Here is a 266,886-nt window from a genome sequence, read left to right as displayed (position 1 = left end):
TCTCTCTCTCTCTCTCTCTCTCTCTCTCTCTCTCTCTCTCTCTCTCTGTGTGTGTGTGTGTGTGTGTGTGTGTTATGAAATCATTCTTAAATACTTGGGAAAGCCTGCATGATGATTGTCGGAGGCTGAAAACATTAACTGTATTATTTTATTATGGTGTTGCATTCATCATCCGAGGTGAGAAATAGAATATAGATTTTATTATAATCTCCCTGGCCTATTCCCTGGTATGCTAGTTCTTTGTGGAGAAGATGCCACTTTGCTGGGATATTATAATCTTACCTTCAAAATGATCTCCTGACACCTTCGGAAGACCTCTTCTTGCCCCATTACCTGCCTCATTGGAGATAACATCATATAGGATTTGTGTCAACCTCATTATAAATCTCAGGAGGCAGAGGGATGATCAGCAGAGGCCTGACTTGGAATGATTATGAGCATGCTAATAACTATGCTAATCCCACATTATGCCCCTGATTATTATGCAGATCACTCTCTCTGACTCCAGACCTGATTTATACTGAAAGGGTTTTGCAGGCTCAGCCCCACAGGATTTCGAAAGGATGAGAATAATTAGATCTTCTCTCACTTTCCTAAAATAGTCTCCAAATGTGAAGATGACTCCAATGATGTTGAGTGAAATACATTTAGAGCTGGGAGGGACCTCAGTCCAACCCATTCATTTTACAAAGGAGATACATGAAGCTCAGGGAGGTTAATTAACTTCTCCAAGATCACACAGGCAGTAAGCAGAAGAACTGAAATCTGAACCCACGTCTTTTGATTCTAAACGCAAGCACTCTTTACACCTCCCCTACAATTATTCAGTGATGAATCTTGTCATTGGTCATAGAAACTGCAGGCACCTCTCTGTGTTCTCACTCATTTCTTCCCCATCGATACTTGCAGAGATTTCTCCACTTCCTAATCACATGTTCTTTTGCCATCAGGCTAGCATGTTGATAGTTCTGAAAGTTTTTATTTACAGTATTTGTTGTTACTGTTCAGTTGAATCTGACTATTTGTGACCCCATTTGGGATTTTTTTACGGAGATACTAAAGTGGTTTGCCATTTCCTTCTCCTGCTCATTTTCCAAATAAGGACCTGAGGCAAAAGGGTGAATTGACTTACCCAGGGTCACACAACTAGTAAGTGTCTGAGGCCAGATTTGGATTCAGGTCTTCGAGACGCCAGGCCTGGGCACTCTATCCAAGCACCACCTAGCTGCCCTTACTTACACTATAATGGCACTTAGACTAATAGTAAGAGAGGTGATGAAATTAAAAGGCAAAATGACACAGACATTTTTTGACAGGGACAATGTAGGAATTTGTTTTGCTGAAAATGTATATTTGTGATGAGGTTTTGATTTTTTTATTGTTCAATCAGGAAGGAGTCAGAGGAGGAAGTAACAAATGTTTATAAAAATAATTTCTTTTAGAAGAGAAGCAGCAATTAGGGAAAAAAATGAATTAGTCATGTCACTAGCTCACAGTTAGACGGTGCTGCATAGAGTTACAAAGTGTTTTGTCCTCTCCTTGAGAGGTCAGTCATGCTCTTCTCATGATACTTTCTTCTGTCTGGGCTTCAGAACCCTCCTGGACCTCCTTACAGCTTTGGACTTTGTTCATCACCTCTTCCAAGCATCTCTCTTGGCTCTAAGGGTTCATGCCACTGCTTTTGTCTAGGTTTCCTCCTACATGTCCAATCACTGCTCCTCAGTTTCCCTTTGCTGGTAGAAGAAGACATCCATGCCACCCAACCTTGGCTGTGTCCCAAGGCTCTCTGTCCCCAGCCCTCTTCTCTCCTTCCTCTCTGCTATAGTACCTGGTGACCTCATCAGCATTCTCGGGTTCAATGAACATCTCTATGCAGATCACTACATATCTGGCCTTTGTTTCTCCACAAAGAACTAGCATACCAGGGAATAGGCCCAGGAGATTATAAGTGATCACATTTCTCCAATTTTAGACATCTCAAACTGGATGGCCCCAGGACAACTCAAGTTCAAGACATCCAAAACAGAGCTCATTGTCTTTTACTCAAAACCTGCTTTATTTGGCCTCACAAGTCAGGTCAAAGCAAAGGCCTGGGTTGGGGAATTTCTAAGAAATCAGTACTTGGGGAGCTGATAAAAACAGAAGCTTTATTTTCATGTGGTGCAACAAGCAGGTAAAACAAAAATATACATATACACTAGATGACAATATATTCTGATAGAGGTTTGTCTTCAGGGATACCAGAAATTCAACCAGTGCAAAGGGGAGCGAGAAGTGTCGGGAAGGAAACCCATTCAAAATATAGGTTCAGATGGCAAAATTATATTCCCTAAGAATGGTCTTGGTTGAGAAGAGGTAATTGGTGCCAGATGTAGGAGGGGGCATTCTTAATCAGATCCACATGTGGTATAGAAGTTCTCAAGGTCATTTATGTTAGGCTTGTAGGAGACCCAGATAGGGGAGTTTCTTTTTTTATTATTTAGAGTTTTATTTTTTCCCAATTACATGTAAAAATAATTTTTAACATTTGTTTCTAAAATTTTCAGTTCCAAATTCTCTCCCTTCCCTACCCCTCACAGAAAAGGCCAGTAATTTAATATAGGTTATATATGTGCAATCATGCAAAACATATCTCCATATTAGTCATGTCATAAAAGAAAACAGACAAAAAACTAAGAAAAATAAAGAAAGTTTAAAAAAGTATGCTTCAATCTATATTCAGACTCCATCAGTTCTTTCTCTGGAGGTGGATAACGTTTTTCATCATAAGTCCTTCAGAGTTGTCTTGGATCACTGTATTGCTGAGAATAGTCATTCATAGCTTATTATCTTACAATATTACTGTTACCGTATACTACAATGTTCTCCTGGTTCTTCTCACTTCACTTTCATCAGTTCATGCAAGTCTTTACAGGTTTTTCTGAAAGCTCTTCATTTCTTATGGCATAATAGTATTCCATCACAATCACATACCACAACTTGTTCAGCCATTTCCCCATTTGATGGGCATCTCCTTAATTGCCAATTCTTTGTCCCCAGAGATGAACTGCTATAAATATTTTTGTACAGATAAGTCCTTTTCCTTTTTTGTTTTTCTCTCTTTGGGGATACAGACCTAGCAGTGGTATTGCTAGATCAGAGGGTATGCATGGTTTTGTAGCCCTTTGGGCATAGTTCCAAATTGATCCACATAATGGTTGAATCAGTTCACAACTTGACAAATAGTACATTAACGTCTCAATTTTCCTCCTCCAACATTTGTCATTTTTAGGGGGAGTTTCCTTATCAAAATCACAAACTGGGGAGTGGATCTAATGTTAGCTATGAAAGGCAGCAGAAAAGATGACTGGCTTTCATCACTGAAGCTGATCAAGAGTTTAACCCAAACAAAAACTATAGACATTATCTGCCTAGCACCAAATTTATAGTGGAAAAGTACAAACTGTCTTTACCAGTGTGTTTTTATGGGCATTAGGACCACTTAGCCCAAATAACCTGGTCCTTTCCTACCTCTGCAGCCTTCTTTTATATCTTACTGTCCTCCAGGCACACAACAATCTGAGTACAACATTGTATTGTTCTCCTACCTCTGCGCCTTTCCGTGGGCTATCCCCCCATCCCTGGAATGCTTTGCCCCCTAACCTCTTCCTCCTATGTTCTCTGGGTTCCTTCAAGGCTCAGCTCAAATCTAACCTCCACTGGAAGCATCTCTGGGTCACCTCAGCTGCTGATGCCTTCTCTCTTCAGATTAACTTTATTTACTCATATAATTTCTATGTGCCTCATTATTTACATATTGTTTTCACCACTAGAATATATGTTCCTTGAGGACAGGGATTGCTTTTTTAGGAGGGGATGGGTGTACCTAGTGCTTGGCACCATACCTAGTACACAGTAAGAACCATATACTTGTTGATTAATTGACTCTTGGTTAGAAGACATTGGTTATAGAGTTAATAGACCTGGGTTCAAATCCACAAACATTCATTGAGTGCTTACCATATGCCAGTTAGTATGCTAAGTGCTAGGGATACAGAGAAAAGCAAAAACCATAGTCTTTGCCACCAAGGAGCTTCCATTCCAACAGACAAAACAAAATGTAAACAATGATGACGAGTGAGATATATACACTAAATGAAAGGCAAGCTCAGAGAGAAGGCACATAGCAGTTGTGGGGTAGGGGTGGGGGACTGGGAAAGGCCTCCTGCAGAAGGGGGGAAGGGACCAAAGAAGCCAAGAGGCAGTGGTGACAGGGACAGGGTATTCCAGTCATGAGAGCAGCCTGTAAAAAGAGACAAAATTGGAACATGGATTATCATGTGTGAGGAGCAGAAAGTGGCCAGTGTCACTGAACAGTAGAGTATATTGAAAAGGAAGAAGACCGGCATGGTAGGAAGCAGCCAGGTTATGAAGAACTTTAATACCAAACAGATAATTTTGTAGTAGATTCTGATTGATCCTGGAGGGAACTGTTGGAGCTCATTGATTATGGCACTTTTCTGGACTGTCCTTCCCACAGGGAGCTAGCTTGCCTTCAGTCCCCTCCAGGACTTGTTGCTGGCTGGACATCAAAAGCACACCTCTACTGACATCTCATATTGGAATGGTCCTCAGTGCCTGAGACCTCTTTGCACTAGAACAGCCTGCCTACCATCCTTTCAACCTGTTCACCCTGGAATAACCCTCCACAAGACCGTCCACCCCCTTTTCCTTTTAGTGAGTTCCTCCTGGAGGCACAGGTTGGCCTGCCTTCATTCCCCTGCAGGACCTATTCTTGACATTCTGGACTTCAGAATTCCCCTTTTACCTCCTATCCCCCACACAGTTTTTTGCTCCTTTTATGTGCTGTCTTCCCCAGTGGAATGTAAGCTTCTTGAGGGTAGAAACTCTCTGTCTCTCCCTCCCTTTTATTTGTTTGTTTGTTTGTTTTTAGTTTTCAATATTCACTTTTAAAGATTTTGAGTTCTAAATTTCCTCCTCTCTCCCCTCCCCCCTCCCTAAGATGGTGTGCAATCTGATATAAGCCATACATATATAGTCATATTAAACATATTTCCACATTAGTCATGTTGTGAAAGAAGAATCAGAGCAAAAGGGAAAAATCATGACAGAGAAAAATGAAGAGAGAAAATAATACACTTCAATCTGCATTCAGATTCCATAGTTCTTTCTCTGAATGTGGATAGCATTTTCCATCATGAGTCTTCAAATTGCCTTAGATCATTGCACGACTGAGAAGAGCTAAGTCTCTCAAAGTTGATCATTGTGCAATGTTGCTGTTACTGTGTGCAATGTTCTGGTTCTGCTCACTTCACTCAGCATCAGTTGATGCAAGTCTTTCCAGGTTTTTCTGAAGTCCTCCTGCTCATCATTTCTTATGGAGACTGTCTCTCTTTTTGCTCGTATTTGTATCCCCACTGTTAAGCACAGCGCCTGGCTCATAATAAGTAATTAATAAGCATTTCCTTCTTTCTTTCCCTTTCTCCCTTCCTTTCTTCTTTCCTTTCTACCTTCCTTCAGTTCTTCCATCTTTCCCTTGTCTTCCCCAAGTTAAGTAAGATTGCTGTCCATGGTTCTAAAGCCAATGCCTCCTACAAAAATGTAGTAGAATCTTCCAGGAGGAGCACACCTGAAATTTCTGGAAGTGCCTGTGAGGCCTGCATGAGGAGTAGTGAGAGTCCATAATTCAGTTATGTCCATGGATGAGATTCAGCCCAAGATCAATTAACTTCTAGGCAAACTCAACTTAGGAAAGAAAGATGAGTTATCATTCCCTCCTCTTCTTTCCTGACTTTCTCCTGGCTCCCACAATCCCAAAGGTGAAGAATCTGTTTACATTTTTTTCCTTACAGGTGCTTCCCAGGGAGAGATTCCCCGTTTTTTTCTCTTGCTCTTTAAACCTAGAGGGAAAAACCTGATCTTCCAGTGATGTATTTTCTAATCTGAATCTAAATGGCTACTAAGAACCTGAGTCCCATAAGAACTCATTGGTTTATAAGAACTTGTGGCTACTGTAACCAATAAGAACTTGGAACCAATAAGGACTCACTAGCCTATTAAAAACTTGTGGCCAATAAGAAATCTTCATCAAGTTATTAAGACTTGTGACGTGATGAGAAGAATGTTTTCAGAAAAAATGGAAAGACTTACATGAACTGATGGAAAGCGAAGTGAGCAGAACCAGGAGAACATTATACACAGTAACAGCAAAACTGTACAATGACCAACTGTGAATGACTTAGCTATTCTCAGCAACACAATGATCTAAGACAACTCTGAAGGACTTATGATGAAAAATGCTATTTATACCCAGAGCAAGAACTGATGCAGTCAATGCAGATCGAGGGTACTTTTTTTTTTTTACTTTATTCTTTACTTTTTCTGGGTGTTTTTTTGGTCTGTGTTTCACAACATAGCTAATATGGAAATATGTTTGGTATAGCATATACCAAATTACTTGCCTTCTCAAGGAAGAGGGAAAGAAGGGAGGAAGAGAAAAAATTTAGAACTCAATTTTTTAAAAGAATGTTAAAAATTGTTTTATGTGAAATTGGGAATACATATATGTATACACATATATATATATACATATTTAAAAGACTTTGTGACCAGTAAGAATTCAGCAGCAAGAAATGATTTATGATGAATAGCTTGGTAGCCAATAAAACTAATGGCCATTAGGAATATACTGACCAATAAGAATTTAGGACCAATAAGATCTCTTTGGGGCAGCTAGGTGACACAGTAGATAGAGTCCAGGCCTGGAATCAAGAAAACCTGAGTTCAAATCTGGCCTCAGACACTTACTAGCTGTGTGACCCTGGGCAAATCACCTAACCCTTTTTGCCTCAGTTTCTTCATCTGGAAAATGACCTAGAGAAGGAAAAGGCAAACCACTCCAGTATCTTTGCTAAGAAAGGGACCACAAAAAGTCACCCATGACCGAACAACAACAGTAGATCTCTTTGATCAATCAAAGTTCTGCAGTCAATAAGAAATCAATAGAAATTCACAGCCAGTGAGAACTAACCAGTTAGTCAGACTTCTCTGCTAATAAGAATCCACTTGGGCATGCCTACGTGGTCGGGGCTGGGAGTGCTGCAGGGGATTTGGGGAGAGAGTATAGAAGGAGCCAGTCCTTGTGAGAGAGGGAGAGAAAGGGAAGTGAGGTGAAGAACCCTGGCAGATATGAGGTATAGGCTCTATGGAATGACTCCCACTCCTAGAACGATCAACATGGGATTCAGGAAACCCAGCTGGTAGTCCCAGTTATGGGAAAGGACAACCTCCACCTTTGCTCTTGGGTAGGTTGTTTCCCTTCTCTGAGCCTCAGTTTCCCCATTCGTAAAATAGGGTCTGGGGCAGAGTTGACCTAGATGGTTTTTGATGTTGTTTCTAGCCCTGAGGATTTTCTGCAGCCCTTCTTGACAAAGCTTCCCCCAACAGCAGCTCCTGTGTGAACAGAAAGTTGGGGTACTGGTGGTGGGGGGAATCGTGGCTTTAAGATTAACCTTCCTAATCTTCCCCCTCTGGACCTAGCTGCCCATGGCTCCCCTTAAAGCAGGGCCCATGACAAATTTGAGAAGTAAAATAGGGATCATGTCTGTCTCCCTTGGGGTTCTGCCCAGTATGCCCCACCATATCACAGTATATTAGAGAGGGAGGTCCCCTGAAGACCATGCAGTTCAAGCCCCTCAGAATTCCAGCAGGATCTCAGAACTGGAGGAGACCTGTAGGGTGACAGGCCATTCAGAAGGATGGGTCTCACCTCCAAGAAAGGTACTGAGATACCAAAGAGAGAGGGGCAGTCCATGCCGGCATGCCAGCAAATAGGTTTTGCTGGGGGAGCTCACAAGGCCAGTCCTAAGCAGGGGCAAGACGTGATAGATCTCTGCATCATGCCTCGGTCTAGCCACATATTACACAGAAACAGAACAAAGGAGGCAGAGTGCCACAAGATGGTCCATGGTCTCATGCAAGTTTCCCTAGGAGAGCTGTTCTTTCACAACATGACAACAATAACCGTGAGGCCATAGGTGGTGTTCTCAGCTCTTGGTCCCACCACACATCCCCAATGATGTGGCCCCTTTGGGTTGCCAGTGATCTTTACCTACTTAATCTCACTGGATGTAGTCCAATCCACGCCTGAACAGGAATCCCCTCTTGACATCCCAACGAGTGGTCACCTTTCACTTTACAGAGGAGAAACTGGGGCACAGAGAGAGGTGATTACTTGACCAGGGTCACATGGCAGATCAATGGCAGAGCCAAAACCAGAGCCAACTCTTCTCCCTCCCTGCTCAGGGCACCTGCCCCTGACCTGCTCCTTGCCTGATCCTGTTCTCCCTCACCAGCCTTTCACTAGCTAAATTCCTGAGAAAATGAGTTGGCCCATCACCCTTTCAGTAGTTCCTTTCTGGCTACCTGGCAGAGGAGGAGGACATTAGAAACAGGGAAAGAAATTTGGGCCAGATCACCCAGTGAAGTGAGTCAGGGGCAGAGATCTCCTGTCTCCTATCATCCCACCTCCCTGACTCCTAGGAATAAGTTAAAGACTCCCAGCTCTTTACTCGAGGCCATGGCCACAATGACAGTGGCTGGAGCAGAGTTCAGGACCATCCTTGGCAACTGGAACTAAGATGGGCCTTCCTGCTTTATGGCAGGCCCCGGGGGCAGCTCTTCTTAGGGCTGATTTAACTTCAGAAATGACTCATCCATGTACGCAATCACGTCTATTTGCTGATAAAGGTAAATGGGGGAAAAAGGGGGGCCTCCCTTCTAGCTTAGGATCCAGGACCCCTCATAAGTCTTAGGATCAAATACCTGGATAGAAACCCTTCCTCTGACAGTACTTTTGTCCTTATAAGGACTGTAAAGTCTCTTGAGGTTCAGTATCCACATCCTGATAGAAGCACTTTTCTACCTAATGGGCTGCTTTGAGGCTTAAGCAAAGTAAGGTCCACAAATTCCAAGGCTCACGGTGCAAAATGCTATCCACCTCCAGGAAAAGAACCGATGGAGTCTGAAGGCAGATCGAAGCATGCTATTTTCAGTTGCTTTGTTTTGTGGCTTTCCCCTTTTGTTCTGTTTCTTCTTTCACAACATGACTAATAAGGAAATACGTTTCACATGATTGCACATGTATAACCTATATCAAATTGCTTAGGAAGGGGAAGGATGGGAGGGAGAAAATTTAGAACTCAAAATTTTATAAAAAATGAATGTTAAAAAATGTCTTTACATGTAATTGGAAAGAATAAAATACTATTTTTAAAAAGTAATGTCTACAAGGTGCTTTGCAAACTTTAAAATGATAGAGAAATGACAATTATTATCTTCAGTGAACCCAAGCAATGGCTGTAAACTGTGGGAGAGCAGATTTTGACTCAATATAAGAGAAAACTCGGTAATAATTCGAGTGAAATGTGCCGCCTGGAGAAGTTCTCCATTACCAGATGTCTTCCATCAGAGGCTGGGTGACCACTTGTTCAAGATGTCATGGAAGAGATTCTTGCCCAGGTGTACATGAGAATTGATGTCTCAAGAGATACCTTGCTACTTTAGGCTGTGATGATTCAGTGAGATACTGAAGAACTCGACTTCAATCTAAAACACTTCCTTCCACTTGATACCAAGTGTTACATGTCAGTATCTTAGATTAAATTTGGTAATGGTGCCTTGGAGAGAAGGTAAATTACATTGGACACAGGGGCCTAATCAATGAAGCAGGTTTCCAGGGGCTGCCAGAAGATGGCTCTCTTCATTTGCGATTTGGGTCCATTTCAGAGTTGACTTCTTTGTCTGATTAAGTGCCCCCCATCACAGAGGCCTGAATGATGGGACTAGAAAGGTTTTCCAGAACTCATGGGATCAGAGGTCCAGAGATGAAAGGGAACTTAGGGGCCACCTAGTCAAAACCCTTCATTTTACAGTTGAGGAAACTGAGGCCCAGAAAGGTTTAGGATGGTTTAGAATGTCTGGAGACCAGACATTCCCCTTAGATATGGTACTGCATTTCTGCTGGCCTTGAATCTGCCTTTTCCTCAGTGGATCTAATTTGTTCTCCCCTTCACCCAATACAGACACTAGCCATTACTGTCCCAGGGACATTGTTGGGATATCAATGAAAACTTCTAAATCTTCCAGTTCTCTGAAGTTTTCCTCTGGTAAAGGGGGAACACAGGTTAAGGCTTTCCCCCCAACCCCAATACCAGCTGCCGTCTATTCCTTCTCAAGGGTTTGGCTGGAATACTCTCTCTGGTACAACATGTAACTTTCACCACTGTCCTGCTTGTCTGTGAATAAATGGAGAAAAGCTTAGCACCTACGTGAGAGTAATTACGAGGACCAAATGAGTTAACAAGTGACTTGAAAACTTTCCGGGTTATTTCAATGTCCCCATTATTATCATCTCTCTGGGTTCTCCTCCCCTCTGTCCAGGACTCCTCCTGCTTCCTTTGCTGGTTATTCAGCCTAATCACCCCCACTCCCACTAGCTGTGATTATATCAGCCAGTTCTGTCCTTGGGACTTTCCTTTTCTCCCTCCATGTTCTCTTGCTGGTTGAGTTCATCAGCTTCCATGGATTCAATTATCATTTCTTTGCAGGAGATTGTCAGAAATACAGCCCTAGTTTCTCTGCTGAACTACTGTCAATTATCTCCAACTGTCTTGCAGAAGTTTAGAACTGAATGTCCTGTAGACTTCTTCAACTCAAAAACTGAGCTCATCATCCTCCCCCTCCTCCCAGGCCTTCCCCATTTCCAAGCTTCCATATTATTGTTGAGGACTCTACTCATCTTCCCAGACTCTGGTCTAAAAGCTCAGTATCCTGCTGAACTCTTCCCTGTCACTCACCTCACAAATCCAATTCATTGCCAGACTTAGTCTTTATTAATTTCACAACATCTCTCATTTATGTCTCTCCCCGTTTCTATGCCCATGCAGCCACCACCCTGGTTCAGGTCCCCCTTAGCATCTCCTTGGACTATTGCATTAGCCTTCTAAACTGTCCTTCCTGCCTAAAATCTCTCTCCACTTCAACCTATTCTCTAATGGGACACCAGGGTGATTTTTCTAAAGCATAGGTGTGACCGTGTCACTCTCTCTCCTCAATGAACTCCAGTGACTCCCTATTACCTCCAAGATCAAATATCAAGTCTTCTTTGTGGCATTTTATCCCATCTTCCATTCTACCCCCTTCTGCCCACTCCAGGAGCCATCCAGACACACAGACCTCTTTGTTGTTTCTCATACCTATATAGTTTGCATCTGCTTGCCCCTCTAGGCCTAGAATGCTATCCCTCCTCACCTCTACCTTTTGGATTCCCTAGCTTCCTGCAAGACTCATTGCAAATGCCTTCCTTCCTCCTAAAGGGAGGCCTTTCTCATCCTACCAGCAGTTATCCCATTCCATTCTGTGTATATCTGGTATGTCCTTAGTTTTGACATCTGGTCTCTCCCATTAAAAGGTGAGTCCCTGGATCAGTGCTTGACACAGAGTAAACGATTAATAAATATTAGTTGAATGGTTGGTTGGCTGCAAGGGGCTTCCCTCTTGACTTCTGCCTCTTAGTTTGCCGGGCTTCCTTCAAGATCCTACTCAAATGCCACCTTCTTCAGGAGGCTTTCCAGGTCCCCCAAACGTCCCCTCAAATGACCTGCCATCCACTCTGTACCCATCCTGTATGTGGCATATTCTTCACATGCTATCTCCCCCATTCGATTAGAACTACGAGCTCCTTGAGGGTACAAACTGGTTTTGGCTTTCTCTCTAGTCCTAGTTCTTTTTTTTATTAATTAATTAATTAATTTTTAGTTTTCAACATTCACTTCCACAAGATTTTGATTTCCCAATTTTCTTCCCATCTCACCCCTCCCCCACCCCAAGGTGGCATGCATTCTGAATACCCCTTCCCCTAATCTGCCCTCCCTTCTATGTCTCCCCCCCCTTCTCTTATCCCCTTCCCCTTCTATTTTCCTGTAGGACAGGATAGATTTCTATACCCCATTGCCTGTATATCTTATTTCCCAGTTAGCCCTAGTTCTTAGTACAATGATTGTGACCTAATAAGTAATTAGTAAACGCTTGTTTAATGATTGAATCAGAGACCTCATTCCTTCAATAATCCCAAATTTAAAGAGGACAAAGGACTTGGTTTTCCCTTCCACAATTATTCCAGTTCTTTCCCCAGAAGAGAAATCGGACCTATTGAAGGTGTGAATTCAGTGGATTCACAAGACCCAAGAGAGTATTTAAGACAAAGGGACTGGTGGGCATCATCGTCGGCCTGGACACGGACGCTTTCCAGGTCCTGAACATGCAGGACCAGGTGGTCACCATGTGCCGCCAAGCAGTCACCGCCAAGAGGGACAACCACCTGGCTTTGGCCCTGGACGGCCAACAGAACAGCATTCGCGTCGAGGATTCGGTCAGAGTGGTTGACGGCCCACGGTCTGGACTCGAGGCCAACGTCCTCTACCTCTTCAGAGGAATTGCCTTCCTCCACTCCAGGAGGCTCACGGACAACGGGGGCCTGTTCGCCTGCAAGTCCCGCCACCTCCTGGTCGTAGGGGCTTCCCGGTCTCCCCGGGGCAGAGACCTCTCGGTAAGGGGCGTGGATCCGGGCCCAAGCCCTCACCTCGCCAGTCCCAAGCGCCCTAGCCCCGGAGGGCACAGGGGGCCAGCATCTGAGAGTGCAGCTGGTGGGGAGCTGAGCCGGTACCGGGACCGGGGCCCGGGCTCCGACAGGGGCCACGGCTACGGCCACCGAGACAAGGGCCTCATCGGCCAGTCTGTGCGCATCCGCCAGGGGCCCTCCAAGGGCTACATTGGGCTGGTGAAGGACGTGATGGAGGACGTTGCCCGCGTGGAGCTCCACTCCACCTGCCAGACGATTTCCGTGCATCCTCAGAGACTCGTGCCCCTTGGCACCACACGCCCGGGACTCCTGACTCCCACCCCTGCCTCTACCCCCAGCTACGGCCCCCAGGAACCCTCATGGCTCAGTACCAAATAAATACCAGCCACATCAACCCTCACCAAGTTCTGCTCACCCCCGTTCCCCAGCCCGTTTCCTATCCACGCCCTCACCCATGGCTTATGGATTTTTTTTTCCATTTCATTTCCTTTTTATTCTGAACTGTTTGTTTTTGTTGTTCAGTTGTTTCAGTCATGTCCAATTCTTCATGGTCCCATTTGGGGCTTTCTCTAGATACTGGAGTGGTTTGCTATTTCCTTCTCCAGTTCATTTCACAGATGAGGAAACTGAGGCAAACAGGGTGAAGTGACTTGCCCAGGGTCACACAGCCAGTAAGTGTCTAAATCCAGATTTGAACTCAGGTTTTCCTGACTCTAGGCCAAACACTCCATCCACTGGACTACTTAGCTGCCCCAAATCAAACAAGCATTTCCATATACATCAGAGAAGAAGACATACATACTAATATGTGAACATGGCTTCCTCAATAGAATATGAGTTTCTCAAGGGGAGGCACTGTCTTTTTCTTTTTTGTGTCTCCAGCACTTAGCACTATGCCTGGCACATAGGGGGAGTTTAATAAATGTTTATCTTATGGTCTTGTAATTAATTGCATCTATTTCTTGTTTGGTTGAGACTACATTTCCTATCTGTCTATGATTTGTCTCTCTTCCAACTTTTTTAGAGTATGATCTTTCATATTAAGGGTCATGTGTCCATTTAAAATATAGTGTGGAATATAGTGTTTGGTGTTGCTCTAAGCCTAATTCCTAAGGGACATCATGATGGTAGAGAAGTGGAAACTGAGCAGAGCAGCTGGTGGCAAATGAGAAAACAGGGATTTTGAGCCCTCTAACAAGGGAGACTCTTGGAGAAGGCTTTTGCTCCATCAGTCAGAAAGGGAGAAGAAACTGAAAGTCCCATAAGGTCTGATAAAGATCAAGTAGGTAACTTTGATTGCATTAATTGAATTGAAAAGCTTCTGCACAAACAAAATTAATGCACCTAACATAAAAAGAGAAGTGGTTGAATGAGAAAAAAAATTGGATCAAATTTCTTTGATAAAGGCTTGGTATCTAAGATATAACATACATATGTACATACATATATATAATATATATCTCACTCATATACATATATATGTTTCTAAATATATATGACTAACGACCATTCCCCACTAGAAAAGTGGTCTAAAATATGAGCAAGAGTTCTCAAAAGAACAAAAAGTATTCACAACCACATAAAAGAATACTCCAAATCACTAGTAAAAAGAAAAATGTAGATCAAAATTTCATACCCTGAAGACTGGCAGAGATGACCCTGCCCCCAAATGGCAATGGTCAATTCCAGAGAAGTTGTGGAATGATAGGCATACTAATTACTGTGATGTAAGAAAAGATACATGTGAAGAATACAGAGAAACAAGGGAAGATACATGAACTGATTCAGAGAGAGGAAAGCAAAACCAGGAGAACAAAATACGCAGAACTATGACAATGTAAAAAGAAAGAATGATGCATAAAATCAAAAATGAATGTAACAAGATTAGGAAGATTAAGCAGGACTCGAATGGATTATTTCACTTTTAAAATTTCTATTCCTGGCACTCAACACATGTCTGACATTAGGCTTCTAATAAATTCATCATTTGATGGATTAATGAACAAACTGCCTCAGAGATTTTTTTTTTCTTTCTATCCACTAATCAATGAATAAAGTATTAAGTGCTTACTATGTCCAAAACCCTGAGGGATAAAAATAGAGAAATCAGACAGTCCCTGATCTTAAGGACCTCACATTTTAAGGACAGAAATTCAGTGATGATAAAGAAAATTCCTTTGATAAGTCATCCTTGATGAATTATTAGAATTGGAAGAAATCATTCTCTAGCAGTGACTGTGCTACAGAGGGAGCCATGCTGAATTTGGACTCAGGGTACTTAGGTTCCAATCCTGGTTCTGTCACTTCTTAGTTCTGGGACCTTGGCAGTAAGGAGAGGAGATGGCTGGGAGGTAAAGGCCTGATCCAGGCAAGATAAGGTAAATCTCACCTATCTGAGCCAGGGGAATGTGGATGAGGTAAAGGGGATGTATAGGCATAAGAGAATTTGTGAAGGCAAAAATAATGGGATTTAGCAAAAAAAAAAGGGGGGGGTATTGGAGGAGTGAGGGAGAGTGAGAGGAAAGGATAACAATAATAATGATCATAACTAACATTTATGTAGCGCCTACTACGTACCAGGCACTGTGCTAAGCACTTCACAAACATTATTTCAGTAGGCGCTATTATTATTCCCATTTTATAGATGAGGATACTGGGATGACCATCTAGGATGATACTTAGGTCGTGATTGTGGGTGACCTGGAGGATAATGGTCTCAATGGCGGTAGGAAAGTTTATAGTAGAGGAAGAGTTGGCGGGGGGGCGGGGGGGGGAAGATGAGCTCAGTTCTGGACATGTTGATGTCATCCCGTTCTAGTTGTCCAAGAGACAGTCAGTCCATAATAGTCTCTGAACATTTATTAAGCACCTACTACGTACCAGGTGCTGTGTTAAGCACATTGGAGGTATGTGGGGATACAAAAAGAGCAAAAGTCAGTCCTTGTTCTCAATTAGTCGAGAGTTGTGAGAGTAGTCACAGTCGAAGACAGCTGATGATTCAAGACTAGCATTTAGGAGTGGGGTTAGGGCTGAAGAGACAGATCTAGGTCTCATCTACACAGAGATGATTATTGAACTTATGAGATCACTAAGTGAGATAGTATGGAGGGAAATGAGAAGGGGGCCCAGGATTTAGCCTTGGGGCACACACTCAGTTGTTTTAGTGGGCATTGCATGTAGGAAGAACCAGCAAAGGAAACTCAAAAGGAACTGTCAGAAAGATAGGAAGAGCCTGAGCTGAAAACCCAGAGAGAAGAAAGTGTCCAGGAAGAGATATAGATACAGAAGACCTCAGGACGTGTGTACATGAAAATGGGGCCCAAGGAGCTTCTTAGTATATTATCCCCATACAGAAATGTTTTACATTACAAGCCTGATCTAATGAATTAGGAGTAGAATGAGAATTAGACTGAGCAACAGAAGACAAATATGTTATAGGTGGCCCTTCCTAGCAGCTCAGTCTTCTGGTACCCTTAAAGGGGATTGGGGGATGCTTAGTCTCTCTGTCATTCGCTCCAGCCCCCACCAATGATGTTCCCTCAATTTTAAGGGGGCCCCCTGTACCCCAGTTTCACTTAACCATATAAAAGTTTAGTTTTTACAAAGAAATATTTGCTTTAAAAGCATAGTAAGAATAAACATGCTCCCCCATAATATGTGGGGGCATAATCCCCTCACTCTCTGGGGAGGGGAGGAAGACTGTCATTCAGTTGTATTCAACTTTTCATGACCCCATGGACTACATACATGAGGTGGTTTGTCATTTCCATGGTGGAGTGGTTTGTCATTTCCTTTTCCAGAGTGTGCCCATTTTACAGATGAGGAATTGAGGCAAATAGGGTTAAGTGACTTGCCCAAAGTCACATAGCTAGTGTCTGAGATCAGGTGTGAACTCAGATATTCCTGATTCCAGGCTGCCCCTACGCTTTAGCTTTGCTGCTATAGATCATAGTCCCACCAAGTTCTGAGTCTAATGTCCCCCAGGCTTCAGTCCCAGCATCCTGGCTTCTCAGGGCTTCCCTACTGGGCTGGCAACAAGATCTGGCCTGAAATCCTGGGCTCCTGGGTCACCTTGCCTCAAGGTCCTAGACCACAGGGCTCTATCACCTGTGTGTAGAACTGAAGAGGATGAACAAACCACACAAAAATCTCAACCCTGCTTCTAGGGTTACATGGCCTCAAATGGGGAAAGCTCCATTCGTAGTGTCCATGCTGTGGGTGAACGGGACCTTCACTGACTGAGAGACAGAGACAGAGACAGAGACTGCGCTGGTCTGCTCTTTTAAAGACTCAGCCCATTCTGGTTAGGCAGCCAGCGGAAAGAGGCTCTCCCCACCCACATGGTAGGAGAATGTTCAATGTCTTTTTGCAGAAGCAAGATGCTTCCTTCTGAGGTGATCTGGCCACCTTACAAGACGAAATTGTGACAAGGCAAATTTAAGCTCCGTAGGAGGAAAAACTTCCTAACCCTTAGAACTACCCCTCAGAAAAGGCTATGTCTGAAGGGAGTGACTTCGCCTGAATTGAGGTTGTCAAGCAAATATTGGATGACCAATAGTCAATAAACATTAAGTGCCTACTATGTGCTAGGCACTGTGCTAAGTGCTGGGAATATATGAGCAAAAAAAAATAAAGATAGTCCCTATCCTCCAAGAGCTTACAGTCTAATGGGGGAAGAGATACACAAAAGGAAGCTGAAAGCAGGGCTGAGGAGAGGGAGAGGCACCCAACGTGAGGGCATGGTGGAGACGTTGGTCAGAGAAGTCCCAAGGTGAGACAAAAGAAGATGTCTGCTCTACCCCACCCACCCCCCGAAGTAGGGGCTAACTGACTTCACAAGGGTCATGCAGCTAGTATGTCTCTGAGGCAAGATTTGAACTCAGGTCCTCCTGACTCCAAGGCCAGAGGTCTATCTACTGCACCACCTATCTGCCCTAGGGCTCTCTTCTTAAATGGAGGTCTGGAGTTCATGGCGCCATCCTTCAGTCAGAGAGGATGCGGGTAGTGAAAAGGTCAGATCTTTGGGATGATGGGGTCATTGCAATAATGATCATTTGTAATGTATATTGTAGAAAGATTTCTTGGTCAGCTATGGGTCTATGTGATTTCTCAGCTCCGAAATTCTGTGACTTGTAATGTCTGGGCAAATCTCGAACCTGCCCCGTATCCTCGCTCAAGGGACGGCCACATTAGCGTTTGCTTGGGGTAATAGGATCAGGAACCACAGGGGATGCAGGAAGGCGCCACACATGGAGCAAACATGGAGGGTGGGATCTAGTTCTGGATCCCTCTTGCCTCTAACATCAAATACAAATTCCACTGGCACCTAAGTCCTTCACAACTGGGCTCCAGTCTCCCTTTCTAGCCTTCCAGCATGGCCCTCCTACCCTTTGTCTACTCTATATTCCTGCTAAACTGGTATTTTTGCTATTTCTCACACATATCATTTCCTGTCTCTTTGCCTTTGCATTGGCTGTACCTCACACCTGGAATGCACTCCCTCTTCACTTCAATCTCTTAGAATTTTTAGTTCTCTGAAATATCAGTTTTAGAATCCCTCCCTCCCTCCTGCAATCAATCAATCAACAAGCATTTATTAAGGGCTTACCATCCCAGGCACCATACGTAAGTATTCCTCCAACTGTCAGTGCCTTCCCCTGTCCCCCCCCCACTCCCACCATTTTATACATACTTATCTGTATACATATTGCTTCTCTCAATAGAATGTAAGCCACTTTATCAAGGAATGTCCTTCCTAAAACGTGGGACCCAGAAGAGAACACAGCAGATGTGGCCTGACCAAGAATTATCATCTGGCTGCACACACAGTTCTGGCTTGATAATGGCCATTAGCAAACAGAATTTGAAAAGAAACACATGAATAATTAAAACCTGAAAACATTTTTAGAGGCCTGCATTTGCCAGGGCTGGTTATCTGGGAGCACTGGTCTTTTCTTACCCCACCTGAGAGGCTGACCACTGCCAAGGCCTGAAACACACAAAGGCCTGCTTGGCCACTTTGACGATGCTTTTGTTGACCCCAAGTTTTTTTTTTTTTTTTTCTCTCTGGATCTTATCTATAAGCAGATAATCCAGTGAATAGAGCAGTGTGAGCCTGGCTAATTGTGACCTAATATCACTCAGTCAAAAATCTTTTGTCAAGAAACTTCCTCTAAATGTGGCATGGGCCATGTTAGTTTGAATTTCAAACAACTGTGCTCACGTCAGTGCAAAGGCTCACAGTTCTTACTTTTGTTTTAATGTTAAAGTTTGATTGATGCATTTTGTGTTGTTCCTCAGAACTTATCAGATCCACTCTTTCTCTGCCGGTGAGAAAAATAATTGAGTGGAACTAACCCATACAACATCCATGTCTAACAGTGTATGCAGCTTTCTATACCACTAGTCCCCCACCTCTCCATGGAAAAGGAAAGTAGCACATCTCCTCTTGTCTTCTTCAGGCCAGGCTTTGTTGGGGTTTGGTTTGCACAGATTTAGATCTGGAATGAACCCCAAGGGCCACCCAGTTCAATGCCTTCATCTTATAAATGATTCTCCCCAAGCCCATAAGGTAGTAAATATTGGAGGTGGGATTTGAACCCAGGCCCTCTGACTCCAGAGCACCCGTCTTTTATTTTTTAAATATTTTTATTTTTTTACAATCATATGAAATATATTTCCACATTAGTCATGTTATGAAGGATCAGAATGAAAGGGGAAAACCATGAGAAAGAAAAAAAGAGAGAGAGAAAATACTATACAGAGCATCCTTCTAATTGACTGTCACTGTGTAAACGATTTCCCGGTTCTGCTTGTTTTATTCTGCATCAGTTCATGCAATTGCAATATGGTACAGAGGAAAGAGAACTGCATTAGTTAGAGGGTCTGAGTTCAAATCCCCATCCAGCATCTTACTAGGTAATCTAAGGCCACTCACTGCATTTGTCTGGGTATGAACTACTCCATCTGTAAAAGGAATGGGTTAGACTTAGGTCCCATTGAGCTTTCCACAGAGGACAGTAAGTCTCTTTGAATACCTTAAGGAACCTTGATTCCAAGACCCCACTGCCTCCTCTATGGTTTTCCACTGCCCTTCAGGGGGACTGAGTCTAGGTTCCGTATCATTGACTCCAGCTCCCACCAAGGTGTTCCCTCAATCATGGGGTGCTGCTCCCCAGTTTCATTCATCACTACAGTCTAACTTTTACAAAGAAATATTTACTTCAAAAGCTATAATCACAAATATACAAACGTACTTCTCCAGTTGTTGTTCAGTTGTTTTTCATTCCTGTCCAACTCTCCATGACACCATTTGGGGTTTTCTTGGCAAAGATACTGCAATGGTTTGCCATTTCCTTCTCCAGCTCATTTTACAGATGAGGAACTGGGTGTCAATGGACACCCTCGCCTTTCATTTCTTCTTTAAATCTTTTCATGTGGTTGTAACAAGGGGGATGGGACTGAGCAGGTGGCGTGACCCCTCCCAGGAGTCCACATGCTCTGGTCCTTGCCTAAAGGATATGGGCATGTGGGACCAGCAATTCCAAGTTGGTCTTTTCAAATCCCTGTGGCAAGAGGAGGAGGAGGAGGAGAAGAAGAAGAACTTCCTTTGTGGGCTACAGGGAGCAGAGAGAGATGGTTTCCAGCCTCTCTCAAGATGTCTTCTATGTTGAGACGCGGGCAAAACCACCTCTCCCTTGGATTTCTAGAATCCAAGTACTTGCCTCAGTGAGCCTGAGCCTGGATCTTTGGTGGCCCTTTTTGGTTATGTTTCTTTCCCTGAGTTTTCCATTTAACTCTAGCACCTTCTTGGCTTGTTCTTCATAATTTGTCTTGACTAGAGTCACGTGGATGCCAGATAAGTCACGGATCCTGAGAAATGAAGATGCCCAACCTCCATCACCACAGAGGCTGAAAGTTTCTGAGTCGGGGTTGGTTGCCCGATGGAAGGTGCTTCCAGTGACGACATTCTTCTTGGAGGAAAAAGTGGGCACTTGTAGGATGCTGGTGTAGCTAGAAGGACTAAGAAAGACTGTGCTATAACTGGGAGGGCAGAAGAGAGAGACCTGGTGATGAGCTTAGACAGTACAAATCCAGGGTGAATGGAAAATTACTTTTTAGCTGGCTCGCAGGTCTCATGGGAGTTTTTGACTCTAAAGTGATAGAGGTGATGGGTTATTGTTTCATGTGTTAAATATTGCTAGTTTGCAATTACGAGGTCGGGGGTGTGTGTGTGTGTGTGTGTGTGTGTGTGTGTGTCTTAAGCATTTCTTTTCAGTGGTGAAGGAAAGAAATGGCTGCCTTGCCTAATACCCACTACTGGAGCCTTGTTAATCATTTTTGGAAATACCCTAAGGTCATCCACACTTAAGCTTTGTTATAGAGATTTTCCCCAGGTTTCCACTACAGGCTGGAGGCCAGAAAAGCCGGACCCCCAGTTTGGGGTTAGGTTCCCCCAACACTGAACCTGGAGCTGTTTGAGAGCAGAGTCAGAGACCCTTGAGAGAGAGGCATCTCCAGGACCACAGACCCACGATTGGTCAAGGCCTCTGCTTTCAGCAGTCTTCCCCTCCCTGATCTCATGGAAAGGCTGAGGATGTTAACACCCAGGTCACATGCTTATTCTCAGGGCCACAGTCTGTTAAGTCATTAGTCTGCAAGTCTGGGACCGGAAGCTCCGTCTCCTGACTTCTGGGATAGGGGCCCATTCATTCCCCCATGCTCCTCTCAAAAGGGCAGGCTCTGGTAGAGCAAGGAGCTAGTGACTTGTTGGCCAAGTACCAGAGCCAGATTTTGGACTCTGGTCCCATAATTCTCAACCTGCCCTTTCCCCCAGTCTCCCACCTCACCAAACTCCTTTTCCCTAAGATTTTTTATGTCTCGGGTATATCAAAGAGCCGGTGACTAGGTTGGTGGTATCCTCAAAAAAGTTTATTTCTTAAAAATGCCAATTAGGTTGAGATATTAATGCACTATTGGTGGAGCTGTGAACTGTTCCAGCCTTTCTGGAGAGCAATTTGAAACTTTGCCCGAAGGGCTATAAAACTGTGCACACCCTTTGATCTAGAAATATACTTCTAGGTCTATATCCCAAAGAGACCATAAAAAAGGGAAAAGGACCCACATGTACAAAAATATTTATAGTAGCTCTTTTTGTGGTGGCAAAGAATCAGAAATTGAGGGGATGCCCATCAATTAGAGAATGACTGAACAAGTTATGATATGTGATTATAATGGAATACTATTTATTGTGCTGTAAGAAATGATGAGTAGGACAATTTCAGAAAAAACCTGGAAAGACTTACTCGAACTGATGCAAAGTGAAGTGAGCAGAACGAGGAGAACATTGTACACAGTAACAGCAACATTGTACAATGATCAATTGTGAATGACAGTTCTTCTCAGCAATACAATGACCTAAGACAACTCTGAAGGACTTATGATGAAAAATGCTATCCACCTCCAGAGAAAGAACTAATGGAGTCTGAATGCAGATCAAAATATATGATTTTTCATTTTCTTTATTTTTTCATGGTTTTTTTTTTGGTCTGTCTTCTTTACAACATGATTAACATGGAAATATGTTTTGCATGATTGCACATGTATAACCTATATCAAGTTGCTCACCACTTCAGGCAGGGGGAGGAGAGGAAGGGAGGAAGAGAGTTTGGAAATCAATGTTTTTAAAAATCAATGTTAAAAATTGTTTTTACATGTAATTGGGAAAAATAAATTATTATTTAAAAAAAGACTAACAATTAGGAATTGGATTTAACGTGGCATTAGCAGGGGTCACGGTGTCAGTCTGTCGCTAGCCTCCATTCTGAAGGAAAACAGAAATCCTTCTATCCCACTGGGGAGAGAGACAGAAAGCCTCCCTTCTCCTTTCATTTCCAGTTGTTCAAAACCACTTGTAAGGAACACTGAAGTCTTCCAAGTAACCAACTTAGAACTGAATTTGGTGAAGCCGGCCCAAACACCATTAGTATTCTGCAAGGGCAGAATATCAGAAAAATCAAATGAAGTAAATGGAACGCCCTGCCCCCAGACAGTAAAAGCGTGTTTCAAAACTCTTCCTGGCATTCCTACTGCCACAGCTGAAGATGATTGGGTTCTTCCTGTTTGTCTCCAGAGGGGGATGGGAGAAGTTGGCTTGATATTCTTTCCTTGCTTTTGAGTGGGAGTAATGCAATAGCATCTCAAAAATAATGGCAAAAAAAGGGGGGTGGGGGTAGAGTGATATTCGGAACTGCTTTAAGCTGTACTCATTCCTCTGGCAAAAAAAGAACTTTGATTCAGTTGTTTGGTATGCTTCCTTAATCACACAAATGTAATCACGCCTTGATTGAATCAACAGTAATGATAATAGTAATAAAGATAAGAGCTAGTATTTCTATAGCTAACAAAGTACTTTACCACCTTGGATCCTCACAACAATTCTGGGAGGCAGGTGCTATTATTATCCCCATTTTACAAACAGGAAATTGAGTCTGGGAGAGGTTAAGTGACTTGCCTAGGGTGACAGAGCTAGGAATTGTCTGAGGCCAGATTCAAACTCAAACTCAAGACTTCCTGACTCCAAGTCTAGAACTCTATCTGAGCTGCCTCAAAAAATGTAAACTAGGAGTGAATCAGTCTTTAATAAATTTGAGAGGATCAAATGAGTTAACATAGGTAAAGGCTTCCAAACCCTTAGAGCTATATAAATGCTAGTTACTGTTTCAAAAGAAGAGGAAATAAATGAAAAGGCCACAAACGAGAGCAATATATTTTTCAACTGGTTTGTTAAATTAATCAAGCATTTATTAAGCACCTATTAGTGCTGAGCACTAGGCTAGGAGATGAGGATACTGAAGACAGAAATTAAACAGTCCCTGCCCTCAAGGAGCTTATGTTCTATTGAGGGTAGACAAGCACACACGTGAGCTGAAAGTGAAGAGGAATTAGGAAGCCTCTTGATGGGGGTGAAAGAGGAGAGTATAAAAGCTGGCTTGCAGCTTTGAATCAGAAAAACAAAGATCTTGGCAACTGGTCCCATCACTTCCTGGTAAACAGATGAAGAAGAGATGGAAACACCGTCAGATTTTACATTCTTGGGCTCAAAGCTCAGTGAAGACAGCAACTACAGTTATGAAATTACAAGACACTTGCTCCTTGGAAGGAAAGCTATGGCAAATCTGGACAGCAGACTAAAAACCAGAGACCTCCCCTTGCCAACAAAGGTCCACATAGTCAAAGCTATGGTTTTTCCAGTAGTAACGCATGGTTGTGAGAGTTGGACTATAAGGAAAGCTAAGCGCTGCAGAATTGATGCTTTTGAATTGTGGTGCTGGAAAAGATTTTTCAGAGTCCCTTGGACAGCAGGGAGATCAAATCAGTCAATACTTAAAAAAATTCATTCAGGTTACTCACTGGAAGGTCAAATACTGAAGCTGAAGCTTAAATACTTTGGCCACATAGTGGGAAGTTGGGACTCATTGGAAAAGACCCTGATGTTGGGAAAGATTGAAGGCAAAAGAAAAGGGGATGGATGGCAGAGGATGAGATGGATGGCTAGTATCGTAGAGACAATGAATGTGAACTTGGACAGACTTAGAGAGATAGTGAAGGATAGAAGGTCCTGGTGTGCTAAGGTCCATGGGGTCAGGAAGAGTCAGACATGACTGAATAACTGAACAGTTTTTGAAGAGCAGTACTAGCAACTAGAATAAATGTGAAGACTCTTAAATATGAATCTAAGCTCAGGTCCTTCAAGGTGGGGCCTTTTTTTTTCTTTCCTCTTTTCTATATAAATTAAAAAATGTTTACATTATACATGGAAGCATCTATTAGTACCTTCAGTGTCCAGAGCTCTGCTAGGCACCCAGGGACATGGTCCCTAATCCCATGAAACTTACAGTCTACTGAAAAGATAAGTTACCAATACCAATAACTAGAATGCATGATCTTTTGTAATTACAAAACAATAGAGAGGGTTATATGAAGTCTAGAGGTGAAAGGGATCATGAAGTAGGTACAATTTGAGTTGGACTAAAAAGAATGGTTTAGCAACTCAACAGGAAAATAAAAGGGTTGGCATTCCAAGTCTAAGGGGGAACGTGTACATTAATGTAGCCACATAAATACGACCACATCTTTATTGCATGAAAGTGTATAGCATAGGTGAATAAATTGATACTTTGAGAGAGAATGAAAGGGTTTTGGTTATTGAAAGATAAGCAGATGATGCCGCATAGGAAACATCTTGTAATTAATGAAAGAGACCAAATTACATCTCTTGGGCTATATTGTTGTTTGTCCTTCGTTCTCGAAGAGGACCATGACATCAGGAAGGTGATACCAGGACATGCAAGTGAATTGGATTTAAGTGAGGGAGGGCTGTGCAAAATCACCAGCCTCACTTTCTCTCTGGAGCCATCTAGGTCCAGTGGTCAGGTATGGATCAGGACAACTGGAGATGACCTAGGTTGCAGTGGGGAACCTTGGCCTTTTCAAGCTAAGGTTTTTCAAAGGTCTCAGGTTTGACTGAGGCAATGACCATTCTGTGATTAAGGCTAGGTAAGAAAGGTCTGTATAAAACAAACAAGCAAACCAGTTCAAAGTTTGTAAGTCAAGCAGTGGTCTTGTCTGGTGATGGAAGAGTTCTACAATTAAGTCAACTAGTGCAAATAATAAATCCCCTCATGTGGTCACACTGCCTATTTCCCATTGGGCTGGACCTAATGACCCTATTTTATATAGTTCTAACTTTGAATAAGGGACTGCTAGGGGGAGCCATAGTGCACACAGCATCAGGCCTGGAGTCAGAAGACTCATCTTCCCGAATTCAAATGTGGCCTCAGACATTTATTAGCTGTTCGACCCTGGGCAAGTCACTTAACCCTGTATGCCTCAGTTTCCCTATCTGTAAAATGGGCAAGAGAAGGAAATGGCAAACCACTCTAGTATCTCTGCCAAGAAAACCACAAATGGAGTCACAGAGAGTCAGACAGGACTGAAATGACTCAACCACAACATCCTTTGAATAGTGTGAATTTGATTACATGTGACCACTTCAGGGGAGTCATTATTCACATTAATTAGTACCTAGCTGTAGTGTTAAAGATTCCAGTGAGAGAGACAGAGCCAAGCCCCTGAAAGGGAATTGCTCTTGAGATAGTGAGGAGTGAGACAGAAGGGGAAGGAGACCTCCTCTCATCTTTGGCCATGTTACTGGAGGGACTGGACCAGTTGGATACAAGACATCTGGCTGAGCGTGATTATCCCCCAAGGAAAGGCAGCTTCAGGGAACATGGCTATTCATGGCAGAGAGAAATAAAGAGGCTAGCTTGGGTACTATGTTCTCTTATCCTGGCACGTAGAGCCTCAGAGGCTGGCAGAGGGCTATACCTCCAGGTAACTTCCTAAGGACTCTAAGAAGGGGAAAAGGGACTTCTAGGAACCGTTTGCCTCTTTGCCACATGGGTTTTCTACACATGCTCCTCACTATCTTTGCATTTTAATGTTTTGAACATTGAAAAAAGGTGAAAACAGGGAGCTCACAGTGTAATGAGGGAGGCAATATGCAAACAGCCTTGTACATATAAGATATACACAGAGTAATAGGAGGTAATTTCAGGTGAAAAGCACCAGCATTAAAATGAGAGAGGCTTATTGCAGAAAATAGAATTTTATATGTCTTTTTTTTTTTGAGGAATTGGGGTTAAGTGACTTGCCTGGGGTCACATAGCCAGTAAGTATTTGGGGCTAGATTTGAACTCATGTCCTCCTAACTCCAGGGCCTGTGCTCTACCCACTGCATCACCTAGCTGCCCCAATTTTACATAAGTCTTGAAGAGAGTTGAGGAAACCAGACAATGGAAGTGAGGAAGGAGATGCTCTCTTCTAGATGACACAGGACCCACTCCTCTGCCTCGAGGTGTGCGTTGAGTGGAGAGGAAGGTTGACCAAGGGACCACTCAGGAGTTACCCCTCCATATCAAAACAGCAAATCCTTTCATATGGCAGATGGCAGCCAGGAAGTTAGTCATTTCCAAAAGGCCCAAGCAATGAGTCACCATGTCCTCAGAGTCCCAGAAGTTTCCAAGGAAGCTCTGAATACTCCCTAGAATGCCCCCCCCCCAGGCAAATTCAGCCTCTGCAATGTAAGTATACACAAAATAAATGCAAGTTAATGTGGGGGGGGCACTAGCAGCCATGAGGTTCAGGAAAGACTGTGTAGAAGGTCACCCTTGAACTGAGTTTTGAAGGAAAGAAGGAATTAGAAGAGTCAGGAGCAAAGAGGGAGGACATTCTAGGCATGGGGAATAGCCAGTATATAGGACGAGAGACCAGAGAGGGAGAGTCATATATGAGAAACAGCCCACAAGGCCCTTGTGGCTGGGCAGAGGCTGGAGAGGTAAGGTGGGTCTAGGTTGTGAAGGGCTTTAAATGTCCAAAAGAGAAAATGATATTTGAAATGAAGGAGGATGAGCCGAGGAATGAATGAATGAATGAAAAAGTATTTATTAAGTACTTAGTATGTGCCAAGCACAGTACTGAGAGCTGGGGACACAAAAAGAGAAGTCAGGCAGTCCCTACCCTCGGGGAGTTCACATTTTAACAGGGGAGACTACACCAGGGGAAGGTTTCAGCTGCAAGTCAGATGGAGAAGTCCCATAGTCCTTTGGGGCAGCAGCAAAGCAGATGGTCAGGCTTCTTCTTTAAAGTGATTTCTACTGATAAAATCATCTGTTTCTGAGGCGGAACCATTGGATAGGGCCGAGGACTTTGGTGTCAAGAGCTTTCCTCTCTGGATTTCCAGTAGCTGTGGCTGCAGTCTCTGCAGGAGCAGTGACCAGGCAGCATCTCTGTGGGGACTGTTTCCCAGGATGAAGGCTGAGGTCACTGGGCTGGAAGCATCTCTTCTTTCCAAGGCTCTTGGGTTCAGGGTCCTGGGCTGTTTCCATCAGGGTCTGAGGAGAGATATGTAGACAGTGGTAGTAGTGGTCTGACTTGACTGGCCCATGCTGCCTCGGGTCTTCCCCTCAGGGTGCCTTGATGTTTCAGCTAGGTTAGCCTGCCTGCCCTGGGTGTGGCAGTTCCTGGGGTTCACTGGATCCTTCTTCACAGCAGGAGCTTCCCCAAATGATGGTTGTGAAGTCTGGGATTGAATTAAGACTGGTGGTGTGGGGGGCGGGCTGTCACTCCCAGGGCTCCTGTGCCCATCTGCCTGTTGATGGCACTTGGTCAGCAATTGTTGTTGGTGATGAGGAAGGTGGGCCCCCCTCCCACAATGACCTCCCCCCTCAGTGATGGCTACGGGGGCTGGACTGGGCTGAAAGTGGGTCTTATGGACTGGGGGGCACTGCTATTCCCAAAGCTCTTGGGTTCAGGGTCCTGGGCTGTCTGCACTGGGGTCTAAGGGGAGGTAGTGATCCAGGTGGCAATAGTGGTCTGACTTGCCTGGTACTTGCTGCCTCCTATCTCTTCCTCAGGGTGCCCTGCTGCTCCAGCCAAGCTAGCCTGCCTGCCCCATGATGAGTACTGAAAAAAATGACTGCACGGGCCACCTTAAAGAGAGTTTGGACACAGATATAAATATAAATATGATGGCTGATGTCTCACAGCTGATTCCATTTATTTGAAAGGATTCCAGGGTGACATTACAGCCAGTATCTCTGCCTGCAAAACATTTCCTCAATAGCCTGACATGAAACAAAGAAACTCGCTTGAACCGGAGTAGACATGTTCCACGGAAGTTAATTGTTTGGTGATTTCCCATACTTGAAGTGCAAATGTTTCCTTTTTAAACAATGGACTTGCTCACATCTCAGCCTGAGAAATGGTATTAGGAACTTGAATTCAGCCCTATCTGCAGATTTGTTAGAACAAAGATCAAAATTAGTACAGAGCTAGAAGAAAGCGTAGAAATGAGAAAAGCATGAAATTAAAATATTGTCAACCCGACCTACTGAAATTTCAATGAGTTACTGATGCCAAAAAATGGGATACAGATGGAAGAAAGGATGCAGATCAAGATTAGAAAATTTCACATGAAACTTTAACTCCTGTAAATCAAATGTCAGGATGAGAACAAAAAGAGCCTAAAATATCTTAATCAGCAAAGACTTCATTGACTTAGAAGCAAAAAAAAAAAAGCCAAGCAAGGTCAACATAGATTTAGAACATAAACTTGTTTCTAAAATTTTATAGAGAATGATAGTGGAAGATTATGAGTCATTTTACCTCATAAAACAGAAACAGGAAAGGGGGGAAACTAGTTCAGAGAAACTCAACTGAGTGTATTTAAAGATGAAATTGGGAAGAGGACATCTAAAAAGATGAAGATGGAAAGATCTGCAAAGATTTTTATAGTGAACTCTCTTCATCAACAAGGTTAGTGTCCCACATTTGGAATCTACTATGGCAGCCCTGGATGTGCTTATAGGAGTTAGAAATAGCATCAAAGAAAACAAAGATGGGGAAAGTTGCCATGTGGGACCATAATTATATAGAGGAGATCCATTCTGAAGGTAGCATAGTTGTGAGAGCACTGAGGCATTCATTCACAGTCTATCTAAAGGTACCAAAAATGTGGAGAGATGTCTCAGACTTTATGATTAAAAAAAAAGATGAGGGGGCAGCTAGGTGGCACAGTGGATAGAGCACCAGGCCCTGAAGTCAGGAGGACTTGAGTTCAAATCTGGCCTCAGACCAAATACTTGACACTTACTAGCTGTGAGACTCTGGGCAAGTCACATAACCCCAATTGCCTTAAAAAAAAAAAAGAAAGAAAGATGAGGATGGCCTCCAGTGTGGTGGGTGGACTCCTCTGTGGTCAGCCTATGGGACAGCAGTCTTCTAGTTAGCAAAGAACCCAAGTATTTGCTGCAAATAGGTTTCCTGCAGAGAATTAGAAAGACAGCACTTTATATGTTACATAGGGGAGATCATTGACTTTGGAGTCAAGAAGACCCCGGATCAAATCCCACCTCTGACACTGCCTATGTTAGAAGCCTGGCCTCAGTTTCTTTGGCTGTAAAATAAGGAGGTAGATCAGATGTCCTCTAAGGTCCCTTTCAGTGTAAGATCTATGATCCTATGATATGCTAATCAACCAGGACTTTCTAAAGGTTTATATTGAAATGTCTTCTTAGTGAGCTTCTTCAGTCAACAATTAGAACACTCACCTGGGAATCAGAAGGCCTAGGCTTGAACCCTGGTTCTGCCACTTGATTGGAGATTAGTTAATAAATAAATTTGTCATTTGAAATGATGTCATCTTCTTAAATTTGATGATACAAGAGTTTCTTTAAAATATAAGTGAGATGATAAGGCCTATTACAACTGATGCCATGTTTTCCCCAATGGAAAAAGGACCAGTCAGCAAACCCAGTCTTTCTGAGCATTCTCAGCATTCTCCCCACACGGACTTCAAAGCATGTTCAAGTACTGATTCTGATCTGGTTACCAAGACAAGAAAGGGAGCCTTTCAGTTGGCTGACTGTTCACAAAAGGCACTCCCCAGGCCATTTGGACCTTTTCCTTTCCTGACTGGTTCAAAGAGGACGACGCGCCATAACTCTCTGCATAGCAAATACCTGCATGTCGTGTGGTCTTTGAAGATGACTCTGTTCTTGGCTTCTTTACATTTTTCCTATCCTTCCCTTAGTTGGAGGAACCTCTGTCTAGGCTTTGACCTTGTGAGATCCGAATGATCCAGGGAGTGAGCCACCAAAGGTGCCAGAAAAGGTATTTATGCCAGATTTTTGCAAGTAGCAGAGCCTGGTGATTGACCCGGCATAGGGGTGGATGCAGGCAGCCCAAGAGAAAAGCCATCCCAAAGATGGCACGGAGAGAGTGTATCCCCAGATGTTGAGGGGGGAATGTTTGTACTTCTGATGTCACTGTATCTTCTTAGTAAATATCCATTTGTAAATGCAAATTGGTGTTAGTTGTTGAATGATACTAGAGTGCTAATCACTGGAAAATATCTCTGATATAAGATAGATACTAAGTGTAACTGGTGATTGATCTGGGGGAGAACACGCCAGAAGGGGGGCTTGAGCTGATGGCATTACAGAATCATCCCAAGCCTTCAAGGGTACCCCCTAGGATCCTGAGAGGGAGCTGTAGTTAACCCTGTTCTAGGAATGTGACCTGCCTGTGGGAGGAGGGGAGGGAGAGGTTGGATGAAGAAGTCTAGGATTTTGATACACTATTTATCTCCTTTGGTTCCTCCCAGAAAAAAAGACTTTGATAGGAATAAGAGCTTCCTTATTCTTTATTTCTTATTCTTCCTTATTCCTTATAGTTAGTCAGGACGGGAAGAGACCCAGGGAAAGACACAGACCCCATGCCTGCCCTTCCCTTGCGAGTCCTGAACATCTCCCGGGAGGTTTACTCAACGGACTAGAGGTCGTGATAATTTGAGGATACTAATGCAGGTTACCCATTGTTCTTCTTCCTTCTTCCTCTCTAAATATTCACATGCTCTCCTCCTTTTCCAACCCAAAGTCCTTGACAATGTCTTTTACACCCCTTTTTGCACTCTCTTTTTCCCTGATGATAGAATATGTACTCCTGGCTTCCTCTGGGTCAAGATAAGAAGCATTTATTAAATGCCTACTCTGTATAGGATAGACCCTGGGCTAGGCACTAGAGAAACAAAGACAAAAACAATCCCTTCTCTCCAGGAGCTCACCATCCAATCTCCCAGCAGGCTGCTCTCCTGGGCTTCATCAATGGCTCCAGAAACTCATCTTCCTGCAAAATCAAATCAATTCTGAAGGTGACTTCTCCTCAGCACCCCCTACCCCAGGTCCCTCCCTCCCTCAAACTGGAGAGCGCAGAGGTTGGACAAAGGCACTTCCTCCTGGATCCTGTGCTGAAGGAGAGACCCCAGGCACTACCTGCCCGAACAGTTTTAACATGTCCCTGTTCCAGGTACCTTTTCAATATCCTTTTATGTGTTGTTTCCTCCACTAGACTGTAAGCTCCCTGAGGGCAGGGACCATCTTTTGCCTTTGTTTGTATCCCCAGCCTTAGCTCAGTGCCTGGCACATAGAAGGTGCTTACTAAATGTCTATTGACTGACTGGTGAGGGTGACACATGCAAATTAGCCTTTTGGGTCATTTGCGATTTTGCTTTCTCAGGAATCATGGTGTTCCAAGATGTACAGCCAAAGAGCCTCTCTCGCTAGCCTGCTGTTGCCTTTATTCACCCTTCCATCAGTATCTCTCAGCCTTTGTTCAGCTGGTCCCCCATGCCCAGGCTGCTCTCCTTCCTCCCCTCTGTCTCGTAGGGACCCTAGCTTCTTTCCTGACCCATCTCAAGACTTTGCCACCTTTTCCACCGGGCCTTAACAACCAGTGTCGTCCACCTCAACAATCTAACTTTGTTTTCTGCTGTGCATGTATTCTGTATTGACTCATCTGTGTACATGTTTGTAGGATCATAGCTCTGGAGTTAGAAGGGGCCTTGGAGGCCCCATGATCCAAAGCCCTCATTTTACAGATGAAGAAACTGAGGCCCAGGCATGTGACGAGTGGGCGAGTGATTTGTGAAGTGCAGTGGTTTGTCCAAGACCGTTCAGTAAGTCCCAGAGAGGCCTCTCTCGACCCACCCTCTTCTTCTTTCCCATCACTAAACTCTTTTTCCCCGTGATTTTTTTCTGCATTGGGAGCTGGGAACAGTTCCTTTTTGTCTTTGCACCAGTAGCACCTAGCATTGGGCGTGTGTGCGCGCGGGCTCAAGTGCCTGAGTATGTATGTGGGTGCGTAGGTGTGAGTATAACAGAGTTCTGAAAACATGACTGACATATTTTTATTATTTTTCTTGTATTCCTTGCTAAGGCTCTTTGGGTTTAGAGATTCTCACATTTGGATCAAACAAATGAAAGGCACCTGAAGGTGATAGCCGGCGATCTATTACCCCAGAGAAAGGCGAGTTAATGGGTCTCATTTAGACCGTGCTATCGGTTACCCAGACACCCGTCAACTACCTTGGAAGTTTACATCCGGAAGCATCTATGTGAGCAGGCTCTTAGGATTAGGCAGAAAACCATCTTTCCTCCATTTTCCTCCATTTGCACATTCCCGGAATGCACTTCCTAAGCAACAACACCAATAAAAACGGCCTATAAACACCATAATAAACACTATAATAAACACCAATAAAAATTGGGCTAGAAAATCTTTGAGGTTCCTTCCAATTCTAAATGTATGGAACAAGAAATGTGTCAAGCACTGTGCCAAGTTCCTGCCCTCAAGAAACTTATATTCTGACAGAGCTCTGGCCTTGAAGTCAGGAGGACCTGAGTTCAAATTCAGACCCAGACACTTGTTAGCTGTGTGACTCTGGGCAAGTCATTTCACCCCAGTTGCCTCAAAAAAAAAAAAAAAAAGTAAGACACATCCTACCAGGGAGAAAACAGCAAGTTTACGTATAAGACTAATAAACAGAGTAAATTCAAGGACATGGTATGTATAACATGGGGGAATCAGGAAAGTCAAGTCAACAAGAATTTATTAAATGTTGACTATGTGCCAAGCACTGTGCTAAGTACAGGGGATACAGATACAAACAAACAAAGACAGTAGGTGCATTCAAGGACTTCTGATAGGGGAAAATGCATCTTAGCATGTGTGGGTCCAGGTATTCAGGTCAGAGTATTTGGAGGCATCTCTTTCCCTCTTCCTGTCTTCTGAATGCAGGCAGTATTCACAGCAGAAATTAAGAAAGGAAATTACACACAGTGGTAGGTATGATATTCTTACTTGGGCAAATATTTTGCCCACATCTGCCTCTTGGATTTTACTCAAACTAGTAGTCCTCAGATCAATAAAACTATGTGGCTATGAGATAGGAAACCCTAACAGTTGTATTAAAATATTATGGGATAGGACATTCCCTGTCCCTGGATAGCTGGGATTCTGTCTTTAAAAAAATCCATGTTTTGGAAGTCCTATTCCTATCTGCTTGGGGGAGGGGAGGGTGCGTGGTGCAACATGGTGATAGATTCATTAACACTAGAAGGTGCAGTCATGTCAACTGATGCAAAAAGTTTCATTATAATTTTACTTTGAATGAAAATTTTCATCCAATCTCTATTTTCCTTGCCTTGTGAATAACAAAAAATGTACTATGTCAATTTATTCAGCTTGATTCTTTGAAATATTCTTAAATTCTGGTCCTTTTTCATAGCTATCTAGCCTACCATCGATCTCTCATCTCTCCTTATGTATGGGGCCCTAATGAACCCATCACCTATGACCTGAGTCTTTTCAATCCCTTCCTGAGCCTTGACTAGAAAATAGGATGTTAAAATTAAATCCAGATTCCTGCCTGATAGTCAATGCCTGTGTGATCATGGGCAAATTGTTTAACCCTTTCTAAGCCTCATTTTCCTCATTTGTAAAATGGGAATAATACCTATAGTCCTTCCCTCATAGATTTGTGGTAAGACTACAGGGACAAAGTACCTGGAAATTGATCTGCAGGCATTAAAAAAAATTTAACTTTTAGAAACTCAGTTTTTATTATTGTTGTTTCTATTATCTTTTCCAGAGGGTGACTTCTTTTTCAGTAATATTTCAAAATATGCACTTCCCTCTCTTCCTTTCAGAGTTGAGGGGCCAGCAATATGAAATGGGATATGCTTGTTAGTTTTGCTGACTTCTTTTTCCTCATCTTTTTTATTATTATTATTTATTCTTTGTTACTATGGCTCTTTTGAGGCACAAGGAGGAAGGAAGTATCTGGAAATAAAGATGATGTTAAAAAAAAGACATCAATACATTTTTTTAAAAATCATTGCCTCAATTATAGGATGTTTCCTTCCTATATCCATATTCCCTTACCATATTGACCCCTCTCATTGATATCTAGACCCAAAATTTCCTTGCTGACCACCCTCTCCAATTTCATTCCTCTCTCTTTCTCTCTCTCTCTCTTTCTCCCTCCCCTATGTCTCTCTATCCATCCATCCATTCATGTCTGTCTGTCTATCTATCTATCTATCTATCTGTCTGTCTGTCTGTCTGTCTGTCTGTCTGTGTGTCTATCTATCTATCTATCCCTCTTCCCCCCCACCCAGAGAACCATCCCTTGTAGCTATCACTTGTTAGTTCAGCAAAATTAACCAACATATCAACAAAGTATGGTGGTGTATGCAATACCCCACATCCATAGTCCTGCACATATGCAAATAAAGAAGGGAGTTGTATTTTCCCATCTCTTTTGGGGAGTCAAACAGGGTCATCATAACAATCTAGCATTCAGTTGTTGTCTTTGTTTATTCTTTCTGTTTCCATCATTGTAGTCATTGGGTACAATGTTTTTTGTTGGTTTTCACTTCCCTCTGCATCAGCACATGAGTTTGTACATGTCTTCTAGCGCTTTTTGAAATTATTTAGGTTCATTGTTTCTTATGGCATTGTTTCCTATATTTGGTTATATTCATGTACCACTGTTTGTTTAGCCATTCCCCAGGGAATGAGAATCTACTCTATTTTCACTTCCTTGCTGGTATAAAAAGCATTCTGATAAATATGTTGGTGAATATGGAACATTTATTGAAGGATCATAGATTTTGAGTTGGAAGGGACCTGAAAAGTCATCAAATCCAACCTTCTGATTTTGTAGATGAGGAAAATGAGACCGTTGGGCTGAAAAGGCTCTCCTGTTATCACTCAGCTAGTAAGTTTCCGAGGCAGGATTTGAACTCAAGTGCTCATCGTTTCAAGGAGATCACTCTATCCATTATGCCAGTTGTCTCACATAAAGACACTGTCTTTGACTTTGTTGAGGTATATGTCCATTGTAGCAGTACTTTTGCCTTCAAGTCCAACTACTAATCACACAATCAATCAATTGACAAGTATTTAAGCACCTACTATGTGCCAGTCACTAGGGATATAAGTACAAAGAATGAAACAATCGCTACTCTATAAGTTTACATTCTCATAGAGGAGAAAAGTAGCAGATATCTAAGTATATATAACACAAGTATAAAATCAATAAACACATATACAAAGTAGTTAAACATAAAGTAGTTTGGGAGGGAGGGCACTAGTGTTTCCATGCAATTATTTGAATGCTGCATAATAAAATCAGCTTGAGTCAAAAAGCATTTGTGCTTTGACAAGAACTTTCCGGGGGTAATAGTCATAATTCTGGGGAGCTGTTCTCATAGGCAGAACATCAGGGTTTCATCAGCAATGGCACCAAGGGGAGCAGGAGCTCAGAGAGAATAATCCCAGCTCTCATATTTGATGAAGCAAATGGAGTGAACATATTTACAAAGGTGGCATTTAGTAAGTACCCACAATAAAAGAGCAGAAGCACCGCTAAACACTAATGCTAATTAACGTCTTCTCCCCCAAGGTCACGCAGCTAGTTTGAGAGGAAGTGCTGGAGGGTGGGAAAAGCCTGGGATGTGGAGTCCGGAGGCTTGAGCTGGACACTTGCCTGGCCACCAGACAGAACCACAGCTGTGAGAGGAAGTTGGAATCGATGACTCGACTAGCATTGTTGGGAGAATCAAATGAGCTCACATATACCCTAAAGCTCCCTAAACCTTAGCTATAATAGTAGTTATGATTATTGCTGTGTGACAGGCACTGTGCTAAGCTCTGAAGATAAAAAGAAAGGGAAAGACAGCCCCTGCTCTCAAGTAGCTCCCATTTTAATAGGGGAGGCAACATGACAGTAACTATATGCATTTGACATACATACAAGGTAAACTGGCAGTGATCTCAGAGGGGAGGTGTAAGCTTTAAGGGGCATTGGGAAAGTCTTCTCATAGAAGGGGAGGCTTTAACTGAAACCTGAAGGAAGGCAGGGAAGCCAGGGAAGCCAAGAGGCAGAGATGGGGAAGGAGAGCCTTCCAGGCATGAAGGACAGCCAGTAAAAATGAACAGAGTCGGAGGTTGAGTGTCTGGTTTAAGAAAAAGCCAAAAGCCTGGATCACAAAGTATTTAAATGGAGGGGAGGAAATGTAAGAAGACTGAAAAGGCAGCAGCGAGGGCAGGTTATAAAGGACTTTCGAAGCCAAACAAAGGATTTTCTATTTGATCCTGGAGATGGTAGGGGACCTCTGGAGTTAGTTTAGTAGGTGAGCGACTTGGTCAGCCCTTTGGGAAGATGACTTTGGGAGCTGAACGGGGGTGGCAAAGAAACCAATTTAGACGATGATGGGGAAAAATCATTCCCGACAGCCTGAGCTGTCCAAAAGTGCGATGCACCGTCTTGAGAGGGTTCTCCCTCACTGGATGTCTTCAAGGAGAGGCTGGAGAACCACTTCTCAGGTACGTTGCGGTGGAGAATCCTTTCATGGATGACCGTAGATGGGCACCGGGCTCTCTTCCAATGATCAGATTCTGTTATTCTGTGACTTACTCAATGTGACCAAGTACAAATCTCCTAACTTCTCTGAATTGGGCGCTTGTCGGTGTTACCTTCCCCTTGGCCAGTTATTGGGACAAAGGTGATTCTTAAGCCTTATCACACCAGGGCATCCTAGATCTAGGGCTGGAAGAGACCTCAGAGTCCATCTAGTTTAGTTTTCTCTTTTTTCAGATGAGGAAACTGAGGCTTAGAAAGACTGTGACTTGCTCAAGTTCATACAGCTAGTAAGTAACAGAGGAGCTGATGCTATTGTTATTGCTAGTGGCTAATCCAAGATTAGAATTCAGGTCTTTAGGGGCAGCTAAGTGGTGCAGCGGATAGAGCACCGGCCCTGAAGACAAGAGGACCTGAGTTCAAATCTGGCCTCAGTTCAAACCCTTGACACTTTCATTTAACCCCAATTGCCTAAAAAAAAGAATTTAGGTTTCTGAATTTTGAGTGGGATTCACTGTCTGCTTTAACCACTCAAAGTCAGACAATTACACTGAATATACTGTACTCCAGCTGTGATTTTGTTAGTGTGGGTGTTCCCCTCATTGACACGGCAATCCTTCCCTTCCTTATTAGGTGGACCTGGTGGGCTGCTAAGCTGAGAAATTAAGTCTCCTACAGCTGACTGCCTTAGAGTCTCTCTGAGTTTAGTGGTGCTACTCATCAGAGGATACACTTAGGCTATATTCAAAGCTTGTTTAACTTGGCAGGACCCACCAGAGCTTGCATCTCATGGCCCATGGTTTTTGAAAGCTCAGGGTCATCTCCAAGTCATGAGCAGCTATTGAAGACATGGCTGGAAGCAGGGAAATATAGGTCTTAGGAAACATGCCAAGGAGAAGGGAGCGTCAGTGACACATTAAGCAAAAAAAAAAAAAAAAAAAATAAGAGAGAGGGAATAGCGTGCGGGTAAAAATGCCATCTAAGTGCATTTTCTGCATTAAGAGGATTTTAATAATGTCACTGCACCTCTGTGTGTGTGTGTTTATGACCTTCCCTCTACTTTGCAGAATTATTTACTCCACACAAAATCCACCAGAGGTTTTATTGCCTTTATTTGGAAGGCTGAGAGATAGGGTCTCAGTGATCTTGGGTGATTTACTAGAACCAGTCTGTAGTAGAGCTTGGGTTTGATTCAGAATTGTCTGGCACCTGTCAAGACAGACTCTTCTGTTTTCTGTAAAAACAATTGTGTGAGGCTCTGTGGCTGCACGGGCAAAGCTAACAAAGACTGGTAATAAACTTTTGGTTGGATTATAAGGGGGATTCCCATAGAAGACCTCTGGTTAAACTCATGGAACAATGGACTGGAAGGGTGCCTGCCTATCATTGGACACTTACTACCTACCCCACCAAAGTCACCCTGGAAGAAAGAGATGGGCTAATCTTTTCTTAGAAAACATTTCAAGAATACTTTTTCTTTTGTCTGATTTCATTTACAGGGAGCTGCCAGTGAGGGCCTTTTTCCACCATTACTGAATGGACCTTCTTAGGGATTAGCACCAGGCAGTCAGAGGTTAAGTGATTCCAAGGGCCCCACAGCGAGTATGTGTTAGAGGCCAGAATTGAAGTCAGGACTTCCTGACTCTGAGGTCCGTTCTTTATCCAGCAAGCTTCCTTGCTTGTCATGGAATGGGCTAATCCACCTCTGGATACCAGGAGGTTTTACTGGCTATCTCCCATACCTGGAACACTCTCCCTCCTCATCACCACCTTCTGGCTTCCTTTGCTTCCTCCAAATAAAAGGAATACAGAGGCAGGGTGAGGAAGGGATTGGGGGAGGGATGAGGAAGAGAGGGTATTCCTAGAGACTAGTGGCTGTAGTGTAAATACAGGTGCAGGAAATGAGGGGTGAGGACAGGTTGGGGTGTAGAGTTTGGGTGCAGAGTCCTAGATCCATAGGACTACTGGGTGGGGGTGGACTTGTAGTATAAAGCATCCTCCTAATCAGTTTATGGCCTGGAGTGTTGGTTGGTGTTGCTGGGATTGCAAGCACCAGCGTGGGCTAGGATATGACTGCTTTCACTTCACCTCTGTTTGCCTCAATTTCCTCTACTGTAAAATGGGGATAATAATAGTGCCTACCTCCCAGGACTGTTGAGAGGATCAAATGAGGTCATGTTTATAAAGTGCTACATATAAACATCAATCATGATCCCATGACTCCATGACCTCTGAGTTCCCATCCAGCTCAACATTTACGATCTGGTGATCTTAAGGTACAGAGCGGCAGATTTAAGCTCATTTTTGGAAAAAATTTCCCAGCAATTACAGCTAGAAAAGCAGTTGTTCCAACGAGACCACCCTTTTCAAAGTATGAATTTGTTGTTTTTCTGTCTCTCGCCCTTTTTAATACAGCTGCAGAGAGGCAGGAAGGAGACTCTTTTTCCCTCTGTTCTGAACCTCCATCATGGGCAGAAATGGAAATCAATCCACTCAATGGAACATTGATTTAGGGCCTAACACTTGGAGGGCACCAAGCTAAGCAGCGGGAACACAAAAACCAGAATCAACAACAGCCCAGTCCCTGCCCTCAAGCGGCTTACCATTTGTTGTCTGAAACGCCCTTTGCCCTCCCTCAGCTCTTTTTTTACTGCTTACATAGGAACTAAATAGTTACAGATTCTACCACCTCTCATGTATAATGGAGAGGGGAATTCTCAGCCAGGTGTAGGTAGGGCCAGAGGGCCCCTGAGGTCTCTTCCAGCCCTGAGGCCTTGTGTCTTCTCTAGGTCCAATCATCTTGTTTTGTGAATTTGGTTTGACAACCTACAGAGCTCATCCATCAGCAACTGTCTCTTGGACAGATACTGCAAATGGACAATGATTTGGGACTGGAATTGACATTTATTTCTCTGTCTGATGCATTTCCCCAGGAGAGGCTGAGGACACTGAGTTTTTGTATTCCCCAAACCACCTTCAGCACATCTACTTGCCCAACGTTTGCCAAATGTTACAGAATGGAATTCTGGGATCCATCAGTTCTCCTTCAATGTTTTTCATCCATCTTTTCTGGCAAAACAGATTCTCAACAGGCTAATTTCCACAGAATTCATTTTAAAGCTCTAGGGAACTTTAGAGATCTTAGGTTCCTTATAAAATCCTCTCTTCCAATTGTTCTCCTGAATAGAGTCAGAAGAACTGAGTTCATATCTTAGCTCTGCTACTTATTGTTTAATCTCTCTGGGCCTATTTCCTCCACACCTCAAAAGGAAAGAGGTTGGGCTAGATGGTTCCTAAGCCCCTTTTCTTCCTCTGAGCCTCATTTTTGTCAGACACCTTAACAATTCAATTTCTGTCTGCATACCTTTTCCTAGACCTTTTCCTCATTTCTGGAATGTATTGAGAGGGGCGTAGTTTCCAGGAACAAGGAGGTGACACCGTCCTACTGTCCTCTGCCCTCATCACCTTCTCTAGAGCTCACACTCAGGGCTGACACCATGGTTTAAGAAAAACGTTGATAAGCTGAAGGGCCACCAAGATGGTGAAGGGTTATCCATCCATGACATTTGGAGATCAGTCTAAAAACTTGGCATGTTTAACCTAGAGAAAAGAAGATTGGGGGGAGAGGGAGAGGCATAATATCCATATTTGAAGGGCTGTCACATGGAGGAGGATGGATTAGACTTGTTCTATCTGTCTCCAGAGGGAAGAACCAGGAGCTGTGGGAAGAAGGTACAAATAAGCATATTGAGGTTTGCTGTCGGGAGCAACTTTATAATAAGCAGAACTTGTTCAAAAGTGAAACAGCTATTTGAGGAAGCCCTCAGTTTCTCTTCCTTGGAGTCTTCAAGCAGAAGCTGGACAACCCCCCCCCCCCCAATTTTATTTTATTTTTCAAAATTCAAAATTCAAATTTATTTTTGTTTTCAGTTCTTTCCCTTTCTCCTCTCACCCAAAGAGGAAGCACAAAAAACAAAACCTGTCACAAACATGCACATTTAGCCAAAACAAATCCCCTCATTGGCCATGTGCAAAAATCCAATAAATTGTGACTTGTAGGCTGAGTCCATTGACTCTCTATCTGGAGGTGGGTAGCATGTCTTATCGTGAGTCTTCTGGAGTTGGTCATTATGTTGACTGGAGTTACTAAGTCTTTCAAAGTTGATTGTCTTTACAATGTTGTTGTCCTTGTATAACTATTGTATCCTCTGTTAGCAGGGGTATGCAGCCTGGTAACAAAGTGGTTTTACTGGCTAGTTTTCATTTGTGCCAAAAGTGTGTGTGTGTGTGGGGGGGGGTTAATACCTAGGTTAATACCTTTGTTTTGATTGGCCTAACAGTACATCTTGATTGGTGGACACTTTAATGAAGAGGTGGGCTAAGACAGTTCTCAGCTCCTTCCTATTACTTCATCTGTGGGTGGAGGGAAACAAGAGCATCCCCTAGGGAGGGCCTTGGCTCAAACTGACTTCTGGGGTAAATAGAAAATAGGAGCTCTGAGTTCCATGGAAAGCTTAGAACTTGGTCAAACATCCAAGATGCCAAAGTTACCCAGTGCATCCCAGGCCATTGCCAGTCATCCTGATTTTCGTCTTGCCACTGGACTTCGATGTCTCTGGAAGAGAGAGTGAGGCTAATGACTTTGTGTAACTGTGCCTCACTTAAATCCAATTCAAGCCCAGAGTCAAGCCATCACCCTGTGATGTCATTGGTCCTCTTTGAACAACAACAACAAAAATAACAACAAACAGAGGCAAGGAGCCCTGCCCAAGCTAAGTTAAGGAGCAGATGCCTTTGAGGAATGGGAGTAATTACCTTATTCTATTATGTCCTTCAGAAAAGCTGCCAGACCTTCTGAGGTTGAAGTCTGGGGAAACCAATGCATTCACATAGAAATATTGGTAATAAATACAAGCCAAATATTAATTTTCCTCTTTCTTCTCATTCTTCTCACTTCACCCTGCATCACTTCATAACAAGCTTTCCCAGGTTTCTCTGAGACTTTCCTCTTCATTTCTTATAGCACAACAGTATTCCATCACCCTCATATACCATAATTTGTTCAGCCATTCCCCTATTGATGGGCACCCCTTCAGTTTGCAATTCTTTGCCACAACAAAAAGAGCTGCTGTAAATATTGTTGTACATGTGAGTCCTTCTCTTTCTTTAAGCTCTTTAGGGTATAGACCTAGTTACATTATTTCTGGGTCAAAGAGTATGCAAAGTTTAGCAGCTTTCTGGCCATAGTTCTAAATTGCTTCTGGCAACCACTTGTGAGGTAGATCAGACTAGGGGCTTCTTCTGTGTACCTACCGCCAGTGAGGTCCCTTCTGACTCTCTATGATTCGATAATTCTGTGACCTAAGTCCATAAGGCTCTTAGACTAGCTGTCTAGATTCGCCACACTACATGCTTACTTTTAAGCAGTCTAAGTCTGCTTAAAAGTAAAAAACAAAACAAAACAAGATGAGCTTTTATAGTGTTCTAAGTGTAGTGCTAGGGAGGGACTTGTATTTAAGGATGCAAAGTTACACAGCTCATGCTAGCTTTCATACTTATAAAGTACAGTCACTCGACAGATAACAGAACTTAAGTATTCAAAAGGTTCACCAAGAACCTGGTCTGATTCGTAAGGAAACACACCAGAAAATGCTGCCCAATTACAGTCTTCCATGGGCTTTTTTCTCTGCTTCTGGTTGGATTTGTAGCCTCCTACCAATCCAGCCTCTCCAATGACGTGGGGGAGAGAGGGATCTAACTCCACTTCGGCTCACTTCGGCATCCTTTCCCTGCCCTCCGGAATCCTGCAAAAGGGTCTGTGGCTCTACTGCCCGGAGCCAAGCAAGGCTTGGCCAGCCCTCAGATAAACCAAGCAACCCCATGAACTTCCTCCTGCTCCAAAGCCCCCGGAGACCCCATTAAGCTGTTTGGTTAGCCAGTCATAATTTTCCCTTCTAGAACTAATCAAAGTGGTTTCCATCTCATAAAGGGACCACAGAGTGGAGAGCTGAGGGTCTTAACCTGAAGTCCGTGAACTTTTAAAGTCATTTTGATAACTATTTCAGCATAATTGACTCCTTTGTAATCTTACACACTTTTTTTTTTTTAAAAATTGATTTAAAAACAGAACTGGGAAGGGGGAACGGTCCCTGGCACAGGGGCCGGATAAAGTCTGGCAAGGCAAGTGGGAGACCCTGGGCCCCAGCCTTAAGTGGGTGCCGCGGGAGGAGCTCAGCCACGCCCACTCTGCACCCCCTCCAATCCGAGGGGGGGAGGGGCCCGTGGAGGAGGCGTTCATTTCAGTGGGTCCAATCCTTTGGAAGACCATTTCCTTTAGACCTTAAGGAGGAAGCTGAGATCCGGGGAGATCCGGGGTCATGCATGACTGGGATGCGAGGCAGGCTTCTGGGACAGGCTCATTTAATTCCGTTTTGTGCCGGCCAGCCCTTGCCCCTCTCCGGGGTCTAGGTGTAGCCGGACATCACTGCCCGGCTAAAGGGCACTCACACTGTAATGGATTTTTGGCCACAGTTCCAAATTGCTTCTGGACAACCGCTTGTGAGGCGGATCGGATCTCTGGGCCAATTGAATTCAATCCAATTGATCCACCAGCAAACATCAAGCACCCTGTTAGAGCCTGGCACCGGGCTAAGGCCTGAGGGCACGCCCACCCACCCACGGGGTTCCCAGGTTCTGGGGGGGTCACTGTAGAGACACGTTGACACATAGCGCCCCCGTCGGTCACTTGGTCAAGCAGGACAGGTCACACACATCCCCTCCCCCCGTGCCTCAGTTTCCCCCTCGGAGAGGCGGGGGCGGATCTCCTGGGAAGCGCTCGGCACAGCGCTCCGCCCCATGTGCCCGCTGGCTCGGGGAAGGGGTGCGGACGCGGTGGGCTGGACTGGAAGCTGGCCGAGGGCAGCGCCCTTCCTTTAAAGCTGCGTGTATTCATTCCCGGTTCGAGCTCCGACGCCCCGCGGCCTGGGAGCGCCCCGGCGGCCCCGCCCTCCGGCCTGGGGGGGGGAGGAGGAGGGAGTCGGGCGGCGCGCCTGCGCGGCGGGAGCATCCCGGCGGAGCAGCGCGCGGCCCCGGCGGGAGGGGGCGGGGCGCTGTGGCGGCGCGCGCCCGGCGGGGCGGAGGCGGGGGCGCGCAGTCCCAGTCGGCCGGGCCCCGGGCGCCGCAGCCATGGCGGAGCGCCGAGCCTTCGCGCAGAAGATCAGCAGGTACCGCGAGCGCGAGAGCGGGAGGGCGCGGCCCGAGGCCGGGGCGGGGGCGCCCGGGCTGGGGGAGGCGGCTGCTCGGGGGGGGGGGGCCCGGGGGGGGGGGGGGGGCGCGGGGGGGGGGGCGGCGGGGGGGGGGGGGGGAGGGCCCCGCCCCCGGGACCCCCCCGCCGCCCCTCCCCCTCCATCTCCCCGTCTCCATCGCCCCCTCCCCTTCTCTTTCTCTCCCATTCTTCCTGCTCTCCCTCCCCCCCCAGGGGCGGGGGTCCCTGGCCGGGGTCGCCTGCAGGCCCCCCCCCTCCAGCTCCGGGTGCAGGCGGGAGGGGCTCCGCGGAGCGCGGGGGGGTGGGGGGGAGCAGCCCACGAGACGGCGCTGGCCCGGCGCCCTGACCGCAGCGAGGATACTTTGTTACCCGCGGGTCGGTGCGTGGGCGGGGCGGGCTCGGGTCCAGAGCCGACCGGGGCTGCCGGGGCTGGGCGGGTCTGGACGGCTGCGAGCGGCATCCCTGGAGGGAGCCTTCACCTCCGGGAGACCCCAGACCCGCCCCGGGGCAGACCCTCGCCCCCTGCACCCTGGCAGTAGCTCCTGGGGGTCCGCTGCCCCAGGCTCTCCTCGCTCGGGTCCATCCTCCGCTCTGGGGCAAAGTGGGTGTCCCAAAGCCCAGGTCTGACCGTGTCACCCCTCTACCCACCGTTGCCTTCAGAATCAAATACAAATCCTCTGGGGCATTCACCCCCTGCCCCCCTCCCACCTTCCAGTCTCTGTGATTCAGGAGCACTGACCTCCTGGCTGTTCCTGAAGCACATTACTCAGGCTCCCGACTCTGGACTTTTTCTCTGGCAGTGCCCCCTGCCTGGAGTGCTCTCCCTTCTCCTTCAAGTCCCAGCTAAAATCCTTCTTCCACAGGAAGCCTTTCCCAACCCCTCTTCATTCTAGTGCCATCCCTCTGTTCATTATCTCCCATTTTTCGGCTGTGCAGCTGTTTGGGCCCGCTGGTTTGCTTGTTTTCTGCCCGTTAGACTGGGAGCTCCCTGAAGGCAGGGACATCTCTGGCCATTCTTTGTATCCCCAGTGCTTAGCAGGGTGCCTGAAATATAGTAGGGGCTTAATGAGTACTAGTTGACTGATGTAGACGTTTACAGTGTCAGGTAATTTCAAGAGAGCTCTGGAGTGTGTAGGGGCACCAAGGTGATGGAAAGGCACCTAACTGGCCTTTGGAGGAGATGAGGGGATTCTCTGCGGTGGAGGTGGGGGGCCAGAAGGAGCACAGCCTACATATAAAGGGCCATTTTGGAGAGCAGCAGCACCAGGGGAGGCAGGCTGGATAGGACACGCATGGGGACTTCTTCCCAAGGGTGATAGAGAGTCAGTAACTTGCTTATGGTCATATAAACTGGCCAGCGTCCGAGGCAAGGCCCAGTCAGAGTTTACCGACTCTCCCCCATGACCTGGTGGATGGTGTGGGGTGCCCTGGAACCCCAGGAAGGCAGGTGAATAGAGCAGGTTGTGTGTGTGGTGGCAACCTCAGTGCTACCTAGGGATCTGGTGACTGCTTCAGGAATTGGGCAAACATTTATCTAGTGCCTGCTATGTGCAAAGCCGGGCTCTAGTTTGGGGCATCTTTCTTTCATAAAGGACATTCCCAAATGTGTTTGAGACAAGAGCAGAGAGCCTTTTGTGAGGGTTAGGGGAGCTCCAGAGGAGGGCATACCACATAGTGAGTGACCCCAAGGTCCTGCCATCTGATGGTCTGAAGGGGAGCTGGCCCTGAAAGGAGAGTGGCCAGGAGCTGGACGTGGTCCAAGTGGCAGAGAGGAGAAAGTGGCCTGGGCTGCTTCAGGAGACTGGGGCTTGACCCTGCTGGAGCTTTGAAAACAGAAGCTGGCCAGTTCCTGGTGGGATGACCCTGTTTGGGGGCATGGGTGGACCCAGTGACTGCAGAAACCCAAGTGGAAGTGCTGCAACCCTCCCCATGAGGAGGGTGTGTGAGCTGGGGCTTAAGGAATGGGTCGGGGCCTTCGTGTTGGAGGGGGTGCGGGGAGGAGGAGCGGTGGAATTGCTGCATGCAGTTAATGTGGATCACTGTTGTGGAAATAGGTCTCCGGCTTTTTCCTGTTTGTGTTTTTATTGATGGATGAGAAGGGGAAGGAAAGGGAATAAAGATGCATTTAGGTAGTACCTACTGTGTGCTGGGAGCTTTTTACTAATGTTGATTCATTTGATCTTTGTGAAGTGAGTGCTGGAAAACCGAGGCAGAGAGGTGAAGTGACTTGTCCAGGGTCACCCAGTGAGTCACTGTCTGAGGCTGGATTAGAACTCAGGTTTTCCTGACTCCAGGCTCAGTGCTCTACCCACTGGGCCACCAGCTGCCCCAACACAGAGCAGAGGATGTGCTTCTCTTTCAGTACTGACTTGGGACGGGCCTGGAATGCTCCCCCTTCCCCTGTCTCTTGGAACCTGTCCTTCACGTCCAGACTCTGTCAGAGGCCACTTCCACTAAGCAGATTTTCCTGGTCTCCTCATCTCACTTCCATCTTAAGCCTTTTATCCTTCTGCTCCTTCCATCTTGGTTCCCACCTCCTGTTGTGCTCTGGCTGGCCATAGTCACCTTTTTCCAGCCCTGGCGGCACTTCCACTCCTGTCCCCCTCACCCTCATCAGTCCCCATTGCCCCTTTTAGGCACCACCTCCTTTACGGGTTATTCAATCCAAATCTGTGTCAACCAAGATTCTGGGGACCAGTTACTTCTGCCGCTGGGGCACTGTCCTTTCTCAGGAAGTTCAGTAGCTGACTCACAGTCTTTCCACCTCAAGCCTGCCTTTGTAAGAGGAGATGTCAGCCCCTCTTGTCACTGATCGTGCTTTGGGTCTGTTTCTTAATCATGTACTTTTGAATGGAGGAGGAGAAAATCGCAAAACCATGCTGAAGGGGTCCACCACGGTTTGTGTTACATATTCTCCAGCAGTCCTTTTGCACATCCCCGATACTTCTCTGCCATCCCCACAGTGGTCTTTCCAACCCTTCACCCCCCTCTGCCCTCCCTTGGCTCCCCTGCCCCTCACTCTGAAGACCTTGCCTCCGACTTCACTGAAAACATTGAGGCTTTTTGCCTCGAGCTCCTTCTTCTCCCCCTGCCCCAACTCACATCACTCAAGGTCATGCCCCACAACAAAACTTCCATTACCCCTTGTCTCACTCCCCTTCCCTTTGCCCAGGTGACCCCTACTGCAGGACTTCTCCAGCTGACCACCTCCTCCATCCTCACCCCTCTCACTAATCTCCAGTTTTTCCCCGCCCCCACTGGTGCTCCTCTGCTGCCTACAGATACTGCCACGTCTCCCCAGACCTCCTCACTGGAGCCTGCCATCCCTGCTCTCTGTCATCCTGTCTCTTTCCTTCCTGACATGGTGAAACCTCTCAACAGAGCTGTGTAAAATCAGTTCTCTCACTCTCTTCTAAGTGCTTTCTCTTCTGCCTTCTGACCTCCTCCTTCCACTGAAGCTGCTGTCTAGTCACCAGTTGTTTTCTCATTGCCAGATTGAATGGCCTTTTCTCCACTGGAGAATCAAATGGCAAACCATCTGGTATCTGTGCCAAGAAAACCCATATGGGGTCATGAGGAGACGGGCATGACTGAATATGGAACAGCAACAACGGAAATGGCCTTTCTCCATCCTCCTCCTCCCCCTTGCCCGCAGCAGCCTTTGACTGGCCAGCGTTGACCCTTTTCCATGATACTGTTCTCTCCTGGTTCTCTTTCTACCGCTGTAACTGCCCTGTCTCTGTCTCTTTTGCTGAATCTTCTTTCACTCACATGTGGGTGTTTCCCGAAGGTCTCTCCTGGGCCCTTCTCTCCCTCTTTACAAGAGGGTCTTAACCTGGGTCTGTGAACTTATTTTAATTTTTTTAAGATATTTTGAGATAATTTGTTTCCTTTGTAATACTAAGTATTTTATGCATTTTAGCACGTTGTTCTGAAGAGTCCATGAGCTTGACCACACTCCTGGGGCCGGGAGGTGGGGCGTCCAGGACACAAAAGAGGTTGAGAACTATCTTGCGTAGGGATACCATCCGCTCCCATGGGTTCCATTATTGTTGTTGTTCAGTTGGTCAGTTGTGTCTGACTTTTCATGACTCCATGGGTCACAGCACACCAGGCCCTTCTCTCCTCCACTGTCTCTCCAAGTCTGTCCAAGCTCACGCCCATTGCTTCCGTGACACTCTCTATCCATCTCATTTTCGGCTGTCCCCTTCTCCTTTTGCCTTTAATCTTTTCCAACATCAGGGTCTTTTCCAGTGAGTTCCGTCTTCTCATTATGTGGCCAAAATATTTCAGTCTCAGCTTCGGTATTTGACCTTCCAGTGAATAGTCTGAATTAATTTCTTTAAGTATTGACTGATTTGATCTCCTTGCTGTCCAAGGGACTCTCAAAAGTCTTCTCCAGCACCACCATTCCAAAGTGTCAATTCTTTGGTGCTCAGCTTTCCTTGTAGTCCAAACTATACGGACCTTTACAGCAAAGTAATGTCTCTGCTTTTTAGTCCACTATCCGGATTGGCCATAACTTTCCTCCCAAGGAGCAGATGTCTTGTAATTTCATGGTGCAGTCGTCATCTGCATTGATCTTTGAGGCCAAGAATATAAAATCTGACACTGCTTCCATTTCTTCTCCCTCTATTTGCCAGAAAGTGATGAGAGCAGTTGCCAAGATCTTTGCTTTTTTGATGTTAAGCAGCAAGCTAGCTTTTATGCTCTCCTCTTTCACCCTCATCAAGAGTCTTCTTAATTCTCCTTCACTTTCTGCCATCAGAGAGGTATTATCTGCATATCTGGGATTGTTGATATTTCTCCCAGCAACCTTAATTCCAGCTTTTGATTAGTCCAGCCTTGTATTTTGCATGATGTACTCTGCATATAAGTTAAATAAAGAAGGTGCCAGTATACGTCCTTGTTGTACTCCTTTTCCAATATTAAACCAATCAGTCATTCCGTGTTTGGTTATAACTGTTGCTTGCTGACCTACATAAAGGTTTCTCAGGAGACAGGTAAGATGATCTGGTCCTCCCATCTCTTTGAGGATTTGCCACATTTTTTTGTGATTCACTCAGTCAAAGGCTTTAGTGTTGTCAATGAAGCAGAGATAGATGTTTTTCTGGAACTCCCTTGCTTTCTCCATAATCCGGTGAATGTTGGCAATTTGGTTTCTAGTTCTTCTGCCTCTTCAAAAACCAGTCTGCTCTTCTGGTAATTCTTAGTTCACATATTGCTGAAGTCTGGATTGCAGAATCGTAAGCAGAGCCTTGTTAGTGTGTGAAAGGAGCACAGTTGTTTAGTAATTTAAACATTCCTTGGCATTGCCTTCTCTAGGATTGGGACGTAAAAACTGATCTTTCCCAAGCCAGTGGCTACTGTTGATTTTCCAGACGTGTTGGCCTGTTGAGTGTGGTACTTTAACAGCATCACCCTTTAGGATTTTAAATAGCTCAGCTGGAATCCATCACTTCTGCTAGCCTATTTGAAGCAATGCTTCCTAAGTCATTCCCACTTGACTTCCTTTTTCTAGGCTGTCTGTCTCCAGATCAGTAATCACATCTTCATAGTTATCGGTGATGTTAAAATCTTCCTTGTATAGTTCTTTTTTGTGTTCTTGATCTCTTCTGCCTCTCTAAGTCCTTGTTATTTTTGTCTTTTATCATGCCCATTTTTGCATGAAACATTCCCTTGAGATCTCTGATTTGCTTGAAGAGATCTCTTGTCTTTCCCATTCTATTATTTTCTTTGATTTCTTTGCATTACTCATTTAAGAGAACTTTCTAATCTCCTTGTTATTCTCTGGAATTCTGTGTTTACTTATTCCCTCTATGAAAGTGATTCTCAGATCTGTTTCTCCATCCCTGACCTCTTTTCTAAGCTTCAGTTTGATGTTACCAATTGCCTGTTGGACATCTTCAGTGATATGTCCCATGGACACCTCAGACTCAACATTTCCAAAACAGAACTCGTTATCTTTCCCCCTAGACTTCCTTTTTCTGACCTTCCCTGTTGCTGTGGAGGGTACCACCATCTTCCCGGACCCCCAGGCTCACCGCCATCCTGGACTCACTCTGTCTTAGTCCCCAGACCCCTATCCCAAGTGTTCCCAAGACTCCTATCTCCCTTCACAGCATCCCTTTTCCATGTCACCTTCTCTTCACTGAGAGCTGCCCTGGAGGGCTGGCCCTCCCCATCTCGTGCCTCCTGATGGGTCCTCAGGCCTCCAGTCTCTCCTCACTCCAGTCCATTCCCCGTTCAGCTGTCAGGTGATCTTCTGGAGCCCAGGTCTGACCATGTCATGCCCTACTCAGTAAATTCCACTGGCTCCTTGTTACCTTCAGGAGCAAAAGTACACACTAGTTTTTGACTTTTAAAGCTCTTCCGAATCTGGTCCCTTCCTGCCTTCGGAGTCTTTGTACAGTGACTCCCCTTCATGTACTGGAATGATCCAGTGTCCCCTGCCTTTGGCCTCTTCCTCAGAGACAACTCTCCGTCTGCTGACCCTGCTTCTTCTCGCCTGTCCCCGGGCCCTGCTCTCCCTCTTCACCAGTCTCATCTTGAACATATCCGGTGGTGGACGGCATCCCTACAGATCAGAAAGTCAGAGAGTCAGAGTTGAAAGGGACCTCAGAGACGATCTCATTCAAGTCCATTTTACAGACTAGGAAACCGAGGCCCACGGCCCCACCGGCAGTGCTCGACCGAGCCCTCTGCCAAGCGCGTGCATCTTCCAGTGTCTCCAGCTTCCCAGATGTGCCTTCCTTGTGTTTGGGTATTTTGTCCTCCCCTTTTCAGGTCTCCCTCTGGTGCAGCTGCGGACCTTCCACGTGGCCCCCGAGGTGAGGCCTGTCGGAGCTGGAGGCCACATGGGGGTGACCGAGCCCGCTCCCAGCTCTCTCCCTCTGGCAGGGAGGGGTCATTCCAGCTGGGGGCCTCTGGGGAAGGAGACCTGCCAAAAGGGCCCATTCCATTGCGTGAGAGTGGCCACGCAGAACGTCGAATTGCTTTCCAGGAGACTTCCATCAGCCCGTGATCCTCAGGTTCTCTTGCATGTGTCCAGCACTTTTAACAAATATGACCTCATCTGGTCCTCACAACAGCCCTGTGAGTAGGTGCTAGTATTATCCCCATTTTACAGATAAGGAAACTGAGGCAGGCAGCGGTTAAGTGACTTGGCCAGGGTCACACAACTAGTCAGGTCTTCCTGGCTCCAGGCCTAGTGTTCCATCCACTGTTCCACTTAACATTTAACTGAAATTTTACAGACATGGGGACTGAGACCCAGAGAGGAAAGAATGGCTTTGAGAGAAGTACAGTCTGTAGTATTTAGTCAAGGAGAAGGGAGCTCTTTGCAGATCCGATCGATGGAAGAGCAGTAAACTTCTCCCAGGCGCCAGCCGGAGCTCATCTTTCTTTCCAGGGGCTTTCTGTTTCTCTTTGACGGCTGCTTGCTAGTTTTCGCTTGTCTGAGCTTCCTTTTCTCCTGCTCCTTGGTCTGTAGCTTCATCTGTTAGCTTCTTGTTTGGGGTTTTGTCCTTTTTCATTTGAAAATCACACTTTTTCTTTAAGCTTTGTGTTTTGAAGATGAAATTTAAATTTTGTAATTTTTTCCCTCTTTTTCCTGTATACATTTGGATGTTGTGATAACCATAACTACACACTGTTGCTGTGACTTGTGTATTTTCTCCTGGGATTGCTCGGTCTTATTTCTGACAAAACAAAGCAAAACAAAACTGTTTAATCGTTTTTTTTTTTGTAGCATGGATTTGTGACACCATTACATAAACATTCATGGGAAAAATAAAGCCCTTTTAAACATTTAAAATCCCTAAGTAAATTGTTCTTTCAAAAATGTTTTGTTGAGCACTGGAACATGGGACATGGGAAGATACAAAAGAAACAAGACATTGTCTCTTAACTGTGTAGGAGTTTATAATCGGATGGGGCAGGTTAAGATATCTACACTGGGACATGGAAGACATGCACAAACAAATCCTCTGTAAAGACAGCCGAGATACGGTTCACGTAGGTGTGTAAGACTGTAAGAGACATATTAAGAAACTTCAAGGATGTGTGGAGCAATGGGGTCTGGGTTGGATTTTAGGTGGGAGTGAGTCAGATAGAACTTTGAGGTGGCCGCTGGCCTTGGCGTGGTGAAGAGAAGGGGACAGCATGGTTGTGGGAGTGCTGGAATCTTGGAAGGGTAGAGGCTTTGCAGGCAGGGAGTGATTCATGGACACGGATGGATGGGGACTGGACTTGGGAGTAAGGCCCTCCCTGAATGGGGAAGCCCCTCCACTCTCCCAAGGAGGTTGGCACCTTCTCTGTTCCCAGGCCAGTGCCTGGAGTAGTCCTTGGTGCGATAGAATAAGGAGGAGGGTGAACAGGTTTTGAAGGCTTTGAAGCAGATGAAGAATGAAGCATTTGAGTTTGTTAAGAGGCATCTGGGAGTCAGGAGATAGCATCTCCTCCAATGGCGCTGTGCAGCACCTTGGGCTTTGCACAGTGCTCACATACACTACCTCATGGGATACTCACAGCTGCTCTGGGAGGCAGCTGTTATCACCCCCATTTTACAGAGGAGGCCACTGAGGCAGATGTTAAATGACTCTCCTCAGGTCACCCGGTTGGTAGATGTCTGAGGCAGGATCCAGCCTTGGCTCTGCTAGGATCCCAGCTTACAGCCCTGTCTATGGCTGCATCTGCTTCACAATATGGGCAAGGCCCCTCACGTCTCTGAGCATCAGTTTGTCAGGATACTGACAGTTGTACTGTGTGTCTGCAGATGAGATGTGTGTACAGGGCTCTAATGATGGGAGCTGTTTGATGAGAAGGGCTGGCTGTGTGTTTGGAGATAGGTCAGAAAGTGGAAGAATAAAAAAGCCTTTCCCTCTAGTTTGGGTGCCCAGTTCAAAGATAAAATCCCCTGGTGGATCCTGGCCAGCCTGTCAGTCTGCCTCCAGGCCTTCCCGCCTCGCCAGTGGCTTAAGCCCTCTGCAGTCTGGCCTGCCCGGCCTGTCCACCCTGATTTCATGGTTTCTCCCCTTCAGGCACTGTCTGTTCCAGCCACACTGGCCTCCTAGGGGTCCGGGCATTTCCGGTACCCCCTCTGCCTGCCCTGTTTTCCTCTTTTTTCTGCTTTCTCTGCACCTGGAGCTGGAGCCTCGAGCTTCTTCCCAGGATCGGCTCCAGCTCTCTCTCCTGTGGGGCCCTTTTCTGGTCCTGCCTCCTTCCTGAAACCGGCTGGTATTTCCTTAGCTGCACAGAGTTTGTATCTTTCCAGTAGAATGGAAGCTTCTTGAGGGCTGCTGGACCAGATAGATTTTTGTCTTTGTGTCCATAGCACAGTGCACATAGTAGTAACTTAATAAATGTTTGTGGAATTGAGTAGACATAGTGTTATGGTATTTTGACTCAGAATTTAAAAATATACTATTTTAAATTTGACCTCTTGTGTTAAAGGATGGGACAGATGATGCATGTGTTACATTCAGCCCATCTGCCTGAAGCCTGTTCATTAGTGATATGACCTGATTGGCCCAGCTCGGTGTCCGGTGATTTCCATTCACTGTTTAATCTGGGAAATGAGATATTTTCCCCTTTCCTTACTAACCATTCCTCTGTGGCCTTCAGGATTTATGATGTGACTTAAGGTCAGTTTGAGAACCAGATTTTTCTCCAAACTTAGGAAGTTTGGCTTTTTACTAACATCTTTAGTTAATATATGAAGATACTGCTGTCAGTCAACAGACATTTATTAATTGTTTACTATGTGCTGTGTGCTGGAGTTACAAAGAAAGGCAGAACCCCGGTCTGGCCTCTGGGCACTCCCATTCTCAAGGGGAGTCACCACATGGAAATAATCAGGCCCTACTTGATAGAGATGGGGGCGCTGGAAAGGTTCTCTCCGAGGGAGGGGCCTGGGTCAGACCTCGAGCTTGGGCCTTGCCCTCTCAGCTCCTTCTTAGACTCGGACCTGGGCAAAAGCCCTCAGTGTAGAAGGCAAGCCGTTCTGTCCTGATTGGTTTTTCAGCCATCCGAGATTAGTGCTCGGCTGCTTGAGAATATGCTTTAGTGAATCCTTGTGTTTGTTCCTTGATGTTCAGTCGGTGGCATTGATTAAAGGGCTTAACAAGCTAGATGACATGTCCTTTCTGGGAGGTCTAGGGTTCACACTGTGCAAGAGAACGATGCCACAGGCCTGTCAATCAGCTTCCTAAAGGCTGCCTCCGCCATCTTGGCTTGGCTGTCATTGTCACTGACACTGGACACCGAGCTGCCCAAGTGGCAGCTTTGAATGTGTTTCCAGTGAAATTATAGGCTGTGGTAGAAATTTCATCTGTATGGTCTGGTCCAGCCTGGCTCATGAGTTTAAGATTATTTTCAACTTGGGCCCCATGAAGTTAGTTTCTTTATCTTTTCTGTTCTCCCTTATCAATTTTCATAGCACAGCACTTAGTCTAGACTTGGTCTTCTTCTTTAAACCCTTATTTCTTTCCTGCTCATTCTTTCTTAGCAGATAATCTCACCTCAGACTTTGAAAATATTACAATTTTTGTGAGCTCCTTTAAAGAATCTCCATCCTTCACTGTACATTTTGCTGACTCTACCACTGTTTTGTCATCATTTTCTTTAGTCTCAGAGGAATGGATTGTCTTTGCTAAAGCCAAAGTCTGCACCATACTGTGGATTCTATCCTTTCCCACTTCCTCCAAATCTCAGGCCATCTCACAGTTATTCCTTCTTCTTCTAACATCTGCAATATTTTTCTTGCCTATAGACTTTTCCCTTTAGACTTTTAAACATAGGTTTTTCCCATCACTAAAATAATTTCATTTGATTCTCCTGCCCTTTCTAGTGACTGTCACATAGTATTCTTCCTTCCTTTCTTTCTTTCTTTCTCTTTCTTTCTTTCTTTCTTTCTTTCTTTCTTTCTTTCCTCTTTCTCTCTCTCTCTCTTTCTTTCTTTCTTTCTCTATCTCTCTTTCTCTCTCTCTCTTTCTTTCTTTTCCTTCCTTCCTTTTTTTGTTGCTGTCATATACCTGGAATATGGGGTGTACACTTACTACTTCAACTTTCTTTTCACACAATTCTGTGTAATATGGCTCCTCTTCCCACTTTGATAGTGGAACTGTTCTCTTGGAGGTTACCAATGATCTTGAGTTTTATCTTCAATTTTAAAACATTTTTATTTAAAGTTTTGAGTTCCAGATTCTTTCCAAGTTCTTTCTCTGGAGGCGAATAGTCAGCCTCACCATTAGTGCTTTGGGATTGTCTTGGATCATTGTAGTACAATCCTTTGTTGAAGAGTATTGCTGTTACCGTGGTTCTCCTGGTTCTGTTCACTTCACTGTGCAGCAGTTCATGTAAGTCTTTCCAGGTTTTTCTGAAATCATCCTGCTTGTCATTTCTTATAGTACAGTTATATTCCATTACAGTCATAAACCACAGCTTGTTTAGCCTTTCCCCAATTGATGGGCATCCCTTTGATTTCTAATTCTTAGCCACCACAAAAAGAGCTGCTATAAATATTTTTGTACAAATAGGTCCTTTTCCTTTTTTTTTGGATGTTTTTGGGATATAGACCTAGCAGTGATATTGTTAGATCAAAGGGTATGCAGAGTTTTATATCCCTTTGGGCCTAGTTCCAAATTGCTCTCCAAAATGATTGGATCAGTTCACAGCTCCACCAACAGTGCATTAGTGTCTCAGTTTTCCCACATCCCCTCTAACATGCAACCTTTTCCTTTTTTGTCCTATTAGCCAATCTAATAGGTGTGAGATAGTACCTCGGAGCTGTTTTAATTTGCATTTCTCCTATCAGTAGTGATTTAGAGCATTTTTTCATATGACTATGGACAACTTTGATTTCTTTGTCAGATAACTGCCTGTTCATATCCTTTGACCAATTATCAGTTGGGGAATGACTTGTATGTTTATAAATTTGACTCAGTTCTCTATATATTTGAGAAATGAGGCCTTTATCAGATATACTTGTTGTAAAAATTTCCCCCAGTTTTCTGCTTCCCTTATAATTTTGGTTGCATTGGTTTCGTTTGTGCAAATTTTTAAAATTTTTTATAATTAAAATGATCTATTTTATATTACTGTATATCATCTTTGGTCCTAAATTCTTCCCTTATCCATAAATCTGACAGATAAACTATTCCAAGCTCTCTTAATTTGTTTATGGTATCACCCTTTATGTGTAAATCATGTACCCATTTTGACCTTATCTTGTTATATGGTGTGAGATGTTGGTCTCTACCTACTTTCTGCCATACTGTTTTCCAGTTTTCCCAGCAGTTTTTGTCAAATAGTGAGTTTTTGTTCCAAAAGCTTGGCTCTTTGGGTTTATCATATACTAGATTACTGTGGTCGTTTACTGTAATGGAATTTGTACCTAATCTATTCCACTGATCCACCACTTTAGGCAATAATCTTTTTGCAAGATGAATAAATGCCTGCTGAGATTCCCGTCTCCTTGGTCTTCGTGCAGCCTTCTGCCCTGTTGGCCAACTGCTTCTGACAAATCTGTCCTGCAGAGGCTGCTATTCCAATGCCGTTCTCTAATCTTGTCTCTCTGTAGCTACTCACTTCTGCATGTCTCCAGTCTCTGCATGGCTTCCAAAGATTCTTCCTACAGTTCTCTATTTCTGCGTGAGTTCATTTCTTCTCTGAGTTCATAGAACTTCAATCATGATATCTCTACAAAAGGCTGCAGAATGCATGACATGCAGGGCTTGGATCTCTGTGTCTCCTCTTTTGTTATCATTCTTTGATTTTTCTTCCTGGCTCCCAAAGTGCCCCAGCTCCTTCCTTCTCTGATTGATGCTCACTGGGTCTGCCTGGAGACCTGCATCAGGCAGGACCCCACTCCCTCCCCAGGCTGTCTGGTCTGGCACTTCAGGCCAGGGCTTTCCCCAGGGGCCTTCTGGACCAGGGCAATGAAGACAAAGTGAAGGGGCCGCCGGGGGTTACATCTAGAAGGAGTTTGTCGCCGCAGCCAGCCCACGTCTGAGTTTTGCCACTTTGACCTCTTACACGAAATCTCTAGCCCCTGGGGCCTACCTGAACGGGCTTATTCCCCCAACCTTGATATTATTGTCTTTATTATTCCACTGGGCACGTCTATAACTTGCCTGTGGGAGCCATCAGTGAGACTCCCTGGCATTCAGTCAGTGCTGTGCCCTCCTCTACAGGAAGCCTTTCTCAACCCCTCCCCCCCAATTCTAGGGCTTCCCGCTGCTGATTATTCCCAGTTTATCCTGTATATAGCATTTTTGCACCGTCTGTCTGCATGTCCTCACCCTCCTTGAGAACAAAGATTGTCTTTTGCCTTTTTTTGTATCCCCAGTGGTTAGCACAGGGCTTGGCACCTAGTAGGCCCTTAATAAATGTTTCTTGACTGTTTCCAGGTGTCACTCAGCAAGCCTCCACTCTTCATGGTGGGTTAGGTAAACAATGAACATTTTTAAGGACATTCTGGTCTAGGCCCTATACTAATGCTGGGAATACAAAGACAGAAGTCAAAGTCTTTACCCATAAAGAATGTCATGTTCTTGTGAGGGAGATAAAATATGTCTGCATAGAGCACATACAAAATAGGGACCTGCTAAGTTTGGAGGAGCTGGTCTCTGGCAGGAAGGCCTCATGTGGAAGGTGGCTTTTGAGGTGAGCATTAATGGAAACTGCGTTCTAAGCAGCGGGAGCCACAGGGAGATAGAGGCCGAGGAGCAGAGAGAAGACCAGCCTGGCTGGGCCATAGCGGGTGGGAAGGGCTCTGATAGACAATGGAAAACTTGGCTGGGATGCCAGGAAGACAAGGTGGTATTTGATTCTAGAGATAACAGGAGCCCCTGGAGTTTGTGGCCTTCCCTACTTAAGGAAAACCACGATCACTTGTGTGGAGAATGGATCAGAATGGGGAAGGAGGAGGCTGGGAAGCCAGTGGGAAGGATGTTGGTTAGCCGCTGCTGCTGCTGTTGTCATGGCAGCGCGCTGTTCCAGGCCATTGGTCCAGTGAGGAGTGAGGGTGACCTGAGCCAGCATGGCGGCTCTCGAGGCCCGAGAAGGACCAGCTGGGCTAGGTCTCGTGGAGGTGGAATGGGCGTGCTTGGCAGCTGGGTTTCCACAGGTACTTTGCCTCTGAGCACATTTTTATCTCGGGTGACCCTGACATAGTTACCCTGGCCTCGAGTCTCTCTGCATTTGTCTCTGCCACAAGCCGCTCCCCACTCTAGCTCATCCTCCTCTCAGCTGTCAAAAGGATCTTCCCAAAGCGGAGGCCTGACCCTGCCTCCCCCCATCCCACTGCATCCACTGCGGTGGCCCTTAGCACCTACAGGATCCAATATCCCGTCCTCTGTTGGTGTTCAGAGCCCTTTCCCCCTCTCAGGCTTTACCCCACATCCCCCTTGTCCTTTGCAGTCTGTGTCAGAGGCTGTCCCTCCCACAAGACACTCCATCTCTAAATGGGTATTTTCTCTGGAGCCATGCCCGCTGTGCCTGGACCCTGCTCCCTCCGGGCTTCTTTTGCTAAAATCCTACCTTCTATAGGAAGCCTTTCCCAACCCCTCTGACTTCTAGGGCCTTTCCTTTCTGGATTGTTTCCAGTTTATCTGTCGGGAGCTTGTTTGTACATTGTTATTTGGCTGTAGCCTGAGCTTCTCGAGGGCAGGGAAGGCTTTTGCCTTCCTTTGTATCTCCAGTGCCTAGCACACAGTAGGTGCTTAATAGATGTTTAATGACTGCCTGAAGCATGGAGATTGAAAGATTTGAAGATAAGTACCTATGTGTATAAACGGGCCATTTGACTTTGTCCAAAGAATGACTGGAAGAAACAACATTTACACATTTCCTGTGTGCCGGGCATGGTTCTAAGGCATGAATGTTCATATATGAGAGACAGCCCTTGCCCACAAACTGCTTAACCAACCCCTCTTTTGGCACTGGCCTCTTTGGCACGGCTATGGCGCCTGCTGACCCCTGCTCACAATCTTAGGATCGCAGAGTAAACCAATTCTATAAAAGTACAGTTATCAAAACATTTTTTTAAAAAAGTTAAGAGGGACCAGAAGAACAGGACATAATCATTGTATTGTTGACTGACTTCAGCTAAATGGGAAAGGAAGGATAATCGCAGAAAACAGTAATTTTGTGGAATCCTCAAAATAGAGAAAACCAAGCGTGTGTCCAAGTTAGCTCTTCCTCTGCTGTTCTGAAGGCCCTTCTTTTCTCACTTGCATTTCTCCAAGCCCGTGAGCATCGCCAGGACCTAGCCATGGGCTCCCATCGTACCTGGTGCTCATCCCAAGGGCTGGGAAAGGCACAGACTTTTTCTGAGTTTAAACACCCCTCAGCATTTTTCTAGCTCTCATGGTTTCTGAACATGGGCCATACTGGAACGTAATGGCATTCATACTTTAGAATGCCTCCTCTGTCATCTGCTCCTTATGTGTGAGTGGAACCTCGGCTTTATTTTTTTCCACTCATTTAAAACAGTGACGACTTTTTCTTTATACCATAGGCATTTTCTGACATCAGCTCACAATTATGGAGTGCTTTTAAGGTTTGCCCATCTTTTTACAGATGGCATGTTATTTGATCCTCTCTTATAACAGAAGAACGACTAAACATAAACTGTCTTCAAATCTTGCTTTATTTGGTATGGGTGAGGAGTGAGATTTAGCAAAAAACTCCATCTCAAATTCTGGAACTGAATATTTTAAGAGTGAAATTTTTTTAGCCTGATTTGTTTTTGCCAGTACCAATGACAAATACCTAGCATGTCAACTTGTAAAATTTTGACTATGTGGTTTTTAAAAACTGTTTACTATGTGCTGTGGGGTAGGGCTCAGTGATATCATAGTTTTCAAGGTAAAAATAATTGACAAAAGAAAGTCAGATGATGTTTAACGTTGTATTGTTAAGGAGGGATTTAATGTGCAGATTCAGGCCGCTGGTGTGTCTTAGCATGCTCCCCGCTCACTAGCCCATCACTTTGTATGGCGTCCCCAAGATGCAAGATGCATCCTTGAGACCTCGTAAAGGTGAGCCATGTTGTTGGAGATCAGGATCCATGAAGCCTGCTTTGGAGCTTCCGTAATGGGCTGGGAATCAAAGACCCTTCTTGCCTCCTTCAGTCTTCTGTGGTTGGCGGTGACCTGACGGAGTCACTGCTGGTAACTTGCTTTTTCCAGTTTAAAAGTAGCCCCACAAACACATGTAGGTGACCACACAAAAGCTGGCCAAGAGGAGGGAATTTCATTGGCACGCCTGTGAGTGACATCCTGACTGATGGTGTCCCTCATGCTACATCAGCGTTTTCCTTGGAATCACGGGATGGAGGCATTTTAGCATTTGTAGTGAAACTCCTACCACATGGTTTAGCCTGAGTTTTAGAATAGGTGGTAATACAAAGAGTGAGGAATGTTTCTATTTTAGGGGAGTCTCCTGATCTTAAATTCTGATTTGGGAAACTCTCCCCTTGAAATAAATATTCCTGGATGAAAAGCCCAGTCTTTGGAATCTGTTCCTAAGTCTTTGTTTCTAGTTTGTAAAATCTGTTCATTTGTGAGTTTTTCAACTAAAGTAAATTTTTAGAAAAGTTGCTGAATTTGGAGGCTAAGATGACCATCTTTCATTTAGTTTTCTTTTTTGACTGATTCCCATCTTGAAGCTTCTGATTTCTTTCTCTTCTCACCCTGACCTGATTTTCTAAGTTGGAGGGATTGGAAGCTGGCTCTGTGTCTGCCCTTGGCAGCCTCTGCATGCAGTGGGAGGCTTTTCATTAGAGGGAAGCCGCCTTCACCCTGGGAAGGCTGCCTGGGCTGTTTTGAAGGCAGTACCTGCAAGTGTTTGTCGTGGGGGAAGAAAGAAAAAGGGTTCTGTTGTCGGGGTGCTGGCGGGGGAGGACAGTTAGGATGGTGGCAGGTAGGAGCTCTTTTCTGGAGCATTAGCTAGGTAATAACTTCATTGCCTGATTATGAAATTGGGGCAGAGCAGGGTCTTAGAGGGGAATCTGTGTCCTATCTAAGTAATAATAATAACGATAACAATTCATATTTATAAAGCACTTTAAGGTTTTCCACATGCTTTCCGTATGTTAATCTCATTTGAATCTCAGTACAGCTTCTTAACAAAAAAATATAATCGATGCTTGTTAAATTAAAAGTAGACGAAAAGAACTGGTGGTGAGATGACCTGAGATCCGGTCCTGCGTCTGCACCGTCCGGTGACTCTTGTACTCAGCCATGCTAGCGTGTCTGCTTGCTTGGGCTCAGTCATGTCAGAGCTCTGTTAACACCAGGACACAGTGAGAGGTCCGGGGAGAGAGCGCCTGCTTTGGAGTCGGGGAGCCGCCTTGGTGACCGTGTGACCTGGGGAGCATCCCCCTACATGGGGCATGCGGTGGGGATGCAGAGACACCGAGGGAAGGCCTCCCTGCCCTCAGGCGACATGAACACCAACCCGATTCAAATGTAATTGGGAAATATTTAACAAAATTAATCAAAATACAATAGAACATAGATAGTATGAATATGTGGTTTTCTATGGCCATCCACCTCCAGAGAAAGAACCAGTGGAGTTGGAAGGTATATTGAAGCATCATTTTTTCATTTTTTTTTCTTTTTTGCAACCTGGCTAACATGGAAATAGGTTTTGCATATTTCACGTGCATTTCACATGTGTAATTGATATCTTTTTTTGCCTTCATGATTGGGAAAGGGAGGGTTGGGAGGGAGGCAGAGAATTCAGAACCCAACATTTAAAACATGTTAAAAATGAATAATAATTTTTAAAAGATAATATTTTTAAAAATAGCATGTGGTTTTCTAAGCCACTGTGGCCCACAGGGATCTTTTTGTATGGTCGAGTGGCCGCCTTCTGTTTGGGTTTGTCACTGCCGGTGGAGGGCCGAGAGTTCAGCGATGCTGGCGTCCTGGAGAGCTAGCATGTGTCTGAGATGGTCGTGAGCCCCTTCTGTCCTTCCTGACTCGGAATGCAGCTTTCTGGCTACCATGTCGTGCTGACCCTCACACATACATACACCGTAGACAACTTACATACTTCAGTAAAAGAGACTTTTTTGGGTGAGGCACTAGCTGTTGGGGAGATGCGCAAAGGCCTCATATAGAAGGTGATGCTTGAGCTGAGCTCTGCAGGAAACAGAGGTAGCCTTGAAAATGGCCTGTATCAAGGTGTGGAGGCTGGAGATGCCTTGTGTTGGGTGTGAGGAACATCCAGGCACTCAGTCTGACCAGATCAGGAGTATGTGAAGGGAAGTCCCGTCCGACAAAGCGAGCCAACGTGTGAAGGGCTTTAATTGGCAAACAGAAGAGTTTGGATTTGGCCCTGTCATCGCTGAGGTCGCTTCCTGCTCTAATGACCACCAGCTGGTACCCAGATGCCAGACGTGGCCGATGCATTGGTGTGTTTGTGGAAGGCTTCTTATGGACTTAATGGATAATAGAAGTAGAAATGAAAGGACATCAATACAAATTGTTTTTAATGCATAGAAGAAAAAAGGTCAGAAAGGAAGACAGAAGAGCAAATTTATTTGACTACCTTGTTAAATTTAAACCATATGTAGCAGAAATTCACTATTTCTTATACAGTCCTCTTTCTTATTCCTCAAATACTGAAGTGTTTGTTTTTATTGATTGTTAAATTCATAATAAAAAGGAAATAAACTTGAACCCAGGTGGTAACTCGATGTCTCCTCATTTGGATGTAAGTGCTTGTGGGACCTTCTGGGCAAGGACAGAGGCAGCGTGGGTGACCAGATAGCCTGCATTTAAAATGATGCCGTTTCAGCTGAGTTGAATAATAATATAGCGCTTTAATACTTATGAAGCACTTCCTTGAAGAACTGATTCCCTGCCTCCCGCTGCCTACTGCCCTCCTCCCGTGTCCTGTTGTAGAAGCCAGTCCTTCCTCAGTGCTCTCTGGAATGCTTGTTCCCTAGGTCACAAACATCCCCCCCTTCCATCTTCGAGCTGTCACTGTGACTTGGCTCCCTCCTGACGACCCAGCTGTCCTGGACACCCTTTCTAGCCTCGGCCGCACTTTCACACATTCCCCCGGACTCACTCACCAAGGTGGGGGCCTAGGAATCCCCCCTGCTCCCAGCCCCACGGCCAGGGTCTCCCTTTACTTACCACTATCACTCAGTAACCCCTCTGTCCACACTTTCTTCCTGGTCTAAATTCTGGTAGATTTTGTCTACGGACCTCCATGGTGGTACTCCTGTTTGCTCGTGAGCTCAGTAGCTGGCGAACAGTCTTTCTTTCCTCCTCCGACCTGGGGACATGAGCATGCACAGGGTCAATCCTTTATGGTTCTCAGATGGCCCGCCCTTCCATCTCAGCCACACGCAGAGATGGCCATCCCCACCCACACATGCCCCACTTCCACAAACTCTGAAATTCCCTCAGATGATCACAAGCCGTTAGCATCCCTGTTCCTCTTCCACGCCATGACCTCAGATCCCTTCCCCTCCTTCTGTCCCCATTCTGACCCCTGGGTCAAGCACGCCAACTCTACACTCCCTTGAAGGCCTAGAATCCTGTCCCCACATCGTACTGTTCCCGTCCAGCCAAACCTTAGGCTAGGGTCACTTCCACCACGTGTGGCCTTCGCTCCTACACACGTGCTGCTGAACTAGGGTGGAGAAAACCACGCCGCTGTTCTGACTGGGGCCACTAGAGACCAGTTACCCAGACCCAGCTGGGCCCTCCCTGCTGCCAGGCAGTCCCCCTACACCCACATTGTCTCCTCATTCTCCAGCTCTCACAGCGACTCTTTCAAAGCTTTTCATCCCCCCCGCCCAAGGCTCCCATGGCTGCCCTTCCCCCCAGCCTCTCAGCAGAGAACCTGGCCTCGTCTGTTACAGAAAAAATGGTGACCACTCCCTGTGAGCTGCCTCTTCTCTCCTCGTCCTCATCTGTCGTCACCCGGATGCCCTCTGCCACTCTCCTCTCACCTCCTCTCCCTCCCTGCCTAGCTCTGAGTCTGGCTTCAGACCTCCTCATTCTGCCGAAGCAGCCCTCTCTTGTTTGCCAAAGCCAGTGGCCGTTTCTCAGACCTCATCCTTGACCTCTGCAACCTTTGATACCATCCGTCACCCTCATCTCTGGGCCTTCTGGACACCACTCTGCTGACCGCTCTTCCTGGTCTCCTTTGTGGGATCTTCATCCGGGGTTTACCGGCTAACAGTGGGTGCCCCAGGGCTCTGTCCTCGGCCTCTCCTCTCCCTCTGTGCTCTTTCCCTGGCGATCTCAGCAGCTCTCGTGGACTTAGTCGCCATCTCTGTGAGGATGACGCTCGAACCTCTCTGCTGATTTCCGTTCTCACACCTTCAATTGCCTATTGAGCATCTCAGATTGGACGTCCCGTAGACATCTCAAATTCAGCAAGTCTAAAAGTGAATTCACTGTCTCTCTGCTTTTTTTTATTCCGAAGAATCAGTTCACTTATAGGTTTGGGGTAATGATAATGGGAGCCGCGAGGTGGTGCCGCAGTGCAGAGTGCCAGGGTTCATCTTCCTGAGTTCAAATCCAGCCTCAGACACTTACAAGCTGTGTGACCCTGGGCAAGTCACTTCCCCCGTTTGCCTTCGTCTCCTCGTCTATAAAAGAAGGAAATGGCCAACCACTGCAGGGCCAAGAAAACCTCAGTGGGGTCGTGGATCATCAGGCATGGCTGAACAGCCACAGTGATAATAGCAATAACTAACATTTATCCAGTGCTTTAAGTTTGCAAAAACACTTGAATGAATTATCTCATTTGATCCTCATGTGCACCCTGTGAAGTAGGTGCAGTTATCACCCCCATTTTACAGATGAGAAGACTGAGGCTGAGTGAGGTTAGGTGACTTGCCCAAGGCCACGCAGCTCCTATGTGCCCGAGGCGGGAGTTGAACAGTGCTCTCTCTGTGAGCCACTACTTAGCTGTGGAAGTGGCGCTGTGTCCCACTGTTATTTATTTCTCTGTTGCCTTGTATTCCTCTCTCAGAACCATATTTGAGTTAATTGTGGTTAATTTTGCACAAACATTGGTGTAAAATAACCATCCCCAACATTCCTTTTTCTACCTGTACAAGTTTTTCTAATCTGTGACTTGCCTTCCTTCCATAGAACGGTGGCGGCTGAAGTGAGGAAACAGATCTCAGGCCAGTACAGCGGCTCGCCTCAGCTTCTCAAGAACCTCAGCCTCGTGGGCAATGTTTCCCACCACGCCAGTGTAAGTAGCACATCGAAATGGGCTCAGTTGTGGCACGTCGCTGACGGGGTTGGAAGCATTTTACCAGTCCTGGGCATCTGAACTAGGAGGAAAGGCTCTCTGGCCGGGGCCTGCCCCAGTGCCGTGGACCTTCCTTCTGCAGCTCAAGTGTGACTCCAGGGAAGGTGAGGGTGCAGCTGACCCGAAGGGCCTTTCTTTTCCTTCTTTCAGGGACGTCACTCTCAACACTTGGAGCCCCAGTGCCCTTCACTTCATCTCTCCACTCGTCTCTCTCCATGTGTACAGACAGACACACACACACATACACACACACTCACTCACTCACACTCACACTCACACAATCTCATTGTTAGGTATCCCTCCTGTAAAGAGGCATGAAAAACAACTATGAAAGGAGGGTAGAAGTTTGGAGCAAATTTTGCCTAATACAAAATATTGAGCTTGTAAATTGATTAGTAACAGGTATAGAAAGTATATTAGAAGTTAGGTCTTTCTGATACTTGGGCAATTCCAGTAAAATGGTAGATGCTGATATTCGTTGCTTTTTAAAGACACAGACATATTTAGATTCCGGTGTATTCTGATGTATTCTCTCAAATACTACTGAACAGAATCACAGCAAAAGTTGTTTAGTGCAGCCTATGGGAAAGTATGCCAGCAAATTCTTCTCTTGGCCCAAGAAAGTGCCTTTATGTAAGGCTGAGACGAGGCTCACCAGCGGGTTGACCATGATAGATGAATTGGATTCTGTTTACACGATCTTAATACTCGTGCCTCTGCGAATCATCGCGTGTTAGACGATTGTGCTTGGAGCTGTCGTGTCCGCCCACTCTGTTACCTACCGTTTGGTTTGTGGGTTGGATTTCGTCCCATCACTTGATGCTATCCTGGTGGTGTTCCAAGATAAATGGTATTGGAGATAGATGGCAGCTGCCAACAAGGGAGTTGCTCAGTCTCGGATGGAAGTCCTGCAAGGTCAGTGAAGTTGACTCACATCAGCTGCTGACAAAGCCAGGATACTCTGTTTTTCACGGAGGCAGATTGGTCACAAAGCGTTTCTTCAGCATTTGCTTCGTGCCAGGCTTTGTGCGAGGTGCCGAGGGGGCGCAGACAAGAATGAAATAGTCCCTGCCCTCCAGGAACTGATGCTCTTTTGGGAATGGACCTGTCTAGGCAAAATATATATATTGTAGAATCGACACGAGGTAATCTGGTGGGTGGGGAGGACAGTCCTAGCCGAGGAGGGGTCAAGAAAGATTTCATGTAGAAGGAAATGTTGGGGCTGATTCACCAAGGAAAGTGGGAATTCTAAGAGGCAGCAATGAGGAGAGCAAGTGCTTTCCAGGCATGAGACACTGCCAGTGCAGAGGTGCAGAGATGGGAGATGGCGTGTCCTATGGGAAGAACAGCAAGAGGGCAGTCTGGGAGGGCTTTAGAATACAGGGGGGGCGATTGAAGTGTAACGTAGTAATACTGGCCAGTTAAGTTAGGGCTGCCAGGGCCAAAGAGAAGGATTCATGTTTGGTCTCATTGCTTCCTGTTGCCTCATATCAAGTCATCTCTTTAGTTTTTAAAGTTTCTGTGTGTGGTAAGGTCCCATAGAGAGCCTTCGGCCTTGGGGAGAAAGGCCTCTTCATCTCAGACCAGAGGAGAGACATGGGTGTGGTGTCAGGGTGCTCTGAGATACAGAGAAGTCAGAAGAAACTCACGGCGTGTGGCCCCTTCCCTTCTCAACGAAGCGAGATGCTGAAGGTGACAAGGAGCCCCTGGAGTCTGGGCAAGGGTGTGACATGGTTGGACTGCGCTTTAGGCAGCTGAATGCCAGAAGGACCAGAGAGGGGAGAGCCTTGAGGCAGGCAGCCGCACTCATAGCTACTGCTGTAATCCAGTAATCCAAATGAGAAATCACCGGGCCTGGGCCTCGGCGACAGCGTGGATGTGGGGGAGCCTGAGGGTCTGGGAAGATGTGCTGCTCTGCTCAGTAATAGGGAAATTAGGGGAGGGGAGGGTTTGGAGGGAGAGGTAACGAGTTTAGTTTTACAGATGTTACGTTTAAGACGTCTGCTAGACACCCAGTTTGAGGTGTCCGAAAGGCCATTGGCTGCGAGTCTGGAGGTCAGCGGAGAGTTTGGGGTAGGAACGTCAGCACAGAGGTGGTTGTTCAATGCATGGGAGCTGATGAGAGGATACTTCTGTGGGACAGTCACAGCAGGCCTTCCTCGGGCGATGATTGCTCAACACTTCATCAGTGAATGAAGCACGTGACTGAAAATAGTAAAAAGGGGACAAATCAAAGCCTCAGCTAAACACTAAAATAGAGATCTGGAAATCAGAGGAAATTAATAAAATGGGAAGCCAAAAACTTAAGAATTAATGAAAATTATGAGCTTTTTTGAATAATAAACGAACAAAATAAATGGTTTTGTCATCTGATTTTTTTTTAAAGAGGAAAAATAAATTGCTCATATGAAAAACCAATCCCTAATGGCTAGTTACTGCCCCCCCCCCCAGCCTAAATTCTCTCATCTTCCCTGGCCTCCTTCAAGATTTAGCCAGATCCCACCTTTTGTAGGACACCTTTCCAGGAACATCCCACAGCCACAGGAAGCCCTTAATATTTCTTGACTGCCTGATAGAAATAAAGGAAATGATCAGAAATTATTTTGCTCAATCGTATGCCAAAAAACTAATAGTTTCGATGAAATGGTTAACTACCTGTGAAAATAGAAAATACCCCAATAACCAGAACAAGAACTCAACAGTTTAAATGGCCAGATTTTATGAGTGGGTGGGGGTGGGGGGAATGGCCTGAGAAAGTACCGACCTCTGGGGCTAGATAGAAAGAGTCAGAGCTTCCCGGGGCATGAGCTCTCGATGGAGTACCAAGTTTCAATGTGAATCCTTCATATTTATGAGTTGCTTAAATAAGTGATTTGAAATATCCCCAAACTGCCTGCGCTGGCGCTTTCTCCGCTGGGTGGAGGTCTTGGGTCTCTGGTAGACTCCTCTGCCTCGGATGCATTTGGATCGGGAAGTAGGAGAGGGAGCGGCTGTCTCTGAAGGGCCTGCCTGCACAGGGCAAATAACCTGCTTTCATTTGTGTCGAATTTAGTTTTGTGTCACAAATACGATGGTCAGGCTTGATGGGCTCCATCCCTCTAGGGCAGAGCAAAGCAGAGGCTCAGGAGCATCTCCTGAAAAGGAGCGGTGTTAACCACAGCTGCCTTGCCCCAGGACGGGGAGTAGGGAGGCCGTGCATTAGAAGGGGGCCAGCTTGATCTGCGTGGCGGTAATAAGTTAGAGCTCATTGGCTTTCTTTGTATATATTGGGTGGCCAGCTCTCCCAGGAAGTGGGGATAAAGAGACCAAAATGGAACGGGCCCAGCCCGCAAGGAGCTTACATTCTGGTGAGGCTGTGGGGGAGACAATCTGTACATGAGTTAGTGCAACCAGGCCTCATCTTTCACAGCTCAATATTCTTGTGAGGCGGAGCTGTGAATGTTATGGGAGATGGGGTCAAACAGTCATCTCGCAAGAAAGATTGCTGGGAATGCACTTTTTGGCATATGACTCTTTATGGCAAAACATGATTTCTGACGATAGGACCTTTTCCTAACAGAGTGGCCATGAAAGAACTCAGGAAGCGCAGGAGAGAGGAGGGCAGAGATGTCAGAGGAACCCATGGTAAACAAGGGAGAGGCGCCACCTGCCGTCTCTGAGCCCCCTCCCAGGAACTCCTGCCCTGGGCCTGGGACCCCAGTATCATTCACCCACAGACTTAGCGGCTTTTCCCTTTTTTCAGTTCCCTTATGGCAGACTACAGAGGGCACAGTAGCACTTTCTGAAACGGATTCACAAACATTGGCCTCTGAAAGGGTGGACAGTGTGAGGGCCTGGAGATGAGGGCAGTGTCCTCAGTGCAAGGAAGAGTGGCAAGGCCTGGCAGGGCCAGTCTGGACTGCCGGGGTCAGTAGGGGAGCAAAAGCATAAGAAGTAAGACTGGGGCCAGGTCGGGGCCATGCCCTGGAGAGCTTTACAAGGTGACAAAGCCATTGATCTTTGATCCTAGCCTAGGTGGGAGGGAGCTGTGGATGCCGCTAGTAAGTAGGGAAGTTACCTGGCTCAGCCCAGGTTCTGCTGGGAAGTTCCGATCTGGCCTTCGACACTTAGTCGCTGTGTGTCCTTGGACAAGTCACTTCGACCTCTACTTGTCTGTATCTTCATCTGTGAAATGAGAATAGTAATAGCTCCCACCTCCCAGGGTTGTTGTGGGAATCAAAGGAGATGATATTTATGCTGCGTGGCACAGTGCCTGGCACATAGTAGATGCTCTGTAAATGCTGGTTACTGTTGTCTTTATACCTGTGCTTTAGGGAATCACTGTAGCAGCTGTGAGGGATGTATGTATGTGTGTGTGTGTATATGTATATATGTACGTATGCGCGCACGCACACACACGAAGGGTGAGACTGGAAAGAGACAGTGTTACCAGATGGAATCTTAAATTGATAAATACAATTAGTTTAAAAACCAAAATTGATGAACCGTTAACCAGTTTTCTCTTGCCAGTATGAAAAATGAAAAAGGAAAAATCACCACACATGGAGAAGAAATGAAGGAAACTATTAGAAACACCTTTGCCCAATTATATTCCAACAGAATCGATCGTTTAAAGGAGATGGATGAATCCTGAAAAATACAAGATGTCCAGGTTAACAGAACAAGGAATACAACATTTAAATAACCCAGTTTCAGAAAAGGAAACTGATCAAGCAATAATAAATGAACTCCCAAATAAAAAGATCCCAGAATCAAATGGATTTACAAGTGAGTTTTATGAAACTTTAAAAGAGCAATTAATTGCAATTTTACATAATCTGTTTGCAAAAACAGGAAAAGAGGGGATCCTCCCAGATTCATTATATCATACAATTATGGTTTCAATAACCTAAATCAGGGAGAGACAAAGTCAGGAGAAAATTATAGAAAAAAATCTGTTGTAAAAATCTACAAAAATTGTAAGTAAAATATTAGCAAATGGCGACAGGAATGTTTCAGAAAGATTGTATACTATTTACAGGTAGGATTTATAGATTTAGTCAATATTAAGAGAACTATAAATAGAACAAAGTGTGTTTTTTCAGTAGATGTAGAAGAAGATTTGGCAAAATTCAATATCCATTTCTGATAAAAACACCAAAAAGCGTGGAACTAAATAGACCTTTTCTTAACATAGTAAGTAGTATTTATCTTCAGGGAGAAAAAAGAGAGCCTAACTTATATCTAATGAAGATAAGTTAGAGGCCTTTCTATTAAAATTCAAGGAAAAGTAAACATGTCCATTATCAATCAATCAATTAACTTGTAGTAAGCACTTACTCATGCTACTATTATTATCACTGTTATTTGACATGATGCTAGAAATGCACGCTCTTGCAGTAAGACAGGAAAAAGATGCTTAGGAAATAATCACAGAGAAAAAAGAAATAGAATTGTTGCCTTTTGCAGATGATCCAATCAAGAACTCTACAAAGTTATTTAAAATTTAATCGAAATAGTAACTTGAGGAAAGTAGCAAGATATAAAACAAACTCAGATTAACTATGTCTTTTTATATATTACCCACGAAACCCAACAGGAAGCGGTGGAAAGGAATTTCATTCAAAATAATTACAAATATAAAAATATTAGGAACTATACCCAAGAATTCTATGAATACAGTTAGAAGTTACTCTTACATAAAGACAGGTAGACTTAAGTGAATGGGGAGAGGTTGTTATGATTAGGCCATGCGACTATACTAAATGACTGTGCCACCGAATTAATTTACTTACTGCCATACCAATCAGACTGATAAAAGATGACTTTGGATAACTGAAAAAAAGGGCAAAATTCATCTGGAGGAACAAAACTCAAGATTCTCGAGGTAAATAATGAAAAAAATTGGAAGGAAGGGAGGCTAATCTCCAACTGTACTACAGAGCAGTCCTAGTCACAACTGTTTGGTACTGACTGAAAAATAGTGAGGTTAATCAGTGGATTAGATTTAATACAGACCATTCAGAAGCAACAAACAGTGTGATATGATGTTTGATAAACTGAAAGACTAGAGTGACAGAGAGGACCTGGACGGCAAGTAGACCTACACATTATACCATGTACCGAAACACACAATTTACATAGAAAAATGGTCACACCGTAAATTAGAGGAGCAAGGAAGAAAAAGCCATTTGTAAGTATAGTTGGAGCATTCATGACCAAACAAGACATGGAGAAAATCATAGAAGGTGCAATGTTGATTATATGAAATTGAAAGTTTTGAAATGAAGTTAAAATTATAAGAAAATTTATAATTGGACAAAAATCTTAGCCCCTTCCAAGTGGGTATTCAGAGATATCGTAAGCTCAACGTGTCTGAAACTATCCGTATGGTCTTTCCCCCAAACTGCACCCTCTTGCAGACTTCCCTGTTTCTCCTGGATGTGCTGCCATCCTTTCAGGGTCTCAGGTTCACTATCTTGAGCTTGTCCAGGACTCCTCACTGTCCTTCCATGCACACACATCCTGTCAGTTGTCAGATCCTGCCATGTCCACCTTCCCAGCATCACCACCACCTTCAGTGCCTCTTACTTGGATTATTGCAGTGGCCTTTGTCTCGTGGCTTCGTTCAAGGTCCCGCTAAAATCCTACTGTCTACAAGAAGCTGTTTTTAATTTATCGTGTACGCTTCTTGTTCATGCGTAGTTTTTGCCTGTTGTCTCTTTCGTTAGGCTGAGCCCCTTGGTTTTTATGCCTTTCTTTGCATCACCCAACAGTGCCCAGCACAAGACCCATAGTAGATGCCAAATAAGATGCTTGTGGATTTGACTTCACTTGACTCTTAATTAGCATCTCCTCCTCAGGCGTCTCACCTCTCAGCTCCGTCCTGCGAAGGGCTGCCGCGGGAACCTTCCTTACACTCGTGTCTGGCTCCCGTAGTGCCCCGGGATCAGATCCAAACTCCTGCGCTGGGCTTTGCAGCCTGCCCCCATCTCTAACCTCAGTGGACAGAGATGGCATTCCTCCTCCTGCACACTCTGCTCCAGCCACTCTGACCTTCCCTCGGTTTCTCCTGTCCTTTGCACTGGCCGTCCCTCTTGCCTGGAGCCCACTTCTCCCTCCCTTTAAGGCACAGCTCTCCGGCCCCCTCTTCTGCGTGAGGCCTTTCACGATTCCCCCAACTGCACGTGCCAGACTACCTGCTGTTTACCAGTGCTGCATATGTTTGTACTTATTCATGTGATATTTATGCTGCCAGCATTTTTATATGTAATTGTCTTCCGCAGGACAATGGAAGCTCCTTTTTAATAGGGATTGTTTAATTCACTGTACTTCTACCCAGCATGCCTAGCAAAGTGCCTGGCCCATACTTGGTACTTAATAAAAACTTGGGGACGGATTGATTTCTGTGATCCAGGTATCTAAGAATGACAACCCTCCCCACCACGGAAAGGCAGAAAATTCAGACATTCAACAGTCATGAAAAAAAGGTTCCAAATCATTAATGATTAGGAAATTCAAATTAAATCCACCCTGCGCTTCTGCCTAACAGCTGTCAGAATCTCAGAGGTGATAAAAAGTTAAAGGACAGCTGTTTGAAGGGCTGAGATAGGATAGTCAGCAAACACTTATTAGGCGCTTACTGTGTACCAGTTACTGGGAATACCAAGAAAGATAAAAATATGGTGGCTGCTTATAAGGCCCTCATGTTCTAACAGGGGAGACAACAGGAAGGTAGCTTTGTATACACAGTGGGAGTGGGAAATAATCTCAGAGGGCAGGAAGGAGCACTAGATTATCTTGGGGAAAGGGTCCTGCAGAATGTGGGATTTGAAATAAGTCCTTGAGGAAGCATTCCAGGCATGGGGGGCTGTCAGTGAAAAGATACAGAGTGGGAAGAGGCCATGTCATGTCCTAGAGAGTAGTGGAGTTGGGGGGGAAGAGAGAGTGTGTCTGGATCAGGGAAGGAAAAGGAAGAGCACTTATTAAGCACCTCCTGTGTGCCGGGCACTATACTAAGTGTTGGTGTGGTTTTTTGTTTTTTTTTTTAAACCAAATGTTAAATCATTTGATCCTCGTAATGACCCAGGAGGAGTGGTAAGGTGCTATAATCCCTATTTTATAGTTGAGGAAACTGAGGCAGGCAGAAGTTAAGTGACTTAACCCAGGGTCACAGTAGTAGGTAGTAATTGCCTGAGGCTGGATTTGAACTCGTCTTCCTGACTCCAGCCCCAGCACTGTCTTCACTGTATCCCTTAGCTCCTTAATGTGGTGGGGAGTAAAGAGTAAGAGGGAGCCAGGTTGTGAACGGCTTTAAAAGACAAACGGAGGGGAATTGTTGGAGTGATGTAGTAGACCTAATGTTTTAGGAACATCACTTTTGGTCCCTGAGTAGAGGATAGATTGGAATGGGGAGAGGTTTGTGTCAGAGGCCAGCTAGCGCTCCGTTGCGGTCGTCTAGCGGTGGGGTGATGAGGGCCTGCATTGAGGTGGCAGCCGTGTAGATCACCTTATAGATCAGGTGACGTGCCCCAGACAGGCACACTGGTATGCTGTGGGTGCAGCTGTGACTTGGTCCAGTCATTTTGGAAGCTGTGTGGAAGGATATGTCAAAGGTGACCAAGCCCTGTATCCCCTTTTATCCAGTGAGACCTTACCAGCCCTATACCCCAGAGAGGTCCAGAAAAGAGGAGAAAGACCCAAATATACAAAAGTACGGATCAGTACCTTTTGTAACTGGAAAGAAAGCGGGTGCCCATCAATCAGGGAACTGCTGAATAAATTATGGCGTACGAATGGAATGGAATAGCACAGTTCAGAAAAACCTCGGAAGACTTGAATGAGCCGACAGAGAGGCCAATGAGCAGAACCAGGGGAACCCGGAGTGGTTGTCCCTGATTGCAGGACGCTGACGATGAGACATGCTCAGGGGCTGAACGCAGGAGACGTCCCTGGACAAGGCCGCCGGTGGTTTGTTTCGCTCCTCTCTGCGTCTTCATTACTGGGATCGTGTGTTTCTCCTTTATTGTTGGGAGAGTGAGGAGCTAATGATCGTGTCCCTTCAAAAAAGAAGGAAAGAAAGAAAAAAAAGTCTGTAAAATTTACAGGAGAAAACAACTTTAGACAGAAACATAGACAAGTGGGACAGTGTTGAAAATAACATGTTGAATTTATTATATACTTAAAAAGGCAGGCTTCATATAATAGAGATTTGATGTTTCACATATAATCCTCCTTTTCTGCTCAGCTTTGTATTTGGAAAAATGTTTTTGGTGATTGCAGAATGAAAACTTTTTTGAAAAGCAACTTACAGATGGCCCCAGAGCAGAACTAAATGGAAGTCATACAGAGACCAATTTAGGCTTGCTGTAATTCTTATGGAAGCTTCCCAGCTGGGAGAAGGGGCAGCAGAGACCCCATCACCACTTGTCCAGTGTGTTATAAGAGGCTGTTCTGGGCAGACTGTATGGCCTCCTGGGTCCCTTTCAACTTGGAGAAGAGCATTGCTTCTTCTAATGAAGCAGAAGCTTAGTACCGGAGTCCCAGAAGGATCTCTGTGTAGTCAGGCCTGGATCTGAGGACGCCCTCCAGCAGGGCCAGATAGAGGCTGTCAGACAACTTGGGAGGGAAGTCCTGGCACATCACGTGGTGCTAGGTGCCTTCTCACTTTTACCCAAGTTCTTTGTACCATGTTCTGGACTTGAACTGGCATCTTCTTGGCCCCCATTCCAGTACTCTATTTTATGCCATGCTTTCTTTACAGATACAAAACAATTATAGTTAAATGAATGAATAATGTAGTCATTAAGGTTAATTAAAAGCACACAACAGCCTTTTGGATGAGATAGATAGAGCCTCGATGACGAGAGGGATTCAGATGGTCCCCAGTGCACTGCTCCAGGGATGCTGTCCTTGGTCCTTGCTGTCCCCTTTTGGGGTGGATGCGCTAGATGAAGCTTATCAAATCTGCAGAGTGCACCAAGCTGGGAAGGACAGATAATGCACTCCATGGTCAGCATCCCAAAGGGTGGACATCTTAGAAGAATGAGTGGAACCTAATAAACTATAACAGAGATAAATGTAACGTTCTGTGCTTGGGTGTAACAAAGAATCAGAACAGAGCTGCATGCAGGAAACATTAGGCCTTTTATTATGCATGTCCTACCACCCTCAAGGGGAGGAGGCTTGGGGTGGTGGGGGAAGGCAGGGCAATGAGGAAGTAATATAATGAAGAAATGGCAGCTGGGAGACAAGGGGACAGGACTGTTCTTTGAGCTGTGGAGATCAGCTGTGGGCCTTACAGGAATCCTTAATGGGCCTTAATGGATTGATGTTAAGTTGGAAGTAGGTACCTAGCAGTCAACAAACAGAGCTCTATCACTCTGTGTTCTGGGATGCCTAAGAGGATCCCAATCCCCTTCATGCCAGAGCAGCTGAAAGTTGCCAGTTTGACTGAGAGGAAGCAGGTTCTCAGGTGTCCACTTGGCTTCCAGTCTTTCATGTCTTGCAGGAAGTGCCATGGTGTGTGGGTTGCTGCAGAAGTGCTCGACTGAGTTGAAGCCTGGGATTTCAGGAACAGGCATGAATAGGGGCCGTGCTGAGTGTTTCTAGCAGAGGGGGTCTCTAGATTGGGAGGGTTCAAGCATGGGTTAGACTGGAGGCCCTTCAAAGGCCCTCATGCTGCTGAGATTCTGTGATGGCAGACTTGGGGTCTGCAGGAGTTAGGGAGGAATATGGAGGTCTGCCAGCAGGATAAAATGTCTCCTTCATGGGCAGGAGTTGGGGGATCAGCCCTGGGATCTGTTCAAGGAGCTGTTGAGATCCAGAAGAAAATTTAGCTTAATTATTGTCCTCATTCAAATGTCTTCTATGACTTTTTTTTTAAGGTTCCCCTTACCGAAGCTGTGGACCCAGTGGATTTGGAAGATTACTTAATCACTCATCCCCTAGCTGTGGAGTCTGGGCCTTTACGGGATTTGCTTGAATTTCCCCCAGATGACATCGAAGTTGTTTACAATCCCAGGGACTGTCGAACCCTTGTGTCAGCTGTACCTGAAGAGAGGTGAGGAAGTCTTCAGGTGACCCAGGCTGGGTTATGGGAATTTGTTGCTTCCTTCTGTAATGGGGCCCCGCTTCCTCGATTGTGTCACTAATGGATACTGTCATACAAAGTAAGGGCTTTTAACAAGGCATCTGTGAATTTGTTTTTAAAAAATATTTTGGTAACTATTTCAATATGGTTTGTTTGCTTTGTAAACCTATGTTTATATGTTTAAAAACATGATTCAGGGAAGGGTTCCATAGGTTTCACCAGCCTGTCAAGTGGGTGGGGTGGGCTAGGGGTGAAGGAGCCTTGATATCCGAGTACTTTTCTTCCTGACTGCAGCACTAATGGATTTTCTTCTTAAACAGTGAAATGGACCCGCATGTTAGAGACTGTGTAAGGAGCTATACTGAAGACTGGGCCATTGTGAACAGAAAGTAAGTTCCCCGGTGCTTTGTGTCTGTCTGCAGTCGCCGCTTCAGTAGCTCAGGCTCAGTTACTAAAAGCCTTGCGATTTGGAAAACTCCTGACAAAAACAGCAGAGGAGGAAATGGAACATTTTAACAAAAGCTCCCTTAGTGAGTCCTTTTTGCTTCGTCACCATCACTTCCCCATTCACTTCCCTTCGCCACTGATAGAATTCCCCCTTACAGGCAGATGCTAGAGCAGGGCCAAGACCACCCCAGAGGCGGGCACAGAAGGAAAGGAAATGTCTGTGTCCGCGGGTCCTTCTCCTCCGCTCCCACCCCCACCCCTGCTTCCACCCCTTTCTGAGGAGGACTCCTGGTTGTAATCTGAGGAGATGACATGTCAAGCTCTTAGTGTGTGCTGCTTGAATCATTTTAAGAGAGTGAGGGAACTGACAGTAACCGCCATGACGTGTGGAGCCGTCCCTTTGGAGGCACGTCCTGAAAAGGTTACTATCCTGCTCTTGGGCTGGTTGTCACAATTTATTGGGTTTTGTGGGGTGCCAAGCACCCCTTGGGGGCACTGCTGACATGCTTTTTCAGTGACTGATTAAAAACACGGGCTGTAGGCGATGGCAAAGAAGAGCTACTTTTATTAACTTGCAGCTTTGACAGATGTGTGAACCATCATCTCTTAGCTATTGAGCAGAAGGGTGAAATCCAGGAGGAGGGGTGTGTGTGTGGGTGTGGGTGTAAATCAGAGGTGTAGTTACTGCTGACATATGTGTGTGTTTAGACCCAACGATACTGGCTTGTATATATTTATGGTTGGAGTCTAACTGGAAGCCCTCTTAAAGAGGCTGCGTACCTAAATGAAATACGCAACATATTCTGTGAGGTATGGGCTGAATTCTAGTCTTTGCTCGCTGACCTTTCACTTTCAACACAACCTTCCTCTTCTCATTCAGTGTAGTTATTTGTAAATTACACTTAATACCAATGTAATTTTGTTCAGAGTAATAATTAAAAATGAGTGTAAAGGTATTCACATAAACTAAGATCTTGGAACTCTAGCACCAAATTAAACAATGCATTTTTTAACCTGTGTTGTGGATGGTATTATTTAATTGCCAATTAGCCTTTTACACCCTGATCATACATACACCCCCTGTGGATTTGTATTCTCATCAGGGTGGGTCCTCCCTCCAAAAATGCAAATTGCAGCCCCTCCTTACCTGCTTGTCCCGTGCCACTGGCGTCCAGGTCTTCTCATAAATCTGCCATAGGGATTCCACCCAATGTGCTGAGGACTTGTACCTTCTCAGACCTTACCGTCATACCCGTGGAGCACATAGATTGTTCATTGATTGTCCCTCCTTGCTATGGGTCCCATCTTTTTTGCCAATGATACATTTCTCTGATGACATTCTTTAAATTCAACAAAACTCTTTGTTGGTAACGTAGTATTTCTGCTCATGCCACTGTGTACCTCTCTCTTGTTCTTGGGGTGACCCTGAGACTGGTACTTCATGTCCTGCAGCCATATAGTCCCACCAAAAAAATAGTCATGCTAAAAAAGATGGTTTTTTGTTTGAGGGAAGTGATTGGGGCCATTAAAAACCCTGCTTACGTTCCCAAAGGCTCTACTCCATTTTCTTCCTTTTGTTCTATTCTGGGCTCACCTTTGCATATTTGCCATGCCTGGCTAACTTATATATACTGATGGATGAGCCTCTGAGTTGTCCATCTACATGTTTATCAGACTATGGATAACAGTCATTCAGCATCCACTTTGTTTTTCCTTTGTGGTTGGTTAGAGTAAACTCATTTGACTGTTTGTGGGTCTTTTTAAGGAGATCCTACAGTGTTCCTGGGTTTGATACAATCCACACAATGTTGTATGCAAACAGGATCCTCTAGATGGCCTTTTCTTCCATAGGGAATTCCTCTTCCACTGTATATCCTCAGTGACGGTGGCAGGTACCACCTCCTGGCTGGCGTGTTTCCTTGGCTACCACCCTTTTATGTGGTGTTGTCCTTCCCTGTTCCAATATGGGCTCCTCGAGGGCAGCGGATGTCTTGTTCTGTATTTTTATCCTCAGTGCTTAGCTTAGGCCTAGGCACTTACAAACTGCTTCACACATGCCCATTCATTCATTTGTCCATCCATTCATCCATCCATCCATCCATCCATCCATCGGTTTGTGAGATCTGATGCTCTCTATATCTCTCAGTCTTTGTGCGCCTAAAAAGTTGTGGGTTTTGTGGCATATAGTTTGTGGAAGCCTTCCAAATCCTTTCTCGTAGGTTCTTCAGTGCATCATTTTGGTTCATTTTATATTAATTTTGTAGAGCCAGGAAAGGAGGCAGTTACTGATAGTATCTCATTTATCTTGGAGGTAACAATAAAGTCTGAGATATTTCCCAAATTTTTGGTATTCTCCCTTCTTCATGCCTTGATCGTTTCTCCCAAACCGAGGAGAAGATTTTATTAAGCGTCTCCTGTGTGCCTAGCATTGGGCTAAGTGCTTTACAAATGTTATCTCATTGGATCTTCACAACCTTCCTGAGAGGCAGGTGCCATTAATATTCCTATTTTACAGCAGAGGAAATTGAGGCAGACAGAAGTTAAAGGACTTGCCTGCAGTCATGTAGCTAATTAGTATCTGAAGCTGGATTTGAATAGAATTCGGTGACTTTGCCTGAAGCTCAGACATCTTTCTTTATACTTGGTGTAGTTTGCTTACTTTTCCCATCTTTAATTTCTTCAGTAACATTTCCACTTTGTCATTTAGCACATCAAAAACTGGCACTAGAGTCCAGATCCACTGTTAGTGATGGTGAAAAGGTTTTCTTGAAAACCTGCACAGGTTTTTTCCATTTTCCACCTTGGTTGTTTTCCGTTGTTGCTTTCTTTGACTGGTTTTCACCTCCATTGATTCTTATCACTTTATACTTCAGTCCTGCTCGTAGTCTCCCACGGAAGTCCTCCCGAGGACTTCACCATGTGTATCCTACATCGACGTCCTTGGCCGCCTTCTCTGGGCCTACGCGATGCTGTGCTCTGGCTTCCGTGGTTCCATCTCCTTCTCTTTGTCTGGATCTTCCTCCGTGGTACACCCCCCACCCCCCCATTGTGGGCATTCCACAGTGCTCTGTCCTAGGCCCTCTTCTTCTTTCTCTGCACTGTCTCCTTAGTGCCTGTGGCATTGCTGTTGGGCTTAACGATCATCTCGGTGTTGATGATGCTGATGATGTCTACACATGCAGCCTGGTATCCAGTCAGTTGATAAATCTGCAACATCTCACATTCATACTCTTCCCTCTACTCACGTAGGAATTGGCTTGCTTCTCAGTTGAGGAATATTATTATTTTGATAAAAGAATTAGTAAATATGAAGAATTTAGGGAAACTGGGTAGTAAAACTTTCTTGAAATGGTAGAGTGAAAAAAGCAGTCAGAACAATGTTATACAGTGACCACAACAATGTAATGGAAAAAAACTTTGAGAAGTATCTGAAGTCTGATCGGTGCAGTGATCAGGCTTGGCCTTAGATGGTGTCAATGAACCTTATCTCCCTTCTCCTCCTGGAGCAGGTGGAATTTTAGGTGCTAAAGAAGGCAAAGGTTTGCTTTCATTAACTGGACTCCTTTGCAGTGGGGGGCACTGGTGCCAAGAAGCAGTCACTGTAAAATGAAAGTGATAAGGAATAGGAAAAGCTTCAATAAAACTTAAAAAGAAGTTTTTCCATGAAGCTTTAAAGCTGTGAGACTGGCAGCACCTTGATGCTGGTCTGTGATTTCAGCATAGTCGTGTCTGGTTGCTCACCACGAACAGTGTTTATTGTAGTAGTGCCTTCCGTGCAACTGATGGAACAGATTTTTTTAAATAGAGGAAACAAAAGGAGGCATTTCTTTTGAAAGGAAGGTTAAAAAAATTCAACAACAATTACTTTCAGTTCCAAATTCTCTCCCCTTTATTCACTCCCCCACCCATCAAGAAGGCTAGAAATATGATATCTATTATATATGTGAAGTCACGCAAAACATATTTCTACATTAGCCATGTTATGAAAAAAAAAAGTAAAGAAAAATAAAGAGAAAACAATTGCCTCAGTCTGCACTGAGTTCATCAGTTTTCTCTCTGGAGGTGGATAGCATTTTTATTATGAATCTTTGGAATTGTCTTGGATTGTTGCCTTTATCAGAGTAGCCAAATCTTTCACAGTTGATCATTACATAATATTGCTGTTACTTTGTATGATAATCTTCCAGATCTTCTCACTTCACTTTGCACCAGTTCCTGTAAGTCTTTCCAGGTTTTTCTGAAAGCATCCTGCTTGTCATTTCTTACAGCACAATAGTATTCCATCACAATCACATACCACAACTTGTTCAGCCATTCCCTGATTGATGGGCATCACCTCAATTTCCAATTCTTAGCTACCACAAATAGAACTGCTATAAATATTTTTGTACATATAGGTCCTTTTCTTTTTTCTTTGATCTGTTTGAGATACAGACCTAGTAGTGGTATTGCTGGGTCAAAGGGTATGTACATTTTTATAACCCTTTGGGCATAGTTCCACATTGTTCTCCAGAATGGTTGGACCAGGTCACAACTCCATCAACAGTGCATTAGTGTGCCAATTTTCCTATGTCCCCTTCAACATTTGGCATTTTCCTTTTTTCTCATATTAGCTAATCTGATGGGTATGAGGTGATAGCTCAGAGTTGTTTTCATCTATGTTTCTCTAATCAAAGTGATTTAGAGCATTTTTTATGTGACTCTTTGATTTTTTCTTCTGTAAATTGCTTTTTCATAGCCTTTAATCATTTATCAGTGTGGAAATAACTCTTATTTTTATAAATTTGTCTCAGTTCCCTATATTTTTGAGAAATGAGACCTTTATTAGAGAAACTTTCTGTAAAGGCTTTCCCCCCCCAGTTTCTGTCTTTCCTTCTAGTTTTGATTGTATTGGTTTTGTGTAAAAACTTTTCAATTTAAAGTAATCAGAATTGTCCATTTTACTCTCTTCCTCTTGTCTGATCATAAACTCTTTCCTGTCGATAGATCTGACAGGCAAATTTTTCCAATTTCCCCCAATTTGGTTATAATGTCACCTGTGTTACTTCTTTTTTCTGGGACTCCAGGCCTTCAGCTGTTATGTATGGATGGTAATTCCTCCACTCTCTGCTTCCCAGGGTGGTTGTAAGGAACGTCTTTTGTTAACTCCAAAGCCTTCCCTAAGCAGCCCGGGCAGTCAGGAATTCTCTTATAAATGTAGAAGGCATTGGGGGGAAGGAAGTTCAGCATTTTTCAGTTTTATAAAAGTAGGGTAGAAGCAAAACTTACTGATTGGAAGCATAATTAAGTTTTCACAACGGAATTAAACCCTCTGCTCCTGAATTATAACCATGACAACTGCATGGTCCTGGTCCGTGTCTTTCTGGCAGTGCTGGAGATGGGCAGCAGCTCCCTCTTTATCTCTGCCGTGACGTGAGCATTGCTTGCTGCCGTTTGGGTAACTTTAGGAAGAAGACAGGAGGTGAGGGATTCCTTGCAGACCTGACCCTTGTGCTGGTCCAGGAATCGCCTGCTAGCAGGTGCTTCGTGAAGGCTTGTGTGCGTCTGCTTGCCTCTGCTGGAATACACGAGGGGTCGGGTGAACACAGGGTGTGAACAGTGGCTCTCAGGGCGTGGATCCGAGGAAGCCTGGAGGTGGAGGTCAGACCAATGGCGTAGTTTGAACCCTGGGCATTTTGTGGGTAACGGGCGGGGCGGTGTTCACTGGCTTCGTTTTTTAAGTGATCTAAGGCCATCTTTCACACAGGCAGCAGTTGGTATGGGTAAGCTTGTCTTTGCTGTCGGTCACTCTGGGTCTAAACCTCAGATTCCTGTAGAAGCAGGGTCCCTTTTCACTCAGATTATTTTTTCATTGTTTATCTTGGCCTCTCAGCCTTTCTTCTACCTTTCAATAATCATTGCCGGATACTTTTGTTAAAATGGCCTTCCTCATGCCCGCTGTGTAATGGTGACGTCCTCTTCATCTAATCTCAGCTGGTCCATTGTTCCTTTCTGTTTCCCCAGGTTCTTGGGTCACCAGCTGACTAGAGAGAATCTCCTGATTCACTAGAATTTGGAAAGATCTTCTGGAGTTTCACATCAAGTGTGCAAACACGCACACGTTACTGGTTGCCAAATCCAGCAGTCTTTTCTCCATGCTCATTCTCCTTGACCCCCCTGCAGCCTCTGACACTGTTGGCCCTCTCTCCTTCTTGGTAATCTCTTCTCTTCAGGTTTTTAGGACACCTCTCTCTCCTCAGTCTCCTCCTACTTCTCTGACCACTCCTTCTCAGTCTCCTTTGCTTGTAACTCCGCTGGATCACGTGTCCCTCAGGACTCTGTCCTGGGCCCTCTTCTCTTCTCCCTCTATGTCACTTCACTAGGTGATCTCCTCAGCTCCCCTGGATTTAATGCCTGTCTCTGTACTAATGATTCTCAGATCTCGCCATCCTGCCCATTCTCTCTGCTGACCTCCAGTCTCCCATCTCCAACTGCTTTTCAAACATTTCTAGCTGGATGTCCTGTGCACAGCTTAACCTCAACATGTCCAAAGCAGAACTCATTATTTTTTGCCCTCAGGTGCTCCCCTCTTATTTCCTCTGTTACTGTAGGGTCTCTTAGACTCCCAACCTAGGAGTCATCCCAGGTTCCTCACTCTCTCTCACCGTCACATCCAAGCTGTTGCCAAGGCCTGTAGAGTTCACCTCTGCAGCATCTCTCCAATACTCCCCCATCTCTCCTCTGACACATCCCCCACCCCGTGCAGACCCTCGTCCCCCCACGCCTGGACCGTGGCAGTAGCTGCTGGGGGGGTCTCCCTGCCTCCAGTCTCTCCTAATTTCAATCTGTCCTCTATTCAGCCACTAAAGTGATTTTCCTAAAATACATTCCACCCCCAATTTTCCCAGGTTAATAAACTCCAGTGGCTCCCTATTGCTTCCAGGATCAAATTCAGAAATCCTGTTTGGCATTATAAGTCCCTCTTAGCATAGGGCCCTCTTGCCTTTCCAGTCTTCTCACACCTTTCTCCCCATGTCCTCTTTAATCCAGTGACACTATCTTGGCTCTGCCATGGTAAGACCCTCCATCTCTCTGCTCTGGGCATTTTCTCTGACCATCCCCATGGTTGGAGTGTTCTCCCAGTTCCTCTTTGACTACCAACCTCCCTGGCTTTCTTTAATACCCAGCTAAAATCTATCTTCCACCAGAAGCCTTTCCCAATCCCATTTAATCCCCTCTGTTGATTTTTTCCTGTTTACCCTGTGTATGGTTTACTTAGTATAGATTGGTTTGCATGCTGTCTCCCTCATTAGATTGTGAGCTCCTTGAGGGCAGACTTGATTTTTGCTTCTTTTTGTATCCCAAGTGCTTAATACACAGCCTTGCATACAGTAGGTGCTCAATCAGTGTTTATTGACTGACTCACTGTCACACACATTTGTGAGAGTACGAGGAAATGGGAGTGGAAGACAGTGAATATTATTAAATGAACGTTAAATGTTATGGTACCTTGGGTGGATGGCTATTTGTTTACTGTACACATTTGCCATTCTATTGGGCATTATTATTTTTAAAACAGCAGGAAATATTGCAGAGAAATATGTACTCTTTGAGTAATGACACTGATGAATTGAGTTTGACAAAGATAAAGTGGGTTTAAATGCTTGACATTTTTTTGATAGGTACCACAAACTGGGAACCGGCTTTAATCCTAACACATTAGACAAACAGAAGGAAAGGCAGAAAGGTTTGCCCAAACAGATCTTCGAATCCGATGAAGCCCCCGATGGTAACAGCTACCAGGATGAACAAGTAATATTCTTTACATTTGACCACAAAAACTATTTTTAACTTGAGCGTTTAAAAATGTACCCATTGCTCATTGGATTGTGTATGCTTGACGTTCCACATCACAGGATGACCTCAAAAGGCGATCCATGTCCATCGACGACACTCCGAGGGGCAGTTGGGCCTGCAGCATCTTTGACTTGAAGAATTCTCTGCCGGATGCCCTGCTCCCCAGCCTGCTCGACCGGACTCCAAACGAAGACATTGACCATCAGAATGACGACCAAAGAAAATCCAACCGGCACAAGGAGCTTTTTGCGCTGCACCCGGCACCAGATGAGGTACATGGGTTCACGGACAATGGGGACAAGCGAGGCCAACGTCCCTATGTGCTCTGCTGGTGAATGGGCTTCTCCCTTGGTCTCAGAACTCATTCTTTGTTCTGGTCTCCTGTGGAGGGCAAGCCTTCTTCCTCACTGACTTTCCCTAGAACAGTGGTTTACACATTCCTCGGAAGTACTCAGAGAATTCTTGCTTGTTGAATTGACTGGATTAGAAACTTTAGGAATATTAGTACAGTGTTTAAACTTTGTGGGACCAAAAGGAGTGTAACTTGGCCCAGTTGCTTAACTTTCAAAGTTAAATTGTTGGAAGTGAATGGATTTCTTGTGCCATAGCTTAGGCTTAAGCCAAGCCACGTTGACATTTTAGCGATTTTGAATTGTGCTCAGACTTTCTTTCCTGCTCATTATTTAGAAACATCAACATCATTTTTGCTGCCCCTGCAAATGAAAGGATTATAGCATAATGTCTAACTTGTGGTAGAATAACTTTTGAAAATGTATGCTGCCCTGCTAAACTTTGAAAAGCTTGTTCATTTTCAATTTTGTTCTTCAATTTGTAGGAAGAACCCATAGAAAGACTCAGCATTCCTGAAATACCCAAAGAACATTTTGGTCAAAGACTTCTTGTAAAATGCCTGTCCCTCAAGTAAGTATTTATTTCTTTTCCTGTTTGAGTTTATTTTCCACGATGATTTTGCATGAGATGGAATATTCCTCATCCCTCCTGCCACTTCTGCCCCTTCGCTTTTCCATGCGAAGGTCCATTCCAAGGTCTGTGTTTAGATGCCAGTATCTGTTACATGTGGCAGGATACAATAAACGATTTTTGAAGGTTTAAGATAAAAGTCACTGTTTCCCATGGTGGGACACAGAGGTTTTAAAGTTGCCTCTTCAGGATTTTGCAGAGAATTTTTCTTTGCCTATAGAATATGATCTCACCTTTGTCCCCAGACGATCAAGTTGGTAAACCTTAGGATTTTTAACAGATCTTGCTTTGTTTCTGTCAGAATTAATTATCCCGTCACTTATTTCTTTAAAGAAAGAATATTTGAGAGAAAAGAATTAAGATGTTATAGTAATTAAGAGCATTAAAAAAGCTACCATGTCTTAGGGACCCACTTGAAAACCACGACTGTATTCCTTTAAGAGCAAATGTTTTAAACATTTGATGACCTTTTACTGGAAACCTGTTAGGCAGGTTTAATGAGCTGGCGCTTTTGGACAGAGGACTCCCTGTGCCTATAACTCTTCTCTGAGAACACAGGTGAAAATTTTACTGTTGCTCCCTTAGAGGAATAAAGCTCCTAGCTGCCGTATTTGTCTTGTTTATCCCCAGTTAGGCCACCAGCCATCCAGGTTGACCCAACAGTGTTAGAGATATGGCCTTGTCCATCAGACACTTCATAAGGGGCAAGGTGACAGAGAACATCAGATAAAGTGGAAGCACGACTGAAGATTCGGCGTTCGGGCACGGGGCAGCTCAGTGTTGGCGCCGGGGGCCAAGGGCTGGCCTTGGGATCAGTAATACCTGGGTCAAGTCATGCTTCGGACACCGAAGGGCCAGGGGACCCCTCTGCTCATTCCCTGGCCTGTCGCACCAGACGACCCCAAGACGGAGGTTATGGGAAGTCACCATGCGGCATTGATGGAGGGTACTTCTACACTGGGGATTCCCTTTACTGATGAAATATCTAGACTGGAAACCACCTTCAGCTCAGAAAAAAAAATCAATCAGTAGTTGTCCAGATTTATTTCCACTAGTACTTGCCCTTGTAAATAAATTCTCCATAGAGTATGTGGAAGACACAGTCGGGGGAAGGGAGAAGGCATAAGTGTTTATATAGCGCCTCCTGTGTGCTAAGGGCTTTACAGATATTATCTCATTTGATCTTCCCAACAGTCAGGAGGTAGGTGCTGTTATTATCCCCATTTCACAGTTGAGGACACTGAGGCTGTGAGGTTGGGGGACTTGCCCAGAGACACATTGCCCCAAAGTGCCTGAAACAGACTTGGAGGGCAGGTCTTCTGGCACCAGCCAGAGCTCCAGTACCCTCTCCTCTGCGCTACTGCCCTGCCTTTCCATTCAACTGCTGTGCTTATGTTTAGGGGGAAAGGGCTTTGCGGTTTGTCTTCATATTATGTCATTAGTTTTTAATTAACAGATAAGCTTGGTATCAGGCTTCCAGGCCTGGAGGTAAACTTCTGTACTTTGTGCATCTGTTAATTTGTTCGTGTGAGCTCTTCCGCCCATGAAGGTCACAGTCGCTCTGCAGCCTCATGGCAGATACTGTCTGAGAGTTGCTTCAGCCAAAAACTCATCCACCCACAGTTAGTCTGGGTTTGACGAAGCCCCAAGTCCCATCTTTTACCGGCTGCCTTCCAGAGCCTTCCCTCTGTTCATCATTTCTGATTCGCATTGTGTATGTTTGTGTGCATGTCATGTCCCCCATTAGGTCATAAGCTCCTTGAGGTCAGGGACTGTCTTTTGACTCTTTGTATCCCCAGGACTTAGCAGTGCCTGGTGCATAGTCTTCAATCAATACACGTTCATTGGTTGATTAACGACCTTCTTTAAATTTAGTTTGATTTATCATTAGACAGCCATAAAGTCCGTCTCCCAAGTGTTAACCTTTAAGGCTCGTTAGAGATGTGTAGGGCAGAGGAGAAATTGTGTTGGAATTCCTTAATACGGCGCCTTCCTCCAGCACGGCCTGGCCTGTGCACGAGGGCACCTCTCTTCTGTCTCTGCTCCAACGAGATGGAGGGTGGGCAGCATTTTCCATGATGTAAACCCCATAGAAACGGCAGCTCTTCATGATGGGATCCACAGAAGCCGCCCTCTGTGAGCTCCTCCTCATTGAGGTCATCAGCACATGCTGCCATGAGACAGGGACACAGGACTCTGGGTGGGGGGAGGGTTTGGAAGTTTTACCTCCATCTGTCTCCTGGCATTGGTGACGGCAAAGAACCGTCCTTAAGACTGGGTTACAGTGAAACATTTTGGACCTTATTATTAGTGTTATTTTGTATCAGACCTAAGATTTCACCGGCGCAGGGCAACTCTCTGTGGAGATGACATCACTAATGCAGATTAGCAACTTGTGTGAAGTTAAGAGTCTCAGAGAACTGTGTGGCCAGTCCAAGATATTTCTGGGAGGGGCTCCTCTGCCACTGGGCCGTGCTGCCTCCTTCATCTCTTACCTTTTTTATGGGTAAGGTGCCGTTTGTAGCAGCTCCCTTTAGATGGCTTACCTGGAGGAAAGAATCAGAATTCATTGGTGTTTTATCTGATTGGAGTTGTAGACACTTCGGTAGTCTGTCCCATATCTCTTGATGAGGAGCGTCATGGAAATGATTTTCTTTGTCCCAGAACCCGGCCTCCAGGAAAGCCCAGTGTCCACGTGGCCCAAGCCTCACCTGACCAGGATTCCTCTCCAAGCATCACTGAGAAGTGTCCGTTCAGCCTTGGCTTGGAGAGGGAGCTCGCTGGTCCTGAGGCGGCCTGGTCAGCCCACTTCAGGATGGCTGGGTTAGGAAATCCTCCTTAATCAATCCCAAATCTTCCTCCGTGCAGTTGCCACCCATTTCTCCTAGTTCTGAACTACAATTCTAATACGGTTCCATTTGACAGCCCATCGGATGTTTGAAAACAGTAATCGTGTTCCCCTCTAAAGCTCCTAATACAGCTAGGTGTTTTGGGAAGTGATTGGTCATATGTATGAAAAATACATCAGTTAAAATTTAATATTTTCTTCTTGTGGGGAATTTACCACGTTGTTATTATTTCTTTAGATTTGAAATTGAAATTGAACCCATTTTTGCAAGTTTGGCTTTATATGATGTCAAGGAAAAGAAAAAGGTAAGTTTGGGAAATATGGGAACATATTTTTCAGTCATAATCATTGGTAACTTTAAAAAATTTTCTGAAATCTTATTTTGATATTTTTAGCTGTAATCTTAGGCCATATTTTTTAAAATGTTTCTAGAATGTTATTTTGCAAGACATATGTGAAATACTTAAATTGCCAAGTAACTAATTAGTAAACATTAATCTTTTACCAGCATTTGCAGAGTTCTTGGCACATAGTAGGCACCTAATAAATGGTTTTTGATCTGTCTTGACAAAAAACACAGAAATTTTAGGTAAAAATGTTAATTCTAAAGATTGTTGTGCATTTTTCTATTTTGAAGCAAACTTGATGGTAAACTCCAAAGTCATTTAGTGATTTCATTTCTTTGAAAAAATGTTAAAAGTGAACAATATAGAGAATTAGATATGAATGGCAGAGTTCTTGAATGTTGTTATTAATCAAAAAACTTGGTCATAGAGGAAAGGTGTGTTAGGCAAACATTAAGAAAATGATAGTCATCAGATGTTCTCATTGCTTTTTGCAGTAGCTAAAACAATATTCTTTTTGGTTTTAGAATATTCTGTGTTGAAGAATATGCTTCTTTTATGATTTTAATAGCTGTGATCTTGTTGCTTTGGGTTCTTATTTCACTGATGTAAACTGGTACCTATATACCTTCCTATTCAGTCCACTTCTTTAAAAAGTAAGTGCTACATCAAGGCTGTACATACATAGCCACCATTCTAGGGTCAGCTCTGGTTCTTTAAATATCTCAGGAGGACCAGTGTAGTAATGCACGGATGATCAGAGATTCCCACTGGGGAAGTAGCTTAGAGATCAGCTGATGTGGCCTCTTCACTTTGGAGATGAAGAGACCAAGGGCCAAAGAGGCTCACACAGATTTGTGTAGTCAGGGTGAGAACTGGAATGGGAGCCCAGAAGCCTGGCTGACCACCCTGGCACTTCTAATGTTACGTCCTGATGCCTCCAGCTGCGCTTGTGGACTTGAATTTTTGCTAGATGATGGACTGTCTCCTGTAGTCACATAGATGGTCACAGAGGTCCCTTCCAGCACAGTGATTCTGTATTTCCATAGTTTCTGTCCTCATCTTGGAGTAGAAGTTTCATTGGCAAAGTTCCATTGTCCTTTGGATTATGTGTCATTTTGTTTTTTTTAAGTTTATGGACAACAAGCATCCCTGAGTGAGAACTGGTGTGAAAGAGAGAGACTTTTGTAGCAACTCAAAGCTTGGGATAAATGAAAGGATATTATGAATTACTGTTTCATGGATTATTTTCTCTTTCTTTGCCAAGCTTATTGTCCATTGGGCAACACCCATCCTGTATCTATAGATCTTCCTACGTATCTCTGTGTATCTGTGTGTGTGTGTGTGTGTGTGTGTGTCTCGCTATTTATCCAGATATCCCTCTTCACATGCATATGTACCCTACCTTGAGAGACTTCCTGTAATTTGGGCAAAATTAGTTTCTCATTGACTTTGTTTTTATAGTGTGATGTTTAGACCAATCTTATTCTCATTGCTGTGAATTTGTCTTTTATGGAATAACATATCCGAGCTCTCTGTTTCTTTATAGAGGTGGCTGCTAAATCATGCATGGTCCTGGCTGTGACTCCTCCATACTTGAATTCTTTCTTTCTGACTACTGGCAGTGTTTTTTTCCTTGACCTTGAAATTCTGGATTTTGACTGTGATTTTCCTGGGAGATTTCATTTGCGGGGTTTCTTTCAGGAGGTGACTGAGTGAATTCTATTTCCACATTGCCTTCTGGTTCTAAGAGATCTGGGCATTTTTCTTTTAAGTGTTCTTGAAATAGGATGTCTGAACTCTTTTTCGGTCATGATGTTCAAGTAGTCCAGTGATTCTTAATATTTTTCCCCTTGATCTGTTTTCCAGGTCAGTTGTTTTGCTGTAAAATACTTTATATTTTCTTCTATTTTTTTTCAACCTTGTTGCTTTGTTTTGATATTTTTTGTTGCTTCATGGAGTCATTGACTTCTCTTTGGAACATTCTACTTTTCAGGGAGTTTATTGTGTGGACAAGGTTTTGTACGTCTTAAACTGAGCTTTTAATTCCCTTTCCAATTCTTTCTTCCATAGCTCTCATTTTTTTTCCTCAAGTGCTCTCATTTCTTTTATAAAAGCATTTTACAGCTATTTTTAATTAATTTATTTGTTTTTAGTTTTCAGCAATCACTTCCATAAGTTTTTAATTTTCTCCCCCTCTTTCACCATCTACCTCCCCAACATGGCATGTAATTTGATATAGGCTGTACATATATATTCCTATTAAACATATTTTCACATTAGTCATGTTGTAAAGAAGAATTAGAACCAGTAGGAGGAACCACAAGAAAGAAGAAACAAAACAAAACAGAAGGAAAAAAAAAGAGCAAACAGTATGCTTTGATCTGCGTTTCGACTCCATAGTTCTTTCTCTGGATGTGGATAGCATTTTCCACCATGAGTCTTTTGGAGATGTCTTAGATCCTTGCATTGCTGAGAAGGGCTCAGTCTATCAAAGTTAGTCATCATACAGTGTGGCTGTTACTATGTACAATGTTCTTCTGGTCTGCTCACTTCACTCAGCATCAGTCCATACAGAGCTTGCCAGGTTTTTCTGAAGTCCACCTGCTCATCATTTCTTACAGCATGATAGTATTCCATTACATTCATATACCACAACTTGTTCAGCCCTTCCCCAATTAATGGGTATCCTCTCAATTTCCAGTTCTTTGCCACCACAGAAAGAGCTGCTATAAATATTTTTGTATATGTGGGTCTTTTTCCCATTTGTATTATCTCTTTGGGATACAGCCCTGGAAGCGCTATTGCTGGGTCAAAGGAAAGCTATTTTTTAAACTCTTGCTTCACCCCTTGCAGGAATTCTAGTTGAGTTTGTGCCCAAGCTGTGTTTTTCTTTGAGGCTTTGCTTGTAGAAGTTTTGGAGTCATTCTCTTCTTTGTGTCTTGAGCATCCCTGCCACCATAATCCATCGCTACCATAAACCATTATTATGATGGGATTCTTTTCTTTCGTTTGCCCATTCTTCTAGCCTTATTCTTGTCTTTTGGCTTAGTATCAGGGCTGGCTTTGTGCATGTCTGGAAGGAAGATCTGGGCTGGTCCTGTGGCTACTTTCTTGGGGCATTGAGAGTTATGTTACTTCAGAATCTCAGGGACAGGCCAGAGGCGTGCAAGCTTTCAGAACTCCCGAAGGGGTCTGATCAGGGCAAAGTCTGATTGTGCCCCCTGGTCTAACCTCCGCAAGTTCTTTTCTGGTTTTGGATCTGAACAAGGGTTGACTGGGACCAGACCCTGCCTGTCAGCTCCTGGGAAGCTGTTAGTTCAGAGTGACAGAATTGTAGGCTCCTCTCTGGTCTGGGATTCCTGCCCTGATTATTCCTCTGCAGGCTGGGCCAGATGCTGGAATTAAGGTCCACTTCTGCACCTTGATCCTGAACCACACCACTACAGCTGCTGCTTCCTTTCTCAGCACAGTGCCCAGGGCCTCCTGACGGTTAACACAACTCCCCTATGTTCAGTCCCCTTTTCAGTCTGCCCAGGATCTGTGACTTGGGGCTGGGTAATGGGCGACAAAAGTGTCGGCTCATCCTGTCCCTGTCGCAGGGACCCAGTGTAGGTCTAGGACTTCCTTGGGGCACTGTAGTACTCTATGCCCTACATGCTCCAAGCCCAATCCCATCCCTAGTATCTGCAGACCTCCCTGTCTGTGTGCTGAGCTGGACAAAGGACTTGATGAGACTTTTTCTGGATTTCCCCATTAGGATTCAGTCCGATGCATTTTCTGGATCTCTTTGGAGGAGTTTGTAGAGGGGAGCTCCCCTGAATGCTCCTTGCCACTCTGCCATCTTGGCTCTGCCCCTAAGAATTCTTTCATCAGGATCCTCCACTCCGGGCTTTGGTTGAAGACTCCTAAGGATGTGGAATCTGTTAAGGCAGTCCATTCCACTCTTTAGACTCCTAATTATTAGGAAGCTTTTCTTCATTTGGAACTAAAACTTGTCTTTTCGCCATTTATACCCATTGTTCCTAATTTTGCTGTTCAGAACCAGGCAGAACCAGTCGAGTTCCTTCTTTACTCTCTAAATACTTGAATGTAGGTAACCTCTTAGAGAAGCATTCTCTTCTCTAAGCACAACATTCCAAGTTCTCTCCATCAATCTTCATATGTTACGGCCCCCAGGCCCCTCATTATCCTGGCCACCTTCTGGAAGTCATCCAGCCTGCTGACATCCTGCTTAAGATGTGCCTTCTACGACTGAGCACACTGAAGGATGGTCTGCCTAGGGCAGTAGCACTACCATGTTCCGTGTTCTGAGTCTGGCTTGATGCGCAGCCTGAAATGGCATCACTTTTGATTTTCATGCGACCTTCTGGACTCATGCTGGTGTTAGAGTTCATGAAAACACCCAGATCTTTTCTGGTGAGCTCTCTAGTTATGCCTTCCTGTGGCGTACTTGGGCCTTTGGCATAATTGGTTCTTTGGACCCCAACTGTGTGACTTTACAGTGATCCCTATTGAATGTGGTTGTGTTTGAAATTTAACAAAAGGATAAACTGAGGCAGATCTCTGCACAAGGTAACATTTATTAGCAGGGGCATACTGCCTGTCAGTAAATGGGTCAATGGCTTGCCTCCATTTATGCCAGAGACCCTGAGAAAAAGGACAGTTCCATATATATAGGGTTTGGGGGGTGCAGAAAAAAGAACAGAACAGGGTAGATGACATCGTGGGATCGAGGGCAACGTGACTGGTTACAAAGCTGAGGTGCAGGGAAAAACGTCGGTCAAAAGTTTGGGGGGGGCTGGCAAAAATCTCCGCCGTCCCCCAGCCCCACCCCTGGCCTTTCTTCTCTCCTGAGACCACAGAGTGCTCATGGCTCGAGTCCAGGTGCGAGATGGTGGCCCAGACCTTTGGACAGAAAAGAGATATCCTTAGAGGATAGCTTAGTTAAGATCTCAGGCCTGACTCCCTTGCATTCACCCACATTCCCAAGGTCAAATTACTTGAGGCAGGAATAGATCAGTGATTAGCAGGGGGGCTGGTTTTCTAAAATTAGCCCATTATAGGCCAGCTGAATTCTGAACTAAGTTCAGAGATAAAGAGCCATGATGTAAGCAGTTACAGGACAAAATCAATTACCTGTAAGTAGGATCAGTAAGAAAATGATACAGGATCAATCTTAATCTTTCCAATTTCATCTTACTGGATTCAGCCCAGTGGTCAAGCTTATGAAGACCCTTTTGGCCATCCAGTGTGTTAACTATTCTCAGATGTTTATCATCTGCAGATATAATAAGGAAGCCCCTTATCCAAGTCAGTAATAATAATGTGAAATATTTCAGACCAAAAAGATATCTATCACTTTGACATTGTTTTGAAGCTTTCTTTCCAAGTTGACACTGAACCATTGATGACTCCTTTCGGGGTCTGGTCATCTTATCCCTCAGTCTTGTTCCCCACCTTCCCCGAAAAGGGAAACAGTTCAGTCTATCATCACTTGTCTTTTTTTTCTTTTTCCTTTTTTTTTAGGCAATTGGGGTTAAGTGACTTGCCCAGGGTCACACAGCTAGTAAGTGTCAAATGTTTGGTCTGAGGCTGAATTTGAACTCAGGTCCTCCTGACTTCAGGGCCAGTGCTCTATCCGCTGCGCCACCTAGCTGCCCCTTCCTTTTTCCTTTTGGAGGTGGTAAGGAGGAACTCATCATGGTCTTTTAATGTTTAAGTGTCAATAAAAAATTCATAATGTAGTATTTCAGGGATTTGTGACGTAATTGATTCTCTCACCAATGCAAATCACAGCTCCTCTGCTTCTTGGGAGATGGTCATTGTGGGGTGCTTTGATCGGCAGATTCATCCTGCTCTGACCTTCCTAGTGAAATGCCTTCCCTCCTAGGCCAGCTGCCATGACTGTTCTTTAAGAATTGTGCTGGTTCTTTGCACTTGGCTATTTCTTTCCTGATCTTTTCAGAAACGCCCTCTTGAGGTTTGCCACCATTCAAACTCAGACTCCTTGGCCCAGAGCCTTCAAATTCCACTCTCTGGCCCCTTATGAAAATCTCATCAAAAATGCTTGCCCTTTGCCAAGTCTGCAATAGTGCTTCCACGCACCAGGGTTTTCTGATGCCAGGGAGGGCGCCCCGGCAGTGGTGCCCTCTGGTTGTTGGCGTGCCCAGTTGTGCGGGCTTGCTACCTGGAACATGCCCACGCATGCTTCAGCTGTGGTGAGCCCTTTAGGTTCTGCCCTTTTCAGGTCAGAGATCATTCTCCTTGACTGACGGCAGACCAAAAGTTGAAGTGTTTTTGGTTTGTCTCTGCCATTGGTTGCCCTTACCTGCCCACCCCAAGCTGGGCCACTTGCCCATATTTCAGCCTTTTCCTCAGCAGAAGTTGGAAAAAAGTTTCCTTGGTGGCCTTTGTGTTCCCTGCCAACCTCGTGAGATCTTGAGCTTTGGGCTGCCTGACGCTGTCCTTCCGTGCGGGTGTTTTAGCCTCCTTAGTTGGTCACTGAGTTCCCAGCATATTCACTAAGAAAATCACATAGCGTTAGAGGTGGTGGGGGTAGGGAGCAGCATTTCCCCCTAAATTAGCCCTTATTTTATTGTTTTAAATCTTTGTTTACGGGAAAGAAATAGGTATAAGGTCATCGGCGACCTGCTTGTGAGTGGCGTCTCCCAGATTGCTTGAGTTCTGTCCAACCACACTATATGATGGTACTTGGCATGCTAAGATTTACCAGGCTTCTTAGCAAAAAACAATCACACAGTTTGGAAGCGTTTATTCTGAAACACAATTCCCTGATTTGTCACATTGAGAAATATGTCTGCTAAACAAATTTGGAACAAGATGCTTGAGGGTACAATAGTAGCCTTTATGAGTAGTTGAAGATTTTTTTTCTTGTCACAGTTTACCCTCATTGGGCGTCAAAAGGTTGCTTGTAGTTGTGTTTCATAAATTATGTTAACAGAGGCTTTTATAGTTGCTTCTATAACCTTTTTGATTGAGTACATGTAGCTTTATTAAATTGATGGCTAAATAAAATAAATTTTAACTGCATTTAAAAAAGCAAAAAAACCCTCTCTTTCAGATTTCAGAGAATTTTTACTTTGACCTTAACTCTGAACAAATGAAAGGCATGCTGCGCCCCCACGTGCCCCCTGCTGCGATCACCACATTGGCAAGATCTGCCATTTTTTCTATCACTTATCCCTCCCAAGATGTATTTCTTGTAATAAAGGTAAGAATGATGCTTTTTTTACATATGCTGTCCTTTTTTCTCGAGTCTTGTCTCCCGGGGTATGTTTTGAAATCCCTTTTGCATTACTCGCTGGGGGCCTGTGGCCGTCCTTATCCTTGCCTGGGTCTTGTCTTCTTCCTAGACTCAAACTTCCACAAGGGGAGGTTTGTGAATTCCATAGGCATTTAAGAATAATAATAATTATTATTATTATTATTATCATTATCATCATCATATTTAGTGATGATAAGAGCAACTAACGTTTATATAGCACCTACTATGTGCCAGCCACTGTGTTAAGTGCTTTACAATGGTTATTTCATTTGATCCTCACGACACCTCTGGGAGGTGGGTGCCATTATTATCTCCGTTTTACAGTCGAGGAAACTGAGTCAAATAGAGGTTAAGTGACTTACCCAGGAGCACACAGCTAGTCCGCATTTGAAGCAGGATTTGACCTCAGGTCTTCCTGACTCCAGGCTTTGTATCCTATGGCACAGGGCAAACCTCTCCATAGAAAGACAACCCTAAAATAGTCCTTCCTTTCAAGGGGTGTTTCTACTGTGGGAGGAAACAACACGTACATGGAAAAGTGAATGCAGAGTGTAGAAGGTCTGCAGAAAGTCACCTCGGTGTCCATGCTAGCCATGGGGTGGTAAGGGAGGACTTTGTGCAGACAGGGCAGATCTGCTGATAGCGGATAGGGCCGCCATCCCTGCCAGCCCTCCCTGATGCTTTTACTCTCCTGGCCAGTCTCCTTGAAACATCTGTCTGCCCTTGTGGCCTTCGTGCCCTCTCCTCGCACTCTTCCAGACCGTCTAGAATCCTGCTTTCTCCTTCTCCAAAACCATCCCTAAGTTCTTAATGGCTAAATGTAGTGGCCCTTTCTCAGTCCCCATCCCTCGGAGCACAGGAGGGTCATTGGCTGAGAGTTGAAAGGACCACAAAAGCCCTCAAGTCCAGACCTCTCGTGGGGCTGACGATGAAACTGAATCCCAGACGGGTGCACAGACTGACCCCCGGCCCCCAGGCAGGAGGAGCCAGAGCCACGATTGGAATCCGTGTTCCCCGGAGTCCAGATCTAGCATCCTTTCGCCTGGGTCAAACTCTTGACCTCTTTTTGGTATGAGTAAAGAGTAGAAGTTGGCCTCTATTATTATCAAAATCCTTCATTGACTCTTTATTAAAAACGATACTATTGGGGCAGCGAGGTGATGCAGTGGACAGAGCTCCAGCCCTGAAGTCAGGAGGACCTGAGTTCAAATCCAACCTCAGACCAAACACATAACACTAGCTGTGTGACCCTGGGCAAGTCACTTAACTCCAATTGCCTAAAAAAAAATTTAAAAATAAAAAATAAAAACGATACCACTACACAGACTTCTAGTGCCAAGATGGTGGAGTGAGGAAAGAACCCTCTGAGGCCCTCTCAAATTCCCCTCCAAGCGACTAGAAAACTGCCACAGACTGGATCCAGGAGCAGGGAAGCAGCTGAGCAGCCCCGCAGGAGAGGTCCTTCTCACTGGGGTGGGAGGGGAGCGAGGTCCAAGGGCGGCAGCAGCCTCACAGCAGGGGGCCTGCAGCAGGGCTCCGAGCCTGGGGCAATCCACCAGCGAGGCCTCTCCCTCCTGCAGACCAGCAGCCCCCAAGACAAGTGAGCATCTGTGAAGCTCAGCGAGGCCCCACTCCCGGCACAAGCCCCCAGTGAGGCCTTGACCCCATTGATGACCAGCAGAGAAGCCCCACCCCAGAGGCTGGCCCCTAGGGCCTACCAGCAGAGAGGCCCTGTTTCCGTAGCAGCCTTGCAGCAGGGCCCCACTCCTGGAGCAGGCCAGCAGCTAAACCCCACACCCAGGGGAGGGCACCCTCCCCCCAGCCCAGTACCAGCCAGAAGGCAGGCCTACCCACCCAAGATAGCAAGCCACTGAACCCTGAAGCCCAGTGAAAGCCCGCAGTAAGACCCAGAGCCCCAGCACAAAAAGCTTGGGACAGTACAGCACCAGAGCCCAACTCTCCTGTAAAAACAGCGTCACAAGAAAAAGTAGGAAAAAATGAGTGAAAAACAAAAAGACCTTGACTATAGAAAGCTACTATGGTGATAGGGAGGATCAAGGCATAAATTTAGAAGAGAACAGTAGTGTCAAAATGCCTACATGTAAAGCCTCGAAAAAAAATGGAATTTGGTCTCAGGCCCAAAAAGAATTCCTGGAAGAGCTTAAAAAGGATTTTGAAAAGCAGATTAGAGAAGTAGAAGAAAAATTGGTAAAAGAAATTAAAGTAACGCACGAGAATCATGAAAAAAGAGTCAGTAGGATGGGAAAGGATACACAAAACCTTACCGAGGAAAATAACTCCCTAAAAAACAGAATTGGCCAAATGGAAAAGGAAGTACAAAAGCTCACTGAAGAAAATAATTCCTTAAAAATTAGAATTAAACAAGTGAAAACTAATTACTTTGTGAGACATCAAGATAAGATAAAATCAGAACTGTAAAAAAAAAAAAAAGAAAATATTAAATTTATCATTGGAAAAACAACTGGCCTAGAAAATAAATTCAGGAGAGATAATTTAAGAATTATTGAATTGCCTGAAAATCACAATTTAAAAAAAAAGCCTGAACCACATCTTTCAAGAAATTATCAAAGAAAATTGCCCTGATATTTTAGAACCAAAGGACAGAGTAGAAATTAAAAGAATCCATCCATCACCACCTGAAGGAAAACTCCCAGGATTATCATAACCAAATTCCAGAGCTCACACATCAAGGAGATAGTATTGCAAGCAACCAAAAAGAAACAATTTAAATATCGTGAAGATGTAATCGGGATTACACAAGATTTGGAAGCTTCCACATTAAAGAACTGGAGGGCTTGGAATATGATATACTGGAAGGCAAAGGAGTTAGGATTACTACCAAGAATCAACTACTCAGCAAAACTGAATATAATCTTTCGGCGGGGGGGGGGGAGCAGAAACATGTCTAATTAAAAGACCAGAGCTGAGTAAAAAATTTTACCTCTAAACACAAGACTCAAGGGAAACATAAAAAGGTTTCAAAAAAAAAAAAAAACAAGAAAGAGAAAATATAAGAAATTCAATAAGGTTAAACTTTTTATATTTCTGTATGGCAAGATAATATTTGTAACTCTTAACAACTTTATTACTATAAGAGCAATTAGAAGGAGTATATGTAAACAGAGGATGTGGGTATAAGATAACTTTGATGGGGTGATACCCAAGAAACAAAATAAAAGGGTGAGAAAGAAAATTGCATTGGAGGAAGGAGGGAGGAGATTGAATGGGGTAAACTATCCCACATAAAAGAGGCATGAAAGCTATTACAATGGAGGGGAAGATGTGGCATGGGGTGGGCAAATCTTAAACCTAAACCTTACTGTCATCAAAATTGGCTTAAAGAGGGAATAGCATACACACTTAATTGGATATAGAAATCTATCTTATCCTCTAAGGAAGTAAAAGGGGACAGAGATAATAGAAGCATGGTGGGGGGAGGACTGATAAAAGGGAGGGTATATTGGGGAAGGTGGTAATTAGAAGTTAAACACTTGTGAGGAGGGAAAGAATAGGGGGTAAGATGGGCAGGGACAAACAAGCAAAAATAGCATGTCAGGAAATACACAGTTATCATAACTGTAATGTGAATGGGAAGAACTCACCCATAAAATGAAAGTGGATAGCAGAATGGATTAATGTGTTGTTGCAGAATCCTACAATGTGTTGTTTACAAGAAACATATTTGAAGCAGAGATACATACAGGATAGAGATAAAGGGCTGGAGTAGAATCTATTACGTGTCAGCCGAAACAAAGAAAGCAGTGACAGCAATCATGATCTCAGACGAAGCAAAAGCAAAAATAGATGTAATTAAAAGAGATAAAGAAGAAAACTATATCTTGCTGAAAGGTACCATATACAGTGAAATCATATCAATACTAAACATATATGCATCAAATGGTAAAGCACCTAAATTTTTGCAGGAAAAGTTAAATGAGTTACAGGAGGAAATAGAAAATAGAACTGTACTAGTGGGAGACCTCAACTTTCCCCTCTCAGAACTAGATAAATCTAACCAAAAAATAAATAAGAAATAAATTAAGGAGGTGAATAAAATTAAGGACAAGTCAGATATGATAGATCTCTGGAGAAAAATGAATGGGAATAGAAAAGAATATACTTTTTCCTCAGCAGTACATGGCACCTACACAAAAATTGACCATATATTAGGACGTAAAAACCTTACAACCAAATGCAGAAAAGCAGAAATAGTAAATGCATCCTTTTTAGATCATAGTGCAATAAAAATTACATTCAATAATGAACAATGGAAAGAGAGATAAAATTAACTGAAAATTAAATATTTTAGTCCTAAAAATAGGTGGGTCAAAGAGCAAATCATAAAAACAGTTGATAATTTCGTTAAAGAAAATGGTAACAATGAGACAATATACCAGAATTTGTGGGAGGTAGCCAAAGCTGTACTTAGGGGAAAATTAATACCTCTACTTGCTTTCCATCAGTAAAATAGAGAAGAAACAGATCAATGAATTGAACATGCAACTAAAAAAAGTAGAAAAAGAACAAATTAAATCTTTTGGCTTCATCAGACTGCCAAAAGGGTCTCTGTCCCAAAAAGGTGAAGACATATGTCTTTAGATGGCAACAGACTTAAATTTTCTTCAGAATTTTGTTTTACATCACATTTGTTTCTGAATTGTCACTGCTGTGTGCCCTTCCCTTCCCAGTAAACCTTCCCTTGTGAAAATGATTTAAAAAGAGGAAAAGAGCGATTTGTGCTCACAGTGTCTGACCATCCGCCCGCTGTGGTGGAGGAAGGAGGCGATGTCTTTTCTGCCTCTTCTCCAGGGCCAGCCTCAGCCGTGATAATAGCACTGTGATCAGTTGCTTTTTGTTGCTCTTTCCATTTTCATCGTGGCAGAACGTCGTGGTTTTTGTGGCATTGTTAAATGGTCGATTTTGTTGTAAACGTAACCTGGTGTCCTCTTTTTCTTTTCTCAGCTGGAAAAAGTTCTACAGCAAGGAGACATTGGAGAGTGTGCAGAGCCGTACATGATTTTCAAAGAAGCAGATGCCACTAAGGTAATCACTCCCTTTCTCTCTTCATTTTTGCTTAAGGGAATAGCATGCTAATTTTAAAATTGTAAAAGTCTTTCTTTTCAGTAGAAATTCAGACTGGCCTCCTCGCTTCCGTAAAGCCCACTCAAGCCATGGGCTTATCGATCTTGAGTTGGCATCAAGTTCTGACCCTGGTCTTGAACCCCATCTGTGATAACTCTGACAGGTGGTCCCTCAGCCATCCGTGTTTGACAAGGATCTCATTACCTTCTGAGGCATCCTCTTCCCTTCCATTCAGTTCTCTCAGCTTAGGTCCTAAATATAGTTAGTTATCCCTTCCACATCACCACTTTCTCCATCTTGTGCTGGCATAAGAAATTAAATGGAAATTTTGGGGGAGTTTTGCAGAAACCTCAGATGACACACAAAGGCCAGCCGATGACACAAAAAAAAAGTTTAGAAACTCAGAAACGCATCATGTGTATATATGTGTGTATGTGTGTGTATATATGTATATATGTATAGATATGTATTTATACACATGCATCTTATTGTATAATATCAACATTTTATCTTTTAGTAACATAAATATACACAGTTTCTGTAAAATTAAAATAAATAAAAAGTTAAAATCTGTGGAAAGAACACACAAGCCAGCAGATGAAACACAAAGGCTAGAAATGTTGAGGTATCTTAAAAAGTTTAGTAACTGTAATCCATAAAATGTATGGTACTGTTATGTAGAGTGTTACCTGTACAGTATTTCTTTTACTGTTGAACAGTATAAATGAACACAATTTTTTTCTTCAAATTAAATTTGTAGTAAAAGAACTACAGTTCTACGCACTGGTTTGAGGATGCCAAGCATGTTTATGGCACAATTTCGTGTGATATCTCACAGCGATCCTGCAGTGATCTCTGCATCTCAGGTTGCTTATATCTTGTGTTGTGTTGTTTAAACACTATAAACTCTGTTAAAATCTGGGTCCCAAGCATAACATTCCTAGTGATTTGGGAAGTGTATCCAAGAAACAGAGAAAAGTGATGAACTTGAAGGAAAAAGTAGAATTGTTAGATATGCTTCGTTCAGGCAAAATGGCTGCTTCAGTTGGACATCATTATGGCATTAATGAGTCGACCTGAAGGTATATCAAGAAAAAAGAGAAGAAAATCCTCGAAGCCATCGCTGCAGCTATACAAGCAACTGCAAAGCTTTGCCTGGACCACGAGATCCACGTCTGTCACATAGAAAGTGCAACGTTCTTTTGGGTGAAGGATTGTTATGAAAAAGGCATTCCGGTAGACTCTGGCGTCATAGGAGAAAATAAGTCCTTATATGATTTCCTAAAGGAAAGTAAAGGTGAAGGGTCTGCCCCTACAGATTTTCAGGCCTGCAAAGGCTGGTTCAGAAATTTTAAAAAAAGGTCTAGCCTATGCAGTGTAAAAGTCATATAAGAGGAAGCATCTGCTGATCCGTCAAGAGGCAGCTAGGGAGTTTGCTGAAACCCTGAAGAAACTGATTGAAATTGGAACAGATTCAGCGCCGACGAAGCTGCCCCCCCATGGGAATAAAATGCCCCTGAGGGCCTGGGTCAGCGAGGAGGGAAGCCACGAGGGGTGGGGTGGCCCTGCTCTTTTGTGCCAGTGTCTAGGGGTCATAATAAGGACAGCCCTGATATGGAGAGGCGCGAACCTCGAGCTTTGAAAGGAAAGGACAAGTACCATCTGCCTGTCTTTGGGATGTTCAGTAGGAAACCATGGATGACCCCAACCACTTTTCCTTGACTGGTTCCTCAGTGTCTTGTGCCCAAGGTTAGAAAAGTCCTTGCCAGCAAGGGATTTCTCTTGAAGGTGTTACTGCTTCTGGATGATGCCTCGGTCACCCAGAGCCCCATGAATTCCACGTCGAAGGTGCTGAAGTTGTCTGCATGCGGGTAATAAGGACATCCGAGGCACACTACACATGCTATTCACTGGTTATTTTTTTTAATGTCTTTTGTTATACGTCCAATATGTTCAGTATTATTCTCTTCAAATTTGCTTCATTTTTTAAAATTTTCTTATTTCATATTTTTAAAATTTCTTTTTCATAACAGTATTATTGACCTACATGTAGCCTATAACTAAATACTTAACCCACATTTTACAGTAAGATACTGTAAAAACGCCTAAAAGGAAAAGAAAAAATTCAGACTGCTTCTGTGGTACAAAGAGAGGGCCAAAAAATTTTACATGGATTTTCTAGATTGTGGGGGTGCTGTGCCTCTAACCCCACTGATGTGGAAGGGGTAGCTGTAGTGCAAATGGCCATACTCATGTAACTTAGCAAAAAAAAAAAAGCAAAACTCACCAGTCAAAACGTTTTTTAAACTGAAAGATAAACCATTGAACCAGACTTGCAAATTGGTCTAGCATTTGGAGAAATACTAGACTAAGTCTCATAGTTCAGCTCTGAATTTGGAACCGTAATAAATATCTCACCTCTGGAGCTACTTGTATACTTGTATAGCCGTGCAAGTAATTATTCTTGTAACATAGTTGACTATAAACCAGATGTGTCCAAAATACTTTTGCCCCTAGAATTTTTTTAGAAAATTTTTTTTTTTGGTGAGGCAATTGGGGTTGAATGATTTGCCCAGGGTCACACAGCTAGTAACTGTTAAGTGTCTAAGGCCAAATTTGAGCTCCGGTCCTCCTGACTCCAGGGCTGGTATTCTACCCACTGTGCCACATAGCTGCCCCATGCCCCTAGTCTTTTCAAGAGGAAAAGCGTTTTTCGTTTTGGAAGCTTGTCTAACCAGATCTCCATTGCTTTTTCTTCCAATCTCCTACATGTGCTGGATTATCATCTCTGTGAGGACAAGGAACTGACCTTTATTCATCTTTGCATTCCCCGTGGTATCACAAGTGCTCAGTAAAGGTTTATGGAGTCAGTCAGTGAATGAATGAATGCCCTCAGAAGTTGGACATTTCATTGGTAGGGAGATGAGAAAAATGCCTCATCTATGGTGTTTGTACACACGCGTCTGTGTTAGTGCAGAATGTGAGGTTGTCGAAGATGTTTGAGTCCCTGTAGTGGGCCGCTCTGTGTGCAGAGTGAGCTGTGGCCGGTGCTGGGGATCCTTTGCCCGCTCCGCATTACTCTGGAGCCATCGCTCCTGGACGACTTCTAGCACAGTAATAGAACATGTCGTCTTCTCTGCTTGTTTTCTCAGAACAAAGAAAAGCTGGAGAAGCTGAGGAGCCAAGCAGACCAGTTTTGTCAAAGGCTGGGGAAGTACCGCATGCCCTTTGCTTGGACAGCAATCCACCTGATGAATATCGTCAGCAGTGCTGGGAGTTTGGAGAGAGATTCCACTGACGTAGAGATCAGTGCCGGAGGTACGGGAGCGGCCCCGACTCTGCCCAGGCGCGCGGCTGTGGTTGCTGCTGCTTCTCCTGGCCTTTCTAGGCCGTGGATTCTGAGTCAGAGACGATCTGGTGTAACCCCATGGTGAACCGTGTGACCTCGGGGCTGCTCGTGTGTCGGATCACACTGTTAAGACTGAGGGTGCAGTCTGACTGAAGAGTTGCTGGCTGCTCATCTCTTTAGCCAATTTTGAGAGTCTTTCAACCCAGTAGCTTCTTCTCCCCTGTAGGAGAGATATATAAACCTTGCACGATAAAGACTTAGGAAAGTTGGTAACATTGCTTTGAGATTGTGGTAAACAACCACACCAGATCTCTCTTACTTTGTAATAATAATAATCATGACTGCCATCTGGATGGTTCTGTAAGGTTCGTCGAGAGCTCTTGTTACATCATCTCCTCTGATCCTCACTCTCACCCTGCAGAGTAGGCACTGAACGTCCCTATTTCGTGGAGGAGGAAACGGAGGTTCCTGTGCTTACACTCTCAGTAAGGGTCAGGGGACTGTTGACATCTAAGCTTCTCCTTCCTGAGCCCAGTGCGCTCTGACGCGCAGCCTCGCCCCTCAGTCGTTCCTGGTGCTTCAGGAGAGTGTTTCTTTAGCAGAATGACTTGCTTACTCCATGGTTTCTCGTTACCTTGAATACTTCTGTGTTTAGGCTTAATGGCTTAGAACGGGTTTTAATTCGCTGGACCTTTTACTTTCTTCCCTTGGTAGAACGCAAAGGATCATGGTCTGAGAGGAGAAATTCCAGTGTTGTTGGCAGACGATCCCTAGAGAGGACAACAAGTGGAGATGAGGCTTGTAGCCTCACCACCTTTCGACCAGCAACCCTCACCGTGACAAACTTTTTTAAGCAGGTATTTTTTGTCACACACATCCGAAAGTTTGAGTGACAGTGTGTTTGTGCTGTGACCTCCTTGAGTTGGGGCTTCCCAAAGGCCAAACAGACTCTGAGTGTGCTAGAGTGCATACAGAAAATGGAGAGAGAGAAGAGCAGGAAATACATGGCGTTAACTCACAATCATCCACATGTTGACTTAGGAGCCATTTCACCAAACCCAGTAGGGCAGTAGGAAGTCAGAACTTTTCTCCGCTCATTTGCACATTCCCTATAAAACAGGTGCTTTCTTTTTTCCAAACAGGAAGGAGACCGCTTAAGTGATGAGGATCTATATAAGTTTCTGGCTGATATGAGAAGGCCATCTTCTGTCTTACGGAGATTAAGACCCATCACAGGTGTGTGTTGGTTTTGGAGGAACAGGATTATAAGCATTTTTGTCTTGTTTCCTAGACATTAAAATTGCCATTTTATTTATTCATTTTTCCTGATTTCACAGATGTGCCCTATATCCTTAGGTGTTCCATATGACTATAATTCTTCACCTTCACCTCATTAAACTTTCAAAGTACATGGCTTGAACACAAGGGAATTGGGAAACTGATTATTTACATGCTGAAATGGGGAGATAGTTTCATGCAATGTCTAAAAATAGATTTTTTTACCCCACAGGAAAAAGCAATATTTTTTCAGTAGATTTCTATAATAATTAAAGACTATGAACATGATAATTATTATTAGTATTGACTTGAGTCCACCATTTCAGAGTAAAATTTTGCTTATTCCTTCCAAAGTCAATGTCAACTTCTCTACTTAGGCTACTGAGGGCAAATCACTTTAAGAAGAGTCCGGTACCAGTGTGGGATATATTATCTAATTTTTGAAACATTGAATATCTTCCTCTAGAACTCTTGGGACTGAATAGATAGTTTATAAAATCTGAGGGCAGGGGTCATGTCTTAATTATCTTCTTATGTCTCCCAGTTGTTAGTAAATTCTTTGCAAATACTTAACAAATGGTTGTTAAATAGTTGTTAAATTTCTCTATGACACGTTCAATTTTGGATTAGTTTGGGTCATAAATCAGGAACATGAAATGAAAAGAATTATACTGTCATTTATTTTATTCCTTCTGGAAGTTCTGCAGGTTTCCAGTTAAGGAACCCTGCACACATTCAGATCACCCCTTTGTCAAAAGCAAGCTTAAATATAGATTCTAAACTTTGTTTTCTTTTAGTTGTTGTAGTAATCCTTTTTTAATGTGCAGCTCAGCTGAAGATCGACATTTCTCCTGCACCAGAAAATCCCCATTACTGCCTAACCCCCGAATTGCTGCAAGTCAAACTCTACCCTGACAGCAGAGTTAGACCTACTAGGGAAATCCTGGAATTTCCTGCCAGGGATGTGTATGTCCCGAACACTACTTACAGGTAAGAGCTTTTCATCTAGCATTGAGGAAGGGGCATGAAAAATTAGCTGCCTAAAGTCTCAAGCTCAGAGCCTAGTGTGAAGGAGGAGCCAGAGAGGTGTGGACTCACAGAGCAAAGAAACTTAACTGTCCCCTCCTCCAGCCTTCTGCCCCCCCCCCCCCCCCCCGCACCCTTTAACACAGCCTTTAGAAGTGATGAAAGAAATCGCCTTTATAAAATCTTAATGCTAGAAGCGGACATTGAGAGGTCAGGAATTCACGAAATTTTTAAACACCTTTTGCACCAATAATTCAGAATCTATTTTTTAATCCATTTTAGTCTTTAAAAATGTCCTATTTCAGGAAATGCTTTCAAATATTTAACCTGAAGATATTGTTTCATGTTTAAATTCATTTCCTTGTGTTCAGTCTTTACCAGATGAGTAAAATGGCTTTTTACTGTCCTTTGTGTAATAACTCTTCATATATTGGAAGACCGTTCAATCATTCTGCATATTTTCCTTTGCCAGGTGAAATGACTGTAGCATCTTAACCTTTCTTCATGAGCCTTTTTTTTTTTAACCATTTCATCATCTTTTGTCTCTTCTCTGAAACCCCTTATGAATTCTTCTATCACCTCTTGGTAGAAGTCATAGAATTTTAGAGCTAGAAAGGACATAGAGATCCTCTAGTCCAATTTCCTCATTTTATAGAAAAAATTAACTGCATCCCAGAAGTCACCAGGTTGAGCTCAATAGATGTTTAATCTGATGCTTAGACCTGAAACCCCGCTCATCTGGGGCATAGACCCAGTCATTAACCTCTGTTTGCAGGTGGCATTCTGCACTTTTTTAGCACATCAATATTATATCTGTTTTATATTAAATTTTCAATTTGTTACCCAAAATTTCTGAGTCTGCATTTCACTAACTTCAGTGTTCCATGGATGAGCATGTATGATTACTACTGTTGTTAGTAATTATAAATGTTGGGGCAGGTGGTATAGTGGATAAGGGACCAAACTCTGAGTCAAGATACCTGTTTGCTTCTCAGTGAAAACTCTTCAAAGATTCCATTCAGCCTTTGTTTTATTGTTGGAAAAGCTGAGACATTTAAAAAATGCTCTTGAGAAACACTGACATTTTCCTTAAATGGTAAGAATAGTATGAACAAGTAGAACAGAGTAATTACTATAATTTTCAAATGAATAGTTGCAAAGCTGTTGTTACTAATGAAGACAGAAGATTTCGAAGGGAAATAGGTTGGCTTTTAAATAAGTAATATGTCTTAATTCATTCTGACTGTATATAAAACATATGGATTATTTAGTCTACTATGCTGAAGTTCTGTTCTCTTATTACTGATTAAAAAACAACTAGTTGTTTGACTCAGTATAATTTTTGCCAAGATTAGGTGTTAAAACATTTAAGTAATGTTTATTGGAATAGAAATAACATTCAGAATTAAGGTTTCTTTTTTAGATTGATATTGGAGTAGAAATGTTACTGATAATTGGCCTTATTTACTTTCTGGTTGTCATTTCATATCATGTCACCGTGGTACTCAGAGTGCTAAAAATATCCATCAACAATGATGGCATGCTATGCAGTGACAACCGGACAGGCAGATGAGGCCAGTTATCAATAACATTTCCACTCCCACGAGGCAAGAGCCATATTGATCGAAATGTGGCTGATCAGATGGAATGGCTGAAGAATCTGTGTGTGAATGGTCCGTCCATAGGGGCTCTGTGCCCTGCTTTCATTGAAGGGTTGGAAAGATCCGTGTACCAAAATGGTTGGGATATTTTGGATTTTTATTTTTGTTGGTTTGACACACTTGATGTGAATACATGCCATGAGGAACTTTACTTGTTTGATCAGTACCTTGGGGTATCTTTATGTTTCATCCTGTGCTGTATCATTCAAGGTCTACACAATTCTGCAAATAAACTGTTCAGCTCTAGGAATAGATTTATGGAAGTTGAGCATGAGACTAGGCCTTAAAAGGTCAGCCAGACTATCCCACTATACTCTATAATGACTGCCTCTAAATTGCCCTGCTAATTACAGACCCTGACATTCATCCCAAGTGTTAAATAGTGAGTGTAATAGTGGAGCCAGAATGTTTTTTCTTAGGTTCGTTAAAAATCTCGCAAAAGTGTTCATTCTTCTCCCATGAGTGAACAGTTTATTCCCAGAGAATAGCAGCCCCATCTATGCTCATCAATAAGATTAGGCGTATTCCTTTTAAACATTTATTGAGCATGAGCCCATGCCATAGACTTTAATCGTTTTCATCAGAGTAAATTGGTTTCAGGTTAAAACTGTGCCTAACCATATTCCTTCTTGTATTTTGTGCAGCCCTATAAGAAATTCCCCTGTAAAATGCTTATAACCTGTTAGCAAACCTTACCATTGATAAGTTGTGGTATGTGATGTGAAGGTTATTAAGTTTCACATTTTATGGAGATGATCGTGCTGCTGCTTCGTGAGTAGTATGTTACCAGAGAGAGCTGTTGAAGCAAGGAGGATACATTATTTTGTTCCAGAAAGAGATTAATTAGTTTCTAGATGAGGGGTATCCTCAAGGAAGTGAACAAAGTTTGGAAAATGGAAATATCAAGTGAGGTTAGTTAGGCTCGCTCTCCTCAGTGACCCTTTTTCCTACTGCTACATTTCCCATAAAGTAAGTCATGTTCTTACTCAAAGACATGAGGAGGAGGAAGATGTCACTCAGATATTTTTATTAAAATCTACTTCAAGTTTCATTGGAAATATGTATCTGAAAATACCACGTAACTGGAAATTAGGTACCGGAGGTAGTATGTGTAGGGGCCTGTGGCCAAGATTTGATAGCCCGCTTTATTACTAATTAATGAATAACCGGAAAAACATTTACTAAGAGCTTGCTCTGTGCCCAGCACTGTTTTTGGTGCTGAGAATATAACTATAAGTAAGCCAGTCAGTCTCTGCCCTCAAGCAGCTTATAATCTGATAAGGAAACACAACAAATGCAGGGGAGGGGAGGAGAGGGAGAAGAGCCTGGGCTAGGATGTCAGGGGCAAGATCCTTGGAATTGAGGCAGCTGAGTGACCTGTTCTTGCCCGGGGTGGTGGTTTGGAGTTGTTCTTGGCACTAGAATTGGACAGTAGGGGAGGGAGGAAAAGGTATAGTCTGAAGCTGGTGCGGGAAGTGGCGCAGTTGGTCTGAGGCCGGGAAGGAAGGAGCTAGCAAGACAGGCACCCTGTGGGAGTGACAACATGTGGTCTGTGCCAGGCAAGCCAAGCCACCGTGACTCCCTGGACCACCACCTTCTCTCAGACACCTCAAGCCCAGAACCTGCAGTTCTTAGCAGGGACTCCCCAAGACCTCAGCCCTCCTTCTGCCCCAGGCCATGCAGCTACCATTGAGGGGAGCAATCCCTGTGAAGAAAGGGCCTGTTTTCCTTGTCACTACCAACACCAGCATCTCACCATTGGCTATTGGTGGTAAGTTTGATGGGGTGTCGGCATCCCTTCCCACCCCTCTGCTTCCAGCCCAGCCCTCCCATCCATCACCCTCGAAATAACCTTGGGGGAGATGCATGGCGATTGCTTTGATCAGTGTTATAGCCATAGCTACTGAAGATCCAATCCAGTCAAAGCCTTTGGCGCTGTCAGATGGTTCAAAATGATACGATTTTATGAGTGGAAATGACATAAAAAAAAGAGATGTTACTATCTGCTTTGCTTCTGCACCTAAAGGACCATGGCACTTTCCATCTGATGCCATTATCTGTTTGTATGTTTGTATTCTATTTTTCCCCAAAGAGGAAAGAGAGCAAGATTTCACCAACTACTTCTTGCCCTAATGGCTTCTGGGTAGCACCTGAGTGGCAGAGTGTTTGAGAGACCAAATTTCACCCACATGTTCATCTCCTTAAAGAGAAGTGCTTCCTGGTTACCATATTTTACCATGATTTGCTCTAATCTGATTGTGGAGCAGCTAATTACTGATATGTTACAAGAAGAACAGTATTGATGAACAACAGAGAGAAGGAAAGAATTAATTTTTCAGCATGGAGCAATTTTAAGATTAAATAAAGAAAAATAAAACTGGATCCTCTGGAGGACAGTAGCTATAGCACAGAAAAAATGACATTCAAGAAAATTCCTAGCAATTTATAGGAAAAATAACTAGGATGAAGTTTGGAACCAGTACCTCTATTTTTCACGCGTGTGTTACAGTAGGCAGAGGCAAAGGCAATGGACAGAATGTAGCTGAAGCTGTCGCACACTAATAGTGAGTATTTCTATAAAGTTTTAAGGTTTGCAGCTTCCTATGTGTTAACCCATTTTTCTCCGCACAACAGCCCATGAGACAGGTGCTATTATTGGCAAAGCAGGCAAACTTGGTGTCATAGATTTTACTACGATTTATTGAGGTAGAATGCAGGACCAGAGCTGTTCAGTGAAAAGGTATGGGTTTGTTTAGTGAAACAAGTCTGATCCAGGAGATGGTAGAATGGACTTCTGTCCATGGACTTCAGGATAGGGGCATGGTGGTAGAGAGCAGTTAGAAGTGAATTCCTGCTGGGCTGTGATGTGCTGTAGAGCCCCTGGCCATCTGGTGCATGGAGCTGATGCTTTCTTCATTAAAATCACACACCAAGAACCAAGGTACACTTGTGATCGATGATGTGACTGTCAGCTCTCAGGACAACAAATGGAAGCCTTATTCCTCTGAGAGCCGAGAATTGGATGTTCTTGATTCCCACCCTTGACAGTTTTCTTCTTTTGGAAGGTAGAGGACTTAATTCTGACCACTGAGGAGAAGCTAATTGCTAAGCTGGAAGAGATGAGAACCGTGGGCAGGTGTAACCATGTGATATTATCACTTGTAACATCCAAGGAAGGGAATGCTGAGCAGAGTCAGAAATGGAGTGTAGGAAAAATAGATTTCATAACATTTCAAAAAGAAGTGACTAGTCCAAGGTTCCTTAGCACCCTGGTAGGAAATATCAGAAGAGATATGAGACCTTTGGTGATCCCGTACATAAGGAGGAGCGTGAGTAAAGGCACAGAGAGTTTTGGGGAACAGAGACTAGACCGGTTTGGCCGGGGCATAAAGCGTACAAGCAGTGTGATCTAAAGGAACGTTAAAAAGGCAGTTTGACACCAGCTTGTGGAGAGAGGACCTTCAGTGTGAGACAGACGAGTTCACACTGACTCAGCAGCCAGTAGGACTGCTGAAGCTTTTTGAGTGGAGCAGTGACCATGATGAGGGCAAGTCTGGTGCAGAAATAAGGGTGGATTAGAGTTTGGAGACAGTGGAATCAGAAAGAAGAGGAAGGACATCCAGGAAGTGACTGTGATTTAGCATCAGAAAACCCAGCTTAAACTCCCCCTCAGACTTACTAACTGTGACCTTGAGCAGGAACCTGTCTCCTGCCGGAGCTTCTGTCTTCCCCTCTGAGATTACCTTCCACTTGCTTGTGTATGGACCTAGATATTTCCATGTTCTCTCCCCCATTAGAATGTGAACTCCCAGAGAGCGGGGACTCTTTTTACCTTTCTTTGGATCCTCAGTGTTTAGTGCAGTGCAGTGTACATAGTAGGTGCTTAATAATGCTTTTTGGTTGATTGGAAAAGATGAGCTGGTCACATAACAGGAGGGAAGGCTAGAGTGATGCAAGAAGATTGTGAAAAAAGTAAAAGTCTTGAGAAAGGAGGCACAAAAAAAAATACTGAAGAAAATAACATCTTGAAAAACAGAATTGGTGGGGCAGCTAGGTGGCGCAGTGGATAGAGCACCGGCCCTGAAGTCAGGAGGACCTGAGTTGAAATCCAGCCTCAGACCAACACTTGACACTTACTAGCTGTGTGACCCTGGGCAAGTCACTTAACCCCAATTGCCTTAAAAAAAAAAGAAAAAGAAAAACAGAATTGGCCAAATGGGAAAAGAGGCACAAAAATTCACTGAAGAGAAGAGCTCCTTAAAAGCAAAATTGATCACTTAGAAAAAAAAAGATGTACAAGAATTCACTGAAAAGAACTCCTGAAAAAGTAGAATGGGCCAAATGGAAAAGGAGTTACAAAACCTCACTGAACAAAATAATTTCTTTTCTTTTCTTTTCTTTTCTTTCTTTCTTTTCTTTTTTTTTTTAGGCAGTTGGGGTTAAGTGACTTGCCCAGGGTCACACAGCTAGTAAGTGTCAAGTGTTTGGTCTGAGGCCAGATTTGAACTTAGATCCTCCTGACTTCAGTACTGGTGTTCTATCCACTGTGCCACCTAGCTGCCCAAGAAAATAATTTCTTAAAAATTATGATTGGTCAAGTGGAAGCCAATGACTCCATGAGACATTAAGAAACAGTAAAACAAAATCAAAACAATGAAAAAAAATAGGAGAAAGTGTGAACGGTCTCATTGGAAAAACAACTGACCTGGAAAAATAGGTTGAGGAGAGATAATTTAAGAATTATTGGACTGTCTGAAAGCCATGATAAAAAAAAAAATAAAGAGCCTAGACATCATCTTTTAAGAAATTATCAAGGAAAACTTCCCTGATATTCTAGAACCAGAGGGTAAAATAGAAATTGAAAGAATCCACTGATCACCTCTTGAAAGAGATCCCTAGATGGAAACTACCAGGAATATTATAGCCAAGTTCCAGAGATCCCAAGTCAAGGAGAAAGTATTGCAAGCAGCCAGAAAGAAAGAATTCATATATCATGGAGCCACAGTGAGGATAACGCAAGATTTAGCAGTTTCTACATTAAAGGAGTGGGAGACCTGAAATATGATATTCCAGAGGGCAAAAGAGCTAGGATTACAGCCAAGAATCACCTACCCAGAAAAACTGAGTGTAATCCTTCAGGGAAAAAATGGATATTCAGTGAAATAGAGGATTTTCGAGCATTCTTGATGAAAAGACAAGAGTTGAATAGAAAATTTTCCTTTCAAATGCAAGACTCAAGAGAAACATAAGAAGGTAAACAGGAAAGAGAAATCATAAGAAATTTAATAGGGTTAAACTGTTTACATTTCAACATGGGAAGATGATATTTAGAATGCCTAAGAACTTTCTTATTATTAGAGCAATTAGAGTATATACAGACAGTGAGTGAGCACAGATGAGAGTTGAATATCATGAGAGGATAGGTAAACAAAGTAAGATTAATGGATGAGAAAGTGGAATGCACTCGGAGAAGAGGAAAGGGAAAGGTAGAATGGGGTAGGATATCTCACATAGAAGAGATGCAAAAAACTTTTACAGTGGAGGGGAAGATGGGGAACATAGGGGAGAATGCTTGAACTTTATTTTCATTGGAATTGGCTCAAAGAGGGAATAACTCAGTTGGATCTAGGAATCTATTTTACTCTACAGGAAAGTTGGAGGGATTGGACCTTAGAAAGGGAGGGGATGGCTGATAGAAAGGAGGGTGGATTGGGTCAGAAGGAAAATGTTTTTGAATATAGACAGGGTTAAAAGACAGAGTGAGTAGGATAAACAGATGGAGAGAAATACACAGTAATCATAACTGAAAAAAAAAATATACAGCAAGTTTCTCTGATAAAGCCCTCATTTCTAAATAAATAAAAATTGAGTCAAATTTACAAGAATGCAAGGCATTCCCCACGTGATAAATGATCAAAGGATATGAACAGGCAGTTTGCAGATAAAGTAATCAAAGCTATTTATAGTCATATGAAAATCACTCTAAATCACTATTGAGGAATCACTATTAAGGAATGCAAATTAAAACAACTCAGAGGCACCACCCCACACCTTTCACATTGGTTAACAAGACAGAAAAGGAAAATGGTAAATGTTGGAGAAGATGTGGGGAAAACTGGAACACTAATGCATTATTAGTAGAATTGTGAACTGATCTAACCATTTTAGAGAGCAATTTGGAACTATACCCAAAGGGCTATAAAACTGTGCAAATCCTTTGACCCAGGAATACCACTACTAGGTCTGTATCCCAAAGGGATTAAAAAAAAAAAAAAGAAAAGAAAAAGGACCTGTAGGTAACCAAAATATTTCCAGCAGCTCTTTTTGTGGTGGCAAAATAATGGAAATTGAGGGGATGTCCATCAGTTAGGGAAATGGCTAAACAAGTTGTGGTATATGATTGGGAAGAAATACTATTGTGCTGTAAGAAATGACAAGCAGGATGCTTTCAGAAAAACCTGGAAATATTTACACACACTGATGCAAAGTGTAGTGAGCAGAACCAGGAGAATATTGTACACAGTAACTGAAATATTCTGTGATGATCAACTGTGAATGACTTAGCTATTCTCAGCAATGTAATCATCCAAGACCATTAATTCCAAAGGACTTATGATAAAAAATGCTATCCATATCCAGTGCCAGAGAAGAACTGGTGGAGTTGGAATGCAGATTGAAACATACTTTTTTTTTTTGGTTTGGTTTTTCTTTCGTAACTTGACTAATCTGGAAGTATGTTTTGCATGACTGCACATGTAAAGCCTACATCAAGTTGCTTTCCCTTTCAAGGAGGGGGAAGGAAAGGCAGGGAGGGAGAGAACTTGGAATGCAAAATTTTTAAAAATGAAAAAAATTGCTTTTACATGTAATTGGAGAAAAAATAAAATAATAAATTAAAAAAATAAAACAATGCATCAAAAAAAGAGGGAAGGCTCACCAGTGGATAGCTCCTGCCTCTCCTGCTATCCAGTCCACATCAAGAGATCTCAAGGAAGTTGGCTGAGACGGCAGGTAGACCCCCGTGTCAGATGATGGCATGTACAGGGATGGGCTGCACCACTGTGCCCTCTCATCTCTGCTAACCGTGGTTTTTTCATTTCCAAGTGATAGTAATAACAGCTCCATCAAAGGTTTGTCATGAGGATCACAAGAGACAGCATGTGATAAAGTGCTGTTTCAAGTGCTGCCTTGCATCGTGTTTATCTGTGTAGCTCTTTTACTGCTGTGTTAGCTAAGAAGCCCCTTGAGGGGCAGAATTGTGTTGTTTTTCATCTTTATGTTTCCAACATCAAGTGTGATGTTTTATGACTATGGCAGGTGCTTAACAAATGTTTGTTGCATTGAAGGCCGTGAAATTGGAGGAGATGCCTTGTCAAAATAACCACAAATTCATTTGGAGGAGACAAAAGCCTAGAATCTAGAGGAAGCAGTGACAGAAGGAAGGAATGACAAGGGCTTAGCCTCTCTAGCCTTCAAGCTAGAGAATAGAATAGAAATGACTCATGGAAGGGGTCCTTTGACCAGAAAGTAGGAAGGCAGTTTGTTAAAGGTCAGGGTTAGAGCAGTAGCGCATTCCTCATGATCTGTCTACCACAAGAAGCTCTGAACGCCAGTGTAAATAAATGTCAATGGCTTCTTCAAAGAGAACAGAAAGAGGTTCCTTTCATAACTACGGCTAGTCAGAAAATTCTTAATTAAAGGATTCAGATGATCATTTTAGACAATTTTCCTTTTGTAAAACTTGAAAGCTTTTGCACAGACAAAATCAGACCATGTAGAATAATCAGAGAGACTCTCGAATGGGAAGAACCATCTTTGCCTTAAATATTGCTGCTAACTTTGTAGTGTCCAAGAAGTACAACAGGGAATCGCCACAAAGCCGAGAGTCATTGCCCATGGTGACTGTGGGGGCAAAGGGAAGGAGGCGGAAAGGGGAGCCAGCAGTGACTAGAATGTAGAAACAAAAGGCAGGATAGACAGTCAAAACACGGGAAAAAATAGGCTGAGTCTCCTAAGAAAAGAAGACTCACAAGGGTGAAGGCTGAAGCCTGGTTCTCCAGGAGCCGAAGGAAGTGAGTGGAATCCTCAGAGGAGCCACATAGGAAACCAGTGGAGAGATGAAACCTTATTGTGTCTCCAGACGCAAAGGGCAGGAGGGGGAGCAGTTGATATTGTAAGGGGGATTGTCGAAACCAAGAGAGAGGTCAAAGGGTAAGGATTAAACCAAGGTCACTAGAGTTGTCTTTGTGGGTTTCATTGGTGGCCATAAAGGGCGGCACCATGTACCCAGCAGATGCTTAATAGTGCTTGCTAATTGTCAGGGACAGAATCCATTCTAACTTTGTGGCATCTAATGATGCATCCCGTAGAGCCACCACACTATTTTTTTTTTGACTAGCAATGGGGTTAAGTGACTTGCCCAGGGTCACACAGCTTGTACGTGTCAAGTGTCTGAGGCCGCACCACACTATCTATTCAAACTGAACTTAATAGAATTAATGGAATGAGGAGAAATGCTCCACTTTTACAGTGTCACAAGGTAGAATTTGAGAAAAAAGATTCAGGAAAAGTTAAGAGTAAATTCAATGATGAATAATTTTGCAATATAATAATAACCGAATTTATCTAACATTTTAAGGTTTGCGAAGTGCTTTAGAAATGTTATCTCACTTTCTCATCACAATCCTGGGAAGTAAATGCTTTGAATATTTCCCTTTTACAGGTGAGGAAACTAAGCCTGAGAGCAGGCAAGGGACTTGGCCAGAGTTAATGAATTAATAATCATTGATTAAGTGCCTGCGGTGTGCCAGGGACTGTGCAAAGCACTGGGGATGCAAAAAGAGGCAAAGGACCATCCCTGCCCTCCAGGAACTTTGAGTCTAACGGGGAAGACAAGAAGCCGACAGTAGGAGGGGTTGGGGCAGGCTTCCCTGAGGAGGTGGGTTTTAACTGGCCCTTAAAGGAAGCCAGGGAGGTCGTAGTTAGAGTGAAGGAGCCACCGGATGGAGGCTTTTGTTTGTGGAATAGCCAGGAGGCCAGTGAAGAGTATGTGTGGGAGAGGGAGGGGGGAGAAGACTGGAAAGATAGGAGGAGGCAGGGTAGGAAGGGCTTTGAATGCCAAACACAGCGTTTTATGTTCGATTCTGGAGGCAGTAGGGAGCCACTGAAGTTTATTGAGTAGGGGAGTGCACTTTAGAAAGTCACTTTGGTGGCTGAATGAAGGATGGATTTGAGTGGGGAGAGCCTGGAGGCAGGTGATCCTCCAGCAGCGATGGCAGTAATCTAGGCATGAACTGAAGACGGTCTGCAATAGGGTGGGGGCAGTGTCAGAGGAGAGAAGGGGGCGGATTTGAGATATTATGAATGTGAAATCAGTAAGCCGTGGCAAAGTCTTGGATCTGGGGGCTGAGAGAGGGTGAAGAATCCAGGATGCCTCCTGCATTGTGAGCCTGAGGGCCTGGGAGGAGGGAGGAGGAGGTCAAGAGTTCAGGTTTGGACATTAACTTTAAGATGTCTACCGGGCACCTAGGTCAAGGTGTCTGAAACGCAGATGGGGAGATGTGAGATTAGAGACATTGTCTGAGGTCACATTTGAATTCAAGTCTTCCAGACTCCTGGTCCCACACTCAAACCATTGTGTCACCTGGCTAGCTATTTCTGTTTTGGGGGTACTTACTTGTAGTATCAACAGAAAAAAAATCAATAAATAAATTAATTACAAATCTGTATGTTATTTTGAATTTTGAAAAAGTTAATATGAAGACCATTAGTTATGGAAGAAGGCTTTTTCTTTGTTTTTTAAAAAATCATTTGTTGCAAAATGGTTTTATTTTTGTGGTTATCTGTTAAAGTACCACTGGACTCCTGGTTAAATGGTAATGAAGAGCGAGCCTTATTGCCTCTGAAAAGTCTGGCTTTGTGGTTTGCTCCTGCAAAGCCCCTTCGAGAGCTCAGCTCACTCGCTGGTGATTGGCTCTGTTTCTATCCTTGCCTGGAGTTTAGTGATCTCTCTGGCCTCAGTGTTTGAGCCACTAGTCATGGCCTTAGAGGACCCATTTTCCTCGACGTTTTTATCTTTGAGCCAACATGTCCCAGAATGAGAAAAAGTAAAGAAGGCTTCATGAATGGAGGCCTACCTCTTTAGTGAAGGCTACAACATTCAGTGTTTAAGAGAGATTCTTTAGGCATGTTATAGTCATTTTAGACATAGTCATTTTATTTATTGAATTGCAAAATATACATACAGGTCTATCAGGCTTACTGCTTCAGTTCAAAGTCATTTACTCATTTCTTTCTCAGAATTTTAATTGTTCTTTTCTACTTGGAAATGTCCAATGGCATCATTTGTTTTCCTTGTTGGAGGGGACTGAGACCCCTGTGACACTGTCTTTGGTGGAGTACTTATATTGATTCTTTTGTTATGTTCTGACACGAACATTTTTAAAGTATTTTTACAGGTGCCAGGGCTAAAACGCTATAAAATTAATACACTCCATAAAGTACAAAAGACTCATTAATAAGATACAGTGATATAAAATATAAAAGACAATATGACTTAATAATGATGATCAACTGCATTTACTTAACGAGCATGAGCCAATTTAAATACAGTAATTTATTCTGCTTCTTTTGGTTTCATAAATAAAGTATAAAAACATGTGACACGAATTTTTCTCCAATGAGGTATAATATAAATTTTAAGTTTTACATTATGGATTTTCATATGTGTTGCTGAACAGATTGAGTTCAAGTTTTAAATTAATAATATGACAATACTTCATGAATGTAGAAGCATCTGACCTTCACATTTATTCATGTTTATATTTTTTAAGAACTTGGTGAAACTGTGAAATCAGACTGCATTATGAATATAAAAACAAAATTCTTTTCATAAGTTTCCAGTTAATAGGGTGATCTTTAAATGGAAAATAAAAGTGCCCTTGCCGTAGTGTTCAAGGTTGTTTAAAAAAGTCCGTCTAAAATTGATTACAACATCATGAAATATTTGCCCATTCGATGTCAGAAGGCATCTGACTGAGAAAGGTAAAGTTCATGAGGTGGTGTGATGACAGTTTTGACCTTGAAATAAATTTATAATCATTTTAAACTCCAGATGAATTCTTATTAAAGAAGAAAAAGCTACATGAGATTGACCTAGCAAACACCCTAGAACATCGGTTGGCCCTTAATGCCTTTCGAAGGTCTTTCTTGCTGATTATTAAACCACAGTAACTTGGGTTGAGTTTAATGTTCAGTTTATTGGTTTTTGGAAGCTTGCCTGTGCTCATTCAAAGCTTTCCAGGTCTGTTGGGTGAATTAACATTTTGGTTGTCTTGAGGGCGTAGAGTCTTCCTTTGGGAGACTTCCAGTACAGGCCCCTTCTCCTCTCTGGCTTGCCCTTCAATGGCACCTTGCTGTATTTGCCGTTCAGGTTGGTTTCTCCACATACGTTGTCCCACCACCAGCCGCCTAGGGAAGATAGATTGCGTGAACCACACAACACCTTTTCCGCTACTGCCCTGTCTCCCCTCCTCACCTCCCCTCGTTGGCCTGGAGCACGTGGTGGCCCTCAGCTGTGCTGGCGGGCCTCTCTGCTTCATCCAGGCTGGCTCCTGTTCTTGGCCTTCCTAGACCTCAGCAGCCCGGAAGCCTGGTTACTCTTGGGCCACATTTAGTGCCTTAGGAACAGGCCTGTGGGGCTTGAGGGGATGAAGAAGGCCTCATGCTGCCAGTTATGCGGATTCTAGCTCTCGTTCATGGTTGGGTCTTGGATTTTAGCTGTACTCTCCACTGCAGTTCACATGCAGGGGATATTCTCAGGGTGGTTCATTGGGGCAGAAAAGGTAAGGTGACCTTCTAAAGTATATGCAAAGATAATCCTGCTGAGGACAGGAATTTGTCACCCCGACTAATGTCTGAACCCTGTCCTGGTCGATGCTGCCTTCATTTCTCTACACTCTACTTTCTTTTAGATGCTGTGACTATGTCTCCCTAGGGAGTGCACTTTTGTTTTCTCTAAATAAGATCGTGTCTCAAATGTGTTTAAGAACTTGAATATGCTGGTAAACATTGTGTATTTCACCAAATATGCTAAAGGAGAATTCCTGGGGCTTTAAAACAGGCAAAACTCCTAGTTCAACTTGCACCAAATGAACTTCTTTTTTCATGATAGTTGGGAGATTTTGTTGATAGGTACAATTGACCCTAATTCTTCAAGTTTTTTCATGTAAACAATACTTAGGTGTTATTTTTATTCAGTTACTTAGCACAGTATTTCTCATATATGCAAATAAAGTATTAATATTAGTCTAAACAAGAGTACCTGAGTAGCTTTCTGGGCAGTTCAGATAGTTCTTTGCATTATGATCCCAAGTCGAAAAAGCAAGGTCTTTGTGTTCTGGGATTGCGTTGGGAATGTTGCCTAGAATCTCCGACAGGTGCAGAGTGTAGTCTGTTTCTTTACTCCCCAGGGTGAACGAATACTCAATGTAACGCTGGTTGTCTTTCCAATCTTCCAGCTCGATTCGTAAAATGTAATTGGATTGCTTAACTATGGAGTAGATCTTCTCTAGGCCCAGCCAAAACTCTCCTGCAAAGAAAAGTATTGTGAATCTGTAAATGTGAATTGCAGGTGGGGCACAGTTATTTAAAAGGGTTTGATCTGTTGGTTTAATTAAATCAATGTTATTAATATTCTGATCATTTTAGATGGTCTCTGAAGTATTCCTCCTTGTTTACTTTCATGAGGAGTAAAACTGAGAGATTGGAATAAGAATGTGACATCTTACATTTTGGAAAAAATTAAAATCTGCTGGTCGAGTTGAAAGCCTAGTTTTTAAAAGGGACAGCATATGCCATATGTGAACCGGGCTAGGTGTTTCGTTTTGTAGAAAACTCTTTAGGTCCCTATGTTAGATCATTTCATTTCCAAATCTCCAAAATTATTATGGAATACAGTTACGTATGACATTGAGTTATTTATTAAGAGATATCAGATGTTTCAAACACCATCAGAAGGTTTTTTTTTTTCAACTTAGCAGCAATATAAATTGGTTTCTAAATGCCTTAAATTGAAACCATTGTTATCTCTTCAAATGTAGACTTGGTCTTTTCTTTCTGCCTGATGTCTTCCAAAATGATATGTTTTGTCTAGTCAGAACTCAATGTGTGAATACGTTTTTATACTTTTTTAAAATTAAAAGTTCACAAACCTTCCTGTTCCTTCAGTCGGCACATGGATAAATCCGGACTTTTGTCCTTGAAAATGCACTTTTCACATATGTAGTCAGTTCTCTAGTTAGAGGTTTGGTCCATATAATTTTGAGGGTAAACAAAGCATTTGATGAGGGAGAGAGGAAAGGCCATGACTCTGTGTGATTGCTGGCTGGTTTCTTTATATGTGAACCTCAGGGGAGAAAGGCTGTGATTTAAGGATAACAAGCCTGTAGGTGCTGAGTGTTTGCTTTTAACATGACAGCCAGGGGGCGCAATAGCCTTTATGGGTCATGTTCCATTCCCAGAGTTATGCCAACTTAGCAACTAGTATCTTAAATGTGGTCTAGGACCTCCAAGACCATCTAGTCTGAGTCCTTCCTTTTACAGATGTGGAAACTGGGGCCCAGTGAGGGTAAGTGATTTTGCAAAGGTCACCCGCTAGTGAGCGTCAGAAGCAGGATTAGAACCCAGGTCCTCTGCCTCCAGAGTCAGGATTCTTTCTGCTTACCTCCCCCGTCTTGTCGTGCCTTAGGAGTGGACTTGATGGGATTAGGTAATCAGTGGATAATCACATTGATAATCACTCATTTTAAATTATAAATAAGATATTTTTGGGAAAGATTCATTTTAGGATAGGGTAGTTGACAACATATCAAATTTGACATTTTTAAAAAGGGAGCTTGAGTTGCAATGAATTTTTCTTATAATTTCATTCAAGAGATGAAAGATAGAGTCTGTAAAGTCCTTGGTCACCAGTAACAGGTGTAGTATTTTTGTTCATACAGAGGTTATGTCTCAGATAGATGCTTCTGATAAATTTATTTACTGTCAACCAGCACTCTCTATCACAAATTTTTAATCCTTAAATACATTATTGGACTTTCTGTGTTCCATGTTAACATACGGGAAGAGATGTTTGTGGTACAGTGGATCGAGATCTGGCCCCGGGGTCTCTAGGCCTGACTCAGTGCCACATTGTGACCCATTCATTGTGTGTGATGCTGCCCAAGCCGACCTCTCAGCTCTGTAGGCCAGTGGTTCTCCAAGAGAGTCCTTGAGGCCAGAGCTGTTTTCAAAGGTATATTACAGTGTGATTCGCCAGTTGAAATATTCTCACTTTTTCCACCTACATATCTATGTGAGGCTGGATTCTTTGTAGACTTCAACTGAAACATGCTATTGGAACAGATTGAATATGGGAGAATCCCGCTGTTTTCTCCTATAGACACTGAAAAGATTTGCAAAAAGATGTAAAACAATGCTGTTCTTCTCACTAAATGTTTGGATTTTTAAAAAAATATTTATCTCTTGTAAAAATATACTGTTTTATATTACCATGTAACTTGTTTTTGTTATTTTTAAATGAATTAATATATTTCAAAAATTGATCAGTTTTAATTCCAACATGGTAGATGTTGACATGTATCCCACAGAAATAGATGCTCTTGGAAGGGGTCCTCAATTTCTAAGAGTATAGGGAACTTGAGATCCCTAAAGTTTGAGAATTGTTGCTCTCATTAAGCTCTAAGATCATAAGTTGCAGTGAAGGGGTGTCCTGATCTGAGAATTCATTACACACCAGTGAGCTTTTTTTTCCCTTTCCAGTTCTGGGTATTAAGAAGGAAGTCAGGTGCCCTTACCATCAAGACTCCCAAAACCATGCTGATAGTTCTCCCAGGTTTCGTTGAAATTTTGTGATCCATCCATTCGGTGTTGAATTACTGTCCATGAGCTGCCTGAGGATGAAAAAACATTTTCAGTTACTTATAGTGGTTTGTTTTAATGCTAACAAATAGAGGACCCATGTGCAAAAATATTTATTTTTATGATCAATTGCAATGTATGATAGTTTATAAATGCTCTATGCTGTTTTTCTGGTGGGTGGTCTAGTGAATAGAGCTCTGGGCCTGGAGTCAGGAAGACTCGAGTTCAAATCTGGCCTCAGACACTTATCAGCTGTGTGATCCTGGGCAAGTCATTTAGCTTCTGATTGCCTCAGTTTCCTCAACTGTAAAATGGGGATGATAATAACATCTACCTCCAAGGGTGGTTGTGAGGTTCAAATGAGATAATAATTGTAAAGTGCTTACCACAGTGACTGGCACATAGCAGGCCATTATAAAAATGCCTTCCCCCTTCCTCATTGTGAATTACAGAAATCTAGAAAAGTTGAGCAAAGAGCACCTGAAAAACTCCCTAATCACATCAGACTCTGCTCATTTTGATCTGATACGTTTTAATTAGGATGTGCTTGACACATATTGGTATTTCAGTTTGATTCGTTAAGCATTTATTTATTAACGGCTCCCTCTCTGGCCACCATTGTGCTTGCTGCTGGGGTACAAGGACCGCAATGAAGCGTGCCCCTGCTCACTGAGGAGCCTCTCATCCTGGAGCCCCAAGACATAAACAGAGTCTTCTAAAGGAGAAATCCAAGCTATCAAGAGCCATCTAAAAGCACTTTGAGTCATGAATAATTAGAAAAATGCAAACGAAAGCAGTTCTTAGGTCCCACCTCCTACCCATCCGGTGAACGAAAGCTGACCGAAAAAGGAAATGGTGGATGTTGAAGGGTCTGCAGAAAGCCAGGTGCCGGGTAATGCCCAGTCTGGGCATCTGGCCTGGTTCCTCCAAGAGCAGTTTGGCACGAGGCCCACGGAGTTACCCAGCTGGCACACTTGGGACCTGCCGGAGCTCTGCAGGACCTGGGTGCCAAGGAGGTAAACACCAGAGGAAACAGACCCTGTGCACAGAAGTCACTGTAGTGACTCGAGTTGGAAATGCAGGAGTGGCTATCAGTGAGGGAGTGGCTGAGCCAGAAAGGGACTCCAGATGGGATAGAATGTTTTGTGTGTGCGGTAGACCTGCCAGAGGAGATGGTTTCAGAGAAGCCTGGGAAGACGTGTATGGACTGATTGATCCGCAGTGAAGTAAGCAGAGCCTGGAGAAGCATTTCCACAGCAGTAGCAGCTCTGTACGGGCGAAGAACTTGGACAGCTCTGAGGCCTCTGGCCCGTGCAGTGACCACCTGGGATTCCAGAGTGCCGCCGATGAAGTGAGCTCCTCCCTACTCATAGGAGGAGATTGATTCAGGCAGCAGAGTGAGGGCTAGAGCTTTGGTATGGGGCCATGTGCCAGTTGGTTTGGTTGTCCTATGTTTTTTTGTTACAAGGACTTTGTCTTTTTTTTTTTTTTTCATGGTGTGGGTATGGTGGGAGGAGATGAAAAAATCAATTCATTAATTTTAAAAACGCAGTTAATCTAAAAAGAATTTTTAAAAATCCCAATAGGATGTAAGCCCTTCAAGACAGGAACTATATTAATTTTTAGCTTTGTATCGCCAGTGCCTGGGACACATCAGATGCTAAATGTTTGTTGATTTGAATCACATTTTCTAAATAAACACACAGCAACTCTGGGAGGTAGCTGTTATTATTATCCCCATTTTATAGATGGGAAAACAGAGGCAGATGGAGGTTAAGTGACTTGCCCAGGATCACACAACTAGGAAGCGTCTGAGGCGAACTCAGGTCTTTCTGGCATCAAGTCAAGCCCCAACCACTGTGCACCCCAGCCTTCTTACAGCCACTCACTTTTGCTGTTACCACCTTTCTTTTTTCCTTGCATCCCCAGCACTTATCAAAGTACTTTCCATAAAAAACTTAATAATTGCCTTTTCATTGATTCTTTTTAGCATTTCACTCACTGTGTGACGCATAGTAGGTATTATTAAATGATTAGTGAACGAAGCACTGTAGAGGAGTCACGAAGGTGAGAGCTAGGAAAGGTCATTGGATTTGGCCCTTTGGGAATCAGGCTGTGCCCCCTCCTGCCCAGTCACTGAAACAGCCCCACCACTTTTCCTTTGCCTTGTCTTTTTACCTGATTTCGTTTCACAGTAGACGTTGAAGACTTCAGATTGGCTGGGTTTGATGGGGTAAATGCCGCTCAAATGCAGATCCCCATCGTAAAGGGCAGCGCAGTCAGCTGGACCATCTAGAATCAGGGGGGAACAGAGTAAGGACTTGGGAAGTGGCAGGATCACACACAACCTGAACCGTTTTGTCTGAGGCGTTTCTGAGGCCTTGCCTACAGAAAGCTTCGTGACCAGGGCTCCTTCTCATGGTTACTGGTACACAATGACTATTAGATGGGGTTTTAAAACCAGGAAATTGGTGATGGGTCAGTCTTTTCTTCGAGGAGACATTTACAAAGTGTTCCTGAGAACAATGATTGCACCTTGTGATGGAGGCAGGGAAGATGGAACTGGTCAAGGGCCAGTTTCTGAGATTGGTTGGGTTTGGGGTCAGGACCTGGCTCGGGGTCTCTTCCTTGTCACTTGTGTGACGCTCTGGGTTTAAGTAGCTTCACGTGCAAAGGGAGGGGCTTGGGCTCGGTCCTTCCTAAGGTTGCTTCTCCCCCCATTCTCTGCTCCTCAGCTCTCGTCCTGTTGCTGGTGAAGCCTCGTGTCCCTCCTCCCTCGGTTCTGTGTGTGAATCAGGACTGCCGAATGGTGGTTTGTCAAGTCATACGCAGGGGCTCCTGCTGGCCAGACTTGCTTTGTATTTTCACACTCGTAATCCATTTGCTTAGTGGGACATTCCTGTTTTAGAAATGTTCACCTGGGGGATCCTGCCAAACAGCTTTTACAGAGCGCTCACTGATCTTACCCTCATGTTCTTCAGATTTTGTTCCGTTGAGCTGTAGAGAAGGAATGGTCCTTGGCGCTCTTTGCTTTGAAGAAAGTGAATTGTCTGTGGTTTCTTGAAAACCTGTCCTTCTTAGCTGATAAGAGGAACATGTACATATGATTAATTTCCTGAAAACTGCTAGGGCAGGCTGGGGAGAGTGGGTTAAGTGCTGGGCTGATTAAGAGAAGATGAGGAACATATACACATTCTTATTTTTCACAGCCCAGAAGGGATGGTTCAAATGCCTCTGGCCTTCCTGTTTTGTGCCTAGAGATCCCATGTGCTCTGGGAACATCCTGGGACCTCCCAGAGCCTTCTACCTGGCATTAGGAAGAGGGCTTGCCCAGGGATGAAAGCCCAGATTCAGACGACCCCCACTCTCAGGATTGCCTTGGTAGAATACTGTCGTTTATACAGCACCATATAGGCATGGTTTCATTTGCTGCCCACAAATGATGGGGGAGCAGTAGAGCCACCACACTCGTCACATGTCAGTGATGCTTTGAATGTTCTAATTCTCTTTCCTCAGAACAACCCTATTAAGCAAGTAGTGCAGGTACTTATTCTTATTTGGCAGATGAGGAAACTGAGGCTCAGAGAGCATGACTGGCTTGCCTAATCTCACAGCCAGTGAGGGTCCTGGCAGCCTGATGTCAAAGCCAGAACTCTCCTTTCCCCCTTTTCAGAGGGCTTTTTCAAAAACAGCCTTGTAAGGCAGGGGTTGTTGAATTCACGCAGCTAACAAATGTCAGAGCCACCCTTTGAACCTTCCTTCCTCACTCCATGCCCAGAACTCTTTCCATTCCAGTTCTCAAGAAAGGTATGTAATTGAGGCGCCATGTTCCTTCTCCCACTCACCCGATGAAAATGACATAAGCTCTTAGCTCCGTATCTAAAGGACTGTCACCAAGAGTTGCCGGATGCAGCCAGACACCGCTCCTTTATAGGTGCTCCTTAGGGGCTGCTGTGGCAGCCTCGTGCCTGCCCCCTTGGAGGGGAGCATTTGTCCACGCCCTCAGACAGCTGGCCTACAGGCTCATACTCAGAGCAGCCACTACACTTGTTGCCACCCATTGAGGTGGCAGCGATGGAGAGACCCTGGTGGAGACTAGTAAAACGTATAATAATGGTGGCATTTTGTGGTCAGCAGACTGCTTCCTTCACAGCAGCCCTGTGACATAGATGGTGCAAGTGATCATATCCCCACTTTGCAAAAGAGGAAACTGAGTCTTGCTGGGATTGAGGGACCTGTCTAGAGAGGAGCAGAGGAAACACTTGCTCCCTTTCCTGAGCACCCATCTGGTGCTTTCTGCTGCCGATGGCAGAGCGTTGGGACGGCCCTTTCACCGTGGCCTTACCTGGTTTTCCATCTCTTTGATTTGGCTGTGCTGCTTGGTCAGCTGCTGGTACTGCTCTTGGACCGTTTGGAAAAGCTGTTTGATGCTGAGATCTTGCTGCTCTACAAAAGTCTGGAGAAGGAGTCTGGTTAGAGGACATCCTGGCCGGACCTGTCCTGCCCTGATCCTCTGTCCCTGGAGCCCGTCAGCCATTTCTCCCTGGGAATTTTCTGTAACAGTCTGCATATGTGCTTTTATGTTGGATTTCAAGCCAATATTCTTTGTAGCTTTTACTGAATTGGCTTTTTTAATATAACATTCCTTATATGGACCTGGTAAAATGCAGTATTTCAATAGGAGAGGATTTTTAAAAATTCCTCTTAAAACAAGAGGAATTTTTCTCCTTTTTAGTCTTCAGTAATAATCCTAAATGTTTCCCACTTAGTGGTCCTTTAAATTTTTCATTTCATAATTTGGTTTTCTACTTATTGGATCTTATATAATTTTGCTGATAAATGACTAATGATTTCAAAGACATTTTGCTTTGATTTTTTTTTCAATTTAAAAGAAAATTTTTATAAAACATAATGAGGTTTGGAAAACACGGATCTGATTTGAAATATTACATGAGCTTTGATTTTCCTGAAGCTCTTTTCCTCAAAAGCTTATTTGCAAATCCAGCCTCTTTCAGATAACATTTTTAGAAACCCACGACAGAAGAAAAGCTAACCAATAGAGACAGTTGTTCATTGCGTGAGTTGTCTTACCTTAAGGAAAGTCACCTCTTGATATTCCTGGCCTTGGGGTTGGCTGCGATTTAACGTGATTAGCTTCTCTTCTAACACCCTCACTTTCTGCTGGAGTTGCATCTTTTCTTCTAAGAGGTCTTCGAGCTTTGAATTCAGTTCAAGTGACAAATTTTTCATTTCTTCGTTTTTGGCTTGAAGATTTAAGGTTGTTTTGCGAAGCTCTCTTTCTTCTTCCTTGATCTCGTTGGCTTGTAGTGAAAGATTGTAAAAAGACTTGTCAAATATGTTAAGTTTTTGAAATATGTCATTAATTTGATTCTTCGTCTTGTGAACAAAGTCCTTGAGACCATGTCCTAGCTGAAGGAGGCCATTGGCCAAGATCTTGACGTCATCCAGCATGGCAAATCTTGATTTTGGCTCTGGAGGGGGAGAGTCAAGTGGGGGATATTCCTGGTCAATTCTAGAGGAAATAACAAGAGAAACAATTACAAGAAAGAGGGAAATTGCTCTCATTTTTTTTTTCTGATTTGTGTTATTTATAAGAGGTATGGAACTAATTTCCTCTTGTAACTGACCTAGATTGCTGAACTCTATATATACCCCAGTTGCTTCAGAAAAGGTGAGCTGCAGAAGAAAAGATAGTTGATCATTAAACTGTGTAAACCTGAACAAAAGTAACCCCTTTCTTTATTCGGTTAGGTCAGTTTTACTAAGCAATAGTTTTAGGAATTATAAAATAAATGTGCTAAAAGTTGAACATGTAATGATGTGTGGCTGCCTTTCTTTTTAATTAATTTATTTTAAATTTAAATACTAAACCGTAAATAGACAATAAGAAAAGAAAAAGAAACATTTTATAAACTTAAATACAAAATAAGAAAAGAAAAAAGCATGCTATGTATGCAGCAGAATGTAAGAGAGGATTCAAAATATAGAGCAATGTATTCCATTTCAAGAAAGCTATATAATAAATACTACACATTGTGTTCCGAGCTGTCCATCTTTTCTTTGCTTCCTTGTAAGTTTTCTTTTGTCCTCTGCTGTACACTTTTTCCTTTGTTCTTTTTTCCACCTTCCTCCCCCGCCAATTGTAGAAGGCTACAATTAAGTGTGGATATACACAAACACACACACACACATGCATACATATATACATATACTTACACGTATACACGCATACATGTACTTAGATATCTATAATCGTACTCATATATAGACGTGTACATTTCTATGCATCTATGTTAGACTGTACTATACTTATGTGTCCTCCTGTTTCTCTGAGGGTGGATAAACTCTTCTTTCATAAGTTCTAGTCTTTCCATATTTTTTCTGAGTCTACCCACTTGTCATATCCTATATCACAGCAATATTCCAACCCTATAATGTCTAGTTATTTTAAATGGTCAAACAATATTGATTAATATGACTGGCATATAAGGCAGTTTTGCTATTTTTCTTCTTTGATTAAATCTTTCCTTTTTTTCTCTTTTGTTTTCCAGAGCTGGTTTTAGGTTATGATGATATTAAAGTGAATTATGAAGCAGAAATGAGCCCTTTATCTCACAGAAAATGGAATGCAGTTGCCATTAAGGAAGTAATGGATAAAACTTAGAAGTATACCTGTGCTTTTAGAAATATTGAGATTTTTAAATTATTTAGCAATTAGAAGGGTTTACATTACAGTAGATCCATGATGCCATTACCGTGAAGAGACATTCCGAGATGAGGTAGACAGACCATTGATGCCAAGAGTGACAGGCCTTTACCAGAGAGGCATTTTAATTTTCAAAACAACAGCAATAAAACCAACCACTTGTGACCTAACTTGGGATTCCCAAGGGCCTGTTGGGTTGGGGGGAAAGGCTTCCTGGAGGACGGTGTCCTCAAGGGTGACCTTTGCCTGGCCCACCCTACCAGGTTTGTGTTCCTTTTCCTCGTGATTGCCCTCTGCCCTTCTCATGCTCCTGTAACACCGCATTCTTCTTCCCTGCCCCAGTGGTGTGCACACATGGGGGTGTTCAGCTCTGCAGAAGAGTGCCCAGGGCTCATCTGCCAGCCCTGCTTGGTTGGTTCCTAGCCTCTGATGTCACCAGCAGGGAGGGGCACTTACGGGCCAAGAGGCTCCCTTGAGCTCAGAGGGGGCTGAGAATGTGGAAATGTGTGAACATCTGAAGGTCCCAGAAAAGAGAGTGACTGGAACACAGGCAAAATTCTACGTATTGGCCTTGCGGGTCTCTGAGAGTTCCCCAGCCTCTGGGGAAAAATAGCCACCACAAGGTCACTCGAGGAAGCTGGTTTCTATTTGTACCAGATTGCTAATAGGGATTTTGAAATGTGTTGGAAAGTTCCACCTTCGTTGATTTAGACCAGAAATCCCTGTAAGAGAGATATGGTAGCTAACAGAGTCACTGAGATCTTTCTTTAAAACAAAACACATATAAATATACTGAAACCCACTGTATGCATGCATTCCAGTGGACACCCCAGTTCTCCTTTCCTCATCATTTTCTCTCTGTGATCTTTGTCTTTATCTACCCTTCCCTCCTTCCATGCCGCTTTTCCCACTCTCCTCTCACATTTTCTCAACTCAGTGGGGACCTGAGTGCCTTGAGATCCAGAACTTTTGTCTTTTCTCTGTCTCCCCCCAACTTAGTGCCCTGCTCGGTGCGCAGTAAATGCTTAACAAATGCTCTGTTCATTCATTCACCCCTGCATGCGCTCTTATCTTCTTCAGAGACACGATGAAGAACTAAGCAAAAGCAGCACCAGACCAGTAACAGAAACAACAACTTCCAAGGCAGGCAGTCTTGGAACAGTAAACATTGGCGTGTTTATAACTTCTGCGGTTGACACTTTAGTATTTTGTGGTTTTCGTTGAGAGAGGACGAGGAGGAGGAGGAAGAGCTCCTTGAGGACGCTTAACAGGGCATTTCTGGGTGTTCAGGAACTAGAGGAGGCCTCCACTGTGACATTTACTTGAGAATCTGAAATTTAAGTTTACGCGCCTGGTAGTGATGTTTGCACAGAATTGACCATTGTGTATGAATGTCTTGTTAAACTATTTCATCTAGCTGCGTTATTTGTCTATCTTAATTTGCATATTAGATTTGTATAACATTACAATTTTTAAAGGACTTTTACTTTTATATCACAATTAATTTTAATTTCTGGAAAGTTTTATAAGCAGAACTGATGCCGTTATCTTCATTTTACCTATGTTAAAACTGAGGCTCAAAGAGATTAATTGGCTAAAAATTCCTGACTCACAAGAGCCAGAATTGTGATTCCATCCATAACTGCCTGACTTCTGGTTTGGTCAAGCTCACTGCCTCTTGGGCCTTGTTTTTGGGCCAGACACTTTCAATTGACCTCTAGCACAGGGTTTCAGATTTGGAAGATACCTGAGAGGCCTTGTGGTCCAGTCTGGCCCCAAACAAGAACGTCCTCTTCAGCATCCTGCAAAGTGGTCACTTAGACTTTATTTGACTACCTGCCGTAAGGAGGAACCCAAAGTCCTCCAAAGGCAACCTGTCCCTTTTTGGAGTAGCTTCAGTTGTTTAATATCTAATATCAAGTTTAATTTGTCTGTTTTCAGTCTCGACCCATTACCCCTATTTCTTCCCTCTGAGACCAGCAGAAGAAATACGTAATCCCCTTTCTGTCTACTAGCGCTTCAGAGTTGGAGACGACTATAATGACTTCCTTAAATCTTCTCTTCACCAAGTCAGAATCTCCCCCATTCCTTGGCGTGATGTCTCGCTTCTTCATTGTCTCCAGGGCCCTCCTCTGGGCACTGTCTCACTTATGCAGGTTCTTCCTAAAACATGCTGCCTGAAACTGAGCACAGTGTGCCAGATGTGTTCTGCCCAAGGTTGACCATAATGAGAATATTATCTTTCTACTTTACCTGTCTAAATTCTGTAACCTTCTTGACTGACATATCATAAGGTTAACTCACTTTGACCTTATAGTTTGCTAGAATACCAGGCCTTTTTCAGGCATGCTTCCTCTGACTGTGCTTTCTCCAACTTAGACTTGTAAAGTTGATTTTTTGAACTCGTATATAAAACTTTGTGTTTAACTCAGTTAAATTTCATCATATTAGATCTGGCTCAATATTCTAGTCTGTCAAGATCATTTTAAATATTGACTGTCGTACAGTATTTGAGTTGTTCTGCCCAGCCTTGTGTCATCTGCAAATTTACTAGGCATGCCATTTATGTAACTGTTAAACAACACTGATAGAAGTAAGGACAGATCTCTGGTACGTTATGTTGGAGACCTCCTTCCACATTGACAGCAACCATCCGGGACTGCTCTTGGGATTCTTTTGTTCAGTGAGATCTGAAACACTCCAATGGTAGAAGCGTGGAAGTCCGCATCTCCAAATTGTCCACAGGAAGGCCAGGAGAGATTTTTTTTTCTATTGAATACTTTGCTAAAAGTCATTTAATATTTATTTATAGCATTCCCTTGAAGTCCCAATCTTGTAACTCTGCTGAAAGAGGAAAACAAATGAATCTGTCATGACCTGCTCTTGATGAAACCGTGGTGGTTCTTTGGGATACTTTCTTTCTCTTCTAGATGCTTATGGACCAATTCTTTAATGATGCCTTTTAGAATTTTCTAGGAATCAGTTAAGATGACTGTTTGTAGCCTTCATTCTCTTCCCTTTTTTTAAAAATTGAGCCACCCCCTGGCCTTCCACAGTCCCACGTTGCTGCTCCCGTTCTCCACTCGACTCCCAGTGATACTGACAGTTACTTAGCAATCATCTCTGCTGGTTTTTTCAGTACCTGAGGCTATAGCTCCTTTAGGCCAACTACTTAAACTCCTTAAAGGTTGCCGGGTTCTGTCTTATTGTCAATTCCTGATTAGCTATTTGTGTTTGGTTGCTTTCAGTCCAAAGATCATTCTCTTTAGTAGAGAAAACAAGCAGAATAAATATTAAGCCCTTCTGCCTCTTCTCCCCCATCTGTTATCGTTGTCCCGTCCACTCCAAACAACAGTTCTGCCCTTTCTTTGATCTCCCTCCTTTCCCCAGCGCACACAAAATACAAAACCCCTTTTTGCTGTTGTGTATGTTTTTCAAAGTATTCACTTCAGATCCAGGAACATTTTTTAAAAAATCATCTGCTTGTACAAAGCTCTTCACTAGGTGCTGATGGGATGCTGAAGGGATAAAACACATGCATAGATGATGATAGTACAGAGTGATGCAGACAAAGTGCTTTGGACAGGTACACAGAAGACTGTTGTGGGATGTTCAAGGGGGAAAGGTGGTGGAGAGGAGACTCTCCCAGGAAGATGTGAGCTGCTGATTCCTGGAGCTCCTGGCCGGAGCTGGATGACCATGTGCAGAGGATTCCATTCAGATCCACAGTGGCTGAGATGGCTTTTGAGGGCCTTTTAACCCGAGGGGCTGTCAGGCAGCCTGTGGGAGTGGAAGCAGCTTTGGGCCCGGATTAGTTAGAAACCTCAGTCCAGATTGTTCTTCCAGTGGTTACCTCTTGGGTCATTAGGAAACTGCTTAGCCTTCACCTGCAAAATGGGAGGTAAAATCATGTGCATGATGCTTTGTGGTGTAAGTTGTTCTAAGACTCAAATGGTAATCCCAAGGTGCTTCTGGATCCTCTCTGCTCTGAGCGCCTCCTTTATCCCTGGACTCACTTTGTATTTATTTATGGTTATTTTGTATATTAAGGTAGGTCCCAACTAGTGCAGATAAGGGATTCCCATGCAGTAGGCTGCACTATTTGAAGTTATGTTGAACTATGGTCATTGGTTCCAGCCAAGTAGAAATATGCAATATAAATTGCAATGATTTGACTACTTCATGGGATTCATTATTCATGCTAATTGGGACCTGGGCTACTTAGATATGTACATGCTATTCTTGCCATAGAAGGAAAGCTTCCTGATGGCAGAGGCTGCTTCCCTTTTGTCTTTGTATCTCCCATGCTTCTCATGGTGCTTGGAACGTAGTAGGGCTTAATAAGTGTTTGTTGATTGAAAATAGTTGTGAAGCACTTTGTTAACCATGGGATGCCGTGTAAATCGTTATTATTATAGGAGAAGGTGATCAGGGATGGCTCCGTAGGGCAGTTGATGTGTGATTTTGAGTTTTGCAGAGTGTTTAGGGAAGAGGGTGAGGGAAGGCATTCTAGGCACAGGGGAAGGTCTTAGCACAGATACAGAGGCAGCAGCAGCACATCCGGCTTGTTTCCTGGGCCAGAGAATCGTCAGGCTTGGTGGACATGTGGAATGGGTAGGGAGCGCAAAGAGGGTCTCAGGCTGTGCACGTAACCACGGATTGTGGAGAGTTTTGAAAGCCAAGTGTTTAAACTTGGTAGACCCGAGGCTGTGTGCACACCTCCAGCTGCCCATTCAGCACTTGGTGGATGGGGCCAGAAGGCCGTTCCTGGGACTGGGCTGAGAAGTAGAGGTGTATGACAGAGGGCAAGCTCCAGTATTCTGTCAGAATCTCCTGTGCCATGGAAGGCTCACCTTCCTTACCCTCTGTTGCCTTTGGCAGAAGCAGCAGCTGCTATCAACTCTTTACTCATGGAAGAGAAGGTCTTTGTGATCTGCCCTTCCACCTACCATTTTGTGAAATGGGAATTGACATGTATCAAGGGTCTCACGGGCTTTTAATTTTAAAGAAACTTTGTTCAGTTTGTAGGTCCAGGGGCTTACGGATGTCCAAAGGCAGATTATTACTGTTACTGGGATAGGAGCCATTTCACAGTTGAGGGCTGCCCTGCCCTGCTTCTGCCCAGTGCTTGGAACCCCTCACTCTGCCCTTTGACAGATAAGCCTTTAGGCACAGACATGCATGGCCTGATGCCATGGTGACAGTGGGCATGTCTGCCAGGCTTGCGTGGGGGGCATAAATCGGAAAGGAAGTCAGCGACCATCTAGGCCAACCCAAAGTCCAGTATGACAAGAGTTCATTCAGCTTCTGCTTGAAGACTATGGATGACGAGGGAATGGTTGGGAAATGTTTCCCTCCAGTGAATCAAACTTAAATGACCTCTTTACATCTTCTGCCCCTTGTCCCTGGTTCTGCCCTCAAGCCACGCGGTCCCTGTGTCACAGAGCTCGAGATGTTTAGAGACAGCTGGCCCCTTCCCTTAGGCTAAACATCCCTGTTCTGTATACTGGGCCTCATCAAACAGTCATCACTGTTTGCTGCCTTCCTCTGCACATTCTCCAACTTAAAAATGAATTTCTTTCCTAAAATGTAGAGTTTACAACTGAAGATTCTATCCCACATGTGGTCTGAACAAGACAATACCGTAGGACGATCACTGCCACGCTTCAGAAAGGACGCTTTCCCGCCAGTATTCTTGCCTTTAATTTTCTTTCTTTTTTTTTTTAACATTTTTTTTCTTTTTCTTTTTTTTTTTTTTTAGGCAATTGGGGTTAAGTGACTTGCCCAGGGTCACACAGCTAGTAAGTGTCACGTGTTGGTCTGAGGTTGGATTTGAACTTAGGTCCTCCTGACTTCAGGGCCAGTGCTCTATCCACTGCGCCACCTAGCTGCCCCAGTCTTTAATTTTCTTGAGAATCACCTCTGGTACCTGACGGAGTACTCTAAGGAGGTGATTTACCAATTTAGCAAATGCTAGAAAAAGAATTCCAGGATAGGAGAGCTGGATAAAAGTGGCATTTTTAGAAATTATTTTCATTTGTCTTTTTACTTTCTTCTGTCTGACTTACACTATATGTTGTAGGGAATAGAACAACTGTTTTCCTTGAACTTCTCTTTATACAAATAAAACTGACGTAACTAATTATCTTATAGAATAGCCCAATTACTAAAATTAGCTTTCAGGAAAACTCAGAAATTTGCAGAGCAAGTTAAAAGAGAATGTTTAACTTCAGAAACTTCAGAACAACCGAAAGCTCTCAGCCCTTTAAAACATTGGGATACTTACTTTTTAGCCTTGTTTGAAATAGCAGAAAAGCAAAGTCCTTTATCCTGCTTTGATTGTGCAGGGGGCGGTGATTGTGAAACCCCATGAAGGTGCAATTTCCTAATATAACACAGGGCATTTTGGGTTCTTTGAACACTGCAGCTGATTTCATTTCTTTTCATTTCCTAGCATACTTCATTATTTTGTCTTATAACCTCTTTCACTTGTGTTTCACCCACACATTCCTTGTGTAGTCTCTAATACTCATTGAAAAGGTCCTGATTAAACTATTGCAAAGTAATTTTCCATTAGAAGTCTACACTTGGGGGCAGCTAGGTGGCGCAATGGATAGAGCACCGGACCTGAGTTCAAATTCGGCCTCAAACCAAACACTTGACACTTACTAGCTGTGTGACCCTGGGCAAGTCACTTAACCCAAAATGCCTAAAAGAAAAAAGAAAAAATGAAATATTAAAAAAAAAGGCTACACATGCCTGTTGACATGGATGATGATGTGATTTAGGAAGCCAAAAAGAAGCCAGATTTCACTCTCTCTGCTTGCTCAGAAAGAGATGATGCTCAGAAATCAATAGTGCCCCAGTCAGTGGGCATTTATTGAATGTCTATTTACTGTGTTCCAGGAGACATTTATGATAAGGAGTGGAGACAGCCAAGAACTTACTTCACTTTGTATTTTGAGGAAGAAAATCACAAGTGTATTAGTGCTTATTCTTTTTGAATGAGTGAGTAAGCACTCAGGTTTCAAGTAGTGTGCTAAGTTCTAGAAATACAAGTGGGTTTTTTTTAAAGACTGGTTCCTCTTATCTTGCCCAGAGTGAGAGTCAGGGGCCACTCGTGGGCCTGATGCCACCACTGATGGGCACCAGAGCTTTTTCCTCCTCAGTTTCTAGCCTGAGAGTGTCCATCTCTCCTTAAGCAGCCTGGTGGACCACCCCCAGTAAGACACTCTATTGGAGGAGCCCTTTCTGTTCAAAACTACCAAACTGAAGGGTTCCATCCACCGTAGCCTCCTGGTGAGCTGGGATTAATAACACGTGTCACCAGAGCATACCTACTTTCCTGGGGCTCATATTCTGATTAGAAGAGATAGTACACATAGAAGGGTTCCAATGAGGGCTCAGTGGCAAGGCCGAGGCATCCTGAGGGCTCAGTTGCAGGGCTTCTGGCATAAGGCCCAGCGATCCGGAGAGTGCCACAGAAGGACAGATTGAAATGTGTGGGGTCCAGATGGCGAAAGGGTCATCGGGAATGGTGGCCCATTCCCCTCCTGGAAGGATGTATTAAGAAAGTCCTATGTCCAGTAGGTTGTCATTGATAAATATTGTATAGTAAGGCATGAGCAGAGTAACTGACTCAGAATCTAACTAGTGATTCATTTTTACCAGTACATTTTAATATCATATTTCCTTTCCAGTCATCCCTCCCCCTTTAGTGAACAGTTAATCTTTTCTCCTGCTACCTTTCCCCTGAGAGAAGGGGAGTGCATGCCACCATGCCTCCCCTGTACCGGTATTGATTATTGCCTCTGAGTTGGGGTCTGCTGAGTGAGAGGGACACCCTCATTTATGTCCTTGTGTTCTTGTCCCATGTGTTTTCCTCCTGTTTCTGCCTCCATCCCTCACATCTGTTCATTTGACTCTTCTCATGTTGCTCTGAATTTCTCCTCATAGGTGTTTCTTACGTCATGTTATTATTTGTTCATCCTATGATTGATGGTCAGGATTTGTCTCCAGTTGCAAGTTTATCTTCATATTTCATTGATTTTGCATTGGTTTTGTTGTATAAGAGCATTTGGATTTTATGTAATTTAAATTGTCCATTTTGTCTATGCAAAAATTCTTTAATCTAATGTTCATGTCATCTGAGCCTTGTGGAATATAGGAAAGATAAACAAAGAATTAGAAGACCGTATTCTATCATTAAGTTCCTATACTGACATTAAGTTCCATCAACATGTATCTCCTCCCCTTATCCTGTAGATTCCTCTGTGCCAAGTTATATCCTCACCATGATTTCTTAGTGTTTTGTTGTGCTCACTGAAAAACTCGAAGAATAAGAAAGACCTTTTTGGTTTACCAAACGTATGATCGAGTGGGTAGTGATTGCTTTGATTTGAGTCAGAAAAAAGATTACTAAAGTGTAAATGTAGAACATGTGAATCTTGTGATATAATTGGAAAGCTAATTATCCCATTGGTCTCTATAAATAATTACTAATAGCACAACGAACAGCAATTTGAGAGGTCATCATAGGCTTTCACTTAATGAAATAATGATGATTTAAGTTTTGTCTGTGTGGCCTCTACTTCATTCTCAGACTTTCTCAATTCTACCCTCTTACCCTAGTATGGCAACCTTAAAAAAAAAGTAGTAAAATGAAAACCTATGGCTGTTTTCTTTTATTCTTTGCAAATCTGTTCTATGTAGAAATTTCTCCACAAATGGAGAAATATATTTTCTGTATTGTTGAGGACAACTGTTTCAGTGAGACAGTCTGCCCTTACGTGGCTGGATAATCTTGGCCAGTTATGTATTCAGCTGGCCAATGTTTGTCACCTGAGGTGAAGATTGGGTGAGACAGTTAAACACGTGCAGGAAGGCCTGTGCCCCTTAATTGCATATCCACGCCATGAGATTTTGGTCATCATTTATTCAGCACCTCTGTGCAAGGTCCTTGGAGTGAAAGGTCTGAGTTGTGCTCAATGGTAGGTCAAGGAACTAATGTACAAGCACGACGTACCTGGATTTGGATAAGGGATGGAGACGTCCTTGGCACTATGCAGACGGCACAGAGCTCGAAGGGATTGCTAACGTGGTGGATGGCTACGTAGCAGGCGAGGATCAAGTAAGATGGAATTTTTATCAGGGCGACATGGAGAGGTTTACCTTTGATTTTAAAAAGGTAGCTCTTTAAGTATAAAATGGGGAGCCATGGTGGATGGACAGCAATTAGCCTGAAGAAGATCTGGGGGTTTTAGTGGAGTCACTAGAGTCTCATTTTGACTCATCAGTGTGGTATGGCAAGCAGATCAGTGAATGCAGATATTATAATCTGAATTTCCCATAGAAGCTGAATGAGGTGGTGACTTGACCTGTGGTCATACAGTTGGTCAGTGTGGGAGGCAGGATGTGACGGCAAGGACGTCCTGACTCTAATTCCAGCAGTCTGACCACACAGCCTTGAGCCCACAAGAAGGACACAAATAATGATATTACGATGTGTGTGATGTAAGTGTCCAGGCCAGGTACAGGCCCAAATACCAGGGGACATCCAAAGAGGGAGCATCTCCTCCGTCCCAAGTTAGAAGTGGGCAGTGCCTGCCTGGTGTGGTCCCAGAGTTGTGGGTGTGGAGCCCGAGAGTTGGCACCTCTGTCTGTCACTTGCCACCTGTGTGACAGCTCACCTCAGCTGGACCATGATGGAATTGGGCTGGCTGCTTTCTGAGGTCCCTTTCAGGCCCTGAGTTGAGCCCCCAGGGGCATAAAATCGAGGGGTTTTAAAGGGTTCAGTGAAGAGCTGTCCTGCGCTGACGGTCTTGTCTGACTTGGAGGCCATGACTTCTGGCAGAGCTGACCTCCCCACAGCGTGATGAAGGAGTTAGTTATTCGTCATGCGGCAGGGAGATTGACATGAGAGTTTCTCACTTGGGAATTCTTACTTTCTGATCCATATTTCAGTGTCTGTGTTCCCATTCACCTTTGATTTCCTGTGAGTAAACTTAGGCACAAAACTGAGCAACTCATTGTGTGGTAAGCCTGTCCTTCAGAAGCAGCAGAATCATTGGGAGGAATTCCATCGCAGATCCGAGCCTCCCCAACAAAGAGCAATTGGTTGCTGGCATGTGATTGATGGGAAGAAGTGACTACATCATTGGAGAATTTATGCTGGAAGAAAGGAAAGCTGGGGCCGCTGGGTGGCACAGCACCCAGAGCACTGACCCTGGAGTCAGGAGGACCTGAGTTCAAATCCGGCCTCAGGCGAGTGACACTTACTAGCTGTGTGACCTTGGGCAAGTCACTTAACCCCACTGCCTAGCCAAAAAAAAAAGAAGAAGAAGAAGAAGAAAGGAAAGCCAAGTCTGACAAGCACCCTAGATTTTTGGAGAGGTCTAAAGGAATCCCGAGCAGGATGCCAAGGACTAATACTCTACAAGGGAAGCCATCCTCAGGAAAGACAGGAAGGTCACGAGAACGAAAAGAAACAACTTAAATGAAGAGGAAGAGGAAGATTTATGAAGGAGAGAATGATATACATGCAGAGGATACTCATGAACCAAGTTAAAATTTTAGAAGAGATGTAGAAGATGGCAGCAGGGATAGGTGAGACTATGAATGCTTGATCAGCCAATCAAGAAGCATTTAGAATTGAGTACCTACTAAATGCCAGGCTTGTGGGAGGTGGGAGGTGCAAAGACCGAAGGGGCTTCCTGCCCAGCTGGTAGAGACAACTTAAAGAACTCTGTGTAAAATGGATACCGAGTCAATACGAGGTGGTTTGGATAAAAGCACAAGCAGCTGGTGAGGGTCAGGAAAGACATGGTGGGGAAGGTGAGGCTTGAGCTGAGCCTTGAAGGAAGCCCGGGATTCTGAGAGATGGAGGTGAGGAGGGAAAGCATCGCAGACCTAGGGCACAGGCAGGAGACGAGGAGGCGCTCTGAGCTACGGCCAGAAGGCCGGCGTGACTGGACCCTGATGTTCAGGGAGGCCAGTGATGGGCAGAGGCTGCAGAAGTGTTAGGGGGCTCTCTAGGTGGCCAAGGACCCGCGGGCCCTGGAGGGAGTTTATTGAGTGGGGGAGCAGCACGGTCAGACTCGGGATCATAGTGGAAAAGGATAAAGGAGGAATAACGCAAAATGCCCGTGTTCCTGGGAGACGCAGATTCTAACAGCCCAATCCTGGACAAGTCCAGCCAAGAACAGCACTGGCTCCCTGACCAGGCAGGCTGACAAGTGAACTCTCTCAAACACAGGGTAGTCTTCTCAAGCCCAGGGAAGGCACTCAGTGAATCCACTCACTGCTCTCCTTGTGGCCTGGTTCCGCACCTGTGTTTAACAGAGGGCCCACAAAGGCACTTTGTACTCCGAGTCCAAGGTCATAGGATTATTTAACGTTAGGTCTGAAAGGGACCTGAGAAATCATCCGGTCTTTTACTGATAAGGAAACTGACGTAACTTAAGTTTTTAATATGCCTGAGAAACATTGGAATGATGCACATATATGTGTATATAAACACACACGTGTACATGTACGCATGTATAAATATATAAACATGTGTGTCACTTTAAGATTCAGAATCTGCTATCCCGTCCTAAGGAGGATAGGTAGCAGAAGTATTATTCCTGTATTATCAGTGAGGAAACTGAGGCTCAGAATTCGTGGGTTATCTCTAGATCACAAAACTGCTAAGTGTCGAAGCTTGAATTTGAAGCCGGGCTCTCTGGTGCTGTTGAACTAGGAAAGAGCCCACGATAACCACTGATGTTTCATAGCACTGCGTTAACATTTATGTGAATGTTTAATGATAGGAAAATCTTGGGTTTTTTGAAAGATGCAATTAATATAAATTTAATGAAAGCAACTAATCACTGTTGGAGGCATTTAACAATTCTTAAATCAAAGAATGTGACTAAAAGGAAAGTGGTCTGTATTATATAAATTATTGCTTTTGTCCTTATGGACTGTCAGTCACCGAGCATTTATCAAGCACCTACTCTGTGCCAGGCCCGTGTTAAGTGCTAGGGATGCAGAAGAAGGCAAGAGTAGTCCCTGCTTTCAAGAAGCTCCGATGGGGGAGAGACAACATGGTAGCAATTATATACAAACCAACTCGAGACAGGATGAATGGGGCTGAGGATACCTGAAGCGGGCCTAGTCTTGGAAGGAAGGCACCAAGATGAAGGAGGATGGGGGTGGGGGAACCTGGGCCCTTTGGCTGAGACTTGAAGGAAGCCAGAGGAGCTGGAGGCGGAGGGGGAAGGCTTTGTTTGGGTGTCCTTCCCTCGGACTTTCCTCGATTCACCCACTGCTCAGTGCTCTCCCTTTTGTTGATGCCTGGGCACGCTCTGTATTTTGCTGTATTTCCCGGCAGCATGTAGACCAGTCAATAAAATCCCCCAGGAGGGGGGTGATGAGAGAAAGGCCCCTCTCTTTGTCTGTGTCTAGCCATGTCTAGCGGTCACCTAGATGTGGAGGCATCGGCATTTAGAAGTTTCATTTATTCCTTCGAATTTGTACTTGGATTCTTGGAAGCCTTTAGCATTTTCCTCTAAATGAAGAGTGAGGCAGCGTTCCATGATGGAAGGAGGCCTGCGTTTAGGCTCCATGGCTGGGCCCGGCTTGGATGTGGCTCCATAATTATCACTGCGTCTGTTAGGACCGTGGCCCTTTTTCTTCACCGAGTCTTGGTTTACTTGTTTCTGAGGGAAAGGATGACCCTAGACTTCCTGCCCTTCAGCTGTGCCATTGTGTGCCATAGAATCCTCTCTTCCATGTCCTTGGACGTGAGACTGGACAGCCCGACTGCCTCCGGTTTCTGAGGTCTTTGATTTGATAAGATGTTAGATCTCTGACGACTTCAGCTTTATCATTTTCTCCTCCAGGGATAGTGACAGCACTTTCGTTATGCATCCCCTCTTCCATTCCCGCATTCCTAGATTTTTCCTGACATTTTCAGAGTTGATATGAGTTTGTGTCATATGTAATTATATTACTGACTATATATCATGTGTGATTATGTATTATTACAACATGTATAACATTTTTAAAAATAGCATTTATGCAGAAATCAGGCCTGACCTTTGATGGCCTAGGTCATTATAATGAAAAACTTCTTTCCAGCCTCAAATTTACTGCTTTGAATGAAATAAGGCAACAGCAGTGAGATTTGGATCTCTCTTAAGGCCTAAGTCATCGTCCCTTCCTACAAAGTTGTTCTTTACTAGTTAATGTTGGACTGTATAAATAGAACCTTTTGGAAAGTTTGTTTTTAAGAACTTGCAATGATCTAGAAATACTATAACAAATCAACATTTACTAGGTGGAATCGGTTTGAATTATAGACATGTTTTAAACAAAAACTGGTGTATGAATCCATGCTCATTTTGATTCATCATTATTCAGGTCATTTTTTCCTTTTAAGGATGTTTGATGATGTATTTTTTCTTTATGTGAAAACTAACTCTTTTTTTTTGCACCATTGGCTTCCCAGGAATCTCCTCTTTGTATATCCCCAAAGCCTCAATTTTGCAAATCGCCAAGGCTCTGCCAGGAACATTACTGTAAAAGTCCAGTTTATGTATGGAGAGGATCCAAGCAATGCTATGCCGGTAAGGAATGGGATTTGTTTTTCTTCTCCTATCTAGCTGTGGTTTTGTTTTCTCACACTTGGAGAGGAGCCAAAAAACTCAAATCTGAAATTGTCTGTTAAAAATGTCTAAATATAGAACTTTCTGTGTGGATGTGGTTCGAGGTCTCCTGCTGTCTGTCGCTTACTAGTTGTGTGACTGTTTCACTGGTATGTACTTCAACGAGCTCATCTGGAAAATGGGAATAACCGTGCTTCTGGAGCCCTCTTCCCTCCTTGTCTGGGGGCTTCTTGGGAGTTTCCTTGCTCTCTCCTGGGACTTCCACTCCTTCTGATGAGGTTTAGGGGTTTAGGGGTACTGGGACCCCAAAATCACATTGCACAGGTCCTGCCCAAAAGAATTTGACCCGAGCCTTCTTTCAGCCAAGGTTTATTAGAAATTTATTTATTGTTTCCTTTTTGGGGTCTAGATCCCATCCTCATCACTTCTACACTTGCTCTTTCCTGGCACCTCCGCTCCTTCTACACTTGCTCTCTCCTGGCACCTCTGCTCCTTCTTGACTTGTTGTCTCCTGGACTTCTTCTCCTTCTACACTTGCTGTCTCCTGGACTTCTTCTCCTTCTACACTTGCTCTCTCCTGGCACCTCTGCTCCTTCTTCACTTGTTGTCTCCTGGACTTCTTCTCCTTCTACACTTGTTGTCTCCTGGACTTCTTCTTCTTCTACACTTGTTGTCTTCTGGGACTTCTTCTCCTTCTACACTTGCTCTTTCCTGCCACCTCCGCTCCTTCTACACTTGCTCTCTCCTGGGACTTCTCCTTCTATACTTGCTCTCTCCTAGGAAAAGGCACCTGCTGCTCCTGTATTTCCTGCCCACCTGGACTTGTTTCTGGAATTCTGGGTCTGATGGGTTTGGGATCTGAGCCCCAGAAAGGAAAAACCCTGGACTTTCTTACATGGCCAAATCTCTGGCATTCGCCTGAGGCTATAATCCCATCCACTGGCCTGTGTTTGTGGCTACACCCAATCTCCCCTCCATTGTCTTACCTCCGTATGGCCCCTGGCCATTTCCCACACTTAATCCTAGCTAGGCTTCATTGTCCCGGTCCCAGGAGTTCTGTTCACTCCAGCTTACTGGCCGGCTCTCATCCACATCTCCTTAGACCCCTCCTCCAGTCACCCCAAACTATTTGGCCACTCCTAGATCCCTTCCACGGTCTTTCTGTATGTAAGGTCCATCTTGTCTCCATTAAAGTGCTCATATTCCTAAAATCTAGCCACTGCTCAGATTCTTAGAATCTAGCCCATACTTGCAGACTCCTAGATTCCTCAAGAGTCTGGCAATATGGCGGATCTTTAATAAACCTTTAAATTTTGTTTTTGACTGAAAGAAGGCTTGGGTCGAATTCTTTCAGGCAGGACCCGCGTGTCGTGATCTTGGGGTCCCAGCATCCCTAAACCTCTAGACCTCATCATAGTAGGGGAGACAACATGCAAATGGTTATATGCAAAGCAAGTGATATATGGAATTACTAGGAAATAATGAACAGAGGAAAGGCACTAGAATTGAGAGGAGCTGGGGAGGGCTTCCTGAAAGGTGGGACTTAAAGGAAGCCAGAGCAGTCAATCATCAGAGCAAAGCAGGGAGGGCATTCCAGGCCTGGGGGACGCCAGAGAAAGTGCCCGGAGCCAAGACATGGAAGGTTTTGTTTGCAGCAGTGCGAGGAGACCAGTGTCACGGGATCACAGAGTATGGGTCAGGGAAGTGAGGTGTCAGAAGGAGGCCAGTTAGGGAGGGCTTGCAGTGCCAAACATCATTTTGTATTTGTTCTGAAGGCCACAGGGAGCTACAGAAGTTTATTGAGTAGGGCCAGGGGTGACATGGAAATCACTTTAGTGGCTGGGTGGAGGCTGGGCTGGAGGGGGGAGCCTTGGGGCAGGCAGAGCCCCAGCAGGTCCTGCAGTGGGCCAGGTGTGGGGGGCTGAGGGTCTGCACCGTGATGGGGGCAGCATCAGAGCAGAGGAGGGGGCGTGTGTGAGAGATGCTGCGGAGCTCAGGGCCAAGGTTTTCCGTCTTTCTCCTCTTTGGTTTCTCCTCCATGTAACAGCCACCTTGAGATCCCCCGGCCTGGATCTGGTGATGTCACTGGCCCAGAATCCTCTGTGGCGTCCTTTAGGATAAAACTACAAAATCCTCTGCCTGATAATTAAAGCCCCCATGTACTTTTCTGGTCTTATTTCTTATTATTTCCCAATAAGGCAGTAATAAATATATAACATATTTGTTGTTGAATCCTTTTTCAGTCATGTCTGACTCTTGTGACCCCATTTGGGGTTTTACTGGCAAAGATACTGGAGTGGTTTGCCATTTCCTTCTCGAGCTCGTTTGACAGATGAGGAAACTGAGGCAAACAGAGTGAAACGATTTGTCCAAGGTCACTCAGCTAGTGTCTAAACTCAGGAAAACAAGTCTTCCTGACTTCAGGCCAAGCATTCTATCCACTGCACCACCATTTATATAATTATTGTAATTTAAATTTATTTATATTATAATAAATATACTATACGGTATAATAAATACCTAGGTAGTGCTGTGGGTAGAGTGCTGGGCCTGGAGTTAGGAAAACATGAGTTCAAATGTGCCTGCAGACACTTCTAGTTGTGTGGACCTGAGCAAGTCATTTTACCTCTGCCTGCCTCTGTTTCCTGATCTATGAAATGGGAATAATGATAGCACCTCTGACCCGAGTTGTCATGAGGCTAAGATGAGATAATATTTGTGAAGTGCTCAGAACAATGCCTGGCACACAATAGACTCTTAATAAATGCTTATACCCTACCTTGTTTTCCCCCTGCTGCCCCTTACGCCCTCTTTCCCCTTCCCAGCAGTCTGCTTGCTGCCCCGCGGTTACAACATTCCACTCCCTCTGCCTAGCACTCAGGCAGCTGTTCCCTCAAGTCTGAGGGGCGCCCCCCATGGGCCAGACTCTCCCTCATGGAATCACTTTACAAGAGTGGAAGCTCCTTGAGGACAGGTCTGCATCCTTTTCTGCTTCTGTAGCCAGCCCCGTACCACACAGAAGGCTAGTCAGTATTTGTGGGATTGACCAGAGGGCAGCTCCAGGGTCTACACCCTGCCCTCTTCGCTGGACGGGCAGGTGTGCCAGTGACCCCGGGGCCCTCTCTGGGACATTTGGTCCTCACTTGCCTCATTTCCATCTCCTCACATCTTCCCCCTTTGCTTCCCATTTCTGCACGGCCTTGCTCTCTGGGGGACAGGAGCGCTCTGTCTTTAGCTTTGGATTCCCCCCATCTTGGCGTGTTGGAAGTGGTCAGTAGAGATCTGGTGAATGAACGAATGAATGCATGCATGAGAAAGGCTCCAGAGCTCCGTGTCCTCCTGGATAGGTCCTGCTTGGGCCAGCTGTTAAGCCTGTCTCATCTTTGCCTGGGCCAGATGCTTCCTTATGGTCTATTGAAGCAGAATGCCATGGGCCGCGTGGGGCCCGTAGATAAGCAGGTGCTGACCGCTCCGTGCTAGACAGACTCTCCCGGAGAACGTGCCGTGGGCAGGGCCCGGGAACCGTCCCACATCTTCATGTGTCTGTGGGTAAATCCTGTCACTAGAAAGTCTATTGATTTTGGTGTCTAAGTTAGCTTAAATGCTTAGGAAAATGTGTGTTGGTGAGAGCTCCAGGGTGAAGGAGTCTCTTTATAGCCATGGGCGGTAATCCTACAAGTGTTAAACCCTCAAAGTAGGAGAAGGTCATTCAGAATTGCCTGGCAGTGTGTGACCGTGGTAGGATGGGCCCTGGCATGCTCGCCACTTTGTAGCCAAGCAGTCATACGCGTAAGGGGTATAAACATTTAATGGCATTGTAATGATGTGTAATTTGTGTTCATGATTTTGGACGTGATAGTTTTCGTACCAATGAAAATGTTATGCCGAGGACCTGCGTGTGAGTTCCGTTTTCTGGAGCTTCTGCCTCTGAGTTGTGTGACCGTCACCTCTCTGTGGCTCAGTTTCCTCATCTGTAAAGTAGGGCTCCTAGTGCTTGCCCAGGCTGCCCGCGGGCTTTTGTGGGTTGAAGCCTTTTCTGTGGTGTTATCATGTCATCGTTAGCAGTGCCCTCTCAGAGTGCTCCCAACCCAGGAAGCCGTGGGGGAGGCAGGATCAGGAGCCAGAGGGCCCGAGTTGGCATTTCCGCTCTGCCATGTTCCGTGTGATGTGGAGCCTGTCCTGTCCCTTCTCCTCTGGGCCTGCCAGTGAAGAGGCTGTGCTGGACGCCCACTGTAAATCATGGTGCTTGGTGGCATCCTTTTCCTCTCTAGCCTGTCACAGGATAGTTTGTAGATACTCACAGTTTCCAGGGGAGGTAAGTGGCCATCGGTTTACGGAGAGGCTCGAGTCTGTGCCCAGGGCTTGCCCCTGGTGGGAGAAACGGACACGCACGGAACAGTCTGTGTCTCCATCTGAATGAGGCCTGGCTGGGCGCTTCCCTGGAGCAGAACCTCTTGGCTCACGGGCACCAACCCAGCCCCTGCCGATGGTGCAGGGACACGAGGGGACGCGGGGGGCACGTTGTGTATGTGACTTCACGAGGGACGCGTCCCGTCGGCCGGCCCCTCGTTCAGTTTTCAGGTTAACCGGAATGAGACCGTACAAGTAGGATCACTCCCGTTTTGCAGTAAAGGAAATTTAGGCTCCACTGCCTCGTAGAGGCAGGGTCAAGGACTTGAACCCAGGTCCCAGAGCTGAAGGGGACCCGAGAGGTCATCTGGTCCAGTTCCTTCATTTTGCAAACCAGGAAAGTTGCGTGACTTGGATCCAGCTCGTCCTGACGTGGAATCCCAGCCTCTTCCCAGCGGCCCGTGGCCTCTGAATTTCAGGGGCTGGTCTTCTGCCTCAGCATTCCCTGCTCTTTGTAGTACTCCTCCTCCCCCCGCATGGCTGTGTTTGTACTTAATGGGCTCCCAAGAGAATTTTTCTTGTCATTTATTATCCTACCAGTTTGTGCATGTTTTAGTCCAGACAACACTGTTACTTAGGCTCAGGACCTCAGCGTTACTTCACCAAAGCAGGGAATGTTCATCCTCAAATTGAGGCCACATTTCAGCGTTTCATAGAGTCACAGCACTGGAGAACTGGAATTGGCCATCTATCTAGTCAAACCTATACATTTATTTATATAAATTCTAACTTACTTTCATAATGAAATTTAATATGAAGAAAAGAGGAAATAGTTTCTTGCCCCTCATTAGATTTAAATAAGACTTGAAGAATTTTTGGTGAATCTGTAACTCGCCCTTGGATCAGACATTTGAAGGAACACGACTTTATTAATGAGTTTTGTGAGTAGGCCCCTTGCTGACCAAGGCACACGCCCCGCAGCTATGATACCAGGAGTTCCTCCCACGTGACCGTGAAACGTTCAGCTTTGTGATGACGCAGTTTCAACAACGCACTGTTATTCGTTCCAGGTCATCTTTGGCAAATCCAGCTGTTCAGAATTTTCAAAGGAAGCCTACACAGCTGTAGTGTATCATAACAGGTACCAAATTCAGATGATTTCTTTCAAAGTCCCCCTTCCCAAGTACTTCCTCATTGACATGATTATCGAGCCTTTCCTGTGTTTTCTGTATGTTGTGCTTCATTGCGTGTGCCAGGTTCTAGAGAACTGATGTCATGCTTGTGATTTTCTTCCTGTAGGTATGCATTGACTCTTTTTATCCCACATGGCAGTTTTGAATCCCAAACTCTGGTGGCTGAGTATTGCTGGAGGAAATAAACATTGTGCTTACTGAGTTCACTCCACATTCAAATTGTCTGACCTTAGCTGGACCTTGGATGCCGTGATCGTATCTTTTATTCATCTCTAGTTAACTGCCTGTCAGATATTTCATATCCAATGTGTCTAATCCTTTATAGTCTTTTTTCCCTCCAAGTGACAGTGTGGTGCATTGGATAGAGTGGGGACCTTGGAGTCAGAAAGACCTGGGCTCAAACTCTGACACTTCCTAGCTATGTGACCTTGGTCAAGTCACCTTTGTCTGCCTCAGTTTCTTCACCTGTAAAATGGTGAAAGTGGATTCAGTGGCCCCCAGAGTCCCTCCCACCTCTGAGTCTGATTCCTCTCTTCCTGCCTTCCCTTGGTCCATCTCACCAAATGACTTTCTGCTTTGGGGGGAGCGGCAAGACCGCTGAGTACAGACGGACTTTCCTAAATCTTCCTTTTCACCCTGGCATTTTCCCCTGTTATCAGCCCACCTCATGTCCCCAAGAAGAATGTGCCCTGCAGTTCTCAGCATGGCCTTCGTGACTTCTAGACTCTTCCAGCTCCTGTGTTCCCTGATGGTGCCTTTTCCCTCCTATGCAAACCCTTCCAAGACGTCATCCCCTCGACTCTCCTTTGGGCTCAGACTTGCTCTTCCTTCTTCCCCCGCTCCTTCTCAGAGCTCAGGTCTTCCCTTTCACATCCAGACATGAAGCACAGAAAGAGGGTGCCTGCCCTGTCTGTCCCCAGAGTCACTGTCCTTCCTCATCAACCCCCCCCCACCGTCTTGTTTGACCTCTCCGTCACTTTGCTTTCCTGGGTTAGCGTCTCCTAGCCTGCTGAAAATGGGTTTGTCTTCAGCTTCTGTCCTCATGCTCCTTCTAATCATTCTCTTAGGGACCAGTGCTCACCTCTGTGTGTCCTCTGCCTCACCATGCCAAGGGGCCACCCGCCTATCTGACATCTTAATGGCCAGTAGATGCATTTACATGGTGCTTTCAGGTTTGCAAAGCATTTTACAAATAGTCAATAAATGTTGACTAAGCACCCACTATGTTCCAGGCACCGAGCTAAGCTCTGGAGATACAAAGAAAGGCAAAAAACATTCCCTGCCTTTGAGGAGCTCACAATCTAATGGGGGAGATTGTATGTGCAAATGACAGTGTAGGAACAAGCTATAGACAGAATAAACTGGAAATAATCAGCAGAACAACAGCACCAAAGAGCATTAAGGGAGATTGGGAAAGGCTTCCTGTAAAAAGTGGGAATTTCATTTGGCCTTCACAGCAACCCTGGGAGTAGGTGCTAGTATCATCCCTTTTTGACAGATGAGGAAACTGAGGCAGCCAGAGTGACTCGTCCAGGGTCACACAACTAGTCAGTGTCTGAGGCAGGATTTGAACTCAAGGCGAGCGCTCTAACCATTGAGCCGCCGAGCCATTGCCTGTGTGTCCTAGCAGCCCTTGCAATGCAAACTATCCCAGAGCCTCCTCATTCTGTGTCTGTGCCAGCAGATGTGTGTCTGGCTTCCTGGTTTCCATTCATTTTACCTTTCTGCCACCCCTTACTTTGGGGTCATCCTTGTTTCCTTTCTCCTCCACCTCCTCTATTCATGGGCAGAAGGATCCAGTGTGTCCCACCCCCTTTCTCTTCCCATGGCCAGCACCCCGACTCAGGCCTTCGTTGCCTCTTGTCTAGACTAACCCTTACAAGAGGCTCTGGAGCGGTGCCCTGCACACAGCTTCTTTATACTTGGTCTCTCCAGGGTGTTGTTATCAGACTCATCTTTCCAAGTTACAGCACTCATACTTGCCCACAATCCTTAGCTGGATATTCAGGAGTTTCCCTCATCTGGTTCCCACTCTGCCCTTCCAGCCTTCTCTCCTGTTTCTTCCCTCTGTGTCTCCCTCTGTGTATCTCAGCTGAAGTGAACCGTGTCTTGGTTCTGCTTTCAGGCAGGCATTGGGCTTTCCTGCCTCCACTTGTTCGCTTAAGCTGTTTCTTCTGCCCAAATTGACCACCTGTATGTGTCGGAATTCTATCTGAACACGCTGACCCATCTCAGAGACCACACATTCTTTCCTGATTGGACCCTTCTCTGAACCCCTGTAACCTGCCTTAATTATGACACTTACCCTCGTTAGCCTTCTATTTGACTTCTTAGTATCCGTGTCTGAGGGTGTGTAAGGAAAAAGACGTGCATGAGGACCGACAGAAGGCCAGCGAATCTCGTGATTAGCAGAGGGAGGAGAGGGCAGGAGCACGGGCAGAAACCAGATTGCAAGATGAAAAAGTATAGGCAGCAGGCACAGACCCTGTTTTCAGGAAGATTTTTCTATAAAGAGAATGAGATGAATGGATTGAGTGGTGTAAGAAGGTCAAGGGAGAGCTTCATTAGAATTGAGCTTGTTTGTAAGCATGGGAAGGAGACAACAGAGGGAGAAATTGAATATCCACGAGAGGAGATGATTGGAACAAAGTCTTGGAAATGGGATCCAGAGTCTAGCTTTAGGGCTGCCCTGCAGCAAGAATGGTGGGCTGCCCTCTGGGGGAGCAGGTGTGCAGGTTGCTACTACTCCAGGTAACCTCCGGGCAGTGAGATACTAGGGCTACTTCTGGTGCATGTTGGTTCCAGAGCTAGAGTTGGGTGGAAAAGAGAGGAAGAGGCCTGGAACGTTATGGGGGAGTGATGGAGGGAGGAGATAAATGGATAGAACAGAAGAATTCGTAAGGTGAGGGCTGGTTCAATGGCTGTTACCTAGTGGGTGCTTCATAAGTAAGTCTTTGTTGACATGAATTGAAAGATTGCCGAGCCACCGCAGGGAGGGTTGGCCGGTGTGAAGTTCGGTAGACTTGTAGCAGGTATACTCAGTTTGAATACATGACCATTTTCCATGAATGCTCAGCAGCTTAGGAGCTGGAGTGGAGGAAGCAAAGCATGAGGGTTATCTGGAGTGGAGAAATGCCAGTTTGGGAATGAAGGGCATCCTCGGCCAGTGAGGACTTTCAGGATGGTGCTAGTGAATTGCTCAAGCACATTCCTTCCCAGTTCAGCTTTATATGGAAGCACCTGAAGCCAGTAGTGGAACAAGACGTGGTAGAATAAGGACATGTAGATGTTCCTGTGTGGGAGCTGATGGGCATTGGTCAGTTAGGACCAGAAGTCTTACTCAAGTCCATAGTAGCCTCAGTTTGATTGTGTGTAACCCTTGAGTGAAAGAGTGAAATGATTCTGAACCTTAGGCCCGTAATGTTCAGGATGAGCTCTAAACTCAAATCTAAGTGTCGTGGAGGTCAACAAGGCTTTCTTCAAAGACATCCCAAGCTGCTACTTGTAGACACAGAATCCTGTGCCAGTCACTGTAGGGGCTTAGCAGGAATCCCTGTGATTACCACAGCACCTGAGAACAAGAGTAAACTGGAAGGCCCACAGAGTGGTTGGGTTTGTTTCCTTTAAACTGGTCATTGTAGAAGGAAGAGTTAGTTTACAATAATCACAGGAAGCTATTTGTGTCACAGATCCAAGTGTGATGATGCTTTCCATCTTCCGAAAGAAAAGAGGACACAGTGAATATACAGCTTCTTTTCCCCTCTTTATGAAAGGGCCATTGAGGAATAATTTTTAAATTGCAGTGTTCTGTTTGTTTTAATTTTCAGAAGGCTAAAGCGCTGTAGGAATAAAATTTAGTAGTGAAATGTCTATTTACAAGAAAGTGTCTTTCCTTTTGTGTCCTTTGATTGTGTTGAGATCAGCATATCAACTTAAATATTGTTATAAACTATGTGAATGACCAGGAGTGACTTTAAAGTAGACGTTGCGTTTGTGCCGTATCGCTGACTTTTCATCGAAGTTTCTTTCTTTTTCTGCTAAGGTCCCCAGATTTCCATGAAGAGATCAAAGTGAAGCTTCCCGCCACCTTAACGGACCATCACCACCTGCTTTTCACCTTCTATCACGTTAGCTGCCAGCAGAAGCAGAACACGCCCCTGGAGACTCCAGTCGGCTACACGGTGAGCATGCTCCGTGCCGTGGATAAACCACTGACAAGGAGAAAGTGTTATACGGTGATAATTATAAAATTTAGGCTATTACTGGATGTAAATACCATGGTTCTAGCAGCTCCTGTTTTTACAAAGAAAAAGATTTCTGTTTTGCATGGTCGTGAGTCTTCTTATGACTATAACCTACCATGTTCTAGGCTCCTGTACGAGGAGAGCCAGCTTAGAATGTCAGACCAAGACGTCTTCTTTGTACCATGTGATATTCTGTCATACATGGGGTCTTTTCTAATATAGACCAATATCTAAGGTAATGTTCCCTTTCCTTTAAAGTGGATACCAATGCTTCAGAATGGGCGGTTGAAGACTGGTCAGTTCTGCTTGCCCGTCTCCCTGGAAAAGCCACCACAGGCTTATTCGGTGCTCTCTCCTGAGGTCAGTATATCTCATGTTGACATTCTAGAGAAATTAAGGAAGAAGTAAAAATCCACAGAAAATATGGGAAAAAATTCCGTTTGGCTGGTTTACTGAGATGGGTCCTATTCTGAAACAAAACGATATTTTAATCATTGGAGGGTGTGTGATTTCATTTGCGTGTGCATTCCCTCTGCTGCTAGGGATGATAGCCTTTCCATTCCTTCCTGGGCAGAGGTTCTCAGGGAGTTTCTGTGGCCAGAATGCACAGACCCTTTACCTCTGCAGTGCGTTTTTCAGCACTGAGCCAGGCTGCTGATGGGAGGCCCGTCGTCCCGCCCTTCAGCTCGTCTTGGAAGCGTTCCTGCAAAGTGAAGATGTGCCACAGCTTTGCTCTGGCTTGCCTGCAAAGGCCACGGGCTGGCTTCATGTCTCTAGACATAGACTGTGGACAGTCTGTGAAAACTCCAGCTCAAGAGAACCGTAAAAAATGATTTACTCCAGGCATCCTTCTGGTTCCCATGCTGCCTGCCTAGGAGTTTGTGTGTTTCTGAGTTAGATAAACCAGGAAGGGCCAAGTAGCTAGAAGCTCAGTGACAAGTCCCGTTCATTGATGATTGATCCAAAATTGAAATGAATCGTTATGAAAATATGTAACAATAAAACAGTCGTTCACGGAAGTCTAATTTCCAGGGAACACCCCTTTGCAGGAAGTGAGTTTGTAGACTCCTCTTCCCTTAGACCCGAGCTTCTCATCCAACACATAGTTCATCACAAGAGCCTTCAATACGAAATATATCGTTAAGGAGCTTCTCACGTTACTCATGACGGCATCGGGCAGTGCTTAGGCAGCTCTAGGAAGGGAGGCTGAGGACGTCTTCTTTTCCTCAGTGTGTCAGGAGGACCCATCCCTGCTGGGCAGCAGCGAGTCTGAAGGCCTTGGCCTGGCTCCCACTCGCTCAAATGGCAGGACAGATCATTGCCCGCTTCTGATCCCACGAGCTTTGTTTTCACAACCTCCTCAAGAGGAAAGGGAGTCAGTTGGCAAAGTGGATTTAAGCTTATCTTGTGAAAGTTTTATTTTGATACGTTTTGTTTTCATTTCCTTTTCCATCATTCTCTGCCCAATGTTACCCATTGTTATAAGGAACTTAAAAAAAAAAAGTTTAGCACAACTTAATCCCATCAGCCAGTTGTGACAGTGTGTACACACAGTCTCTGCACCTTAGGCCCTGCTTCCCTCCTCTGCTGAGAAGGGAAAGAGGTTCATCTTTCCTCATCTGTAGAATGGGCACATCATAGCACCTGCCTTCCAGGGTTGTTGTGAGGACCCGGTGAGATAATGTTCGTAAGTTGCTCAGCAGAGTGCCCGGCACACAGCAGGCACTTAATAGGTGCTTGTCTCCTTTCTTCCTTTTCTCCCGGAACGGGCATGGCTACTCCTCTTCATTTCCTCTTGTGCCCCTTCTGGTTCCACTCACTTCGCTCTGCGCAGGCTTGTGCCGAGAGGGCTCCCACCCTCCTCCGCACTCTTCTGTTCCATCACCTTCTCTCTCATAGTTGGATGAGCCGAGGCTCCATTTTTCGTGCTCTGCTGTCATGAACGACGCTCCAGGAGCCCCGGCTTCTGTCTCGGACGGCTCTGTAGGGTGGCCAGGCATCTCGGCATTTCTGACATTTGAGACACTTTGTTCACACGATTCCAAACTTTTCAGGAAAGTCTGGATCATCTTTACACAGTCCTCCCAACATCGAGGATTTCCATTCTTTGACATCTTTGTCCATTTTATGGGGGGGTGAAACCACAGAGTTTTGGGGGTTAAGAATCCAAGCATATCTTAAACTGAAAGAACAACAAAATGAAATAATAAGTATGATGATGGTAAGAATTAGTATTATCTCATTTTACCACCATCAGAACCCTGGGAGGGAGGTGCTGTTATTATCCCCATTTTACAGATGAGGAAACTGAGGCAGAAGGCGGTTAAATAACTTACCCCGGGTCACGCAGTTAAGGGTCTGAGACCAGATGTCAACTTAGATCTTCCTGACGCCAGGTCCAGCGCTCTGGCCTCTGTGCCACCGAGCTGCCTCTAGTAACAGACTGCTGTGAAATCCTAACACCCAGTGAAGATCTTGGTGAGGTTATATATCTCACCATTTTCCCTAAAAGAGGCGGGCCTCTGGGAGTGCAGAGTATCGTGCACGCTGTCAGACTTGGCCGATGCGTCGGTTGTTTTTGGTGACTATTTTTCTTTGTTATAAGAGAAGTCTTGGAAGCAGGGAGTGAGGCACAGGGAAAGGATGTATTTAAAAATGCCATGAAAGCAAAAAATATCAACGAAATCTACAAAAGTACTTTTAAATAAAAAATTTCAGCGTGTCTTAAAAGATAAATGCCGTCAATGTTGAAGTATAGAAATTATAGGTAACACATTCAGACATACTAAGAAGATAGATGGTTTTCTGTATATTTTAAGTGCGTGCTGTCTGTGAAAATGAAAACTCAGCTCGCTGAGTCCTCTAAAACATAGAACACGATTTAAAGAAATACAGTCGTGATACACATGTGGTCGACTTTGTCTTCCTTCGGTAGTCCTAGGTCTGCGATGACTTACACTGGGGGATCACCTTGCCACCCGAAGGAGAGCTCTCCGTGTGTCCTCAGGGTCGGGGGTCGCTGCAGACGTCCTGGCTATGGGATCACTTGTGTGGCTCGGCCTGAACGCCCCCTTTTCTTGGGTTTTCTCCCGCTCCGGCTGCTTGGCTGCCAGGGCCTCAGTGTCCCTCCCGACTGCCTGTTTCCATTTAGAGATGAGCCCATCATTTCCACTGCCACTTTGCTTCCGTGGTCTTTCTCCCATCAGAATGACAGGCACCAAGCAAGTCACTCCCACTGTCTTTGCAAAATCTTTTTTTTTTTTTTTTTTTTTTGAGGTAGTTGGAGTTAAGTGATTTGCCCAGGGTCACATAGCTAGTAAGTGTCAGGTGTTTGGTCTGAGGCCAAATTTGAACTCGGGTCCTCCTGACTTCAGGGCTAGTGCTCTATCCACTGCTCCACCTAGCTGCCCCATAAAATCTTTTTCTAAATGTCCTTGTGCCAACCAGCTGATAGGCCAATACTCTCATAACTCTTTTCTTCCCCCACTGATCTGTTGGCTTAGATCAGTCACCCAACATTTATTAAGTGTTTGCTGTGTACTAGGAACTGTGTTAAGTACTGGGAATACAGAAAAAAGTAAAAATAGTCCTGCCCTCAAGGATCCCCCATTCTGATGGGCACACAATATGAGAACAACTGGGGCAGGTGATGGGGAGATGACGCCTCTTGTCAAAGGCGGCATTTTAGATGGAGTTTGAGGGAAGCCATGGGGCAGAGGGAGGTAGAGGGGGCATGGCCAGGCCCGGGAGCGGGTGGCGGGGATGGCCAGTGAAAAGACGTGTGGTGGGGAGATGGAGTGCTGTGCTGTGCTGTGGATTATGGATTTTGCAGACTGGATTAGTCGTTAACAGACATAGTTCATGTGGAACGTATTTTCAGCCTAGCTGAGGATCTCTCTGTTCACTCGTCACAGGTGCCTCTCCCGGGAATGAAGTGGGTAGACAACCACAAGGGTGTTTTTAATGTGGAACTTGTTGCTGCGTCTTCTGTTCATACCCAGGTAAGTGTGCAGTGAATCTGTGATCAGATTTCATTTGCATCATTACAAGACTCCTTTATGAGGAGATTTCACAAGAGGATTCTGTGTAAAGAAATGTATCTCTTTTTTTTTTTTTTTTCAATTTTTTTTTTAGGCAATTGGGGTTAAGTGACTTGCCCAGGGTCATACAGCTAGTAAGTGTCAGGTGTTTGGTCTGAGGCCAGATTTGAACTCAGGTCCTCCTCACTTCAGGGCGGGTAGTCTATCCACTGTGCCACCTAAATGCCCCCTAGAAATGCATCTCTTAAAGGGCTCTGGTTATGAGCTCCATTTAATTGACTGAGGTTTCCACTGGGGCATTTCTTACTGATTTTGTTGTCCCATGTGCTGACATTTGTTACTGATCCCAAATTTGAATGACCTGATTGACGTAGGGCTGTGAAAGCAAGTGATATTCTAATTTGAGTGGACAGCAGGAGCGAACGTTACCATAATTCAGTCCTGTGGTTCCTTCCAGTAGGCCTGGACATGCCACAAAGTTTGGGTCGGTATGCTAGATTTGTGACCCTGGACAAGGCCCTGACCCTCTCAGTGGCGCAGGGACTTAACTTGTTAGGATTGCAAGCTGTAGAATTTGAATCTGTCTGCCTTGGTAGAGGGAGCGCTTCACTGGCACTGATGAATCCATGGGGTCTGGTTTAAAAACAAACAAACAACTTTGTATCTCTGGTACTGTCGAGATATTATTATGAAAATAATGCACCCCTTGGAAAGAAACTCTTTTGTAATGAAGAAAGCAATACTTTGACAAAATTATTGACCTAGATTATGTAAGGGCAGCCAAGTGGCACCATGCTAAGTGCACTGGGCTTAGAATCTGCAAGACTCATCTTCGTGAGTTCAGTTGTGGCCTCAGACACTCACTAGCTGTGTGACCCTGGGCAAGTCACTTCACCCTGTCTGCCTCAGTTTTCTCATCTGTAAAATAAACTGGAGAAGGAGATGGCAAACCACACCATCATCTTTGCCAAGAAAACCCCAAATGCAGTCATGAAGAATCAGATGCGACTGAGCAGCAACAGAAGAGCACATAAAATAGTATTGGTTTGCCTGATGTACTGGACAGAAATGCTTTCCCAGATAGCTTCTCCCTTTTAGGATACACATGATCTATAAGCAGAATTGTGAATTCTGGTCAATTCGCCCAGCACCTTCAAAATGCAAGGCACCATGATAGGTTCTAGGAAAGCAAGGACAAAAAAGAAGCGAGTCCATGCCCTCAAGGAGCTTACAGTTTAACGAGGAGAAAGACTATGGACCAGGGTGAGCCAATTTAAATGTATACATAATAAATAAAAAGTAACTCGGGGCTAGGGAGAGCTAACAACTCAAAGGATCAACACATGAGCTGGGGATTCCCAGAAGTCAGAGGAGAGCATTCCAGCCTTTGGATGCCGCCTGCCTGTGTGAAAGTATGGAGGTGAGAGAAGGAACACTGAATTCACAGGGGAGAGGAATGGGAAATCAGACCAGGAGCATGAGGCGAGCGGGGGCCGTCGTGGCTTTTCGCCCAGGGAGGCGTGAATGAAGCACATCAGGCTGGCAGCTCCGCGGAGGGTGGGAGGATGAACTGGTTCGCAATTTCTTCTCCTCCCCAGCTCCAGCCCTCATACTTGGGGACTTCAATATACACATTGACTTTCTCTCAACCTGCTTGCCTCCCACTCTCTACTCCTCAACGCCTCCTCAGCCACACAAAAATGCGGTCATACTCTGGATCTTGCCACCGCCCCATAAATGTACCACCTCCGTGTTAAGAATTCTGAGATCTCCTCCTCATCTATTGGCCTTTTATCTCTTCCTTGGTCTTCTCTTACATACCTCTACTCCTCAACCATGTTGTGGCCCCCACTCCCTAGACCCCTCAGTCCTTTCCCGGGCCATTTCCCGTCCTAGGTGTTGACCTTCTGCCTGTGCAGGTGACCCCCTTCCATCCAGTCTCCTGCAGCAGACTGCCCTGCCTCTCTCCTCCCTGTACTTTCACTTCTCAGTCTCTCCCTGTCCTGTGCCTCCTTCCCTACCTCCTGCAAACATGCTCTTGTCTCCCCATCGTCAAAAAACGCTCCTTTGATCCTTCCATCCCTGCAAACTCTCATCCCAGTTCTCTTCTGCCCTTTGTGGTTAAACCCCTTGAGAAGGCTTTCTATACTGGGTGCCTCCCTTTCCTCTCGCTCTCTTAACCCCTTTTAATCTGACTTCCACTGAAACCGCTCTCTCCAAAGTTACCAAGTCTGTCTTATTTGCCAAATCCGGTGGCCTTTTCTCAGTCCTCCTTCTCTGTGGCCTCTGACACTGTCCATCACCTCTCCAGCTGGATCTCTTCTCTCTAGGGTTTCAGGACATGACTCTCCCGGTTCTCTTCCCACCTCTCTCACCGCTCCTCCTCTGTCTCCTTTGCTGGATTCTCCTCCAGATCACGCCTCTAACCAGAGGTGTCCCTCAGGGCTCTCTCCCATGGTCTCATCTCTTCCCCTGCTATCCTACTTCACTTGGGGAGCTCATCAGCGCCCATGGATTTAATGACCGTCTCCATGCTGAAGATTCTCAGATCGACCTGTCCTGCCCTGATCTCTTATCTCCAACTGCCTTGCAGAATTTCAAACTGGATATCCTGTAGACCTCTTAAATTTACCATTTGTAAAGCGAAGCTCATGAACCCTCCCCTCATCCTCCCTATTATTGTCTCCTCACTAATTCTGACCCCTCATACCCAGCCTGCTGCCAAGACCCGTGGATTTCCCCTCTGCAGCCCCCTTCTCTCCTCTGACGCTGCCCCCACCTTGTGTCTTCAGCTGCCTTTCAGAAGCTTAAACTGGACTTGTGCCAAAGTGGCCTCTGCCCGCTGCTCCCTTCCTTCCCCAGTGCTCTGACTGAGCCTTCGAGTACGCAGTCTGGAACCCCGGGGAGGTGTCAGCAGTGGGGCCCCGGGAGGCCGGAGTGCCAGTCACCCTCCTGTCGTGTTCTCTCTTCTAGGACCCTTACCTGGACAAGTTCTTTGCTCTGGTTAACGCCCTGGATGAGCACATGTTCCCAGTCCGAATAGGAGACATGAGGATCATGGAAAATAACTTGGAAAACGAATTGAAAAGCAGTATTTCAGCTTTGAATTCCTCTCAGTTGGAGCCAGTGGTGCGATTTCTTCACCTGCTGCTTGATAAGCTGATTCTTCTTGTTGTGCGGCCACCCGTCATCGCCGGCCAGATAGGTAATGTACCCCGGTGTAAGCAGGCCTGAGCCTGATGAGCTGACGCCTTGGGTAGCCGAGGGCAGAATTGTGGCCGTCCCTCAAGGGAAAGTCAAGTTACATTCTGGATTAGGGCTGGGGGGGTAGGATATATGGATAAGTAATTTTAATACAAAATAATAGAATATAAGTGCATAAGAAAGCGCCCTCTGAGGCTTGAGGGAAAGAACCTTGCTGATCAGATGCCAGGGAAAGCTTGTATGAAAGATGCACTTTTCCTTTGGGCTTTAAAGATGAGATAGGTCTGAACAGGCAGAGGCAAAGGAAGGACGTTCTGGGACTGAGAGAGTAGAAAATGCCTGGAGACCAGAAAATCCAGGGCATGTTCAGCAAGAGAGGAGGCTGGAAAGACAGGGTCAGAGAATGGGCCTTAATAAATGCTGATCACATGACTATGGTGGTTGCCGTGTGACGAATGCAGAGGGCATTGTAGAAAGAGAAGTGGTAGCTGGTTGGCTGTGTGGAGTGAGGAGTTGGAGATGATGCCAGTGTTACAAACCCAAGTGATTGAAAGGATGGGGCAGCCCAGGACAGAAATGAAGAAGGCTCTTGCGGGGTAAAGCCTATGAGTCCTGTTCTGAACAGGCTGCACTTGGGATGTGTCCAGGACATCTGGCTTGAAATGTCCAGTGGGCAGTCCGTGGCGTGGGAGTGGCGTTCAGGAGATCACGAGGCTGCCTAGAGAGGATAATTAAATGTATGGGAACTGATGAGATCCCCGAGAGAGCAGAGAGACAGAGAGAGAGAAGAGGCCCAGGGAACAGCCATATTTACAGTATGGATAATGATCCAGCAAAGGCGGCTGAAAAGGAGAGAAGGTGTCAGAGAGGTGAACCAAGGGAGAGGGTTAGAAAAACTCAATGGAGAGGATGATCAGCAGTGTCACATGCATTGGAGAGGTTGGCAAGTCAAGGTAACAAGCGTTATGAAGTGCCTACTGTATGCTGGGCACCATGTCAGATGCTGAAGATACAAAGGCAAAAGACAGACCCTACCTTTGAGAATCTAACGAGACAGACAGGATGTGAGAGTGATGCAGGTGATGTGTGGCACTGAGTGTTGGACCCATCATAGATTTATCTGCTGCAAGCTAAACATTCAGATTCAATAAAAGCAGTGGCCCAAGGCAAGACAACCACCAGAAGATTTAATGTCAGCAGATTAGAGTGCTTCTCTGAGTTGGAACAGTTCATTGCTCACTTGGAAGGAAAACTGAGTCAATACAGAGTTGGCAACAGTGGAGCAGAAAAGGAGCGGGCAGCTTTCAGAGACTGGGTACACAGCACTGCATTTACTCATCTGGGCCAGGATACTCACAAACATCAAGATTGGTATGGGGAAATTTAGAAACTGCTAAATGAAAAACGAGAACTCCACAGGGTTTACCAGCAGTATAGTTCATCCATCTCTGAGAAGACAGCATTTAATTCCATCAAAAGTAAAGTGCAAGAAGGGGCAGGTAGGTGACACAGTGGATAGAGCTCCGGCCTTAGAGTCAGGAGGGCCTGAGTTCAAATCTAGCCTCAGACACTTGACATTTATTAGCTGTGTGGCCCTGGGCAAGTCACGTAACCCCAATTGCCTCACCAAAAACCCAAAAAAAAAAAAAAAAAGTGCAAGCAAAGCTTAGAGAGATGCAGGATTCTTGGCTCAGTAAGAAGGCAGATGAAATTTGGTTTCACACTCATAATAACAATCCAAAGCGCTTTTATGATGCCCTGAAGGCTATTTATCAACCAGAGACCTATGGTGCATCTTAGCTACTCAGTGCTGATGGAGCCACATTGAGTAGAGATGAAGGACATGATCCTGGAGAGATGGGCTGAACGCTTTCCTGGTGCACTCAGCAAACCATCATCAATCAATGCTGAAGCCATTGATCGCTTACTTTAGGCTGAAGTCAGTCCATCTCTAGCCGAGCTTCCCACTGAAGCAGAGGTTTTGAAGGCCACGAGGCTCCTCTCGTGTGGCAAATAAAGCCCCTGGTGCTGCTTCTGTTCCAGCCGAGATCTACAAGCAGGGGCTCCCCTGCTCGTACCGAAGCTGACTGCAATGTTCCAGGTTATATGACAAGAGGAGGCTATCCCCTAGGAGTTCAAGGACGCCTCCATTGTCCGTCTCTATCAAGGTGAAGGAAATCTATTGTTTTATGACGATCACAGGGGCGTCTCTCTCAGTCATTGCTGGAAAGATTCTTGCCAGAGTCCTCCTTAATAAGCTGATCCTTCATCTGGAAAATGGTCATCTACCTGAGAGCCAGTGTGGCTTCAGAAAGGGCCCAGGAACGGTCGATATGGTGTCTGCTGCCTGACAACTCCAGGAGAAATGCCAGGAGCAGAACAGAGGTCTGTGCACAATGTTTGTGGATCTGACCACGGCCTTTGATGCTGTTAGTCTTGAGGGCTTGTGGAAAATTGTGTCAAAATTTGGTTGCCCAGAGAAGTTCATAGGCATTGGACATCGGACCCGTGACAGCGTGCTGGATAACGGACAATGTGGTGCATGCCCAGTCACCGGTGAAGGGAAGCAAGGCTGTGTGCTTGCTCCCGTGCTTTTTAGCATGATGTTTTCAGCAGCATTGTCAGACTCCTTCAGTGAGGCTGAAGACAGCATCAAGGTCAGCTACCACGCTGATGGTAAATTATTTCACTTGAAAAGGCTGCAAGCCAAGACTAATGTGCAGGGTGCAGACTGTGATGGTGCACTCAGTGCAGCCTCTGAAGCTGAGATGCAGCAAAGCACGGATCAATTCTGTGCTGCCCATGCTCATTTTGGCCTAACAATTAACACCAAGAAAACAAAGTGCTCCGTCTGCCGCCGCCACCATGCTTCCACACGCGCACCTGTCAGTCACAGCAAGTGGAGAAGTGTTGAATGCTGTGAGTAGGTTCATTTACCTCGGCGATGTACTTTCCAGGGACGTTCACATTGGTGATGAGGCTGACACACGTATTGCCGGAGCTCGCTCAGTATTTGGGAGGAAAGCGTGGGAGAGAAGTGGTATCAGACTGCCTGCCGAACTGAAGGTCTTCAGAGCCGCTGTGCTGACCTCATTGTTGTGTGCCTGTGAAACCTGGGCAGTCTACCAGCACCGTGCCAGGAAACAGAATTGCTTCCATTTAGATTGTCCTAGGAGGATTGTGAAGATCACCTGGCAGGTTAAGTTACCAGACCCCGAGGTCCTTTCTCAAACTAAACTGCCAGGCATTCAGACTCTACTGCAGAGAGTGCAACTCCAATGGGCTGGCCACGTTGTTTGGATGCCCCACAATATACTTGCCTTAAAGACTGTTTTGTGGAGAACTCACACGGAGGTCAGAAGAAGCCACACAAGGACACTCTCCAGGTTTGTCTAAAGAACTTTGGAATCGATTGTGAGATGGGGGAGGCACCGGCACAGGACTGCCCAGCGTGGTGTGTCCTCATCAGAGAAGGCGCTGTTTGATGAGTGAAACAGAATTGCAGTAGCTCAAAAGAAATATGAGATGCACAAATTTAGAGACCTCTCCACTCTGGGCGTTCATGTGGATTATTATTATCCACTCCCGACCTGTGGGAGAGCTTTCCGAGCTCACGTTGGCCTGAGCGGCCACCGTCAGACACACTCACTGTACCTTCACCCCGACATAGCGATGTTCTTTTGATCCTCTTCAAGAATGAAGGACAAACAGACAACAGTCCAATGGGGGAGATAACGTGCAAGCATCTATGGAGAAATGAAGTCTATAGGAGAGAAACTGGAGGTATTCTCAGAGGGAAGACCAGGAGGCTTCTAGGCATGAGGATATGAATAAGGAATGAGAAAGGACAATTGGGTTTGGCAATTTAGAGATGGTCCGGTACCTTTGAGAGAGCAATTTCAGCCAGGTGATGAGGTTAGAAGCCCGATTGCAGAGGGTGGAGGAGTGAATGGGAGGAAAGGGAGTGGAGGATGAGGGAGGGCCTTCTCCGGTTTGGCTGAGAAAGAGAGGAGAGGTTTAGAGGGATTGGTAGGACCTGGTGAACATTTTTTAAGGATTAAGGAGACTTGGGCATATTGTAAAGACCGCGGAGTAGTGCAGTGGCTAGAACACCAGATTTGGAATTGTGAAGCCCTGAGTTCAAATCTTCTCAGGTACTTCCTGGTTGGATGACCTTGGGTAAGTCACTTAACCTCTGTCTGCCTCAGTTTCCTCATGTGTAAGAGGCAGTTAATAGCCCCATGTACTTCAGGTAACAGATGTAAAGTGCTTTACCAACCTTAAAACACTATGTGAATGCCAACTGTTGTTGTTGAAGGAGGTCCTTGTTCAGGTTTCAGTTGAACTCATTGGCTTTTGAGATTCTTTCCAGTTCTGAGATTCTGTGACTGTTTTATTATGAGTTGAAATAGGCATAATTTTGAAAAACAGTTAATTTTTCCTTGCAGTGAGTTCTGAGACTTTAGTCTTTTCAGTATTCTCTTTTACATGAAACAGATGCTCTGTGTTCAGAGACCCAGGAAGGATGCCTCTGGTACCTGTGAGCATGGAAACCTATTGATTGTGAGCTCCTGGAGGGCAGGGATTGGCTTTTTGCCTCTTCTTGTATCCCCAGTGCTTAACCCTGTGCCTGGCACACAGTAGGTGCTTAATGTAGGCTCGGTGACTGGACTGCACATGCCCATTGGGGCAGCGTATTTTGATGAACAAGTCAGGACAGCTGACTTAGAAAAAGCTCATACCTGTCATTGCCTTTGACATCAGGATTTCCTCTCTGGCACCCCCACCCTTCTAGAGGCAGAGAGGGTGGAGGTTCTGCCCAAATAACACGAAGCTTTCCTCCTTGCCTTCTCAAGTGAACCTTGGACAGGCGTCTTTCGAAGCCATGGCTTCCATTGTCAATCGACTGCACAAAAACTTGGAAGGGAATCAGGACCAACACGGCCGAAACAGCCTTCTGACGTCGTACATTTATTATGTTTTTCGCCTGCCCAATACCTATCCCAACTCGCCATCACCAGGTACTTGGTTCTTTGACGCTAGCAGCGGGCTGAGCTGGTGTGATTTGCTGCTGTTCTCCTTGGGCGGGTGGGATGCCTGCATGACGGTCTAGGAGGGTGGACAGTGAGCAGTGTGGCTTGCTAGCCGTGCCAGGACTCGTCCTCTGGGATTCTGGTCTCCCTCTTGGCAAGCAAGGCTAAATACAACCCAATCCTAGATTGGAGAGGCACATTTGCTTACTCGGTTCTCATGAGACTGTTTGAATTTTTTGTTTGCCTTTCACTGAAGATACTTATATTTGTAAGGAAAAAAAAGGTTTGGTTGTTGTCTGTGGTGGTGTGATCTCCTGCAAGTCAGAGACAGCCACCCAGAACAGCCCTTGAGGGACTGCCTACAATATGAGAGTCGAGCCCCAAGTTCGGGCCACTTCTGCCCTTCTCCCCCTAATTAAGGCATATGCCATTTGTCCTCTCGGTGTGTTCCTGGATTTTTACCCAGTGATCTGTGATTCGCTGCCAGTGCCTGGAATGATTGACTCTTTCCAGGTGCCGATAATGTTGGATACATGCTACATATCGGTAGTCCTCAAGTCAGCAAACTTTAGTCTGTTCAGCCCAAAAGATCTTCTTGGGTCCAATTTTTAACGAGGGAGAAGGGCCTTTGGAAGCCTTTTAATTTTCCTTGAAATCTAACTGGGGAAAAAATAGGAAGAATTCTTTGCAGCAAGTCTTGGAGGAGACGTCTCCTTGGCTGGTTGTGCAGATAAAAAGCATGAGTGGCAGAAGGGGGGATTCCCTGGTGGGTGATGAGAGGGGCTGGAGGTGGGAAGGTGCTCCTCCCATCCATTGGCCAAGAGCCTGTGGTTATAACCGGGCGGCCATGGGCGCTTGTGGCTGGGGGAGGTCGGTGGAGGCCTCTGCTGATGCGGCTGAGATTGAAGTCTCTTTATCCAGGGACCATCTGGTCTCCAGTGCTGATGATCTGTGTTATCCTTCTCTGCATCTAGCGGTTCTCCTTTAGATGCAGAGGTCACTCATCTTCATGCTGGAATTTGAGGGAAGGGCTAAACATATAATCAGGCTCATTCAGGGTCTTAAGCCTTTTCTGATGGATTTCTGTTTGTGTGATTGTGTGCTATTTCACGAACCCCTGAAGGACCCGGGGGTTTGGGAGGGTCCGTGCACTATGCTACGATGGCTCGATCTGCCGTGAGACCTGCCAGCCTTCACTTAAATCGCTCCCGGAGCCTCAGTAACAGTAACCCGGATATATCCGGGACTCCGACATCTCCGGACGATGAAGTACGGTCAATCATTGGAAGCAAGGTAAGCTGACGTGCGTGTCACGTGTTTCCATGAACTTTGTTTGCGTTTTATAAATAGTGTGAAGGGAAAATGTCCAGCTGTTTGGAGTCTTATTTCTGAGGTTCTTTGGAGTTGCAAATAGCAGAGAATTCTGTGTAGGTATTGTTCTCTGAGTAGATAATCGAGTTTCTTTATGATACTGGTAAATATTCCTGTTATCCTGAACTACCTCGTGTACTTTGTAGAAAACATAGATTCTAGAGAACCCAGTCTGTCTGCCAATCCTGATTGGCTGGGCCAGGAACACTGAAGCAAAAATCAGCACGTCCCGAGCAGTCTTTTGTGTTGGACAGATCTCTCATTTCCAATCTAAAAGCCGTCAGAGACATGCCCCTCTCACTCTTCCTGCGTCCACACCAGCGCCTCAGAGGTTGTGGCCCTCCAGAGCCTGAGACAAAGGCACCCTTGTGGGCCCCCCCCCACCCTGTGCCTGGTGACCCATTATAAACTGATTTTGGTTAATAAATGTTTGTTGGATTGCATTGAAGTGAGGTGGGCTCTTGTCCCACATCCAGGCCTGTTTTCTGGGCTTTTTTGTCTCTTGTGTAACCTTTGCTGGGGGGAGTGACATGATTGCCTTGCTCTAGGGAATGGTATCATTATAGGGAGTTTGATAGGCCCCTGCTCTGCACATTAGGGCTTAGAGCATTGCCTGGGCCTCTGCCCCATGTGTCAGAGGTGGGACTGACCCTGGACCGCTGCTGCCTCTCACAGATCCCATTAGAAGGATTTAATAGGTAGGAGGAGCCCACTCGTGGCTTGTTTTTGCTGGCTGATGAGACTGGTGTTTATCAGGCCCTGGGCTTGTGTGGCTAGAGAACCTTGGGAGCTGCCGTGCTGGACCTCGGTCACAGACCTGACTCGACGCAGCTGAGCATCTGGACATCGCAACAGCGATGCCTTCCCTGGTCAGCCTTCATGACGTCTTGGTGCACACCGCTCCTTTTTGAACTCACCTGTGATTTTTTAATCAGAAATGCAAGGCAAATTGTTTAACCTAATGATTTCTAAACTATTAAAAAAACATTAAAATAGGACTCCAAGAATATAAAGATACATTTAGATATCTCCTTAGGCAGTCGTGACCTTTTTTTGAGGGGCCTGAGGCAGGGGCGAGCACATTTTATGCACCAGTGTGCTGCACGTGCTTGAGTGCTTGAGAGACCACGCATGTGTGCCCAAAGTAGTTTTTGCGCACACAGTATGGCGAAAAGCCTGACCCTTAGGAAGCTATTCCAGGGGCAGGCTGAGTCGAGGACTTAATTTCATTTCTAAATTTGAAAGTGGGATTCTCTCAGTAAGTGAGTCTGACCGCTGGATCCAGAGGATTTTTCATGCCATCAAGCCCAGGGCAGCGTATTCTCAGAACAATGCTCTGAATTTCTGTGAAGCTTCCATCAGATTACCATTGAGGTATCATGGAGTGTTATTTGCCCAAGATTTGTCTTGCCAAGGATCGAAAGGTGTTAGGACAAGAAATAGTAAATATTTCAGAATGATTTCATCCTTAATTCAAGTGATATTTTAGGACTAAGTATGTTAGGCATGGACATTCCCTGCTGGATATCTGTTGTTGGTTTAGCCTAAGTGAAATGGCATCATGGTGTCATTGCTATTTCAGAAACCAGTGTCGTAAGTGGATGATGTCACTGAGGGTGTTGCCACTTTGTGATGCCTTGTGGCTGTAGAATATTTAACAAAGTGATTGTGATACAGCATTGGTTGGAGTCACTCTGCAAGTGTCTACACTTCTCCAAAGTGGCCAACCAAGATGGGAATGTAGGCCGTGGTAACATGGACCTTTTCTAAAAGGATCAAAAAACATTTCTTATGTCCTAAAATGTGCCCAGCACTGTGCTGGCTGCTAGAGCTACAAAGACAAAAGGGAAATGTTCCTGCCCTTGAGGAGCTTGAATGCTATTTTGGGATCTATGTCTGTAAAATGAAAGAACCAAAATGTGTGCAAGGTGGCGGAGGCAGCCCGCCTCAGGGTGCTACTGTCAGGGTCAGGGAGGGTCTCAGGGAGCAGGTGGTCTTTGCCTGAGCTTATAGGCAGTGAGGAACTCTAGGACGTTGGGATGAAGAGCCAGGCCTGCCTAGGCTGGAGCTCCACAAAGATGTGGAGCCTGGAGATAAAAGGTTGGATGCAGGGACCCACAGGGCCATTGGGCTGGCTGAGAGAGGGAGGTTGTGAAGGTCTCCAGACCGCCATTTGTGTGTGCTTCTACCAGTGATGGGGAGTCATCGGACTTCACGGGCCAGGGTGATAAGAAGCACAGCAAAGCCTATTTGGATTGGAGAGAGAAGAGGCGAGGCAGGCAGGTCAGTTGGGGCTGTCAAGAAGTCAGGGCTGAAAGGGAGCCCTTACCCGTGGGGACATTGAAGCTCATCTTCTAATGACATCTCCACTATCTTCTTCTTAGATAGGCTGACAGCCGCCAGTCCAGCATGGTTTATAGAGCTTTGATGATGGGCACTTAACAGGTAGATGAATGAGACAGATGCTTTTAAGAAAGGAAAAAACAAAACTTTGAGATTGTAAGAAAGCCAAATTTTGTTCTTTTGTGTCACCGAGAATATCACTTATTATCTGTGATTTACATATTTCAAATTCCTTAATAAGGAACAAAAGTATTTTCCTTTATTAATTCATATAATATGAATGGGAGACTTTAAAGTCCATTATCAATGAATTTTATCGAAACCATAGAAAATTTGAACCTAAGCCAACATCTTTGTGGCATCAATCAATCAACAAGCATTTATTAATTGCCTCCTGTATGCCAGGCCTTGTGCTGGGCATTAGGAATACAGTGACATAAATGAAGTAGGCTTTTACATGTACTATATATGCCCCTCCAAACATAGGCTTGTGTTCATCTTCTTGGCTGATGTCACCCGGCATTTTGGCCAGGGAGCAAACAAACAGCTGGGCCGGAAGGCTGGAGACAGGCCTGGAAGAAGAGAAGGAGCCAGCTTGGGCTTCTTCCTCATGTTCTTGCCTGCCTTCGAACCCAGTTCTGCTCCTACCTGGCTCCAGGACAGACTGATGGCCTTTAGAGTCAGTTAGACCCAGGAGAGGCAGGAGTGGAGAAGAGAAGGCTAAGTCAGGACATAAGGAGGAGCCTTCTGCAGGCCGTTTCTTAATCATCTCTTTAGAAATGGAACAAAATGAAAAGCCTTCCAAAAAAAAAAAAAAGAATAAAACTTTATTAAAAGGGAAGAAAAGTAACAAAGAGGCTCATGGAAGCATTTCTTAACACCCAGAGGAGAATAGAAGGAAACCCAGACAAGCAGGACAGCTTTGAAAAGAGTGTCCACAGTCGTATTCTTCTGGGCTGCTTGCTGGGTGGAAACGGGCGCCATGTTTGTTAAGTTCAGAACAGAAAAAACAAATGTTTAGCCCAGCAAGAACTAGCATGTCCTTGTTGGAACTTTGATGCCCCTTGATCCTTCCAGCTTCACCTCCCATTCATCCACACATATCTGTTGAGCCCCCACTTTATATTGCTTAGATTGTGCCCATTTAACAATAAAGCTTCAGTCTCTGGTGTCTCCAATTGGTTTTTATCATAAATAGAAATTAAGAACATTATATTATTCCAGGATGCTATTGAATAATTTTCTGTAGTGTCTTATACAGTAGGATGTAATCGGATAACTTGGATGAACCAAAATACTAGTGCCTAAAATGTTGTTCCTTTAACAGTACTAATGAAAGACATGTTGGCATTGAACACATTAATTCTTGAAAGACTGGATTTCTTTAAGAATACTCTATAGCATGCAACATGTAATCTTTCTTTCCTTTCCCAACTGCTTTCTATTATATGCTTAGGGCTTAGACCGCTCCAATTCCTGGGTTAACACTGGTGGTCCAAAGGCTGCCCCATGGGGATCCAACCCCAGTCCAAGTGCAGAGTCAACACAGGTGGTGTCTACAGCATCAGAGGTTTCTTTATTGGCTGCTGATATTTCCCTCTAGAACGTTACTTTTTAGTCCATACTATGGTTTCAGTGGCTTGCTTTTCTCAATTTTGGGAAGTTCATGATTTTTTTTTAATTAGCACATTTCCCCCATCACATGCATGCATGAATACCGCCAAACGTACCAGTGATATCCCCTCTCCACTGCTCCCCTCCCCCGCTCCTGCCTACATTTCTGTGGATGCTGCTTATGGAGGTTGGGTCTTCTTTAGCTTAGCACCTGTCTGGTGGGCTTGTTCTCACTCCTATCTGCAAAACCACAGTGCTCCATTTTGATTTAAAGTCTCTAATCACCTTACCGCTTTCATAAAATATTTAGTATCTTGTCATATTTCTATAACACTGAATAGTAAAAATGGTGATAAACTAAAGCTGAATTTAAACTGAAAGATAAACCCTGAAAGATTAAGAACCAAAAGTAAAGATATGTTTTCATTTGTGTTGTGTTGCAAAGGATGAAATTGGTAGTAACTTAGTTGAAATAGTTGAAATCACTTACTTAATTCTAGTTGCCTGCTGCTTTTAGATTCTGCATGACATAGAACATACATCTCAACTGTCTTTGATCTGGGAAGAAAAATTAACTTTATCCCCCAAAATGCTACCTCATAATTGTCATTACAAATGGCATGACCAACATCACACGCTATTTCTAATGCAAGGATTTGTAGAATATTAACTGTGCCCTCCAAAAAACCAACCAAACAAAAACCCTCCAGGCATTTTTAGTGTTGATTGGGCAAAGTTGTTTGAATGTTTGTTCTGTGACAATTGAGAAGTATGTTGCTTTAAAAAAAAAGGTGTTTTTTTTTTCTTACTGGATATGTGCATGTTTGCAGACTACACCTATGAAAGTTTCATTCTTTGCAGCAATAGCTATATGTAGTTCCATTAAAATACCCACATTTCCTTAAACCTTTTTTTAATCCATTGAAGGCATTTGAACTTTCGTTTATACATTGTTGTCAATCTGTTTGAAGTAGCTCAGGATGGTGGACAGCAGACTGGGAAGAAAAAAAAAGCTGGTTTTGACAACAGAAATTAAACCCTATTACTGACAAGTATTTAAAGTTGTACATTATCTTTGAGCTGCGAAGTCGCCCACAGCAGATTTTAATGCTCTGTCATCCTTCATTCATCTTCACTCCATAGGCGATGGATCGAAGTTGTAATCGTATGTCTTCGCACACAGAGACGTCAAGTTTCTTACAAACATTAACGGGACGTTTGCCAACTAAAAAGGTAGATTCAAGTGGAGACGATCGATCTTTGGGGGAGAAAGCCGTCAGGTTCCATAGGAATGTTTCCACCGGTGCCTCAGGCACCGAGATGCCAGCTAGAGGGCTCCCCTTGCTCAGGAGCTGCTCTGCTGTACCTGTGGAACATAGATTCTCTTATATGATACAGAATCCACTGGGGTTGACTCTTTCCTCAGAGCGTGGTGAATTAAAGCTTAGTCATTTAATTTCACTGCCAAAAATGTACCAACCCTTAATATTGCTTCTGTAACTGCTTCTGTTTTGTGTTTAAATCTCCAGGGAAAGGAAGATGAGTTAGAAAAATTATCACTCTTAGTAAGATACGTTAATTTGCTTCCCTTGTGCACAGTTTTGTTAGTCCTTTCTCATATTAATTAATATGCACTGATTTGCAAATTGCTTTGTATGCATATCCATTATGCTATAAGAATGAGGAAGGAATTTTGTATTTTTTAAAAATGAATTTAAGTTCCTGATAACATGAAAAATAAAGGCCAGATTTTCAAAGGTGTCACTTAAATTGTACCGGCAAAGGTGGTGAGAAACACTCCATACTATCCATTTGAAAACACAGACAAGAGCTAATACCTGTTCCTTGCTAGTTCCGGCTTATATTTGCAGGCACAATTTAAGGGCCCTTTCCCATCTGGCCTTGTACAATTCCATTTTATTCCCAGATACCATGTAATGTTTTCGGCTGCCGGCACCCCATCGTCTTACATGGTTGCATAGTCGTTTCATTAATGGACGTCATCACTGCCTCCCCCGGATCGGTCATGTGCCTTCTTTTGCTTCTTTTCATTGTTTTCCTCGTATCTTTTGTCACGGTGTTGGCATTGCCCCCTGAGCTCTGCCTGGTGAGGTAGTGCCTGTATTAACTCTGGATTTCCTCCTGGGCAGCTTTTCCACGAGGAGCTGGCTTTGCAGTGGGTCGTCTGCAGTGGCAGCGTCCGTGAGGCGGCTCTGCAGCAAGCCTGGTTCTTCTTTGAGCTGATGGTGAGCAAGCGACCCCGTGCGTGCGTGGATCTTGGGGTTCTTCCTTGCCGCTGGTCTTCAGGTTCCCCGTTCCTCCAGGGTAGAGGGCTGGACGGCTGGGTGGTTATTTACCAGGTCACGAGGAAACGGGAACCGCTCTCAGTTACTTCTGGAATCAGACGGGGGAAAGAAAACGGTCCCAGAGTTTGCAGCGTTTGTGCTCGTTCATAATAAGTATTTGTGATTGGCCGTTCCCGTTCTCTTCAGGTGAAAAGTATGGTACACCATTTATATTTTACGGATAAACTTGACGCTCCAAGAAAAAGCCGCTTTCCAGAACGCTTCATGGACGACATCGCCGCTCTCGTCAGCACGATTGCCAGCGACGTGGTTTCGCGGTTTCAGAAGGTGAGGGTGGTATGACTCTGGGGGAATGGCCAAGCTTTTCAGTGAGTATCCCTTTAATTCTGTGTCCGGTCTCCTGTTCTCTAGGACGCAGAAATGGTGGAAAGACTCAACATGAGCCTGGCCTTCTTCCTCAACGATCTGTTGTCCGTCATGGACCGAGGCTTCGTCTTCAGCCTTGTCAAGGCCTGCTACAAGCAGGTGAGACGTGACAGGCGCCTCTCCGCAGTGCTGGCTGGGCGTCAGAACGCAGGGTGTGTCAGGAGCTGGTAGTGGGATGGCTCAGTCCTCCTGCTCCCGAGTGGCTCCTCGTCTGTCAGGACCAGGTCCCTGGTCGCCCTGGGCCCTTCTCCCACTAATCCCACGGTTCTCTTTGGCCCACCAGGTGTCTTCGAAGCTTTACTCGCTACCAAACCCAAGTCTCTTGGTGTCCTTGAGGCTAGACTTCCTGAGGGTCATTTGCAGCCACGAACATTATGTCACCCTGAACCTGCCCTGCAGCTTACTCACACCGCCAGCCTCACCATCCCCGTCTGTGTCTTCTGCGACATCTCAGGCAAGTGGAGGGGAGTGCTTCCTGCAGGGAGAAGGGAGCAGACCACCAGGACTCGCTCAGGGAGCCTTATTAACTGTCTGCTGTGCGCCAGGCGGTGTGCCGGGGCCGAGGGTACCAAGAGAGACCAGCCGCCCTGCCCATACTGAGCTCACAAGCTGTCGATGCGTGCACATGTAAGGTAGATGGGGCATACTGTGTATGGTCAAATGAAGCATTTATTGAGCGCTTAGCGTATCCCAGACACTGGGAGAATCCAGGCAGACCCTGCCCTCAAGGAGCTCATGGTCTAATGGGAGAGGCCACACCTGGGGAAAGTTTCAGCTACAAGCCAGATAGCAATAAAGGTCCCCCGGTCCTCCCAGTACAACAGCAAAGCAGCGCTCAGGCCTCTTCTTCTGCATCATTTCCACTGATGAGATCCTCAGTTTCTCAGGTTGAACCGTTGGAAGGGCCAAGGGGACGGGAGCTTTCTTTCCAGGGTCTCTGGTAGCTGTGGCCGCAGCCTCGGCAGGGGCAGTCCCCAGGCAGCATCTCTGTGGGGGCCACTTCCCAGAATGATGGCTGAGGCTCTCCGGTTCAGGGTCCTGCGCTGTCCCCATCAGGATCTGAGGGGACTGCCAAGGAACCAAGGGGGAAATAGTGGTCTGACTCGGCTGGCCCATTTTGCCACCTGCTCTCCCTCAGAGGGCCCTGCTGCTTTAGCTAGATTGGCCTGCCTGCCTGGGGTGAAGGCTGTCCCCTCGTCCCCAGGACCCGCTTTACCAGAGAATGACTGTAAGGCAAATGCTGAAAGCAAGACTGCCGATCTGGGGGTGGGGGTGGGGTAGTGCCACTCTCCAGGCTGTTGTGCCCGTCTGCCTGTTGGGAATACACGCTCACACAGACACATCCCCACACATGTTTGCACACATACATGTTTAGTTGCAGAGGACGCATCAGCCTCTTGGGTGATCGAGACTGGTCTTGTGTGGGAGCTCACACTTGATCTGAACTTTGCAGGAAGCTCAGGGCTCTAAGAGTAGGGAGGAGGACAAAGGCCATTCCAGGAAGAGCCTGGGGCCGAGGGAGGGGGTGTCGCAGAAGGACCGAAAGACCCCGGTGGCCTGGATGGAAAAGCACGTGAAGGAGTGAGTAGAATCTAAGAAGACAGGAAAGGAAAGTTAGAACAAGGTTGTGAAAAAGGTCAAATGTCAGATAGGGCTCCTTATATATTTAATCATGGAGGCCGTAGGGTTCCCTTGGACCTTAGTGAGTGGTGAGTGAAATGGTATCCTTTAGAAAGGTGACTTTGGCAGGAGCCTGCTGGGACAGGCCAGTTGAGAGGCAATGAGGAACAAAACTGGGCTGGTTCAGGAAGAGTCCTGAAAAAACAAAGAAAATGTCAGGGCCAGAGAAAGCAAAAAGGAGAAGGGAATGGAAAGAAAAAGTCCTGCTTGTCACCAAGAAGGAAATACTAGTCCAGGCACATTAACTTCTAAATGTTGGTGGACCTTGGGTTGCTTCTGAAAGAGTTTTAGCATTCCCGAAATCAGAATTTCAGATGTATGCACCCTGGAAATCTTGAGTTGGGTGTTTTGTTTAGAACTGTTTTACATAATGATGTTGCATTTACTGAGAGTCCACACTGGGACAAGGTCCATGGTGTGCCTCAGACCTCTCTGCTTGAGCCCTCCTCTCGCCCAGTTCAGCTTCTCTTGATCACCTCAGCAGTGACTATGGATTCGGTCACCATCTCTATGCAGGCACCTCCTGGATCTGGGTACTGACCCCTCCTTTCCTTTCTGAGCTCCCACTCACCCGTTTCCTGCATCAGCTCTTCCAGCTGGATGCTGTTCCCCAGGCATCCCACACTCAGCACGTCCACGATAGAACTCGGCGTCTTCCCCAGCCAAACCTGGCCCTCTTCTGAACTTTCTTATTTCTAGCGGGGTTACTACCTGGTGTTCATTTCTCTATTGTGCAGACTCAGTCACCCAACATCCAGAAAGTTGCCAGGGCCTCCTCCATCCACCTGCCAGAGTAATCTCTTTAAAGCACAGATTTGGCCGTGTCACGCCCCTACTCAAAAGGCTCTACTGGTGTACTCTGCCCTCAGAGTTAAAAAAACAAATCCTTCCCTGACAGGCTGATTGCACACGAGGGTCACGCCAGACTGGCCTCTTGTTTGCATTCTGTCTCCTATCTCTGCTATGGCACTGCCCCCGTGAAGCCCTCCCTGACCATTGTACCACCCTTGCCCCGGAGGTCAGTGCTCACTCTCCCCCCCCCCCAGTTATCCAGGATATGCTCGTCTGGTTACATGCTGAGGCTTCCCAGTCAAATGGAAGCTTCTTGAAGGAAGGGACTGGTGTTCTTAAACTTCGTCGTTGTGTCATCAGCACCTCAGAGTTCCTTGCACACAGTAGGCACTTTAAAAATGTATGTGGGTACATTTATGGACATGGTCAGTGTGAGAGTTTGTTTTGCTTAGCTGTGAATATTTGTGACAAGGACTTTTTTCCACAATTGGGAGGGAGTGGAAGAGAAAGGAAATATAATTGTGGATTTTCTTAAAAAGAAAAAACTGTGTTGGCTTGGCTTTGCATAGCATTCCCACATTGTAGACCACGGCCTCGATAGAGGCTCACTTTCGTGTATACTTCTTTGAATTGTTTAGTGAAATGACTTCTTTTTTAACTCATTTTGCTAGTGGGTATATGTCTACTTTGTAGCCAAGCGATGGTTTCTCTCACAGTATCTTCTAAGGCGGTGTTGAGGTTTGCAAAAGTAAACAGAAGAGATGATAGCTGCTTAGGGAATGGAGAAGGACTAATAATCTTAGTTTAATTAGCTCAGCTATTTAGATTTTATATATGTAGGTATGAGCTATTATAGTTTTTTTAATTCTTAAAAGAAGCAACCCATAGTTAATTAACACACATAACTGAGCAGTATTAAAAAGAAAAAAGCTTGGAGAATCATCATAAATTTCTATGTCCTCACTTAAATAAAAGTTAACATTATTATATTACTATTCTATGTAATGTTTTATTGACTAAAATTAAACTTTCACGTAAACTCCCTTGCAAATCTTCATTTCAAGGGTCACTAGAATGCAAACTAAATTTTAATTTTAATTAAGAATGTCTACTTGTTGAAGATAGTAAATTCATGATGACAGTTTTCTATAAATGATGTAAAAACCCAATCATTGGTTATTTGTGGGTTTCGCCATCAGGAGCAATGACATGTTTATTAGAAATGAAAAAATTTTGCAAATGAGATCAATTAAAACTTCTTGAATACATCTATTTGCCAAACAAATGTAATCGTGAGATTTCTTGATCTCTCCCTGCCACTCTTTGAAGGGACCAGGAAATGAGCAGGTTTTTTAGTTTGTGAAGTTCTCTTTAAACAGTTCATGATTTTTCAGGAAATGATCTCGATGTTTACAAGTGTTTCTTTTGCACTCTGAGGAAAATCAATAAGCGAATCTGGGAGGAAAAGTGTTTTGCTGTTTGTTTGCTTTTTGTGTGTGTATTTTTGAGCATATTTCTGTGTATCCTTTTATGTGTGCATTATTGCTCTTAAAAGAGTTGGGGGTTTTTTTGTTTTTGTTTTTGGTGAGGCAGTTGGGGTTAAGTGACTTGCCCAGGGTCACACAGCTAGTAAGTATGAAGTGTGAGGTCTGAGACTGGATTTGAACTCAGGTCCTCCTGATTCCAGAGCCAGTGCTCTCTCCACTGCACGACCTCGCTGCCCCTAAGAGTTTTTTTAAAAGTGAAAAATGTTCTCACCAGGAATAAAAAAAAAAACTTGAAGAATACTGTTATTCCCCTTGGAGAGCAAAGGAAGGGTTCTCCTCTCCCCTGCAGGTGAGGGCCCTGCTTCTGTGTCATTGCCGTTCTTATGCCGCCTCTTTGGGTTTTTCCGCAGAGCTCTGGATTTTCCACAAACGTCCAAGACCAGAAGACAGCAAACATGTTCGAGCTGTCCCTGCCCTTCCGCCAGCAGCATTACCTGGCGGGACTCGTGTTGACTGAGCTGGCCATCATCTTAGACCCTGATGCAGATGGGTGAGTAAGGCAGTCTTTGCCCGGCACGGGGCCAAGGAAGTGTCATTCCTGTCTCTTTGTAGTCTGGAGCTGAGTTTGAATTCTGGTTCTGCTGCTGTGTGCCAGGCACAGGGCTAAGCACTGAGAATATGAATAGAAGCAGAGAGGTCCCTCCCCTCGAGGAGCTCCCGCGCTGCTGGGGAAGATGGCCCAGAAGAGGAACCTAAAGGGAAGGAGAGTAGTGGAGGCTCCCCACATTGGGGTGTGGCCTGGCCGGCCTGGGCACTTTCCCCAAATGGAGGGAACCCTGGGAGGAGCCAGCCAGCCAGAGGAAAGGGCCAGAGAGACAACCAGGGTCCAGGATGATTAGGCCAGGGGCAGAGGAGCTCCGTGGGAAACGTCCGTAGAGCCAGGAGTGGAGCCTGGAGAGCGCTGAGCTTTCTCCCTAAGTTTTGTCTATGTCTTTGTCGACTGTGAAGTGTCTATTAATCCTGCACTGCTGGTGGGGGAGACAGACCCCTCCCTCCATGCGGCGCTCCAGTCGGAATTCTTTTCAGGCCAAAAAGAAGAAATGTTTCTTTCAAAAAAGCGGGTGTGTGCTGCTCCAGGGCTCTCGTCCAGTAGGGTGTCAGATGTTGGAGTGGATGGGGACAGCAGCTTGTGTTGCAGAAGCCCTTGGGGCAGATGCTGGGATTCAGGGTGAACCCAAACCCAGTCCACACTGGGGCCACCAGCGGTTCTTCTTTATTGCATGAGGGTCCCCTCGTCTGTCTGTCTGTAGAGATGCAGAACTCTGCCAACGTGCCCCTCCAATTCTGGAGCGGCAAACCAACCAAAGGTCAGAGTGAGACGTACTTCCAGCCCGGGAAAACGTAAGCGGTCGGGAGGAGAGATCCCAGACATGGGGGAGGAGGCTGGCCTGGAGCCCGTGCAGATGGAACCCCAGCGGGGGCCAGGTGGGAGAGACAGAGCCGCAGCAGCTTCCTGACCTCTCAACTAAGAGCTGGTAAGGAGACCCGGCAAATGCTGAGAAAGAGATCAGGGGACTCCTGTGCCCGCGCCGGGTGTCGGACCAGATGCTGTTTGGCAGCTCCATCGCCATTACCACTTGTGGGCCACGTTTCAAGGGCAGAGAGGGAGTAGCGCAGGGAACCTGAGGGGCATTATCACTTCTGGTCCCAAGGGAGAAGGGGCCCTGAGGAGCAGGATCAAATGTAATCCCAAGGTATCAGGGACCTTCCTAGGTAAGGACCAGAGTACAGACCAAGAAGGCAGTGACCGTACCACCTTGGAAGCACTGAAAACTTCAGACTCCCAGAAGTAGCTCTGAGAACAGCAGTGCCAAAAAGCCTGAAGCTTGAAAGAATGCCCCTCACCCCCCATGTTGGGAACAGAGCCCAACACTATCATAAAGTTCCACATCAAGAAATAGGGTCGGAAAATGATCAAATAACAAACAAACAAACAGACAAAAAAAAGAACCTGGCCATAAAAAGCCACTGTGGTGATAGGGAGCTCATAAGAAGAAGACAGTGGAGTCAAAACAGCTATAAGCAAAGCATCAAAGGAAAAAAAATAGGAAAATATGTGACACAAGCCCAACAAGAATTCCTAGAAGAGTTAAAAAATTATTTTCAAAATGAGAATGATAGGAGGAAAAATTAGGTAAAGAAATGAAAGCAAAGGAACAAAATTATGAAAATACATTGCTAAAAGAGTCACCAAAAAAAATACTTAAAGAAAAAAAAAAAACACCTTAAAAAAACAGAATTGGCCCGATGGAAAAAGAGATACAGAAGCTCACTGAAGAAAACCTTAAAAATTAGAATTGGACAAGTGGAAGCTAATGACTCCATGAGACATCAAGAAACAGTGAAACAGAGTAAAAAAAAAATGAAAAGATAGAAGAAAATTGAAGTGTCTCTTTGGGAAAAACACCTGACCTGTAAAATAGATCTAGGAGAGATAATTTAACAATTATTGAATTACTTGAAAGCCATGATCAAAGAAAGAGCCTAAACATCATATTTCCAAAAAAAACTAGTTGGAACAATAAACAATTTCATCAGAGTTGCAGGATATATAAGAAAGTCACAACAGTATTTCTGCATACTGCCAACCAAACCTAGCAGGAAGCAATAGAGAAATGTTATTTAAAATAACTGTAGACAATGTAAAATACTTTGGAGCTTACCTGCCAAGACAAACCTGAAGGATATATGAACGCAGTTACAAAACACTTTTCACACAAAGACAGATCTGAACAAGTGGAAAAATGTTAATTGTTCATGGTTAGGCCAAGACAATATGATAAAAATGACTATTCTACCTAAGTGAATTTACTCATTCAAAGTCATAACAGACTACCAAAGAATTACTTTATAGAGCTAGAAAAAATAGTGAAATTCATCTGGAAGAATGAAAGGTCAAGAATATTAACAGAATCAATGAAAAAAATGTGAAGGAAGGTGACTGATTTCAAACTATATTACAGTGTGGTAATCCTCAAAACAATCCGGTACTGGCTAAGAAATAGAGAGGTAGATCATTAGAATAGGTTAATACACAATACACGATAGTAAATGACCAAAATAATCTAGTGGTTGATGAATCCATAGATCCAGACTTTTGGGGTAAGAATTCAACACTTGACAAAAAATTGCTGGGAAAACTGGAAAGCAGTTTGGCAGAAACTAAGCACAGACTAACATCTCAAACCATATACCATATATATTTTAACCATAAGGTTAAAATGGTTAAGTGATTTTGACATAAAGGGTGATATCATAAGTAAATTACGGGAACGTGAAAAAATGTACCTATCTAATCTATGGATAAGGGGAGCATTTATGACCAGATAAGAGAGGAAGTTAGAAGAAGCAAAAGAGAGAATTTTGATTACATGAAATTAAGAAGTTTTTGCACAGACAAAAAGTAATGCAGCCAAAATTCGAAGGAAAACAGAAAGTTGGTTTTTTAAAATTTGCAACAGGTTTTTCTGCTAAAGGTCTCTTTTCTCAAATATATAGAACACTTGGCCAAATTTATAAAAATAAGAACCATTTCTTAGTTGATAAATGGTCAGAGGATATAAATTGGCATTTTTCAGAAGAAGAGATCAAAGCTGTGAATAGTCACATGAAAAAATGTTCTAAATCACCACTGATTAGAAAAATGTAAATTAAAACAACTCTGATATACTGCCTCACATCTGTGAGACTGGCTAACATGACAGAAAAGGAAAATGATAAATGTTGGAAGAGATATGGAAAAATAAGGACACTAATGCACTGTTGGTGGAGTTGTGAACTGATCCAACCATTCTGGAGAAAAATTTGGAACTATGCCCAAAAAGCTATCAAACTCTGCATACCCTTTGATCCAGAAATAGCACTACTAGGTATGTATCCCAAGGACATCCATAAAAAAGAGAGAAGAAACCATTTGTACAAAACTATTTATAGCAGCTATTTTTGTGGTGGCAAAAATTTTGAAATTGAGAGGATGCCCATCAACTGGGGAATGACTGAACGAGTTGTGGTATGTGATTATAATGGAATGCTATTGCGCTATAAGAAATGATAAGCAGGCAGACTTCAGAAAAACCTGGGAAGACATACATGAACTGATGCAAAGTGAAATGAGCAGAACTAAAGAGAAGATTGTATACGGTGGCAACAATACTATATGATGGTCAGCTGTGACTGACTTATCTTTTCTGAGCAGTACAGTGATCTAAGACAATTTCAAAGGACTTATGATGGAAAAGGAACTGATGGAGTCTGATTGCAGATTGAAGCGCACTCTATTTGCTTTATTATTCTTGTCTGTTTGCTGTTGCTGTTTTGGGGGGTTTTTGGTCAATTTTTCTTCTGTGACGTGGCTAATATGGAAACCTTTTGCTTGTGGATTCTATATCAGATGGCTTGTCTTCACAAGGAAGGGGGAGGGGGAGAGACAGGGAGAGAATATGGTACTCACAATTTAAAAATGAATGTTAAACATTTTGTTTACATGAAATTGGGAGAAAATAAAATAAAAATTAAGTGAAAAAAGGTAACTCATATACCATATATGGCACATTGCCATCTAAGAGTTTCAGTGTCAGTAAATTAATGCTTAATTTTTAAAAAACGATGAGCAGGATGGTTTCTGAGAAAACTTCAGAAGACTTATATGAGTGGATACAAAGTGAAGTGGACGGACCAGGAGAACATGGCACACAGTAACAGCAGTAGTATAAGGAAGGTCAATGTGGAAGACTTGGCTATTGTGATCAAGGCCATGGTCCAAGGCGATGCCAGACGACCCATGGCGAAGGTCTGTCCAACTCTGGACGCAACCTGAAGCGTGGCTTTTTTTTTAACTTTATTTTTCTTGGGGGTTTTTTTGTGTGTGTTTTCTTTTGCAGTGTATGGTAATGTATTTTGGCGTGACGGCACATGTATAATCAAAGTCAAAGTGCTTGCCATCTCAAGGAGAGGAAAGGGGTGGGCGGGAGGGAGAGATTTTGGAACTCAGTTGTTTTTTTTTTAAGTGATTAAATATGATTTTAAAAAACAAAGAGAGATTGCCCTAAGGCCCAGTGGTGGTGATGTGCAGCCTGGACGTGGACGTGGACTTGGGGTTGGACCTGCTGTCCCCTTTCCCACCCACACTGATCCTTTCAGCCTTGGGCCCCTGCAGGCCCAGACAAGAAGTGAAGTGCTTCTTGTTGGCACCGGAGTGGGGGTCTGGGCTGTGGCTTGGCGAGGGGCCTGGGAACCGCAGCTCCAGCAGGAGCCGCGGTGACGCAGGGGCCCGTGGAGCCCAGCCTGGGCTGGGCTATGGCTGTGCCAGCCTCTGGCTGTGCCAGCCTCTGTTGTCAGGGCTGGGCCTTGCTGCCCAGGTTAAGGCCGATGGAGCCATTCTAGGTTAACGTGACGAAGGCTGCGGGGTAGAGACGTCTGTGAAGCTCGCTTTCCCCTTCTTAGGATCACGGCCCGTGGGCAATCCTGGGTGTTCTCTCAGTCCTTGTCATGAGCACCCAGGGTAAATAACTCGGAGCTAAATGCCCTCATTACAGTTTTTCTTCTGGTTTTTTTGGTAAATGGGCCCATTTTCATTCTGTATTAGAAATGCTTTATAAGAGTGAGTATGAATATATATATATATATACGTACGTGTGTGTGTGTGTGTGTGTGTGTGTAATGTTAGCTAGAGGAAAAAACGGTTTGCTTCTGGGCTTCTTAATAGTGCTTCTGTTACAAAGTATTGTTTGTTTTCCAGATGTCTGTCTGCTAATCTCTGTGACCTCCCTTTCTTTTATAGTTTGTTTGGATTGCATAAGAAAGTCATCAACATGGTACACAACTTACTGTCCAGCCATGACTCAGACCCGCGGTACTCTGACCCCCAGGTAAAGGCCCGGGTGGCCATGCTCTATCTACCTTTGATCGGCATCATCATGGAAACTGTGCCCCAGCTGTATGATTTCACAGGTATCTGTCACATCGAAGACATTATGTCGTGTATGTTCCCACCGGGGAGAGCAAGCAGTTAATTTGTTCAGAAATTAAACCTTTCTGTTACTTAAAATTGTGCTTTGCAGTTTAAGATGGTCATAGAGGTGTGTACATGTTGGCCTTATTTTAAAAGAATCCCTTGTGAAAAGTACATTTGCCAAAGTGGAAAGTTAGCAGGTTATTTTTCATATGCTATGAAGAGTCTTCACTTTAGAAGTGAAAAGTTTTGGGGCGGAGCCAAAATGGCAGAGTAAAAGCAGTGACTTGCTTGAGCTCTCCCCCAATCCCCTCCAGAAGTGAAAAGTTTCTTTAAATAGGAATTGAATTTAAAATATCCCATCTAAAATCCCCTTTTGTACCCAGCACTTCAGAATGCATATATATGCATCACACGAAGAAAACCTGAAAAAAAAGTTCCAGGTCAGCAAACCTCTCTGTGTTTAACAGCGAGATCAACAAAATATCCAAGTAAAAGTGGTTGACTTTGCTTCTCATCCTGGCATTAAAGGGCACCCAGAGAGCAGCTCTCTGCGAGGCTCATTCCTACTTTGAAGACAGAACCATTTGTTTTGCAGCAACTCATAGAGAGTGCCTGCCTCGTTGTGTGCTTTTATCGGTGATTTCCCCTGCCTGTCCTCCCCAGCCCTGAGAGGTGGCTTGGCATTGTCCCAGGACCAGGGTCATAGTCAGGGGGCCTGGGTCAGTTCCCTGCCTGCGTGAGCCCGGGCACAGTGGCTTTGTCGGAGGGGTTCGCCCACCCAGAGCTCCCCACACCCAGGAGATCACTGGTCCAGACCAAAAACCAAGCAAACCCTCAGAGACTTGTGGAAGGAAAGGGAGATGGTATCCAGGGCTCTGCCAGCCGAAAACATGGGGTAAATGCCAGTGGTTGTTGTGGCTGTCGTGTTTTGGGATGACACCGTTGCATTTACATGAGAGCAGTGGGGGCCTTAGGGCCGAATTCCCACTGGGGTTTCGCCACCACCCTTCCCCTAAGAGGAGTGCTCTCCTTTCCCCTTCCTGCAGGTTTCCTTTTATCCTCAATAACTTGAGCTTTGCAGACGGGGCTCCTGTAGTAATTAACGCCACCATGTTCTGTAACACTCAGTTTTCTGAGAGCGTCCTTTAAAGTGGTAGCAGAAGCAAGGAGGAGGAGGAGGAGGGAAGGGCGTAAAGAACCCCCGTGTGATATTTGTTTCTTTTGGACTCTCTCCAGAGACTCATAATCAGCGGGGACGGCCGAGCTGTGTGGCAGTGGAGGATTATGAAAGTGAGGGCGGAAATATGATAAGCCAGACGGTGGCCATGGCGATCGCCGGCGCGCCGGTCCCGCAGCTTGTGAGGCCCAGCAGCTTTCTGCTCACTTCTTCGGTACAAAAGCAGAATCAAAGCTTCTCTTGTGGAAATACAGGGCAGCCCCTGCTCGGGTGGGCAGTCGGTCCAGCGACCCTGGGAAATGTTTTATGTCGGGCCCCAGAGTTAGAAGATTGAGACCTGGGATTTGATACTGTACGGGCGTGTTTTCAGTTATTTGTTAGCTAAAAATACTTATTTAGGGCCTATTCTTTATCAGCTTTGATATTTTTTTTTTTTTTGGTCTGAGTCAGGGAAGTGTGACAGATATCCTTTCAGTTATATAAAGAAATAACTTTTTTATGTTTAAAAAACAGTCTGTTCACTCCAGGCAGTGTTTTCCCCTACTCTTAAAAAGAGGGCTAAAGCAGATTTTTAAACCATTTTTCCCTTTAGAGAAAATACAGTAGTATTTACTAAAACTAAAATTTGTTAGGGAGCTGCCCTGTCATTGGCCCAGTCAGGGCTTCTTGAACTCTTTCCACTCTCGACCACTTTTCGTGACTTTTCACGTGTCAGCCACATTTGTTGGCGTTGCTTGGCCTGAGGCATGCACAGTGGGCTTTCAGAGCCAAAGCTGCAGTGAAGTTGTGTGATGCGACCCAGGCAAGCACTGTCAGAAACGCCTCACGTTCATCACACACTTGATTTTGGATTCGTTTTTGGTCGTTGCGCTTTCAGAAATCTTTTGCTGTTGCCAAATTTTTCATGACCCCTTCTAGGGCTGCGACCCACAGTTTAAGAACCGCTGGTGCGCACTATGCCAGCGTCAGCAGTGCATAGGTGAAAAGCCATCTCTCCCATCAAGAAATCTGAAGTCTAAAAGGGAAAATGTGGCGTGTGATCAGATAACCATGATCCAAGATGTGAGGGATCTGGACCAGAGGAAAATCCAGACCCAGTACTCTCGTGTGTGACTTAGCACTCATAATGGGGAAAGGGTCAGGGGCGAGGAAGAAAAATTCTCAAAGAAACATTAAAAATACACTGGAGAAAATTCAGAAGGTAGCAAGACAAGCAGAGAGGTTCTGTTTGCTCTCATGCTAAGTTCAATACATACTCTCTTTTGAAAAAACTACGGGTTAGAAGCTTGTGGTTCTTCATGTAATTCTCTCTTCTGTTCTTTGTATATTAAAATGTTCATTTTTCTATTACATTTGTAATAAAAAAGATGAAAGTCATCAGAGACTTTTCACTTTATACTTTGAAAAAAGCCAGAGAAAGATGAAAATAAACCTGTGTCTGACGACTTAAGTCGTATAAAACTGGAGAGAAAGAGATAAAGAGTTTCCCAAAGCTTTGCCCAGACACAGAGGAAGCTTTCCAGGTGCCCTTCAGAAGTGCCGTGGAGGCAGCCGTCAGTGCAAGCGCAGAGAAGTCTGTAGGGAGGACGGGTGTTTAGGGTTCAGAGGGGGGTGATTAGATCCAGCCCCTGACACCCTGGTAGTACCGGTCAGCTGTGCACATGGCCGTGTACGTGGTGCTGTGATCTCAGTGAAGTGCTGCTTTCTGATTGGGGCAGAATAGGCAGCTTTTATGAGTGTGAAAACAGCTTTGAGAGATCATGCCTGCATTGCGTCCTTGAGTGTAGAAGGCAGTAGGGCCTCGCCTTCGACGAAGGTGCGGTTTAACCTGAAGGCAAGGGTAGATTTGGATGTTCCAAACTGACTGAAAGTTGAGTACAAGCCGAAGGCTGTGATGAGAGAAGTGGCTGAGTTAGGGCCCATGGCCCGTAGGAATTGGGGCTTCTCCTTTTGTTTTTTGTTTTTTTGTTTTGTTTGTTTTTGGTGAGGCAGTCAGGGTTAAGTGACTTGCCCAGGGTCACACCACTAGTAAGTGTCAAGTGTCTGAGGCCAGATTTGAACTCAAGTCCTCCTGACTCCAGGGCTGGTGCTCTATCCACTGCGCCTCCTAGCTGCCCCTTTTTGGGGGGGAGGGGCTACTCCTTTGCCTTTATTCCATTCTCTTTTGCTTCTGGATGTTATGTTATGTTTATTAGATATTTGTTCACTTTTTTTCATTTACTTTTCAGCTATTATGAAAGTCATTGCAAAGTGCCTTAAAGAAAGAAAACAAGGCTGTAACCCAAAATGCTTACATTCTGAAACACATATTGCAAATCCAAATTGTTTCTTCCTTATGTGGCCCTCTTCAGGGACATGAAATCCACGGGCCCAAGCCCCCTTGAAAGACTTATGTATTACATTTCTATGGGACCGTCTAAGTAAATGTTATCTAAATCATATGATTTTTCGAAGTTCATCATACATAGTAGCTTGGGGCATAGGCGATAGAGTGCTGGTCTTGGTGTCCATAAGACCTGGCTTCGCACAGTGCCTCTGATACCAGCTGTGTGATCCTGGGGAGGTCCCTAAACCTCCCACCGCCATTTTGTATTTTCAGTTTCTGACTCCAGGTCTGTGGGGTGGTGATGCTCCGAGGGTGTCAGGCAGCTCTCCAAGTGTATAAGTTTAGATAGGTCTCCATCTGTGGCTGGTAGAGGAAGGTCCCACCCAGAAGTTTCCGCGCTGATGGAATCCGGGACCTGGATGTATTGGCATTAATGCACTTCACTCATCAGAACTTAGTTTGGGAGAAGATGACCACGAGCTGCGCCAGCGTCACGGTCCTTGCCTCTCTCCTTGCTTTCAGACGGGCCGGCAGCACTCCGTGTTTTCCGCAGAATCGAGCAGGAGCCTTCTGATCTGCCTGCTGTGGGTCCTCAAGCACGCGGATGAGACCGTCCTGCAGAAGTGGTTCACGGACCTCTCGGTCCTGCAGCTCAACAGACTGCTCGATCTGCTCTACCTGTGTGTGTCCTGCTTCGAGTACAAGGTAGGTGGGGAGTGGGCTGCTCTGGGCGGATGGTGCGAGGAGCACGAGGAGCTTCTTCCTCCTGCATATCCCCGCTGCGTTGTGCTTCCATTTTAGGGGAAGAAAGTCTTTGAAAGGATGAATAGTCTGACATTTAAGAAGTCAAAAGACATGAGAGCCAAGCTAGAAGAGGCCATCCTCGGAAGCATTGGAGCCAGACAAGAAATGGTGCGTCGAAGCCGAGGGCAGCTCGGTAGGTAGTCCAGCCGGCGCCGCCTGCCGCGGAGGGTCTGTGCCCTTCGTTAGGCGAGCGTCTGCACCGACATCGTCCGCAGAGCGGCTCTCTTGAATATCCGTGTTTCCACCGTAGTTTAGATAGGAGCCCTGGATTGAAGCAAAGGAAAATTTAGATTTGCAAACACACAGCTGTTAGTATGCATGTGTGGCTGTTACGGATGAATGCAAAAAGCATATATTACATGCCGACTGTGTGCCAAGCACGGTGCTGAGTGCTGCGGATAAAGTGGAAGAAAGCAAGGCAGAAAAAAGGCTCAGACTCTGGGGGAAACAACAAAATTGGCCTTCAGGACAGATGGACGGTACTGGCGCCCTACGAGCGCCTTGTCGGGTCCTCCATCTCCCTGGAAGGCGTAGAGTCGATGGTTCCTGTCTTTCTGTAGCCATGTGAGCTCCCCGTGGTCAAGGGTAGGGGCAGAGGAGGAAGTTGGCTCCCTGGGGTGCAGGGCCTTCTCTGTACGTGGCCATCCCAGATAGGAAAGGACTCCCCCAGGCAGTGTCTGTGTGAGGGCAGTAGTAGGCGTAAGGTGTTATTAGTAATTTCATTCGTGTCCAACTCTTCGTGACCCCATTTAGGATTTTCTTGGCAGAGACACTGCCAAGTATCAAGTGGTTTGCCATTTCCTTCTCCAGCTCATTTGACAGATGAGGAAACTGAGGCAAACAGGGTAAGGTGACTTGCCCAGGGTCACACAACTAGGAAATGTCTGAGACAGGATTTGAACTCAAGGAGATGACTCCAGATCCTGTGCTCTGTGCACTGTGGTGCCACCTAGCTGCCCAATGGAGAGACTCCCTCTATAGAAATTCAGGGTTATTGTCATTTTTTTGATAAGTATTGCTGACAGTGAAGGTAGGAGACTATTCATGTAACGAGATGAGTCCAGCAGATTACAGAAAGGAAGGATGGTTGCTAAGACCCGCAGCCCCGCCTCCCCCGGCAGGCTCCACGGCTCCCCGCTGCCTCTGGGGTCCACAGTCCTGGTGTCACCCCCTTTTGTTGCCGTGTGTCTCATGCCCTCTGTGCTCCAGTCCGTCCTGCTAATGCGCCCTTCTTGCTTCCGCTCATACCCAGCATTTCATCCCCCACCTGCGTGCCTCAGGTGTGGTAGACACTTCTCCCTCACCGCCACCTCCCAGAAGCCCTCATTCTCACCAGATTTAGCTCCAGCGCCTGCTAGGTGGGGCCCTTTCTGACCCATCCGGCTTGCCCCCTCCCCTTACCCTGCATTTATATCGTATGTGATACAGGCGTGTGTGTAATACCCATCTATGTGCCCTCCTTGTCTCTGGAGAGAAGACTCTCACTTTTTGTCTTGAATTCCCAGCGCCTTCCACAGAAGTAGGCACGTAGTAGGTCTTCATAAATGCTCACTAATTAGATTGATCGGCATGTGCATGTGTATTTCTTTGGCTGGCTTTTTTTCTTAATATGGCAACTTGCAGGACTTTTCTTTGTGCATGTTTCTGCTGGATTTGGCTCTTTCAGCATTTTTCCCCATAGATCTTTGATACAGTCTTTTGAATTCTTTGCCTCCTCATTTCCCAGTCTGCCCCCACCAAAGGTAGTGATTGCATCTTCTCATAAAAGGGACTTTTCTCTCCCAGCAAGGGGACAAAAACAGACTCATCCCCCTCCTCAGTTTATTGCGTGAGCAGAGTCATTTCTTATCACTGGCTCCCCCCTCCCCAAAATGTCCTGATCCCTTCTGGGGAAGAAAGGGAAGCCTAAAGCCCCCCCGCCATGTGTCCCAAGACCCAGCCTTCCCCTTGAGCGGTACATGGGGAGCCCCTCGGTGGTGCCAGCACTGAGCACTATGTTAGCGCTGGAAGAGAAAAGAAGACCAGTAAATTAGACAGGCTCCCTTTGCTCACGGAGCTTAGTCCACTAGGATGATGCAAATCCTCCCCAAATAACTGACAGAATATGTCCCGGAGAGGAGGGGAATGAGCTACCCACCAAGGTCTCCAGAGGGATCATCAGGGAAGGCTTCCTGGAGGTGGCAGCCTTGGCGCTCTTCACTGAAGGGGTCATGGAGGTCACAAAAAGGAGGCTGCCCTCCCAGCTCCCCTGGGTTCAGGTATCACCTGCCAGACTCCTCAGCTCATAGAGCCAACCCTCATCTCCATCCTGAGTGCTCGGTCCCTGGGCATCCAGCCGCTTCCCAGACATCCGGACCTGCCCTGCCCATGCTTATCTCGAGCTGGTGTCCCAGCAGGACATTTTCCTGGCCCTCCCTGTAGCATGTAATGCTTCCTCCTTTGGGGCAGCTGGACCATCTTTGGCTGAAGCCTCTTGGTGCCTTACTTGGAATAGGTGCTTGACAGTGGCCAATTGGATTGGATCTGTTCTGCTTTCCTAACCCTGCGTTGGCCTAGATCTCCCTCTTGTCTCTGGCACCACGGTCGCTGACTTAGAGCAGGGGCCTGGGGCCTCTCGCCTCTCTCTGACCCTCTTACCACCTGCACTCACAGAGTCTCATTCAGAAGACACCCAGGAGCCGCAGGGTCCGGCCAGGCCTGCCCAAGGCGCCTGTCTTATAGCAGTAGCCGGCCTTTACGTAGGGTTTTGAAGTTTCTGAATGTCTTTCTGTGCCTGGCTTCCTTTACACCTCACAGCTCCCCTTGGAGGAAGTTATTGTTCTCTCCATTTCACAGATGAGAGAACTGAGGCTGAGAGGTTGGTCACTCAGTCGGTCAGCAAACATCTCTTAAGTGCCTGCTGTATACCAGGAGCTATGTTAGTGCCTGGCCTCAAGCTCACAGTCCTCGTGGGGGAGACAAAAGGAAACAGTGATGTACAAGCAAGCTCTGTACGGGAAAAATAGAAGAAAATTAACAGAGGGAAGGCACTGGAATTAGGGGAGTCGGTAAAGGCCTCCTGCAGAAGGGAGGATTCTACCCAAGAAACAGGCTATTTTAAGTATACTTCAGATTCTGAGAGGAGAGAGCTTAATACCAAAAAGAGCCTTACCTTGGTCTGAAGGAAAAGAAATATGGGGGCCTAGTTTATTAACCTTAATTAATATGAATTGCTCTAAGTTACTCAGCACCTGTGATAACTTTCCTCTAAGAATTCAAATATGAAACTATCCAATTATTAGAGTTTGGCCTGGTCTAGATAATTTGAGCGAGTGTTTCTTACGTGCCATGTTTTATCATGTTGGCAGCCAAATACTGGATGGAGACGACAGTGTAAACTATTTGTCGTTGGGTGGGTGGGTACCTGTCCTTTGGAGTGGCTCTACACTGCTATGCTTCTAACACCAGCCACAGAGACGAGACGTGCTTCAGGTGATATTTCAGAAACATCAGAGTCCCTCCGACTCCCCCCAGTATAGCTAAGGAAGCAACAAGTATCTACCGAAGGCCTGCTCTGTGTCCATCACTACCCACGGCCACAGGGTGGACACAAGGAGAAGTGTTAGGTAGGAGCCAACACAGCCCACACGCAAGGTTGAGTCCACTTGACCAAGAGTTGGCCAAGATGTGTTGCTGTAAGATGAGTGAAGGAAACAAATGCTGTGACTCACAAAATTGTCGCATTTTGTTCTTTAAAAGTTTAGTTGCATTTTGCATTATTGTAGAGGTGATTTTTAACTGGTGTGATGACAGGTGTTTGAGCAGAGCTTTTGAGTGTGGAACTCTGAGTAAAAAGAATTTTCTAGTGCAGGATTTTTGTATGTTTGCAAACAAACATGTGCTTGGTTCAGAGGGAAATCACATTTACGGATTGGTTCTTCCATTCACTTGGCAGAGAGAAGCCCATCAGGAAGTGCCTTCGGGAGCCAAGAAAACCTGCGGTGGAGGAAGGACATGACTCACTGGCGTCAGAACACGGAGAAATTGGACAAGTAATAGAGCCTCGTCTTTTCATGTTACTAGTGGGCTGGTCATGTGACAAGCGCGCCAGGAACGTGGTTAATTTGGAGGACGTTGTTTTAGAGGCCTTTAATTTTTTGCTGTTTCCATTTTGCTGTTAGGATGCCAGGAAACCTTGGGGAAAGGGAAAAAAATTTACTTTGTCAGTAAGCACCCCCCCAACCCCGTTATTTTAAAGTAAATAAATTCAGGACAGACGGCAGAGCTGGGGGAAGCTGGCCTGACGGCTCTGAAGACCTGGTTCCGTGGCCTGTCTGGCCACATGTGGCTGGGCTGCTACGGACCAGTGCCCTGGGCAGCTCTGTACCGCTTAGGTCACAGGAATGCTGGTCTGTGGGGTGAAATCATGGGCCTTCTCCCAGCAAAACCACGGGGAATGTCAGTGTCTCTAGATGTAGGTAATTACCAGATGACAGGACGTCTGTTTGAGAACAGATTTTCCCTTTCGCTCTCATCCAAAATCCATTAATTCTGCACGTGTTTACCAAGTGTACCGTGAGCCTCGTTCTCCTCTGGGCACCTGAAGTGTCCCCCCCGTCCACACGGACGTAGAGATCTGGGAGATGAGGGCCCAGCCACCCGGAGCCCAGGGAGGCCCGGATGAGTTAGGGGGAGCTGGTGCTGCCACATGCAGAGAGTGGGGTTCACAGGCCAGTGCGGCGGCAGTGGGCAGGGATGGACTCACAGGGATGGTGGTGGCTGAGCTAAGGCCTGGGGGCGGGGGTAGGCTCTGAAGACACAGAGAGGGGAGAAGGCCCTTTCCTAGGAGGGCAGCAGTGGGAGCAAAATCCTGAGAGTGAATCCCTGTGTGGAGTGCGCTGAGACACTGCTTTGGCGGCTCCTCTGGGGAGGAGTGATTGGTAGGTAGTGGAGGGCCTTGAATGTTGGTGTGAGGGGTCTGCATGTACTTCTGTGGGCTGTAGGGAGCAGGCTCTCGGGGGGTTACTGAAGTATGTTCAGATTTTTAGGTGTTCCATCTTGATTGAACTCGGCACTCAGGCCTGAAAACCAAGCACTTACTACCTGTAAACAGAGATACTCTGCTTAGAGAGGATGACCTAGCAAGTATAGAATGAAATCAGAGAGAATCCTTATCCGAAAAATATATCAATAGACTTGTTGCCTAAATACTAGTTACATACAATTCCACGATAACTTGAACAGCGCTAACCGAAATAGAAGCTCATGCCTGTGTCCGGGTGCCACTCTGATGCCCCATTATGGTGTGGAGGTGATCCTGGCTTTTTAAAGCCTCCAGTGGCAGAGAGCAAATCCTGCCAGGGTGTGTCCTTCCGGCTTGGAAACCTCCAAACCCATCATCCCCACTGCCCGAAGACCGTCCTGGTGCAGAGATGCTCAGCCCCAGGAGGCCGGGAAGGCTCCAAACCCATCATCCCCGCTGCCCGAGGACCGTCATGGTGCAGAGACGTTCAGCCCCAGGAGGCCGGGAAGGCTCTAATTGAAGATCTGATTCTGAATTCTTTTACTGAGATTAAAAATATCCTGAGAAAAGAATAGGGGATCTGGGAGCAAGCCTGGGCAACCAGAGTGGAGCAGAAGAATGGACCAGATTGTCTTTGGGAAACTGCACTTCTGATGATCCCAAGCGTCTCCCTGACACCAGGTCTGTCTCTTTAATGCCGTTATTCTTTGCTGGGTGTTGCATGCCTGTGAGTCATGGAAGGGGAGGGTTCCTGAAGAATCCAAGTTGTGGGTCTCCTCAAGGCTGCTGGAGAGGTCTTGGTGGCCTGAGCAGGTCACAGTCCCCTAGGAGAAGTGACCGAAGAAACAGGATAGAAGAATACAGCTGTTGGTCAAGTGGAGAGAGGAAGGGGCGGAGAGTCCCTGGACCTCAAGAGCACTCATGGATGGGCTGCGGGGGAAGGTTGTCCTCAGTCACTGGAGTGAATGCCCGTATTGTTGAGATTGGGACACTGGCTTTAGTGGAAAGTGCTGGCCTTCGAGTCTCTGGGCTGGAATCTGAAGCCTAGTTCTGCTACGTGGGGCAAGTCAGCTCATCTTTCTCTTGGGCCAGATGACCTCAGAGGTCTGGGCAGCTCCAAGTCTACGACCTTCCCAGTGCGTTCCTTAAACTCGGTCACCTCTAGTTGTACCATATGGCCTCTGAGCGGCCTTCCCGTCTCTTGTTCTAATGCTGTGATCTCCTGGGTACAGCATGTCCTGGACAAAAGAGCACTGTGTTTGTAGTCAGAATAATAATAATAATGATATGAGAAGGAGGAGAAGGAGATAATCCTTTAAGGTTTCATATGCTGTACTGAAAGTATATCGTTTGCCCCAATAACAAATCTGCGTAAGGTCTGCTGCCGGGCAGTTCTGAATCTTAGCGAGTTTTCGCGTCACTCTTGCCTAAGTCAGTCTCCAGAACATAGCCGTTGCCCTTCCTGGTCACTGACATGAGGCTGGTAAAGCGTGAGGGGCCGCCACAGGCCTGCCCGGAGGCAGGTGTAGGGGCCGAGAGCTCAGACCAGTGGGGTTTGTTCCTGGCCAGATCCTCATCCCCCACACCCCCAGGCTGTGGTCTCAAGCATCCTCTAAAAAACACCCTCTGGACCTTAATGGTTTGCTGTTGTTTACTTTACAAAAGCCAGCCCTCCCCGGCCACCCCTCCCTCTTGGCGGACACTGCCCACTGCGGCTCGCTCCAGGTGGGCTTGGCGCTGGCCTCCTCAGTGTTCACATTGGGCTCTTTGCTTCTCTGCATTCTTATCGGTCACTCCAGCAGCTCTCCCCTTTCCTCCTCTTTACAGTTATTACTGTTTGAATCTTCAGAATTTTATTCTGGAGAGGTGCAGACCTCGTGGCCAGCCAATATTAAATCATTGGGTTCTACTTCTCTGTTGTCTTTACCCTTTGAGACCTGTGCGTGTCAGCGTAGGCTTGGCTTTCCTCTCCTTTCCCATCACGAATTCTGTGATGGACTAGACGGCTGTCCCCAATTCGTCTCATTTCTAGTTAAGCAGCCAATGTCCTTATGGTCAAAACCAGGCCCAGAAGAGTGGCTCCTCTGGTCACTTACTTCACCTTTTGAAAGATTTTTTTTAAATTATCATTAAATCAAATTACAAATTAAGTGACCCTCTTTTGAGAGAGAACACGCAATCTGGAATGTGCCCCAATAATTATCCTATTTCCACGATATCATGCTTCTGTGTCGGTCTGTGATCTCTTTCCCAAGCCCCTCATCTGATTCTTCCTTCCACCCAAGGGGTCGCCCCCCAACGCCATTGCTTCTGCTTCTCCCTTCTTTGAGCCACACTCAGGATTCACTCCATCGTGCTTTCCCATGCTGGTCTGGAAGCGCTCCTCAGTTCAGTTCAGTTCAGTTCAGCAAATATGGAGTGAAGGCCTCTTCAGAGAGAATCTTCCTCCACACCCCCCCTTCCTTTCTGAGGTTCCTTTCAATAAGGGTCATCCTTCCAAAGCCTTACCACGGTACTGAGAAGCCTCAGGAGCGACTGCAAAGTGACATTTGCCCCCTTGTATTTTGACATCTGGTTCTCTCTGTTTTTCGTAACCTTTGTGCATTTTGTTGCTGGTTGTCTTGGATTCTCTCATGAACTCTTTGCCTGCTTTCTCTGCTGTTTTTCTGTGTCCCTGTTCGCCATGCTCACTTCAGTATCAAGCTTGCTCCATGGGGCAGTTGTTTTCTTCCCTCCATTCCATTTTTACTTTGAAAGCTTCTCCATGTTCATGTTTTTGCCAGTTCAGTACAGTAGACTTTTATCAGGTCTTGTTAGAGCTGACATCTTACAAGTCAAGAAATGGAAGCCTAGAGAGGCTAAGTGATTTACCCCAAATCACATCCAATAGGAGGTGAGGAAGTGGACAGTTGTCATGAAGGAAGGAGAAAAACAGGCTGTTGCTAGAAGCAACAAGAAGGTCAGTGATGGTTCTTTTCAGCTTGCACCCTGCGTGAGGACGGGTTCAAGAAGGATGTTGTCGGGAGAACTCGAGAATGCTGGAAGGGAAGGGGATAATGGTGGGAGTAAGACCCCTTAGAAAGCAGGCAAGGGGGGCAGCTAGGTGGCACAGTGGATAGAGCACCAGCCCTGGAGTCAGGAGGACCTGAGTTCAAATGTGGCCTCAGACACATGACACTCACTAGCTGTGTGACTGGGCACGTCACTTAACTCCATTGCCTAGCCAAAAAAGAAAAGAAGAAAAGAAAGCAGGCAAGGAACAGCGTGTGGAGCATGGCAAGGGGAAGAGCGATCTCTTGTCCTCTGAAAATGAAGGGAAGAACAAGAAAAAGGACGTCATGACAGAAGGTGGAGTAAAGCGAACTGTAGCTTCCTTGGTCATCTTCATAAGGAGCATTTTCACCAAGATCGTCATGATTCGGGGCTTGACAAGAGAAGGAGATTCAGAAAGGCCATGGCGCAGCGCGCCTTCGAAATGCACAAAGCGAATGATAGAAGGAGGAGATGCTGAGTCTCAGAGAGTAATGTCAAGGAGCCAATGAATGTAGGCCAGCCAGAGCTGCCTCTGTGGTGTGAACAGAGATCAGGGATTGAAAATCCCCCCACTGGAAAACGTGGGGCAGCAGTAACATTGATAGACCCCAGACAGAAGAATCTCACGTCCCTCATTTCAAGATAGAAGTCAGTAGGAAAAGAGAGTATTTTCAGGACCCAGCAGACAGGTTCACGTGGTGGAGCAGAGCCAGACTTACTATTGCCTGAGGCTGGGGAGAGAAGGGGCCCCACAGAGCTAAGTAGTGCACTTCATTTTGTCCACGGCCATCTGTCAAGTCCACGAAGAGTCGAACTGAGCCCTCAGTCCAGGGTAGAAGGGAACTTATCCCAAAACCCAACTTAGCGTTTGCGGAATCCTAGAATTCAGGGTGGGAAGGAGGCCCACAGGCCATCTCATTCGGCTTGTCCCCGAAGGGCCCCCTCCCATGACAAATGTGACGGGCGGTCATCCAGACCAGTGGGGGGGGCCACCCCCCCACCCACCCCCGCGATGTAAAGAGCTCTGGCTCTTGGGAGGTTTCTTCCCAACCACAAATCTGGAAAAAGCTGCTAAAGCAGAGAATAAATGTCACATTCTTTCATTGAAGACTAAAATCTATAACTTTGAGGCACAAAAGCACGTGCTGAATTTTTCCGTCCTTCAGTAACTTCGCAAGCTCCGAATTGTGTGGAATGGGTTGCCGTCTCTGGTGGGATGGATACCCACGTGTGCACAAATGCTCTGAATTATTAACAGTGTCAAAGACTCCTAAACGATGTGAAGTGAGTCATTGCTCTGTTCGTATAGGTTGGAGGTGACCCAAGAAACATGCTTTGATAGGCTAATTAATACAAACCGTGGGTGCTCTGCCAGTCTGAGAGTCAGAGAGGGTTTTAAATGGGGCGCTCTGGGGAAGATCTAAGCACGCAGACCAGACTTCATCAGGGAGTGAATGATGGTGTGAAAGCTGCCTGCCATCGCTTCCCTTACTTATTTCTTTGTTAGCGCATTCTCGAAGCCTGACTGTGCTTCCTCCTCCACTCTCTGTCCTGATCCCTCCCCCTGGTTTCTCCTCAGTGCAATGCTTTGTAGAAGCCTCCACACCCCAGGCCCCCGGCTTTGGCATCCCTGCCTTGTTTCTGTATTCACTTTGCTGGGTCTGGAGGAAGGAGTTCTGGTTTTTAACTAAAGGCAGCAAGTCTTACATTTCTTTTCTTGAGGCTCCACACTGGAAGGTTTAAACACTGCTGTGATGTGTGGCATATTTTCCTGTTTTGTCAAGATAATCATTCAGACACCAGCCCTGAAGTCAGGAGGACCTGAGTTCAAATCTGGCCACAGACCAAACACTTGACACTTACTAGCTGTGTGACCCTGGGCAAGTCACTTAACCCCAATTGCCTTAAAAAATAAAATAAGATAATCATTTAGGCTCCTTAACTCTAATATTTCATTAACGTTCCTTCCTTTGCTGAATAGTGTGGACATGGTAGTGATGATAGGGTGAATGAGAATTTGTAGACTTTCAGGTCGAGAGTTTTAGGAATTAGTCATCGTAATGTCAACGTCCTGTCCTCTTGTATTTGTGCATCTGTCCTGTGTGCAATTGTTAGCCTTTGTTATCAGGACACAAATATTTACCCATAGTTGTACTCGGTATTATACTTAGTATTTTTATAGTAATGACAATCATTGGTGAGAATGGAAATGAAAAATGCCTTCATTGCATTAAGTTGTCTTGTGGGCTGGTCTGGCTGGTTCATTCCATAATCTCACTGAAGACTTAAGTTATCACCTGTGATTAGATGTGCCAGATTTTCTGGGGAAATAGATGCAACTTTAGAGAAAATAAGTACTTTTATCCCAAAGAAATGTGTTGAAAATCCCTGGAATGGTATTAAGCCTGTTCCGAGGCAGGCCGTTTGGGAACGCTGCACATCTGAGCCCCCGGCACTTCCTTCAGATGGTGCCGGGTGAAAGAACTGTGAAGGCCCTTCCATTGAGGGCATGGCCTTCCCCCTGTGCCAGCTGCCTGGCACTGGCCTGGGGGGAGCAGGGAAAGGCAGGGTCCCCAGCAGGCTTCTCCTTGTGCCCTGCCTCTTCCCCTTTCTCTTTTTCATGTACTATATTTTACAATTTTGGTTGTTTGTTTTTGAGAGATTTGTTGAAATGTATTTTTATTGGGTTTTTTTGAATATTTAGATGTAATTAACTTTAATACTTTGTTTCATTAGGTCAAGGGCAGAGATTGAGCACGAAGCACTTATTGATGGAAACCTTGCAACGGAAGCAAACCTAATAATTCTGGATACATTAGAGATAATCGTGCAGGTAAATGTCATGAAGAGATAAGAATGCAATTGTAGTCTCAGAATGGACAAAATTCAGAAAGATGCTGACCTGTTTCATGGAATCTTAGAGGTGGAAAAGACTCCCTTGTTCCTTGGTAATTCCCTGTGCAAGGTCACTGAGGAGTGGCCGCCCTGCCACCCTGCCACCCTGCCGCCTTGCCTCCGAGGGAGAGAAACTTACTGTTTTCCAAAGTGGCCGGTTCTGACCTGGGGCAGATCTCATTCCTTGGAAAGTCTTCCTAATTGAGGCGAACTCTGCCCTCCGAGGACTTCCGCCCAGCTTGCCTCTCTGGCCTCTGCTGCTCTGTCCACACGACAGCCAAAATCTGAAGCTCGTCCCAGTTATTGATGCTCAGAGCTCCATGAATGTATTTCCAACTGAACGCCACACAGTAGAAGTAAAGGTTTCTGTGTAGAAACGTGCGTGTGTGTGTGTGTGCATGCGTGTGTGTGTGCAGGCGCGTGTGTGTGTAGGCATGTGTGTGCATGCATGTGTGTGCGCACGTGTGCATGTGCAGGCGTGTGTGCATGCATGTGTGTGCGCGTGTGTGCGTGCATGTGTGTGTGCGTGCATGTGTTTGTGTGTGTGTGTGTGTGTGTGTGTGTGTGTGTGTGTGTGTGTGTGTGGCGAATGTGTGGGTGATCGTCCTGAGATGGTAGAAGAAAGTCTCCAGAAGCCCCAATTAGAATGATGCCCTGTAGATGGGAAGGAATCTGAGCGCCTGCTGGAAGCTCCCCAGGCTGGCCTCTCCCCTTGAAGCCCTCTTTGGCAGATGGCACTGCCAGCCACGGCGTGAGCCCCTGCACAGCGGCTCTGACGGGCCATCCACCGTCTCTTCCTGATGCTCCGCGGCAGAGGGAAGCCAGCGCTTCTGCGGCAGCCCGCTCTGCTCTGGGCAGCTTCAGCCGTTTGGTTTTTCCTGACGTCCAGCCTGCGTTTGCCTTTTTCCAGCTTGTCCCCATCGCTTCTGTTCTGTCCTCTGGGGCCACACAGAGCGCTGTGATACAAACAGGAAGATGGCTCGTTTCCCTCCGTTGAGTGACCTGGGGCCCTTCCCCACTCTGGTGCTCTACTGCTGACCCTCCCTCTCTGATTTCTTAATGTCCTTCCCAGGCTGGGCCCAGGGCTGCTCCGGCTGCGATGTGACCCAGGCACGCGGCAGTGGGGCTTTCGCTGCCCTGGTTCTGTCCGGGGATCTCCCATGCTCAGGGTGCTGATGTTCCGTGGTCTGGACCTCTCCGTGGCACTGGTCTTGCCGTCCCTGGCGTCCTCCCTGCTTACGTCTCTGCCCTTTGGGGCTCCGTGCCTCACAGGGTGCCTTCCCTGCCTTCCCGGGGCAGTTGGGGCGCCGGGGGACAGAGCGTGTCTTTGGTTGGGCGTGGGGCTCAGTTTCCTTGGCCAGGAGGGAGAGCTCATTCCAGGGCGTGGAGGGGCCGGAGAAACAGGCAATGTCCCATCGAGGGTGGAGCTTTTGCACTAGTGTCTGGGTGAGCCTTGGCTTTGTTTCTATATTTCAGACGGTTTCCCTGGCGGAATCCAAGGAGAGCATCCTGGGCGGGGTGCTCAAGGTGCTCCTGCACAGCATGGCCTGCCACCAGAGCGCCCTGTACCTGCAACACTGCTTCGCCACGCAGCGAGCCCTGGTCTCCAAGGTGGGTGGCCTGGCGCCATTTTCAGGGAATTGTTTCTCATGGTTGGCGGTCGGGGGAGGGGGGTAGCCTCCAGGGCCTTGTTCACCACTGGCCCCCGTTATCCTCCAGCCCCCGGCTTCAGGACTTTGTGGGTCAACCTGCCACGTCTGTCCACGCCAGCGTGGCCAAAGGGATTCCAGCTTTTAAGGGAAGAAGAGATTGAGATTAACGGCTCCGTTTACCTTGGGGTTTCTTGAATATTGTCCTTCCATTTCGCCCATTCCCCACTAGCAGACCAGCTCTTCCAGTGGGGTCTATGGCTGGGCACTTGGATGGGCAAACAGATTGCCTCTTTCTTACATCCCCAAACTCTAGCTGGCATTTAGCCTTCTCTGCGATTCCGCGCATGTTTTAAATCCCCTTCTTCTGGCCGGGGCTCCTTGGTGTCACCGCCCTGCCAGGCGGGCCCAGGAGCCCCTGAAGGTTAAGAAGCCCAGACTGGCGCCCCGAGGCTTTCTCTGGGGAAGCAGGGCCTGTCTCCTTCATCACTGTGCGTTGTGTTTCCCGGGGGGCGTCGCCGGCATGGAGGGGGCGCGCTGGCACATTTCCTCCTCTCCCGTGGAGCTGGAGCAGGAGGGCCGCTTTCCGCGAGCCTCTGTCCGTGCCCCTCCCCAGTTACGGTCTCGTTTCCTTGCAGTTCCCCGAGCTGCTCTTCGAGGAGGAGACGGAGCAGTGCGCAGACCTGTGCCTACGCCTCCTGCGTCACTGCAGCAGCAGCGTCAGCTCCATCCGCTCCCACGCCAGCGCCTCCCTGTACCTCCTGATGAGGCAGAACTTCGAGATCGGCAACGTAAGCCCCGCTGGTGGAGGGGAAACGGAGGCCCCTTCTGGGGCTGGCCAGGGAGGCCAGCAGGGAATCCCATGGGGGAGACCCCTCTCATGCTGTTTCCTCGCTGCCCGCCACCCCCAAGGAGCTTGCTGGCCCCGTCACCTCCCACTTAGCTGGCCTCTGTGGCTGAGCTGTGGTGGAGGCAGGCGCTGATGCCCGTAGGTGCCTCTTGGCACATTGGACCCCAAGCTCTGATTTAAGCAACATTCGAACCCATCTCCCCTCTCAGCTGCCTCAGTCTTCCCACTCTCCCCAGGGGAGGCAGTATGGCCTGGTGGGCCAGATGCTGGGCTTGAGATCAGAGAAGTCTGAGTTAGAATCTCGGTGTATTCGCTACCTTGGTAGCTGTGGACAGGTGTCTGAGCCCCTCTGTGCCTCAGTTAATGCCAGTAGGTAAACATGAGCTCTCATTCTCGTGATTGTCATCCCTTCTCTTTTCCTGTCGAATGAGAACCTTGATAGTGCCCCACAGTGGTGGGATGGCCTTGATCTCGGCCCCAGAGCTGCTCGGGTGCCTGGGATGTCCGCATTTCCAGGTTTGGCCCCGGATACTAGCCGGCATCGGAGGGAGCTGGTACCTTTGCTCCGTCCCAGGTTTCTGGGGTGTTTTCTGGGCTGAGAAGGAAACCATGACCAAGAAGAGGAGAAACTCCAGTCTGGAGCAACCTTCCCCCCTCTGGCCCCTCCACTGCCCGCCTGCCTGTGTTCTTGACCCCGGCCTCGGGGCTTCTGAAGGTTTTCTTCTGGCGTTCTAAAATAAGTGAGGCAGAGCCCTGGCTCTGCAGGCACAGACCCCAGGTTTAAACCCTGCCTCACCATGTGGGTGACTTTGGGCAGTTGCATCACCTGCCTGCGCCTCAGTTTCCATATCAGTAAAATGGAGGAGTTGGGTCAGTTGAGCTCCAAGCTTGCGGACTTATTTTAGTCAATTAGTCATGTCTAGGGTTCTCTTGGCAGAGATACTGGAGTGGTTTGCCATTTCCTCCTCCAGCTCATTTTACAGATAAGGAAACTGAGGCAGACAAGGTTAAGTGACTTGTCGGAGGTCACACAGCTAGTAAGTGTCTGAGGCTAGATTTGAACTCAGATCTTCCTGACTCCAAGCTCAGTGCTCTCTGCACTATGGCACCACCTAGTTTCCCCTGCTTGTGGTAGCTCTAGAGCCATGCCTCTGCCACCTTCTAATTCTAATACAATAAAAAGCTATTAAAAACTGGCCGTGACACATGAAGGAGAAACCAGGCAGCTCGACGGGCGTGTTGTGTCACCTGGGACGGGGAGGCAGAGAAAAGAGCCGCAAGAGGAATGGGGGGAGGGGTCAGTCAGGCCGTCGGCCAGCGTCCGGTGAGCGCTGACTGGCCTGGTCCCGGGGCCGCGGTGACCACGGCTGAGTGCTCTGTGCTCACGTGCGCGTGGGTGGCTGTGCGTGTGTGCGTGTCCCCTGGGTCCCGGGCAGGGCCCCATCTCCCAGCTGTGTCTGCTCCTCCAAAGCATGCGCCCTGTCCTCTCTGGTTCCGCTGCAGAATTTTGCCCGTGTGAAGATGCAGGTCACCATGTCGCTGTCGTCCCTGGTGGGCACCTCACAGAGCTTTAACGAGGAGTTCCTGCGGCGCTCCTTGAAGACCATCCTGACGTATGCTGAGGAAGACCTGGAGCTGCGGGAAACGACGTTCCCGGACCAGGTCAGCGCCTGAAGGCCCGCCAGGCCCCACCACGGCCCGGCTCCGGGCCTCATCCACACGCGGGTCTTTCGGGGACCCGCCGTCTGGGCAGCGTCTGGACCCGCTGGGGCTGGGCGTGGGGGAGGCCCCGGGGGAGCAGGGAGTGATGGGCTCTGGTGGCTGGCCCTCCGGCCCCAGAGAAGGCCTCCCTCACGCGGTCTCTGGGCGGCAGGTGCAGGACCTTGTCTTCAATCTCCACATGATCCTTTCTGACACGGTGAAGATGAAGGAGCACCAGGAAGACCCCGAGATGCTCATCGACCTGATGTACAGGTAGGGCCGTCTTGGCTGTACCCACCCCAGACCAGGCCCCGAGACGAGCACGTCGCGCAGGCTGGGTGTGCGCTCTCGACGGCCGTGGCCTCCCCCTCACGGCCTCTCGGCTCCGTCCCCCAGCATCCCTGAGGATGGCGTGGGCTCCCTGCCTTCCCAGCCCCACAGCTCCCACTTGTCTCCTCCCGTCACCTCATCTTCCTGCCTGTGGGGCAGGTAGCAAAGCCCCCCTTCCCCGTTCTGCAGATTACAGGATCGTGGGGCCTCAGAGGGCCCCTCGTCCAGCCTCCCTCATTCCCCCACCCCCACCTCAGAGTGCGTCACTTGTCCAAGGCGCCAGAGTCATTGTCACAACAGAGATTCGAGCCCACGTCCAGTGGGACTCAGTTGTCACTGGTGTTGGTTTTTTTACCCAGACTCCCTCTGGGGACGCTTTTGTTGTTCAGAGCTCTGGAAGCCTCCTCAGGGATGCCAGGAGCGCCCTTTATGGCCATTCATATGGCACCCACAAAGATGGCGGCTGCCCTTTGTGTTCCCCTGATTTCCTAACGTATCAAACTTCATCACAAAGTAGTCGATCAGTTAACAGTTGTTAAGCGCCTACTACGTGCCAGGCACAGCACTGCACTCTGGGAATGTAAAAGGAGGCAAAGATAGTCCCTGCCCTCGAGGAGCTTACAATCTAATGGGGGGAGACAGCGAGCAGACAGCCAGTTCTGATGAGACCGGCTCTAGGCAGCAGAGGGCAGAGAAGATGGGGAGGACCGTGGAGAAGGGACGTGAAGCAAGCCGGGGAGGTCAGTGGTCAGAGTCTGCCCGGTGTGGGGGATGGCCAGGGGAGTGGCCGGCTTTTTTCTTCCCTGCACACCATGGGGGCGTCCCACTTTCCTGGGAAGGCTCTGGGCACGAGCTGGGCATCTCCGGGGGCCTGGACAGGGACCGTTTCATGTCTCCCAAAGGCGGTGGCAGGAGGCGGCAGGCCTTGTCCAGCTCTGTGGCCAGAGCCAGCTCAGTGGTGTTTCTGTCCCAACTAGAATCGCCAAGGGCTACCAGACGTCTCCAGACCTGCGTCTGACCTGGCTGCAGAACATGGCCGGCAAGCACTCTGAGAGGAGCAATCACGCTGAAGCCGCCCAGTGCCTGGTGCACTCGGCCGCCCTGGTAGCCGAGTACCTGAGCATGCTGGAGGACCGGAAGTACCTGCCCGTGGGATGTGTGACCTTCCAGGTGATCCCCTCAGGGCGCGGGGGCATCCGGGAGAGGGACGCCTGGGCCACAGTGCCCAGCCCAGGTCCTACCTGTGACTTCTTCAGCCTGCCTGATGCTGGGCCAGGGGCCTGCGCTTAGCGCTCAAGGCTATTCGGGATAGAGAAGGTGCTGGCCTGCTCTGGCCAAGGGAGTACCTGTCTCAGTGAGCGGAGGGGCCAGATGCTGCCCCTCTGTGGTTGGTCCTACCCAGGGCCTGGTAGCACAGGTGTTATTAACCCTGTTTTACACAGAGGAAACAGAGGCTGATGCAGAGGCAAGAGCCACGCTGTGATTCTAGAGCAGTTCAGTAGAAGAGGCAGGATTTGAATCTAGTACTCTGCCTCTCCGCCCACCACCCTCTCCTCAGCTGTAGGGTGTGAGAATCAGATACCTGCTCTTTGGTGGTGAACTTGGTCTTGGAACCGAGCCAAGGTCCGAGGCCTGGGTCAGTCCTTTGTTTAAAGGCAGCTGGTGGTGCAGGGGTTGGAGTGCAGGGCTGGGAGCCAGGAGAACCTGAATTCAAATCTAGCCTGGGACGCTTCATTGCTGAGTGACCCTGGGCAAGTCACTGCCTCGGTGTCCTCATCTGTAAAATGGGGATCATAAAGCACCTGCCTCCTAGGGTGGTTGTGACCACAGAGTTCTGAGCACAGGGCCTGGCCTGTGGTGGGCATTTTATGAAAGCTTCCCCCATTCCCCCTCCATTTGTGTGACCTGGCACCGTGCCCTTAGCTTCCCTGTGCCTCAGTTTCTTCCCTTGTCCAGTTGGCCTCGATGTCCTTTGCTCATTGGCGGGGTAGCGTCTCACCCAGACCTGTCTCCGCAGAACATCTCATCCAACGTGCTGGAGGAGTCGGCTGTGTCGGACGACGTGGTGTCTCCCGACGAAGAGGGCATCTGCTCGGGAAAGTACTTCACGGAAGCTGGGCTGGTGGGGCTGCTGGAGCAGGCGGCCGCCTCCTTCTCCATGGTAGGCGAGCGCGCGGCCACAGCCCCACGTCATCGCAGGGCAGACAAGTGGCCGGGTCTCAGAGGGTCCCCCACACAGACAGACACAGACACGCATTTCCACGTGCACATGTGTGAACATGTAAACACGCTTTACTGACACAGTCACGGGTTGAACTCTCTGGAGGTACCAAGTGTGACACAGACTCCAGGAGGAACGTTCTCCGTGAGCACAGGCTCCTTTACAAGCCCAGATTCAGCCCGGCTCTGGGCAAGGCCCTGCCGCGCGTCTGTGTCACTGGCTTTGGCGAGCTCACTTCTCGGCACGTGTTGGGCACTCGGTGCGCACACGCCGCGTTAGCTTACACCGTTAGCTTGTGCACACACCGCGTTAGGTCGTGCGCGCTGCGAGCTTGTTGACCATCTGCGTTTATCTGTTGTTGCTCTTCAGGCAGGCATGTACGAAGCCGTCAACGAAGTTTACAAAGTGCTCATTCCTATTCACGAAGCGAATCGGGACGCAAAGAAGCTGTCCGTGATTCATGGTAAACTCCAAGAGGCATTCAGCAAAATTGTCCATCAGGTAAGCTCACCGCGTCCCGTCCTCCATGAACGGAGGGAACGTGTGAACGTGGTGGCGGGCTGTGCGCCCCACCAGACCCATCCTCTGCACGGACCGGTTTACTTAGGTTACAAATGACCCAGGTCAGAGTCACGGTCTGGGACCAGAGCGGGCCGTGGGCAGCCCGTGGCCACGGGGCAGGGCTGGCCCTGTGATTTTTTTAAATATGACGCCGTGCCTTAGCGCTCCAGAAAAATTCCTTGTCCTTTACACCATTTTTAGTAGCATGGGGTTTTAAATGCAAATTGTATGGTTTGCCGTATGCCAGCCGAACAAAACAAACCTTTTTGTATTTGGTTGAATTTCTCACCAAATGACATGAGATGCTCCTTCAGGTTCTTCCTGTGTGGACGAGTCACCGGGAGCTTCCATTTTTTTCTAGGGCATCAGTATTCAAAGGCTCCTTTGCTTGCTTTCTTCTATGCAAGTATGTGTTAGAAAACCCAGGGAGTCCCTGAGGGCCGGGACTCAAATCACCAACCGAAGCCCCCCACGAGCGCTTAGAGGGTCCCCGTAGACAAGGCAGGGTCTGCTCCGGGACTTGGGCAGAGCCTCCTGGCCTCTGCCGTCCTCTGTTCCCCAGCTGCACGTTGCGGGCTCCCTCTCGGGAAAGGGACTCCCTCCCTGGACCCCTGCCCCATAGTTGACTGGCTCAGCCTCCCATCTCTGCCGGGGGGCTGAGCAGCTCCCCTGAAATCAGCGCAGGCTGGAAGGCCAAGCCAGAGTGCCAGGCCCCTCAAGGTGAGGCACAGATTCACCCCAGATCAGGCCCCGGGTCCGAGCCAGCCTGCATGCAAACGACGCCCTCCCCATCTTGGACACCGAAGCTGGGTTCCTAAGAGACTTTCATAGCTTCGTGTAAGACTCGCTTGACTGGAGCGATGAGCTGAGAGAGGGGCAGTCAGCTGGAAGCTTGATGCGGGACCCCAGGCTTGCCCCTCGGTTGTCCCATCGATGGAGGAGGCGCGGGGGGTGCTCGGGGAGGAGGTCAGGGTCTCAGGTGAGCATGGAGTTGCGAGGCGGTGTGTGTGGTTGCTGACGCTTGTGACCGATTGGGCCCGGACCCCGAGCTGGCTTGTCTGTGACGTGCCTTTTCTGCTTTTTATCACACAGAGCACGGGCTGGGAGGTAGGTACCGCCTTAGCGAGGTAAAGCTGCTCCTAGATTGATCTGAGTCCTCGTGCCCGTGCTTGGCCCACATGTGCTAGCTGTGGGCGCTGTGTCGCTGTCTGCTCTTGACCACATTCATTAACCAAAGACGTTGTTCGGAGCACTGTCCGTTGTCTTAGACACTGATCGTGAGGGCGGTCAAGGCCGTGCATGGGGAGCGAGACGTGTCACTAATGAGATCCCCTGGCGAATGAGCCCCCGTGCCATCACCCTCATCTGTTTGCATCTTTCAAACGTTTCCTGTCGTCTGGCACAGAATATCATCTTTGGTTAAAGCCATGTGGTGCTTCACCCATCCCCAGAGGTCGATTTATGGACGTTGTTCAGAGGCGCAAAACTAAAGCAGCCCACCTGAGCCTGGTTCCAGGAGGCAGGGACGGGAGAGCGGGAGGTGTAAACGGCCCCGCTCTCCTCGGGCTTCCGGTCACCTCTCTGCCACACGACAGGGCCAAAAGGAAAATACCAACGAGTTTTACTCTGCGCAGTATCTAGGCGATTGGGAAGCTGCGTGGAAATAATAACTTACTTTATAATCCGTAGGGAAGCTAGCACTTTAACGAATTCAGTCTCAAGACAGCAAAGAATTTCAGATGCCACACGATACACTTAAAAAATGAAACCAGAGCCGTAAGCATTCTTGAGGCTTTACCTGTAAAGTGAGCTTGAGGTACTAGGTGACGTTTCACATACTGTATAGTTCATACACACCCAGCTTTGTGATGAGGCAACTGAGATTTTTCTCTGACTGACTTTACGGCATGACCCCGCTTTATGGGTCTAAACATACAAATTTGGGAAAAATCTGTTGCATGCAGAGCCATCCAAAATCAGCTCCGACCTTTGATTTTTCTTCCATATGAAGCAACTCAATTACCGCTGAAGTTAATTGGACAGTTTGGCGCCTAAAGAGAAACTCATTCTGGTGCTTCCAGGAAGTCTCAGTCTAAGACTTTCCTCTGATACCAGTTTCTTCCCTGGAGCGCTTGGCTTAATCAATCAGCTGAAAATTAGAACCTCTGAGCCGCGGTGTGGCGAGGCGGCCTGACGCTAAATCGACCCCTGAAACCGATCCTTTTCATTAGCTGGAGCGTTCATGTCACTCAGTCATCATGTGTCACTGCATGTTCAAAGACCCCTCACATCCTTGTTCCGTCCGAATTCACTCCACTGTCCACCTCTGCTGGACCTCTAGCTTTTTAGCTCCCAAGTTTGCTGCATGGTTGTTTTTTGCTTTTCTTTTGTAAATACGTTAATGGATGCTTGCATTTTTAAATTTATTTGCTACCATTTGCTGCTTATTTGTTTTGAAATTTCCCTAATTAAAATACTTTCTGTTTTCTCTTCTCTTGCCCCTGGTTGCTGACCCTCCTCCCCACTTTTACTATTGTCTGTTGTGGTAAGTTCGTACTTTGTGAATATTTTTCTTTTTGACTCTGTGGAAGCTGCAATAATTCCGTTTTATCAAAGAGCTATGCCAATCAGTTGCCAAAAACTTGACAAAATTCATTCCCTGGATTGACATCCAGTGAGAATCATTCCTGCACGCCAGCAGGCCGGCTTGAGCCGAGAGCTCACTCCGTGAGGACATGGGCGCTGCCCTCCTGTGCTCACTTCCCATCCTCCTCTTGGAATTGGTTCAGATCCCTTTTTGAATTGGCAAAGCTTTTTGGCTCTGTGTGTGTGCGTATCCGAGATAACTCTTAAGACGTGATTCCTCGCAGTTTGGAAAGGTGTTTCCTGTGCACAATAACAAACCCTGAGCTCTCCATGAGTCGCGGTGCCTGCGATCTGCTCCCCCAAATCTGTCCTGGCTACGCAGTCTTCACTTTCATCCTCTCTTCTCTTGAGCCCTATTATTTTTCTCAAAATAATAGAAAAGAAAATGCATTTTAATCATTCCTTTTCCTGTGCCTGCATTTGTCGCTTGTGTTCAAAGACATGATTTTCCAAGGCGTTGGAGCTTTTTTCTGAATTTCAGTGTAGAAAACCATGGCATGTGTGTGACGTGTTTCCAGGTGTGATTTTTTTTTTAATTATTAAAACAATGTGAACTGGGCTAATTTTCTAGAGGGATAAGTATGGAGGTTTGTGTCTTTCTCCTATGACTGGTAGAATGTAACTAGATAAGACCATGTCCCAATTTTCAAATTAACCTCCAGTTTTTAGAGAGAGTAACCCTTACATGTTGTCATTCAGCCGGACACTTTTTCTCATTTCTTTGAAGCGAATGCCCTCACTTGCAGGAGGCAAGAGGCTGGGTCGGTGGCTGCTCGGTCCAGGGGGTGACCAAGGGAAGGAGTGGGGCTGGCTGTGGGTAGCTGACCTCTGATGGGGGGTCCTGGGAAACAGCCAGCCCTCTCCCCGTCACACTGGACCAGGAAGGACGGCGTCTGGCCTTCCTGCTCATCTGCTGCAGTGGAGCTAGGAAAGCAGCATTAGCTTCAGAATAAATGACGTGGGCAAACCTGAGTCTTGTGGCCAAGATAGAAGGCCGCCTGTCTCCACTGAAAAATGCCTGAAGGATGCTTTTTTCCCAGCGCCGTTGTTCGTGAGAATTCGGATCCTCTCTCCTGTTTTACTGTGTGACCTGACTCTCCCTGTCCAAATGAATTGCTGCACACTGCCCTTTTACCAAAGAAGGACCTCCCTGGCTGGAGGGACTTGCCTCTGCAGAATCTTGCCCCCCTCAAGAGGACTCCTCCCTTCGTGCAGTCACCTCCACACATCTGTAGACGGTCATGCTTTGCAACATGGGGTTTGTGTCATTTACTTCTGGGGTAGGCAGATCCCTGGAGGTCCCTGGTGGTCCCCCTGGCCTTGCCTTTCTACTGTGGCCCAGGAGAGACGCCCAGTCTAACCATGGGGCCAGTGAGCATTCTGCAAAGCCCTGCTCTGGCCTGAGGCTGATTAATAAATATCTGCCTTTGTTTCTAGGTCTGTGTGGGACAGGTGCCCAGACAGAGTGAGCTCGTGCATATCACTGACTGGTCTGGCAGCATTTGGAATCAGAATTAATTTTAAAGACAGAAACAAGGGGGCAGCTGGGTGGCGCAGCGGATAGAGCACCGGCCCTAGAGTCAGGAGGACCTGAGTTCAAATCCAGCCTCAGACACATAACACTTACTAGCTGTGTGACCCTGGGCAAGTCAGTTAATCCCATTGCCTAACAAAAACAACAAAAAAAAAAGACAGAGACACCTAAATTCCCGTTCTATTTTTTAGAGCAAAGCCTCTCCTTTATTCTTCCAAAACTGTCTGTGATGAGCTGTGGTGCGCCTCAGGCCTGGCCTCCTGTCAGCGCTGCCCGGGCTCCTGAGCCTCGCTGCCCTCATCAGTGACCACAGGGTCGAGCCCGGACACAGCCCGGCCCCTGGGGCCGCCTTTACCTGCCTGCAGGGCTCAAGAACTGTTTGTGGAACAAAAACATCGACGCTCACACACTCTTAGGGTCTAGACAAGTCAGCAAAGCCGTCCGTCCAGCCTTGATGTGCAGGTTGCCGATTTCTGGGAGTGGATGCCCACCCTGGAAATGTAACAGCCGGCTCTCCCCCCACCCCGGCTGGATCCAGCCCCAGCACAGCCCTGCTACCAGGCTGCCCTCGGCGCTCTCCGCAGTGCAGCCCCGGCCTTCTTGCTCTCCCCAGGGACTCCCCCACACACGCCTCCGCCGCCTTCTCCTCTGCCTCCCAGCTTTCCAGCCTCCCTCCAAGATCCTCCAGCGTCTGTGGCCGGCACGGCTCTGGCCCCCAGGAGCAGGGATGCGATTTGGTTCAGTGTTTAGCTATGGTTTCTCTCCTTTAGGCCACGAGGACTGAATAAAGAAATGACACGATGTGCCTCAGAAGGGAATGAGCATTTATGTAGCATCTGCTGTGTGCCAGTCACTGGGCTAAGTGCGCATTCTGCCTCAGCTCTGCCAGGGAGGTGCTGTTATTATCCCCATTTCATAGTTGAGGAAACTGAGGCCAACAGAAGTTAAGTAGCTTGGGGGCACTGAGGTGGCTCAGTAGATGCAGGACCAGGAAAAGTGTGACCCTGGTCTAGTCATTTAACCTCTGCTTACCTGTTTCCTTACCTGTGAAATGAGGATGGTAATAGCACTTACCTCCCAGGCCTGTTGCGAGGATCATGCGTGATTAATGACTGCAGAGCGCTTAGCACAGTGCCTGGCACACAGTAAGCACTATAGAAATGCTGGTTATTTTTAGCCATTTCCAAAGTCCCCCAGCTAGTCAGTGTCTGAGGCTGGATTTGAATTCGGGTCTTTCTGAGTCCAAGCCCGAGTGCTTGCCTCCAAGTGAGCAAACTTCCTCTGCCAATATCAGGCCTCACCTTGTAGCCTCAGAGTGGCCTGAGGCTCTGCGGCCTAGCGTCTGGCCCCGGGGCCAGGCTGTCCTGACCACGGGGCTGGCTTTGTGTGTGTGGTGGGGGAGAGGGGACCCTGGCGAGCTTTGCCCTTCTGTCCACGCCTGTGGAAGCCATGGTGGGCGGAGCCATTCCTCCCTGAGTGCGTGCCCACGGATTCCTCTGCTCTCACCTCTCCCACTTTTGTTTAGTCATTCTTTCATCATCTTCTGAGAAATGGGATGTAACACTCCCAGAACAAAATGGCCCCGGTTGTTGTGAAGCAGTCACTCTGCCGTCTCGATGTTGCCACTCTGGCCTGTGATCCCTCAGTTCAGTATTCCAGGTCTGCCACACCTGCGTATCCAGAGGCTAGCAGAGAGCCGTACTCTGCAGTCAACATGTCTTAAGCCCCTACTGTGTGCTGTTCAGTGCCTGCCCTCCAGGAGTTTGCAGTCTAATGGGGGAGAAGCTAATGAAGAGAGGAGGGGAGGGCAGTAGGTCAGGAAGCCCCAGAGTTGAGCCGAGTTCCCTCCTGTATGGGGGTGATTGGAGGGGCGTACGGGAGGGTGGCCTGTAGGCATCTGCCATCCTTCCTCCTTCCTTATCTCAGCATTTCCTCTGCCTTTGTCAGCCCCCATTTGTCCTTCAGTATGTCTTCACGGAGCTTCCTCCTACCTCATGCTCTGTCACAGAGGTTTTGTGTGACCTTTGACCACACCATACACGGTGCCTGTGAGATCCTCAGAACGACCTTCGTCTGTGTCCTGGCCTGAGACGCCTTCTAGCTTTGTGACCGTGGGCCAGTCACTTCCCTGCTCTTGCCTCAGTTTCCTCATCTGTAAAATGGGGGTAATAAGAATCGCATCATGAAGCCTGAAGCAGAACTCATAGAAACACCAAAAGCAGTTTTCTTTTTTTAAAAGGGTTGTGATTTTCTGCTTGTCTTTAGAAACTGAATCAGGGAGACAGGGCCGTGCTTGGGATTGTTTGGGAAAGCTGGTGGGAAAGGGCAGGATGGGTCCCCGTGGGCGTCACATCTGTATTCACGTCCGGGGGAGTGAATCCTTAGCCAGGAGAGGGCCGGACGAGCGTTACTGAAGAGGATGGATGTCCTTTCGTGGGGTGAATGCCCCCACGAGGTCCAGGGGGATCCCGACCTGCACACGGGCCCAACCAAGCAGCGTCAGAGGCTGGTGGCCAAGAAAAGGAGGTGGAGACTGGATCTGACGCTCACCAACAGGGACCGCTGGCTGCTGGCATTACAGTGGAAGCGACTGATTCATCTTTAATTCTGTGATAAAGAAAATGGGGACTTCTGAGTTGGGTGAGCCCCGGGATGGAGGGGTGGGCATTGCCCCAGATCTCTCCAGAACAGACATTACGCACCGAAGCAACTGCAGCTGTCTCCAGGGTCTGGGACACCTGGAACCCAAGAGAAGGCTTACACAACAAGCCATCCATTACCCAGCACCTGCACCCCCACTGCCCAGCACCCTGTGAGCAGAGGGGCTGCATCAGCTCCCCAAGGGCCCGACAGACACCCAGCTCCAGACTCTGTGACAGCACTGAGGCAGCAGGGCTGGGGACGTGTCTCGTACCTGGGCTCAAAACCCCCGACGTCAGAGCCAGCGAGGAAGCCGGACAGGGCGTTGTGTGCGAGTGGGAGAAGGGGGAGCCTAAGCAAAAGGGCCCAGCATCCGCTGGCGTGGGAGGAGACCGAGAGGCTTTGAGACCCAGGCCCCAGGGAGCTGCTGTCAGAGGGCAGACGGTCGGAATGCGAGCGACGGGCGTCTACCCCAAGCGTGTGAACACCTTGTCTCAGGCAGAACGGGCGGGTGAGAACAATTTGTTCCAGCAGCCAAGAAGACAGCCAAAGCGGGTGCCGTGGAGCCCCGAGAGCGCCGTCAGACGTCGAGGATGCCGCGGTCCTCCACTGCGTCCAGGGCATCGAGTCGTCCTGACTCTCGTCCTGCCGCTGGACTCAGATGAGTCTGGAAAAGAGAGTGGGGCTGGCCCGCCGCACTTCAGGCCAGGTCACAGGCAAGCGGTGTTCTTCAGAAAGGAAGGACGAGCTGCAGTGGCACTGTTTAATTAATGGACAGGCTGGTTGGCCAAGAGCCACCTTCAGAGATGACCCTCGAAGACTAAAGCGTGGCCAGGGAAGTGAAACCCAGGAGGGTGAGGGCCTGGAGACCCTGTTCTATGAGGACTAGTCTAGGGGAGTGGAGGAGCTCCAAACTGAACCGAACCCCAGAGGTTCTCTCTCTGTCTGCATCACTGTCTGTCTCTTCTTTTTTTCTGTCTCCATACATTAACAAAGCTCTCTATGTATGTTCATATTCACGGAGAAAGACAAAGTGGAGACAGAGATGCGTTCCTCAGGTATTGGCAGGACAGCATGCTGTGCAGGAAGGGTTCCCTTTGTTGTTGGGGCTCCAGGGAGCAGAACGAGACGGTGGGGTCGAGCAGCAGGGAAGCAGGCGCCTCCCTCTCTGGCTTTTTGGGAAGATTGTCAGCCTGGTCCCTCTGTTTGGTGCAGCTCTGCCCAGCATGCGGGCTGTCCTTCCTTACCTCTGCATCCTTTGATGCCGCCTTCATCTCGAGGGCCTTCACACGACCTTTCTTGTCCCACCCCCCAGTTGTTAATGCTTCCTCCCACCAAAAATCACCTTGCCTATATTTTGTGTTGGGCAGCCAGGTGGTGCAGTGGTTAGAGCACCAGGGCCCAGAGTCAGGAAGATCTGAGTTCACATCCAGCCTCAGATCCTTACTAGATGCATGGCCCTGGGCAAGTCATTTCACCCTGCTGGCCTCGGTTTCCTTATCTGTAAGATGAGCTGAAGAAAAAAATGGCAAACCACTCCAGTGTCTTCGTCAAGAAAACCCCAAATGGGGTCACAAGAGAACCAGACACCACCGAACAGCAACATTTTGTGTTGACTTGTGTATGTGCCTGTTAACCTCCCCCAGCAGAATGTAAACTCCTTGAGGGCGGGGAGTTTCATTTGTCTGTAGCATCTAGCACAAAGGTTCCTAATCAGCTGAATTGCTCAGGGATGTTGATGAAGGGATTTCTGCATTGAGAAGTAGCTTGTCCCAGACTCTCTCTATGGCTGTTTCCAACCCTCAGTTTTTAGTTCACATGTTGAATGAGTCTGCTTTGATCCAGATGGAAGGAGAGTTTTTCTCCTCCTGCTTCAGATTGTACAGATTGTTTTTGTTGCATTTGATTAGGTTTTTCCCTCATTATCAAACATTCATTGTCCTTTCCATCCACCTACCCCCTGAAATTAAAAGAAAGAAAAAGAAAACTGTTGTAACAATTGAGCATAGTCAAGCAAAACAAATCCCTGTATTGGCCGTGTCCAAAAACGTGTTTCTCATTCTGGGTATTACGTCATTACCTCTGTCGGGAGTGGGCAGCTTTCTTTATCATTGACCCTTTGGAGTCGTGGTTGATTGTTATATTGATTATAGATCTTCTGTCTTTTAAAAGGTTTTCCTTTTTGCAGCGTTGATAGTATGATATTAATTGTTCTCTTGGGTCTGCTCACCTCCTTCTGTATTAGTTCATGCAAGTCTTCTCAGGTTTTCTCTGAAACCTTCCCTTTCCTCGTTTTGTGCAGCACAATTCTATTCTGTTACATTTACGTACCATACTTTGGGTTCAGTCATTCCCAATTAGTGGACACCCCCATAGTCTGCAGTGGTTTGCCATACAAAAAGAGCTGCTATAAATGTGTGTATTTATAATAGGGGTGTGTGTGTGTATGTGTGTGTGTACGTATACATATGTAGTGTCCATATGTGTATATGAGAATGGAAGAGGTTTGTATGTCACTGCTTGAATATCTCTGAAATTTTGAAATGCCAGTACTGTTAACAAGTTTTTTGTTTTTCATCCAGGAAAGTCAGTTGATATCTAGTTTATAATTAGATCCATTAGACCCAAAGAGATGTTTTTGTCTGTAGTAAAGCAGAGTAATTATGTGTAGTATATTTGAGGTCACCCCCCCCCCTTGTGGTAGGGAGTATTAAGATTACAGTCAGGTCTTACAGTCAGGGCTCACCAAGTTCAAAATCTGGCCTGGGGATGCAGCACCCAGAATGAGCCATCTTGGGAGGAAGAGGTTAACGTGGATAAGCATGACTCACACTCAGCTCTCCAGTTTGTGGCCATTCCTTACCTGAAATATTAAACAATACAAAACAGGTCAAGAGCTTTCCAAGACAGCATCTGGTCCAGCCTGGTTCTGCCGGATCTCAGAGCCAGGCCTCGCAGTGCTGGCAGAAAGGCGGGCAGGCCATCGAAGCTCCTAGCAGCCAAGCCGTCCAACGGTTGAGTGGGCTGCCTTTGTAGCAGGTGGGGTCCTTCACAATCAGTGTCTTCTTTTGCTTTTTTTTTGGTGAGGTAATTGGGGTTAAGTGACTTGCCCAGGGTCACACAGCTAGTAAGTGTCAAGTGTCTTAGGTCAGATTTGAACTCAGGTCCTCCTGACTCCACGGCCAGAGCTCTATCTGCTACACCACCTAGCTGCCCCAATCAATGTCTTCTTGCAAAGACTGGGTGATGCCTTGTCCAGGGTGTGTTACAGGGCTCTCCTGGCCAGGTCTGGATTGGCCTAGAGCAGTGTGTGTCCTGGCCCCCATTGGCAGTCTGCTGAAACCTAGAGCCCCTTTTCAAAAGTGTGTGTGTGTGTGTGTGTGTGTGTGTGTGTGTGTGTGCTTTCATTTGTAATTAAAAGAAATGCTAAATTTCAGTTAGTGAAAATAAAGATGTAATTTACTCCCATTCAAGTTCATGGAATGTCCCTAAGTCTAGCTATGGAGCCCAGGTCTAAAGAGGCTCCGTGATTCCTTCCCCCTCTGAGATTGTAATGCCAGTAGATGTGTTCTGTAGACTGCCGATCTGGGTTTCACATTTCCTCCACATCCCTTTTGTGATTTGTGTACCATTGTTCATGACTGGTTGTGTCAACCCCTGCGACCTGGTATTGAGAAAATAAGACTGAGAGAGCCTGAAAACGAGATGTGGATTTGATGTGGACTCAGTCAGCGGGCATGTCTCTATGGGGGCACATTAGCACAAAGCCCTTCCGGTACAGCTGCATGGCAGACATGTTTCTAGGGGACACAAAGCACCTCAGCCATCATTTCTAAAACTGCTTTGCATTTGGATTCTGTATTTTTTGTGAGAGTCAAAGCGAGCCTGTCATAGTTTCTTCCTAGAATAGACCTGTGGTGGGAGCACACATTGTCAATTTGGGGTCTTTAGAAAAGCAAACCAGCCTTCCCCCTAGAATGTGATTCTCTCCTTGGCATCTTTGTTTCACATTCGTCTTCCAAGCCTCGGTCATTCTCTTCCGTCTTTGCTGGTGGAGAGGACCTCTGAAGGGCTTTTGATATTAAGACAGACTGTGTAAGACACACATGTGCCGCTGTTGTTTTCATTGACATGATGTGTACTTAAGAAGCACATGTCAACATGTGCCTTTTCTTTAACTCAGAAAAGAATCGAGTTCTAAACCAGGACATTGTACGTGACTTGTTCTCTGTGTGCTAACCTTAAAAATGCTTATTGCATAGAGTAGTCATTTAGCAATTTGGGCATAATATTATGTTGTTCTCTATTTTAAATCTTTTCTTAATTTGAAAAAATACCTAGTCATTTTGCCTATAGAATTTTCCATTTGGTAAGCTTGCACTGATGTATGTTGTGAGTAGAAACCAGTTAGCCACATGTGGATGTCGTGTATGGTGTAGAGCAGCTCTTTGTGTTGAGACGTTCTCATTGTCTTCACCTAGGATGGCAAGCGGATGTTCGGCACCTATTTTCGTGTGGGTTTTTATGGGACCAAGTTTGGGGACTTGGATGAGCAGGAGTTTGTATATAAGGAGCCCGCGATAACCAAGCTTGCCGAGATCTCGCACAGACTGGAGGTGAGTGCTCGGGTGGTCCGGCGGCGCTGTTCCTGGCAGTTCCTGGCCTGGCCTGGTCTCTTGTTGCTGCCCTGAGTGTCCAGCCTGGATTTTATCACTTAATAAGCTGATGATCCAGTTTTTTCAGTCACCCTTTCTGGTAGATGCAGATAGTGCCCAAAGTCATATTCCCTAACTTGAAACCAGCCAGTGTACCACTGAAAGCACTCAGTTTACCTGGAGAGTAGCTCACCTGGAAAAATCTGACTTGCAGATTTTGAACTTTGAACTTTGAACTTTTCTTTGTTGATTAATCATTAGTTGGTATTTGGCCAACATCCCCTTTCTGATTCTTACCATACTTACATGGTCTCCATCTTTCTGAGCCCAATAAAAATCAGACCTTAGGCATCAAAGAAATTAAATGTGAGCTATCCTTCCTTCCTGTTCCCTTATTGTTTGGTTTTCTTGAAAGTCTATTGAGGACTGTGTATTTTCTAAGTGCATATGCTTGTGTTTTTTGCTTTTTATAAATTGAGAAAAAAGAGGAAATTTGAGCAGAGTCAGTGCTAAGTTTGAGGACCTGTTTTGTTGGCATGTGAAACAAATGATTTCTTAAAATTATTCACGTGGCTGTTTTACACGTTAAAGCCATCTAAATGCTCACATTCTCTGAGCTCTCTTCACAACAGCACTTTTCTTATCTTTTAATTTTGTGTGAGATGGAGCCTTCATGTGAAATTTTTTCTCTTTATTTTAGGGGTTTTATGGAGAAAGATTTGGAGAGGATGTAGTTGAAGTAATCAAAGATTCTAACCCTGTGGACAAGTGCAAATTAGATCCTAATAAGGTACTGTGATAATAGATAGCCATGAAATATAATGATGCCTTGGAGATGCTCCCTAATTTATTTGGGAGAAGCTAAATTGATGATGACGTGACATGATATTGAAAAAACTAAGGTGGTCTTTCTTCTCTTAGGCATACATTCAGATCACGTATGTGGAGCCATACTTTGACACGTATGAAATGAAGGACAGAATCACCTACTTTGACAAAAATTATAATCTTCGACGGTTCATGTACTGCACACCTTTCACTTTAGACGGCCGTGCCCATGGGGAGCTCCATGAGCAGTTCAAACGGAAGACCATCCTCACGACGTCCCACGCCTTCCCTTACATCAAAACCAGAATCAACGTCGTTCACAAGGAGGAGGTGAGACCAGGGGCCCGGGCTCGGGTTTAGAGGAGGGAGGGATGGTGCTGGCTAAGCCCCATGGCTGAGCAGGCTCCAGCACCATGTGCTGCGCCCCACATCTTTCACCCACCAGCATGGCGCCATGCCCTTGGGCCAGAAGTTGCTTTATGGCTGGAAGGTTTGGTTCTTCGTAGGGGTAACCATGGTTGAGAAATAAAGGACAAAGCTAGAATCCACAATGGACCTTTTAGAGTTTCAAGTGAAATACGTTAATTTTCATTAACTTCATTAATTCAGATCATTTTAATGAAATTCATTGACTGGCTCAGTGCTTGTCTTACGGATGCTGTTTCTCTTAGATCATATTGACACCCATTGAAGTTGCTATTGAAGACATGCAAAAAAAGACCCAGGAGCTGGCCTTTGCAACGCACCAGGACCCAGCAGACCCCAAGATGCTTCAGATGGTCCTCCAAGGGTCTGTAGGCACAACTGTAAACCAGGTAGGGCCACAAGAGGGAAAGGAGTGCTGCTCAGTATCACCTGAAGTCACAATTGGTTAGCAGTTAGTGAACACTTAAAAATGTACCAATGGATCTGAGTCCATCACTGGCATCCCTTGCAAAGGTCCAGGTTGCAGCCATCCTTGCCTGCCCATACTGGACAAGTCTTGCCCCAGGATGACCGCCCAGCCTTTGGGGCTTCCTTGGACATGGCCTGTCCATCAGTTACCTGTTCTCCCTCTCTGTGTGACCAACCCACCCTTCTCCATTTTCTTTGATGCCACCCGGGTTCAGTTTTCCTTGGTCCCTTGTTTGCACTGTGCATGGTCTTCTCCATCCGCTGAGTGCCTACCTGTCCGTTGCCCTCTGAGCCATACTTGTTGTGAATTTATTGAAAACTGTAGTGTTCTGTGACTCACAACCACAGTAGAAAATCGATCAGGACCATGGATAGGTAAAGAATAAATCGGCTAAAAATGTGTTTATCTTAGTCAGGGAGTCTTTGTAGAAACTAGTTTTAGAGACTTTTTAACACTGCAGGTACACGCAGATGAGGACAAGTTCACATGTTCATACATTTGTTTCATTAACATCTTATTAATCACCTGTGTAAGCCAGGCCCTTTCCTGGGTGCTGGAGAGGCAAAGACAAAAAGGCAGCAGCCCTTGCCTTCAGGCAGCTTATAATCTGGTAGATGGAAACCACAGGTGCATAGACAAGTAACTACACCATGAAGCAAAGAAATTTGGAGATCAGGGGGTGGAGGAGAGAGCTACACGTTTGACCCACCCAGCTCCCTCCTCCTGCTGTGATCCCAAAGAGAGGTGACCGCAAGCCACCATGCTAGCCCTGGTGGAGACCTCTCCCCTAGAGACAGGTACCCCAACCCCCGACCAGGCCGGGGTGGTCTGTGATGCCTGGATGCTTGAAGATGGAACATGTTTCATTCTGTCCATGACAGAGAAAGTCCCTGTAAGTTTGTTATGGATAAGCGGGAGGAGGCTTGGCTGGGAGGGAGGAATTCAGCAGAGGAGCGTGGGCCGCAGAGGGAGACTCCAGGGGTCAGCCCGGCTTCCCTCGGCCAGGTGTTGCTCTCATCCGAGGGGGTGGGAGACTAAAAGTGGGAGGACAGGAGGTCTGTCCCCTTGGCTCCCCGCCCTTGGATTGGACATGGGGAGGAGGCCAGCATCAGCATCAAGAACGGGCTTGAATCTTTTTGGAGCATTCCCCAGTGTCCTGCTGTGTTCACTGTATAACAGGAAAAAAATACACACACACACATACATAAAAAACAGCTGAATGTGTCCTCTTGAATGGCAGCTAGGTGGTGCCATAGTGCCTAGAGCCTTGAGCCCAAATCCTGCCTCAGACGCTGCTTAGCTGTGTGCACGTGGGCAGGTCGTTGAACCTCTGTCTGCCCCAGTTTCCCCAGCACCCTCTCCTGGGGTGAGGTGATGTTGGTGAAGTGTTTTACAAAGCTTGGAGCACGGTGCTAGCGAGTGACTGTTATTCTCATTCTCGTTGCTTTATCATCCTTTATTCGTGGCGGTTTGTACGAGAAGGACAGACAGGCAACTTTGTGGCTGCCCCGTGCCTGGCGTGCCCCTCACTTGGTGGATCTTTTTGTCTTGCAGGGACCCTTGGAAGTTGCCCAAGTTTTCCTGTCAGAAATACCCCACGACCCCAAGCTCTTCAGACACCACAATAAGCTACGTCTGTGCTTCAAAGACTTTACGAAAAGGTACTTCGTGGGTGGCTGCAGGGGTGGCCGGCCCCACTGCCAGAATGCCTTCCCCACAAGTCAGCCCGTTGGCCCCGGGCGCTCGGCCGGGTGAGCAGATTCGCTGCCAGGGCCCGGCAGCCCTTGCCTCCTTAGCCACCCTGGTGATCGGCAAGGCCCCAAGACATGTGTCAGTGTAGTTAGTGTGCATGCCAGTCTAGACGGTCTACGCGTTCAGCCCCAGCCATGGAGCAACCCCCCCACGTGACCACGGGAAAAGCAGACTCCACGCGCCCTCCTGCTGCCCCCTGACCGGTCTTGTCTCCTAGGTGTGAAGACGCCCTGAGAAAAAACAAGAGCTTGATCGGGCCCGACCAGAAGGAGTACCAGCGGGAGCTGGAGAGGAACTACCACCGCCTCAAGGAGGCCTTGCAGCCCCTTATCAGCCGGAAGATCCCTCAGCTCTACAAGGCCCTGCTGCCCAGCACCGGCCACAGGTACTGGGCCTGGGTGTGACGTCGGGCGGCAGCCAAGGTCCTCCCTGTGGAGGCCCCCAGGGCACAGTGGAGATGCGTGAGTGGAAGTCAGAGGGAGGAGAGGCTTAGTTGGGGGTCAGAACAGAGTTTCTCACTGGCGAGTCCCATCTCTGGAAGCCTTTGAGCTGAGGAGGGACGGCGCCCCATCAGGGTGTCCTGGAGGGGTGTGTGCACCGCCTGGACAGCCATACTAGGTGACCTCCTGGGCCCCTTCCAACTCCAGGGTTCTAGCCTTCCACAGCATCTTCAAACCAGGGCCCCTCGTTCCATGGATTCCTGGGTCTCCTGTCTCCTAGAACATAGCAGAGTTAGTCCATAAGATGGTTAATGGTCTTGCCCCCAAAAGCAACTGTAAAGCCATGGTGATTCAGGCGGGCCCTCCCCCCAGGACTCAGTCTGGAACTCCAGAGGCAGGACCCGTCGTTCTCAGTGTGTCTCCGACACACGTCTGACATCTGGGGGGAGGAACGGCCCTGGGGGTTCTACAGGTTGGAGGAAGATCACCCTTGCCCCTAGAAAACTGAGCGGGGAGAGGCTCAAGGCAAAACCAGCCAAGTGTGGGGGAGGAAGGACGTAGGTGAGAGATGCCACGAAGGTAAAAGCAAAAAACGACAACAGACAGGCATCCATGGCACGCGGGAGCGAGGGGGTGACCGGGAGAATGGCAGTGCCCTAGACAGGACGGGAGAACCTCAGGGAGGGGACGAGATGCCTGCAGGACAGAGTAGGTGAAGCATCCTGGAGCCGAGGGGAGGAGGCGAGGGCTGGATGTGGAAATCTAAGAGTCCTGTGCATAGAGCTGCCGATTCACCCCAGGGGAGCAGATGACCTCAGGGAGTGAGATAATAAAGTGGAGGGAAAACGGGCCCCAGGACAAAGCTTTGGGGGACGCCGACGGCGATCGGGATGGAGAGCCGCAGAGGAGGACAGAGTAGGTCCTGAGAGGCCAACAACATTATTAAGTGAGGCACTGTGCAAAGTGCCAGGGATACAAAGGCAAACGAGAAGACTGTTCCTGCCCTCCAGGAGCTTCCCTTCTAATGGGCAAAAACAACACGTGAAAGAGAAGCGACAAGTGCAGGTGTGGAGAGGAAGGGGACACAAACTGGAAATGCACGCGGGTGGCCAGGAGAGGGACACAGGGTGGCTGGCCCGGGCCTTCTGCACGCGGTGGTTCTGGGAGGGCCGTTGGGAGCTCCAGGGCGTCATAGGCTCTAGAGAAGGTGAGAAAGATGAGGATTGACAAAAGTCCACTCGAGTTAGCAGGGAAGAGATCCGTGGTCATGCAAGAGAGGACGGGAATTAACCCATCAATCGGCAAATATTTCTGAAGTGCCCACCAGGTGGCAGGTGGTGGGCAAGCTGCCGGGGATGCAGATACAAGGAGGGAAGTGATCCCTGCTTGCAGTAAGCTTACATTCTAATGGGGGAGACAACAGGTCATAAGAAAGATGCGCAACATCAGTATTAAGTTAACGAGGAGGGAGGGCAGCAGTACAGAAGGTGGTGCCCGAGCGCCATCTCACCGAGAGGGAGGGGGTGGGACTCCGCAAGGCCTAGGAGGGAGGAAGGCGGGGAGGAGCGCGTTCCGGGCTGGACATCACGGGAGGATGTTCTGAGATTCCCTCTGTTGAGTTAAGAGAAACTCAGGGCGTATCTGTTGTATGGAAGGGCGCAGAGACGATTTGCTTATGATCACCTTTCCTTGATTTTCCCCCCAGAGATTCCTTCAGCAGAATGAGTCTTCGCAAAGTGGACCTCTAGGGAAAGACAGAGCACTTGCCCCAGTCTGTTGAGAAGAAAGCCCTGTCTTCAACAGAATCAGAACCTAGGACTTCATTTTGGACACACACCTTCATGTCCTTCCGTGGAAGAGTTCAGTGGTCAGGATGATACTGAATTGTCAAATGTAGACTGTTACTGCGTAAAAATCATGGCTGTGGTTTCCAGTGTCCTGGGAGATGCTGTGAGCTTTTCAAAAGCCATTTCTATGATTCAAAGGTACACTAAATACATTTACTATTATTTATAGCATACCTAATGTTAAATTTATTTACATTAAGTTCATAGATTTAATTTATATTAGGAACTTTTCCAGATGCATTTTTGAACCATTTTAATGTAGTAATGTTTATTTTAAAGGTACTTATTAAATATGTGGATGTTTTCACTTATTTTATTCTGACGTGAACATTCCCATTTGTTGGTGGTGGCAGAGCTGATAGAAAATGAATTTATAGCTGTTGTTTCCAAAGTTATTGAAATGAAAGTTATGACTGGTGACCATATAGGTCCAAATGAGAGTAACAGCCCTGTTTGGAGATGGATAATGGGAGCGTATGAAATTGTAAAATGAAGAGACTGTCGTGACAGTTGCCTAGTTCCAAGCTTCTGGCCTTGGATGACACACACACGGGTGGGCATTGGCTGGGGCAGGGACTTGATGCAGCAGGTAGACTTCCTGGAGCCTGTGCTATGGCCCAGCTTCCCAGCCAAGGGCTGGAGGGATGGTCCCACGTGAGGGCAGGGTCCGTGTGCTGGGAGGGGCTCTGGAGCCTGTTCTGATTCAGTTCTCTGGCTCCAGGGTATTTATTTCTGGACAGTTCAGCCAGTGAAACAGCGATTGCCACACAGGCCCTAACGACCGTTTTCTCTAGAGCTCAAGCCACCTCCGAGGGAGCGTCGGGTCATTTGGACGTGATGGTGAAATGGTGTGGGATTGTATTTTCAGAATCTATCTTAGCTGTTACTTGAAAATCGCACCTCTGGTTATGTTGGCACCTTGAAACGATTTTCTAGGGAGAAACCGATTATTGTCAGAAAGTGCCAGATAAAGAAGCTGTCATTTGTAAGTTCTCAGTTTATCCGTACTTAACCCTCTGGCAGGAAAGAAATACGTGTCCGGCCTGAGAACACATGGGAATAACTGGAGGCTTTGCACAAATTGATGCTCTTTGACGGCATTTCTAATCCATGTGTTGTGTCCTGTGTTTGAATGATGCTGTTCATTGATCCCAGGGAAGCAGACCTTTCTTCTGTCTAGAAGTGAGCAACGTGACTTCTGCTAGTGATACCAAAACAAGGAGCCAGATTCTGTAAAACGTGCCCAAATGGGCAAAAGCATTTTGAACTGACTTCCCGCGGTAGCGGGTCTGACTGACCCGGAGGGAGCAGCTTCTAGCCCGGCCTGTATGTGGATGTATACCAAGCATGGCTGCTGACTGGCACCCCAAGGTAGGTGCCTAGAGAGACCCTCACACATCCTCTCCCAGAGGGCTGCAGGCTGCTCAGCCTCATGCAGGTCTGGGCTCGAGGGGAAGAGATGCAGTAAGCAAAGCAGGGCCCAGCATCTGCTCTAGCCCCAGACGACAAGGAAGGTGATAACAGCTAACACCGAGCTAAGCAGGGTACAGTTATCTCCCTTGATCCTCACAACCATCCTGGGAGGTAGGTGCTGTTATCACCCATTTTACAGAGGAGGAAACTGAGGCAGAGGTGAGGTGACTTGCCCAGGGCCCCATGGCTAGGAAGGGTCTGAGTTGAACTTTCCCGACTCCAGGCCAGGCTTTGGTATTTTACTCATTCTGTGACCATCTTTGGGCCAGTCAGCTCCTTTCCTTATCCAGAAATTAAGTGGGGCTCTCAGGTTCCACCCATCTGGTCTGAGTAGAAGGCTACAGGACAAGCCCCATGGGGAAGCAAAGGGAAGGAAGCCCTTCTGCCTGCAGCCAGAACCAGGGCAGCTGGAGGGCGTGCTGCCTTTAGAGGACATCTCAGGACAGGGCGGCTCTGGGAGCCTGGCTGCATTGATATTCCCAGGGATGGGTCACTCACTAAGATGGGTGAGAACGAGTTTGTAAAGATAAGTGAGTGTGATGGGGAGTCCAGGGGTTGGGAGTAGAGAAGAGGCGGAGGCGGCCTTTGCCCATCACTGTTGAGGCCTCATGGACTGAAGCAGCTTTGCAGCCTGCTCGCAGGACCGTCAGGACGCCTTCAAACGTAAGTACACTTCCCATCAGGTCTGCCTGCTGTCTCGCCGTCACAATGAAGGCATGCAGTATGTCCAGCTGTTGGAGATTAGGCAAGCTTTAGTTCTGAAAGCTGTACAAGATGCTCATCTCCCATGAAGTGCCCACCTGAGGTACCACACACATAAGTTAACCCTACAACCCCAGAGAATAGGAGTCCTCAGTAATTCAGAATGCGCTTCAGGGCCACGTCACGGGTCTGGCTCCCAATTTACGAAAGTATTGGACTGAAAAAACTCGCCACAGGAGCTCTCTGGTTTGTCACAGAACAGTATGAGAGCAAATTAGCCCAAAGGCCTGACTTAATGCCTCTGAAGTCTGCCTTCAGACTCCTAAGCCAGTCCCTTCACTAAGGGCCCTTTGCCTTACGGGAAAAAGAAACCTCAAAACATTCTACCTCGACTATTTCCTAACATTTTTATTATTGAAAAAAATGCCTTCCCCAGTGTTCAAACAACACACTACCGTTTACTGTGGTTGTTATGCAGCGACTGTTCATTTTGACTAAATTAGCAGATAGTATAGTCCAAAACCTCAAAGGCCATCTCAGGCAGCCTTCCTACCCTCCAGAATAAAAGCCTAATCTTGAGTGGCTCACACCCGGAGTACTGTGTCCATTTCTGGACACCACCCTCTAGAAGGGCATTGTGGTGAGGGCCTTGTGCCTTCCCCAACTTAGCTGAATGGGTAGATGTTTGATCTATAAGAGATTGTGTGCATGGAACAAGAATTGTCTTGGATTATTTGAAGGGTAACGTGGAAGAAAGGAACAGACTTCTTCTTAGCCCCACCACGTCAAAACTAGAACCACCAGGGGGTACTTCTGGGGAGGCTCATCTTGACTGTCATGCTAGGTGTGAGAAACTGACAATGGAGCTTAACACAGGGGAGTGGGCCACAAGTGGCGGGGGCCAGTCCTCCAGCCTGTTGACCACTTGTTAGGGTTGGTGTTCACAAAGCGATCTTTGAGCATGCTTGCGCATTCATCCCACCCCCGTTGGCCTACTTAGCACATGGAAGACGAGGTGACATCAGGCCCAATATTTTCCTTTTAACGAGCAGCGACCTTACAGAAATCATTGCACTCTCAAGTCTGTTTCCTCTTCTGTAAAACTAGTTTCTACTTGGTCCCTCACAGCTGCAGCATCTTAAGTGGGAAGATAGGCACCCATTAATGTTTCTTAACACAGTAGGCACTCAATCTAATACTTTCACCTCCACACTATCATTTTCCTTGTAGAATATATCTTCAGTCCGATAGGAATTTTGGTGTAGTTCAAACTTAATACACACATGTGCTACAAAAATAATCATTTCTTTGAAATATTTCCTTAGGACAAAAACTATTTTGCTCGAGTAACATTTTAGATTGTGACTATTAATAAGCAATGTCTAAATAAAGCTTTAAAGATTTTACCATTTACAATGGTCTTCTCCAATTAGTAAGCTTTACTTTTAATACATTTAAGATTTCCATGCAGATAACTTGTTTGAAATTCTCTGGCCTGACCATTCCATCAAGTCATGAGTAACTTTGAATTGACGAAATGGCTTGTTCCAAATGCTACCAAGCAGGGCCTTCCCATTTTTCATGTACTCCTTTAAAAGATGACTACCATAAGGTAAACAGCATCCTCAATCACTTTTTAAGGGCTGGTAAAGCTAGTGTATTACTTTCCATACAAGAAGATAATGTTGTAAAGGTAATTATGAATGTTTATTCCACATATATACACAAATTCTGTTCTTGAAAAGAAACCAGATGCTTTAGGGTAGAAAGCTGTAAGTACAAAACTTTAGTGAGTTTGTATACATAGTTGCTAAGTATTTTAAACTGAATGCCCTCCCTGCTTTGAAAAAAAAAAAAAAAAAACAACCCTAAAGGTCATACCTCTAAATTTTTATATCCTATTTACAAATTATATAGCAATATGACTAAGAAGAAAACAGGCTACTCTTGTCCAAACCTAGACTGATCTGCTAAAGTACAAAATCATAATCATAAATATATATATATATATATGTATCTATCTATATATATATATATACACACACATATATATATATATATAAAATCCTTCCTAAGGTAGTGATGGGCAAGGATGCTGTCTAAGGGCTTGTGAAATACACCTTACAAAGTGATCCAAGGCACAGAATTCACACCAGTGTGAACATGCAAGTTCTAGAATCTTAAAGGACTCTGCTTCATAACTTGGTTATAAAACTAAGTGCAATGAGGTGGCTGCCTCCTAATTTACAAAACCACACGATCTATAAACATTTTGGCAGTAGATATAATTATTCCAAAATATGGAAAATACAAATACAGCACTTTATTTTTAAAAGCCAATACAAGAGACAGATGTAAAACTTTCTTTAAAAAGTGTTTTTAAAGAACTCTATTTTGACAAACTGTTCGAGAACCTACACAAATCTGTCCTCAGAAGCTAACGTATTGCTAGTCTCCAGCAGAGTGGTTAGTGAACATGGAAAATGAATTCTAAAAATTAACAGGACTTCCAGTCATTCAGATTTCACTATTCGTACAAAAACTAGAGACCAATAATAACCCAGGAGCTTCCAAAGGCCAACGAGCTGCCGCCTCAAGGAGTCTTTGCTGCAACCTCTATTTATAAGATCATCCAAATCTGTTTTATGTACACAAGGAAAACACACTCACTCTATAATTTTCTTATAAAACAGTAAGTAAGGAGTGGACGGGGAGGACGTCGCGGGGGAAAGGGAATTCAGAAAATCTTTTTCTTCTGTCACCTTCACTTCCGAGTCGTCAAAGAGCAGCCACTTCCCCTCGTACTCTTTCAAGCTCTGCATCACATCGGACACTTTGCTCTCCAGTCCGTGCAGGTTAGCGTCCACCTGGCCACCGGGCTCCTTGGTTCTGTCCGGCTCCTGGGTCCCGTTGGTGCCGCCGGACTCGGGGCCTCTGTTTTCGGCCAATGCCCCGATGACCTTCTCCGAGCTGGACGCTCGGTGGCCGCTGCACAACTCGTAGTCCAGCCTGCTCTTCTGTCCCCCGAGAAGCCCGACGGCTTCCACGTTTTTTTTGCTCTGGACCTTGCCGGGCTGTGCGCTGCCATTGACTCGGAAGGACACGTCATCGTCGTGCTCTTCGGCGAGAGCCTTGGCATCCTGCTCGTTCAGGGGGTCGGGCTTACCCGTCTCATACATTTGGTCCACCACAAAATTCTCCGTATCGAGTTCCAGACTGTTCAGGTCGGTGACTTTAACGGAAGCAGTGTAGTGCCCACTGCTGATGGTGATGCCGCTGTGCATGACCACCGCGAACAGTCCATAGCTGTCACTGGTTGGCTTGGTGCTCCACTCCTCCAGGGACAACTTCAGGGGCGTCAGCAGAGGCGTGTTGATCTTGGACAGTCCTCCACCATAACAATCAAACCTGGCAAAGACAAAGGCAAGTCATGTAATGTTTGCTGCGCACACAAAGAGCGTTTCCTATCCCCATTTGGAGCGGGAAAGGACACACGAACTGAATTTCTTTCTGTTGTACAGTTCAGGCATTCTGACAAATGGGCTCGTGACTTGCACGTCTGAGGACAGATTAAAGATCTGGTTTGCCCCCAGTTACTTGTCTCTGACTGTCACATTCCATTTTGGTGAAGAGACTCCTCAGCTCTGGCCTGCGCTCCCCCGAGAGCGGTGGCAGCCAGGGGGAGCCGGCATGCCGGGGAGCGCGTGCCGGAGTTTTCGAGCTTTGCCTGATACTCACTCCAAGCCAGTGGCAGCAAAGCACTTCAGGTGGATGGTTATCACCTCAGGCATCTTGTCGAAAAGGAGGCTTCTTTCCGCCTCCGTGTAATGATGGCAGTTTTCGCAGAAGTATTTGTCCTCTCCCACAATCCGCTCCACAGAGGCGAACTGCGAGATGGCCCACTTCAGGCTCTTCAGCTCGGTCTTGGGCTCTGGAGAAACTGCACAAGACAAACACGTTTTGGGCTCACTAACCAAGTCACAAAAGCTTAAAATGAGCGTGAAAGAAAAAGGAAGGACGTCCCCAGGCTAATCAGCGGCTGCCTGCCGTTAAACTTTACCTTCAAGTGTGCATTCGCTGACAGCAGAAAATGACTCTTCAAAGGTGAGAGGAAAGTAGTTAAATTTTAAATCTCCCGTTCTGTTTCTTATATAGTATAATATAAAAAACATCGTACAAGCCCGATTTTATACATTTCCAAAATCAAAAAGGAAGGCACCCAAGATACTCTGACAAGTGGAAGGTGGTGGAAAGCCATTAAAACAAGGGGCAAATTAAAAAAGTAACTCACCATGTAGGAGACCTAAAAAAGGGCTAAGTCCCCCACAGTCAATCTATATTAACTTTTCTAGAGGATAGCCCAAAAATCTCTTGCTTCCCCCAAATAATGCTTGCAGGAATACCCCACTTAACCCACACAGAAGACAGTGCTGTTCCACAGGGATGGTGTTACATGGAGGCATCAGTTACTGTGTGCAGGCACACGTTAGACTGATGAATGCTGCTATGAAATGACGCTAGGTTGGGGGACCCTGTCTGTGGGACACCTCAGTGGCAGGCTTTTTTCAGCTGACAGCAGAGCATGACCCACTCATCATACTCACTCTCTGAACTCTCCTGCACTTTGGAAAACTCCTCCTCTTGGACTGGGACGCTGATGTCTTGGAAATCTTCTCTCCTCTCTGTTAAACTTTCACACTCCAAGCACCGAGTTCTCAACACCAGCTGGCCTTGGAATAATTTCTCCACCAACTCAAAACAAACTTGTTCCATCCCTACAAAGGTGGTGAACTCAGAATCAAACAACTGCCCGAGAATTTCTGCTCCTCAGCCCAGCCTGAGGTTTTACTAAGTGTCTTAATGAACAACACATAAGCAAACCTGAATTTCTCTTTTTCAGGCCCATTCTCTCAGCCCATAGTTAGGAACATGATGAAATGAAGGACAGAATGTAGCTTGGAAGGAAATGCTGTATACTGAATCCTGTTTCCTTTTCTCTTATACAACAAATTCCCAAAGGCTTGGCTTCCCTTGTTTTTAAGGCAACTTCTACAGAAAATCAGGGGAATTCAAGCAATTTCTCTGAATGCCCTTTTTAACGGACCGGGCAGCAGAGTCCAGGTGGTGCTAGCAGCACAACAGCCAGCTCACCCCACTACAACACTCATTTTTCCTAGGGTCCTATAGCAGCCAAGGGTAATTAAAAGTTTTAAAACGGTAAAGTTTTCTCATAAGATTTTATTTGTAAAGAGATGCCTAGATGAAAATACAGTCAAGACAGAAGCCCATGGTGGTGAGTCTGCTGCTGTCTTTAAAGGCTGCCCCCAAATCTTCCTGCCCTCCCCAGGAGCACTCACCCTACCCCTCGTGCCTGAGGCTGAGCCTGCCAGAGGAGGGTCAAGCTCCACTCTGCATCTGGCAGATCCGGAAGGTGTCAATACTGACCTTTGTTTCTCAAAGACTGCATTTCTTTCTCCTCCACACTCTTCCCTGGGGGTGCAGGTTCCCCAGGGTTGTCTTTTAAGGCGCCCCTGGTCTCCCCTTTCAGGTCCTCCTCACATTCACTGTCGGTTTCTTTCGAAGGCCCTTTGGGTCCCGAGTGTGTGGTGATCTTCCCCAGACTGCAGAACTTGGAAAGGATGCTGGGCTGTTTGGCAGTGGGCTTTAGCCAATTCAATTTGAGTCTTGATTTCTTGTGGCTCTGCCGGGCGCCGTCTCCATCAGCAGCCCCTTTGGGCATTGTTTCGGGAGAACTTTCAAAGCGAGCATCCCCAGTGGCTTTTCTCTTGGACCGGGTCTGCCTCTGGTTCCCTTCAGACGCTGCCGGCTCCTTAGATAGCTTAGACTTCTTCCTGGGATTCCCCGCTTCACTGTCACTTTTCCTTTTCCCGTTTCCCTTTGGGAATCTGTCTTTCCCTTCCCCGTCGTCCTCATTGGTATTCGTTTCACTGCCTTCTCTGGGAGGAAGAGGCTTCTCCTCCAGCGGGGGAGGTGACACCTCTGCTGGGGAGGTTCTTAGCTCTTCCTTCTTCAAGAGCTGGCACGTCTCCTGGATGTTTCCCAAGATGCACTGCAGCACCTCCTGAGCATCGTGCTGCAGGTAGCCTTCGTACATGGGATTCAGTTCCCTGCAAAGATCAAATGACCATCACCCTTCTCTAACACACACAAGTCCATTCTTTCCATTTAAAACAGCACCGTTATCCAGTGACATTGACAATATTCTTAAATAAGTCTCCCCCCCATATAGGTTATTGGCCACAAACAGCTGTCCCCTTCCCCCCCCAAAAAAAACCCAAAACATCACAACCAAAACCCCCAAGTACCAAACAAACTGGCAAAAAAAAAAAAAAAGCAGGTGAAGTGAGGCCAAGAATCACTCACTATGAAATGCAGATATATTAGAATTCAACAATAAGAGCCTTTCTCTTTTTATCGGTATATAAAGGCATCTAGGCTCTAGCATTTTTCCTCTTCCACTGTTCAGGAAGCATGCAACCAAAGCTGATGCTTTTTAAAATTTTTAAAAACTATTCAATAAACAATAAGAACCTAGCAATTACTGTTGTCGTTCGGTCATTTTAGTCACGTCCAAATCTCTGTGACCCCATTTGGGTTTTCTCGGCAAAGATACTGGAGAGTTTGCCCTTTCCTTCTCCAGCTCTTTTTACAGGTGAGGAAACCCAGGCAGTGTAAAGTGACTTGCCCAGAGTCACCCAGCTAGTAAGTGTCTGAGGCCATACTTGAACTCAGGCAGAGAAGTCTTCCTGACTCCAGGCCTGGTGCTCTATCCATTACACCACCCAGCTCCCCAGAGCCTGTAAGACTTGCTTCTTACTGTGGGGGTGGGGGGGCTTGCACACAGAGAGTGTTTGGGAGGCTGGGTTCATAGCACATACAACACATGCTGCAGCTCTGGCATCATGGTTCTGCTGCTTTAATTTGCTGTGCTCATCAACTTAGAACATTTAAATTTCATTCTAGGCTATACCTCAGAGTGTTCAGTAGACGCCTCGGCTGAGTAGCAAGTTCATCTGTGTATTTCTCTGGATTCAAAAGAAAATTGGCCTGAAGTTGTTCAACTGAAATTATTAAAGACTGTAAGCTGCATATTAATTCATAGCTTGCCAGGTTGTCTTCTTTGCAATTTCCCTGCAAGAAACATAAATAAATCAATCTGATATTTATGAATACAAGTATCTTTCCCTTCTCTATTTCTTCTTCCACAAGCAACTTTCTTTCTATAATGCTCTAAGAAATTAAAAAATCCAAAATAAAATATTTTTAAAAAGCAATCTCTCAGTTTTGCTACTTATGGAAGCCAAAACAAAATTCCAGTTGAGTAGAACAAAGAAGTTCTGAAAATTAAGGACATTTTACCTTTTATTTCAGAGACAAGTTGAAGCTTTTCTATACAGCCGTTTCTACTTCCAATAGAAAGCTCTGAATGGGGTCCCCTCCTGGTGGTCATCCAAACCCGTCTACACGGCAGGCTTCAGAGCCAAGAAGACCAAAAAACCTAGACTGTAGATAACCTGCACTTCCTTATTCCCAATCCATTCAAATGGTTTTCTAATTAGGTGGAATATCAAAATTTCATATGAACATGGAGCGATTAAATTTTACACATCACTTAGGGCCTCAAAAATGGCCGGCCAAGCTGGATGTCTCACTCTTCTCCTCAACACAAGGCCCAAGGCACTTGGATATTAAACTCTAGTTTGGGGGTTTTAGTGTTAACCTACAATTTCGACAATGAACAACCTATATCGACGTAAACTGGCAATTCTGTTTTGAGAGCTAGACACAGATCAGTGAAATGACTCCTGACGACCCAATCTCCCCTCAGAAGGTTTAACTGTAGAGGCTGGACGCCAGGGATATTAGGAAGGAGTTGAGTTCAGATTTGGTACTGCTCTGTGAGATGATAAACCCCGTGAAGGCAGGGTTTCTCTATCTCCCCATGGTCTTCTGATTAATTTAAACTACAAAGAGCGGGCACAGCCAGGGAAGCCCATACGCCATCATTTTATTGAAAGTAAAAATCCTGAGCCTCTCGTCTCTAAAACAAAATGTACTGCAGCGGTCAACGTGTCCCCTCGGTCCTTCCACGTGGCCTTACTCTTCCATCTCGGTTCTTCTAGTGTGTATCCACCACAATTTAAGACAAAAGCACATGGCATCCAAAATAAGACAACCAGGGCCTTAAAACAGAAGAAATCGACTTCCCAAATACATTTGTAAGATAACCAAGTATAGCACTTACTCCGTATAAAACAAAACTGAGCAAATCCACGAGAAAGTGTGTTTCAATACGTTAAGTCAAGGGCAGTTATTCTACCAGAAGAAATAAACTTAAGGAAAAGGGTTTTAACGGCCCAAACCCTGTGTCTAAACCATCTGCTTGCTTACCTTGTCCGCCTTTTGACTGGCTTCATCCTTCAGGGTTTCCTTCTTCCTCGTAATGGCATTAAACAAGTGTTTCACTCCAGTTTTAAAGCCCGGACAAAAGTAGAGCACCTGCACAAAGTTCGCGTCAATCCTGGCCCGCGGGGTCCCGCGCGGCGGGGGGGGCGCCCCGGCCCGAGGCCCCGCCCCCAACCCGTCCGCCCCGCCCCCTCACCTGCAGGACGCTGTTCAGGTAGCAGGTGTTGCCCAGGTTGTTGAGCCCCACGAAGGGCAGCAGGTTCTCCCGCTTCTCGCAGCCGAGGGGCGAGGGCTGAGCGGCCGCCGCCGGCACCACCTGGTCCCTGGGGCGGGCAGAGTGACCGCATGAGCCCCCACCCCACCGCACCGCACCCCCACCCCCCTCCATGCCCCCGCCGCCCCTCCCCCCGCGCCCACGGCGGACACGCACACGTCCGGCCCCGCCGCGTCCCCGTCGCGCTCCTCGTCGTCCTGCGAGTCCGCGAAGTCCAGGGCGCGCTTCGTCTCCTTCTTCTGGAAGAACTTGAGGGACAGGCGGCTCTTCTTGGGGCTCCCCCGGGCCGCCGGGCCCTGGCTCTCGCTCGGCACGACCCCGGGCATCTCTCCCCGTCACCGGCGGCACCTGCCGAGGCCCACAGGTCACGACCCCGCCCGCGGGCCCCCACCCGGCCCCCCCGCGGGGGGCGGGGCGTGGGCGCGAGCGCCCCCCCGGCACCCCCCCCCCCCCCCGCCCTCCGGCGCCCCGCTCCCGGCGTACCCCCGGCGTACGGGGAGAGGGGCGGCGATCGCGCCCTGTCTACACCCGCACCCTGCAGTTTCCCCGCGGGCCCCGCGCGCTTACTGGCTCATGGCAGCGGCCGCCGTCGCGGCTCCATCCCCGGGGCGGGGCCGGGCGGGGGTCCGCGGCTCGGGAGGCTCAGGGGGGGGTCCGGACGCGGCCGCCGCCGGCGCAGACTTGGCGCGTTTTCCGCGGCGCCAGGCCCCCCACGCCGGGCGCCGCGACCCTGCCGGGCGCCGCTCGGAAACGCCGGAGCGGACTCCGCGGCCTCGGGCCCCGGCAGGCCGAGCCCAGCGCTGCCGCCGCCGCCAGCCCCCGCGGCGCTCCCAGGCTCCGGGGCCGGCTCGAACGGCGGCTGACCCCGGGCACCTAACGGGCGGCTGTGCGGTTTCGAAGGGCGCAGGCGGCGGCGCGGGCAGCTCGCGGGGTCCTCGCTGGGCGCGCGCGTGCCGGCCGAGGCCTGGCCGCCGGGATCGAGCCGCCAAAGCTCTCGCGGGCGCTCGCTCTCCCCGCCCCCACCGGCCCTGAGCGCGCGGGATGAAGGGGAAACGTACGGGTCGGGAGACGGCACAGAGAGCGGGGAGGCGGGCGGGAGCCCCGCAGTGGACGAAGGCTGCCGCCAATTACTCAAACTGGCCAATCCTGGACCGAACGTGGGCTCCGGCGCGGCCCCACCGGCCCCGAGCAGCCAATGGCAGAGGCGGTGGGCAAAAGTGAGGGCGGTGCGACACGGCGTTCGCCAGTCAGGGAGGAGGAGCCTGAGAAACATACCAAAGGCGCCGCGCGTGCCCCGCCCCCTCGCGTTCTCGCTCTGCGCTTTCTTCGCGCCCGGGGCGGGCTGGGGGGGAGGTGCCTCCCTGTGGGCTCGAGGTGTGACTGCCTCGTTCTGAGCAGTGAGCCTCGGGCTTGGGGGGATGGTAAAGGGGGGAACGTTGGCCCTGGCGTCCTCTTCGCTTCCCCCCCGCTCCCCGCCTTCGTTACCGGGGAAACCAGAATTCAAATAAAACGGCCCCCGGGCCGCGCGCGCCCCCAAAGGACGGTGGCCGAGAGGGGGTGGGGCGTGGCGTAGGCGGAAGCGGAAGTGGGTGTGTCGTCCAGGGCCCTTGGCAGTTCCGGCTCTTCCCCGACAGAGCCCTCCTTGTCCCTTCTTTGCCCCGGAAGCTACCGCCGCTCCCTCTTACCTCCGGTGTAAAATGCCAGCCTAAGAGCGGCCGGGGAGACCGGAGAGGGGAGCAGCGCCGGCCGTGGGGGCCTCACGTTATTCTGTCCCCGCTGGCAGCTCCTACCCCCGTTGGATTGTAAGCTTCCCGAAGGCAGGCCCGGTCGGACGCACTGCACTTTGAACCCACTTGGTGATGTCACGTCGGTCCTCTTAAGTGCCACCACCAACCCAGCAGGCGCCTAATAAATAAATGCTTGCGGAACAACTGAACAATGAGGTCGTCAGGGGAGGTGCTGCAGGGAGTAGAAACCGTGGCTCCCAGGTGTGACCTAGTCAGACTGGAGAGGGGCATAGGCCGGAGCCTGGAGGGGGTCAGAAGGGGCCGTTAGATGAGGATGTTGCGGTCTGAGAGGGTGAGACCCCTCAAAGACTGAAGTACAGGAGGGGGTCGTCTGGAATGATTCACAGACTCAAGCCTTCGTCAAGTCAAGGTGGCAAAGATTTATTGTTAGCTTTTCAGCGGGCAAGGATTCTTAAGGAACCTGCGAGAGACTGAGGGTGGAGCTAGGGTTTATATGGGAAAGGAATGCCAGGGACACTGATGAGGTAATCTAAAGGTCCGGGTGTCTTTGGGAGATATGGATGGGAAAGTGTAGGGAGTATACCAGACAGGGAGGGAGATGTCAGAGGCATGGATCTTGGGAGTCTGGCAGGAGGAAGAATCCTTGGGCCGGCCAAAGACTGAACTCCTTGGACCAGACGAGACACCCCCTCTCTCTGTCCTGATTAGAGAATGCTCTGTAACAAGGGAAAGCTTTCTTAGAAGACAGGAGCTTACTAAGGAATTGGGAGGCTTCCAGAGACGTGATCTGAGGGCTGGGACCCAAGCAGCCCAGCACTCTCTCTCCCAGCTTTTTGTAGTTGCACCAGGGAGAGAGATACGGGTCTTGCTGGGTAGGGCTCACTCATGAGTAACTGCTAGGCACAGTGTCCTTGGGCTGGGGAGTGATTGTCAGAGACGATGTTTCTGAGGCTAGGGAGAAATTGGGGTCCAAGTACAAGCACAAGCATCCCATCAAGGAGAGCAATCACCTTGTCAGAAGACAGACTGCAAGTTTGGGAAACAAATGAAAGAAATAACAGCTGCAGAAACGAAAGTCCCAATGACCCAGAACTTTCAAGTCATGCTACTGGGTATAGTCCTTGTTGGATAGGGCTGTGATAGGGATGCTGGTGCATTGTTGGTGGAGCTGTGATTTAGTGCAGCCATTTTGGAAAGTGACATGGAGTTATGCAAGTAAAATGACAAAAATTTTGATGCAGATTCTATTATTTGGTATGTACCCCAAGGAGATCATTGATTTAAAAAAGGAAGTCCCTATACATGCCAAAATATAGCAGTACTTTGTGAGCTAGCAAAGAGCTGGAAACAAAGTTGATGCCCGTCAATTGGGGAATGGCTAAGCAAATTGTCCAACATGAATAATGAAGTATTACCGTGTTGTAAAAAATGACATGATAAATACAGAACATAGAAAGTACATAAACTGAAGCAGAATGAAGTGAGCAGTGCCAAGAAAACTATATACACACATGATATAAATGGGAAGAACAACTTTCACACAAGAAAGTTGAAATTGAACTTTGCAAAAATAACAAAGAAAAAACATGGCCCCAAAGGAGAGTTATAAAAAGACATCTCCCCCTACTCTTTTTGTAGTTTGGAGGTCCACAGTTGTGGAATAATGCAGATGTTTTCAGGTTTTTTCAGTGTACTGGTAAGTTTTGCTTTTTTTTTTTCCTTTAAAAAAGTATTCTTTGTTATATGGGATGGCTCTGGGAGAGGAGACATACAGGGGGGAAATTTAGCACATGTAAAAACAAAAGATCAGAATAAAGTAGATTAAAGGTTTGGAACACTCACTGGTGAGCAGTATAGTAAATCCTTTAGTGAGGTTTACAAAGATTGCTTTGCTGAACTGAGGTCCCAGTTGAAATGAATCTAACAAGTTTGTAGTGGATTCAGTCAGCACAGTTTTGTGATTTTTCTCTATCTCTATTTAGCAGCACATAAATAAGAGCAAAAGAGTAATTCAAGGTTGGGGTTTTGGCAAGGCATGATTGGCATTAAGATGAGGGAAAAAGGAATTCAGGTGTACAGGCTACTGTGGAATTTAACTGATTGACCAAGACAGAAGGAAAGTGCAGCTGGTTCAGGAGTGATGAACTGGGAAAGAACTGAGAGGTAGAAGGAGTGGAGGTCACAATGAGGATGAAGAACGGCATTAGAGGGACTGTAAGAAATATGGAAATGTGGAATGATACACGTTTATGACCAGAGAAAATGATTTTTGAAGTCACGAATGTGGAACGCTTGTGGGTCCTAGCAAGACGAAGGACTGAGGTGGAGTTAGGGAGTAGGTCACGGGACTTGAGTGGTTTGAAGAAGCTAGGGTGTTTAGGAAGTATCAGTATCTATGCTGAAGTCCTTTAGTTTTCTGGCAGCAGTTGTGGTAGAAAGAGTGTGAGCCAAACACTGAATTCATTGAGAAAGGAAGGAGAATGTCCTGGAGGCTGATAAATCATGGCCAAGGGACTAAAGACTCAGACTGCTGCCCTCAGTACAAAAGCTCAGGCCTCAGTAACCACCTGGCTCCTCCCTTGTGCTTTTAGTAGAAGACCAGCAAAGAAACCCCTGCTATGTTCAGCGGAGGGGGGGGGGGGATCCTTTATGCTCACAGTGTCCCTCCCCTGCTCCGGCTAAGTGTAAGGGTCTGGTTGAAATTATCCCATTTTGATTCTGGTGCCTGACAAGGGGGAGAATTTTTTTCATTGAATCAATCAGAACTGAGTATAAACAGAACCTTGAATCAATCAAAGCCATTATGTGTGAGACAATGAAGAAGCTATCTTAGAACTTGGGCAACAGAGGGCTTGGAATATGATATATTCCATAAGGCAGAGGAGCTTGAATTATAACCAAGGATCAGCTACCCAGTGAAACTGAGCATAATCTTTCAGGGGAGGAGATGGATATTCAATGAAATAGGGGACTTCCAAACCTTCCTGATAAAAAGACCAGAGCTCAAAAGAAAATTTGATCTTCAAATACAAGACTCAAGAGAGGCATAAAAAGGTAAATAGGAAAGGAAAAAAAAATTTGTTAATAAGGGCAAACTGTTGGAATCCCTACAAGGGAAGATGAGACTTGTAACTCTTGAGAATTGTATCATTATTACTACATTTAAAAGGGGTATACATAGACAGAGGGCGTGGGCATAAGTTGACTTTGATGTGATAATAAAAAAAATCTAACGGGTATAAAGGTATTGTTCTGGGAGAAGAGGAAAGGAGGAGGCAGACTAGGGTAAATTACAACACAGGAAAAGGCATAAATACCTATTACGGTAGAAGGAAGGAAGAGAGGGAGATGAGCATTGTTTGAACCTTACTCTCATCAGATTTGGCTCAAAGAATAACATCATATATCATATCATATTATATTACATTATATCATAACATAATCAGGTATAGAAATCTAATTTATCCTATAGGAAGTAGAAGGGGAAAGAGAAGGGAGGGAAAAAGTTGTAAGGGTAAAGGAGAAGAAAAGGGAGAGCACCGATAAAAGGGAAGGCAGACTGAGCAAAACTCTAGTGAGGAGGGAAAGGGAGAAAAGAGAGAAAAGTGTAAATGGCAGGAAATAGGATGGAGAGAAAGACACAGATAGTAATCACAACTGTGAATGTGAATGGGATGAACGCTCCTATAAAATGGAAGTGGATTAAGATCCATAATCTTGCAACATGTTGTTTAAAAACCTGCAAAGACTTGGATGGACTGATGCTGAGTGAAGCGAGCAGAACCAGGGGAACGTGGTACACAGTGACAGCCACGTTGTGCAATGACTGACTGACTTTGATAGACTTGGCACTTCTCAGCAACACAAGGATCTTGGACAACTCCGAAAGACTCAGGCTGGAAAATGCTATCCACATCCAGAGAAAGAACTGTGGAGTCTGAATGCAGATGGAAACATGCTATTTGATTTCCTTTCCTTTTCTTGTTTGCTTTTTCTTTCTTGTTCCTCCCATTGGTTCTAATTCTTCTTTACATCATGACTAATGTAAAAATATGTTTAATATGAATGTATAAGTAGAGCCAATATCAGATTGCACCCCATATTGGGGAGAGAGGGGGAGAAAATTTAGAACTCAAAAGCTTATGGAAGTGAATGTTGAAAACAAAAATAAGTTTAAAAAAAGATGTCCAAGGGACATCAAGTTGGAGATGTTTAATAGAGAGTTGAGATACAAGTCTGGAGGTAAGGAGAGAGATTAGGACTGGATAAGTAGATGTGAGAATCAGGAGCATAGAGATCGTAATTGGATCTGTGGGAGCTGATGAGAATAGCAAACAAAATAGTATGGAGGGAGATGAGAAGAGATCCCAGGGCAGAAACTTGGAGGACATACGTGATTATTGGGTACAACTCGGAAGAAGATCCAACAAAGGATACTCAGAAGATGTATCAGAAAGATAGGAGGATAACAAGGAGATAGTAGGAACGTGGAAACTTAGGTGAGACTACAGGAAAATAGGGGGAAGGGGATGAGGGAGGGATGATAGAAGGGAGGGGAGATTGGAGGAGGAGGTAATCAGAAGCAAACACTTTTGAGGAGGGACAGGGTCAAAGAAGAGAATAGAATAAATGGGGGGTGGGATAGGATGAAGGGAAATACACTTAGTTTTTCACAACAGGACTACTATGGAAGTGTTTTGCATGACTGTACATCTATAACCTGTATCAAGATGCTTGCCTTTTCAATGAGGGTGGGTGGGGAGAGAGGAAGGGAGAAAATTTGTAACCCAAAGTTTTAAAAACAAATGTTAAAAATTGTTTTTACATGCAACTGGAAAATAAGACATATAGGCAATGGGATATAGAAATCTATCCTGTCCTATAGGAAAATAGAAGGAGAAGGGCATAAGGAAGGGTGATAGAAGGGGGGTAAATCAGGAGAAAGGGTATTCAGAATGCACACCGTCTTGGGGCAGGGGGAGGGACGAGATGAGGAGAAAAATTTGGACCTCAAAATCTTGTGGAAGTGAATGTCGAAAACTAAAAATAAATTTTTTTAAAAAAAGAAAACTTAGGGGAGAATAAGGAGCCCTTGGCAAATTTCGGTGAAATATGAGACTAGATGCCTAGTTTACTGGATGGGGGAAAGGAGGAGCTGTGGGAACTTTGAGAAGAGATGGAAAGATTGGGAAAGGCCAGTGTGGTAAATGGGATAGTGCATCAATCAGGAATTGTAAAAGTACTGCTTTGCCACAGTGAGGGACCAGTCGACACCGTATAACCAATCTGTCATGGACCCGGTGTTTGATTTTATGTGTTTAAAAGCATTTTTGTTGTGTTTGATGTGATTGTACGTGTATAGCCTATATCAGATTGCATGCTGTTTTGGGGAGGGGATGGGGGAGAAAATTTAGAACTCAAAATCTTACAAAAGTGAATGCTGAAAACTAAAAATAAATAAACAAATAAATACATTTTTTAAAAAACCCAGAAACAAAAAAACTTGGTCAAGTTCCTCTATGCCAGAGAGAGACAACCTGTGGTCTCAAGGCCACATGTAACCCTCTAGGTCCTCAAGTGCAGCCTTTTGACTAAACCCAAACTTCACAGAGCAAGTCACCTCAATAAAAGGATTTGTCCAGTCAAAAGGTCGAACTCAAGAACCTGGAAGGCCACGTGTGGCCTCAAGGCCGAAGGTTCCCCACCCCTGCTGTGCATTTCTGGGGACCTCAACACCATTTAACAAACTAGTGAGGTGGCTGGTCCACCATGGTGGAACTCCTGAGTTTTTCTTCTGCAGCCACCTTGCTGTTAGAATTGGGGAAGCTCAGCTTCCATGGACATCTAGGTGATGGTAGAAGAAGCAACCTTGGCCTCTAAAACCTCATCTCAAATGTATTTCTACCAGAAAAGGTCATTCTGTATTGGTAAAAACTCCAAACCTGTTTTCAAACCCAAATCTCAATTTCTGGACTGCCATTCCCTTTCATTAATGTTAATAGTGGTAATAACTACTGTCCTTCAAATGGAGTACTGCAAATCATTTCCCAAATACAGCAACCCGTCTAGATTTTTTTCAAGTATTCTTGAATGTTCAAATGACTAATAATTCACAGACCATATCTTTAGTGGATGCTTTTGATCATGATCCCCTATATACCTTTCTACAATCCCCCAATTCTGTTACTCTGATCTTCATGAAGTCTATGATATCCACCTCATTAAATGAATGCTCTGTTAACATATATCTGTAGACCTTTATTTGTACTTATTCATAAATTAACAATGTTTTTTCAAATATCATTCTCATATCCTTGAAATGTTGTTCCTTGCCAGGATATTTTCAACAATTTGATCAGATCAAACAATATACAGGGCTGGAGAGGGGTCCTTGAAGTCACTCATGAACTAAGGCAGAAGCCCCCCAGAAAGAAAAAATACTGTGCTTTGATCTGCATTCAGACTCCATAGTTCCTTCTCTGGATAGCATTTTCCATCATAAGTCTTTTGGAATTGTTTTAGATCATTGTATTGCTCAGAGGAGCTAAGTCTAACAAAGTTGGTCATTGAGCAATGTTGCTGGTACTGTGTACAGCATTCTCCTGGTTCTGCTCCCTTCACTCAGCATCAGTTCATGAAAGTCTTTCCAGGTTTTTCTGAAATTCACCTGCTTATCATTTCTTATAGCACAATAGTATTCTATTACATTCATATACCACAACTTGTTCAGCCATTCCCCAATGGATAGGCATCCCCTCAATTTCCAATTCTTGACCACCACAAAAAGAGCTGCTATAAACATTTTTGTACATGTGGGTCCTTTCCCCTTTTTTATGATCTATTTGGGATATAGACCTAGAAGTGCTATTGCTGGATCAAAGGATATGCACAGTTTTATAGCCCTTTGGCCATAGTTCCAAATTGTTCTTCAGAATGCTTGAATTAGTTCACAACTCCACCAACAATGCATTAGTGTTCCAATTTTCCCACATCTTTTCTAACATAATTTTGCTGTTTTGTCATGTTAGTCAATGTGCTAGGTGTGATGTGGTACCTCAGAGTTGTTTTAATTTGCATTTCTGTACTCAATCGTTATTTAGAGCATTTTTTCATGTGACTGTAGATAGCTTTAATTTCTTCATCTGAAAACTGCCTTTTCATATCCTTTGACTATCAATTGGGGAATGACTTATATTCTTGTAGATTTGACTCAGTTCCATATTATATTTGTAACTCTTAAGAATGTTATCGTTAGAGTACTTAGAAAGTGTGTACATAGAGAGCTTGGGTTTGAGTTGATTATGATAGGATGATCCCAAAAAATAAAATTGGGTAAGGAGAGGTAAAATGAAACAAATTGTCTCATGCCAAAGAGGTGTGAATGGAAGAACTTTGAGAGGGGAAGATGCGGTGAAAGGCGGCAGTGTGAGAACCTTATTCTCATCAGAACTGGGTTAAAGAGGGAATAACATCTATTGAATTTGGTGTGAAAGTCTTAATTTATACAGAAATAAAAGGGCATGGGAATACAGCAAGGGAGAGACTCTTAGTAGGGTGCGTAGATTAGGGGAGGCAGTGGTCAGAAGTAAACTAGACTTCTGAGGAGGAATAGAGTAAAAAGAGAGAGAAGGCTAAACAATGGGGAAGAATAGGATGGAGGGAAATACACAACTAGCAATTAGAACTTTGGGTGTGAAGAAGATGAACTTGCCCATAAAACTGAAACAGCAAAATGGATCAAAAACCAGAGCCAAACAAAATATTGTTCATAGGAAACACATTTTAAAATGAAAGATACACATAGAATAAAAATAAAGGGCTATAGTAGAGTTTATTATGCTTCAGCTGATGTTAAAAAAAAAGCAGTGGTAGCAATCATGATCTCAAAGTTAAAGCTAAAATAAATTTAATTAAAACAGATAAGCAAGGAAACTACATTTTATTAAAAGGTACCATATACAGATTGGCTAAAATGATAGAAGGTAAAAATGACAAATACTGGAGGAGACGTGGAAAAATTGGGACACTTATACACTGTTGATGGAACTGAACTGATCCAACTGTTTTAGAGAGCAATCTGTAATTATGCCCAAAGTGTTATAAAACTGTGCATATCCTTTGACCCAGCAATACCACTATTAGGTCTGTTTCCCAAAGTAATCAGGGAAAAAGGAAAAGAACCTACATGTTCTAAAATATTTATAGCTGCTCTTTTTGTGGTGGCAATGAACTGGAAATTGAGGAGATGCCCATCAATTGAGGAATGGCTGAATAAGTTCTGGCATATGATTGTGATGGAATTCTACTGTGCTGTAAGAAATGACAAACAGGTTGATTTTAGAAAAACAGGGAAAGACTTGCATGAAATAATGTAGAGCGAAAGGAACAGAACCAAAGAACATTGTGTACAGTAACAGCAATATTGTTGGAAGAGCAATTGTGAATGACTAAGCTATTCTGAGTAATGTGAACATTTCAATCAACTCTGAAGGACTTATGAAAGAAAATGCTGTCTGCCTCCAGAGGTACATAACCAATATGGGTATTTTACTTTACAAAGCTATTACAAAGCTATTATGTTCCCCCCTTTTCCCAGGGGGTTTGGGTGAAAAGGACAGGAGGTAGGAAAGAGAAAAAAATGCTTGATAATTGAGAAAAATATTTTTAAAAAAATAACATCTAAAGAGGACTTTAACTCATTTCTCACCTGGCTACGCTTCTTTGGGTCTTCCTGACCAACAGATTCTTCCCGTGCCTCAGAAAGCTCATTATTGGGATAATGCCATCCTTTCGTAAAATCTCCGCAGTCTTTGGACTCTACCTCTGCACTACCCTCTACCTCTCTGATTGAAGGATGGGGTCATGAATTCCAAATCTTCATTTAAGGAGAAAACTCCAACTCAGACATCTCATTTCTCTTCCAGCTGTACTACATTGGGACTTCTCTGATTTTTCCACCATGCCCTCACGTTGGGTACCTCTCCTCCCTTGCCCATTTTTCAGCATTTGTGTGTGTGTGTGTGTGTGTTTTATCATCCCCCCCATTAGACTGTAAGTCTGGCTCATAGTAGGACATCTAATAAATGTTTATTGACTAGCACTTCGTGCTTCCACAAAAACAAAGTAATTTCTTGTTTTGTTTTTTTGGCAAGGCAATTGGGGTTAAGTGATTTACCCAGAGTCACACAGCTAGTAAGTGTTATGTGTCTGAGGCCGGATTTGAACTCAGGTCCTCCTGACTCCAAGGCCAGTGCTCTATCCACTGTGCCACCTAGCTGCCCCAAAAAAGTTGTTTCTTGAAAGATCAATAAAATTGATAGTGAAAATCAAAAACAAGAAGGGGGAAATCACAATGAAAAGAAGAAATAAAATGATCAGAAACTTATACACAGTTTTATGGCAGCAAATTTAATATTTGAATAAAATGGATGGATAGCTACAGCAATTTTAAATACCCAGATTGATTTTAAAATAACAAACTAGTTAACCTAACCAACTCAATCTCAGAAAGAGAAATTAAATAAGTGATGAATTAACTAACTGCCATAAGAAAGGGCACCAGTAAATTATAGACATTTTTTTATTAAATATATATTTTTACTTTGTTACATATTTCCCTATTACATGTTAAATTTTTTAACTTGTTTTTTATTTTGAGTTCCAAATTTTCTTCCTCACTTCTGCCCTTCTCCTACCCTTTGAGAAGGCAAGCAATATGTTATTGATTATATATGTGAAGTCATGTAAAATGCATTTCCATATTAGCCATGTTGCAAAAGAAAACAGACACCAAAAAAAAATAGTAATTTAAGAAAACCGTGCTTCAGCATAGACGACATTTAAAGTATAAATAATCTCCATGCTATGTAAAGTCTTTGAAACTTGAGAGGGAAGACATTTTACTTCTTTGTGCTCAGAGGGGAAGAGCCCAGGGCACGCCGGGAGAAGACGAATCACTTGGCTGACAAGTAAAAGGGAGTCACAGGCAACCCTGCTTACCTGAACGTCACTGACACCAACTGCTAACGTTGAATGAAAGCAAACAGCCTTACCTGTCTGAAAGAGAACAGTGCTGTAACCGAAATGAAATCAAGCAACTGACATTCTATTTTTAGTGAAAGGTGAAAGACCATTCAGAAGATGCAGTGGAAATGATGACAGTTTGGAAAAGGGTTTGTTTCTAAATTCTCTCGGCATGCAGCTACAAGCAGCTGGTTGGTACAGTGGACAGAGTGCTGGACTTGGGATCAGAAAGACCAGAGCTCAAATCGCTCAGACAGCTTAACAGTTGAGTGGCCCTGTACAAGTCACTTAACCTCTGTCTGCCTCAGTTTCCTCCTTTATAAGACAGTAAGGGCACCTACTTTTCAGTAGTGTTATTAAAGATTAGATGGTATAATATTTATAAAGTACTTAGCAAATCTTAAGGCACTATAAGAATGCCAGTTATTATGCTGCAGAAATATGATTCCATAAGGACAAAACGTAGCGAAAACTCTTCACATTGAAAGTGATTTAACTGTGACAGTGTTCTACCCTAAAAGATTGTGTCTTCACTAAATGGAAAAGATGGTCTTAGTAATTGCTAATGATAAAAGGATTGAGCTCATTGGCCAGTTCCACCCCCCATTTTCCCTTACACTTACATTACACCTCACAGGGATGTGGAATGCTTGAGGTGGAATTAGGAAGGCCTGAGTTCAAAGCCCATCTCAGTACTAGCTGTGTGACCCAAGCAAAACATTTAATCTTTCTGAACCTCAGTTTCCTCATTTATAAAATAAGGATAATAATGACAGTGTCATACAAGGAATAAATGAGATAATATATCAGGGAGAAATAATAATTGCTTAATGATACTACTACGGACACCACAAATGGTAGGGGTAATTTGACAAAACACAATACAGTTCAGGGCTTCTTCACCCAGCATCCATGAACTTTAAAAAAAATATTATTTTGATAACTGTATTTCTATATAATTGGTTTCCTTTGTAATCTTATGCATTTTTAAAAATTCGTTTAACAACATGTTTCTGAGAAAGGGTCCATGAGCTTCACCAGATTGACCAAGGGGTCCATTGCCTCAGAAAGGTAAAGAACCTCTGGTCCAGTTGCACATTTTCTGTCCAAAGACTAATTACTTGATGTTCAATCTGTGTTTGCTAGTAAAGAGCTGTCCTTGGCGTTCTTAAAATTGTCTGTTTTGATGGCATATCTCATCTCTGCCTAGATTGCTGTGGGAGTTAAAATAATGTAAAGAAACGGTGTAATATTCCAGTGCTCACTTCTGTGTACATGTCTGAACCTTGTACTTGAAGATGCACGCACTTCAGAAGACAAAACAGGCCTGTCTCCTGCATCAGCTGTTGCTCCTATTCTCTGTGCCTTGCTGGTAGAGAATCCTGTGCCACATGCAGGATTGGGAATTTCACAAGTTACACCAATTAGTCCATTTTAAGCTAAAGAACAATTTCAAGACCCTTTAAGGTTCACTTGGTTCTCCTCTCTTCAGCTTTAGGGAGTTTATTTTGAATGAAAACTTCTGAAGTCAGTCACTCTTGCTTGAAATTCCCAGTTAAGAAAATTGTCTCTCTAACCTTACATTCATTAAATATTAGAAATTTGGCCTTTTTGTTGCTGAGACAAAATTCCCTTTAACTGGAAACATGTGGGTAATGAAACAGCAGGTGATATTATAAAATATGTGAACAGATCGGCACGATTGAGAGTAGAATTTGGGGAAAGAACTGATCGCTCAGCCTGGGTTCTTCCCTCCAAGATGCCTGTAGAGCCAATGACTCTTTGACATCTCCTTTCTCTGTGACAGTTCAGTCTTCCCTTTGTTCCAGCCACTTCAATCCAGATGCCCAGAATCTCTTTCTCCCCCCATAGCTGCTCCCTTTTATACACAATGGCTCTGACTGTTTCAAGGAGTTTTACAGAACCTCTTCATATGTAAGACTTATTCTCAAGGCTCTTCAGCCAGTAGGCATTGAACAAACAGTGACTGATAATTGCAAAAATGACTGGATTGCTGCCTCGGGAATATAATTTACTTCTCCTCATTCTAAAAATGTTTCTGTCTGATGGGAATGAGAAGAGGACCTGTAAGAGGGGAGTAAAGCAAAGAGCTAATATACAGTGCCTTTCATATAGTAGACTTCTAATAATTTTTTTTGCATTGAATTAGACAGATTATGATCATCCAAAAGGCCTCTCTGGTTTTGGAGGGTCCCGACCTCTCTTGAAGCTGGCAGCCTCTATTCTAGATAAGCCTGGCATTGACCAACCACCACCATTACCCCCTATCTCTGGAAATGTCTGGAAAGTGCCATATGCCATCAGTTAAGCTATTAACAATCTGAAGCATAACGTATTCTGTCTTAGCCCCTCATTTGAACTCTGTGTGAATATATTTCTAGTGCATTTCAAAAAAACAATATATTGTTATTTAAACCTCACGTAAGCAACACATTCTTCTTTCTGCTCCATTCTGCTATTCTCTCCCATGTGATGGGTAAGTTCATTCCATTCATAGCTATGATTGGTAATTGTACACTTTATTCCATCCTATATTCTTTCATCTCTCCCCTAATCCCCTGTTTTTTTCAACAAAGTCTTATATAGCATGATCTCATTGATACCACCATGGCCTTGGGCAAATCCCTTCATCGACCTAGGCCTCAGTGTTCTCATCTGCAACATGAAGGTGTGCATGTTCTCTGAGGTTCCTCCCAGCTCCAGATATATTTAAATCTCTTTACCAAGAAGGAAGTAGAAAGGGAGTGAACTCAGCACCAGTGATCTATAACTGAAGACACCTGCTTCCCCTCCGCTGCCCCTCTTCACTTCCTCTGCCTCGATCCATCATAAGTCATTATCCTCCCATCCCGCTTTCCCTTCCTCCTTCCTTCCTTCTTTCCTTTCCTGCCTTTCCTTCTTTTCACTTGGGTCCATTCTGATTTTCAGGGAGTTTATTATTTGGGGAAGGTTTACTACTTCCTGCACTATTACTTATTTTCCTTCCAACTCTTTCCTTTAGAGTTCTTGATTCATTGAAATTTTCTTTTTTTTTTTAATCTCTCACTTTTTTTCTTACAGGAACTCTTGTATTCTTTGTGACCAAGCTATTCCGCGCCCCCCCCGCCCCGAGATTTTGCTTGTAGTTGATCTCTTGCTCTGAGTATATGTTTGGGCATCGTTGGAAACTATAATTTTGTTATCACTGATATCTTCTTGGATTTATTAATTTTTTCAGTCATATTTCTGAAATTGGAGAATTTTTGTTTTAGGGCAAAGCTCCATAAACTTGAATACTGGGGGGGGGGGGTAGGTCCCTTTGAGCCTGATCTATAGTATCTTTTTCTTTCGCCAGAAGTATCTCTACACAGAGAGCTAGCAGGTTTCAACCATTTGCAATGTAACACATCCACATGAAGTGTGATAATTATACAACCAGCAACCCACAATAATGACCCTTCCAAATCTTAAACATAACCATTTACTTAGGAAAAAGATAAAAGAAATAATATCATTAATACTAATCTGTTAAAGCAAATTAAGTATTATGCGTTAAATAATATGTGAAATATAATGCAATAAAATGCATTAAATAATAAAATCTATCACTATCCATATATGAATCTGGGCCACATTCTCCCACCAACTCACTCATTTTCTGTAGTGAAGAGTGGGCACACACAGGAACCTGGCAGGGAGCTCATAAGGGATTTCACTTATTAGCTGTATGACTCTAGGCAAGTCACATCACCGTTTGCCTCAGTTTCCTCATCTGTAAAATGAGCTGGAGAAGGAAATGGTAAACCACTCCAGTATCTCTGCCAAGCAAACCCCAAATGGGGTCACGAAGAGTCAGATGCTACCGAAAACAACTGAACAATAACAACAAACATTATTTAGAATAAGATTTCCCTTTCTATTATTGCTTCTTGGGTTTTGTTATTGTTATTTAGAAATGCCATTGATTGTTAAGGGTTTATTTTATAGCCTGCAACTTTGCTGAAGCTATTAATTGCCCCAATTAGTATCCTTGCTGATTCCTGAGGATTTTCCAAGTATACCATCATATAATCAACAAATAGGGATGGCTTGATCTCCTCATTACCTGTCTCCATGCCTTTATTTCTCTTATTGTATTGCTATCACTAGCATTTCCAAAACTATATCAAATAATAATGAGGAGAGTGGTCATCTTTGCTTTACTCCTGTCTTTATTGGAAAAGATTCTAATGTGTATCCCCATAATGCTTTGGGGGGTTTTAAATAGATTCTTTTAAACATGTTTAAAAAGGTCTCTCTGTGCCTATATTTTGTAGGATTTTTAGCAATAGGTGGCTGTATTGTACTTTATCAAAGGCTTTTTCTGTATCTGTTCAGATAATCATGGGCTTTTAGATGTTTTTGTCTTTAACATGATTGTATTCATTGTTTTCTTAATGTTGAATCATCCTGTATCCCTAGTATAAATACCATTTGCTCATAATGAATGATTTATTGGATAAATCACTGTAGTCTGACAGGATTTTGTTTGAAATTTTTGAGTCAATATTCCTTAATGATATTGGTTGATTTGACCTGACTTCTTACCTTGTAATGTGAATAGTAATTCCCTTTAAGCCAGATTCGAGTCAACAATAAAGATTTATTAAGCACCCTAGACATTAAAAAAAAAAAAAAAGCATAATTAGTCCCTGCTGACAGTCTAATGATGGAGAATGCAAAGTTCATCCATCAGCCTGGCTTTTTCTGGATTGTAGAGACCAGACCAGCCAGTTACTCACCCACCTGGATGCTGCATTGTCCAGTCACAACAGAGCTTAGGGCTACTCAGTTTCACCACCTAACCCAAAGAAACCTACCCAGCACCACCAGCATATGAAGCTGTTGAAAGACCTTCCCCTCCTCCCTTTTTCCTTCTCAAACCAGAGGTAGCAGCAGAGTGTATATACTTACAAGAAGCATTGCCTCTTTCCAACACTAGGTGGCACAGAAGGGCAATACATGGCTAAAGATCCTAGCCAAAAAATACAATCAATTCTCTTTCCCACCAATCAGAAATCACTTAGCTGAAGCCTTCTGTCCCCTGACTGCTTCTAACAGAACTGCTACAGAATAGTTTTCCATCCATCCCTTTCACTATTTTTTAAGTTCCTATACTTGCTTAAATAAGAGCCTTCTGGCACTCAGTGTCACTTTCACTTAAACCCCCAAACTCTCTAATGAAATCTTCCATTTAAAACAAAAACTTTTAAAAACTGTACCTCATTTCCAAAAACCTTTTAGAAACTGTACCTCATTTGCAGAAGTTCATATTGTTTTACTTTTTTGTTGTTGTTTTATCTTCTGTTAACATAAAATAGTTACGTACAGATCTGAGGAGCCAGTCAACAATCATTTATTAAGTGCTTATTATTTGCCAATCAACAATCATTTATTAAGTGCTTATTATTTGCTAAATGCTAGGGAAAGGAGTAAGGAAAGGAAGGCAAAAAACAGTCCCTACTTTCAAGGGGCTCACTGACTGTTAGGGGAGATAACATGCAAATAAGTAAATATAAACAAGATGTAGGCAGGTTAAGTTGGAGGATAATCTCAGAGAGAAGGCAGACCTCTTGTAGAAGGTGAGATTTGAAGGAAGTCAGGCAGCAGGAGTTGAAGGAGTACAGAGATCTGGTGCTTGGGACAACCAGTCAGATGCTCAGTCAGGAGATGAATCATGGAGTTTGTGGAAAGGAATAAGGTTTAAGGAGACTGGAAAGGTAGGAAGGGATCAGGTTATGAAGGGGCAAACAAGGTTTTATATTTGATCCTGGAGGTGATAGGGAGCCTACAGAGTTTATTGAATAGGAGGGTGACATAGTTAGATCTGCACTTTAGGAAAATCAATGGTGGCCGAGTGTAGGATGGGCCAGAGGAGGGAGAGACTTGAGGCAGGCTATTGCAGTAGTCCAGGCATAAGATGATTTCACCAGGATGAGGACAGTGTCAGAAGAGAGAAGGGATGGATGTGGAGGATGAGAGGTAGTGAGAGTTAAGGATGACACCTAGGTTGTAATTGGGCAGATGTTGGTGCCCTCAGCGGTAATAAGGAAGTTTAGGGTGGAGTTGGGCAGCATTTAGGGGAAAAGATAATGAGTTCAGTTTTGGACATGTGGAGTTTAAGACATCTGTTTGACATCTACTTTGAGACATCTGAAAGACATTTGGAGATGAGAGGTTAGGGCTGAGTAGGTAGATTTGAGACTTCTCATCATAGAGATGATAATTTAATCCATGGGAGCTGATGAGATCACCAAGCGAAGTAGAATAGAGGGAGAAAAGAAGAGGACCCAGACCCTGTTGGACCCTTGTATGACCTGGATAGGGATCAAACAGAGGAAACTGAGAAGGAGTGGTCAGATAGAAACCAAACCAGAAGAGAACAATGTCTCAAAAACCTAGAAAGATGAGAATATCAAGAGGAAGAGAGTGGTTGACAATATCAAATGCTGCAGAGAAGTCAAGAAGGATGAGGTTGAGAAAAGGCCAATAGATTTGTGAGATAATTAGTAACTTTGAAGAGAGCAGTTTCAGTTGAATGATGAGGTCTGAAGCCAGACTGAAGAGAGTCAAGAAGCGAATGAGATGAAATGAAGTGGAGATGCCTGTTACAGATGGCCTTCTTGTGGAGTTTAGCCAGAGAGAGAGAGAGAGGGTTGAGAGCCAGTGGAAAGGGGTGGATCTGTGAAGGTGTTTTGGTTTTGTTTTTGTTTTTTTTAAGATGGAGATGACACGAGCATGATTGAGGCAATAGGGGAGTAGAGAGGGTGAAACCAAAGATTAGCGAGAGAGTAGAGTTGATGGAGGAGGCAGTCTGCTGGAGAAGATGGGATGGTACTGGATGTCCTGTGCATGTAGAGGGATTTGCTTCGGCAAGAAGAAGGGCCACCTCTTCGTGCGAGACAAGGATGGAGGAGAAAGTGACAGAAGGCATCCGACTAATGTGAGATGAGAAGAAGAAGCTGTAGGACAATGGGCTCAATTTTTTCAGCAAAATATGAATCAAGGTTCACCGTTCAGAAGGGAGGGGAGAGGAAGCCATGGGATGTTCAGTGAGGGATGAAAACCATTGGAAAAACTGTGATGAGTGGAATAGTGGAGTGACTAAGGAAGTATAAAGTTGAGTGCCTTGCTGTAGCGAGGGCCCAGTTAAGATTTTGTAACGCACAGAATGCTGTTGTTTGGGGGGTTGTGGGGGGACGGGGAGAGATATCTCAGAAGCTAGGTTGAAATGGATCGGGATTTCTTTCTCATAATTTTTTTTTCTTTTTTTTTGCTTTTTTAGTGAGGCAATCAGGGTTAAGTGACTTGCCCAGGGTCACATAGTTAATGTCATGTCTGAGGCCACGTTTGACCTCAGGGCCTCCTGACTCCAAGGCCGGAGCTCTATCTATTGCATCACCTAGCTCCCTACTTTCTCATAATTTTTGAGAGAATTCCTCATGAATACCACTAAACTAACTAACACTCACTAAACTGCTCCATATAAAAAGGACCTAAAGGAACAGTGTACCTGAAAGCTAGAATACATCAAATGCACTTACTAAATATCCTCCCTCCCTTCCTCCCTTCTCTTTGTCTCTCTGTCTCTGTCTCTTTGTGTCTCTAGCTGTTTCTGTCTCCTTTCTCCTTCCCTCCCACCCTTTCTCTCTCTGTCTTTCTGTCTCTGTCTTTCTGGCTCTTTCTCTCTCTCTTTCTCTGTCTCTCTGTCTCTGTTTCTGTCTCTGTCTCTCTCTCCTTCTCTCCCTGCCCCTGTCTCTCTCTCTCTCTCCCTCTCTCTTTCTTCCTCCTCCCTTTTTTTCTCTGTCTCTCTCTCTCCCTCCTCCCTTTCCTCTCTTTCTCTGTCTCTCTGTGTCTCTCTGTCTGTCTCTCTCTGTGTCTGTCTCTCCCTGTCTCTGTCTCTCTGTCTCTCCCTTCTTCCCTCCCTCCCTTCCTCTCTCTCTCTCTCTCTCTCTCTCTCTCTCTCTCTCTCTCTCTCTGTCTCTTGGTCTCTCTCTCACTTTTCCCTGATTAGTCTCTGGCTTGGATCTCTCCCACGCTGCAGCTTGACATCTCACATTGAAGCCTGAGCTCCTTTTCTTTTGAGAACCCAATATCATCTTATGCCTGGACTACTGCAATATTCTCAAAATTTTCTCAAAATTTTTTGAAATTTTCTTTCATCCTCTGACAGTTTCTTAAGCATGTAGGTGGAATAATCCTGGAGTATAAGAATGGCTTTTCCTCCATATCTGAAGTTCTTTCTCTAGGCCATTTGCAAAATTTGTTGCTTAACACACACATTATTCGATCTAATATCACATGTCTTGGAGTATGAAGCACGAGTTTTTCCTGGTGTTGATATGTGGATTCTCTCAGTCCATCTTTGGTCTGCATTCAAAAGTTCCAGATTGTTTTCTTATTTCTCACATTATGTCATTCAGGTTTTTAAACTGTGTCTTTCAAGAGATTTATGATTGTTAAGTTATCACATTGAATTTTTTTTTTTTTGGCTGGGCAATGAGGTTAAATGACTTTCCCAGAGTCACACAGCTAGTAAGTATTATGTGTCTGAGGCCGGATTTGAACTCAGGTTCTCCTGAACCCAGGGTCAGTGCTCTATCCATTGTGCCACCTAGCTGTCCCCTATCACACTGAATCTTGTCTTTGAGGCCACTTGATTTTGTGGAATTGAAATTCTAGACCTACTATTTTTGTTCTATGAAAAGTTTGCAATTACTGAAAAGGCAGCAAAGTGGTACAGTGGTTAGAGCAGTGGTCCTGGGATCAGGAAGACTTGAGTTCAAATTTGGCCTCCCATTTAGTAGTGACTTCAGGCAAGTCACTTAAAAAAATTTTGCCTCAGTTTCCCCAAATGTAAAATGGGCATAATAACATTACCTGCCTGCCAGGGTCTCTGCAAGGATTAAATGAGACTTTTGTAAGTCGTTTAACACATTGTCCGACACTTAGTGGGCACTGAATAATTGCTTGTTTCTCGCCTACCAAAGGGACAGGAGTAGGCTGTGCTTTGCCCTCCTGAAGGGCTGTGGAAAGGCTTGCTCTTGTGTAACTTCGTGGAGTAAACTGTCTGTTCGTATTTTACCTTTGTGTCCCAGTATTACAGAAATGCCCCTCGCCCTCCAAGCCTCCCTCACTTAGTAGTGAGCGCGCCTTGTGCACTTTCGTTCCTCTGTGTACTTTGCACCCGCCTCTCTTTTGTTTTCTGTTTGTTTTTTCCTGTGTTCTTCAATGTTTAGCCTTGTGTTATTCAGGAAGAAGCTTTTTTCCATGGTCTCAGACTTTGGGTTAGGGTTGAATGCTTTCTCCTTCACAGCTATTAGGAATAAAGAAGAGTGCTTCCAGTAAGTAGCCAGAGACACAACACCGGCTTGGTTTTTCCCCTCCAGTGCTCGGGCTTGGGTGGCATAGTGTCTAGAACTAGACAGGAAGACCTGAGTTCAAGTCTTGCCTATGATACATATTCACAGCATGACCCTGAGCAAATCACAGACCCCAGTACTCTAAGCAAGTTGTTGAGAAAGAGCTCAATACATATGTCAGAGGGGGTTTCCTCCCCCTGGGAATTCCCTATATGTGTTGTTTTGTTGTTTGGTCATTTTTCAGTTGTATCTGACTCTCCAAGACCCCATTTGGGGTTTTCTTGGCAGAGACACTGGAGTGGTTTGCCGTTTCCTTCTTCAGCTCGTTTTAGAGATGAGGAAACAGAGGCAAACAGGGTGAAGTGACTTGCCCAGGGTCACCCAGTTAGAAAGTGTCTGCGGCTGGATTTGAACTCGGGTCTTCCGGACTCCAGGTCCGGCGTTCTGTCTGCTGCACCTGGGGGCATCCCATCTGAATGCCCAACTCCGGCTTGTGTGAAGTTGATGCATCCTTTTAATGTTGTCGTTTGTTTCTCTTCTTTCAAGCTTCCTTCCACGTCAGGGCTTTGGCGCCTCCAATTTTCCGTTCTCTCGAAGACTGGGGCTGCCTCCCCCTCCCGGCCCCAGCCACTAGCGCCGTACCCAAAACTTCCTTTGTGCTTTTTCAACATTCTGAACTGAACAACACCAAATAAAGCAGTTGTTTTAATACACAGAGTAGGACAGAAAAGGAAGATGGTTCATGAGCCTGTGAATCTCATCTACAATTGCTTTTCCTTTTGAGCACTTGAATTGGTTTTCTAGGTACTTCTAAGTGGGCATATCATTCCACCGGCTAGAATGTAAGCTTCTTGAGGGCAGGGGTCCTGTCTTTTTTGTCTGTATCCCCAGTCCCTTGAACAATGGGCTCGTCCTCTCTATTGGGTTGAATTGAATTGTTCTGACCACTAGGTGGTGCCCACACCACAGAGTTGGACAGCTTTCAAGATGGATCCCAAAGGTTGGGGGAGTGGGGGGGTGTTTGTTACATAGTGGACTCCTCCCCCACCCCATCTCCCCACCCCCGTGGTTGGAGAGCCCACTGTTCCTGTTTTCATTTTCACCTCACCCTATTTACCTTTAGGAACAGCTCCACTTTCCTTTCTTGCCTCTGGACTCAGGGAAGAATTCTAGTTCCTATCTAGGAAATGTCACATTTGAACTCAGGTCTTCCAGACTCCAGGCTGAGTGCTCTATCTAGGTGAGGAAACCGAGGCCCAAGAAAAGGAAGTGATTTGCCCAAAGTTATACAGACATAGTAAGCATCAGAAGTGGAATTTGAACTCAGGATCCTCTGATTCCAGAACCTAAAAAGGCTAGCTCCCACAATCCTCCCTCTGATTCAGACTGCAAATGCTCTGATAGCTATGGGCCTGGTGGGTTTCTGTGGCCCAAAGTTCAGCCTCTGGCTAACCTTTCCGGAAGGAGCTCACACCCGGTTAGGCTGGGCCTCCTACAGCACAGCCAGTGTCTGGACTGAGCTGGGAAACCTCACTGCCGAGCGTGCCCGCCCCTGGTGCAGCTGGCAGGAATCGGGTCCTCTCCAGGCCAGGAGGAGGATGCAGTGATGGCCTCCCATGGCGCAGACCCCCTGCTAGAGGACTGGCCCATGCTCTGCTCCTCCCCAGCCCTCACCGGGCCCAGGTCAGATGCATGAGCCGAAGGAACAGGCCACGCAGACGACGCTTGTCTTTGTGCCTAGCACTGTGCTTCCTCCACACCTCCTCGGCTCCAGGCCACCTTCCTTTGTCCAGACCAGCTCCCTTCTTCATCCCAATATCTCAGCCAAGGGGCGTGCATGTCACTGGCACCTGGCACTGTGTCTCCATTCAAGAGAATGCAATTAAGGCCAACTTTGTCCTGACTGTCACTGTACCTGTTAGACCAGGGTGGGAAACCTGAGGCCTCGAGGCCACACGTAGCCTGCTTAGCTGATCCTGGCGGTGGTCAGCTCCTCTGCCCACACTTCCTTAAGACTTTCCTAATTAATTAGTTTCTGTGCCTCAGATTCCTTCCCACACTAATCCACCTACCCCTTGGAGCTGCCTCAAGTGAAGATCTGACCCTGTCACCCCCTTTCAACTCTATGAACTCCATCGGTTCCCTATTGTTTCCATGACCAAATATACATTCTAGAGTGAGGATAACCAGAGTTCAAATCTAACTGCAGACATTTCCTGGGCAGGTTGCTTCACCTGTTTGCCTCTGTTTCCTCATGTGTAAAATGGGGATAATAATAGCAGCTATCTCCCAGGGTTGTTGTGAGGATCCAGTGAGATTATATTTGTAAAGTGCTTAGCATTGTGCTCAGCAAATCGTTAGTTATTATTTTATTATTAAATTAGAATTAATTTATGATTAAATATATTTATTAATACATAATAAGCACTTTATAATGCTTGTTTCTTCCTTCCTCCCTCTCTCCTCCCTCCCTTCCTTCCTCCCTTCCTTCTTTCCTTCACCCCTCCCTCCCTTCCTTCCTCCCTTCCTTCTTTCCTTCCCCTCTCCCTTCTTCCTTTCTTCCTTTCTTCTTTCCTCCCTCCCTCCCTCCCTCTCTCCTTTCTTCCTTCCTTGCTTCCTTCCTTCCTTCTTTCCTTCACCCCTCCCTCCCTTCTTCCTTCCTTCCCCCTTCTTCCTCCCTTCCTTCCTTCCTTCCTTCCTCCCTTCCTCCCTCCCTTCTTTTTTCCTTCCTTCCTTCCTTCTTCCTTCCTTCCTTCCTCCCTCCCTTCCTCTCTCCCTCCTTCCTTCCTTCCTCCCTCCCTTCCTCTCTCCCTTCTTCCTTCCTTCCTTCCTCCCTTCCTTCCTCCCTGTGTCTCTGCCTTTCCCTAGATTGTCCTCAGGTTGCGAAGCACACTTCACAAAATCACAGACTTTGAGCACCAGAGAGACCTCAAGGTCCAGCTAGTCTAACAGATACACCAAAGGAATCCGCACTATAACATGCCAGAAAACTGATCATTCAGCCTCTGCTTAAAGACCTCCAAGGACAGAGAACTCCCTGACTCTGCATGTAGCCTCTCCCTGGTGTAGTGCAGCTTCTACTGTTAGGAAATTCTTAGTGGAAGTCAAGCTGCACCTGATCTCTTTGCAATCCCCCTTCCCCATTCTGCCCCGCCCCCCCCCATCCCGGCTCCATCCCCCATCCTTCTTTGGCCAAACAGAACAAACCTAGTCGTCTCCCACATGGCAGATCCCTCAGATACTGGATTTGAACACAACCACCAAGTCCCCTCCTGACTCCTCTTCTCCAGGCTAACGTGCTCGGTTTCTTCAAATGACCCGCATCTGGCATGGACTCCAGGCCCCTCCCTGTGCTGGTTGCCTTGCTCCAGACAATCCGGCCCATCAATGTCCTTCTTAAACCGCGGAGCTTAGAGCTGCTCCATCCCTCTCTTGGAATCCTCAGCGTTCTCCCAAGGGCCTTCAGCTGCCACCTTCTGCATCTCCCAGTGTCCCTCCCATCCACCCCCTGTGTTCTCTGTCCTTCAAATTCCCTGGAATTTTTTAATTTAATTTAAATTTAATTTAAGAAGGAAACTTTTGTGCCTAGATTGTGTCCCCCAGAAAAACGGAAGCATCAGGATGACAAGAACAGGGTCGAGTTGTATCAAAAGCAGCTCCTTCTGATTCTAATTGGGGAAGATATTTCCTTCCCACCATGCTTTTCATTCATAGAAATCAAAGTGAAGGGCCCTGTGTCTGTGACGATGTGTATATCATAGGATTAAAGACCTCCAGCTGGAAGAGCCCCCGGGCCATCTAGTCTGAGCCTCTCATTTTACAGAGGGGGAAACTGAGGCCTAGGGAGAGGCAGTGACTGCCCGTGGTTTTAGAGGGAGTGAGACAGCAAGCTAGTCATTGGGGCCTATGGATTGACCCTTTGACAAAAAAGGTCACCATTCTTTCAAGGACATTCACCTCCAAAGTCCAGATGTTTATTCCACTGAACATTCTCACGTCAGGAACATCTGTCTTCTTTTCAACTTCATGGCCCGGCCTTGGATCAGAAATAAACAGCTGTGTCATATACAAATGACTTTTGTGTACAACTCCGGCTCTCTTTTAAGGCTGTGGTAGGATGAAGGATTGGCTTGCACTCCCATGTTTGCTCCTTAATGAACCCTTTCATCAAAGGCTTTTTAAAGACAAATAATGGTGTGGCTGGTGTTTACTTAGCACTTTACAGAAGGCTTTTGGTGCAAGAGCTTGCTCCATCCTTCCAAGGAGTCAGTGAGGTGGGTTGTTCCCATAAGGCTTTAAGATTTGCAAAGCATTTTACATATAGTATCTCATTTCATCACAGCAACCCTTCAAGGAAGGTGCTATTATTATCTTTATTTTATACACGAGGAAACTGAGGCTGAGAAACATGAAATGACTTGCCCAGGATCACACAGCTAGTAAGTGTCTGAGGCTGGATTTGAACTCAGGCCTTCCTGACTTCATGCCTAGTATTCTATCCACTGAGCCACCTAGGAAGCTGTACATAAGAGAAACTCACAGTTTCATATGCAATCCTCTTTTTCTGTTCTACTTTGTATATAGAAATGCTCATTGTATTTGCTGAGAATTGATTTGTTGAGAATAAATTTTAAAAAAACAAACCCAGAATGGTTGATCTAATTCATAGCTCCACCAGAAGTGCTATCTATTCGTGCAAGGAGACAGAATTCTGAAAGGCTGCCATCCTTTCTCCCACTGTGCCCACCAATGCAGCCCAAACTTATTTCTCTGTGTCTGTCTCTCTGTCTCTTTCCTTTACATTTCTGCACTTACTCTACAGCAAGATAGGTTGGTAGCACAGCACACAGAGCACTGGGCTTGGAGTCAGGAATCCCTGTGTTCAAATCTGGCCTCAGACACTTCTTAGTGGTGTGACTCAGGGCAAGTCATTTAACCCTGTCTGCCTCAGTTTCCTCAACTGTAAAATGGGGATAACAACAGCACCTACTTTGCACTTTCATTGCGGAAGATCAAAAGAGATAATATGTGTAAAAAAAAAAAAAAGTGCTTAGCATAGTGCCTGGCTCATGTAGGCTCTGTATAAATGTTTATTCCCTTGCCTATACACTTTCATGAATTATTGTGGTCAAAAAAATGTTATCACCAGGTAGTTGACTCTCTGAATGTCTGTTGTTTAGTCATATCCAACTTTTTGTGACCCCATTTGGGGTTCTCTTGGCAAAGATACCGGTTTGCCATTCCCTTCTCCAGCTCATTTGACAGATGAGGAAACTGAGGCAAACGGGTTAAGTGACTTGCCCGGGGTCATACAGTTAGCGTCTGAGGCCAAACTTGAATTCAGGAAGAAGAGTCTTCCTGACTTCAGGCTGGCGCTGTGTGCACTATGGCGCCCCCAGGTAGGCTTTAAAAGGAGAACAGAAATCAGAAGAAAAAATTATTCCTTCGTTTATTTTAAAAGTGACATTTGACATGCAGGTATAGTGCCGCCATCCAAGCAATCAGTAGAGTGGCCAGGTGAGCTTATGTTTATTCTGCATGATCCTTCAGGTCACACGTTTGTGGTATCACAGTTGCAAACTCTCCCAGACTTCCTTGGCTCTAAAGTACACGTCTCCATCTGGTAGGAGCCTCTGGGAGAGAGGTGAGCCAGAGGCCTCTTTCCAGTTCTCAGATTTTCTGACTGTTTGAGTCATTCGTGATGTGACTCTTTTCTGAAGGGCGCTCCCCTCTCTCCTGCACCCAGTGAGGAGAAATGAGCCGTCTCTGAAATCCAACCACATCCGCCCATGCTGCCCTCTCCTTTTTCATCTGCTGCTCAGGAGATGAGGATCAGTCCATCACACCCAACTCCTCTCAGTGCCTTCCTTTATAGAGAGCGAAACTCCTCCCCCCCCCACCTTTTCTTTTTCCCTTCCTGTGTCTGTCCTCCAATTAGACTGTAAGCTTCTTGAGGGGGTAAGGAGTATTTTTTAAACTAATTGTATCCCTAGCACTTAGCACAGAATAGTAGGTGCTTAATAAATGTTGATTGGATTGGGTTCTCAGTCTTCTGCCTCAGGGCTGAGCCTTTAGTTTGATCATACTCTATCATATATTATTCTGTCACCAATTCTTGCATATCAGGCTTATTTCTACAATCAAAATGGGAATTTTCCAAGTGCAGGATTCAGACAAAATGGATCTTTTTTCTTTTATTTCCCATACTATTCCTAACAGTGCTAGGTATGAAATAGGTTTTCAATACCTACTGTTTGGTTAATGAATGGGCTTTGGGGCATTGGGGCAATTGAGAAGTTTCTCAGGCTGATTCCAGTTTTAACCAGGGCCAGCCTGGGCAATCAGGAGTCCATGCTATGGGAAACACTTTGTTATATTACTTGGAAAACCTTATTATTCCATTGTTTGAACCTAGCCTCATGGGCTAGAAATTGTCTAACTCAAAGCTTACTGTAGGTCATGTTGAGTTGGAGATTAATAAAAGAAGTGCTTGAATCCCACCGGTTTTTTCTTGGGTCCACCCAAAACTCATATTTTGTCTTCACTCAAGTTTTATTGAATATTTATACTTACCTGCAGATGTACATCTCAAGCAAATTGCCTCGTGCAGCAGTATGTGTGCTTATATTCTGTATAAGGTGAGACTTCACAGAGATTGGGGGGGAGCCACACCTTTTTCTGGCTCTCTCCTCTGCTAAATGGCTTAATAAAATTCTAAAAATCTTGTTAGGTTTGGAGTTTGTTCTTGACATAAAAGATTGCTTTTGAATAATAGTGATTGACATCTAGAGCTGTCAAAAGTGAATTTTTGGGAGAACAAAACCAACTCCCATCTTGTGCAATATTTGCTGTTATTGTATAATTGTACCTTTATGAATGTTCCTTTCAATATCTCCCTACCTTCAGTCACTTTACAGTTACCAAAAAAAAACCTCGTAGGACTTTGAATAGTTCCTTGGAACTTATCCAATTTATTCTATCTAATAAGAAATACAGTAGGAACTTAACAAATGCTAATTAACTGACTGATGTCCTTGAGTCATATCCAACTCTCCATGACCTCGTTTGGGGTTTCTTTGGCAGAGATATTGGAGTGGTTTGTCATTTCCTTCTGCAGTTCATTTGATGGATGAGGAAACTGAGGCAAACAAGTTAAAGTGACTTGCCCAGAGTCCCACAGCTAGTAAGTGTCTGAGGCTGGATTTGAACTCAGGTATTCCTGACTCCAGGCCCAGTGCTCTATCCAAGGCACCACCTAACCACCATTGCCTTCTTTAGTCTGGTGTAAATGGTTATTGCCAAAGACCTTTGAAACAATTGAAGCACTTTTTCTTTTGCTAAAAATATGCCTTACTGCTATAAGAAATGATGAACAGGCTGATGTCAGAAAAACCTGGAAAGACTTGTATGGTCTGATGCTGAGTGAAATGAGCAGAACCAGGAGAATGTTGTACACAGTAACAGCCACATTGTGTGATGACTAATATTGATAGAGTTAACCCTTCGCAGCAATACAAGGATCTAAGACATCTCCAAAGGCCTCATGATGGAAAACACTATCCACATCCAGAGAAAGAGCTATGGAGTTCGAATGCAGATCGAAGCAGACTATTTGCTATTTTTTTTTCTCTTCTGTTGAGTTTTGTTTCCTCTTTCTGGTGGTTCCTCCTATTGGTTCTAATTCTTCCTTACAACATCACTAATGTGAAAATATATTTAATAGGAATGTATATGTATAGCCTATATCAGATTGTGCGCCATTTTGGGAAGAGTGGTGGGGAGGAAGGGGGAGAAAAATTTTAAACTCAAAAGCATATGGAAGTGATTGTTGATAAATCAAAATAAATTAATAAAAAAAGAATTAGGTCAAATTATAGTGGAGATAAAGGACAGTTTTTGCTTTATTTAAACAGGTAAAGCTTTTAGTGTTTCTGCATTGCATAAAATATAAAACTTTGGATTGAAAAAAAAATGTGCTTTACCTGATCTTACCCAAAACTGCTTTGTAGCCTACCTAATCTTGCCTAAACCCCGAGAATTCTTGCAGCAGAGTGATCTATGTACATGTAAGAGTGGCAGCAGCATAGTGTGGGGAATAGAGAATCAGGAACAGCTTGGGGTTCTAGCATGTACCGGCGGTGGGACCGTGAGCAAGTCCCTTGGTGTCTGCATACCAAGGCCAGGCCACCCTCTGAGACTAGAAGTGAGAAGCTCTGACCCACTTAGGTGGATGGAGCTCCTGCCCTGGGGACTTCCCTGTATCAATGAAACCGGAGCTTTAGTCCCTCTCTTTGTTCTACAGAGACTTTATCCCAAAGGGCTTTATAGATATTTTCTCATTTGAGCCTTACAACAAATGTGTGAGGTAGTGAGGTACTACCCCCCACCCCAATTTATGCAAGGAATCTGGACCTTGGTTAGATGATTTGCTCAGGACTACACAGCAGGCAGCTAGATGGTGCAGTGGATAGAGCACCGGGCCTGGAGTCAGGAAGACTCTTCTTTGTGAATTCAAATGTGGCCTCAGACACATCCTAGTTGTGTGACCCTGGGCAAGTCACTTAACCTCTGTTTGCCTCAGTTTCCTCATCTGTAAAATGAGCTGGAGAAAGAAATGGCAAGCCATTCCAGTATCTTTGCCAAGAAAACCCCAAATGGGGTCATGAAAAGTCAGAAAAGACTGAACGACAATATAGTTGTTAAGTGTCCAGATTAGGATTTGAGACTCAGCTGATGCTATCTTTCAAATGGAAATCTGATATGGAAACCTTAATCCCAGGGAGAATAAACTCTTGGAATGCCCAGCTTCTGTCTTTAGGGTTAAAAAAAAAATGTTCCAGTTGGCATTCCTGAAGTGCAGTCTCTCTTTTAAGGAATCAGAGGATATGGGTTCAGATCCCACCTCTGATATTGACTACCTGTGTGATCTTGGACAAACCTGTCTGGTCCTCACTTTCCCCATCTGTAAAATGAAGAGTTGGATTAGATGTCCTTTGAGGTCCCCTTCAGTTCTAACTCTATGATCTGGTAAATGAGCTGGAGCTGAACATGACTTTATCTGACATCATTCCTCCATGAGAATTTTGTGTTCACAATTCAGTTACTGGTTTCTTTTGTGCTTTGGAGTGAGATAGCCTCTCTGTGCCTCAGTTGCCCCCTAGACCCGAAACAAAAGGGATGTAGTCTGAATATTCACACCGGGGACTCCCAAACAGAAAGGAAAAAAGAATGAGGTTGGACACTAGAGAAAAGGCATGAAAATAGTATAAAGAACTTTAATGAAAAAGAACATAGTTGCCTTCTCTTGTGCTTGGATAGATAAAGAGAGATATGGAGGGAGAGACACAGACAGAGAGGCAGAGGGAGGGAGAGACAGAGAGAGAGATTGAAAGAGAGAGACAGCGGACACTGATTATGTGCCAGGCACTGTGCTAAGTGCTAAGGATGCAAATACAAGAAAACAAGATGGTCCTTACCCACAAGGAGCTTCCATTCTAACAGGGGAAGACAAGACATAACAGGGAGCTGGAAGGTGGAGGGGCGGCACTCACAATGCCATAAGGCTATTGGTGAGGAGGTACAATAGGAGTGAGCTGAGCTGGGAGGGAAGTCAGCACGGCTGAGGGTCCTCCTGAAATAGCAATGCTGGCCAGGGCCTCACCAATCAGGAGAGCAAGACTCAGTTTTTAAATGGACCACCAAACTGGTTTAGCCTAGTTCAAAAGGAACCTAAAGGGCAAGTGCGCAGGAAGAAGTCAGGAGCCTACTCAGGAGGTCCAAGGCAGAGGGCAAAACCCATCATTTTTGTATCGGCTTCTTCAGCTGCAAAACAGGAGTCAGCAAAGTAACAAAGTGAACCCCGGGCTCAGGAATGTCGGAGTTCAAATGTGGCCTCAGACAATGCCTAGCGTATGACCCTGAGGAAGTTAGTTGACTTCTGTTTGCCTCAGTTTTCTCATCTGTAAAATGGGGATAATAACAGCACCTACCTCCCAGGATTGTTGTAGGGATCAAATAAATATCTGCAAACCTTGAAATGCTATCTGAACACTAGCTATGATTATTATGTGGAAGATGCAGTACAGCGAAACTCTCCAAAGAGGGCACATTTAATAATATACTTTTAGCTTCCTTTCCAAAGGGTTCTGCAGAGACTGCATTTCAGCAATGCCAACTGGCACATTTTAACAATTATTATTTCTGAATACTGACCAGATCGGACGCGCAAGTAGGAATACAAATTCACTGGCCCTCACTTTATACCAGGCCAGCCTCCCAAGAAGAAAGGGTCACTTCTCGAGTCATTAATCTGGAGGGACTGATGGCTCACTAAAAGGCATCGTTACTCATTCGGGAGGACCAGTTATTTGAAAAGTCATTAGAGACTAAATGATCTCTACTCCTCCCAGACAAAGGTCCACCAGCTGGCTAATGTCCAACTGGAGCTGTACAGCTGTGCAGTGTTCTGGAGTTGGCCTTTCTGTTCTCAAGCTAAAGAACGTCGTTGTACTGTTGTTAAAGGCTCCCAGAGCATCCCAATGCGTTAAAAAGTATCTCAAGCTTAAGGATGAAAGTATAAGCACGTTAGCACTCCAGGGTCCAAGCAGTGCTATTCCAAAGTGCTCAGTTCAAATCACCAGGCATTAAGGGGCTATGACAAGCCAAGCACTAGGCTGGGTGCTAGGGGTGCAAAGAAAAAAATAAAAAACCCCTTTCCCTCAAGGACATTACATCCTCCTGGGGAGAAATTATAGATAAATAAATACAAAAAATGTAAAGTAGTTATCTGGATAGAAAGAAGACTAAAAATAGTGGTGGTGGGAGGGAGATCAGAAGAGACTGAGTGCAGGCAATGACATTTGAGATGAATTTTGAAGTGAGGGAAGGATTCCAAAATGTCAAG

General features: G+C 45.6%; 3 protein-coding genes across 8 annotated transcripts; 1 reads left to right on the top strand and 2 right to left on the bottom strand.

Annotated features, from left to right (window-relative positions):
- The first annotated feature begins 44,133 nt into the window (after positions 1-44,133).
- On the top strand, positions 44,134-227,414 carry DOCK7 (dedicator of cytokinesis 7). 6 transcript variants are annotated; one of them, XM_027852763.1, is made up of 50 exons: positions 44,134-44,188; positions 65,361-65,466; positions 76,392-76,567; positions 76,918-76,986; positions 84,706-84,835; positions 84,940-85,152; positions 85,716-85,801; positions 88,948-89,014; positions 96,138-96,287; positions 101,325-101,405; positions 104,597-104,762; positions 105,508-105,650; positions 105,936-106,029; positions 106,899-107,061; positions 143,897-144,014; positions 149,474-149,544; positions 153,639-153,777; positions 154,099-154,200; positions 157,755-157,841; positions 160,854-161,085; positions 165,941-166,105; positions 167,241-167,410; positions 171,288-171,380; positions 172,589-172,678; positions 173,596-173,691; positions 173,938-174,078; positions 174,163-174,276; positions 174,461-174,631; positions 178,547-178,686; positions 183,976-184,145; positions 185,386-185,540; positions 188,175-188,357; positions 188,454-188,589; positions 192,391-192,487; positions 199,228-199,324; positions 200,863-200,997; positions 201,674-201,826; positions 203,389-203,547; positions 203,759-203,859; positions 204,894-205,086; positions 205,934-206,077; positions 206,507-206,638; positions 207,791-207,805; positions 218,009-218,134; positions 218,874-218,963; positions 219,095-219,331; positions 219,673-219,816; positions 221,451-221,557; positions 221,866-222,033; positions 223,794-227,414. In XM_027852763.1, exons 1-50 carry the CDS (start codon positions 44,151-44,153, stop codon positions 223,834-223,836), a joined length of 6,396 nt encoding a protein of 2,131 aa, XP_027708564.1. In that variant the 5' UTR covers positions 44,134-44,150; the 3' UTR covers positions 223,837-227,414. The 6 variants fall into 6 exon arrangements, with proteins under 6 accessions (XP_027708564.1, XP_027708559.1, XP_027708560.1 ...); XM_027852758.1 differs by lacking the exon at positions 171,288-171,380 and having other exon boundaries at positions 223,794-227,413; XM_027852759.1 differs by lacking the exons at positions 171,288-171,380; positions 207,791-207,805 and having other exon boundaries at positions 218,000-218,134; positions 223,794-227,413.
- On the bottom strand, positions 119,997-129,378 carry ANGPTL3 (angiopoietin like 3). Its single transcript, XM_027852764.1, has 7 exons — positions 128,769-129,378; positions 128,023-128,133; positions 126,644-126,758; positions 125,856-125,969; positions 123,614-123,709; positions 121,081-121,347; positions 119,997-120,227 (listed from the first exon to the last, which is right to left on the bottom strand). The coding sequence occupies exons 1-7, from the start codon at positions 129,261-129,263 to the stop codon at positions 120,043-120,045; spliced, it is 1,383 nt and encodes a 460-aa protein (XP_027708565.1). The 5' UTR covers positions 129,264-129,378; the 3' UTR covers positions 119,997-120,042.
- A 995-nt stretch (positions 227,415-228,409) lies between the features above and the next one.
- Positions 228,410-235,157, bottom strand: USP1 (ubiquitin specific peptidase 1). The gene is made up of 8 exons (XM_027852822.1): positions 234,968-235,157; positions 234,734-234,860; positions 234,523-234,630; positions 233,102-233,262; positions 231,556-232,238; positions 230,715-230,885; positions 229,849-230,050; positions 228,410-229,518 (listed from the first exon to the last, which is right to left on the bottom strand). Exons 1-8 carry the CDS (start codon positions 235,135-235,137, stop codon positions 228,777-228,779), a joined length of 2,364 nt encoding a protein of 787 aa, XP_027708623.1. The 5' UTR covers positions 235,138-235,157; the 3' UTR covers positions 228,410-228,776.
- Between the last annotated feature and the right edge of the window lie 31,729 nt (positions 235,158-266,886).

The sequence above is a fragment of the Vombatus ursinus genome, unplaced genomic scaffold (assembly GCF_900497805.2).
Source record: "Vombatus ursinus unplaced genomic scaffold, bare-nosed wombat genome assembly UNPS02009824.1, whole genome shotgun sequence".
Lineage (NCBI taxonomy): Eukaryota > Metazoa > Chordata > Mammalia > Diprotodontia > Vombatidae > Vombatus > Vombatus ursinus.
This window is presented reverse-complemented; position numbering and strand designations above follow the sequence as displayed.

Bases quoted from the DNA above. Each gene is read 5' to 3' on its own strand.
- DOCK7 (XM_027852763.1), top strand. From the start codon at position 44,151: ATGGCGGAGCGCCGAGCCTTCGCGCAGAAGATCAGCAG. The intron at 154,201-157,754 runs GTCAGTATATCT...CACTCGTCACAG, and splicing joins ATTCGGTGCTCTCTCCTGAG to GTGCCTCTCCCGGGAATGAA. The intron at 205,087-205,933 runs GTGATCCCCTCA...CTGTCTCCGCAG, and splicing joins TGGGATGTGTGACCTTCCAG to AACATCTCATCCAACGTGCT.
- ANGPTL3 (XM_027852764.1), bottom strand. From the start codon at position 129,263: ATGAGAGCAATTTCCCTCTTTCTTGTAATTGTTTCTCTTGTTATTTCC. The intron at 126,759-128,022 runs GTAAGGCCACGG...TCCTCTTATCAG, and splicing joins TCAAAGAGATGGAAAACCAG to CTAAGAAGGACAGGTTTTCA. The intron at 120,228-121,080 runs GTACTCTTGTTT...TATCTTCCCTAG, and splicing joins CTGCCCAGAAAGCTACTCAG to GCGGCTGGTGGTGGGACAAC.
- USP1 (XM_027852822.1), bottom strand. From the start codon at position 235,137: ATGCCCGGGGTCGTGCCGAGCGAGAGCCAGGGCCCGGCGGCCCGGGGG. The intron at 234,861-234,967 runs GTGCGTGTCCGC...TGCCCGCCCCAG, and splicing joins GACGCGGCGGGGCCGGACGT to GGACCAGGTGGTGCCGGCGG. The intron at 233,263-234,522 runs GTAAGCAAGCAG...TGTTTCTTGCAG, and splicing joins CCAGTCAAAAGGCGGACAAG to GGAAATTGCAAAGAAGACAA.